General features: G+C 50.7%; 2 protein-coding genes across 6 annotated transcripts; both read left to right on the forward strand.

Moving 5' to 3' along the window:
• Positions 1-77,600: 77,600 nt before the first annotated feature.
• Positions 77,601-230,852, forward strand: Ano1 (anoctamin 1). Of its 5 annotated transcripts, none has more exons than XM_052194265.1 (28): positions 77,601-77,810; positions 139,396-139,541; positions 148,425-148,757; positions 160,590-160,688; positions 161,990-162,141; positions 163,492-163,546; positions 167,569-167,620; positions 169,464-169,529; positions 170,024-170,079; positions 173,528-173,569; positions 179,709-179,773; positions 181,105-181,239; positions 184,768-184,928; positions 195,250-195,332; positions 197,392-197,403; positions 197,967-198,038; positions 200,987-201,064; positions 202,020-202,094; positions 205,061-205,262; positions 205,431-205,542; positions 205,921-205,978; positions 209,126-209,226; positions 210,192-210,337; positions 214,469-214,621; positions 220,625-220,677; positions 222,227-222,411; positions 226,691-226,796; positions 229,167-230,852. In XM_052194265.1, the coding sequence occupies exons 1-28, from the start codon at positions 77,678-77,680 to the stop codon at positions 229,431-229,433; spliced, it is 3,198 nt and encodes a 1,065-aa protein (XP_052050225.1). In that variant the 5' UTR covers positions 77,601-77,677; the 3' UTR covers positions 229,434-230,852. The 5 variants fall into 5 exon arrangements, with proteins under 5 accessions (XP_052050225.1, XP_052050230.1, XP_052050236.1 ...); XM_052194289.1 differs by lacking the exon at positions 77,601-77,810 and adding an exon at positions 138,893-138,910; XM_052194270.1 differs by lacking the exon at positions 169,464-169,529 and having other exon boundaries at positions 77,602-77,810.
• A 6,221-nt stretch (positions 230,853-237,073) lies between these two features.
• On the forward strand, positions 237,074-240,540 carry Fadd (Fas associated via death domain). The gene is made up of 2 exons (XM_052194409.1): positions 237,074-237,456; positions 239,288-240,540. The coding sequence occupies exons 1-2, from the start codon at positions 237,171-237,173 to the stop codon at positions 239,626-239,628; spliced, it is 627 nt and encodes a 208-aa protein (XP_052050369.1). The 5' UTR covers positions 237,074-237,170; the 3' UTR covers positions 239,629-240,540.
• The last annotated feature ends 26,516 nt before the right edge of the window (positions 240,541-267,056 follow it).

Raw genomic sequence — 267,056 nt, forward strand, 5'->3', positions numbered from 1 at the left:
TCTTAGTTAAAGGGGACAACATAGGGTAATAAAGGAAAGGCTGGGCAGGGCATATCCTGAGCTCAGGAGGAGCCCGCGCAGTGGTAAGGACAGAGCTCCCACCCTGAGCCCCAAGGAAGAAGGAGGGTGAAGGCTGAGGAAGAGACCGGAAAGGAGCTGCATGGCGGGGACAGATAGGCTCCCTTTCTTCTCCCTCAACTCCAATTAGGAGATCCAGTTCTTCAGGGGTCTGAAGGCTGCTTACTTCTCTGTGCCTCAGTTTCTCCATTTGGGGATATAGACTGGTAACACGGACCTTACTAAGTTCAAAATTCCAGGGGAGGAGTTCCAGAAAGACAGCCATGGGGGTGGTGTGAGGTGGGGGTGGCAGCAGAGGGGTTGCTTTGCTCTTGTGGGCAAAAAATATTTTCTTTCTTTCTTTCTTTCTTTCTTTCTTTCTATATACAACATTTTTTTATTCGATAAATTTTTTATTTACATTTCATCTTTCTTTCTTTCTTTCTTTCTTTCCTTCTTCCTTCCTATCTATCTATCTATCTATCTATCTATCTTTGTGGGGGTCAAGTTTCCTGCTTCCTTTCACCATGTGGGTTCTGGGGATCAGACTCAGGTCTTCAGTCCTTACCTACTGAGCCATCTCCCTGATGTCCCTTTGTAAGGCCTAAAGCCTTTTAGCAGTTTTCCTTCCGTTAGCACGTGAACTCCTGGGCTCAGCTCCAGGGGGTCTATGGCATCCATCAGGATTTAATTGTCAGATTTTTTTCTCAGACTGTGGGGTACAGTGTAGTGGGTGAAGTACAGAAACATCTTATATTCTACAGACTACGACTCAGGCTTTCTAGTCGGCGCAAACGCAGCAATAGCAATGGCTTCCCTTCTAGTGGCAGCTGTTCCTCTCGTGAACCTCAGAGCCCAGGGCTGGGGAAGCGGCTGGGTTATTATCACCTCTTCCAGAGAAGGATCAGAGATGCCAACAAAGAACTCAGTAAGTTCTCCGGGCTTCTTCTGTTGCTGGGATGAACAGCAAGATCAACAATAATTCCCAGGTTACACCTAGGGACATCAGTCAGAGCAGAAACTCAAAGCAGGACCTGGAGGCAGGAGCTGATGCAGGGGCCATGGAGGAGCACTGCTTACTGGCTCGCTCCTCATGGCTTGCTCAGCCTGCTTTAGGGATTGCCAACTCTCACAGTGGGTGGGGCCCAGCCCTCCCACAGCAATCATTAATCAGGGGAATGTTCCACAGACTTTCCCACAGGCTAATATGGCGAGTGCAGTTCTACAGTTGAAGTCCCCTCTTCCCAGGTGCGTTGAGTTGATGTCTGAAGTTAACTATGGCAGTATGGTGGCCATGCAATGTATCCCAGGGTACTACTGGACAGGGTGAAATGCTGTATCAGACGGCTCTGGATGTACATGGGGCTGAGGAGGCCTCTTGGGAAAGGTGACATTTTTTACTCACAGGACAAGCATGGAATGGCGTTCTGTTTTGTTTTGTTTTTGCTGGAGTCAGGGCAGAAGCGCAGAGGTGGGACTATGGCAGACACATGTGACTCGGGACACTTTGGGGGTAGAACAGAGCTAAGGCAGGAGGATTGAGATTAGAGATAAGTCTGAGTTAGATAGCAAGACCCTGTCTCAAAGCAGATACCCCTAAGTGTCAATTCGTGGGCCATTTATTCCTCCACCAGGCCTGGCCATGTGTTTTATGATTGTGGGGTCTGGCTAGGTTGGGCGGGGGTGAGATTCCACGGGCTTCCCTTCAGTAATCTTATCATGTGGCCCAGGGGCACCTGGGGCCTTGGATAGCAGCCTTTATGGCTCCTAGTGGCCTTGAGTGTGGGTGGGTGACAGGAAACAGAAGGAGCTGGATGGTGGGGGAGCCCCAGGAGGAGCAAGCTGTGCTCCCTATCTCTTTTTCTCTCCTGGGGCGTCCCCGTCTCAGGGGAAGGTCTGTGACTTGCTGAGCACGGAGTGTGGACTGAGACCGTTCTCTGTGGCAGTCTCGTGCTGCTTTGGCTGTAGCACAGATCTCTAGAAACACACTCTAAGCGCTGGATGACAAGGGGTGGCAAGGCCCCACACAGTGCTGGGACAGAGGCAGCATGAGCTGCTAGTGCTAAGTTGACAATGGAGCCCAGACTCCTTGAGAGTCATTCTGCCCTGGGCCAGCTGTTCCACATACCCGGGTAAGACACCAACCCAGCACTGAGCTTAGCCAGCAGGGTAAGCTCTCCCGAGGCGTGCTGGATACCATCATCTGCTCCAGCAGCAGTCATGAGTGACATCACCACTGACATCCCATCATCTTCCGGAAGGGTTTAATAGATTCAGGCTCCTGATGCAATGTGAGCACAGCTGGGGTCCTGAGCGGCCAGCCCCCATTGGGAGGCAGGATCCAAGAACTCACAGGCACCTAAAGCTCCGCAGTCCTCCTCTAACCGCTGGGAAATGCCTGTATCATGGCTCACCTGCCCAGGGAGGAATTTAGGGTGGGCAAGCATTGGCTTCTGTCTTTGGATGCCATTAAGGCTAGGACTTTTCGTGGGAAAAGCACCATCATGGCTTCACAAAGGTTTGGGGTTGAGATGTAGCCTAGTGGCCCCAGGGGAAGCAGCTTTTGTCTTCTGCCCAGGCGTGACAAGGATGATTGGCATGGGTAGCCATACCTTCCTGGATGACAAAAGTCACCTTGTTTGGGACCAGTGAGACGGCTCGGTGAGTGAAGATGTGCTTGTGGCTAAGTCTAACCACCAGAGTTCGATCCTCCGACCCCACATGATGGAAGGAGACAACCAGCTCCCACAAGTTGTCCTCTGACCCCGATATGTGTGCTACTCAGTGTGCATCCTCCTAATACATAAATGTAGAGAAATGTTTCTAAGAGGAAACATTGCTAATTGTCGTATGAAATGATCAGGGGCCTCCGCATGGAAACCCTCGACTCACCCTGAACACATGTTCTCATTGCAGGGTACCGGAAGTCCTCTCTGTCCTCAGGACATGGCTCCAGAATTAGTTTCTGCATGGCAGGCATGCTCCCCGTCGCTGTCAGCCCACTTTGGTAGCTGCTGTGAGAACAACATTGCTTTCATTCTCCAACAGCCTGGGTGCAGAGGGGTAATTTCCCCCTCTGTGACCACACTGTGGGAATGCTGTCAGCTTCAGTAGGAGGCACGTGCAAGGGGTTACCTATCTCTGAACCCCCAAAGAGGCCATCTGAATCCTTTGCCCACTATTTAAATTTTATTTTATTGTGTGGGTGTTTTTCTTGCCTGTATGTCTGTGCACATTCATGCAGTGCCCATAGAAGATGAAGTATGAGACCCCCTGAAACTGGAGTCCCAGATGGTTGTGAGTTGCCACATGGGTGCTGGGACATGAAGCTCGGCTCTCCGGGGAGCAGGCTGTGATCGTCAGTGCAGAGCCATCTCTCCAGGCCCTTTGTTCGTTTTACAAGTGAGATGATCTTGGGATCCTAAGATTGGGTTTCTTATAGACCTGGCATACTCCTCTATGTGTTCTTCACAGGAAGTCAGACTATGGCCTTGCCAGCCTTTACCAGCCCAGCAAGGCTTTGGTGAGACTGGAAGAGAGATTGTGGATCACCCGGTTAGCCTTGGTCGTGGCCTGTCTCTGGTGCCTCAATGTTCCCACTACAGTGATATGACTGATGGTGGCTATGTCATCTCTTGGAACTGATGAACCCTTGATGTGCTGGGTACCTCAGAGGACTAAGACCCCGTGCTCAGTAAGAGGTACTGTGACCCCATAGAACATATTTGATAGGCCAGGGACTCTCATCAGAGCTCTGACTATCCAGGGTGACGGAAGTCTCTTCTGCAGATCTGTGAACAACACAGTAAGATCACCAGTCACCTGCAGATATACAACACACAATGATTCCACCAACCCCTAACCTATCATAAATATATGTGATTTCATTTGCCAATCAAACCTCAATAATGGAAACAGGTAAAACAAACAAAAACAAAAAACCCTTAAAAACCAACCAACCAAACTAACCCCCTAACCATGACATTTTTGCCTTCCCTAATTTCACAACTTTGCTTTTTCATTACAATGCCTGAGTCTGGCCAGAGGTCAGGGTCACCAGGCCTTTCTTTTGACTGCTCATCAGAGGTTAAAAAAATAAATGAATTAGGGCTTGAAAAATGGCTCAGGAGCGCTGGCTGCTTTTCCAAATGAGCAAGTTCAATTCCCAGCACCTACATGGCCACTCACAACCTCTGTAACTTCAGTTCCACGGGATTCAATGCCCTCTTCTGGCCTCCTCAGACACTGCATGCATACAGGCCACAGACATTCATGCAGGCAACATACAGACACACACACACACACACACACACACACACACGACAGCTGGGCATGGTGGTTTATAGTTCTTGTTCCATCACTTGGGAGGCAGAGGGATATGAGTCTCTGTGAGTTTGAGGCTACTCTGGCCAACATAGTGAGATCTGGGACAGCCAGGATGACGTAGAGACCTTCATGTGTTTAAAAAAAAAAAAAGTGAACGGAACCAGAGAAAGGAAAGGCTGCTCTTTGGCCTCTACACATGCTCCAGACTCACATGGTGGAAGAGAACCGGCTAACCATGGCATGAGCACGCCCTACCCCCTCAGCCCACCCACACAAACACAATAATACATACCGCCTTTGAAAGAAAGGGGTAAAAAGACAAAATAGAAAGTAAAGAACAGCGAGGTGGTGGTGGTGCACGCCTGTAATCCCAGCACTTGGGAGGAAGAGGCAGGCGGATTTCTGAGTTCGAGGCCAGCCTGGTCTACAGAGTGAGTTCCAGGACAGCCAGGGCTACACAGAGAACCCTGTCTCAAAAAAACCAAATCCCAAAAAAAAAAAAAAAAAAAAAAAAAAAAAAGAAAGAAAGAAAGAAAGAAAGAAAGAAAGAAAAGCACGAGATGCTTATATTCTTCCCTTGTCCAGACCAAGACCAAGGAGCTGCTGCAGAGACTGGAAGTTACCACATCCACGTGAAGAACAGAGATACAGGTGGAGATGCTGCTGCCATCCGGCACTACAATAATTTGGAGGCCAAATTACTGTATGTAGGGTAAAGCCGGGGACTGTGCACCCCTGGGGTCCCTCAGATCCAATGGCTCCAGTGAACGAGATGCATCTACATTGACACCTCAGTGTCCACACACGTACTTATTGATTATCAGGGAAACTGAGGCAGAGGTGGAGGCAGATGAGTCAATAGATCTAGATTATTGAAATGCACAGACAAGAGGCAGAGTGAAGCAGGTTAGGGCTGGAGGGTCCAGCCTGGCCCAAGGCTGATCCTGAGGGAACGGAGATGCAGGCTGGGCGCTTGCTGTGCAGCTCCTGCAGGCTTCTCAGCCAAGAGCATGTGCAAAGGCTGCCCCGCCTCACTCAGCGCTCAGTACTGTTAATTACTGCAAGGCGCTTATCAACAGAGGCACAGCACGGTGCCCAGGTGCCTGATAATACTTCCCTTGCTAGTAGGAGTGTCTGGAACCTTCCAGCCCTGATCTTATCACAAGCAGGCCTTGGCACTCACTCGCATTGAGGAGCACAAAAACTGGAATATGAGGATCCTCAGAGGCTATCTCACGGCAGACAGTGCGCTCTACCGGCCCCATGTCACTGTGCCTAGCCTCCCAACCCTGCAAGGCAGTGTCAAGAGGTGAGAAGCAGCACACTGATGCAGGGTGACGACGGACTGGCTACTCAGCCTTTCTGTGCTGATTTTGGATGTTAGAGACTAATGTAGCAGAATTGAGGTAGGGGTGTGGGCAACTTAGTACCTGATATCTCATGTGCACTGCGGTAGTGAGTGGAGTGTCTGAGAGGCCACTAGTGCCCAGACACATGAGTGGGCTCAGATGGACAGTCCACAGCTCTATGCTACATGTGGAGATGACTCGGGCCTACTTCTATGAGGGGATCTCTGACTTGTAGGCAGTGTCATCTCCCTGTGTCCTCATGTGGATGTCTTCTGTGGGACATCCTGACCCCTCTTTCTAAAAAGATCCCTAGCCATTGGAGATCAGGGATACACACTTTCCTGTAATTAAAGGTCCTATTGCCTCATTCAGATACCTGCTGAAGTCTCTGTGTTAGAAATTTGTGGGGACATACCAGCTGTAAAAGAAAATTGCTAACAGGCCCTCACACCTGGGCCATGTGGACAGTGGCAGGCAGAGATGAAAACTCTGAAGACAGGGGACTCTGGCGATTCATCCTCCTAGAAGGCACTGGATGGAGAGGGGTGTCAAGGAGTGCATCCCCCAGTCCAACACTGTGTGGCCCTAGTGGCTCTCTACCTATGTCCCCAAGTGTTGGATGGGCCTACACTCCTTGGGCCTCAATGTACTGCTATGATGAGCACACCTGGGTGTCACGGTTAGCTTCAGTTGTCAACTAGACACATTTGGGAAGAGGGAACCTCAGTTGAGATCGCCTCCATCAGACTGGACTGTGAGCTCTTTGGGGACATTCTTTTGATTGCTGGTGACATAGGAGGCCCAGCCCCCTGCGGGTGGTACCATCCCAGTGTACGGGCTGAGTGGGCCAGAGCCAGCAAGACAGTTTGTCCATGGTCTCTGCTGGAGTTCCTGCCCCGTGTCGTCCTCAGTGATAGACTCTAACCTGTGAGGGGAAGTCAACCCTTTCCACCCCAAACTGCTTTTGGTCAGTGAATCCACACAGCAACAGAAAGCCAACCGAGGGCATGGCAGAAAGCAGAGCCAAGAGCAAGTCCTCAGTCTAGATCACCACCCCCAGGGAAACTGAGGCAGGATAGTGAGCTTCCACCGATCTGCAGATTGTCCAGAGAACAGACATCAAGAGCTTGTGGCACCTAATGTAGCACCACAGCCTGCAGAGAGACCCCATGTGCACCTGCACCTCCGTGAGCCCCACACAGATGCTGGGCAAACTACTTGCCCAGACTCAAGGTTGAAGAACACCCTGCCGAAGGGATCTGCCAGGGAGATCACGGAGGCACTGTGGGGACGAGTCCCCTGGCTCCCAGGAGATGGCAGAACAAATATCTTTGTGTTTTGTATATTTTGCAACTAAATAAGGGTCACCCACAGTATTGGTGATCTTCCCAGTTGCAAGGACCTTCATCCCCACCCAACTGTGCCCCCGGCCACAGGGACCTTTGTACCACAGCGAGCCCAGCTACTTCAGTAAGCAATGGAAAATGGGAAGCCACCTACCACTTATCGAGGAATCCGGGCTAATTGGGAGGCCCAGGCTCAGTTTCTTTATTTAGCTATTTATTAAACTGGCTCAAACTAGAATTAATGGCTCCTGTGTGCGCCTTCTGGGGGCAATTTTGGCCCCTGATTAAAGGCTCTGTGCACCGACCCACCTCGCCGGAATGGGCAGCTCAACCTTTGCTCACATGTGTGCGGGGCAGCCCAAGCCTGCCCGCCCCAGAGTCCACCACTCCCGGGGAAATCATGCACAGGCCTTGGCCACACAGCCCCAAGAAGACTGGCTGGCCTAAGGCTTAGCACCCCATCCAAGGCTCAGCCCCCTAGCAAAGGGCCTTTAGCTGGGGACATTCTAAGATCACCCATTGGTTATTTCTTTTTTTTCTTAATTGTTCTCTTTGAGACATATTCTCATCCTGTAGACCAGGCACAGAGATGCCCCTGCCTCTGCCTTCCAGGTGCTGTGATTCAGCTCCTACCTCCTGAGTGATATACTGCAAACGGGTGTGTCATTTGCTAAATGAATTACATCTCTATAAAACCATTAGCAAAACGAATGAAAAGCAAACCCTAAGCAACCTCACCTGCCCTCTCTGGACTCTCTCTAGAAGCCAGTCAGCCATTGGACAGATGAGGAAGGATGTCATAGGGAGACTGACACGCGAAGATCCTGAACACAAGTCCAGCCTGGGCTACCTATAGAGACTTTGTTACAACAAACAAACTAAATGGGTGAAAGGCAAGTCTGGGTGTGCGAGCATTGCTACTCCACCACTGTGAGAAGACCGAGCTGGAGGTTAGTCCGCCCTGCAGGAGCAGGCAGCCCACGCCAACCTCTGATTGGAAACAGTGTATCACAGTAGTATCAAGGGCAGGGATCCGAGGTCTGTGCTGAGCTGAGCTGAGCTGTGCAGTTCGTGGGCTGTAGCCCTTGCTCCTTGTCCAGGAGTCCCAGAGTTCCCTCTGGGGCAGGGGTTGTGTGCCCACTGGGCAGTGTATCAATGAACAGAGCCAAAGCCATTCTCACGCAAATAGCCCTGGTAGTACTCAGCAGGTCTTTAAGAACAGCAAAAAAGGCATGAATGAGAGAAGGGGGATTGGCAGAAGACGGGAGGTGGGAAGAGAGACCGGAAAGTTACAGTAGCCAATGCACCTTTCTACACAGATGAAACTGACAAAGAACAAATAAAGATTATATCTAAAAATGAAGAAAAGTAAACAGCACATATGAAGAGGCATCCAGCATCGCCCAATGCTCAACACCATCCACACTGGAAGACAGCAGTGGTCTCCTTCTGATGATAGGTGCAGTGGCTGCATTTAAAAATCTCTGATCCGGGAACTGTGAAGGACTGCATCTGCTGTCAGGAGCAGGACATTTGTTGCCATTTGCGACAGTGACCCCAGGAGCCCCGGGCTTCCTGTGGGCTTCCTACAGGAAGGACTGAGCTAGACCCCAAGCTGGGCCTTCACCCCAGGCCTCTGAGCATAGCCTCCTCCCAGTGTCCCTTTAGGGCTCAACAGAGGAGAAACGGTTAGGTCTCACGGCCCACTGAGGTCTCTGCTGCCACCACAGCCTGTGCCTTCCCCACCCTATCTTCTATTTCCGTCCTGCACTGCCCCAGGGTCCAGCAGGAAAGTCCCATATCCTTTCTGCCACCTCACCTGCCTGGGCACAGCAGGGCAGGGTTGCCAACAGGCAGCCAAGCAGGCTCACCACAGACATCCTCCTACTGTTCTCATTCTGCTTCCTGGCCTGTGCTTTGGGCTTAAAGACACACAGGTGACTAAATGCCTGTAAGGCCTGTCCCAAGTACTAGGGCTGAGCTGGGAAGACAGATTTTCCCAGGGGGCTGAGGGGCGGTGGGCTGCGGGCTATCAGTAGGGGAGCAGGTAGGTTGAGGTAGTCATGCCATTCATGCCTTTGGACATCAGAGATTGGAGGTGGGTGTCATCCATGACTCTCATCCCTGTGGAAGGCTCTAGAACAGTGCCTCCCAACCTTCCTAATGCTGCAACCCTTTAACACAGCTCCTCAGGTTGTGGTGATCCCCAACTATAAAATGACTTTTGTTGCTACTTTGTTAACTGTAGTTTTGCTACTACTATGAATCACAATGTAAATATCTGTGTTTTCCGGTGGTCTTAGATGACTCTGTAAAAGGGTCATTTGAACCCCCAAAGGGTCAGGACCCACATATTGAAAATGCTGCTCTAGAGAGAAGACTGTAGTGAGGTCTATGGTCTCATCTAGTTCAGAAATGGCTGCTCCAGCTACCTCTTAAATCCAGAGAGGCCAGAGGCAAAATTACTCTTAGTAGTTCAGCTCAGGGGGCTATGGCCTAAGGTACACCCCCATCTTAGCAGTGGTGTCCCCCACTGTGACTCTGCTGTGTCTAGGAGCTGTCTCCTGGGGACTTCCTCCTGCTGGAGCTAGTGAGTAGTGGAGGCCTGTGGAAGAGGCAGGAGGTGTTCTCCACAACTCCAAAAGGTGCAGATCTGCTGGCTCCAGCCTCCCAGGGCCAGACCCCCAAATACCCTCTACCCTGCCCCCTCATAAATACTTCCCAGGCCCCCCCTCTGCCTGTTCATTGACCTGCAACCAGGTGTGAATTGGACCATCAGGGACAAAATGGCTTTGATGAGCCAAATGGTGGGGTTTCTTTCTGGGAGTAGGGGTGGGGCAGTGGAGTCACCCTGGCACAGTGTCCTGTGGAGTCCCAGGCCCAGAAGGGGCCAGGAGGGATTACAAGTCCCCTCCTCCTGTCCAGCTAGCCTTTAACAGTCACCACACAGCTGGCCAGATCTCTTCCAGGCGAGGAGGTTTGCTTCCATGCCTGAACCTCCAGGGCAGGAACAGCGAGGGCCCCCTGAGGAAGGGCTTCTCAGACTGGCTTTCAATTCACAGCCATCCTCCTGCCTCAGCTTCCCATATGTTGGGATTATAGTATTGAGCCATCTTGCAGAATGAGCCACCAGCATGTTGAAGGCTTCTGAGGCCTCAAGAGGAACAGGAGGAGAGAGCTCTGGTTAGCTTGGTCTTTTCTGCCTACACCGGAGGGGTTGACAGAGGACCAGAGGAGCTCCACAGACCAACCCTGCCTGGATCTGGCAGGGTACTCGGCACCCCTGATCCCACAGGGTAACACCAGCTTCGCATGGAGGCAGAACGCTGTGTCTGGGACTATTGGGGTGGTCACCAGATATGCCTCTCAGCCTCTCCCTGGTGGCTCAGCCTGGTCCCTGCTGGTGCTCCACAGTCAAGCAGGCCTTGCTGTAGTCCCAACAGGAGGCCACCATTGTGCTATATCACAAGCTAGTCACTGTCTATCCCAAAGGCCCTGAGTCCACAGCCTGTTCAGACCTTGAGTGTTCTGCCAAGCTACCTGGAAGGTGCCTGTCCTTGAACCCACATAGGACAGATGGGGAGGTCTCTGAGATTCTGTGTGAGAGCCAGGCTCTGTGTCTGTCTGCCTGGTGACACGTGCTTTGTTCTAACCAGCTATTAAACCTAAGGCCAGCCTTCTAGGGGAGAGTCCCACTGTCTTGGTATCACCTCAGAGGCCACAACCACTCAGAATAGGTCACTGTCACAGGAGTAGGGGTCTGCCAAGTCCTTTCTCTGGCCATGCTCTGCAGTTGGGTCTGAGCATAGGGCCTGGGGCAAGGTTCTAACTCATACAAGGTCTCAGCCTTGCTCTCCAGGCCTACCTCCCAGGGGTCCTGTGGCTACTATACACACTTCCTAGAGGGCCATGGGACCCAGCAGGTGGGACCAGGAGAAGAGGACCATGGCTGACCAGATGCCAGCAGTCACCTTGGTGTCCGCAATCTGAATAGCTAGGGTGGAGAATCTTCCAGCAGGCCGCAGGCTCTGACATTAAGCATCCTCTGTTCCTCCCAGCATGCTCCTGACACTTGTCTCTCCCTTAGCGTCATACTCCTCACTGACCTCGGTCCTCATACATGTGAGGACACCTTTGGTCCCCAGTGGACAAATTCTTCAGCATGGCACTGCTTCTGTCCCAGTGTGACAGTGGGCTCTGAGGGTGTGCTTTGTGGAGATGGTTAGTGCCACATGCCCACGGTTACTTGACAGCCTGAGTCTGCCAGGGAAGCTCCAAAAGAATTTCAGCACTGCCCGGGAGGGAGCAACTGTGAGGGATTCTCAGGGAAGAAGCACAGGGGTGGGGAGCACGGAGGGAATCTGAGAACGGCAGCTTGGGTGGGGATGAAGGACATTTCCACCCATGATGGCTTGTGAGACCAGAGGTCAGACCTGCCGCAGACTCCATAGGAGACCAGTTTCTCTGGGGAGCAGCTCCTTTGGGGCTTTTACAGTCACAGAGGAGTTTGAGCCTCTGTGCCAAGAACAGAAAGGTATAGGGCATAAAAGACCGGGGTGGGGGAACCGAATAATACAGGATGGGAGGGAGTCTGGGGAAGCCACTCTCAGGAGATCCCAGGTCCTTAAAGTCTGAGTGAGCCGGAAGAGCAAAGAGCTTCCTACCGATGCTCTCAAGGACGCTGGGGACCTGTGTGGACCCTGGAGGAGGCTCAAGTCTTTATAGCTTGGTCAGCCTCTCAAAGAATCCCAACCTTACTCAGGGCAGAAGCTGGAGTTGGAACCCCCTCTGCCTGGTGCCCTGTCAACCTCCACCTGCAGCCTGGCTGGCAGTTGCAAAGCCCATTGAGGTGGGCTTGTCCTGCAGGGCTGTGGGCTCCAGTGGCCCCTCAAGTGGACAACGAAGCCTTCGAGGCCTTTCTTCCCAGTTCTCCTACGCCGGTGTCCATTCTTGAACCAAATGTTTTTCATTTTACAGGAAGTACGGCAGGGGCTAATCTGAGTTTAATTTTTGAAGCCAGGCCTTTGATTCAATACTCACTCATTTAAGTAATTAATGCCTCCGAGCCCAGAGTCGGAGAACACCACAGTTTAGCTCGCCGTTTCCTTTCACACAGAGACAGACCTCACAGCACTCGGGACCTCCAAACCGTTAATTTATACCCCCTGAGACATTCCAGGGGCGGCTTAGTGGCCAGGGGCCACTTGGCAGTTTCCACCTTAGACCATAAGACCTTGCTCTCCTGGGCTTCGGTCCCCAAGCCCCACGACATGAGCACTTGCTTGTTTAGTGAGGGTCAGTGAGCTGCATCCTTTGGTGGCTACAGACTCCTGGGATTGGACACAGGACTTCATTTGTTTGGCCAACAGGCCTTTGCTGAATACTATCTGCCAAAGGCTTAGTAGAAAGATTCTAAAGGGTCAGCACTTGCCCCCAGAGAGAAAAGGGTAAAGGTGTCTGTCCCAGGGTGGGGATCGCATCAAGGGTAGAGATGGTCTCCTGAGGGAGAGAAGACCCAAGGGAGAGAGACCTGGAGGGTGGGGACAGGGAAGGGCTGAGTAATGACCAGTTTGGGAAGGGACCAACCTCATGGGGATGCACCTCCCTTCCCTTTCCCTTTTACTTCCTTCTTTCCCCCTCTCCTTTCTCCCTCTTCCCTCTTTTCCTGGCCTTCTTTTACAAAGAGCAGGACAAGTATAGCGTCCATAGGCCTCAGCATTCTCTACCACCGCTCCTGTGGTAGTGACAGGGCCACCACACCACCGTCCCAGAAGTCCCAGTTCATGCTCTGTATATAGCAGGGGCTGCAGTGATCATGGTTCTTACTGATAAATCAGAGCGCAGAGCCTTGGTCTCAGCTGGAACCTGAGCTCTGGACAAGACTGAGTCCTTAAAGAATGCTTGCTAGAGCTGAGACAGGGGACAGGGCGTGAGACTAGGAATACAGCCCTGCCAAGGAGGGTCTTGTTGGAGAATTCAGCTGGGCTTCGCCAAGGACAGGCCTATTGGAAAAAGAACAGATCGTTGGCTGGTGGCACTCAGGGCCATGGGGACATGCAAGGCATTCAGGGCCACTGGTGGAGAAAGGAAATGTAACAGATCCACGGCAGAGCTGGGCACAGGAACATCCGCTCACTGTGATGGTTGGAGCCCACCCTCAGGCCAGGCTGACAGGTGTTCTCAGCAGTGCAGGGCATGCAGGAGCCCCCCCCCCCCCGTCCTTAACACAGGATGTGCAGGGCTTTGGAGGACCCCCAGAATGCTTGCCACGGATGTGTGGATTGCCTGCTGCCCAGACTGGCTCAGTGGCCAGGACTAAGAAGCCACAGAGGGGATGAAACAGGCTGGGGACCATTCCTTCTTTAGCAGGGCCCTGGGTGGACAGGTTTGCAACCTTCATTAGGACCCCACAGTTCCCAAGGCAAGGGCTATAGCTCCTTCATTCACTGATACACAAGGTCTGGTATATGCTAACATTTGCAGAGTGACTCTCCTGACATCTCTGAGATGGTGGCCAGACTATGCCAGAGAGTCCATCATGTCATCAGGGTGTTAAACTTTATAGCCTCGAGGCCCTGGACAGAGGGGTGGTTTTGTGCAAACCTGTAGCCACTTCCTATGTCCAGCACTCCTGCAGTCCCTTTAACTCTCAAAACCCCGGGCTCTAGCACCCAGGCTTATAAACAATGCATGTGTGCCAAGCCCACCAAGTCAGAACACCAACCCTGTGGCTGCAGAGCTTAGAGGTCAGAGTGGCTCCCTGGAAGTGGTGAGACAGAGGCATTTGAAAGGGACAGTCACACTGCTAGTGCTGGGTTGAAGATTCGTCTCCCTACAGTGACAACACAACCCTGGGGCATCATATACCCTCTTATCCTTGACTACCACCCAGATGCTGGCCAGGGGGTCGCTCTGCCACTTGTCAGCTACTTGGTGACACCAAATCTCTTCATGCCTTAGCTATGACCTTCTTCCTCTCCTCCTCTTCCTCCTTCTTTCCCCTCTCTTTCTCTTCCTTTTTCTCCTCTTCCTTTCTTCTCTTCTTTGTCTCCTTCCTCTTTTCGTTAGTCTTTTCTTTCTCTTTTACTTTCTCTTCCTTTTCCTCTTCTTCCTCCTGTTCCTCCTCCTCTTCCTCTGCTCCTTGCTGTTTTGTGAGCCTGGGCCTCACAGTTTAGCTAGGCTAGCCTGGAGCTGAAAGCAATTCTTCTGCCTCAACTTCTAAGTACTCTTACTTTCTTCATCATAAGCAAGGATGGCTGTTGATTTTTGCCTCAGAGACTGGTTGAGGGAGTGAATGAATTTTCAGAGAACTTTGGGCCTCCCTGTCATAGGCTCTGCCCCATGCTTATGACTGCGTCACTCCACCTAGATGTGACCACAGGAGCTCAGTGTGGAGTGACCCAGCAGTCCAGAACATGCAGACAACTCTTGCGTGGCCGTATAGGGCAGCTGCTAGGTCAGCCTGGGGCCGTAGAGTCTGAAGGAGATCATAAAACAGGCTCTGGGGTTGGTGACAGCCTTTCTAGAGTTGGGGATCTTTGTGGTCTTGCAGACACCACAGCCAGACTCATATCAAGTATGTTCAAATATGCAGATTGTAGATGCTGAACAGAGGGGGTGGGGAAGAGGAGGGGCATCCTAGGAGCATGCTCATTTGCACCCAGGCATCTCTGGTCAGGATGCTAAGGGAAGTAAAAAAATCTCACAAAGCAGTGCCATCTTGTGGTAGCAGTGGAACTTGGCTGCTCTTCCTTTTGTAGGGTTTGTCCCAAGTCAGCCCTCACCAGCTGTTAAGTGACCCACAGCTGAAGCCCCAGGGCAGTCACTTGTTTAACTTTGTACCTGGGAGTCTAAGAGATGTCCAGGGGGCTTTCCCCAGCCCACTGCCCCAGGTTGCTGAGACTTCCCAGATGTTGGGCTCTGTGGGAGAATTGGGAGCCCCCTTATAGCTCTGACTCTCTCCACCTGTGAGATGGGACCATCACAGAGTGTCTGGATAGCTCCCACTCTGTATGTGTCATGAATAGCTAGGACTGTCTCCCACAGCAAGTCCCAAACCAGAGCTACCTATCAGTCACTGAAGACACCAGGCCCAACACCTGACTCTGAACCCTGCTTCATTATTTCTGTCTTAACAATCCCCCAGGGGATGGGGACATCTGCACTTTCAGAAGACCGGATAGCACCCCATACAGTCCTGGCTACACCTTGTTTCATAGGAACCCCTGTTTTGAAGCAGGGACTCTTCCCTACCCTGTCTCTAGCTCAGAGCTAGTCAGGTACTAAGACACTTTAAAGGAGCACACGAGGCCTGGGGCTCCTTCTGCCTCTCTCTAGCTTAGATCTGTTGCCTATTCTAAAGGGTTTTAAGACAGGCTGGATCCTGCCAGTTCACCTATGCCTTAGTGGGGATGAATGCAGAACTGTAGGGATAAGGAAATGAACATACAAGAAGGTTCTGCTAAGTACTGAGCCCTCAGTGACTTGTCTATGTTGTGGGCTTTGTGCCGTCCGAGAGCAGCCCCATCCTGGACTTGAACTTGGACCCTGGGGACCAAGAGGTCTCTTGCTGAGGGAAAACTCTGCGGTTGGCTTCCCGGCCCCTCATGGATCTGGGGTGTGGTGCAATGATGGCTATAAGCAGCCCCGCTTCACGCAGCTTCACGCATTTCCATAATTTACTCGGCACCAATTAATCATTCTGTGTTGGTAGACGCGGCGGCTGAATTCCCTCCCAGGAAGAAGGTGACATTCTCAGGCTCCGAAGGGCTTTCCCCTCATTCCTGGGCCAGTGATGTTAATTTCCCCCGAGTGCCCCTGGAAGGAAGCTTCAGCGCCAGGCAGAGCTTGGCGGGAACCTGTCTGAAGCGAGCGCACTGGCTCCCAGAGGAGGGTCATGACATCTGCTAATTGCCAATCAGCTCAAATGTGAGACAAAGCTGGAATGAAAAGTCCCTCCTTGAGACTCGGGGGATGCAGGAGGGAGGAGGGAGAGGACAATGATGCAGGACTTCCAGGCCTAAGACTTGCCTGCCAGCCTCTTTGGTACTGTGCTATGAAAAAATAAAGATTCTTCCCAAGGTCTCAGAGAGGAAACCAGAGGGAGCTTTGCTATAGGGAAATCTGAGAGAGCTGGTCCAACAGGGGTGGGTTCTGGGGCCACCTGTGATGGGAGCCCTTAGCCAAGGCCAGTGGGTCTCTCTAAGCTGATCCCTGCCTAACAGGACCACGATGTTTCCCCTCCCTTGATAGGCCAGCTGTCTCCCATCAGTGAGGGCAGCACCCTACTCTGAAGAGTGTCTGAGGTCTGTCCTGAGCTGACCGGGTTCCTTTTGCTGCTGGATACATTCCTGTCTTGAGTCTGGTAGTCCCTGAACTCAGCCTCAGGAAGCCAGTGTGCCCACAATAGCAGGAAGCAGGATGTTAGGAGGCCATTTTGAGAAATAAGGCAGACAGTGTGAATCTTGTATCCTGGGACCCTGAGCCACTATCCTGGTACCCCAGTCTGACCCCTGCCCCACATGACCTCAGGCCCTGCAGTGAGCAGAGTTATGCCTATCTGAACAGCATAGACAGGGACCAAACACTGGCACATAGCACGGTGTGCCAGGCTCTGTGCTCAGCACTGACTTTTACCAAACCTAGAATCTTCTCGATCGTCCAACCGTGAGGCAGGCTCTGCTATGGTCCTGCCTTATGTAAGCCAAGACGGAAAGATTCACCCGAGGTCCCTGGGGCCACTCTCTAAATCTAATATCCAGATTCATTCATAGCTGTCCTTCCTTCCTTCCTTCCTTCCTTCCTTCCTTCCTTCCTTCCTTCCTTCCTTCCTTCCTTCCTTCCTTCCTTCCTTCCTTCCTTCCTCCTGAACTAAGGCCTGGAGTCTACAGAGAGGGCCGCCCTTGTAAAAAGTGCTGTCAGGAGCTCACAGTTCAGGGATTGCTCCTTCCTAGGGTTGAAGCTGATGACAGCTTAAGGGCTATTGCATAATAAGGGCCCCATAGCAGTCTGGTGCAGAGTCTCCGTGCCCAGTTCCAAATACCCAAGTGGCCTGGGTCACACAAGGGACATTCTCAGAAGGCCCCTCCAGCCAGGAAGGTGAATCGTGTGCAGGTTAATGACTCAATGTAGATCACCCATTTACCTGAGGGACACTGCCACCCGTTATCGTTGGACGATCAAACCCCAGCCATAAACAGTGGCCTTTGCACACCCAGAACCCCTGACGGGGCTCCAGCACTGACCCGCTTGTTTGTTTACGAAGAGTATTTTTAGCTTTGCACTCCTTTACCCCGAGTGTCCTGACTTTCCTCTCTTCTCCTCGGACAGACAGGAAGCAGTATGCATGTGTCTGGCCCCAGCACCACAGTTAACTCTGGGGCAATGCTCCGGCTGCCTGGGTCACACTTTTGCCAGGGACAGCATATCACAGAGGTGAGTCTTACCGAGCCCTTGAGGGCACGACTGTATGTGCTTGCCTCAACACAGTCACAGCCGCCACAGCGATTTGCTGAGGAGCTGGCCTTCCAGGGACAGTGGCCAGCATGCCAGGGACAGTGGTCAGCATTATTATTTCTTCTGAATTGGGCTGATCCTAGAACATGTCCCCACAAGGGATTCCTGTGTCAGCAGCAAGGTGATCTCCAGGATTTTAGCAAGATATGTGTCTCTTATCTATGTTTCAGAAAAGACTACCAGATTCCCATACCCCAAAGTCTAGAAGTGAAATATTGACAGTGACTGAGCACTTGTATCAGTTTGCATACTGCAAAATGGGGCTCATGCCCTCCACAAAGCAAACAAAACCCCAACATGTGCAGCAGCTCAAAATGGCTACTCTTCCAATTTTATTTTTTAAGATGACAGGGTCTCCTTTGCTCACGCTGGCCCTCGAGGCTAGCCTTGACTGTTGATTCTCCTGCCTCGGTCTTCTCAGTGCTGGGATCATAGGCATTCAGCACCGTGCCCTGCAGTAACCTGTCTGAAGGAATGAACTAGACAGGCAAACTCTCCCTGGCCCGGTGCTGTGACCTCTGTGTCTGTCAGGGCCTGGGTGGAAACAGGTGAGTACTTGAGGTGAAGGGATTGAGAGCAAGACATAGTGGCTGGTTTAATGACTTTTCTCACAGACAAAAAAACCTGATGAAGTCACCTTAAACTAAGTTTGAGGGCGCAGTCCATCATGGCGGGGAAGGCATGGCGGCAGGAGCACGAGGCAGCCGGTCACATGGCATCCACAGTGAGGAAGCAGAGAGAGGGGCAAATGCTGGCGCTCAGCTCACATTCCCAATTTTGTTTACTCCTGGACCCCAGCCACGGGATGAGGCTACTGACATTGGGGTGAGTCGTCCCTCCTCGACTTAATCTAGAAACTCCTTCATCTATATGTCTCCCTGGTGAAGCGAGGTTTTGTTATGAAGATATCAGTATTGACCATCACCTTGCTGTGGTAGCAAGAACCCAGCAGGAGAGGGGGCTTGTGTGAAGGGGGTTCTTCCTGCCACCTCTCATAGAGCACAGACTGCATGCTCTCCCTTCTGACCTCTGCGCTGTCTCCAGGGCTGCCCAGTAGAGTCCAGAAGCCAGGAGGCTAGGAAACCTTTTCTCCTGAGACAGAGAAATGGGACTGGTAGCCCTTGAGGGCAGGAGGAGAGAGAGGCCCAAAAGCATGACTCCACAATACCTGTGCAAAGTTCTGCCAGCCGGGCCAGGTTCTGCAGGCAAAAAGATGTGGGTTAGGTGTAGAGAGCCAGAACCCGTAGACAGATGGCATCTGGAAGGTTCTGGCCCCTTTCTTCCAGATCACGGATGTGCAGTGTTGCTGAGTCATCATCCGGGAAGGATGCTGAGTGACCTGTTTGAGCAGGCAGGGCGCTGTGTACAGGGTCAATAACTCCAAGAATCATATGACAGCCAGAGGCAGGTGCTATGTCCCAGCCTTGGGGTCAGTCTACAGGCAAGGTGAGCTAGGGCAGGCAGGCAGGCAGGGCTGCTGTTCTCTGTCAGAGCCAAGTGTTCTTCTCAGCTCAGTGGGAGCAAGGCTCTGCCCTCTTGGCCGTGCAGGGGTCTCCCAGCCTCTCCTTGTCCCCCTCTGCGGAATGCTCTTTCTCCCACACTCGCAGATGGAACTTTTGCAAAGGAAAAGCAATTCCCTCAAGAGCCCACATTTCACGTCAGAGATAGATGCTGGGATCTAGTTCAGAGCTGGGTCTGTGATGCCGTGCTGCCGGCCTTTTGCCTGGATTCGGTACTCTGTCCCTGGGACTGCGGTGGTTTTCTCTTAGCATCCAGGGCTTCCCTGAATATGTGAGGGGAGCCTCATCCTCTGCCATACCCAGGGACCAGGTTGATGATTTCCATGTTAAGGCTAAGCCTATGGGCAGTGGGGTAGAGGGTGGGGAGCCACTCCCCAGCAGGGCCTCTGGGGTCTGGAGAGTGGACTATTAGGAGACCTCCCCCGCCCCAGTCTTAGTCCCCACAGCAATGTCACTCTATCCTAAGCTAAAAAAATTTTTAAAAAGTTTTCGATTAGCATATATCAACTATACACAATAGTTGTTATTGTGACACCCCCATACATATATAATGCATGTTGGTAACACCCACCCCCATGATGCTCTCTGTCTCCCCCACTCACAACAATCCCCTCCTTTCCGATTATTCCCCAGTTTTACTTTCATGCCTTTTTCTTTATTTCGACCCAATAAGCTTCAGCAGGGCTGCCTGAACAAGAAGGGGTCACCAGTATCGTGAGCTCCTGTCTGTGGCTACACCACCTGCTTCCCCATGAACCATTAACTGTGTATACATTCTTAGGAAAGGGTGGGGCACCGTGAGCCCCCACCCTTCAGTGGCAGGTGTTGGGAGAGCCAGTCATTTGGAGAATGAGTTCAACGGTGCAATGGCCCGGAAGTCAGCGCCCACACCACTCCCCCCTTCCTCTCATTCTTATGTTCTCTTCTCTTGAAATATTCCCTGAGCCTCAGAAGGGGACAGAGGTATCCTGTCTCTGGCTGGACATTCAGTAGTCATTTACTGTCTGCACTTTGACCAGTTCTAAGTCTTTGCAGTGTCTGCTGACTACCTCGGAAAGACGCTTCTCTGGCCAGAGCTGAGGGCAGCGCTAATCTATGGGCACAAACACAGTTGATTAGAAGCGTTACAGGCATATCACATCCACTGAGCAGAAAACCAGCAGTAGCTTCCCTGCTGGTGGCTGTGAGTTCCCTGTCTCTGGTGCTGTTGCTGGAGTTGACAGCTCCCTCCTGTGGCACAGGTATCAAATCCAATGAGAAGTTGGTGATCTGCCCCGCATCAGCAATGCCACTGTTACATTAGTGGTCTCACCTTACCTGCCAATTGGTATCGTCACACACAGGACCCGCCGCTGAGTGGCCTCTCGGCACCTTCTGCCACTGTGTAGGCGAGTGTCTGGCCCAGCCCAGCACAGGTGTGTTATGTCTTAGCCTGAAGGGTTTTACTATCTCATTTTGATGGGGTAACCAACAGCAGCGGAAGCTAATCGCCTGCACTGCTATGAGGGCATTGGGGCCTCCCTGGCCAACTACTCATAAGGAGGCACCCACTGCCAGCCGCGGGATTTTCATTTAATGGCTTATGATGGCTTCCTGGAGCAGATTTACCATTTATCCTTGTGAGGCACCTCTATTCAAAACTTACTTTAGTTTTTGGCTTATTTGTCACCTAGCATTTTTTCTGGCTTCTTATGTATATGTTTTGCTGTCTTGCTTTGTTTTGACAGATCACCCTGAATGCTCTCACCCCCACAGTATTATTTCACATTTGAATTTGTTTGTTTATTTGAAGACAGAGTCTCACTAGGTAGCTCTGACTGCCCTGGAAGTCATTGTGTAGACCATGCTGGCCTCAAACTCATAGAGATCTACCTACCTCTGCCTCATGCTGAGTGCTGACATAATTTAAAGACCTGGGGTGCTTTGCCTGGTTTATCCATTTGGATTTTTTTTTAGGGTACTGGAGAAATGACTCAGCAAGTGCCATCAGTATCCAGAGCACTCTCAGTCTTACTGAGGACCAGGGCTCATTTCTCAGCACCCACACCAGGTGGCTAACAACCTATAACCCTAGTTCCAGGAGATGTCACGCCCTCTACTGGCCTCTATGGGTACTGCATCCATTTGGTGCATAAGTACTCTACGCCTTCACAATGCAGAGGCAGGTGAACCTCTATGAGGCCAGCCTGGTCTATAAAGCAAAGTTCCAGAACAGACAGCGACACACAGAGAAACCCTGTCTTGGAAAATAGATAAATGAAGCTTTAAAATAAATTTTTACTTAGCACTTGAGGAGCTGGGTTCCTGTAACATTTGCATGCACGTCCATCACTGGACTTTGCTCTTTCTCACCCCACTCATCCGCATTACACCTCTTGCTGGTCCCCTCTTCCCCTCCTTCCCCACCACTGCCTTGTCTTGTTCCTCCTTTCCCTTCCCTCAGGCCTTGTCCTGCCTGTCTCCCATAACCACTATCTACTCTCTTGGTCTCTCTCTCTCTCTCTCTCTCTCTCTCTCTCTCTCTCTCTCTCTCTCTCTCTCACACACACACACACACACACACACACACACACGGAAGCATGATGATTGTCTTCCCTAGTCTAGCTTATTTCATTTAACGCAGTCATCCCCAGCTCCATCCAATTCTCCCCTTAAAAAAAAAAAGACTTATTTATTTAGTGTACGTGAGTACACTGTTGGCTATCTTCAGAGGGCATCAGATCCCATTACAGATGGTTGTGAGCCACCATGTGGTTGCTAGGATTTGAACTCAGGACCTCAGGAAAAACAACCAGTGTTCTTAACCGCTCAGCCATCTCTCCAGCCCCAGCCAATTCTCTCTTAATTCCGTTCTCCTCTACCACTAACAAGATTCCACTGTGCACATTCCACATTCTCATGATCTGTTCCCTGAAACTAGGCTGATTCCATGTTTGTCACGAGTGACACAGCAGCAAGCACAGTTGTGCAGGTGTCCGTGAAGCATCACCACCAGGGTGGGCACTGATCCTAGGGTAGTGCTCCTGGACTGCCAAGCAGGCTCCTAGCTAGCCACACAGGTGTGCGGACGCCTGGAGGACCTCACACTGACAACACACACTAGCTTTTCTGGATTACTCTGCTCACACCAGCCGTGTGTGGGAACCCCACTCTTCTCTCCAAGCTCCCCAACCCCTGCCCTTCCGACACTCACTCTTTGCATCATGGACGGCTGGTTCTGGGGTCCAGTGCTGCCTCATTCCGGCTATAACAGCTCTTCGTTCGGTGGCCTCTCATACTTGTGGCCTGCCGAAGGGATTGGGTTGTTTATTTTTAAATTTTATTCTGGATTCGGTTTTCATCAGATGCTTTCCACTTGCAAATATGTTCTGTGTAAAGTTGGTCTTTTTCTGTTCCTTGAGACAAACGTGTCTTTTTTATGGTGCTGGACACAGAACCCCAGGCTGTGTAGATACAGAGCAAGCCCTTTGCTGTTGAGCCACACTGCTAGCCCTTCACTGTGGGAGTCTACCACCGAGGCAGCCACTCTCCCAGCTCTTGGAAACGTTTTTGAACCATCATGTATTCTATTTATTTATTTCTATTATTTGTGTGGTGTGTTGTATGTATGTGTCATGTGCTCATGCATGAATGCAATGTGTACATAAATGTTCAAGTACATGTATGTATGCATGCAGAGGTCAGAGCAAGGCGCTGGGTGTCCTCCTGTATCATTCCCTTCCTGCATGCTTGAGATGGGTCCCTTACTGGACCAGAAGCTCACTGTTTGGAGTAGGCTGTCTAGGCAGTTAACTCCTCAGATCTATTCATCTCCATCAACCAGCACTGTGGTTACAGTCAGGGAATGATATAGGGTCAAATGTCTAGCTTTTCATATGGGCACTGGGGATTTGAACTCCTCACGTTTGTGCACTAAATGCTCTTACCCACTGAGCCATCTCCCTAACCCGCAATAGGTATTTTAAAACAAATGTTATTCCCCTCGTGGTTGTGTGTGGCTTTCACTACCCTGCCAGAGCTCCGGGAATGGGCAGCGCTCTCAAATCCACGGATATATAATGACACAGACATGCAGTTGTTCACTTTCAACTTGCCTTTCGACACAATTGTTGGGCAATGCTATCTCCCACCTGGGAAGGCATGCCCTTATTACTACTCTTATCTTTGCACCTCCCACCTGCCCTAACGTTGGTTGCTTAGTTGAATCTAGTCCCTGCTAAGCATCCTTGACCACCCACCTGCAGGAGCGGCCTGTGTGGCCACTCTGTTCAAAATCTTATAGGGCTGGTCACCTTTTCTCCACCAGAAGCATGGCGGACTGTCTCTCTCCTCTCCTTTCATCTCCCTGCTTGCTTCCAGGGACCCAGAAGTCCCACCTATCCCTTCCACCCAGGAATTGGCCCAAGGCATCTTTACTGACAGATCAAGAACCAATTGGGGAACAGGATCTAAGCATCAGCACTGCCCCTAAACCTTACAGTTATTTTTGTTTATAACTTAATCATCTCCTGCAGTGGTCTGAGTCATAAGACATAACTCCTATGTCTCCACACTGGTCTCCCCCTGGAGTCCCAGGTCTGTTGGGGGGACTTTCCACGGTCCCTGTGGGAAAGAACACAGGTCTTCTGGTGGGCGGTACAAAACGAGTACTGGATGGTGTTCTCTCAGGTTTCTCATCGTTGAAAGAACTCGACTTTCTCTTAAAAATTTTCTTTATTTTGCTGGGTGTGGTGGGGTATACCTTTACTCCCAGTACTTGGAAAGCAGAGGCAGGTGGATCTTGATGAGTTCAAGACCAGTCTGGTCTGTAAAATGAGTTCAAGTTCAGCCAGGGTTGCACAATGAGACCTTGTCTCAAAAAACAGCAACAATTATTATATGTGTACAGGTGTTATGCCTGCACTATGCATACAGTGCCAACAGAGGCCTGAAAAAGTGTCAACCCCCCTGAAAATGGGTTATAGAAGGTTGCGAACCACCATGTAGGTGCTGGGAATTGAACCCAGGTCTTCTGCAAGGAAAGCCTATGCTCTTAAAAACAGTTTGCTATTTTAAGACATGTTTTCAAAAAAAAAAAAAATGAGACTCCATCCCCATCTCTCAAAACAAAAACAAAGCAAAAACAAAAACAAAAACAAACCACCACTACCAACAACAAAACCCTTAGGATTTTAAGGCCAGACTCAGTTATAGAGGCTTGGACAGCCTGAATTACATGAGACTATATCTCAAATTGCAAACAAATGAAACAAAACCAAACAAACCAAAAACCATGACCTTCTATGAAAATAGCCAAATGGAGTCTATAAGCATTACGGACATCAGCCAGAAAACCCTATGCATCTTTGTGCCTTAGGCTTGGGGTAATGACAGGGTCAGGCTTTGCCCTTTTGTCTGAAGCCCCAGAAAAATACAGGATACACAGTTACCAAGGTGCTGGGAGACAGTTGACTGAGGATACACTCCTGAGAGGAATAATAAAAAAGGGTCTGGATCCTGTCAACCCTACCAGATGACCAAGGACTGCTAGGGTTAGGGTTAGGGTTAGGGTTAGGGGTTAGGGGTTAGGGGTTAGGGTTCGGGTTCGGGTTAGGGGTTCGGGTTAGGGGTTCGGGTTAGGGTTAGGGGTTAGGGTTAGGGTTCGGATTAGGGGTTAGGGATTAGGGGTTCGGGTTCCGGTTAGGGGTTAGGGGTTCGGGTTAGGGGTTAGGGGTTAGGGTTGGGGTTAGGGGTTAGGGTTAGGGTTAGGGGTTAGGGTTAGGGTTAGGGGTTAGGGTTAGGGTTAGGGGTTAGGGGTTAGGGTTAGGGTTAGGGGTTAGGGGTTAGGGTTAGGGTTAGGGTTAGGGGTTAGGGTTCGGGTTAGGGGTTAGGGTTAGGGTTAGGGGTTGGGGTTGGGGTTAGGGTTAGGGTTAGGGTTTAGGGGTTAGGGTTATGGTTAGGGGTTAGGGTTAGGGGTTAGGGGTTAGGGTTAGGGTTCGGGGTTAGGGGTTAGGGTTAGGGTTAGGGTTAGGGGTTGGGGTTGGGGTTAGGGTTAGGGTTAGGGGTTAGGGGTTAGGGTTAGGGGTTAGGGTTAGGGGTTAGGGGTTAGGGTTAGAGTTAGGGGTTAGGGTTAGGGTTAGGGTTAGGGGTTAGGGTTCGGGTTCGGGTTTGGGTTAGGGGTTAGGGGTTAGGGTTAGGGTTTAGGGGTTAGGGTTAGGGTTAGGGGTTAGGTTTAGGGTTAGAGTTAGGGGTTAGGTTTAGGGGTTAGGGGCTAGGGTTAAGAGTTAGGGTTACAGTTAGGGTTAGGGTTAGGGGTTAGGGTTCGGGTTCGGGTTAGGTGTTAGGGTTTAGGGTTTAGGGTTAGGGTTTAGGATTAGGGTTTAGGGTTAGGGTTAGGGTTAGAGTTAGGGGTTAGGGTTAGGGGTTAGGGTTTGGATTAGGGGTTAGGGTTAGGGTTAGGGGGTAGGGTTTGGGGTTAGGTTAGGGTTAAGGGTCAGGGTTAGGGTTAGGGGTTAGGGTTACTGTTAGGGTTAGGGGTTAGGGGTTAGAGGTAGGGTTAGGGTTAGGATTAGGGTTAGCGGTTAGGGTTAGGGTTAGGGTTAGAGTTAGGGTTAGGGGTTAGGGGTTAGGGTTAGGGTTAGGGGTTAAGGGTTAGGGTTAGGGGTTAGGGTTAGGGGTTAGGGTTACAGTTAGTGTTAGGGCTTAGGGGTTAAGGGTTAGGGGTTAGGGGTTAGGGTTAGGGGTTAGGGTTAGGGTTAGGGGTTAGGGGTTAGGGGTTAGGGGTTAGGGTTAGGATTAGGGGTTAGGGGTTAGGGGTTAGGGTTAGGGGTTAGGGTTAGGGGTTAAGGTTATGGGTTAGTGTTAGGGGTTAGGTTAGGGTTAAGGGTTAGGGTTAGGGTTAGGAGTTAGAGGTAGGGTTAGGGGTTAGGGTTATGGTTAGTGTTAGAGTTAGGGTTAGGGGTTAGGGGTTAGGTTAGGGGTTAGGGTGAGGGGTTAGGTTAGGGTTAAGGGTTATGGTTATGGTTAGGGGTTAGGGTTACGGTTAGGGCTAGGGGTTAGGGGTTAGGGTTAGGGTTAGGGGTTAGCGTTAGAGGTTAGGGGTTAGGGGCTAGGGGTTAGGGGTTAGGGTTAGGGGTTAGGGTTAGGGGTTAGGTTAGGGTTAAGGGCTATGGTTATGGTTAGGGGTTAGGGTTAGGGTTAGGGTTAGGGGTTAGGGGTTAGGGTTAGGGTTAGGGTTAGGGTCAGAAGCTCCTACAGGAGCAGAGAGAGTTCTTATCCCCTACCAGGGTCAACCAGTGGCATGTGTTCCTAGTCCCTGCTGGTAACTGCAACGGAGTCACATAAACAAAACACCCCTGGGTCAAACTACAAGAAAACTACATCCCCAGAGATATCACCTACCAGTCACATCCCTTGTAACCCCACGTGAGTAGGGCATCTACCTTGCCAGGAATAACACAGGTAGGATATATTTTTACATGCAGCTACTTCAGAGAAGAGCCAAACTCAAAGTAGTTGCCTGTGTCCTCTGCCCAGGAATGGCCACTTCAAACCTAGTGGCTTCTTTATTGCTAGTCCGGTTGCCTTTTATTTTGAGACAGGGTCTCCTATAGACCAGGCTTGACTTGTTGTGTAGCTGAGGACCTGAACGTCTGATGCTCCTGCCTCAACCTCTTCAGTGTTGGGATCAGAGTAGTGAACTACAATACTCAGTTAACATGGCAGTTTCGTGATTGGATGAATCTCAGAAGAGACTTTGAAGTTTGTACTCCCACCCTGATAGTGGCCTGAACCTCTGAACCTGTAAGCCAGCCCCAATGAAATGTTGTCCTTATAAGACTTGCCTTGGTCATGGTGTCTGTTCACAGTAGTAAAACCCTAACTGAGACGAAGACCTAGCTGTGTGTCCCAAGGAACATGGAACCATGTTAATAATCTCTTCTGGGCTTCATTTCAGGCAATCCTGCCCAAGGGTCCCAACTGAGAAAGGACTCTCCACAGTGTAGGATTGTTCCAATGGCCACCAAGGGTAGGCTTGCTTTCATTCAAAGCCAGCTAAGAGCACTTGCTGGACAAGGGGACAGCTGTTGAGTGCCAAGTTCCCAGGACTCCTGTTGAAACTGTGGGAGCAGTGTTCTGCACCTTTAGGGGGCTCCTGGGGCCTGGGGACTCCGTACTCCACCAGCCCCAGCTGAGTGGGTAGTAGGAAGTACAGGTTGGTGCTCAAATTTAGATCCAGCTGGGGGTCATGTGCCAGTGATCATGAGATTTCAGTCCTTCTTTAAAATGAGGACAGCGACACCTGCAGGACAGAGGGCAGAGGACAGAGCCTGTGAGGCCAGGTTGTCCCCCCAGGGAGCGACAGTTGAGTTGAATCACTGAAGCTCTGTCAGATGACATTGAGTCTCCTCCAATAAGCTCACTCACCTATATTTTGTCCATCTTGCTTTGGAAAACCACGCACATATACAGGCACAAACACAAATTCAAAACCAGAAACTCGCGCACGAAGAAAAGTGCGCATGCGCAAGTGCGCGTAAGCGCACATACACACACTGGCGCACACAAGTGTGCACAGACATAACACACAAGTGCACATACACATGCATACAGGTGTGAATTCACACACATGCACAGATGTGCACATGCACACACATAAATGTGCTTCTGCACAAGCACACACAAGTGCGATCTCGTGTGTATATAACACAGAAATGTACGCACAGCCACTCCATTGCACAAACGCGCTCACAGATGCGCTCCCGCGAATGAACATGCACGCACAAATGTTCTCACATGCCCACTCACACACGTGTTGGAGCGCACACACATATGTTCTAATGCGCAGTAACATGCACAAACATGCTCTTGGCCAAGCGCTCTCCCATAGATGGGCCTGGAGAAAGCCGCTAACTTGTAGCTCAAGAGTGCCCCCTGCATGCGGCGGACTAAGGTGTCACCTCATCACCAAGAGACCACAATCTCCTGGAATAAGAACCTGGGGCTTTCAGAGCACACACACACACACACACACACACACACACACATGCACTTGAGAATTGCCAGCTGGCCTGAGATAGGAAGACACCTATCCAGTGTGCTGCCCACACATCGAGGAGAGACAGGTCCTCAGTCCTCCTCCAGTGAGCTCTGTGCCTCTGACCCAGGAGCTGGTGCTAGGATCACAGCAGGGTGCTCCCTCAGTTACTGGTCCCATCTACCGATGTTTCTACAGGACCTCACAATCAGGGCTTTGTCTGGAGGGCGGTTTGCTCAGGTTTCCTAAAGACAGCATCTCCCCGTGCCCTGATTTCTCAGGAGGGGACCCCCACTTTCTCTGGGTTCCTGGAGAGAATGAACCCTGAGCTCTGTCTACACAGATAGGCCCTCCTGAGCATGGCACAGGTCAGAGCGCAGAAATATGGGGTAACCTCTCCTTCCCTGGGCTCCCTCAGGGATGGGGGTACCCATTGGAGCTGATGGGGCAGGGGCTTCCTGCAGTGTTTCTGGACAGGGGACAGACAGAATCCAGAGTCACACAGGCTCTGGTCTTTCTCTTCCTCCTCTCAATCCAGAAAAATACAACCCACAACTCCTCCCCACCAGGCTGTCTACTCGCCTGGCCTAAACCCAGTTGTGTCACCAGGTCTCAAGGTCCCCACTCAGACCCCCATCCAACACCTCCTCTGTGGGCCTCACCACCCGCCCCCATCTCCAGCTCTGTCCCCTTATCTGTCCTTCTTGCAAAAGTCCAAGCCTGGTCAGGCCCCACTGCATCCTGGGCCTGGTCAGGTCTGGAGGCCAGTGCTGTTGGCTTATCTGATGGTCAGGCCTTATCTCCAGCTCCTCTCTGCCAGTCACTGCTTTATGCTTTTACAAGGCAGTTGGCTTCTCTTAAGGTGCCTGGTCGTGGGGACAGCTTGCAAATATCCTGGAGCCATGCCAGTTCCGAGCTCAGCGGCTTTGGGCTGTGAGGACTCCGTGTGGGTGATGGGAATAGAGGCCACTTTGGTGTAGGGATGAGCCAGGGTTGCTAGGGCTTCTGCAGGTGAGGTGACCAGAGAGGACTTTCAGAGGACCTGGGGAGCTCTGTCAGCCCCCAGATCATTTCTCATCATCTGTTGGAGCTTCCCGCCTATGTCACACCCCTTGTTGCTACCAGGTCCTGTCTGCCCTGTGACCGATGCTTGTCGCTTCACTCTATGAGCTGTGCTTATCTTCCATGGGATGGCGGGAGGGAGGAAAGGCTGGGTGGCTATTTTGCTTGTTTGGGTTTGAGGCAGTCTTTTTTGAGGAGGTGGGTTGGTTTCAAGACAGGGTTTCTCTGTGTAGCCCCAAGAGAGAAAACATGTTGTCATCAGATTCATCTCTTCTGTGCCCCAAGAATGTGTGCTTGGCACACTTTGTTCCAGACAGACGACAATTTGAGAATATATGGCTGCCAAGCTCCCTCATGCTGTGATGGGTGCATGTAATCAAGGACCCAGTGGGGAAGCAAGGTGCTGGATGGCAGGAAGGGTTTAGGTGACCCATGGGGGGTGGGGGGCCCTTAGGAACTTCTCTCCAGGCCTGAGACTCAGGGACCAGATGGTCACCGTGGGCTGCTTGGGCAGGAACCTACTGAGAACTTCTGGAACCTTCCATGAATGCCACAAGGGCCATCCTGCACTGGCTGCATATTGGACTCTTGATATTGCCAGCTCCTATATTTCTGAGCCCTCCAGCAAGACCATGCCCACTTCACATGAGGAGAAACTGAGGCTCAGAGGCCAGCCAAGGGTAAGGGTACAGTGGCTTCTAGTTTCCCTCTCTCTCTCTCTGTCTCTCTGTCTGTCTCTCTGTCTCTCTCTGTCTCTGTCTCTCTCTCTCTGTATCTTTCTGTCTCTGTCTCTGTCTCTGTCTCTCTGTCTCTCTGTCTTTGTCTCTCTCTCTCTCTCTCTCTCTCTCTCTCTCTCTCTCTCTCTCTCTCTCTCTACCAGCCCAGGCTGGTAGCAACAAGGGATATGACATAGGCCAAAAGCTCCAACAGACACTGAGAAATGATCAGGGGCTCACAGGGCTCACCAGGGTCCTCCTTGGAAGGAGCCTCCTGAGCCTCTCTGAACAGGTGACCTCCGAGAAAAGACTGGAAGAGGGAGGAGACATGGAGGTCCTGTGGAGCCATGGGTGAAGGTCTGGAGCAAAAGCCTGGTGCAGGCAAAGATTGACAAATAAAAGAGGTCAGAGGTATTGAGTTGAAGGTTGAGGATCCGTGAGAGAGATCTGGAGATCGATGGCCATCGGTGCCCATTGGCTTTGGTGCCCTCGGGCTGGAGGCTAGGGGCTTCTTAGCTCAAGAGAGATGGATTTGATTTGGTTTGCAAAAGATGTGCTGGGGTAGGGTGGACGACAGGCAGCGTACAGGACAAGTCAGAAGCAGGGAGAGCAGCTGGCTGCCTCTTATCACCAAAGCAAGAGTGTGTGTGGCTAAGCTGTGGGCGGCTGAAGAGGAGGGAAGAGGCTGCTGGCCTGGCCTCTGAGGTCAGAGCCCCACTTTGCTGGAAGCAGATATGCTGGGCTCAGATAAGAGTGTGCTGGTGTGGTGAGGTGTGAGCCTCACCAGGGACCAGGCACCACCGACACACTGGCGTGTCTTGACTTACAGGGCCCAGCTATCAGAGAAATAAGTGTGGGGACCGGGGTTAATTGTGACAGAACTGAGGCTCAAATCCAGAGCCTATGTAGTCGGCCATGAAGTCTCCTGGAGGAATTTGGTGACAAGTGTGTTTGTCCCCCACCCCTGCCTGGGATTCACAGCTGTGACAGTCCATCTGCTCAGCCCCAGGGGAGGTGAGTGTTAATACTGCCACCCCCACCCCGAGGAGCACATGGAGCAGGAGTTTCCCCGGTTTGTGGGATCTCTTGGTCTTGAGGTGCTTCGGCTCCTGGTTCCTGTAGCAGGAGAGCCGTCCTGGTGCACACTGGAAAGGAATGGCTGCTTCATGCCACGCTGTACCGAGGGATGCTAGATTTGAATTCAGCATCACTTAAAGTTTTTATGAAATATTCTTCTCTCAGACTTGTTTCTAACCACTGAAAGCTATCTCTTCCCCATGTGTGTCTGTCTTAGGCCCAAGGCTGCAGCCTGCCAGTCCCCAGAGTAGAACATGCTAAAATTGAAATATTCGTGACATTAAATAGGTTTGCAGGGGGGTGGTGATGGGGAGTAGCTATGCTGATCCCGGTTGTAGCATGTGCAAAGGGCCTGTGGCAGGAGCCTAGTGTGGGTAAGGTGTGACTAGGAGGTCAGGGGCATTGAAGGCAGGAACTCATGAGAGAGCTCCAAGAGGCTATTGACCATTGGATGCTTTTGCAGGCAAGGATTCAGGACAGTCAGAGCCCAACCTGCCTTGTACCAACTGCAGTGGCTACCCCGTGGAACTCCGCTGCCTCTGTGGGCTCCGGACAGTGTGGGTATGGTGTTTGGGACCAGGGTGGGACTCCAGTCTGAGATCAGAGGAACATAGAGTTCAGGATGTTATCTCTGTACCAGGATACGGCCCGTGTGTGTGTGTGTGTGTGTGTGTGTGTGTGTGTGTGTGTGTGTGTGTGTGTGTTGGAGTCACTGCTCCCATGTAAGAGGGGAGACTGAGTCCTGAGAGTGAGGATGGACCTGAGGTAACATCATGGCTCAGGCAGTGTCACTCAGGTATGGCTGTTACTCTGTAAGTCTGCACAAGAGTCAAAGTTCAAATGGGATCCTCCAAGCCTCTCTTCCAGGTCCCCAGAGCATCCAGGCAGTGGTTGAATGGGCTGTTCCTCTCTTCCCCAGGGTCCATTCAGCAGGCAGTAGGTGCCCAACCCTGGAGGCTCTCTCTAGTGTAGTTCCTGGAAGGAGGGAGGGAGGGAGGGGGATAGAGAGAGAAAGAGAGACAGACAGACAGACAGACAGACACAGACATAGAGAGAGACAGAGACAGCGACAGAGGGAGTCAGACCTCTGACTCACAATGCGCATGTCAGCAATGTTGCTAGCAAGGTGTCTAGCCATGGTGGCACCTCAGCTACTAGGGGAGAAGTATGTCACTCACTGCCAGTGACACCCTGAACCTAGGAGTCAGGGAAGAAGGACCCGTAAATTCCTTGGCCTAAGGCCTGACCATATTGAACCCCCATCCAGACAACATTACTCTCCTCTCCTCTCCTCTCCTCTCCTCTCCTCTCCTCTCCTCTCCTCTCCTCTCCTCTCCTCTCCTCTCCTCTCCTCTCCTCTCCTCTCCTCTCCTCTCCCTCTCCTGCTCTCTCTCCCCCACCCCTGCGCTCTCTCTCTCTCTGGCTCCGTGGGCACCAAAGGACCTGGCTCTGATGGACCTGCTCCAACAACTTGTGATGTTTAGTCTCCAGAGTGCTGTGGGCTCTCTACCTTCCTGTCTCATTGCTTCTCTCTTTCTCTTTGTCTTCCCCATCCCATACCCACTGGGACCTCTCCCCATCCCATACTGACTGGGTCCTCTCTCTACAACAGGAAGTCCACCAGTGCATAACAGCCTCCGAGGCAACAGGGACTCAGCCCTGGGCTGGTCCTCACTGGCCACCGCTAGCTATGAGCTCTGATGTGAGTCAACTCACACTTCAAAACTCAGTTTCCCTCTGGGCCAGTTGGCTGAGATAGTAATGACTCCCACGGGGAGCTGTGGTTTCTATCTTAAATAGGCTGTGACAGCCGTAGGTAGCCGGGAACCTCAGCTGCCCTCCTCGCCAGGGCACTAAGGATCCTGGGGACTGAACTCCATCTAGATAGGCCACTAATGGGCATGGGCCACATCTCTGATATGTGGCACTGGCCATCTGCCCCGCCCCCAGCTTCAGCCCTGGAGAGGGTGCTGTGACACGCCTCCCTCAGCCCTCCCTGACCCTTGATGATAAGACTCTGGGGCTCAGAGACCTCTCCATGGTATGTGAGTGGCTGTCCCACTGAGCACCACACTAGGGAGCTGGGAGCACTGCGGAAGGATGGGAACTTGATTCATCCTGTTCAGGGGAGGCGCCTGGGAACATCTGACCAAAGGCTGCCCCTGTGCTGCCAGGAGTCATGGGGGCTGCAGTGGGAAGACATGTTAACCCAGCTGAGCACAGGGAGACAGGGAGATGCTGGGGTCTGGACCAAGGGCAGCTGCGGTGTAGTTGTGTCCTAGTCAGGATTACTATTGCTGTGATGAAACACCACAAACAAAGCAAGTCGGGGAGAAAAGGTTTATTCGGCTTACACTTCTACACCACAGTTCGTCCTTGAGGAAGGCAGGACAGGAGCTCAGACAGGGCAGGACCCTGGAGGCAGGACCTCAAGAGAGACCATGGAGGGATGCCACTTACTGGCTTGCTCCTCGTGGCTTGCTCAGCCTGCCTTCTTGTAGAATCAAGACCACCTGCGGGGTGGCCCCACCCACAATGGGCGGAGCCCTTCCCACATTATCACTAATTGAGAAAATGCCTTACAGCTAGATCTTGTGGAGGCATCTTCTCAATTGAGATTGCTTCCTTTCAGATGTCTCTACTAAAACCAGCCAATACAAGGTAAGGGAGCAGTTAGCTTTAGGGGGTGAAAAAGCAAGGTAGGGGACTCCTGGATGGGGACCTGGTGTCCCTGCTCTGGCAGAGGATTGGTAGCTGAGCCTTCTTCTGACAAGGCACCTGGAGGAGAAGGTAGCTGTACTTAGGAGCAGAGAGACAGGCCTGTGGGCCCCTGAGGCGGACCCTGATACCTTCTAGAGATACGGTAGGGTCTCCACTTGGACTTTTTACTGCTATTTTGAGCTATATCTCCCACTGGGAGCATAGACCAGTGCCCTCCAGCCTATGGGCTGGGCTGGGCCCCTGTGTGGGTGCTAGGCCTGGGTCTTAGTCATCCTCAGTGATACCTGGCACACAGCTGGTGCTCAATACGTACCAAAGGAAGAAATGTCCCTCCTCAGAATGTGTGGGCACAGCACACACCCAGGCAAATTTCCGGCTGCATTGTGCTGGCTTAGCTCTGGGGTGTGGCTAGCTCCTTCTCCTCTGCCCTTAGCCTGGCTCAGAGTCCAAATAGCTGGCATCCCAGCTCGACGCCCCCTCCCCCGGGGTCCTACCTACTTTCACTGAGCATGTTCTGTGTAGTCACAGAGGATAAGGGGGTTTTATGACGTCCCAGTCCCAGCTCGCTCACCATGGGGCCCTGGGGAGCCCTTGCAGACTGTAGAGTAGAACGGGGCCTTGCTGAAGAGAATCTAGCTGACAGCTGACAGCAGTCCATACTTCCCAGCTAGGAAACTGGGGTGGTGGTCGCATCTGTGTCTCTTGCCAATGTCATGACCCTGAGGAGGAGGGAGTAGCAGCTAACCTCTGATGGGGCTCACCCTGGCAGGGAGCTCACACCTCGATGTCATGAAGCAGGCCTGGCTTGCACTGCAATCCACAGCATCCAGAGCGGTGGGGCCAGTGGGGAGATGACTGTGTCTCCTCAGTGGCCCTTTCTGCTGTGGGCCTGTACAGTTAGTTACAGAAGTGAGTGGGCTGCCCCCTGTGTGACTGCTGGCCCGGTCCTGAACCACATTTCCAGATGAGCCTCCCAGGTAGATCCCAACATTCCAAGGCCAGCAGCAGACATCCTAATCAGCTGGGGTGCCCAGGGCCTCTGGGTTCTCCCCCAAGCCCTGTGTACAGAAGGAGACACTCAGGCTCAAACAGGCTCCAGTCCTTGTGAGAACCCAGAAGATATCTTGGCCTCCTTCCAGGTCGTCCTCCCCCACCCCCGCCCCGTCCCCCATTTTAGCACCTCCATGGTGCCACACACCCACTCCAGACAGGACTGAATAGGAAAGACTCCCCATTTCCCTGCCTTGACCACTTGTTGGGCCCTCACTGCTCCGGGTTCCACCCAGCCTGGCTCCCTATCACCTCCCCACTGCCCCCTCCACCCACACCCACCCCCGTGTCCCACCTCTGAGGTTGGGCAACCCCAGCAGTAGATGGAAGGAAAGTATGTGGCAGCTGGGAGTTCCAACTGGAAGGAAGTCCCAGTCTGTGGGTAGCCTTCCCTGGGTAGCCTCCAGTTCCCGGTGGGGGCAGGGAAGGAGTCCCGTGTGGAAGAGAGGGAGTATGTGCTGCCCACTGGAGGTCATCCTTGGGAACTGCAAGTGCCCAGCTTCCTTGGTTCAGGCCAAGATACTTGAATCCACACACAGGGAGAGCATGGAGGCCTGGAGGCCTGGAGGCCAGGGCTTCCACGTTCTGTTCCCTGGATGTAGAGGATGGTTACTGTGACGATTCCTATGGTCCTCAAGACATAGGTAGCATTCATTATTCATTGGCAGGGAAGACCACAGGGTTAGCTGCTGGGTGGCAGGATCTGAGCTGTACCCCCACCCTCTGCAGCTGGAACCTGGGCTGCCACCCCTGTAGAGGGCATTGCTGGGGAGAGTGCAGCTGGGCTCCCGTATGAGTGGGGGACATTGGCTGGTGTGACTGGGCGGAAGGGAGCAGACTCAGGTTTGGGATTTCCAAGGCTTCTCCTGTTAAGACCTGAGGGCAGAAGTCAGAAAATGTAAGGAGGTCCTTCAAAGCCTCAGGGGTTGTGTGGGGACAGAGGAGGTAAAAAGCCACTGCGGTCCAGCAAAGGGCTCTCTAGCAGAAAACCTGCCTTGCCTTCACCATCAGCTTGGCATGGTCTCCTCTAGAAGCTGGGTAGCCTGGACCCAGAAGTCCCCACCAGGGACTGAGTGTCACCAGTTGGGAAAGGCACAGCGTGAACAGTGTTCAGGGGTGTTTGAGGGGAGTGGGAGCTGTCGAGCACCTCCTGTGGGCTCTCAGGGAGCCTGGAATGCAGGGCATGTGGTCATCCCACTTTACAGACAGAAAAGGTGAGGCTCGGCAAATGTTGAAGGAGAGGACAGATAGATGGACCCAGCCTGCTTGGGCTTCCAGGGTCACCTCTCCCACTGGGTGGGGACTAGCTGGAATTTCCTGTCACTCCTTAACTTTGAGAGGTGTCCTGGCCAGGTAGTGCCAGGCCGGGAAGTCTCTCCAGGGTTTCACACCCACCCACACCTGGTATTTTTATTCCCAAGCAAGCCCCGTGCCAGGAGAGTGTGGGGAAAGCCCGAGGCCCTGTCGCCTTCTCAGGGGTCAATGGGGCCCTTATCAGTTCTGATCTTATCTGTGTGGCCTTGACAGAGGCTGGAGCTGGCTCCTGGAGGTACAGGGAGGCCCAGGTGGGCAATCACGAGAGGGGGTGTGGCCTCCCCTCCCCTCCCTTCCTGTCTAGTTGCCCAGAGGTGGCAGAGTCAGAGGGAGTAAGGAAGTCAGGAAGGCGAACAGAGCAGCCTGGGAGGAGAGAGAGCTCCCGTGCCAGGGGTGAAAACTCAGCCCTTGGTTAGACACAGCATGGGAGCTTCCTGGTAGCCAAGGCAAAAGGGAGAGAGGTTGGGAGAGCTGGCGGTAAAGTAAAAAGGTGTTTGGGAGCCGTACTTCAGACAGCGTTTGCTGTCATGAAAGCCCTCTTCTTCAGGAATGGTGAGAAGTCCTGTCACACAGCAGAGTGTGAGTGTCCCCCTGCACAGTCCCTATTTTGCCTCAGTGTGGGAAAACCAGCTGAACACAGGACATAGGCCAGGTTTGTGTTGGGTGCTGGGGACAGAGAGATCAGAGGTAACCTAGACCCCATTCCCTCAGAGGAGGAAGAATTACCTGTCAGTCAAACACTGGGAGTCCTCTTCACCCAGACTGCAGGGACTGCAGCACGGTGGAATTAGAGGCAGCTCGCTCTTGTCACCATGACGCTGGGGAAGCTCAGACAGGAGGACTGCCACCAGTTTAGGGCTAGCCTGGGCTTTCATAGTGAGTTCTAGGTCACAGAGATACAGAGTCAGGCATGTCTAAAAACAAAACTAACAAGACAAATGACAAGAAAGGCAGCTGAGAGACAGAGGTGCTGGAGACGTGGCTCTGGAAACAACACACACTTGCTGTATGTGAGGACCAGGGCCGGGTCCCTTGCACTCTCATGCAAAGCCAAGCACACAGGACGGCCTGCCTGTGTCCCAGCAGCTGGGAGGCTGAGGCAGAGCATCCTGGAGCAAGCTGGCCCAGGCTAGGCAAGCTGGCAAGCTACAGGCTCACGGAGAGATACCTTGCCTTGGTAACAAGGTGGCTATTGAGGGAGAAGCCTGTATCAACCTCTGGTCCTCACACACAAGAGCACACACACAGGAACACATATGTACACAACAAACACACTCATGAGCAAAAAGAGCTAGAAGGGTCAGGGGTTGGGTGCCTGTGTGCGACCTACCGTGCCTTGTCCCGTGAGCCAAGGACTAGGGTCATGACTCCTACTCAGGTTGGAGGGTACCTCCCAGAGGCAGGGCTGTGCTGACTCATCTTTCTGTGCCTCGGTTTCCTCATCTGTAAGAAGTCACATCCCTATGAGGGTAGTCAGAACTTCACAATGGCATCCCTGGCCCGAGAAAGCTGGCTTTTTCCTGGGGACATTGATGCGGACTGAGCTCAGTCCGTGGTGGCCTCCCCACAGTTGGCCCAGCCCTGGCAGAAGGTTCAGTGGAGTGAAGAGAGGGAAGGAGCCATCTAGATGCCAGGGCCAGTGCAGGGCAGGAACAGCCAGGGCGTGTGAAGCTGCTAGCTTCCTCTATGCTAGGGAACAGGGCCGGGGATGGACAGAGCCAGTACCAGAGGCTATGCCACAGCCAAACTGCATTTTAACGAGGTGCTAAACCACCTTAAAATAGCAGTACATTTTATTTGTTTGTTTGTCTTTTTACTTAAATATTTATTTTAAGTTATGTGTATGTATATGGACAGTGTGTGGGTGTCTGCGGAGGCCAGACAAGGTCATCAGTCCATGGAGCTGGACTTCCAGACAGTGGGTGAGTTGCCTTATGTGGGTGCTGGGAACCAGACTCAGGCCGTCTGCAGGAGCAGTGTGACTTGTTAGCTGCTGAGCCATCTCTCCAGCCTCATTTGAAAAGCAATGTGTGTGTGTGAGTGTGTGTGTGTGAGTGTGTGTGTGTGTGTGTGTGTGGTGTGAACATGTGAGTCTGTATGAGTGTGTTTGAATGAGTATGCATGTGAATGAGTGTGTGCGTGATGTGTGTATACAAGTGTGTGTGTGTGTGAGTGAGTGTGAGTGTGAGAGTGAGCAGATTGTGAGTGTGGAAGCCAGAGGACAGCCTGCAGGAACTGCTTCTGTTTCTCCACCTTGTGGGTTTCGGGGATGAATTCAGGACGTTAGTCTTGGCCATAGCACTTTTACCAGAGGAACCATTTTGCTGGCCCAAATAGCAGTGTCTTAGAAACTGGTCCGGCAGAGTGAGCTCAGCCAGGGGCTGTCAAGGTTCAGACCTCAGGAGCAAATGGAGGTTTTCTTTAGAGAATTTCAGTGGGAGGTGAACTTCAGCAAGCTCAAATAAAATGATTCATGAGACGCCCCACCCAGATCCAGTCATGCTCAGTGGCGCTGCGGAGGCTCTCACCCAAGGTCAGGTCCTCTCCGCTCCCCATCTCCATCCAGCTCTTCAAACATTTTTATGTATTTATTATATGTAAGTATGGTGTAGCTGTCTTCATATACATCAGAAGAGGGCATCGGATCTCATGATGGATGGCTGTGAGCCATCATGTGGTTGCTGGGATTTGAACTCAGGACCTCTGGAAGAGCAGCCAGTGCTATTAACCACTGAGCCATCTCTCCAGCCCGGCCTCCAGCTCTTCAGTCCCCTGGGTCATCTATCTGTGGCTTCACCCTAGCCTATACCCTCCCCATTGTTTTTCTCTTTCTCTGAGTCAGGGTCTCATAGTCAGGATGGCCTGAAACTTGCTCTGCAGCTCAAGCTGACCTTAAATCCCTGATCCTCCTGCCTCTACCTCCCATGATGGGATTACAGGCCTGTGTCACCATACCTATTTTGTATGATGCTGAGAATTGAACCCAGGACTTTGTGAATGCTAGCAAGCACTCTACAGCTATGCTACATCCTCAACTCAACTGGGGGCTTAAAAAAATGCCTTACAAATTAATGCCAGGTTCTCTTCTGCCCCAGGGCCTTTGAACTGGTAGCCTATTTGCTTGAAATGCCTGTCTGTCTATCTATCTGTCTGTCTATCTGTCTATCTATCTATCTATCTATCTATCTATCTATCTATCTCTCCTCTCTTTCTCCTTTTCATCTTTTTAAAAAATGAGACAAAGTCTCACTGAACCTATAATCTACTTTGCAGATGGGCTGGTCTTGAACACACAGAGATCCCCTGCCTCTGATGTGAGTTTCCACACTTGCCCTAGAATTTTTTTTTCAGCTGGTCTAAGTTTAAAAGTCAGAGGTGCCTTCCAATGACCCCTCTGGCACTGTCTCTTAGACACGCCTCCTCTTACATCACTTCCTGTCTTTCTTTGGTCTTTAAAAAGACCTGTGTTCAGCAGCCAGACTCCTCCCTGCCTACCCTGAGCCAGCTTCCTCTGAGACCCCACACTCCCTCACCCTCAGCTCTTGCCTTACTTCCACACAGTGTTTCAAAGCAAATCATTGTCTATTTTGGCTTCTGGTAGGACCAGAGGCGTAGTGTTCTCTGTAGAGAGGAAGACTGCACCCAGGCTGGTGGCCCCGGTTCCTTCCTGGGCTCCTCCACATGCCCCCACCACAGAGGAGGTCCCTGCACCCCAAAGCATGAAGCTCTACAAGAAGTGGCTTAGGAATGGAGTGACTCTTGGATGCTGGATGTTAGGGACAGCCCTGCCGTGGGTCTCAGTTTCCTTTAAACTGTAAAGAGGAGGGTGGCGAGACATACTGGACGGATGGACTCAAACCTGGCAAGTGACCAGGACAAACTGGGACTCTCAGGTCCTCTCTGTGACCAGGCAGAGGCTCTGCCTCAGAGGGGGATGACCTGTACTATTGTCCCAGGTCACAAAGCCACACTAGGAAGGCCTCACCTTTACTTACCCAACAGTCCCTGAAGGGCAGCTGCATGAAATAGGCATGCATCGCCACCAGGGGGCAGCACCAGCCCTCACATTCGCTTCCCTGGGGACATAGTAAGCGATCATCTCACTGCCCAGCGCCCAGAGGCCAACTCCCCAGAGCCTGCAGGCAGTTCTCATCCCCTTCCTAGTTCTCAAAAACTCCAGAAGGGACCCCACAACATCCTGGCCACAGGGACTGTGTCTGCTCAAACCACAGCAAAGATATCAGAGGCTCTGTGCTGCAGCGTCTAGGCCCACCTGGGTGTCTGACTAGGCTCCTATCCCGCCTCATCTCAGCTGCATGCTTAGGCATGGGCACACACCTTCTCCCAATGAACACCATGCTGGCTCGCACTTGCGCAGTGGAGTTCCTTGTACGCACACTCCTCCAGGGCTCTTGGGCAGGCCCTCAGTGTCACCACAACCAGCCTGGGCCGCATCCCCTCCCTGCTGATGGGAAGGCCAGCTGCTTAGTTCCCCTTCCTGGTTGTATCCCTCTTCTTCACCGTGATCCTCCTGCCCTGGGTGAGGCCTCCCTCCTAACCTAAGTCCTTCTCTCCTGGAGTGAGTCCTCCTCAGGGTGAGTCCTCCCCCACAGATCCTCCCCTAGATTGAGTACTTCATCTTGACACAGGTCCCTCTTTCCTAAATTGAGTCCTTCTTGGGGTGAGTCCTCCTGGCCTAGATCCTCCCCTGCAGTGAGTCCTCCCTTCTGACTCAGATGCTTCTTTCTGGGTACCTCCTCCCTCTCTGGGTCTGCCCTCCTGGAATCCATCTTGGCAGCCAGCTTCCACAGACTCTCTTCAGTTGCTCTTGCAGACCCACATTCCCCAGGAAGGCAGGGCTCATATTTTCCTTTCTCTCCACCCTGTTCCTCAGAGTTGTAGCTCTGGGGGCCTATGGCTGCCCTGGCTGCAGGGTTTGAACTTGCATCTCGCAGCCCCTGGGCTCACACCTGCCCCTTCTCACAGCAATAGGTTCTGTGAGGTCAGCAGAAGCTCAGAGATGTGGTCCTTCTAAACCTTGGCTGAGGGGAAGGTAGGGGGACATTTGAAGGCCAGCATCATCAGTATAAGCAGTGCTTTGGTGCCAACAGTGGTAGCCTGCATCCCCAGGACACACAGAGAGGGAGATGAGGCAGGGTGCCAACAATGGTGGCCTGCATCCCCCAGGACACACAGAGAGGGAGATGCTGTTAGTCCCCTGTGCATCCCAACCCTGCATGGGGGAGAAGCCAGCACCTCCTCATAGTTCCTTGGCTTTTCAGGGTCTCTGGTTGTCACTCTCTGGCTGTCAAATATCAAATGACCTATTTGTCCTTCAAGGAATAAAGCCCGGTGGCCAGAGAGAAAGAGAAGATGCAGGACTCAGTCTGTGAGTGGGAATGACCCTGGATCCAGAAGATTCTAGAAAGGAGGCATGGTTCTACATGACTGCAGAGTCCAATGCTGCATTTGGGGCCATGTGGATCCTGTAGCCAATGGACATTAGACAGAGTCTTTGAATCAAGGACAAGGTCAGGAATGAAGCCCCCCCTGGAAGCCTTCATGCTCAGGGCCACTAGAGCCAAGTCCTCAGCCACCCATTTCTGGGAGACTGGCGCCCTTTGACCTCCAGGTCTGGGAGAGATTCAGTTCCACGATAATGAATGCAGTTCCATGCTATCCATCTAGACTGAGGGTTGGAACAGACCTGTCCTGCGTGTGGTTTATGTCCCTGAGTCACTTGGCTGATCCTGCAGCCCACAGGAAGGCTGACACAGGAAGGGGAGCAGTGTCAGGCAGAGGGGCGGCACTGTCTTACTGTGTCCAGCACAAGTGGGTTGGGGACACTAGGGATTCCCAGCAGGGCTGCCACCAGGGAGTTCCAGGATGGAGAAGGGGACAGTGTAGACAAAGCCCTGGGGGTGGAGAGTTCTGGTGTGTTGGGAACTGAGAAGCAAGTGTGACAGAAAGTGGTGCCAGAGGGGGACTCAGATGACCTCTCCTGTGGGAAGCTAGACCTCGGTGAGCTTTGTCACTGTTTCCTGTCAGTTCAGCAGAATGCCTGAGACTGGTGTTCACGAAGAACAAAACTCTTCATCCTGAGGTGCAGGTCGCCTGTGTGAGGGCCACTAGACAAGCACGAAGTCTGCAGGGTCCTGTGGGGGCTCAGCATCACCTGGAGAGAGGGCCAGACACCCCACAAAGCTCTCAGCACTTACTGTTTTCTAGAGTCCACAGCCAGCCCTCTAACTCAGTATGGGCTGAGATTTCCACACAGAGCCTTGGTGAGACTCTCAAGCCATGTGTCTGGTGAACAGTCCTGCAAAGTGTCCTTCTAATCTTCTGACATCGCTGGCTTCCTTCAAGTGGTTCAGGGAGCTTTGGGCCAGGCAGGGCCCAGTTCCAGTGTGACAGGGCTGGGCTGGCTCTGACCCCAGAGCCTCTAGGCAGGGCTGCACCTGCCCAAACAGTAGGAAGAGGAAGGGACAGCTTAGCCCAGAGTCTCTTGGGGAACTGTCCTTGAGTTGGTTCCTAGAACTGTGGACACCGGGAAAGCCCAAAGGCTAAGGCTTCTGGGAATTGCCTATGGGGGACTGAGTGGCAGTTGGACAGGTAGAAGGCACCCTGATGGCCTGTCCCCAGCCTACCTCTTCTAGGCAAGCACCTGGCCTGGTGCCCCAAAGGGTCTGTCATCTTCCAGGCACCTGTAAGATAGCTCCAGGAGGCCCCAGAAATGTGTCCTCAATAGTCAATAGCCGAGTGTCCAGGTCCAGTTCAAGGCAGGGTTGGGATGAGGGAGGCCGGTTCTCAGAGCCTGAACTCCCATTCATCCTAAAAGAGACTTGGCAGGTGTCACAATCCTTCCCCAGGGAGCTGGTTAGTTTTTGTCACAAACTCCAGTCACTTGGGAAGTGGGAGCCTCAACGGAGGAACTGCTCCCATCAGAATGGCCTCTGGGAAGAAGAGGCTGTGGGATATTTTCTTGATTAATGATCACTGTGGGATGGCGTAGCCTACTGTGGGTGGCACCAGCCCTAGGCAGGTGGTCCTGAGTATAAGAAAGCAGGCCTAGCAGACTGGGAGGCCCAAGCCAGTGAGCAGCATCCATCCATGGCCTTGGCTTCAGTTCTTGCCTCTACTCCTGCCTTCACGATCCTCAGTGATGGCCTGGGGCCTGTAAGCTACATAAACCCTTTCCTCCCCTGTCACTTTCAGCCACGGTGTTTGTCACAGCAACAGAAAACACACTGGAACATTGGATTATCATGGTAAAGTCCTAGGCCCCAGCATCCCAGAATGGGGCCATCATCAGGATGATGTCACAGCACACAGGGTGGCATTGATCCCATATGGCTGCTGGCCCCTGGAAGGGGGCACACAGACAGACAGACAGATAGACAGACAGACAGACTTGATGATAGGATCTCTGACACTATGGAACCAGGCAAGACCTGGACAGACCCTTTTGGGCCAGCAGGTTCCTAACTACATCATGACCTCAACCTCTGACCCTCAGAACTGCCACAGGAGTCCTCCCACAGTGGTGCTCTGCCATAGTGATGCTCCCCCAGTGGTGCTCTGCTATGAGGGTCTGCACATTCACCTGGAGGAAGGCAGGCAGGACTATCAGAAGAGTGCCTATCCATCCTTTATTCCACCCGCCACAGAGAGTCGGCCATAGTGGGGTACCCCTTCTCTCCGGCCCCCACAGCCTAAGACACTGATTCTCATTCTCTAAGCCCAGGACCCCTCTCCCTGAGGCAGAGGCATTGTTGCCTTGGGCTTGCATGCTAGGTGATCAGTCAGGGTCTCCCAAGATGACTGGGCAGTGAGTGACCATGTCTCTGGAGGAGCTGGCGGTCCCTCATGGTAGACTTGTTTCGGTATTGGGGCCTGATCTCCTGACAGTGCCCTGATCTGCTCTCTCCCATACTCTGGTCTGTCTCCCAAAGCAGTAGTTCCTCACCAGAACAGAACTACCACTCAAGTCGTTATGTTCAAGCCCAGACATCTCCCTGACCCTGAGCATCTGCCACTCAAAGTGTCCAGACAAGGAGCACTGAGGTCATATCATTAAGAGACTGAGGTGCCTTCATCCCCTGAGCTTAGAGCCTCATGGCTGCTGGACTGTCAGGGTTGACAGCTCATGGGACCATGTGCTGGGCCAGAAGTTGGTGAGGTGCCACGCGAGTCTAGGGCAGCAGCTACATTCCAAGTCTGTAGACTCTCTGGGGGCTTAGCTTATGCTCTCTGTGTTCTCAGACATACAGAGATATTGGGACTTGTGTGACTATGCCAGGTTATGGGAGAGGGAACCCAACTCTCCAGGGCTGGATGGTTCCTCCCTTAGCTGCTCCATCAGCTGCAGCATCATGTTGACCTAGGGCCAGCATTTCACACACTCCCATGGCTGTCCCCTGGTCTCTGATGACAGCAAGCATGGCAGGGGCTGGCAGTCATCCAGGCAGTAGTCCCCACAGAATCAGGAGAGATGGACAAGGACTCAGGAGAGAAGCTATGTAGGAGACAGGGGCAAACGGGGAGTACCGAGTCTCCTCCTCATGGGGCACCTGGGGCTGCCCTCGCCTCCCGTTACCTGCAGGCATGGCTGCAGCCCATCCCTTTCTGGACTCTGACTCAGAGGGGATATGGTTCTGTCTAACTCCAGCCCACGGGGCAGGCCAGGAGTCCCTCGTCCCAGCATCATCACAGCAGGTAAAGTACAGAGCTCTGCTCAGGCTGCCAAGGGAAGCCCCTGCACCCCTCTGGACTTGATACGTGCTCCTGCTTGTCCAGCCCAGATCTGGTCCCGGCCTGAGGTGCTCCGCTCCGCTCTTCACTTTATTGCTGTCAGTTCCTTTACTCCGTCTCTAGGGCCCATCCCCAGGATGGTCTGCTCGGCTCTCGGTTACATGCCATCTCTATTTCCCCTTCACTATCACCCTGCAACCTCCCCTTACTCCCTTCTCATTCTGTCATCACCCCATGGGCAGGGGCTAGCCTTGTCATCACACGACCCACAGTGTGCACACCGCTCCTGGGACAGGTAATCAATTCTTGGAGCATGGCTGTCTGGCTGCATGGATAGACGGATAAATGGATGGATATGAGAGGAGGTACATGGAGAGGTAGGTGAGTGGGAAGATGGATGAGTAGATGGATGGACGGGTGAGAAGAAGGATGGGTTATTAAGTGTACAGATGCCATGGATGATGGATGGATGGATGAACAGATGGACAAGTGAATGGATGAGTGAGTGGGTGGGAAATGGATGGTGAATGGGTGGGTGGATGGGTGGATGGAAGGATAGATGGGTAGACAGTGGGATGGGTGGATGGATGACTAGTGAAAGGGTGGGTTGACGACTGGTAGACAGATGTGAAGACAGATGGATGGAGAGTTCATTCGCCCCATGGTCTCCATTCCTCTTCACCGCCTCTGAGAAGGCTAGAGGTCCAATGCCCCATGATCCAGGAGGTGCCCTTGGCTAAAGAACGAGGGTATCTAGACCAATACGGGCCAGTTCCTTCCACCACACTCCGCTGATTGTTTCCATTTGGAAAATTTGAGAAACAATGGCGTTCCTTTACCCTTCAGGATGGTGGCTTCGTAGACCTAGTAGGGCATCTCCGCCAGCACCCATAAGCTCCAAGGTTTACATAGATCTCTCTGTTCACTCTGGTCTGAGGCAATGGCCTGGCCAGCCTGTGCTACTGGGACAGACCTCTAAATTCAGCTCCGACAAGAAATAAATGTATGACAGGATTTATCCCAAGGAGGAAGCAGTAATAAGTGCAGACACCCAGGGAGCAAGGCATACAGAACTCCGAAGACAGAAACCAGGTACAGACAGAGAGCAGCACATTATTTAAAATTCCCCTGGCTGACAGATCGGAGAGTGAGTGGGCCAGACGCCGCTGGGAAGAGATGAAAAGACTTCATTTCCTTCCTGCAGATAAACATACCAGCAGCCAGATCTCCAGGATGATGAATGGCTTCCTCCTGCCACCAGCGGGGGCGGGGGCACGCCTTACCACTGTCCTGGACTGGTGGCCCAAGGAAGACCCAGAAACAGCAGCCACAATCCCAGTCTGGCCCCAGGCACTCGTGCCCCACCATGACTCTCAGAATACCGGCAGACACAAAGCTAATAGGGTGGACAGCTGTGACACGCTGCCAACCTGGGACTCTGGGGCAGAGGACCTCCGGTACTAGCAGTTTCCTAGAAGGGAAAGGTAGGCAGGCGAGGAGGCAGCAGAGCCACTCGGGGTGGTGTAGGTCTCTCCTTTGGAACAGAGGATCCACAGTCCCCCCTCCGCTTCTGGCTCCCCAGGAACATTCAGGTGTCCTGCACCATTTCAGGAGGAAATTGGTGTGAAGGGTATGGGGAGCCCAGGGCCATTCACCCACGCAGCAGCCTTTCAAACAAATGGAAGCACAGCTATTTATGAAGGCGAAATTACTGACAGATGCGTGGCCTCCGGAGCTGCAGAGCAGGAGATGGTGAGCCCCAGTCTGAGCTCACAGAGATGCGCTCGCCACCCCTGTTCATCAACATCCTAGGAGCATTTGCGGTTTCCTGTCTGGCTGTGCACCTGGCGACAGGCAGGATGCAGCAGAGAGCCTCAAGGAAGAGTTGTAAGGAAGCAGTTTCCCATGTCGGACCGGGCCGGGCAGCTTCTGGCTCTGCAAAGGGAGGCAGTGGGGTAATGGAAGGGATGGAATGTGGGTCGGAACAGTGTGTGAGCCAAAGCCACACACACACACACACACACACACACACACACACACACACACACGAGGCCACGTGTGAGCTACACAAAATGTCCAGAATCAGGGAATGCATTGACGTGAAGTCTGGTACTGTACTAGTTAGTTAACCCAGCACAGTGACAAAACGCCTGATAAAACCAGTCTGAGGAAGGGAGATTTATTCTGGCTCACTGTTTGAGGGTGCAGTCAGTCCATTATGTTGGAAAACCAAGACAGAAGGCACGGGAGGCAGCTGGCCGCAGCACTTCCAGCCGGGAAGCAGCGAGGGATGAACATCGGCGCCCAGCTCACGCTCCTTTTTATTTAGTGTGCACACTGGCCCATGGGATGGTGCTGCAGACATCTAGAGCAAATATTCACACCTCAATTAACCAAACCTAGAACCTCCCTCACAGATATGTTCAAAGTCTCCAAGGCCATTCTAGATCTTATCAAGTTGGCAACTATATTCACCATCGCAAGAGTCATTAGGGGCTGGTGCTGTGGAGATGGGAAGTGATGATGTAACAGGACTGGGAATGATGTAACAGGATTTTGAAGTAATGATGTAACAGGACTGGGAAGTGATGATGTAATGAGACAGTCTCCTTTTGGGGCGATGAGGTTTGAGGGCTTCATGGAGTACATGTGGTCTCATCATGGTTAATTTTAAATAGTGACAACTTCACCTTAAGTTTTGGAAAAGTGCAAGAGATGTTGGTAAGGCCTCCTGTCTGCTCAGCAGACGGAGGAAACACAGTTGGAAGTTCATTGTCTGCAGTAACCCTGGCCTGACGAATGGTGTTCTAGGGCCCGGACAGACACTGTCCTCGGAACTCGACCTACTAAGTCCTGCTCCATTGCTTGTGTGTCAGCGGGCTGACAGGGTACCTGGAGCACACTGGTTGCAGGGGGCTGGCTGAAGTGAGGCTAGGCCTTGGGGGCTCTGGGTTTGTTTTTCACACTGCCACCTCAGAGGAAAGGGTCTCCCTCACCACTTACTCCCAGGGGTCGAGAACTGGAGACTGGAGGCCAGAGACAGACACCACTTTAGAATCCCATCTGTCTTACTCTGTAGATGTGAAAGGAAAAGAGCTTCTTACAGAACACAATAGGGGTTTAAGAGGCCACCGGGAGACAGGAGCCAGAGATGAGCCTATGGCTCAAGATTCTGTGAGTTCTGAGATCTCCTGGCTGCCTCCTCTGGGGATTTCCAGGGCGGAGCTGCAGAAACACCACTTCAGCTTTTCAGGATGGGACAGGACCACATACCTACATTCTCCTCACAGCCGCAAGAGACAGGAAGGCACTTCTCTCTGGCCTCTGTCCTGTATGCTCACAGTGGCTCCCTGGAAGTGAAGGTGACCCACGCAGCAGGAAGAGTCAGTCTTGCTCTGACTTATGGGCAACTGGGTGTTTTCCATGCCTGTTCCTTCTCTTGTATGTCAAAGCGCCCTGAAAGCTCTAAGGGCTAATAGAGGCAAGACCAGATGGATCCCAGGGCCCCAAGTGACTTCTCAAAGCTGGGTTCCCTCCTATATTACCTGCCTGCATTAACAGGACCACAAACCAGAAAACTCCCTGATGTTTGTGGTCTAAGCTAATTTCCTCTGTCTGGTTTCCTCTGGGACACAGTGGACCGGACGCTAAGGTGGCTTTCATGGGGTAAGTGTGTATGTGTGGGGTCTTACCCAACCTCTTTGCCTTAGGCTAATAGTGGGCCTGTCTGAGGTCTCAGGCCTTTCTGAGCTGTTCCAGGGACCATTGTCAGCTGTCTGTCTCACTTGTCCACGACTTAGCTGCTCTCAGAACACGCAGCACTGAGATGCAGAACACATGCATCACCCTTTGTCTCTGAGTCTCACCTGACCCACAGCTCTGGGAAAGAACATTGACAAATGACAAAACATAGTCTCCCAGGTTCCAAAGTGCCAGAACTGGCCATTGTTCCCTCCTTCCCCTGCCACCGCCACCTCCAGCCAGCCATGTGCTGTCCCTTCAGATCCAGTAGCTACTGTATAACCTGACACGTTAGGGACTTGGTGGTTCCATTATGGGGCCAGGAACACAGTGGGGCCTAACACAGAGCTCTGCAGGGAGGAGGTAAGAGAATGCCGGGGAACATTCAATCACAAGGTAGATGGGACCTACAAGGCAGGAAGACAGCACTGGCAGCTCCCGAATGAGCGTGCTGGGGCCCCTCTGTGGTCATGGATGAAATGCAGAGTGAAGAGTTGTTTAGGGGAGACACTGCTAATCAACCCAGCCAGAGCTGGGAGCTGGGAAGATGCTGATTTTTCTAAGAAAATGTAAATTAGGGAACATAACCTCAGAAGAGACAGACAAAGGACTACCCAATTACCACTGGGAGAGAAAAAAGAAAACAATGAAATTCTTAGATAGACTTCTTATCAGGGGCCAAGCCTCAGCCCAGCCATTTCCCATGGGAATTCTCTCTTAGGTTGAGAGAGCAGATGAATCCAACACTTTTTACATTGCCTCAAGTCATGGGAAAAGTCAGCCGTTTTGAGTCCTTATCGTGGTGGGTCCTGGATACCAAATTCAATAAAGAGAGGAGGAGAAAGGTAAAACTACCCAGCTACACTAGTTGTTGCCTGCGATCCCAGTACTAGGCAGACTGAGGCAGGAGGACTGTGGTGAGTCTCAAGGCTAATCAAGACTCTATAGTAAGTTTCAGACCAGCCTGGGCTACAGAGTGAGAAAAGCTAGCCTGGGCTACAGAGTGCCCAGCCATCCTGGGCTACAGAGTAGGATCTTGTCTCAAAAGCAGAACACCACCAAAGGCAATAAAACAAGCAGTTATAGATGTCTACAAGCCCGGCATGCATGGCAGAGGTGGAGGTAGAAGGACTGGGGGTTTAAGGCCAGCCTGGGCTACAAGAGACCATAAATAAACTCAAAGGGGCATAAATGCATACATGTAAAGCTATAGGGCAATATCCTTTGAATATTAATTCAAAAATCTTGACCAGAGAGTTGTTTTTAGTAGGTAAAGGTTCTTGCTGCCAAACCTGATGATTTGAGTTAGAATCCTGGAAGCTATCTGGGGGAAGGAAGAACACCTGCTCCCCCAGGTTGTTCTCTGACCCCCACATGAGGGCCATGGGATGTATGTATACCAACACCCAGATAGACATACACGTGAAAACCTCCCAAATAGAGAGAAAGCACATAACATTTACTATTGGGTTTTACACACACACACACTTTAAGACCACACAACAAATTAGGGATGGATAAAAAGTTCAGTAAAGTCCATCTCTGGAACCTGGAGACAACATCATCCTCTACAAAGACAGAACCTTCCATGTAAGAACAAACCAGAAGCCCACCCTCATGTCTCCCGCGTGCCACGCTGGAGGCTGTAGCCAGAGCAATCAGACAAGAAAAAACAAATGAGAGGCTGCTCATCTGGACTTGGAATCACCTGGAAGCCACACCTCTGGGCATGTCTGTGATGCCATTTCCACAGGGTTGAACTGGGGGAGAAAGACCTACGCTGAATGTGGGTGGTGCCACCCCATAGGCAGGGGTAGGGGTGGGGGGCAGACTGAATAAGAGGGAGCATGGGAGCTGAGCACTGGCGGTCCACTCTCTCTGCTTCTGTCTACAGCTGCTTCACGCTCCTGTCCTATGCCTCTCCTGTCAGAGGTGGTGGCAGACGCGTATAATCCCAGCATTTGGGAAGCGCTAAGAGTTTTCTCAAGTTTTTGTTCTCTTTCATTTAGAATTTTAATCTTTTCCTCCCCTTGAGAAACATCATTTTATGTGTATATTTGCTTGTATGTTTCTGTCCTGTGCATGCAATGCCAATGGAGGCCAGAAGAGGGCATCAGATTATCTAAAAATGGAGTTACAGAGTGTTGTGAGCTGCTGGGAACTGAACCCAAGTCCTCTGTGAGAACAGCCAGCGCTCCTGCCCAGGGAGCCATCTCTCTAGCCCCTCATTCATTTTTCTAATCTTAATCAAGGCATCCTAGCATATTCACCATTTCCTGTGAGGATGAGCCCAGGGGGAGACGCACAGAGTCCCATAAACATCTGTTTTGATGCCCTCATGCAGTGCTTCAGAAACAGCAGGGAAGTTCTGATCTCTGCTCAGCAGCTTCCAGACATTCTGAGTATGTTGCAAGACCAGACCTTGCTTTCCTGCCAGGCGACCTTCCTGGATTCAGACCCTGCCCTGGGCCTCTAGAAGTTCCAACAGCATCCAGCAGCTCTGGCTGCAAAGGCCACGCGGCTCAACATAAACATCATGGTAACTTAGCAAGTGTCCCTGGGGTCCATCGGCTGTTGCTGGGAGACTATCTGTACTAGAGTCTGCGTGGCCAAATGGCTTCACAGATCGAGGACTGTCCAGCCATTTTTATTCATAGGCCTTGCCTGGGGTCCTTGACTCTTCTGGGAACCCAAAGGACCAAATGCAGGTTCATGCAGAAAGACCCAAACTGGCCCCTTGCACCCACCAAGCTATTCCTGCCTGTGCACTGTGAGCATGATCTGCTGTCCTGGGAGAGACCTCAAGCTGGCCAGGGCTGTCTCTGGGTGGATGCCAGAGCTCATCTGCCAAGCTATCTGGTGTTTAGTCCAACAGCATGACTGGAGATGCTGGTTTTGAAGTCTCTCCTTCGTGTTGCTGGCCTGTGACCCCAGCCTTTGCCTCTTATAATTAAAACTGCTTGGCTGACAGCATTCTCTCCTCAGAGATAACTGGTGAGAAGGGTGGGGGCATCTGGGGCAGGGTGCCTACCAGAGCTGGCACAGACACAGCCTTCCCTCTGCAGGAGCTTGCCCACGGCCTTTATATACACTCAGCCTTGCAAGATCTCCCCAGGACCTTTGCTTGTGCTGTGCCTTCTGGCCTGTACCTGACGCTGCCCTTTTTGACATGAGTTCATGGTTTTTATTTGTTTTGCTTTGTTTTTTTTTCCCTCATCTTCATTGATGCCCCTAAAAGGCAGAGCTCACGGCAACCTATTATTAAAGAGGGAGAGAATGGCCAAAAGGGAGGCTGCAGTCTCCAGGCAGACCCCACAGAGGCCACCTAGGCTCAGAGCTGGGCTGCTCATCTTTGGCACCCTTTACACCAGGGCAGAACTTTCTGGGTTGTGGGCTGTCCTGGTCTCTCTACGTTACAACTGTCCTAGTTTTGATGACACTAAAATTGTCTCCATCCACAGTGTCCCTCAGGGGTAGCGTGTCCCCAGGGATGGTGAGTTCTCCTTAGTTCAGAGGAAGGAGAGGGACCCGGAAGATCAAGAGAGAGGGAGGAAGCCTGGACCCTGCCTCTGAGGCCCCTGGCTGTGCTGTTTGCCCTCCTGCTGAGCGAGGGATTGTGGGACAGACCAGCCTAAGACCTGAGTCATCACCACCCCACAACCAAGTTTCCTGTAAGAAGCTGAGCTTTCTCCCTACATGCCCTCCTACAGGACATGTCTGACTGAACTGAGTCAGACCTCTCAGGATCTACGTTTACTTCCAGACCTGAGCTCTCCTCTCAGGACTGTGTTCCCCTCCCAGGCTGTGATTTTCTTTTTCTTTACAATTTCCCAAATCACCTAGGAAACATGCCACAGGTTGGCCCAGGATGCATTCCTCTGGAGTCATAGCTAGACCTTGCAGTCAGAAGAGAATGAGTCTGGTCTCCTGCCCAGTGTGTAGCCTCCAGAGCTGGACTGAGGGTGCTCTGCACCCCAGCAAGAATAGCTGGCCCCATGTGTCACACCCTAGGGATGGTCCCGGATGTCCCTTTTGTGTGTTTTACGTGATATTTTGGTTGATGTTCACGGCTCCTCTTAGGCTTTGGTTGGATGGGGGCTGTATACAATGTGTGAGTGCGCCGCCCTCTCTAGGTCCAGCAGGGCCCGTCCACAGACAGGCAGGACTGCCAGAGTCTGGAACAAGGCGCTCAGCCTGGACAAATCCTGTTGCTCTGTCCAGCTGCAGAGGGAGGGCCAGCTTCCAGTCTGCGGTGGCTTTGAAAGCATTGTCCAGTCCCGGGCACTTCCACACTCAATCATGGAGCAAGGGTGCAGATGACCAGCATGGCACAGGCTGACAGTCTTCAGAGTTCTCAGAGAGCTCTAAGGTTGGGGAGGATAAGTTCCTGAGAGAAGATGGAAGCGGAAATCCAAGGGCGGAAGATAAGCAGACATGGACTCCCGAGGCAGACACGGTGCCTGTGGGATTCCCAGGCCAGTTGGAGTCCCAGGGCACCTCTGTAAGGCCATGCTAGACAGATAATGATGTGAAGTGACCCCTCTGCCTGCTCCAGGGAAGCCGACCTGAAGGAGGCAGGCGCAGCCTCCCAGACCTCGCTGCTGCCTAGCCACCCGCATTTCCCACGCCTCCCCCTCAGCTGCAGGGGACAGACCAGGCCCCAGGAGGGAGGCTATTACAGGGACTGACCCAGGACACCCGGAAGCCAGCACCGTGAGAACGCGTGGGCTGACAGAGAGGGGCCCAGAGAGCCCGCTGTGGCTCTGAAGCCCGCGGGCTGGGAGTGGCCTGTCCATCAACCCAGGCTGGCTGGAAGTACCTCTCCAGGTCTCAGTCTCAGGGTCTGCAGAGTCCTTCCTGCTTCTTTACCTCCACCTGTGGCTCCCCAGGGAGCATGCTTGAGGGAGGGAGCCAGGTGAGGGCCCCAGGGATGAGACCTGCTGGGATCTCCCAGCTTCAGCTAGGGGTGAGTGGCTCGGGGAGACGTGGCGTTCTTTGTGCATGACTGGCTGGAAGATGATGGCTCGTTCTGGCAGAATGGAATCTAATCTGACCCTGGGAAACTGGTGCCTGGTAACAATGGCCTTGGAGATCTTCACTTGGGTCAAGCATATCCCTGGGAACAGACGCCTACTGATAAAGCCTGTTAAAGCCCAGAGGCTCATGCCTGTCACTGCTTACCCCAGCCTGTCATATGCCTGGCATGGTGTCTTCAGTGTATAGTATCTGGGGACAGAGAGGGCTGCCAAGAGACCCTGCCCAAACTGGCTGGGCTTCAGGAAGACGGCTGGCACGCTGAGAGAAACTGAGGCAGCTCAGAGGTAGGGCAGTACACAGGGCCAGTCATAGCTGGCTGACACTCCCCAGGGTTTAGGAGGCTGAAGTATTCAAGAAACCAACTTGTAGAAGCACCAGTCAGGGATTCCTTGCAGGGACCAAGGCTCTGGGGTCTGGTGTCCTCTGTCCCATGGAGGAAAGCACACAGACTTTCACATCAGCTCCGGCCTCCAGGCACCACTGCTGCTCCACTCAGACACCCTTCCCCAGCTCAGACAGTGTGGGTGTGAAGGGGTGTGAGTGGGCGGAAACATACATGAGGGGATGAATGCGGGTGTGAGTGGATGATGGGTGGATGAGTGGATAAGCAGATAGGTGGGTGGATGGATGAGTAGACGGACGAGAGATGGATATGTGGATGGATGGATGGATGGCAGATAGATGGGTGGATGGACAGGTAGGTGGATGGATGGATGGGTAGATGGCTAGATGAATGGATGGATAAGTAGATGAGTGGATGGATGTATGGTCAGTGGATTCTATTCTCAGTAGGGGATGCAGCTGCTTTGCATCCTGCAGATTTCCTGTGATGTGGAAGTGGAGTGCCTTGATCAGGGATTTGTATAAAAGTGACTGATTTGTATAAAGGTGACCCATTCTTGAAGATGACCTTATCGGAAAGAAAAGAGAGAAAGAGAAAGACAGATAGACAGACACAGAGAGAGAGAGAGAGAGAGAGAGAGAGAGAGAGAGAGGAAGAGAGAGAGAGTTTGATTATTGATTAGTGGTCTTCTTGAGGCATGATGGAACATTCTAGAACACCCTGGAACCCTATGTTTAATACTCCAAACATTAGTTCATAGAAACATTACTGAGACTTTAGCCTGTGTTTCTGAGCATCAGGTCCTCAGTTTCCCTCAGGTGCTCCTGGAGCAGAGAGCAAGCACCTCTGACTCCATACTCCCCAAGCTGCGGGAGCCCTCTGCGTGCTAGCCAGCGCTACACGCTAGCTTAATCCCTAGGCTCCAGGCAGGGGCTTTCCAAGGGTCTGTTTATCTGTGTGGGCTCTGAGGTCTGCACATAAAATCCCCATGGGCAGCAGAGCCTGGTCCGGCAATGAAGTGAACAGAGAGGGAGAGGCTTTAAAATAGGAGTCCGGGACCTGCAGGGGGGGTGTGTGCTAAAGGTCGCTGGACACTCAGGGCACAGCCCCAGCTCCACACCCCCAAAGGCAGAGGTATCTAGTGAGCACTGAAGTGGATGAAATGGTCCTACAGGATTTCAGGTGTACCCTGTCTGGTTGGGTAGTCTAGGGAGAAGAGAGAGGTACCTGCTGAAAGAAAGAACAAATGAATGAAAGGAAGAAAGCATATTTAAAGTTTGTTGATTGGCCTCAAGAAGTTAGAATTTTAACTTTGTTATGCAGGAATAGTAGCATTTTAAATGGTGCTTGGAGGGGGGTGGCAAAAAGCCTTGAATTTCTTTTGTTTTTTCCTTTCTTTCCTTTCTTCTCTGTCTTTCTGTCTCTCTGTCTCTGTCTCTGTGTCTCTCTGTCTCTGTGTCTCTCTGTCTCTGTGTCTCTCTCTATCTCTCTGTCTCTCTGTCTCTGTCTCTCTCTCTCTCTCCCTCTCTCTCTGGTCTGGTAGTCCAGTTCAGGCTGGCCTCAAACTCACTACGTAGCCAATAATGACCTTGAACTGACTCTCTGGCCTCTACCTCCTGGCTGGTGCCACAGACATTTGCTACTGTGCCCTCTGTGCTGAACTTGTCAGTGCAGCTGAGCGTAGAACATTGGGCCAGCGTGGTGGGATGTGCGCTGCATGGCTGCTTCTGAAGTCAGGCCTGCTGCCCACCTGTGCGCTCCGTCTGTGTGACATGCCTGCAGGCTCACCTGTACCCCGGGGGCCTTCTGTGCCCAGTGTCCTAGAACCGATTTATAACTACGTTCTGGGGTTAATGAGTGGTGACTTCCCACCAGGGGAAAATTAGAAAGAGGGATTTAATCTAACAACTTCCTTGTCTTTCTTTTTTCTTTTTAATATTAAGTTCTCTAAACCTCACGTCTTATTTTAATTTCAACCAGCCTTTGTCCAAATCCCTGAAGAGCGGCGGGGTAGCAGGCCCACATCTCCAGGAAGGTGGGAGGGAAAAGGGAGGTGGGGAGGACGGTGGGGGGGGGAGGGAGGAGAGGGAAGAGAGAAGGGCAGTGGTAGGCCCACAGCAGGCCTGGCAGAAAGGAGCCATCTGGTGAGAGCACATGGGTTGCCCCTGACTACACCCCACACCCAGCGGGACCCTGCAGGAGCTGAGGCCCCATTCTGGTGGGGCGGGGTCAGGTGAAGCCAGGGCCTGTGCTGTCAGGACAGTCCAGTAGCTGCCACCTCTCTACCAGGCCTCTATTACACCCCATTTGTTACAAGCAGATGCCACCTCCTGGGGGGTGGACAGCAGGCATAGTGAGGACTCCATGTATGCTTGTAGCCAAAGACTTTTGCTGGAGATGGGTGGGGTGGGGGTAGGGTGCCAGTGGAGGTGGAGTATTCATTCCAACACCTACGTCACCACTTAGGACAGGGAGGGCTGCAGGCCTGGCTGACTCCGGGTGACAGGACAAGTCATCCTGCAGGGGCCCAGCTGTGACAGACTCCCCAGAAGTAGGAATGTGCCAGTCAGGACCACCTAAGAGGGGGGGGGGAAACCAAAACAAGAAGGCAGAAGCCAGGCTGGGAGCAGACGCTGCGACTGTTCCTGGTGCTGTCTGTCAGGGTTGGAGCCTGGGCCCAGACAGCCCCAACAGCCAGGCTCAGCTACCAACACAGTCATCGACAGGCTAATTAAACAGCCAAGTCACAGTGAAAGCGGAGAAGAGAAGCATTCAGGGCAGGCACACTGGGAAGGGGGACGAAGAGGCCCAGTCGCTCCTGAGTCTGTCTTCAGGGTCTGGACACGAGGCTCAGGCTTCAACAGAGGGCAGGAGGAGCACAGAGCTGAGTGTCCTGGTCAGGATGTGGTCCTGTCCGTCACTGACCCATCACTGTCTCAGCTCCAGTCTCTCCTGCAAGGTGGTCTGACAAGTTCTCAGAACTCTGTCGGGTGGGTCTCTAGGAGACAAGCTCCTCTCTCTCTCTGGCCCCAGAGGTCAGCATTTCCCTCCCCCAGCTTGAGACTCCTGGGGCAACCCAATGCCTTGGGATCCACTGTTTCAGCAGTCTAATGGCCAAAGGGCAAGACACCTGCATCTCTAGAATATCTTGATTCCTGATGGACCTGTGACAGGAGAGTCTTGTCACTGGCTTGTCATGGGTGGCAAGGGTGAATCCAAGGTCACAGGACTGGCAGGAGGTGTCACATCCAGGACTGTCTCTCTGTCATGCAGGACAGAACTCTTTTTTTTTTTTTTTTTTTTTTTTTTTTTTAACACAGTAACGCTCAAGCAGGCCAGGGCCCTGGGTTGCCATGAGAGAGATGGTGACGGCTGTGACCTCTCCTCAGCCACTCAAGTCCACCATCCCTGCTGTAACAGTCAATGTCTTCCCAGGTCCTGTGGTTCTCCACACTCCTAGCCGGGTGGCACAAATGGAAGGATTAGGCCACAGGCCGGGAAGTTGTAGGGTGAACTCACCTAACTCGCTTCTGGTTGGGAATACATTCTCCACAGGCTTGGTGGCAGCTGTCCCTGACTGGCCCACAACAACAGTTGAGCAGGCCCCATCATCTCAGGCATGGTCACAAGGACTCCAGCAAAATTCACAGCGTGCCTCTGAACAGACCAGCCTCCATCACTGGCCAGTCTCTACCCTCGCTGGTGCTCAGGACTTCCAGGGACAAGTCTGGTTCCAGGCCACACATCTTGGCTGCTGGAGGGAGGTCAGCTTGTTTGGGCCTCATGGTAGAGGAGAGGCAACTCCAGGGAAAACTAGGCAGGAAATTAAGACAGTGCCCACCATGGCTCAGGGCCCCTTGGATCATCTTGCTATCTCTAACCAAGAGTGACCTGGAAGGATCTAGAAGGCCACAGGCTATATTGTGCAAGTCACTAGACTTTATCCCAAGCATTCTTGGTGCTGTCCCTGGGAAACATCTGTGATGACTAATTTTGATTGTCCATTTGACACAAGATGGACGAGAAAATGCCTCCATTAGATTGGCCTGTAGGCCAGCCTGTAGGGATACTTTCTTGATTGATAACTGATGGGAAGGGCCCAGCCCACTGGGGGTGGTTTTATCCCTCAGCAGTCAAAAAAAGGAAGCTGAGAAAAATCTCTGCTTCAATTCCTGCCTCCTGGCTCCAAAGGCCTTGTCTTCCTACCTTGACTTTCTCTAGTGGACTGCAGCCTGGGGGATGCGTAAGCCAAATAAACCCTTTCCTCCCCAGATTGCCTTTGGTCACGGTGTTTATCATAGCAACAGGAAGGAAACTAAATAACATCCCATAGTTTGAAAGAGGCCAGGCTGGGCCGTCCCTGCTGTGGCCAATAAGCTGTGTACTGGAAGAGCACAGGGCACCAGCTGCCTGCAGTCCCAGGAGCTCAGCACTCTGAGAGACTCTTGCTTCACCCTTCTCACATGCATCAGAGAACCTTCCAGAAGACTGTGTCTCAGGTGAGACTGGTGGGGACTCCCACATCCAGTCCAGGACACTACCCACCTGGTTAAGAATGGACGTGGGTTTGGCCCCTCTTCCTGACCTCCTGCAGGCTCCTGGTCACATACTCAAGAGACATTTTTATTTTTAGTTATGGGGGGGTGTGCATATGAATGTGGTTCCTGTGGAGGCCAGAAGGGGACATCAAATCCCCTGGAGCTGGAGTGTCTGGTGGTTGTGAGCTGCCCAAGCATGGGTAGGAACCTGAAATCCTTTCCTTTCCTTTCCTTTCCTTTCCTTTCCTTTCCTTTCCTTTCCTTTCCTTTCCTTTCCTTTCCTTTCCTTTCCTTTCCTTTCCTTTCCTTTCCTTTCCTTTCCTTTCCTTTCCTTTCCTTTCCTTTCCCTTTCCCTCTCCTTTCCCTCTCCCTCTCCCTCTCCCCTCTCCCCTCTCCTCTCTCCCCTCTCCCCTCTCCCCTCTCCCCTCTCCCCTCTCCCCTCTCCCCTCTCCCTTCTCCCTCTCCCCTCCCCCTCTCCCCTCTCCCCTCTCCCCTCTCCCCTCTCCCCCCCCCCTCCCTCTCTGGAGAGGGTCTCACTTTGTAGACCCAGCTGGCCTCCAGCTCACAGAGGTCTGCATGCCTCTGCCAAGACACAGGAATAAAGGCGTGTACCACCACATGTGGCTAATATCAAACATTTCCATCATCCCCCCAAAGTGAAGTATTCCTCTTTAGCAATGCTGCCTAGCCCCTTCCCAGACCCTGCAGCCCCCAATCTCAATTCTGTCTGTGCTTCATAACTGTGTAGTCTCATAGTCCTCATGTGACAGGCCTACTTCTGGTTTGTTTTCATGGCCCAGTAATATTCCACAGTGTGGATAGACCCTATTTTACCTGTTCCTTAGCTGATGGACAGCCAGGCTGTGTCTTGAGATTCACTGTATATTATGTCATGTGCTCCAGGGCAAGTTCTTGTTATTGGATGATGTCACTGTGGTCATTTGCACACAATATTTTGTCTGGATGCTCATTCATTAGGGTTCAAGCCTGAGGGAAGACTAGAACAGCTCTATGTTTGATTTACTGAGGAAATTCTAGGTGTCTACCCCTGTGGCTGTGCCATTAAACATCCTGCAAAGGGCATCTTTGAGAGGCCTGGCTCGCACAATAATGGGGCCACTGTCATGAGCAAAGGTACCTGACAGTCTAGGAATGCAGAGAAGGGGAAGAACCCGCTCTCTCCCTGCTAGGTTACAGCCCAACTCAGGCTTGCAGACTCCAAGGCACGTTTCTTAACCTCTGACCCCCACAGGGAAACCATGAGATCTTGGCCATTGAGCCAGGCCAGCGTTAGGCCTTCAGTGTGAGAGTGAGCTCTTGGCAATCTTGGCTTACTTTTTCTGCCTGACCTTAGGCCCTCAGCCTGAACTTTCTCCTCTCTCTTCTCTCCTCTCTCGTCTCTCCTCCTCCTCCTCTCCTCCTCCTCTCTCCTCTCTCCTCTCTCCTCCTCTCTCCTTCTCCTCTCTCTTCTCTCCTCTTCCTCTTCTTCTCCTCCTTTCTCCTCTTTCCTCCTCTCTATTCTTTCCTCCTCCTCTACTTCCTCCTCTTTCTCTTCTCCCCCCTCTTCCTCAGCATCTCCTCTCCAGACATGAGCCTGTGGAAGCTCCTTGCCTCCCTGGAGGAAGAAAGCCGTCCTTAGGTCTCCTGTCTCCTCCAGGGTACACAGAGCCAAACCTGAGGCTCGGCCTATCAGTTTCTCCTCGTTTCATGGTTGGCCCCCTGAGACAGCGCCATCATTACCCCCACCCCCACCCCTGCCCCACAGAATTCATGCTCCCATGCAAGCTCAGAACCCAGCAATTCCAAATAAGGCGTCTGTGCATTCTTGGGGAATCGACAGTCTCCTGGGCCTCAGCTGTCATCAGATCTCGAGGCTCAAACAAAAGTGTTATGGGGGCGGTCAGCCAAGCCACACCCCAGGCAATTCAAACAGCCACAGAGACTGGCGATAAGCAGGTTCAAGTTTAGTAGGAGCGAAATCTATTCTTCCTTGTTATCGCTTCTAGAGAAAGGAGCAGGTCCTAGATCAGAGGAGGGCATCGCACCACCTCACTCAGCCTCTTAATGAGTGCTCTTTCTAGAAGTTTCTAGGGGAGCCAGAGGGATAGCCAGGTCTGTCCTAGCACTCCAGAGAAGGAAGCAGGGGCTGGGGGGGAATTAGGTCATCTGCAGCTACACAGCCAGTTTGAGGCCAGCCTGGGCTACATGAGATCCTGCCTCAAGCAAACATTTCTGAAGAAATGGTTCTGCAATCCCAACACATGGTAGGACTGTGCCCCTCCTGGGGGTAGGAATTCCTGTCTCTTCTGAGATTAGTCTCCTTGCCCTCTGGTATAACAGATTGAATAGGGTCAACATAAACATAGGTGCAAATCCTATTCCCACATCTGACCTGCGGCTGACCAATTGGGGAATATAGCATGTCCCCAAATGTAACCAGGAGTGCCTGGAATAAATCCATCTTATGGAGGTAGGGGTGCCTCCAGTACTGAGGACCCAGAGGGGAGGCAGGGAGCCCCCAACACCCTGCTGCTCAATCCTTCTTACAGTACAGCAGAGCCCAGGAGACTCTGAACTGAGCAGAATTAAGAGGAGAAATCTACCACACACATACCCCTTGCCAGGGCCAGCACACAGCTCAGGGACTTCACAACTATGGCCAGGTGCACTGGGGTGGTTAGCAGCTCAGCCTTGGGTGTGTCATAGTGAGACTAGGCTAGTGCCACATGGCACAGCCTGCTCTGGACAAGAACTAAAGTCAGATGTGCCCAAGGTCCTCCTGAGTCCCAGGTTCTGTAGAAGTCTGCTCTGAATGCAGGGGCAGCACAGCAGTGGGCATGGAATAGGGACAGTACAGGGCAGTGGGGAGGGCTGGACGCCCAGGGAGAACACTGAACTACAGAAATGGGCCCAAATGAATGCTCAAGAGGAGGGGGAGGGGGAGGAACTTGGGAGGAGAACACTGAACTACAGAAATGGGCCCAAATGAATGCTCAAGAGGAGGGGGAGGGGGAGGAACTTGGGAGGTGACGGGAGCTGGGCCTGTTTCAAAGGCTGTTTTCACAGCGGCCACAGAGTGTCAATGACCTTGTCCCTCACCCTGGCCATCTGGATCCTGGCCATCACATACTTCTGTAGCTCTCTTCATAGTTCAGAGTACTTCATGAGTTGAATAAAATGGAAATTTGTTTTCTTTCTTAAAAGCCTGGGGTACATGGACGAGACTGGGTGACCCCTAGTTCCAGAGGCCAGCTTCTTACATTTTGTTAGTTTGTGCTGTGAAGCCTGCATGCTCGGAGCCATCAGCTTTTGAAAGAAGCCATCTTGCTCCTGCCATCGAGGCTCTATCTCAGCCTGAGGGGACACCCAAAGTAACAGATTCTTACTTTGTAGTTTATTTAATCTCACTAACACTGACTCCCATGTGCCACTGCTCATGACAACCCTTCAGGGTCAGGGAGGCTTCTCAGCAAGCCCTTTTTACAGACACGGAAACTGAGGCTCAGAGGGAACAGATGTGAGGCTCAGCTGTGCTGCAGTGTGGGTACAGGGTGACTGGTTCTGCCATTCCACTGCTTGTGACCTGTGTTTCCCTGAGATGAGTTCTGTTCGTCAGTCACCACCCTATGCCATTAGGTCCTCCCCAGTGACTCAGATCACCACCAGAAGGAGCACCACGGCAACCCTCAGCTGCTTTGAGGAGAGCATCCTTAACAGGGCCTTCTGGTGGGTGACCACTGAGGGAGGCATCCTTCTCAAGAGGCTCAGGGGCTCCAGCCCTGGACCAAGGGGACAGGTATGCAGCCCAGAGAAACCTTTTGCAAGCCTCGGTCAGCGAAAGCACATCCTGCTCTTGTCCCCAGGCCCAGCACAGAAGCCTGATGTCAAGCGTACAGGATCTAGGATCATCATGGACACCTCTGGGCATGTCTGTGAGGAACTCTCTAGACTAGGTCAACTGAGGAGGGAAGACGCACTCTGAATGTGGGCAGCACCAGAAACTAAATAAACCAGTCCAGAACTAAATGAAGAGGAGAGAGTTAGCTGAGCACCAGCGCGTCTCTCCCTGATTGCGGCTACACTGTGAACATACGCCTCACACTCCGGCCACCATGCCAACCCCACCATGATAGACTGTGCGTGCCCTCACGCTGTGAGCCAGATAAGCCCCTCCTCCCTTGGGTTTCTTTTTTTCAGGTGTTTTGCTAGCTCTTGGTCACTGGTGCTTTGGGGACATTACTCCCCTAGCACCGTGCCCCACCTCAGGCCACACCTGTGCTGCCAGCACGGAACTGTACAAGGCAGCACGCCTGCTTGCATGCCCGGAGTCTCTGCAGCTGTGCAGGACCCCAAGGCAGTGCCTTTCCACCCACCACCCCAGCCAGAGAGGGGCTGGAATCCATCCTTTCTCACACGGTCAAAGACAGAGCAGCCTCTCAGTGATCACTGGGCTCTATGACCAAATAAGGCAATATTTCATTTCAGTGTTTATAGTGCGTGAGCCGGGCACGCGGGGCACCACAGGATCCCGGAGTGTGCTGTCTGCAGCCGGCAGCCAACGGCTCTGCCTAAAGCCAGCCTGGGGCCTCACGAAAATGGCAACCTGTCACTTATCAGATGGACATCAATAGACTTGGCGACTGTGTGTGTGTGTGTGTGTGTGTGTAGGGGGGTCTCCAACCTGGATACACGACCAGAGCCAGCATTGATATCCAGCTGGGATAAGGTTTAAGTCTCCGGGAGGCAGGGCAGCACTCCTAGGGGGTTCTTTGCCGCCCCGCCCCCAGCATTTACCAAGAGCCATCTTCTCCCTGGAGACAGACCCAAGCCCCTCCTGTCTGACAGTGTGAGATTCACCAGAGGGCTGAGCTGAAGCCTTGGTATTAATAATAAGACCAGTGTTGAGGTTTAAAGCCATCAGAGGCTCTGAACATCAAACAACTCCTCAAAGATCTGGCCTACACTGGCTGCAGACTCAGAGACCCACCACAGGGACATGGGGCCAGGAGCACTGACTGGTGCCTGAGTGTGGGACCTACCTGCACACAGTAGGTGCTCAGTTAATGTCTGCTACATCTACATCACCTGGGAATGGAGCTCAGAACAACACTGTGGTGCCTTCCAGAGAGAACTCACCTGTCCCTCTCTCCCTGAGAGTCCCCACCCGCTTCCTGCACTGTGTGCCTCAGGCTCCTCTAGTCTCTGTTGTTTCAAGGATGTCATAGTTGAACACATGGACAAGTATATGAATGGATAAATGCACAAATGAGTGAGTGAATACAAACATGAACGAATGAATGAATGTGCGGCTGGGTGAAAGTAGGAACAAATGAACGAGTGAATTAATGAATGCACAAACAAATCAATGTATAAACAAATGAATGAGGGAATGTACGAATGAATCAAGAACAAGTGAATGAATGAATGGATGAATAAATGAATGGATGAACAGATAGAAGTTTCACTGTCTGTCACTGAACCTTCCCTGTGTCACCCTCTCCCTTCACTTCCTCAGCACCATGAGGCTGAGATCCTGCAGTCTGGCCTGTGAAAAAGACACTCCTTCCCTGTGTTCAAGGCTCAGTGCCTGGAAGGGCGTGGGGAACGGGAGAGGCTCTGGCTGAGGGCTAACGACCGTGGGCAAGTGGATGCTGGCCCGGGGAGTGGGAACTGAGGGCCAACAGCTCCTGCTGACCCAGTGCTGCAGGGTGAGCGTCCCTGGATGCCAGTCCTCCGTGCCAGCATCTAATCTGGGTTTATGTCACCAGGAGCATCCGTGGGCTTGTTACCGGTCGGGAGGCCCACTCTGTGGGCCATCTCTATGCTCGGGGAGTCAGCTCCACCCTCGGGGGTCTGTCCCCATTCTCAGGAGTCTGACCCCATTTTGTGGGTCTGTTCCCTTACTTGGGGTTCTACCCCACATTGAGGGTCTGTGCCCATTTTCAAAGGTCTGTCTCCACTTTGGGGTCTATCTCTCTAGTAATGATTAACCATCCTGAGACACCTGACTGAGAGCCACTGAGTCATTTTGTAAACCCTTCTCGCCCTGGGTGTGGCCTCCCTGCCTGTCTGAGCTGCAGAGGTGTCTCATGCCACCTCGGGTGGCCCTGGCATCAGACCTGCTTCAGGGAGCAAGGACCACCTGAGACTGACACATGGAAGGCAGTCTGATGGAGGAGGCAAACAAGATGGAGGCGCCAGTGTGGGAGCCTCTGCTGATCGGTAAGGATGGGGGCTTCTCAGGGGGTGATGAGGGAGGACATGGGCTGGCTGTGACAGGACAGGCAAGGTGACAGTGGGTCTAGGCATGGATGTATACATGCAGCTGATCTCTCAAGTGGCTCATGGGGTGTCCTCACACATGGGGTTCCTTCCTGTCTTCTGAGTGGCTGTGTAGGTTGCAGGATGCCGTGAACTTAGTTGCAGTCCCATCTTAAGCGGTATGGGACACTTTTAGCTTTCTCCCTGGCCTCTGCCTTTCAGAGCTGGTCTCCCTTGTGTAGCAGATAAGCCCCCCAGAGCATGGGCTCTACTTCTCTGTGGCTTGGCAATTCACTGAGAGATTGGGAGCCCAGGCTACAGAAGGGCTATTGGAACAGGGCTCACCAGCTCCTAAAACTGGTGATATGGCTTTACTAGGAGTAAAGCTGAGGCCCAGAGAAGTTAAGTCACTGCTCTGAGGACACACAGTAGGTGGGCAGGCTTGAGCACACTTTGTGTCTCTGTCTTGAGACTCCTGTCAGAGATGTGATATGGAGAACAGAACTCAGAGCTGGGGACCTGTCCCTCCCTGTGTAGCTGTGGGCAGATCACAGCCCTGTCTGCTGCTTGGCTTCTTGAGATTGGTACCCTTCTGCTCTTTGGACTCTGGGGTCCTTCCGTGGGGTGGGATGGGACCTCAGAGCCAAGCTCCCCACCTCCATCTCCTGGGAAGCCAGCTGCCACACTTGACTGGTGTCATGCTGGTTCCCTGATAGGGACCCACTAATGCCCACCTACGTCTTGGCTGCTGCCCGGCTGTCAGCCCCACTCTGGACCAATGACTGATGGATAAATGACGGTCTTCACTCCTCCACTTATGAGGACGTGAGTGGTGTCCAGACAGGCAACAGACCAACATCTGGTACTCCGGCTAAGCCGTCTCCTCCCACAGGACAGAGGGAAGACTCCCCTACATGAGGCCAGTGCTGGGAGGTTGCTGCTTCCCACAGACTCTCCGGGCCAAGGCTGGCACACTCCTGGAACCAACCCCCACTTCCAAGGGCGGATGGGCGAGGCTGGAGCTTTATTGCTGTCAGCCCTAAAGTAAAACTGGAGCCAGAGAGGTGAAGCCAGGGCTGGTCTGCAAGGGTCAGCGAGCCCAGGGTGGGGGAGGTGCTCACATTGAGCAAGGATGTGTTTGATCTACAATCTGAGGTTGCCTCAGGGGTACCCTGTCTTGAAGTCCTCGACTACCTAAGGCCCCTTCCTCCCTGTGGTCCTCAACCAGCCACACTGGGTGTTGGACACAGCAGCCACACTGGGTGTTGGACACAGCAGCCACACTGGGTGTTGGGACTAACCTATTGTTTGCTAGGACTCTCCCAGGTGGTTCTGGGGTGCTGCCTGGCTTCCTTTTGAGAATTCTGAAAAGGGGGGCTCCCACCTAAAGCCTTTGAGCTGAGTGTGGCAAGAGTCAGGACAGGGCTCTCTGTGGCAGAATAACATTCGTGTCTTAGACATTTAGATCCTAGGGGTGGCATCCAGGACCTTCAGGGCGATGGAGGTTCAAAACTAAGGCAGAATTTTCTGCCCAGAGATGCACAGGGAATGGGTGATTTTCCTATGAAAACTGCAAAGCCTGTGCTTACTCCTGACGCAGACACCTGCTGGCAGCACGGGCCTGTGACTTAGGATCTTCTCTCAGAAGCTCTCTGGCCACACAGCAAGTCGTGGTGGGAAATCCCATCTTTCAGGCTTCTTCCCATTTTCCTGGAACTCTAGAGTCAGACACTGTCAATCAGCCACATTCTAGAACAAATAAGGTTATCCACTTTCCCTGGAGAGTGTGGGTTGAATGGAAACGGTCTCCTCTTCAGGATGCGAGGTTGCCAAGCAACAGCGAGGGGTGTAGGATACACATGAAGGGTCCATGATGCTCTTTCAAGGAAGAGGGAGTGAACTCCAGCCTGCGAGGTCACAGAGTCTGATCTGAGGCAGGGCAGCTGTGGATGCTGGGAGCATGCAGGTCTCGTCTCCTCTTTGGTAGAGTGGGCACCACACTCTGCCATGGCAGGATCCTCTGGTGATGCCCACTGTGTGACACTAAGGAGGGAAGGGAGACAAGAACCAAGCTGTAGAACGCCAGGTGAGTCTCTTGGGAAGGACAGAGGTAGTGTAGGACCTGGGTGAGCTGTGCCACTGTCCTGTATGTGTGGGGGCCATGGTGAAATCAGTGTGGGTTGGAGGTAAGGACAGCATCAGGATCCCCAGGTCTAGAGACCATACATGGGCAGTGCAGATGGCTGCGGAGGAGAAAGGGGTCCCTGAAGGAGATGTCCTCCACCCGAGGCTGTGTGTACTCAAGCACAGTGCCAGCTGCCAGCCTCAATGGTGAGGCTTCAGGGTGCGCGCCTCATGGTTCTGTGTTTCCTGAGCTGTTGGGAAGGCCCAATGACCCTGGAGAATCCAGGTTGATGCTGCAGGGGTCTGCAGTTCTGGGAAGCGAAGAAAGACCACACCCTTCTCATTTCTCAGAGACCCAGGGAAGGCCCTGCTGACTTAGCAACAAGTCTTTCAGAGGTCAGCTCTGAGAAGTCATAGAAACCAGGAGTCTTCGGCAACCAGCACAGGCATCCATCTTGTGGCCCAAGATGGCTGCCTGGGGGCAAGTCATTGAATCTGTATCCCATCCAATAGGAGGGTAAAGGGCAAATAGGGATTTCCTTCCTATCTGGGAGCTGCCCACATTCAATTTGGTCTGGTTTGATTTTGGGGTGTTGTGTGTTCTGCTGTCTCATAAACACTAGGCAGGTACTCCCTGCTGACTGTACCCTAGCTCATATGTCACTCATTCCCAGGGACCAAGAACAAGTCAAGCCACATGCAGTTGCAAGGGAGGCCAGTACAGGTAGTCTGGGGTCTGGATCGTTGCCTCCTAACTGAAAGCTTTGGGTTCTTATTATTATTATTATCTGTAAGCTGTAGGTTTGCACTTAGCATCTGCATAGGGGGTCAGGGCTCTACATTCTTTCCCTAAGCCTCAGTCTCCTCATCTATGAAATGGGTTAGCTGAAAACCAGGGCATCTGAGCTCATTCTGTTTAGCCTGTGACTATCCCATGAAGCCTTCCTCATGGGGTCTTCTAGGAGGGGCAAGGTCAAATGCTATGTAAACTGTGTATCCTAGGGGCTGGGAATTCTGTCACATAGTCTGTATGTCTGTTGAGTGACTGACTTAAGCAAAATGAAAGAGGACTAGTTGACTCTCTAGAAAAAAATCTTTTTCTTCTGCTATTTTCCTTTTAACATTCCTAGCTGACTTGTGTCCCAGATCCCAGGCATGGGTGCCATGTGAGGGCCCTGGGCCTCATGCTGACCCTCAGGCCAGCCTGGCAGGCTGTGGCTGACTTTGAGTCCTTGGAAACTCTGAGCCCCTCCTTAGGCAGGAGGGTGGCTGCATCAGCTGTAGTTAGATGGTGAGTCCCAGGGCAGCCTGGGCTACTGAGAGAATGTGTCCCTGTGGAACGTGTGATCTGTGGGTGCATCTGGAAAAGTCACTGTCACCTCAGTGTCTGGGCTACTCCAGGGCACATGGCCTTTTGGGTGGGGTTCCCCTGAAGTGGCCAACACCTGCCCTGCCCACCTGCCTGCCTCCCCACCTCCACTGGCTCACACCTGCATTCCAGTCAGAGCCTAGGAGGCCCCGAAAATGCAATGGGTGGCCTTCCTGGAGCTGAGAACTTGTTTGATTTGCCATCAACTGGATGATGCTCAGCTGCTGGTCTGTGTGCGTCTTGATAAGAGCTTTCCTGGCAAATACATCTTATTCAGGGGCAGTGCCTGAGGCCTGAGTCACAGGGTGGAACAGAGTCCTCCCTAGGATAGCATTCCAGAGAACAGGAAAGGATTTCAGAGGAACAGCCCTCAAGGCCTTTGTACACCTCTCATTTCTGTGGTCTGAGACCCCTGATCTCCACCCCGTGCCCTTCTGGATCCATCTGTGACAGTCACACCTGCCACCCTTGCCGAGGGCGCTGTCTTCTGACCTTTTGTTTCTTCATTTTTCTTTAGACTCTTCTTGTCATGTGTTTATTCTTCCTCTCCCTCTGAAAAAATGCAGTGACCTTTTTCTCTTTCATTCTTGGGGACAGGACACAGAGTCTGGGACATCTCTGAGCTCCCCCCTTGAACAGAACCTTTCAGAGCCTGTGCTCTGGTCCATTGAGTCCACATTTTGCTTGGATTCCAGGCAGGTCAGCACGGGTGGAAGAGCCTTGATTTAAAGTCTCCTGCAAAGCAGAATGTGAGAGCATGGAAGGAAAGAGGCTACAGCAAAGTTCTGAAAGGAAGACAGCCCAGCACCCTCAGGGGACTGTGGGCTTAGTATTGAGAAATGAGGCAGGGGGATTGTTGTGAGTTCTAGGCCAGCCTGGGCTACAGAGTGAGACTCTGTCTCCAAAACCAAAAAGAAAACAGAGAAAAGAAAGAAAATGAAAGAAAGGCTCAAAAGAAAATCACTTGGCTCCACCTGTAAACCAGCTCCAGCCCCTGCTACCTAGCCCACCCCCCACCTGGTCTCTGCTCTCTGTGACACCTTGATGAGGAGACTACATGGATGTCCCTTGGTGCAGGCACTATTGTGGGTGTCCTTTTTCCATATGAGGAAACTGAGGCAGGGGAAAAACAAGCTCTGGTCTAGGATGTCAGGGTTGGTCAGAGGTGGGCCTGAGTGCTTTTGACACTGACACTTCACAGAAGGACCACCCCTGGCTGACGTGGGGATCTGAGTACCTCCCCAACCCTGCCCCATGAGTGTCCCACGCTCAGCAGGAAGAGGGAAGCAGGGATCTCTCTGTAGTTTGAGACCCTATGGCTCAGCTAGGCAGATGAAGATGCTGGTTCAAGGGCAAGCTCTACCCAGCCCAGAATCCCCAGAGAGCAGAGAGGACAGAAACAAGCTAGAGGGGTGGGCAGAGGTCCAGGGAGGGCTGTAACCCAAGAAATAAGTGTCCCACACAGTGAGGCAGCCACCATTGGTTCTGGTCAGTGCAGACTAACCTGTCTCCATAGTCCCATTTGGCAGCCCCTGAGGTAGGTATTCCCTTGGCCACACCTGAATCATGTGACCACACTAGTTGCCAGGGAGACAGAGCAACAGGCTACTTTCCTCATCCTGAAGCAGGTACCCTGCAGAGAAGATGGAATGGGGATTCTGGACAAGACAAGTGACCTGTTCCTGCAGGGTGTCCCCTGATAATGACAGACTCCTGCACAATTGCTGGTAGTCATACACAGTCTTGCAAAGGCTTGGGATCCTCCTAGCATAGACCCTCAGGGTGACAGGGTCCCACAGGGTTCTCCTCCCCCTTAATAAAGGGAATAGAAATATGAAACTTCTAGAGATTTTCCCCTTGAAATGTCTGGGACAGTGATTCTGGGACCCATGCCCTCTTGGATGAGTCCCCCTGGTGTGGAGACTGAAGCTAGCACAATGTACCCAGGGAGGTGACACCTGCTGGGTGGTGGTCCTTGAATTCTCTGGGCATTTGTCACAAGTTGCATGCCTGGCAGGGAGGAAGAAGAGGTGAGATTGAAGGGAAACAGGGATTCATCCTTCATTTGTAAGGCTTGGCGTTATGGCTGGGACAGAATGCCTACAGGTTGTGTTGTGAGGGATTTCCTCAACTCCACAGTCTTGCTCTCTGCCCAGGCTGGGCAAGGCCAGCCCTGGTGGATGGTGAGATGTTAAATTGTCCTCTGACCTCCACCGCACTGCACTCTCCCATACAACAATAATAAACATTTAAAATTTAAAAATGACCATTCAGGGCTAAGAAGATGCCTGACTGATTAAGAGTCCTTTCTGCTCTTGTAAAGAACCTGGCTTCTGCTCCCAGCACACACATGGTACCTCATAACAACTTTAACTCAAGTTATAGGGATCAGACATCCTCTTCTGGTCTCCATGAGTGCTGCATACAACTGCCACCCACACATACATGCACATACACGTACATAAAAAATTTTAAAATCTCTAAATATTTTTTAAAATGACCCTTGCTGGGTAGACTGTGTCCTCATCCAACATCCACAGCACTGCAGTGCGTGGCTGTATTAGGATAAAACGGGGTACCTGGATGTCCCCCAAGCCACACAATGGGTCCTAACATGAACAGGGATCAGGACACAGACACAGAAGAGTCAGTGAGGAAACATCGTTTATGACACAGGAGAGAGGGCTTGTGAGAAGGTCCCTCTCACATCTCCCCCATCTGATTTCAAATCTGCAGGACAGGAGACGGTGGATGGTTGCTGTTAAAGACCCCAACTGTGACACTAGCCATGGTGGTTGCAGCTGACTCTCTGGTCTCTGGATGATAAGAAGGCAGCTGTTGTGCTGGGTCACCTGGGCCTGGCCAGCAAGGTGTTTCACTGGGAGCCTCAAGGAGAGGGGCTCGGACTGAGAATCCTGCTCATGTCACTCATGCTAGGGAGTGACAAAGTCTAGGCAATAGTTAGTGGTCCTCAGCTGTTCCTGTTGATCCCTGCTGGTCCCCAGTGGTCCCCAGTGGTCTCCAGTAGTTCTCAGTGGTCCCCACTCACTAGTTTCTCTGAACACAGGGATGCATCTATTGGAACAGGTAGAGTACACTCAGCTGGCCAAGACTGTTATCATAGCTGTCAAAGTTAAGGCCAGAATCCAATGTTGATGGAGTCCAGGATGTTACCTGACAAGTCAAAGCCCCCAGCATGGTGACCATTTATTTAAGTGGAGTTCTGAGAGCCCAGGAGTAGCTGACCAAACTTCTGTTTGTCAATCCTGGAGCCATTCCAACCTCTGCCAGCAAAGACCTCAGAAGCAGCAAACTGCTTGCCCCAGCTACGGCTGTCTCTTTAGACCATATTTCATGGTGGTAGCACATTGGACCGCCCAGCGCCAACCTCAGCCAACTGTGCCCAGCCATGGGCCAGAGTACCCAGTTTTCTGCTGCCCTGATAAGAGATGGCTATAAGTCAACATACCCATGCAAGGACTTGGGGGCACAAGTGGACCTTTTAAGGTAGAAATAGACATATCACCCAGCCAGGACAACTCAAGTTAGTGGCTCCCACCCTTGCAGGGGTGACCTTGAGGTCTGAGTGTGGGCCAAAGCCCAGCCCAATCTCCAGGTGAGATCTGAAGTCATAATCTGCCTCAGCCCCTCTAGGGTGGCTTGGGGACACACTTCACTCTCTGCTGCTGCTTCTTCTTCTTTTTTTGTTTTGTTTATCAAGACAGGATTCAATCTCTGCTTCTTAAGGACAAAGAAACCTCCTCCCCCGCAGGGCTGTCCCCGGAGGCCTCGTGGGCAGTGTGTCCACTCAGATCCCTTTGGAGATACCTGAGGAGCAGTTCCGGCCCTCTCTCTCTCAAGTTTCCTCCTCCTCTGGGAAGCTGACCTAGCCCTGGAAAGTAGGGCTTTGTGAACGTGGCCCCCAGAGCCCTGTCATTTGCAAGTGGTGGCTGAAAGGGACTGGGAAGATGTTCCAAAGGGACATACAAGGAGGAGACTGGGAGCAGCCTTTGGGAGAGGAGGCTGAGCCACAGGGCCTTTGTGTCCCTGAGGGCAGCCTGACCCCAGGAATCGTTACAGTCCAAACCCACATTAAAGGAGGGAGAGGTGGCACGTGGGACACACTTGGGACAGACCGCTCCCTTCTACCAAGAACTCGGTGACTTTGGGCTTTGCCTTCTGTTCTTGGAAGGGGTATCTGAGGCCACCCCAGGGGCCGTCTCCCCAAGGCTACTCCTTGGATCAGATGACCACGGGACTGTTTCCAGTGGCCAAGTCCATCCCAAGGCCCCGCTGGGAATAGTAGATATACAGATTGTGACCTCTCCACTGTCTTATTTTAAACACTCACAACTCACTCTTTCCCCTAGAGGCATACTCCACTAACTCTCAAAGGAACCTGAGGTCCCTTGGGCCATGGCACAGCCTGTGGTCTTTGGAGGCTCCCCATCCACACCCCCAATCTGCCACTGGAGACTCACCGGTGTTGCCTTCCATCGGTGGTATTTGCTCTTTGCGAAGGCAACCTGTTTTCTCCAATGGCATATTGAGGGCAAATATTTGCTTTATTAATTACAGTTCATTTAACTCCAAAAACTCAAGTGGGGTGGGCAGATTCTACAGTTAGATGTTCCCCAGTACCAGGACATGCCTGGTGGACTACGTTCCACTCTAACAATGGGTAAACAAGCTAAAGGTTAAGGGCAGAACAGAGTGCCCAGGTGCAAGCTATGACAGGACAGTATTTCGCCCTCTTGTTTCTAGAACCTTCTTTCCACCACTCCTGGAAGCCATGTGTGGTCACTGGTGTGTGTTCTCCACCCCTAAATGCCAGAGAGAAATGGTGCAAGGTGGTTATTCAGTGCCACAGAGAAAGTTCTGGAATTGAGCAGAACTTTCTAGAATAGTTGGGCCTGGGATTGGATACAGGGTCTGCACTTACTCACTGCGTGGGTCCTGGCATAGTCTTCTTCTTCTTCTCTACGTGTCATGTTCCAAAGCAGCAATGGGAACAGTCATTTAGACATCACGTGGCTGGGACTGTGGGTAAAAATCATACGGTGGAGTTGAGACTGGCTATGTTGTTTGCCTGGGCTTCTGAACCTCAGGCATCTCCTTGCTTTTTCTCTCTAGAGTTTATGCTGGTGTGGACTCACTACATAGGTTTATAAACTTTGTCTTTAAAAAAAAAAAAAAAAAACCAGGGCATAGTAGCATTTGCCTTTAATCCCTCAGCTCTTGGAAGGCAGAGGCGGGAGGATCTTTGTGAGTTTGAGGCCATCCTAGTCTAAAAATTGAGTTCTGGGACAGCCAAGACTACAGAGTAAGACCGTGTGTCAACAAAACAAAACAAAACAAAACAAAAGAAAACAAAACAAAAAATCAGCCAGGTATGGTGGTGAAAATCTTTAATCCCAGCACTCAGGAGCTCTGACTCTGAGTTTGAGCTAGCCTGGTCTACAAAACAAGCCTTGGGATAGCCAGGGCTACATAGAGAGACCTTGTCTTAAAAACAACTGTCAGACAAAAGGGCCAGAAAGACCAGAAAAGGTCTGTTTGCTGTGCTTAGATCAACCCTGGGTGCTCACATGTGCCTGCCATCCCTGCATGGGGATGGGCAGAGACAGGATGGTGGGGACGCCTTGGCCAAATGGAGATTGAAAATTAAACTGAAAAGGAATGAGGAAGGCACTCAACGTCAGCCTGTGGCCTCCACTCAGGTCCCTCTCCCTCTCCCTCTCCCTCCCTCTTCTCTCCCTCCTTCTCTCTCTCTCTCTCTCTCTCTCTCCTTCTCTCTCTCTCTCTCTCTCTCTCTCTCTCTCTCTCTCTCTCTCTCTCTCCCTCTCTCTCTCGGCTTTTCAGGGTTTCTCTGTGTAGCTCTGTTTGTCCTGGAACTCACTCTGTAGACCAGGCTGGCCTTGAACTCACTCTGTAGACCTGGCTGGCCTTGAACTCAGAAATCTGCGTGTGCCACCACTGCCCTGCTGCCTCCATCTCTCAAGTGCTGGAATTACAGCTATACACCGGCACATCCAAACCTGTCCCACCCCTGCTATCCTCCTCTGAGTGTCAGTCTCCCAGCCGGTGGTATCAGTGGCCTAACCCACAACAGATGCTCACAAAGCCAGACTTTCCTTGGGGGAGAGAAGAATGTATTAATGATGTTGGCCCAGACTGTGTGAACAACATCAGGGATGGGGGAATGAGATGGCTTGGTGTCCTTTGTTTTACCTAAGGGACATAAAAGCTTCAGGAAACCTAAAGTTTCAGGAAAGGTTGCAGGGAGAATCTGGAGGGGAATGGAAAGAAAGGGACTGTGGCTAGTCCTTATCCCCTTTGAACAAGGGAATCCATTTTCACATAGCAAATTGAGTCTTTAATGAGCCTGGACATCTCTTAAATACTCCGTTGGGAAGTTTATATTAAGAGTGAAATGTGTTTGAATTAGCCTTTGTCCCACTGCCTAGGTTCAGATGGGTCACAAGCATAGCACAGAGATGCTTCATTTCTCAAACTCGGTGTCAGCGAGCCCTGAGCGCTTAGATCCACATCTGGTTGCCCTCAGCAAGCTGCTAGAGTCTCAGACCCTGAACAGTGTCCTTTTCGCTCAGCTTCCAATGACACTGAAGTCTCTAATGATAATGAAGTGAGAGTTCAAAGACAGCCACAGGGAGCTCAGAGGGGATCCAAGGAGTCACCTGTGAAGTGAGGCATTTTCTCACTCTTGCAGCCGCCATCCAGTCCTGCTAGCTCCAGCCTCTAATACGCACCAGGGCTTGGCCTTATGGTTAGATGCGACCTTAAGTGTGACTGTGGGCAAAGAAGCTAGGGGCCTTGATATGCCTCCTGGGAGGGCTGAGCTTGTCCCATCTGGGTCCAGGGCATCACTGGCAAAGTCTATTTTAAGCTGTGCCAAACCCATGAGCTGTGTTCTGGCCACAGCCTCACAGAGCCCTGCCTCCTCCCTCCCTCTCTCTCCACCTCACCAAAAAGGGAAACCATTTTCCATAATGACACGCTGGGCTCTCTGATTACTGTATTCCATAATGATGGCTGTGTGTTCCAATGACAGGCACGTCACCTCCCTGCTCAGTCTGCTCACCCTCCTTGCTGCTGGTATAAATACCTCCCCCAACGTACACAGGCTGGGGAGGCCCCTCGATGCAGAGGGTCACCACCCCAGGCCTTCTTGGGATGTGGGGAGGACATTCCTCTTAGGGGTCACTCTATCTGTGAGGGCCACATGGGCAGCCCCACCTTTGCCTAACCTGTCAAGGCTTCCATATGACTCCATTGGCTAACACAGCAGTTGAGAGCCATGTTTGAAAAGGGTGCTGTTCCAGGTGTTTGCTGTCATGTCTCTAACATGATATGCCTGTGAAGTTTGGAGCAGTGGCCAGGACAGTTTTGCATAGATTGCACATAGCTAAGGGATTTACATGGCTATGACATAAATTAGAAGCAAGATAACGACAAGGAGAAAGAAAGAAAACCTGGCTTCAGTCTGAATGAATCAACCTCTATTAAAGACTCCTTATCATACTTCTGATAATAATAGTTTTTTTAAAAAATGTGTATTTTAAAACCTGGCTCAGTAGACAATAGCCAGCCCTGGCCCCCGAAGGTAAACAGTGAGGGGGTAAAAATAGTACCAGCAAGTGTTTACATTTTTGTCCCCCTGAGTCTTTTTGGTTTACAGTTCATCATTTCAAGGATAAGAATTCTAGAATTTTCTGTGTATTTATACAACGGAGCTATTGCTGTGCACCACGTTAGTGATCAGACCCTTCCAAGAAAAACCAGTTTTATCTTGACTCCCACACATTGGTCAGATGGATCATGGCTGACTGTGGGAGGGAACCAGGGCAGCCCCTGGCTCCATGTGGCCTCCTAGGCAGACACCAGGTACCAACATACCCCAGGGGTGGGGGTGGGGGCTTCTTAAGGCTCCCAGGAAGAGGAAAAGTCCCAACCTAACTCCAAATGTCTCAGGTCAGACTCACCGAGGCAAGGTCAGGAAAAACAAAACAAAACAGAGCTTGCTTGGCTGTGGATGGTTCTCTGTGGTTCATCCACTAGAGTCTTTTCCATTCAGAGTAGTGTGCATAGGGTCCAAGCCCCCCCTCCTGCCTCCCTCCTGTCTGCCACCACCCCCCAGACTTGGCAGGGGGAGGAGCCATAGCTCATGGCCCTAGCTGAGAGCCCCTTCCCTGTGAGAGTGCAGTGGGGGTCACACAGTGTCTAGGACCTGTCTCCATCAAGGTCCAACCAAAGCGTTAGTGGAGAGTCAACTTGGCAGAGGATCCAGGGTCCTTAGAACTCTGTTGTCAACACCATCCTAATTCACCTCCCCTGGGGGTTTACAAGAAGAGTAAAATGACTCCCCCCCCTCCCAAAAGTTGAGACTGGACTCAGATCCACCTACCCCTCCCCAACCAACAGATTAATGTTTTGTTTATGGCCCCTCTGTCCCACAATTTATGATAGTTATTTAGAAATGTCACACAAGAGGCACCTCCTCTGAGCTGTGGGGCGCTCAAAGTGCCCATCCACAGAGCCTCCCAGAGAGCAGGGTCTCTGGATCCCTGCCCAGACAGAGCCTGCGCAGCAGCAGGGGCCCAGGACAAGCAAGCAGCCAGAGGCTCAAAGCTCTTGGCTAAATCGTCTTTGCTTCAGTTAGGGAGAATCCCCACGTTTCCTTCCACCCGGGGTTGTTCTCAACTATCCAGAGCCTTAAATTCTGCACAGGTGGGGTTTACCCTAAAAGGTACCCTAAACTCCCTGGATTTTGTCCAGAGGGTGATGGGTCACATCTATAATCCCCATATTTGAGAGATGAAAGCAGGAGGATTGTGGCTAATTTGAGGCCAGCCACAGCAACATAGCAAGACCCTGTCTCCAAATCCTTCCACCTTCCCTCTCCATGTATGTAAAATAAAAATCAAATAGCGAGTGTGATGAACACCTTGATCCCAGAACTGGGAAGACAGAGGCAGGTGGATCTCCGTGAATTCTAGGGCAGCTAGAATTCATCAAAGTGAGACCCTGACTAAAAATAAAATAAAACAACACTCCCACCCCACCCCCATCACCGTACTGACATTAGCCTTTTCGTCTCTTCCCACAAACTGGCAGAGTGGTCGCCCAGGGTCCTGCGGATTGGAGGCGGGGCTGGGCCACCCTGTGAGCCTCCCCTGTCCAAGGCTGCGCCCCGGGGCCAGGCTGGAGTTGGGGGCACCTCCCATATAGTGGGGGGCGGGAACAGGGCGGGGCGAGGGCGCGGCTGCAGGTGACCCCGTGACCCCCGGGGCGGAGAGCCGGGGGACCCCAGGACCAAAGCGCCGGGGGCGGAGCAGCGCGGTGCAGGCAGCTGGGCTCAGCCTTCCTCCCGCCTCTGCTTGCCGGTCCCTGTGCTGGACCCAGGGCGTCCGGAGCGAACACATCATGCAGGACACGCAGGACAGCGACATCGGCCTGGAGGGCCTGACCCGAGAGGGAGCCTCTGCGGACCGAGAGTGCCAGCGGGGACCGGAAACAATCGTGCACGAGGCACAGGACGCAGGAACCCCCAACTCAGGTGGTAGGACCTTCCCTGAGCCGCTCTGCAGGAGAGCGAAGGGACTTGGGTGGAGGTTGCAGGGGACACGGACGAACAGATAGACAGACAGACAGACAGAGAGACATAGTCAGTTGCTGCGCGTGGGTGTGGTGGGGGTTAGTAGTGCTCTCTCGAGGGAACCTGGCATCCCTAGAGGGAGTCTGCACGCATCCTGGAAGGACCCTGTTAGACCCCCCAAGAGGGACCTTGCCTGTCCCCTGGAGGAACCTAGGCCACCTGGTTTCAGACTCCCTCGGAGGCATCCCCAGCTCGGAGACATCTACTGCTCCTGGCAGATGTGAGTCTTCGGATGTTTTTACAGGCACTATTAATACTCTTAATATTTCCGCGCTGTTGTGGAGATTTATTTGGGAAGTAAAGTAACTCTGATGACTCGAAGTCATAACGGAAACTGCTGGAGGAGCAGGGAGACAGATGAGGCCGGGAAGCCGGAGGGGAGGGGGAGTCCTGGCCACTAAGTCGTCACCTTGGGTATTTTTATATGAATATTTTTCAAATAAATGACCCAGGAAACGTTGCCTGCATGTTATCCTCCCAGTTCAGAGGCTATTGAATAAACCCGGAGTGTGGTAGCCGAGGACGTGCACTTGGTCCCACAGTTTGAGTGTGCTGGGGCTGAGCCCTGGGAAGGACGCTCGCTCTCTGCCATCAAGCTGCTTCTCAGCCCCCCGTCCTGTCTCCACTTAGACTCCCATGAAGCAACTTATCCCCACGTGTTCTGTTCCAAAGGACCCAATTTGGCTTCTTTAGCATCAAATTAAGGCGGCGGCGGCGGTGGGGCACACCAATACCAGGGCAAGATCCAGGGCTTCTGCCAAGGCTGGTGCTGGGTGGCCAGACCACTCTATCTCCCTCCCCCTCCAGCTCATATTTCTGTCCTTTTTGCAGCCAAGCAAAAATGCCGGTGCTGGGCTGGTGGTTCTGGGCAAGCATCTCACTGGGTGCTGGGCACTGGAAGCAGGATTGTGGGTGTTAATCCTCTGACAACTAGATATCATGGGACATGGCCTTTCCCACTCCACACACTGGGAAACTGAGGTCTCACAGAAGAGAGAGTGGTACCACCTGGGTGTGGCTATTGTGTGGTTCCCCTGACCCCATCTCAGGCAGAGTCTAAAACCATAGAGCTAAGACCTGACAAGGGAGCCTTGTCCAAGCCCGTGCCTGCCAATCATTGTGGTAGGGAGGCCTGGGCTCTGCTCGCTTCCTGGACTTAAGCCAAGTAGGTCTCAGGTGTGGGCATCCCGGTTTCTGTCTGCAATAGGTTGGGTAGAACAGGTTCTGGATGGGCATGGGGGCAGGATGACCACCACATTTGTAGAGGGAATCCCTCTGGTCCACCACTCTGCATCTCAACCTTTATTCTGGCCATGTGCTGGGCAAGCGTTTGTCTCTCTGCCATCCTGGGCATCACCAGAGACAGGGATAAGATCCTAGGACTGATGGACCAGCTTTAATGTCTGGGTTTACATGGGCGCATGGTCCCAACCCACAGGCATGCAGAGATAAATGCTGGACATGTATGAGAGTGGGAACAGCTTGGGATAGAATCAGTGATCTGAAGCTGATACCATGTACTGGTACGGACTGCAAGGGAGCCTCAAACTGCAGGATAGACAGATCAAGGTTGCTCCGTGGTCGAGGTTTGAGCCTCTGAGGTGACAACCTATCGCAGTGCAGTTGTGGAGGGCAGGGTGAGCAGGAATGGAGACTCCCCAGCTGGCCTTGGCTCTGACCCCCGGTTGCTGCCATGCCTGCTCTGCAACTTATCTTCAAAGCCTGGAGTATCGTGAGGGTGGGCTCCAGCTTGTCACCTGCCTCTCGTCCCCTGGTCTCTTCCCAGTGAGTGAGGACTGTCCTACTAGCCATCTCATTCTCATTCTTCTGAGGGAGGATGCAAGTTATGCAGGGGGAATATGAATTGTGATTGTAGTCGGGGCACCAGGGTTTGAGGATCTGACAAAGACAGAAAGGATGGAGCAGGGGGATCCGGACGTCCCAGGGGGGCCACTTGAGCTGTGTGTGTATCAGGGGGAAGATAGGTCAGAAGGCTGGAGCTGTGGAGTTAGCAGAGGCTCTGCAGTGTTTCACTCTGCTGTGCAGATGTGCATGATGCTGATGGTGAGGGGCACAGGATAGTGGGCAGGTGTACCCTGAAAGCAGAGCCTGGGACATGGGCACAGGTGTGTGTGTGTGTGTGTGTGTGTGTGTAAGCATGGGTGTGAGAATGTATATGCATGCATGCATGCATGCATGGGAGTGTGTATGTATATAAGAGAAAGTATGTGTTTATGAGTGTGCATACATGTGTGCATGCGTGTGTGTGTGTGTGTGTGTGTGTGTGTGTGTGAGAGAGAGAGAGAGAGAGAGAGAGAGAGAGAGAGAGAGAGAGAATGTATGTGCAAACGTGTGTGAGTGTATTGTGTCTGTAGTGGGTCTAGATTCACTAGATTCAGGGCTGGGCAGCTGCAAAGTGGAGGTTATAAGGACTGAACTTTGATGGGATGGAGGTAGAGTGGGGCCCATCCTTTGGTTATTTTTGTCAAATGGAGATACACTATATAAGATTTTTTACAACTGTTACAAGTTCTCTCCTGCCATCAAACCTAGCCATGTGTCTTAGTTAGGGTTTCCATTTCTGTGAAAAGACACCATGACCAAGGCAACTCTTCTAAAGGCAAACATTTAACTGGACTTGGCTTACAGTTTCAGAGGTTAGTCCATTCTCATCATGGTAGGAAACATGGCAGCATCCAGGCAGACATGATGCTGGAGAAGGAGCTGAGAGTTGTGCCTCTTGTTCTGAAGGCGACCAGGAAAAGACTCAGCAACCTAAGGCAGCTAGGAGAAGGGTCTCCAAGCCCAACCCCAGTGTAACACACTTCCTCCAACAAGACCACACCTCTCCTAATAGCACCACTCCCTGGGCCAGGCATATGCAAATCACCACACCCTCTGTCTGCTCTCACTCCAGTACTCTGTTATCAGGCATAGAATGTGTTTTCTTTCCCAGCCCAAGGAAGAGTGATTCTCCCACCAGTCTATGACCCTGTCCCGAGTCCCACATGCGTCAAAGACAAAGGCAACCATCATTGTTTGTGTAGCCTGTTCTCAGAATGCCTCCTTGTTTCTTTTGTTGATGGCAGAGTGGTACTCCACTGTACCAAATGTTTTACCCAGCCACCACACAACAGCCAGTGGCCCAGGGAGTAGATACCCGGTGTGTTTTCACCTTGGAGCTGTCTGCAACAATGCCATAACAGAGAACTCCAGACGATGCTACCCAAGAGCCTGCCCTCGGTTCTTTAGTGTACTGACCTAAGTGAAACTGCTAGATCTGAGAGCTTTGCCACCTTTAACTTGAAAGCAGTGTCATTACTGGGCTGAGAGATGGCGCAGCAGTTAAGAGCAAGTGCTGCTCATGCAGAAGACCCAAGTTCAGGTCCTAGCACCCACATCAGGTGGCTTCAGAAGGATCAGATACGCCTCACCCCCTTAGGCACCGGCACTCATAGGCACACAACCCACGTGGACACACAGGTTGTGGAGGGTATGTTCTGTGTGTGTGTTGGGGGGGGGGAAATGCATATCGCCTTGCAGGTGTGAAAAACAGAGGACAATTTTGTGGGGTTAATTTTCTTTTTCTACCTTGATGTGTGGGATCTGGGGCTCAAACTCAGGTTGCCAGGCTAGTGTGGCAAGAGCCGTCACCTCCTGAGCTATCTTGCTGGCCCTCATTCATTTTCTACAGCCACCTCCTCATTTTATATTCCTGTTAGGATGGCGCAAGGGTTCCAACATCTCAACAACAACATTTGGCATTTATATAACTTTATTTGTTTGAGACAGTATCTCACTGTATAGACCTGGCTGTCCAGGAACTCACTCCGTAGATCAGGCTGGCCTTAAATTCACAAAGATGACTATGCCTCTACCTCTCAAGTGCTGGAATTAAAGGGCTGTGCCACCATATATATGCTTATAAGGTTTTTTTTTCCTTAGATGAAGACTCATGTACCCAAGGCTAGCCTCAAACTTCTTATGTAGCCAAAGATGACCATGGACTCCGATCCTCTTGTCTCTACCCTCTAAGTGCCAGATCACAGGCCTATGCCACCTCTCCTAGCTTATCTTTGTTTTATTTTATTTTCTTCTTTTAAAGCACAGCAATCCTGAAGGGTATGGTGTGGTCTTGCTTTGAGTTTGCCTAGTGGCTGGTTGCCCTAAGCTATCTGTGACCCATCAGCCTTCTATGGAAGAAGGTCTCCCAAAGGACAGTGGCTTACTTCTAATTACTTCTAAATGTTTTGTCTTCTTGTTCTTCTAGCTGTGGATCGTTCTAGAGTCTGGATATCAACCCTTATCAATTGTGTGGTTTGCAAATATTTACAGATTATGTCTTCCCCTTCTCCGTTAATACCCTGTGAAACACAGAAATCAATTTTCATGGTGTTTAGTTCAGTGCCTCTCTCTCCCCCTCTCTCCCTCTCTCCCTCTCTCCCTCTCTCCTTCTTTCCCTCTCTCCCTCTCCCCCTCTTTCTTCTTCCCCTTTCCTCCTATACCCTCTCTCCTTCTCTTTGTTCTCTCTCTCTCTCTCTCTCTCTCTCTCTCTCTCTCTCTCTCTCTCTCTTTCTCTCTCTCTCTGTGATGTCATCAGGAGCAGCAAGGTATGGCATCAGCTCTAAGAACCTACTGATTATTGCAAGGTCACAGATGCATCCCAGTCGCAAGAGTTTTGTGGGTTTTGTCTTATATTTAGATCATTGATCCAGGTTGAGTTAATGTTTATATATGGGTTATGGAAAGGACTCAGTTAGTATCATCTTTCCTGTGTGACTATCTAGTCTTCGAGGCATTATCTGTCAGAGGTGCCACCCTTTGGGGCTTGCTTTTGAGCACATTACCAACAGTAACAGTCACCAAAGTGACCTTCAGCTTCTAATGACATGTGCAGTTTATTAGCCTGGGACTCTAGGTGCTCTGTGGACACGTCCCAGGAGGCCAGAGACAGTGAAGTGTGGCCCCGCCTTCTTCTGCTGTGAGGAGGCTGGTGCAGACAGCACCCCTGCAAAGTCTTATTCCCCAGTCTCCAGGCGACCTCCAGATGTGGGCAGAACCTGTGCCCTGTGGATATGACAGGTTTCCCTACTGTACTATAGTGGAGTAGAGAAAACTGTCTTTCATCTCTGTTGATACATACAAAATTTCACTATCAACAAATAGACATGGTGGGGCACAGGGTAGCCAACTTCTCAGTAGTAGGGCATGGAATAGCATCCCTGTCAGGAGCAGCAAGGTATGGGCTAGCCACCTTGTCAGGAGCAAGGTATGGGCTAGCCACTTTCTCGGGAGGAACATGGTATGGGTTAGCCACCCTGTCAGGAGCAAGATATGGGCTAGTCACCCTGTCAGGAGCAAAGTGTAGGCTAGCCACCTCCTCAGGAGCAGCAGGGTATGGGCTAGTCACCCTGTCAGGAGCTGGGTATGGGCTAACTACCCTGTCAGGAGCAAGGTATGGGCTAGTCACCCTGTCAGGAGCTGGGTATGGGCTAACCACCCTGTCAGGAGCAAGGTATGGGCTAGCCACCCTGTCAGGAGCAAGGTATGGGCTAACCACCCTGTCAGGAGCAAGGTATGGGCTAACCACCCTGTCAGGAGCAAGGTATGGGCTAGCCACCCTGTCAGGAATAAAGTGTAGGCTAGCCACCTCCTTGGGAGCAGCAGGGTGTGGGCTAGTCACCCTGTCAGGAGCTGGGTATGGGCCAACCACCCTGTCAGGAGCAAGGTATGGGCTAGCCACCCTGTCAGGAGCTGGGTATGGCATAGTAGTCACCCTGTCAGGAGCTGGGTATGGGCTAGCCACCCTGTCAGGAGCTGGGTATGGGCTAGCCACCCTGTCAGGAGCTGGGTATGGCATAGTAGTCACCCTGTCAGGAGCTGGGTATGGGCTAGCCACCCTGTCAGGAGCTGGGTATGGCATAGTAGTCACCCTGTCAGGAGCTGGGTATGGCATAGTAGTCACCCTGTCAGGAGCTGGGTATGGCATAGTAGCCACCCTGTCAGGAGCTGGGTATGGGATAGCCACCCTGTCAGGAGCAAGGTGTGGGGTATCACAGTTCTGCTCTCCATGTTTAGTCCATGGTTTATATATTATGCCAAGGCTGAGTCTACCCAGCAGACTAGTGCCCCCTCATCCCCAGCTACTACACGGGAGTGATGAGAGTCAAAGTCTATCCCCTCCCATTAGATCATGTGGCGAAGTGGCACTCAGTTATTTCTTCCTGTTATGTTGGCCTCTCTGGCTAGACTTGGACCACTGGTGTCTGGACCAGTATCTCACTCTATTTTCTAGTGCTAGCACAGGGCCTGTTTCATGGCAATGTTTAAAGGATGTCAGATAGATAGATGGTTGGAAAGATAGACAGATGGATGAGTAGTGGGTAGGTAATGGCTGCTGGCTCATAGCTGACTGGCTCACTGACAAGACAATGTACATATGGATGGATGATGCATGGTTGGTTAGTGGATAGGTAAATATGGATAGATGAATAGTGCGTACATGGGTAAATGATGGATGAGTAGTGAGAGAGTAGATGGGTGGATGGGTAGTGAGAAAGTGATGATGGAAGGAAGAGTAGTGAGTGGATGTATGGATGGATGTGGGTGAATGAATGGATGGGTAGATGGATGTGTGGATGTGTGGATGGATGTGGGTGGATGGATTCATGGATCCATCCATTCATGGAAGAATGCGTGGATAGATGGATGGATAGTTGGGTGGATGGATGCATGGATGGGTAGATGGATGGATGGATAGATGGATGGATGGATGCATGGATGGGTGGATGAATAGATCGGTGGATGGGTGGATAGATGGATGGATGCATGGATGGATGGATAGATGGATGGATGCATGGATGCATGGATGGATGGATGAATGGACAGACAGATGTGTTGATGGATGGGTGGATGGATTAGTGGATGGATGAGGGATAATTGGTAGTAAAGAATAAAAGGCTGGATGGGAAATGTGTGAGTGGATGGATGAGTTACAGACGAATGGGTGAGTGGATGATGGATGACTGACAGATGGTCAGGTAGAGGAGCAGGTGGCTGGAAGCTGCTCTTCCTGCCTTACAAGCCCTTTCTCATCTTAGAACCCTTCAGCGCTCAATTGTCAAGTTCTTAATCTTTGGAGTCATTTGATAATCATGAGTCTGTCTTCAGTCAGGGTCTCATTGTTGGCTCCTAGAGAGCAAGGAATGTATTCCAATTCACACAACTAACATTTGTCTATAGATGCTCTGGGGAGCCCCTGCCTAGCCTGATTCATGGAGGCTTGGATGCAGAGAGGTGAGGCCAGGGGTGAGGGAAGTCTGGAATTTATCTTGGGCTCCAGATCTGGGGTCATTGGCTTTGGGGGAAATGAAAGTTTTCTGTGATTATCTGGCTGCTGCAGGGAACCACACCCAGAAGGCAGCGCTCCCCGTGGCCTCCTATCTCTCCCCAGCACCCAGCATTGTTCACCACTCCGCCTCCATCGGGCCTTGGCCTTTGGTGCCAGGCACACGTGACAGTTTTCATGCTGTGTAATGAATTGCTGAACGCCTTTCCAACCTTCAGAGATCCATTTGATGGTGGTCACGTGGCTATTAGGCAGACAAATTACTAGTTTTGTGTGTTTGTCAGTGGGTGGGCTGGTGTGTGTGTGTGTGTGTGTGTGTGCCCAGGAGCTGGCTCTCCAGTGTTTCCTTTCTTCCGGTATCAGCTCATGGGGGGACATTCACTCTCTCTGAGCCTTTCCCCACAGCTCCACTGGGCTCAGGGTTTCCCTCGCACAGCCCAAGCCACAGAACCCCCACGCACCAGGATCCCACCCCAGCAAGCCAACAGCTGTGTACCTATCTGCAGCTCTGCTAGGCCCTGGGCATGGCGTGCAAACACCGCCTCCGCACCTGACTTTAAACCTTTCACTTTTCACACCCAGGAACAGATTCTGCACACACGTCCCCTGTGGTTCCTAGAGATTTTAAAACTTGTTCAGTGCGGAAGTCTCTGAAGGAAACAGAGATGTTTATCCACTGTTGGCATGGCCATCAGAGAACAGATGACATAGGTCACCATTATTGCGATGCTTCTTGGGAGATGAAGAAGCAGGACTGGGGGTAGGCACAGCACAGGGACCAGGCTGTGTGGCTCCTCCTTGCAGACTCAGTGCAGTAACTCTAGCCTGGGCTCAGAGGACCCCTTCCCTGAAGGACAGAGTGATCTTCAGACTCTTCCTAAGGCAGCTCATGAAAGGGTGGGTGGCTGGGTTCTCTTTCCATGGTTCATGCCCCCACTTTCAGCCAGGTACCTTTCTATACGCCCTTCAGCTCTGTCTGCTACACGCTCATGTCAATGCCAGCTATTGCTTGGCCCCATCTGCCCTAGCCCGTCACTGAAGTGACAGGAGGGAAGATGTCAAACAGAAGCAAGATGGCTCCACCCCTGGCCTTTTCACGGGTCCTGTCCTGCAGGAGAGTACTCCTGTGTCTTCACTGCCTTCCTGAAGCTCCTATCCTCTGCATCCAGCCTTCCCTGGACCCGCCACAGCCTGCCCCTCCCCGCAGTCTCTGTACATCAGTTCCCCTCCCACCTCCTCCAGGAGCTCCTCCTTCTGCTCTGTGGTCCATCCCCTCTCAGGTTCTCTCTGGTGCAGAGTGGCCACTGACTTCGGCACCAGTCTCCTCTCCACAAGCACAGACAGGGCTGCTCTATGTCATTCTTGTGAACACTGTGCCTATATGGCTGCCCCCAGCAAGGACAAGTTTCAAAATACAGGGTGGGCCTTTAACCTCTTATGCCAAAGCTGGCGGAGACCCTAACAGGCATTGCCCAGGGGGCTCAGGAAGCCCTGCATGGGGCTGTACATCTCAGAAGAACTCCTTCGGTTATTGTTTTTTGTTTTTTGTTTTTGGTTTCTTCGGTTATTTTTGTTTTTTTGTTTTTTGTTTTTTTGGATATTTTTTTTTTTTTTTTTTTTTTTTTTTTTTTTTGAGACAGGGTTTCTCTGTATAACCCTGGCTGTCCTGGAACTCACTCTGTAGACCAGGCTGGCCTCGGACTCAGAAATTCACCTGCCTCTGCCTCCCAGAGTGCTGGGATTACAGGCATGTACCACTGCCCGGCTAGAAGACCTCCTTCGTAACTAAGCCACTGTTTTGTTCTTTCCTTGTGATAGATGGTAAGAAAGTGGCATTTCATGACACATTTTCCATTTGGATATTGGTCTGTTATTGAACGGTGTACACTTTTCCCTCTGATGTGTGGGTGAGAGGACTGGGCAGAGAGATTAATGCATAGATAGATGGATAGATGAGAGAATGGATGAATAGATGGGTGGATAGGTGAACAGGTTGACGGTGAGATAGATGAGCAGGTGGTGGCAGTATGGGGAGATAAGCAGATGGGTTGAGTGGGGAGATGGGTAAGTGGGTGGGAATAGCAGGGTAGATGGATGGAGGGATGAGGTGGATGCGTAGATGGAGGGACGGGTAGATGGATGGATGGAGGGATGAGGGTGGATGCGTAGATGGAGGGGGTAGAGTGTTGGAGAGATTAGTGGATGAAATGGATGACTGCATAAGTGGATAAATGGGTAGATAATACATCAAAATAATTTGATAGATGGATGGATAGATGGATAGATAAGTGGATGATGGATAGATGAATAGATGATGGATAGATAGGCAGATGGGGATGCATGGATTAGCAAATGGATGTGTGAATAGATAGGTTACATGGATGAGTAGATGGGGAGGTGGGTAGGGGAGAGATGGGTAGGTGAATGTGGATGGCTGGAGAAATTGAGTGTAATGTATGGTCTCTATAGGCCTAGACATATGCAGATGGAGCCATCTCATTCATACCCGGAGCAAAATCTCGCACCAGCTCCTGTGTCAAATGCAAATGAGAAAACAGAGGTTGAGACTGGTTTGTGGTTTTGTGGTGACAGCACCCCTCAGAGTGCTTCCGTGCCTGTGGGTGTTCTTGTTTGTTTTCTGTTTCGTCTTTTTCCTCCCCAATGACTCTACATTTATGGAATTACTGCAAAGGCAATTCAGGAAGTCCTCATGCCCCCACACCCAGGTCGGCATCTCACACTAGTCGCAGCCCATTGTTGACACTGACGCCTGATTGTTTCAGGAGACTGGAGGTGTGTTTTCATACATGTCCCTCTGGCTCGTTATTTCCCAGAGGCCCAGGGCACATTTACTCAGCCTGAGCTCTTGGAGTTCTGTTGACATGATGGTGTCTCGGGCAACTGTGAATGTCAGCTGGTCAGACGTGGGTAGACAATCCATTAGCAGGACCTTCTCCACATGATTGGCCTGAGACTGTAGGTTTGGGAAAGGGACAGAAATGAAGTGCCATCTCATGCCATCAAGCTGAGGACACATGCTGTCAGAATGGTTCATTTCAGTCAGTGTTGACATGGTTAGATGGCTGAGGTGTCACCAGGCTTCATTGCAAAGTTTTTGTCTATATTTTATCATTTTACATAGCAGAAAATTTCAGATCTCTCCCCCCACACACACACTTCCTGACCCCTGTGGCAGGGATAGAACCCACAGCCTCAGATACTCCAGGCCTCAAATACCTCAGGTACTCTGCTGCTGAATCACACCCCAGTCTCTCGCTGGAGGCTTCTAGCTAGAGGCTCTGCTACTGAATGAGTCTCCCATTGTAGGAGTCTAGGTAGGTGCTCTGCCACGGGGCCACTCCCCAAACCCCTCACTGTGGGAAGCTAGTTAGGACTCTACCACTGACATACTCCCTAGCCCCTGTAGAATCGACGTAGAAGCCAGGTTTTCATAGCCACACCCTTGTGCTGCTGACAACTCATTGGGTATACAGATTAAACAGTATCTGATTAAGAAAAAAATCAAGCCAGGCAGTGGTGGTGCATCCCTTTAATTTCAGCACACGAGAGGCGGAGGCAGGTGGATCTCTGTGAATTGGAGTCCAGTCTGGTCTACAGAGCGAGTTCCTGGACAGCCAGAACTACACCTTGTCTTGGAGGAAAAAAAAGAAAAAAAAAAAGAAAGAAAGAAAGAAAATCTACTTCAGACTCTCCCTTGGGCAAAGCTCCACAGAGCTCTATCGACCTCAGAAGATATCCTAAATTCCCATGGAGGCTTCCCAACTCCCATCTCAAAAAGAGAAATAGTTAAACATGTCATTGGTTTTAGCAGTAATTATTGGAATAGGCACATCTCTACCTTAAGAGAGCCAGAGAATGTTCTGGAACTTCTACAGAGATCCCTAAATAAGTAGCCCTATTTGAGCAACTGGGGTATGGTTCAGTGGCAGTACTCTTGCTTAGAACCCACCAGCAAGTACCCCCAGGGTCAGGAGCTTGGTGACAGAGGTGAAACTAGAGTTTAAAGGGTTGGCTCTGAATCCAGTGGGTGTGCGCTCTCTCTTCCTCTTGCTCTTTCTCTTTCTCCCTCCCCCTCCTCTCCCTCCCTTCCTCCCTTCCTTCCTTCTCCCCCCTCTTCCTCTCCCTCTCTTTCTCTCCCTTCTCTCCTTTACTCCAAATGGGAACTGTGTAGAGTGTGAGTGGCAGTCCTTAAATACCCCCAAGGAAGACTGGAGATCAGCCTCTGAAACAGCCCTGGCCATCTCTCCCATCTCACAGCTCAGTAGCCAGAGGCCACACTTCAGTCTTTGGCGGAAGTGCACAGAGCACCTTGGGCATGGCGATGTCAGGTGGGATATTAGCTACCTGCTGAAGGGCCCAGGTCCCTGAGACCTCAGCGGGACAGTGAGTTCCCCGGAGACATCTTGGAACAGCTGCTCCCTGGGGGTGGGAGTCAACACATGTGATACAGCTGTGCTTTAGTTCTGGTACTTTGGAAGGCAGACATTGTGGTGAGACCTATGTCCACATAGCCAGGAGGAGAGCAGGGCAGTGTCCCCGGAGCAGACTCCAGGCTGGATCCTATCACACAATCATGCCTAGACTTAAAAATGACATTGTCTAAGGCCTAAGAGAGGGCCTCAGTGGTCCAGAGTCCGTGCTGCCCTTGCAGAGGAAACACGCTCATTCCCAGACCCCACACAGTGGCTCATGATGGCCTGTAACTCCAGCTTTAGTGAATCAGATGTTCTCTTCTGGTTCCCACAGGCTCCTGAAGACACATAGCCACATAAACTCACACACACACACACACACACACACACATGTTTTTAAAATTGTCTTTACCTTTCTTTATTTACTGATTTATTTTATGCATGTACATGTATTGAAGTCCGAGGACAACCTCTAGAAATCAGTTCTCTCCTTCAACTGCATGGGTGCCAGAAACTGAACTCAGGTCATCAGGAGCAGCAAGCAGGAAAGACCATTACTTGTGTGTGTGTGTTTGTGTGTGTGTGTGTGTGTGTGTGTTTGTTTGTTTGTTGTATAGCCCAGGCTGGCATAGTTACTATGTAGTCTGGGTTGGCCTTGAACTCCAGATACTTCTGCCTCCCCCTCCTGGTTGCTGGCCTTACGGGCAGGTAGCACCACACCCTCATGTTACCTTGTCTTCCCACCCTCAAATAAATCCAGGCGTCCTCTTACCTATGTGAGCACAGTGTAAGAAAACAGCTCATGCTAATTCCATGAAGGAAGGGGTGGGTGAGGGGCTGAGAAGTGGGAGTAGGCTCCCGGCAGGCAGGGCAAGCAGAGCTCACCTTGGGCCCCTTGAAGCCAGAGCTGCTGGTCCCACATGCCTCAGGACAGTGAAGGGAAAAACCAACCAGTGGATCCTAGCACCAGACATGTGATAGCCCCGGGGCCGTCACTTCACTCAGTTCTCTCCACAGACCAGCCTCCAGGTCTCCCAGGGAATGTGGTCCCACTAGGTGTGCCAGTAGCCACACTCCCAGCACCTGCCCCTCCCCTTTACAACACTGGAGGTCTGACAGCTCAGTGTCATTTCCACACAGCGTCACACCCCGATGTTAAATATATAATAAGATGAATTTAACACAGACCCACATGTCCTTGTAACCAACAGCAACTAAAGTAAGGACACTGCCTGTGCTCGGAAACTCTCCCTCTCCTCACTGGGGTGTAGTGAATGCTTTCTTATTCGTGAAAGTAGGTCCAGATACACAGCAACAAGGGCTTTGTCATATCTCCGTGTTTGTCACCTGAGCATCTCCTTGTCCCTTGCTGGCAGCTGGAGGTATAGAGCTCAGTGAGTATAGAGCGGGCCACACGAGCATGAGGACCCAAGTTTGAGTCCCCAGCAGCCACATAAAAAGTTGAGCTTGGTGCATATCCTGGGGAGCTTGAAGACAGCAGGATACCTGGGCATACATAGCCTAGTGGAGTGTGAGACTTTGTTTCAAAAACTAAAGGGGAGAGCAATTAAGGGAGACACTAGGCAATAAGCTCCAGCCTCCACATGTACACGCATGCACACATACCACACACACACACACACACACACACACACACACACACACACACGGACCCTGGACTGTGGCCAGTTTAGATTCAATATGATTGATACTGCAGAGAAGGTTTTCAGAGATGCTGGGCTTCATGCCTTGGGAAATGCCTTGGGGACACGAAGAGCCATCATCCTGCGTCGTAAGACAAAAGTGAGTCAGTCAGGGAACTGCCCAGTGCAGCTCCACCACAGGTCTCCTCTGATGGACCACAAGCTTTGATTTCTTGGCTGTATTAAGTCTCTCCACTGTGTAGATGCCAGATGGGCTTATGTGTGGCTGAATGGGTGCTTGCTCAGCACTGGTCCTGAGCAGATGGTGCTGGAGGAATGAATGAAGCGTCCATGCTGGGCTTGGTTCACTGTGCTCTCAGCCCAGGGACCATGTTGGGATGGAACTGCCTGAGTTGGCTTTTGTGACAATGGGGATGTAGTGAGATTGGAGGGGGAGCTGCTCTTGTCCACTGTCGACCCTGAGTGGATGTCTGATATCAGAGTCAGGACTCCAGAGCTCTGGAGGGAAGAGTGAGTGGACCAAGTGGCTGGCCAAGGCAACCCCTTTCTGTCTCACTCTGAGAATGTTCTGGGTCCTGTATAACCAGACCCTGCTTTTCCAAGACCAACTCTCCAGAAGGTCTTATCTGTGGCATCACAAAGGACCTCCCATGAGAAGCCTTCCATAAGGCTGAGTGGGTTTGCTTGTCTAGAACATCAAAGGCTACTCAGATGAGCTCCAGCAACCACTAATTCACATGTCTTGTTTCTGGAAGAGTCTGCAGGATGTATCATTGTGTGTTAGGGTCCCTGGGAATAGAGGAGTAGAAGAAGCCCCAGCCTGAAAGAGAATATTTGTTACAAGCTCTTGATCACCCCGAAGTTGAGCCAGCTCATTAAAAAAAATTCTTAGGGGCTGGGGACATAGCTCAGTTGATAAAGCACTTGCTTAGTGGTTACCAGGGCCTGGCCATTTTGTAAAGCTGCTCCTTTTGGTTGAACCATGACTGATCCCAAAAACTACAATCATTTGGTTTCCAGAGCTAAAGTGATTTATTTGTCTAGATTCTCACCCTTCTCACCCTCACAGCTGATGTAGAAATGGCCTAACTGCAGGAAGGTACCATGAGCTGTTCACCGGTCACATGGCATGAAACCCCACCCCTTCCCTGGAAGTTTATATAAGGAACCTTCACTCTGTTTCACACTTCACTCTGCCCCACCTCTCCTCAAGACCTGGTCATGCTGCAGTCTGTCCATCGTGACAGGGATAGAAGGATGGATGAATGGGTGAATGGAAGGATGGATGGACAGATGAAAGAAAGGGTGGGTTCATTGATAGATGGATGGAAAGATTGGTGTGTGCATGAATGGATGGGAGGATGCATGGATGAATGGATGGGGGATGGATGGGGGATGGATAGATGGATGGGGGATGGATAGATGGATGGGGGATGGATGGGGGATGGATAGACGGATGGGGGATGGATGGGGGATGGATAGATGGGTGGGGGATGGATGGAAGGATGCATGGCTAGGTGGATGGATGGATGGATGGATGGGTGGGTGGATGAGTGGATGGATAGATGAATGGATGGGGATGGATGGATTGATGGATGATAGATGAGTGGTGGTTGAGTGGATGGATGGGTAGATGGATGCATGAGTGTAGGGTGTATGATGTATATATGTATGATGGATAAATGGTGGGTGAATGGATGAATGAATGGATAGAAGATGGGGGTGGTATAATGGCTATTCTTGGTTGTCAACTTGACCAAATCTGGAATTAAATACATCCCAAATGGCTGGGTACACCTGTGAGGGAGTTTTTTTCTTAATTAAATCATTTGAAGTGGAAAGACCTACCTTTAATCCAAATGTCTTGATGTGAGAAGGCCACCTTTAATCTAGGCCACACCTTCTGCCATAGCCTGTATAAAAGACATGGAAGGAGGAGGCTTTTGTCTTTGGGGTTTGAGTGTATACTGTAGACCAGCAGAGACATCCAGCATCATGGACTCAACCACTACTGAATTCTTGGACTTTCCATTGGTAGACAGTCATTGATGGACTAGCTAGACCACACCCTGTAAATCACTCTGCAGATAATACAGGGATTGTGTGAGGCTGTCGCTGGCTCTTAGCTCCTACCTGCCCTGCCTGGGTACCCCCAGGGGACTGATCACAGCCCACAGCCTGTGGCCAGTGCTCATGGACCAGTGTTCTTGTCATCTTCAGCCACCACAGAGCCCACTCTAGGGCCCTTCCTTCTGTCTCTATTGCTCGCATATGGCTGGGCTAAATTAACGACGGGAGGATGGACAGATGATGCTTCTCTGTAACCACATTTTCAGTGATGTTCATGGAACACATGGCTTGTTGGCTTCGGGGTAGTGAATAAAGCAGACCCCCTAAATATATGCATGTGTGCACACACGGAAACAAGGTGTCTTAGTCGGGGCTTCTATCCCTGCACAAACATCATGACCAAGAAACAAGTTGAGGAGGAAAGGGTTTATTCAGCTTACATTTCCACATTGCTTCCTAAGGGAAGTCAGGACTGGAAGTCAATCAGGTCAGGAAACAGGAGCTGATGCAGAGGCCATGGAGGGATGTTACTGTCTTGCTTCCCCTAGCTTGCTCAGCTTGCTTTCTTATAGAACCCAAGACTACCAGCCCAGCATGACACCACCCATGATGGGCCCTCCCCCCTTTGATCCCTAATTGAGAAAATGCCCCACAGCTGGATCTCATGGAGGCATTTCCTCACCTGAAGTTCCTTTCTCTGTGATAACTCCAGCCTGTTGAGTTGACACACAAAACCAGCCAGTACACCAGGGAGCCTTCAGGGAGTTTTATATCGGTGTGGACCATCTGTAACTCTTCCATGTCAGAGATCATCTTGTGATTCACCTTTGAACCCTATAAGGGGCTTCCTCCAGCCCCCACTTTCCAGGGAGGGACATACTGAGGTCAAACAGCCTGAAAGTGGTGGTCAGAGTGCAGATCCAAGCAGTGGCCACGCACGTGCAGCTTCCTGACCCAGCTCTCTGAAGGAAGCAATAAGAAAGCACCTGTGAGTGTCTCTAAGTCTTGGGGTTTCCCTGTTGCTCTGCCTCAGACCACAGGGCCATGGGAGTCATGCTTCTGTAGCTTCCCTGAGATGATTTAGGGCTGGCAGTGGGCCTTCCAGTGCTCCTGGGAGATGGCTAGCACTTGGACTAGTGAGGCCGGCGACCACAGCAGGTGACAGAATCTACCACTCCAATGTTTGTGCCACGGGTGTTAAACGGTGGACTCGGAGTGTAGTTCAGTTGGTAGAGTGCCTGCCTAGCATGCTCGAAGCATCCCCGGCACACATAAACTGCATGGCGGTGCACACCTGAATCTCCACACTCATGAAGCAGAGCCAGGAGGGTCTGAAGTTCAAGCTCACCCTCACCTATATAATGGGTTAAAGGCCAGATCCAGCCAAATATACCCTGTCTCAAAAGAAGACTGATTTCTGACCATTGGTCATTGGTCACTGGACATCTTCTGAGTGTCCATAGCTCTGTAATTTTACTAACTTGTCACAGAACCTGTGAGGTGAGGAGTTAGACATTGATGAGATGTTATTTTTCTCATTACATAAGGGAGAAATTCTAGTTCAGAGAGGTTAAGTAGTGTGGCAAAGGTCACACAGCATCTGTTAATCTGTCAGAATGTAAAGCCTTTCTCTACAGGCTTAACTGGGAGGAGGCTGGATGTGTTAAAACATCAATGAAAAAAGAAAGCGCTTGTTAGTCCACGGTTCTGGATCACTCCAGGGCACGTCTGTGAGAAATTCCTGTGCACTGAAATCTACAGTCTGCCAAGCATGGCCTCATTGTGGACCTGCATATTTTTGGTGTGAGGTGGGTTATATTTATTTCTTTTTTCATGAATAGCAAAATGAGATTTCTATAAATAAAGCTGTAGCTTTCCCCGTGCCTGCCTTACAAGCAAGTTGGCCAATCGTGTGCACTTACTTCAGCTCTGAAAACTTCAAAATAGTTCTGGCTGGGTGGTTGTGGCGCACACCTTTAGTCCCAGGACTTGAGAGGCAGAGGCAGGTGGATCTCTGTGAGTTCAAGACCAGCCCAGTCTACACATGAAACCCTGTCAGAGAGAGAGAGAGAGAGAGAGAGAGAGAGAGAGAGAGGAAAAGAAGGAAGAACAAAAGAAAAAGAAAAAAAGAAAAAGAAAGGGAGGGAGGAAAGGAAGAAAGGAAGGAAGGAAGAAAGAAAGAAAGAAAGAAAGAAAGAAAGAAAGAAAGAAAGAAAGAAAGAAAGAAAGAAAGAAAGAAAGAAAGAAAGAAAGAAAGAAAGAAAGCTCCCTGAGCAGCCCAAAGGCCCATCTGGCCTCTGGGCTGCAGTTCCTTTAGGAGGGACCCCAGTGAGACTCTGAACTCTGCATGGAGCCAGCGCCCACCTATGCTGCTCAGGGAAACAATGTTCATTCATATAAAAGCAGTTTCTCTCCCACCTGGAATGGATAGTGTCTCTGAATTGTGGACCAGGCAATACATCAAATTCCACTACTAAACACATAGTGGTTTGTCCCACATGGGGGCTCAGTGACTACACTCCCAGAGATTGCAAGCTCAGGGCTGTAGCTGATGGGCAACAGGGGGTCACACCATAAGGACTCAGGACTAAGGCTGCTCACACACCCTGTTCAGTTTCTATTTAAAGGGGCAGGCACAACTCCTGCATGCGTGCCTCACCTGACTCCTTCAGCTCAGAGGTGTACACCTTCACCTGCAGGTGAACTCCCCTGCCACCGTGCAAGGACAGCATACGCTAGGGTCTGTTTAGTCTCTTCGCTAGCACCTTCTCCTGCCCAGCAGGGCTTCCCAGGTTCAGGCTCTTCCCACTATCTCTCTCCATTCATGTCGGTGCAAATCCATGAACTTGTAGGTCCAGAGGTCACCAGGTGCCACCAACCCCATCCATGGCCATCTGCCCTGACCTCTGTGTACCCACCAATACCTACAGATCTGATCCTCCAAAGAGCCTTTATTTAGTCATCAATGCCCACCCTCCATTTATTGATCTATTTATTGAGATCTGGGAATGTATGTCACAGTGAACATGTAGAGATCAGAAGACAGCTTGTAGGAGTTGGTTCTCTCTTTCCACTGTGTGGTCCTCAGGCACCATTAACAGATGAGCCATCTCATGGGCCCTCCTTAGACCTCCTTAAAAGATCACTCACTGTTTACCCTGATGACCCTTGACTGCTTGAGGAACCTGGGAGATGGGTGGAGCTTGCCTCTGTCTCCAAGGGAATTCCCAGAGATGGGTGGTTCCCGAGGACTTCATCTTCATCCACAGTTGCCTCCTGGATGGACTCGGATGGAGTGGACAGTGGGAGGAACTGTGGCAGATGTGGCCTGGCTATCGGAAGTGGCCGAGTGGGGGCTGAGTGGCTGAGTGGCTTGTCTCCTGCTCCACTCTGCTTTCTAGCCTCCGAGAAGTCAGGAGCTGTGTGTTGGTTAATTTTGGGTGCTATGTGACTGAGGTAGTTGACATGGACAAGAAGGAAGTGTTCGCTGAGGTCAGTAGTTATTGCTTTGAAGGCTGTTCTGTGCACTTGGCTTCCTTCCTGAGGCCACATGACTCCTCTGTGACCATGTCAGGTGCATTTTGGACACTTTAATGTTTTTAAATTTTATTTTATTTAATTTAAAATTTTTTATGTATTTTTATGTTTTGCCTGCATGTATACTACATGTATGCTATGCTCTCAGAGATCAAAAGAGGGCATCAGATCCCCAGGAATTGAAGTTAAAGACAATTCTAAGATGCCATGGGGGTGCTGAGAAGCCAAACCGATCCCGGAAGAGCAGCAAATGATCTTAACCACTGAGCCATCCCTCCATCCCCCACTTAAGTTTTGGTTTTCAAGTGTTGTTCAGTGGTTTCACTGTGGCCATCCCAGTGGCAGTGGCGAGTTCTTTCCTGGTGACTTTGGTTTGGATTTCTCTGTGAGCTGTGTTGTTGACCATTGTGGTGATTTAAATGAAATGGTTTCCATAGGCCAGTAGGGAGTGGCACTAGTGGCCGGTGTGGCCTTGCTGGAATAGGTGTCCCATTATTGGAGAAAGCGTGTCACTAGAGTGTGGGCTTTGAGGTTTCAGAAACTCAAGCCTGTCTAGTGTCTCACTCTCTGTCCCTGCTGCCTGGAGATCCAGGTGTAGAAGGCTCCTCTACCTCTCCAACACTGTGTAGACCTGCACGATGCCGTGTCTCCCTCCGTGACAATAATAGACTAAACCTCTAAACTATATATATGTAGCCAGCCCCAGAGACATGTTTTCCTTTATAGGAGTTGTTGTGGTCATGTTGTCTCTTCATAGCAATAAACCTCCAAGACAATGATCTTTTTCTACTTTAGAGGACCATGTATAGATCTTCTATAGAAAAATGTCTATTTGGGGTCAGTATTAGTTACTTTCTTGTTGCTGTTATAGAACGCCCTGACAAAAAGCAACTTAGGGGAGAAGGTTTCTTCTGCCTCATAGTCCCAGGGGAATACAGTCCATCATGGTGGGAAAGGCGTGGCTTCAGGGGCACGAGGCTGGGTAGGCAGTCAGGAAACAGACTGGTTGATCACATTTCATACCCACACAGGAAGCAGAGGGCTGACTGGAAGTGGGTGAGGCAACAAACCCTCAAAGCCCACCCCCACCTCCACAATATACTTCTTCCCTCAAGGCTCCACCCCTAGAGTTTCCTTAACCCTGCCCCCTCAATGCACCAACTGCTGGGGACCAAGTGTTATGCACCTGTGCCTGCGCCTGGGCCTGTGGGAGAGTCCTTTGCCTGTTGTTGAACTCAGACTTGGTTTCATGGTTGTATTCTAGATTTCAGCCCCTTGTCGGTCAAAGATTTCCAGGGGGTTTTCTCTGGTCTGCTGATGGCCTCTTTGTCACCGCAGAGGTTTTGAATTTGAAGAAGTCCTGTTTACCAGGCTTAACTTTGGGTGTCAGATTTCAGAAAGCAGCTGAGCATTGCCTCTGGGCCTGAGTTTGGTAGCATCAAGCTGACATTTGGTGCTCGAACCATCTGGAGTCTGTTTTTTCTATGCAGTCTGAGGTGGGTGCGAGTGATGGTTCATCTTCACTGTCCACCTGGATGCTTTTGGAATCACCGAGGACGGTGGTTCACAGGCTCCCTAATGCTGCAACCCTTAAATGTAGTTCCTCATGTTATAGTGACCTCCCCAACCATAAATTATTTCCATTGCTACTTCACAACTGAATCATAATGGCCACTGTTCTGAATTGTATATAAATATCTGATAAACAGGAAATCTGATAAACAACCCTTGTGGGGGCCCCCACCCACAGGTTAAGAACCACTGACCTAGGCGCCATCTCTCTGGGGAGAAGACCCACCTTGAATGTGGGAGGCAGCATCCTGTGGACGGGGCTCAGCACTCACTCCTTTCTGCTTCCTGCCTGGGGATGTGACCTGATGCTTCACACGCCCGCCACCGTGACCTCATGACCATGGTGGACTAAAACCTTCCTGTGTCAGTTGCTTCGTTGGGTTCTTTGTTGCAGCAGGGAGAGAGACACAGTTCAGTATCAATGCTCTGCACACAAGCAAGCAAGCATCTGTCTCTGGCTGAACGAGTGGTTTCCGGGGTCTCTGCTCTGCTTGGTCACGGACCCTGTCTTAACGCCAGGGCGATGCTATTCTTCCTTTCCCTTTTCCCTCCTCCTCCTCTTCTTCCTTCTTCTTCTGGTTTGTTGGGGTTTTTTTGTTTGTTTGTTTGTTTTGTTTTTTGTTTTTGAGACAGGGTCTCACTGTGTAACACTGGCTAGATTTGAACTCATTAAACCAGGCTGGCCTCCTAGTCACAGAGCTTTACCTGCCTCTGCTTCCCAAGTACTGGGCTTAAATATGTGACATCACGCGTGGCTTTCTTCTTTTATAAAGTCGTGATTGTTCCTTTTTTCTTGAGGGTGCACACCTTACACTGCATCAATTTTGTATCTGTGTGTGAACATGTGCTTGTGCATGTGTGTGGAGAGAGCTGGGATCAAAGCCAGAGACGTGTGCACACTATGCCATCGCTCCACAACCTAGGCTGCTGGGTCTTGGGGAAGCTCTTTCTATCTGGTTTTGGACAAAGTGTCCTTTTGACTTAGTGGTGCTTGGTGGTCCAGAGACATGGTGGATGTGGAGTCCATGTCCTTTGTATCTAAGTGGAGGACATCAATGAAACAGCTTAAAGTGCCATCAGTGCCATGTCTTACCAAGATAGAAGAGAATTCCTCATGAACTTAGTGTGTCCTGGGAGTCTGCAGGGACTAGGTACCTCAGCACTTCCCACGTGTACCCCAGATGTTGAAAGAAGAAGGTGTGTCCTGGGCAGGTCTGGTGTTTTATGTAACATAGCAGGACTCTCGACTGAGGAACAGTGGAGCAGCCGTCAGTGTCCCAGAGTAGGAACCACGACATCCCAGTAGCTCAGATGAGGGCACACACATACCCGTGAACTTGTACAAGAGCCACTATCCAGAGGACTTCTGTTGGAACCCCCAGACCTCCCCTAGTGCTTATGAGCTGATCATCAGTGTTCTGGAATTTTCCATCTCCACTGAGGCACTAGGCAGGGGGGGGGGTGCAGAGAACTGTTTTCAGTGGAGGGGTGACAGCTGGGAGCAGGAAGCTGAGAAGGGTCTTGGTGGCATGCACAGCCTCCTAGAGCTCTACCATGGCAACAGAGACTGTCAACACAGTGGGCGTGACGGCCCTCAGACTCCTTGTTCTTCCTATACTGAAAGCGATTTCCTCCTGACATCCCTGTCTTGGCCACCCTGGCTTGCTTTCTGGCACAGTTCCTTGGGAGGGCCAGCCCTGCCCTGCTGTGTGGGGACGCCCTGAGTCCCTCCTTCTTGTTAAGTCCCCTGTTTATTACCATTTGCAGGTCTGACCAGCCCACAGAGGCGCCTGTACTAGGATATGGAACTCTCTGGGGTGGGGACTGTCTGCTTAGTTCTCCACTGCACTCCCAGTGCCTGGGCGGATATCTGCACAGAGCAAGCACCCTATAAATGTAGACTGAATGTTTGGGGTCATGCTAGGTGTCTTGGAGACATGGAGAAGGGGGTAGTGTGCGGGAAGAGTCAGGGCCTTCCAGAGGAGCTGCAGGCCTCCCTCTAACAATGCACTGAGTGGACAGGAGTTGGTCAGATAGAAAGGGGAGGAAGAGAGTGTGTGAGACCTTAGGAAGGTAGAGATCGGAGAGGAAGGGAGGAAAAGACAGCATGGGATGAACTCTCAGGGCAAGGCCTGGTGAGTGGATAGAAAGACAGTCTCATAAAGTGGGTGAGGTGCTGGGCCTACCCACCCTGTCTGTCTGACCCTGAAGTTTATGGACTATCCCTTGGGAGCTGCAGCAGACAGCACCCCACCATACACGGTAACAGTTGCCCACATGCCCAGAACGTGTCATCGAGACTGCCACCCTGACACTCAGGCAGTGTCTTTCAGTCGCCCCTGAGAGCTGGTTTCTTCCATTCCAGGCGGCCTGAGGTCCTGGTCGGCATTCTGGGACAGCATGCCGTTAGTGTCTTCTAGGGGTTTCCAAACCTTAGCACTTAAAAACCATAAATATTTAAAGAAACCCCCATCAGTGGAAACCTCAACAGCCTGTTCTTGGACCATCCCCTGAGGCTTGGCAGGGCACGGATGCTGCCGTGGTCACGCAGAGCTCACTCCTTGGTGAGGGTGCTGTCTAAATGCACAGGGCTGAGGAGGTTGACTGGGAATTGGTCATGCCCATCTGATTTTTTTAAGATTTATTTATTTATTATATGTAAGAACACTGTAGCTGTCTTCAGATACTCCAGAAGAGGGCATCAGATCTTGTTACAGATGGTTGTGAGCCACCATGTGTTTGCTGGGATTTGAACTCAGGATGTTTGGGAAAGCTGTCAGTGATCTTAACTGCTGAGCCACCTCTCCAGCCCCTGCCCATCAGAGTCTAAATCTATCCACTTATTCTTCCATCCAACCATCCACACACACACATCCTCATTTTTCTATTCCTGCATTCGTCTATCCCCACCCATCCTTTTATCCATCAATCTATCTGTCCATCCATCCATACATACATCCATCAATCCATCCCCATCCATCTATCCATCCATCAATCCATCCCCCATTCATCTATCCAGCATCCATCACCCATCTATCCCTCACCCATCCATCCCTATTCCATACGTCCATCCACCTCCAACTATCCACCCAACCACTCATCTACCCATCCCTTATCCATCTATCCACCATCTTACCACCCACTTATCTCCCATCCACCCATCCCCACCTATCCACAGATCCATCTACACATTCATCTATCACCAACCCACCCACCTACCCATCCATCCATCCATCCATCCATCCATCCATCCATCCATCCACATGTCTCTCTCAGCCAGCCAGCCTGCAACACATAGAGCCACCCATCCCCCATTTATCTACCCACCCAAACTACCTTCACAAAAACAAAAGCTCATTGACCCCCACACTCATATATTTACCATCCTGCACACCCACCCACCCATCTACCTATTTACCCACCCCACCATACACCCATGCCCCCACCCACCCATCTACCCATCCACTTTTCCATCTATGTGTTCATCTGTTTATCCATTCATCCATTCGGCCTGAGCACAGTGACCAGTGTAGGGGACGGCAATCAGCAGGCTGCCTTGCTTCATTTATTTCCACCTAGGTCAGGCATCAGAAAGAACAGAGGGTTTACACCAGAGGTGTGATTCATGTTGGGTCAGAACAGCCTCAGGTAGGGATCCAACCTGCTTTTACCTGGACTGGAAGGATGTGTCAGGCAAAATTACACATAGTGAGTTTTAGGTGGAGGGACCAGTCAGTGGCTCTGTGGCAGGGAAGTCCTGGCTTTCATGAGCAGTAGATGGCTTAGGGATAGAGACCATGGAGCTGGGTGGGGCCAGCCTGCAAAGCCACTCACAGGGAAGGCTGTACCCTCCCTCAGTGAGACCGAGTTCCCAGAGCATCCTCAAGACCCTGGGTTCTTCCCCAACACTGAATAACATGACACATTACAATTTAGACTTGGGATGAGTAGACTAGGATCAGATTTGGACTTTTGCTTTTTGTTTTTGGGGTGTATGTGTGTGTGTGTGTGTGTGTGCATTCCTGTGGAGGCCCAAGGTTGATGTCAAGAATCATCCTCCATCTCTCTTCTACCTTATTCTTTAAGACAGGCTCTCTTAGTCAAATGCAGAGCTCATGAATATACCCAGTTTTTCTAGCCAACTGGCATTGGGGACCCTATCTCCCACTTCTGAAGAGATATTGACATGTGAGCTGCCATGTCCTCCTGGCATTTATGTGAATACTGGGGATCTGAACTCTGGTCCTCTTGCTTTCACGGCAAACTCTTTATCCAATGGATCATCTTCCCAGCCCCACATTTGACTTTCATGAGAAAGTTTTGTTTGGAATATTTAGGCTGAGGAGAGTGTGAGCTCCCTAAATGTTTGCAGATGTGTCTGTTCAGCACAGACAGACAGTGCAGGCAATGCCTAACAGAGGACGCTCACCACTGGCACACACCAAGGGTCCTCTGCAGTAGCTTTCCAGGCTTCAGTTCATATCAGCTCAACCAAGCACATTCCAGCTCACCCCAGCCTAGAGACTCACAGAGCCTCATTGATCTATCTACAGACAGACCTGACAGGAGAAATCTCAGTAGCCATTAGCATAGACTGAATCTATTGACTTTGTCACCCCTGCCACCCATCTTAGTCCCTTGGATAGTCTAGCACAAGGCCCTGGGTTCTGATGATATAGCGAGGGTAAACTGTCTAGTCCTCTGTGTGACTCAACCAGTTACAGCAGAGACCTGGAGGCCTCTGCGCAAGAGAAGCATGGTCCTGGCTGCTATGCCCCACCCTTGCCCAATCCACGGTAAAGTAGGGGTGGAGGCCACGGGGCAGGAACCTGTCCTGGCAGGCTGGCAGGATCAGAATGTATCATTTAGTCTGATATAGACACATCAAGCTGAGTCATTTGAAGAATTTTTCTGGCATAACAAGAGCATCTCCCCCAAAGGAACACACACACTGTCATAGGGTTTCTATTCCTGCACAAACATCATGACCAAGAAGCAACTTAGAGAGGAAAGGGTTTATTCAGCTTACACTTCCACATTGCTGTTCATCATCAAAGGAAGTCAGGACTGGAACTCAAGCAGGTCAGGAAGTAGGAGCTGATGCAGAGGCCATGGAGGAGTGCTACTTACTGCCTTGCTCAGCTTGCTTTCTTATAGAACCCAAGACTACCAGCCCAGGGATGGCACCACCCACAATAGGCCCTCCCCCTTGATCACTAATTTAGAAAATGCCTTATAGCTGGATCTCATGGAAGCATTTCCTCATCTGAAGCCCCTTTCTCTGTGATAATTCCAGCTTGTGTCAAGTTGACACACAAAACACACACCCAGGATAACAATTAATATCAAGATACTGGGGTCCCTGGTTAGCCCTTTGGGGAGAATTTCCTATCTGTAGGAAGCCCTCTGACCCCTCCTTCCTGGCCACTTGATGCCCTTGTCATTGGAAACATATATTCGTACTCAGTGCTATACCTACCCTGCAGCCAGGTGCCTGGCAGAGGCACAACTGTCCCTCAGCTCTGGATACAAATCATTCTTCCCAGAAGGCTCCTTGGAACCTTCTCCAACTCTTGCTAAAGTGAATGTGCCATCAGAGGAAGGCAGCCCTCTTCTGTGGGCTGTGATTCCCCAATAAATGGGGAATAGCTTTTTCAACTTTGAGGGCACCCAGCCACCGTCATAGACTGTGTCCTATGGGCCAGTTTCACTTGGCCCCTACACTCAAAACATTAGCCAGATAGATCCCACAGAGCTCTTTCTAACAGCCGGCTATCAAACAGATGCCCAGGGACACCAGGCTGTACAACGAGATGCTGGAATGGATACTGGAAGTTTCTCCAGCAAGCCATATCTGAGCAGAGGCCCAGGGGCAGAAGTTAAACCAACATAGGACCAATCACAAGTCTCCAGGCATCAACAGTTTCACAAAAATAAGAGGCCAAGAGCAAGCTGCCCAAAGGCCAAGCAATAAGCACCGTGGCTGTCCTCAAGTGGTTATCACCAATGTCCGGTATTCTGCCATGCTTGGCTCTGGCAGGGGTCTCATGCCAAAATATCACCAAGGAAACTGGAGTCCATTTTCCAGAGGAATAAAGTGACCTTCCCCAAAAAAGGCACTCAGTTACCTAGGCTGGGTTGGGTGTAACTGTACCCTTTCCAGAGTCCAAACAATCCCACTCATCTTTCCTCACAGACTTGATCCAGGAAAGGAAAGCCACTGACCTGAAGAAGGATCCCGGAAACTGACAGAACTTTGAAACTTGCCACATGTATCTGTCTCATGTAAGGCTGACCTCCTCATTGGTTCAGCCTTGGCCCTACTATGTGCTGGGGACCCCAGTGGCCTCAGGTCAAGTCCCTGCTCTGACCCACATTCCAGCCCTACCCTCATCTTTCTCTTTTGTAAGCTATATATAAATTTCAGTTTTTAGAATGAGGAGGGTTATTTTTAGCTCTGTTAAAAGGAATAAACAGAGACATAATGGAAAATAAAGTATATTTTTAAAAAAAGCCAAGGGCTGGTTTCCCAATCTCCCCGGAACCTGGGTCCATTTAAAACAGGCTTGTTATTTTTAATACGTCCGTTTCCTCGGCTTCCTCCATTTTCCCATGTTAATCGCCTGAGACAGCCCCTCAGGAAGACTCGTTAAACATTGGTCAATGGCTGGGGGAGGTCCAGGAGCCACCCCTCACCCAGGAGGGCTCCAAAGATGGAAGCAAGAGTCAGCGATACCCAGCCTCTCCACGTGACCCCTGTGTGTCCAGGCTGGCTAGGAGCCTCTTGGCTCCTGGCACCAGGACCACCAAAGTGAAGAGCATGTGAACTGACTCCAGAGGCGTGCGTGGAGAGCTTGAAATCCAGCTGCAGTCCCACGAGGGCTTGCGTCCCAAATGCCAACAGTCAGAGAAAAGTAGCTGACCATCTTTCCTGCATCCTTTCCTTAGCATCTTCCTTCTAGGGGTACCCTCCCCTCCAGGAGAGTAAGGGACTGGACCACAGTGGCCTTAGATGAAGGGGTGTTCTCTTGGTAGGGCTTGATAAAATAGGTCCACGTGTTTCTTCTAACCTGGTTATTTTAACTAAAGACCTCCAGTGGGACAGGAACATGGCCTGGCCTCTTTGATGCTGACCCCCTGACCCCTCCCCAGGGTACCCAGCATGTGGCCAGTGAACAGCTAGATATCTGGACAGGCTACCTGGCCAGGGCTGTCCTAATATGCAAATATATTCACATTAGCCAACATGCCAGGCAGAGAGAAACCCAGAGCCCAGAATCTATGAATACCTTAGACTGTACATCGAAAAAGACAGACTGACAGAATTGGCCTTTATGATAAGCTGACCAGAGTTGGGAGATGACCCTAGACTATGGGTGACCTAGTATCATTACGAGGTCCTTGTGAGGAAGAGAAGGCAAGAAGGTCATAGACAGAAGGCGGAAGTGGAGACAGAGCCATTGGAGGGATGTGCTTGTCTTGAAGATGGGAGAAAGACTGCATTGTCATAGCAGCGCCCCCAGAGTAGGCAAGGAACAGAAAGTGACCCCAACCCAGACACACTTTAGCTTTAGCCCATGGATCCTCTAGAATGTGAGAGAACCTTGTATTGTTCTAAGTTATTAAACATCTGGCAGTCTGTTACAGTGCGACAGGACACTAGGTACTGGGAAAGGCCACACTAAATCTTTGAGGTTAGATAAGGGTCCAGCAGGTATTTCGGTCACGTGTTGTCTCTGTATAGATCCCCTTCCCAGGAACATGGCATGTCACACAAGAACCTGGGTTACCCCAAGGCCAGGGTTCCCCACAGCACACCTCGGCAGAGGCCTCTCCAAGAGGATTGTGCAGAGTCAGCCTCCCAGACTAGATGACCCTGGACCTTTATGTGGGGCTGGGGGTCACTTCCTTTCCTCTCAGAGCTGGGGTTGGGTCTGGCAGATGCAATGGCGGAGAATTCACAGTGTTGGCTTTGGTTCTGTTCTGGATTTGAAGTGGATGCTACATGCTCAGACTGAGAGACGACCATGCAGGAAGAGCTTGGCTTATTTTAAGAAAAGTCAAATATTTAAACCATCACTACATGGCTTAAAATAATAAGGGTGCTCCGCTAATGAATTCACGTAAAACTTTATTTCCCAGAATTCATTCGGGAGAGTGCCTGTGTCAGGCTGGGCTGTCAGGCAGTCAGTGGGGTTGGATAGAGGCTCATATTAGACATACTCCCTGAGATGTGAGTGGGTCAGTGGGACCCACTCACTCTATTCTCTAGAGCGTGGATTGTAAATAACGAAACAAAACAAACAAAAAATAGGTCTGCTGTGCACTCCAGTGATTCCAACACTTGGAGACAGAGGCAAGAGGAGCAGGAGTTCAAAGCCAGCGTGAGCTAAATAGTGAGGCTAGCCTGGGCTATACAAGACTATCTAAAAACAAACAAGCAAATGCAAATTATACTAGCTTCAGGCACAGCTAGATCCAGGGGTCCAACATATCCAGAGTTTCATATGTGACATTCTCTGCACTCTGATGTCCTTGGCCTGGGCTCGCCCTTAGGAGGCAGCTCTTGGCCCCCACTATGATGATCCCAGACGGTAGAAAGCACCACTCCAGGACCCTGTGATGGAGTTCCACGGTCAGTGCTGATTATATAGACATGTGTCTGTGGCCATCCTGAAAGAGATGAAGGCTGCTTGGGCTGTGCTTGGCTATAACCGACAAGAAGTAGAGCCATGGGCACCTGAAGCAGTATGCTTTCTGTTTCTGAGATCTGGGGTCACAACTCAGCTGTGGGTTTTCAGGGACTATGAATCCCAGCACCCACATGACCTCTTCTGACCTTGTGGAGATCCTTCGGATCCTTCTGACCTTTAACCATCAGGCGTGTCCATGGTGCACAGATAGTCACGCAGGCAAAACACTCACTAACATAATAGTAAAATACTTCTTTTAGTCAGGGAGGAACTATTGAGCAAAAGAATCCCATGGCTAACTGGAACCCACAGATTCCAAACTTGCCATCTACTGTGGGGACACCACATCCTGCCAGGAGCTCAGAGCTCCATCTGTCTCTACCCTTGCAACTGCTTCTGGTATTGGGGTTGACTGTCCCCCTGTTCACAGAGGGGGAGACTGACATGGAGACCCAAATCCTTCCCACCCTCGTCCTGGCATCTTGTCCTGGATGGTTACTGCACACAGAGTTCTAGGATCGTCCAGCAGTCTGGATGGGCCAGGGGTTCACTGCCTAAGCAGACACCCACTGATACCAGAAGCACCACTGTCATGGCCACCAGATTGTCCTGCGCTCCTGCATAGCTTGCTTTTCTGTCCCCTTCTCTCAGCTTTGCTAGATACAACAGCCTAGTATACTGCCTGCAACCGGCTCCCTGTAAGTGACCTGTGGGCTGCTGGGGTGGGACTCCATTTCACACCCAGCATGCAACAGGCTGCAGCCTGTGAGCCTGGCAGTGTGGGGAAGGGGAGTGGACAGGGTCTCCGCCAGGTATGGATCCTCCTGGGAACTCAGCATGGGCATTTCCCCCAGTGAGAAATGTATGTGTCCTGGTGTCGTCTGTGAGCCGACACCGTTAGCCACCTACCCCCCAACGCTCCGTTAGGAACATCATCACAGCCCAGTGGCAGCGAGCTCATCCTGAGAGCACTAGTCTCCGTGGCATCGTTGGTGCAGTTATGTAGTTTTATGTCGCTAAGGTTGGAAGCCTCTGTATTTTCTATTCATATTTAAAATAATTGAGTTAAATATACCCGTGGGATTTTTTTTTTAAAGCAGCTCTTTTTCATTGCCCTTATGGAAAGTTATACCCAATGAGTGAACGAGGTTCAGTAGGTGGGGTGTTCCCCTAGCGTGCACGAAGCTCTGCGCATGCTAGTTCCGCACCAGCACCACCTAAACCGGGCATGGTAGTGCTCACGGCTATCTCAGCACTCAGGAGGTGCAGGCAGGAGGATAGGGAGTTCAAAATTCTCCTTAGCTACACTGTGATTTTGAAACCAGCCTGGGCTACATGAGACCCTGTCTTCAAACAAACAAAAACCCACAAAGCAGACATAATAAGCACATCGACAGAGCTGTCACACATTAGCACCGATATTGAAAACTGCCCACAAGTGGCAGAAGGTGCTGGCACACTAGCCTTGGTGGTCATGGCCTTGTGTCACCTTGTTTCCAGAATGTTTGAGCTAGGATGGAAGGCAGGTGTGTGTCCTGGGCACGAGAGTGTGTGTGAGCACGCGCTGTGTGCCTCACATCCTCTGGGCTGGCCGTGCCTTATGTAGATGTTTTTGGTGGGATCCAGAATGTCACTCAAATGTAAATCCTCACCTGGTGCAGTGACTTGAGTAGAGACTGCAGCTGACAGGTCATTCTTAGCGCCTGCTGGGTCTAGGCCTTCAGGAGCTGGTGGCAAAGCCTGAAAGGAAGTGTAACACGGGGACTCTGGGGCCAGCTCAGGCAGAACCCTGATGACCCTTCCTCCTATAGCCTGGTCACCTCCACTTAGAGATAAGGGCACCGAGACCAAGAGCACTTGAGTGGTGTGCCCAAGGCTACACAGCTTCTGGGAATAGTTCACACAGTTAAATGGATCTCCAGTTCTAAGCCCACTGCATTTGATGAAGTGCCAAATTCACTCCCCAGCAAGACTCATCCAGATTCTTTTACAAGCTAGTTGCTTGGCCTCTAAAATGCCTCTCGTCACCATCTTTTTGGAAAGATAACCCACCCGTCCTCCATTTTAGCCTAAGTTCCCAAACCCAGACACCAGGCCCTGCCCCTACCACACCCCGTCTTCTGACTACTCCCATCAAGTTTGTGAGTATATGTGTGTGTGTGTGGGGGGGTGCCCAAGACTCAGGTGCTTGCTGCCAATGCCAGGAAGGGCTGGGTGAATTTTAGGACTAGGAAGTGGGTTGTCAGAAAGGTGGTAGGTGCAGAAGAGGAAGGCACAGCTACATGCCCTATGAGATGCAAAGACTCTCCTGGACCATGGAGAGGAAGGAGAGTTTGCAGGAGTTCTCTGGGGACAGTGCAGAGGAAGCAAGACTAGGGGAGAGCATGTGGGGGGGGGCCATGCAAGGGGGGGGGGGCCTGAGTGTGAGGAGAGTGGATGGCCTGAGATGTCTTAAGAGTGTGACTCACAGATCTATAGAGGCAGGGTGGGAGATGGGCTAGAGGCGCCTGGGCCTCTAGCTCTGGTTCAGAGCAGCTGGGTGACCCTGTGGGAAGAGCAGCAACCACTTCCAGCATGTTCTAGCATAAGGTCAGTTTGACCCAGTCGGTTTACACAGGTGTGGAGGAGGCTGCCTGTTGCCCTTCCAGCTGGGCAGACGGTGCACAGAGAGCAAGGGAGGAAGATGAAGATGGAAAAGATGAAGGGGGAAGGAAAAAAGGGATGGGGAAAGGCAGAGGGAGGGAGGAAAAGACTATTTCATTATGGTAGATCTGAGTCTCCCTGCCTGGGCACCAAGGGCAGTGAGGAGAAACAATCTTGCACACTCTTCCCTCTGTGTATCAGCGTAGCTGCTCCTCATGGAGTACCCCGCATGGCCCAGTGCGTCCCAGAAGTTTCTAGATATGGGTTCTGTGCATCTTTTGGACGCTCCCTTGTGCTGCCTTACCCAGTCTCTTGGCACTTGCAAGGAACCTGCTCACTCCATCATCATGAAGGGAACACAAGTCAACTTCTCAGAGCACAGAAGGCACAGCGAGGATTAGCTCCAGCCCAGGTTCGTGGCTCATCTAAGACAGGGGTCTCAACTTGCACGGTTCACTCTGCACCTCACTTGGTATCTGTTCCCCTGCTTAGGGGCCCCTGGGAGTACTCGAAGACAACTCTGCATTGGTGTCCTCCAGACTCCTACCAAAGTCTTGGACACCAGAATGCCAGAGTCTTCTTGAGCCCAAGATGTCTGAGAGCAGAGGAATGTTCTCCTCTGTGCGGTCTCACACCTAGCTCAGATGCATGGTAGATAGACAGTGACCAGTGCATGCTAGGTAGGCAGACAAGTGGGCCAGTGGATAGATGGATGGATGAATGGGTGGAGGATGGATGGATGGATGGATGGATGGATGGATAGATGGAGGATGGAGGATGGAGGGGAGAGGATGGATGGATGGACAAAGGATAGATGGATGCATTCATAGATGTGTGGGAAGGTGGAAGAGTTGTCAGGATGGATGCATGCATGCACACATGGATGAATAGATGGGCAGATGAATGAGCTGGGTAGATAGATGGGGCCATTCATGTACAGTGGAATGTGGAAACAACCATGAGGTGTCTGCCTTACAGTAACTGTTAAAGAGCAGGGGCTAGTCTCTGTCTGCAGCGACGATGCAGACATCTTGGCCTCCCACATCAATTGCAGCAGTACTCAGTTCTTGTGGCAGAACCAAGTCCTTGTCATGTGTGGATTGGCTTTGCAGGCATGTGACCAAGCATAATTGTGCATGGTCCATGCTTAGAAGGTGCCCCATAACCACTGTATCCCTCTGCCCTAGCAGAATTTCTTACTAGTCCTTTAGCCAAGCGCCTTAGTCAGGGTCACCATTCCTGTGATGAAGCACCATGACCACTGCAACTCGGGGAGGAAAGGGTTTATTTGGCGTATGCTTTCATATCACTGTTCATCACTGAAGGAAGTCGGGACAGGAACTCAAGGGAGTCAGGGGCTGATGCACGAGGGGCTGCTTACTGGCTTGCTCCTCAGGGCTGTCTCAGCCTGCTTTATTACAGAACCCAGGACCACTAGCCTAGGGAAGGCATCACCCACAGTGGGCTGGGCCCTCCCACATCAATTGCTAATTAACAAAATGCCCTCTAGGCTTGCCTACAGCCTGGTCTTATGCAGACATTTTCTTAATTAAGGCTCCCTCTTCTCATACGACCTGCCAGTATACCAAGAACCTGCATTTTCACCTCCTGGAGCCTCCGATATCACAGTCCTTTCTGCCTACTCAGCCCACATCGCTTTTACAGAAGATGCTGGCTAGTGTCTGCTCTGGGAAACTAGGCAGGCATTTGACTCAGGACAGGTCAAGGTAAAAAAGGTCACTTGCCACAAGCAGGACAGAGTCTCCAGGCAGGCTGGGGGAGGGGAGGTAGAGCAATCCTCAGAGCTGAGGAAGTACTTCAGCAGTTGTTGCAGGCCTGGACCCAGCAATGTTTTGGAAACTTCCAGAAGAGACAACGGAGCAAAGTCTCTGAGGTCAGTTGGGATGCTATGGTGTAGGGAGGGAGAGCTGGCCTTTCTCCTGCCCTGTGCAATGCAAAGTGGGTACAGCCCAACATCAATTATTCATCGCAGAAGAGAGAGGAGCCGGTTCACATTGATTCTGCCTACCTTCCTGGCGTGTGTTTCTGTGGTGGTCACAAGCTGAGCTGGTCTTCCCTGCAGACCCTGAGTGAGGTTTAGGATACTATTTGTGTAGATAAACAGAGGTCATACATGACAGAGCTCAGGGGTGGGAGCCTGAGACGTTAGCAGGGAGCTGGGACCATCACCCTGAACCCCAGACTGTCTGATCTCCCCCACCGTGGCAGTGAGCTGGGGACACAGGTGCTGCCAAGCCCAGGAACCACAGCCGCAGTGGCCGGGTGCTGCTGGAAACTTATCTGCTTGGTAAATATTTGCTGAATTGATAATAGATAGCTCTCTCTGCTTTCCAGAGAAATCTCTTCACCAAATCTTCCAGGCATACCTCACCCCACCTTCATCCCAGTGGCTTGGTGAGGACCCAGAGGGAACAAGTGCCTTAGTCCAGGTCTGTAAGAGGCTGGAATTCACTCTGCAGGTTTCCCACGGCCATCACATGTGGACACCAGGAAGCTCACAGAGTCAGGAAAAGAATCTGGGGCAGTCTGGCCTACACCAGGGGTCTCCTCAATTATCTGCACCTTCCTGTGATATGTCCCTAGGGTCCCAGAATCAAATGGCCAGAAGCTGGGCTGTCTGAAACAAGTTTAGTTCTCACAGTGAGAGCCAGAGGTATTAAGGACCCCAGTGCAGGCCCCTTCTCCCTCTTCGGCTCCTAAGGATCTTACATTCCTTGGCCTGTGGCCCCCTCTCCCTCCCACCCCTAGCCACTGCCTCTTGTCACTAGGTGTCTTTTCCTTGTCCCTGTGACTATGTGTGTCTCTCACAAGGACAAGTTGTCATTTGGGCTAGGGCCACTTAGGGATGATCTCATCTTTCATGGCCTCAGCAGCGACCCCTTACATGTCCACACTCACAGGGTCGGGAAGCTAGGATGCAGGTGTAGCTTTTAGGGGACCCCAGTCAGCACACTGGTTAACAAGGCCCAGCTGATGGGACAAACAGACATGACAGAAGGACCCTTCTGCGTGGCCCAGCTCTTGTGCTTTGGCTTCATGTGACCTTTGGTGGGTCTCCCTTCTCTCCAGAAGCCAGAGCCTTACCCCGGGCGTCTATGTAATTATCAGCTGAGGCATAGATAGTAATTGGGTTTTCTAGATGATGTTGTGTTCAATGATCCAGATACAGTGTCTGTAATCTAAGCTGTCAGAAAGCTGAGACAGGGGGATTGCCACAACTTCAAGGCCATCCTGATCCACATAACACAAACCTGTCTTAAAACACAAAGTCCTGGGGAAATGGCAGAGTGTTTTACTTGGTATCCACATGCTACATGAAGCTGGGTATGGTGCATGCCTATAATTCCAGCACTTGGGAGGGAGAGGCAGGAGTTCAAGGCTAGCCTGAACTACAAGAATTGAAGGTCTGAGGCCAAGCCACAGATGGGTACAGCACTGTGAGCCTTTGAGCCCCTTGGGTGCCAGGGTCTCTACATTTGACTGCTGAGTCTTGGGGTTGGGAGCAGACCCTGGCCAGGAAAGGGCTCTCGGTGAAGTGAATAGGAAGCCTCAGCCTGCCCACCCAGTTCTCCTTTCTCTATCACTGGGGCAGGTGTGTGGAGAACACTACCTTGGCTGTAGTCATTTCAGCAAAGAGGGACTCAGAGTTTCCCATGTTTCTGGCTGTTTGCCCGATTAACTGTTAAAGGTGCAGGTCTCAGCCTCTTGTTGCATCTAATTATGGCCAAGAGGGCTATGCATGCCACTGTATTTATGTGGAGGCCAGCAGACAATTTGCAGACTGACCATCCACGGTGTGGGTCCCTGGGACCAAAGGCAAGTCGCCAGGATTGGCTGCAAGTGTCTTTACTCACTGAACAACCTCTCCAGCCCTTTGATTTTTTTTTTTTAAGCAAGCGAGGCGTCGTTGAAGAAGAAAGTAATAACAGCCCAGCTCCCACTGCAAGAAAGTCACAATGGCCGGCACCAATCAAAAAATTAACAGGAAGTGCTTGTCAGTGGTGGCACACACCTTTGATCCCAGCACTCAGGAGGCAGAGGCAGGCAGATCTCTGAGTTTAAGGCCAACCTGGTCTTCAGAGTGAGTTCCAGGACAGCCAGGGCTATGCAGAGAAACCCTGTCGTGGGAAAAAAAAAAAAAAGAAAAAAGAAAAGAAAAGTAACCTAAAGCCAGAAAAAAGCTGATCAATGAAAAAGAAAGCCAGAATGGATGACGTGGCAGCGACAGAAGAAACGCTGTCAAAATTATTCAAGATGGCCACCATACACTCAAGAAAGCAGAGGAATTGTGAGCAGAGAAGAAAAATTAATTTAAAAAAATCCAAAGGGAATTTCTCCCATCAAAACCTGCACCGGGGGCAGGAAAGCCAGCTCAGCGGTTAAGGGCATTGGCTTCTCTTGAGTCAGTTGCCAGCATTTGCCTGGCATCTCATGGCTGCCTGTAGCCCTGGTTCCAGGGGACCCAATGCCTTCTGTGGCCTCTGTGGACAGCAGGCATGCATTTGGTGCATACACAGCCATGAAGGCAACACAGCCGTATGTGTTTTTAAACAAACAAAGGCCTGCACAGAATGTGAACTCAAGGGAGATTGAAAAATGACGTCAGAACTGCTACTGACTTCTGGTGTGGGGTATTCTTCAAAGTCAAGCACACAGAGGAGCAGCTCTGGGTAAAGTCGCAGAATATCAGGGACTAGGGGCCAAGGGGCGGGGCCTGTCATCTGCATGTTCTAGAAGCCCAAGAAATGGAAGCAAGGTGTGACAATGCACTATGCAACCAATGAGCAAAAGTTGAACTTTGCCAGCGAGAACTATAAAACCACAGATCAAAGAGAGAGACATAACATAAGAAAAATGATGTTGACACAAGAATAGCTGGTCAGTGCTGAAGAAGGGATTGAGGAAAAATCTGGAAGAGCAATGAGAAGGAAAGAGGCAGAGCAGAGATGGTCCAGGTAAGGAGAAAGGCCATGGACTCAGAAGATTAGATGCAGGAGGACCAGAAGTTCAAGGACACCTTGAGGTACATAATGGGTGATGGGTAAAAGCCAGGTGTTGTGGTGCACACTTGTAATCTCAGTACTTGAGATTTGTTGGCAAAAGGATCAAGAGGCCAATGTCATCTGATGCTGTATATCAAGCTCAAGGATAACCATCTCAACCCCATCTCATGCTGATGGGGTCCCATCTCAATCATCATCATCATCATCATCATCACAACAACAAAAAACAAGAAACCAAGTCAGAAATCACTGAAAGAAACATAGAACCAACCCACAGTTCCATAGTCAGCAAAAAGGTATTTATCAGGCAAGATAAAAGGAAGGCTTCCCAAGAAACACAAAAGCTCATTGCTCACAGATTCCTATCACAAGAGATGACAGAGAAAGTTTTCCAGGCAAAGCAAAAGATGCTAACAGATGTACTTTGGGTCTGTTTAAAAAGATGAAATACACAAAACCAGAATGAATAAACAATAGTAAATATACGGATTAACATAAAGTATACTCTTGTTCTAAGATAAAAGGTAACTAACCATAGCAAAAATGAGAATAGCATATTATTAGAGTTATAACAAATATTGAAATAAAGTGTAAGATCTGGAGAGATGACTCATCAGAGATGACTCAGATACTGCTCTTAAAGAGGACCAGGGTTCAGTTCCTAGCACCCATATGGTGTCTCACAGCTATCCCTGACGTAGTTCCAGGGGATTCAACACCCTCCTCTGACCACAGGCACTATACTCAGGTGCATGTATTTTAAAATAAAAAGCATTTAAAAATAGTAAATCAGCAAGTTTGGCAACATAAAACACAAGAAGCAGAAATGGTAGCACCTTGCAGTGAGGTTTTCAAGCTGTGTGTGAAGTGGCATAATATTATTTGGAAGTAGACTATTGTTAAGTTTAAAACATATCTTGTAAACTGAAGAGCAGCCACTAAGTAAAAACAAAATAAGAAAACATTGTAACAATGAAGAGAAAATGGAATAGTCATTTATTTAATACAAAGAAAGTACATTTGTGCATAAACTTATCAAAACAGCTTTAGAAATGATTACAATAGGTGTAAATGGTCTACACTCTTCAACTAAAAGGTTCAGATTTTCAGTTTAAGAAAAAATTTAGACCCTGTTACCTGTTAAGTACAAAAAGGACAGAGGGGTCACCTTGAAGGTTTCAGGTGTAAAACAGTTTTGTGATAAAAATAAACAACCAATTAACAGCTGGTTGCCACCCCACCACACCCCCAGCCCACTCTCCCATAACCACTGCTGAGCTAGCTGCCATCAGCTTTCTTTTTGCTCGTTATTTTTAGACATAATTTCAGTAAGTTGGCCAGGTTGGCCTTGAACTCCCATTATAGGCTGGCCTTGAACTTTAAATCCCACTGCCTCAGGCTCCCCAGGAGCTGAGATGATAGGCCTGTGCCACAAGGCCTGGCTTAATATTTTTGAAAACTATTAAGGTCATGAACAGTAAAGAAACTCTCGATCTAGTGGGATAGGGCAACATACTGGAACGCTGGCTCTGAGACAGAAGTGTGCACTTGGAAACACTAATTGGAGCCATTGACAGAGTGTGACTAGAGGCTGTAGAATTAGTCACAATGTTTTATTTATATCAAGATCCTGAGTCTGAGGACTTTACTAAGCGTATTAAAAAAAAAATGTTTAATTATGAAAGACTATCCAGTGACGAATTTATCTCCAGCCCACACTCATGTCTGGATCAGGGAAAGAGTAACATGGAGATAGAGTCAAATACGAGAATGAGGCAGAGATGGAGGTATCTGAAGGTAGGAAGAGAATGTGGAGATAAAGTAAAGAAAGTAAGAAAGAGAAAGATCTGGAATAAGCCAGGAAGAGTGTGTGTTAGCAACGAGTGAACTAAGTTGAACTCATGGTCCCCTTTCAGATCTTTGCAGCCTATTTGTGCCTAAAACTATAGCAGTGTGCATAGTTTTACACAGGCAAGATGGCTTGTACTTTATCCCCGGGGTAGTGAGATGGAAGGCAGAGAGAGGTGGGCCAGGCACTCCCTGGCTAAACAGTCTAGCTTTCTTGGTGAGATTTCAGGGCAATAAAAGATGAAAGAAACCTGATGAAGGGATGTCTTCTGACTGCTACATATGTGTATCTTTATGTAAGTACACATTCTTCTACACACATGTTCTCAGGAACACAAAATGCATCAGTGCAAAACTGTCCTCACTAAATACATGGCATAAACATTTAAAAGCACAGCCCTTGGGCTGTGGAGATGATTCAGCGGGTAAGATCACTTGTATTGCAAGCATGAGGATGTGAGTTCAAATCCCCAGCACCCATATTTTAAAAGGGTGGCACTGACACAAGTGACTCAGTGCACTGGCCAGCCAGCCTTGTCAAATGTGAGACCCTGTCTCAAAACCATAATCCAGAGAGTGATTGAGGAAGACACCTGAGAGCCTGCTCTGGACACTAATACACATGCACTGAGTGTGCAAGAGCCTGCACACTCAATGCATGTGCTGCACAATACCCACATGTGTGGATGAGGGTGCCCATCAGACTCCCCCAAAGCTTCCACTACACACCTATGAGACAGAGAGAGAAGTGACTGGCACCAGGCCCAGAACAAGAAAAGTTCAAAATGAGCCCAGCATCTCCTGTGGTCCAGATGTAGGGCTCAGCAGGTCAGGCTGGAAGACTCAGAAGGCTGATGTCAGACACCAAAGAGGAGAGGTACCACGTGGGGTCCTGGGGAGATCTGGGAGCAGGAAAAGGACATTCATCGAACTGAAGGACAAGTCTGACTGGGCCTGGAACTTAACTAATGGCACGTCAGTGCTGGCTCAGGAATTCTTCTGGCAGCAGAACCAGGGAGATGCTAGCACGGGGGACTCGGCTGGCTATGCAGAAACTCTGTCCATTCTCTTCTGAAATCCAAAGCTGTTGTAAAATCTGAGACTCATTGAAACTACAAGCAGAATGGTAACCACCACACACCACAGCACTTCAAGGGCACGAGAATGAGAGAGAGGAGAGAGAACAGAGTTGTCTGGATACCCAGACCTTGAAGAGATAGTGAACTGAATAACTTTCTCTTTGTTCTGTAGGTGTAGATGATAGGATGGAGAGGCCCAAGAGGGCTCCTCACTGAGCCTGGCATGTGGCCCTGTCATCCTACCTGCAGGAAAGATGAAGCAGGGTTGACTGGGTTGTGGAGTGAACTTCAGACCAGGTTGGACAACTTACTGAGACCTTGCCTCAAAATGAAAGGCAAAGAGCTGGAGTGTAGCTCAAAGCTAAAACACTTGCCTAGCCATGCACAGGGCCCTGGGTTTAATCCCCAGTACTGTAATTGTCAATCAAACTTTCTTCACTAAGAATAACTTTCATCAACTAGAAGGATGGCTCAGCCGTTAAGAGCACTGGTTGCTCTGCCAGAGGATGTGAGTTCAATTCCCAGCTAACAGATGGTGGCTGACAACCATCTGTAATGTGATCTGATGCCCTCTTCTGGCATGCAAGTGTACATGCAGGTAGAGCACTCATACATATGATAAATAAATAAATAAATCTTTTAAAAAAGAATTACTTTCAGAGAGGGCTTAAGAGATGGCTCTCGCATAGGACCCAAGTTCAGTTCCCAGTACCACATGGTAGTTCATAACTACCTGAGCTCCAGGGGATTTGATGCCCTCTTCTGGCCTCCATGAGCACCTACACATTTTTTTTTTTTTTTTTTGATTTTAGTTTTTTCAAGACAGGGTTTCTCTGTATAGCCCTGGCTGTCCTGGAGCTCACTCTGTAGACCAGGCTGGCCTCGAACTCAGAAATCCGCCTGCCTCTGCCTCTCAGAGTGCTGGGATTACAGGCGTGCGCCGCCGCCACCACCACCACCAGCTAAATCTTTTTTTTTTTTTTAATCTTTTTTTTTAAAGGACCTTATTTCTATTTTGTATCCCTGAAGAAGCTTGTCAGCTGACAACAAAGCCAAAGGGAAGCTTTCTGTGCCTCTGTTTGCAGGGTACAGTTGTTCCGTCCTTTGTACGCCATGACTTCCTGACACGAACTTGATCATAGAATAAAATCATCACCATAATTTAAAGAAAAGGAAAAAAAAAGACTCCAAAAATTGGGAAAAAGGAGTCTGCTCAAGGGAGCATACCCTGGGCTGAGGAATTGGGCCTGGATTTTCCAACCTGGGATTTTCAGAGAAGGGAAGGAGAGAGGAGTATTTAATCTCTGAGTCCCAGTTTTTACAAACTCTGTAGTTTACAGGCAGTGTCTGGCTGCTCTGACATTTTTTGAAACAAATTGTATCTTTGGGAAACAAATGTTTTAAATACTGGTGAAGCCGGTTTCCTGAGGCCTCTACCTCCAGCTGCGCGCCTGCTGTGCTCACAGAGTTCCGTCAAAACCTAGGTGTCCAGATTAAAAATAAAGTAACTTTCCAAATATTTTTGTGAAAATAGAAACTTTCCGTTTCTATGGAATATTATTTTCGTCTTCCATCTGTACTCAGAAGTAAAACAAAATATTAAGGCTTAATTCCATTTTATTTCAACTGTTTAACTTTGCCCCTGAACTCTGAGATAAACATTTACCCAAAGTGAACCTGGTGGATTTGAATTTTTAAAACATAGTAAACACTTCCCTATGTAATAACCTCTCTCATTTCTATAAACGGTATCAATTTATTAGATGTTTTAGCTCCTTTAAAGGTTGAATAAAGTTTGGCTCATATAGAAATTTTTATTAATAAGATCAGTTTATATTTCTGCTCCAGTTTTGCTTTAAGGACTGATTGCAGATGCTGTGTCTGCACTCGGTTGTGCCTTATCTAGGCTAAGAAGTGAGGGAATGTGGTTTATTGGTTAGATGTAAGATTAAATGTTGGCTAGAAAACTGGCTCAGTCATTAAGAGTGGCTTGATGTTCTTGCAGAGGACCCAAATTCAGGTCTCAGTGCCTGTGCCAAATGGCTTACAATTGCCTGTTATGCCCACCTTTTTCTGGCCATTGAGGGCATCTGCACAGAGGTGGTACATACACACCATGCATAAAAACAACCTTTAAAAGTCCAGGCTTTGCAATGTCCTGGGTTCCTCCATCTTTCTGCTTCAAAAGCAGAGGTACTGGCATGCAGTTCCCCTTTTGGCCACTAGGTGCTGTCTTGTGCATGTGCAGTACCCCCATCCCCACCTCAAACACAAGGAGTTGTCTCATGCTCATGCAGATCCCCTTCGGTCCAGTAGTTACTGTCTTGTTCATATGGAATGTCCTTCTAATCACTAAGTGCTATCTTACCTATGTGCAGTGCCCTTTCCAACCACTAAGTGATGTCCTGTGCACATGCACTTCTCTTTCTGGTCACAAGGGGCTGTCTTGTGCACATCAAGTTCCCCTTCTGTCCACTAGGTGCTGTCTAGTGCACACAAGCACCCTGTCCAAGCTGGTGTATGGTTCAGGAAACTATAACCCTGGGGGCCTCACCACCACCTCAGAGAGTGGACAGACAGGATCCTGGCCTGGTGTTTGCCAGGGGAAACAGGTTCTTCTTGAATGTCAAGGGCTCTGCCTGGTCTCTCTGTGCTGCATGTGGGTTCTGTGGACACCTGGCCACGTGTGTTTTCTTCCCGATCCACAGCTGTTTGCTCCTGGCCATTGCCACCAATGACACCTCTGACTGAGTTCTGGAGGCTTGTGTGGGACTTGGCTGTGATGCCTGGCAGGAACAATCTAAGGCTCACAGGATTTCCCGAAGCTGGGGTTGGCAGGTAAGTGCAGCGGTGTGCACTAGGGTTGGGTCCTGGGTTCCTGCTGCCTGCACTAGCTGCTGAGTCTGGTCCCCTGGCGGGGCTGCAGGCGTCTTCCTGGACTCTAGGTGCTCTACCATTGCACTTGGAAGACCAGACTGTGAATTGGAACTTGACCCTCCATGACCAAGTGATCTTGGGCAAGTGTCTAAGCTACTTCAAAACTTGTCTTTTGTTTGTTTGTTTTTTATTTTGAGACAAATTCTTACTCTGTAACCCAGGTTGGCTTTACACTCACAGCAATCCTCCTGCCTCAGCCTTCCCAGTGCTTGGATGAGTTGTCTTCTTGAAAGACTGGGTGAATGGTTCAGTTTGTAAAGAGCTTGCTATACAGGCATAGGGGTCTATGTTCAATCTCCAGAACCCAGGTTACTAGGTTGGGCAGTGTGTACTTGTAATCTTAGCACCAGCCAGAGCAATATCCCATCTCAATTCAGGAGGGTCTCTGTGAGTTTGAGGCCAGCCTTGTGTACAGAGATAGTTCCAGGACAGTCAAAGCTACACAAAGAAATCCTGTCTCAAAACAAACAAACAAACAAACAAATAAACAAAACAAAAACCAAAAGATATAATAATCTTTTACTAAGAGTTAGGGATGTAGGGATGAGCAGATGGCTTAGTGAGTGAAGGCACTTTCTGCCAAGCCTGATGGCCTGAGTTCCCTCACCCTGGGACAAGCATACAGACAGATCTCATTCTCCCGCACAGAAAATTAGGGGTGGGGGGAGGTAAAGAAGGATTTGGGTCAGAGACTATTCTGTTTGGTCCCCAGAGCCACAAAGGAAATCACAATTAGGTTAACTAGGAGCCATTCCCCACTCTATTCCAGAATTGTTTGTGAAAGACATTGTTATTTTTTTTCCTGAAATGTTTAGAAATTTTCATGCATGGATCCAGATGGATCTAGAGGTTTTTGGGTTTTGGTTTTTGTTGTAGTTGTTGTTGTTGTTGTTTGGAGGGGCTTGGCATGGGAAGGATATTAATGAGAAATCAGACTTACCTTCTAAGTATGGGCTGGCTGGATTGGTTACCGCTCCTTGGGAAGCCTGAGGTGGGTTTTCCAGAACACAGCTTTCCTCTTGCTTTCTACACTGTCTTTGTCCAGTTCACACGAGGTCTTCCCAGCAGCCCTATCATCTCTGTAGGGTCTGTAGTAGTGTCTGCTTCCTCCTTCTTGCTGTTGATCATTTATTTATTTGACTTCCATGTTCTTTTTCTTTCTGTGTACGCATGTGTGTATGTGTATATATGTGTGAGTGCATCACATGTGTATCCTGTGTATATGGAGGGCAGAGGTTGATGTCAGGTGACTTTACTGACCATTCTGAATCCATGTTTTGAGATAAGATCTCTCACTCAACCAGAATGCATTGATTGGTTAGACTGGTTGGCCAATAAGCTCCAGGGGCCTACTTGTCTTTGAATCCCTATTTTAAACCCAGGCTTCAAATAACCCTACCCAGAACACAGCTTATAGGGCCTCCTCCCTGGGTCTGTCCTCCCAAAGGCAGATCACAGCACACAGGAGACTCAGTGGGGAGAACTCGGAGGACAGCTGGAGTAGGGGACAGGTAGCTGTGACACAGCTTGTATATGCTGACTCCTGGCAGTCCAGGTCATCAAAAGAGAGTTAAAAGTGGACACAGTATCCTCACTAACTCATCAGTATACCAGGAGACATACTATGCTTGAATAGAGCCTTTCTGTCATAGGAAGTTATAGCTGTGTATTTGTGCATTTATGTGTCTGGTGCATGTGTGTAAACCTATGCATATGAGTGTGGGGTAGATGTGTATGCATGTGTGAACATGCACATGTATATGTGTGTGAGCTTGGGGTGGTGTATGTGTTAGTATGTATATGTGTGAGCATGTGTGTATATGTATATGTGATTATGCTCATGTGGTTGTATGTGTGTGTATGTGCACATGTGCATGAGCTCACGCACGTGCATGTGTGGAGGTCAGCTTCTGATGTTGCTCCTCAAGAGCTGTCCACTTTATCTTTTGAGTCCCTGGGAATCCTCCTGGCTCTGCCTCCCACCACTGGGATCACAAGTGCAGGCCACCATCCTAGCTTTTTATGTGGATGTGTAAGGACTGGACCTAGAACACAGGTCAAGTGCTCATCCACACAGCACCTCCGAGTTTTCCGTGTCTCTGGTCTCATAGAAGCCTTTGTGTTCGTGTCCTTTCCTCACTTCACCCTATCACAGGCACCATCCCCATCCTTACAGCTGCTGTGCCTGACAGTGGCTCAACTCAGCTGATGTACTAAACGACTGTATGTGGATGAGGAGAACGTGGATTATATACAGTGAGAGGCTTTCTTGTAGTTCTTCCTTTTACTGGCTCGTGTTAAATAAATGCCAAAACATGTCATCGTGACAAAAGATTTTTGCTCATTCCTTTGGGTCTTTGTTTTACAACTCTGTTGTTGTTTTGTTTGTTTTTTGAAACAAGGGCTCAATATGTAGCCCACGCTGGCCCTGACTGTGCTACCCTCCTACCTCAGCCTTTTAAGTGGTGGGTGACAGGCATACACTGTCATGCCTGATTTAAACTGACTTAAAAGTTTTGACTTCCGAGTTGTCAACTTTATTTTGTTGAAGTGGGAGTATGGTTCTGGTGGAAACCATGCTTTCGATTTGCCCCATCTCAGTGTAGCCTTTGGCTAGCCTCTGCTGTGGGCATTGGTGAGTATAAACTATGGCTCCTTACCAGCTCAAGATCAGGAAGAAAATAAGTGATGGCATGATGTAGTGAGGCCAGGAGGGCCTGCACTAAGTAAATTTAAAACATCTTCAATTTAGGATAATGTGAATACACAGTGAGTTTAAAATGTACCTCACTGGGGCTGGAGGCTCAGTGGTTAAGAGCACTGGTTGCTCTTGTAGTAGACCCAGATTAGATTCCCAGCATCCACATGGTGGTTTACAACTGTCCATGACCTCATTTTCAGGGGATCCAACTCCCTCTTCTGACCTCTGTGGATGCTGCACACATGTGCTGCACATACACGGACACAGCCTAAACACTCATATATATAAAATAAAACTAAAGCAAAAAATAAAAAGATTTAATACCACTATAAGTTGAAGGGTGCCTGCAAATATAGTTTTAAATTATTTTTCCTGCTAATTATGTCTAGTAAACATTACTATGTTTGGTCTTAGTATGGTAATCTAATTAACTTGATATTGGCATGCTTGCACCAACTTGGTCCAATCTCTGTGGTGCATACACTTCTACCTTTTGGGTTCTGGTCTTTATATTCAGCTTTGTTGTCTGTAAATGGTGAACAGCTGAGGCTTCTAAAAAGCTCCTGTAAAAATGTTGCCATTTAATTAGACTATCTAATCCATTTATATTTATTTCAATTATTGCTATATCTAAGCTCATATTCCCTGTATAACTATTTTACATTTGTCTCCACATTTGGATCTATTTTTCTTTGAAGAAAAAAAGGAAAAAAGAAGGAAAGAGGGAAGAAAAGAAGGAAGAAGAAAACTAGCTTTTCAAATTCCTTTTGTACTAGTTGATTATTTTTAAACTATAATTTCTTTTCTACTAACTGGTTAGTAACTGATGGTCAGTCTAGAAACTTCATATACATGACTGGCTTTTTCATTCTTAAATGTTGTTGTTGTTGCTGTTGTTGTTGTTGTTTTCTTTTTGGTTTTTCGAAACAAGGTTTCTCTGTGTAGCCCTGGCTGTCCTGGAACTCACTCTGTAGACCAGGCTGGCCTCAAACTCAGAAATCTGCCTGCCTTTGCCTCCCATGTTCCTGGATTAAAGCCATGTGCCACCAGTACCCGGCATCTTTAATGGTGTTTTAACGACTTTTGGGCATTGCAAGAACTTTAAATGCAGTTGAATTCATTTGTCCCTTGGTATTTGTGTAATTTTCTCTCTCTCATTAATTGTACTTGCATTTTAGCCTCAACATCTGAAAGTAGCCTTTGGAGTGTTCTCAGTGTTTGGATTTGCCTATGCACACTCAATTTTCTGGAGCTCATGTTAAACTTCCACTTGGGATTCTGCTGTTCAGATATTTTCTTGTGTGTGTGTGTGTGTGTGTACATGCAGGCATGCATGTACACTTGTGTCCATGTGTGAGCTACAGTGGAGGACAACTTGTGGGAATTGGTTTTCTCCTTCCACCATGTGGGTTCCAGGGATCAAACTTGGGTTGTCAGGCTTGGTGGCAAGCACCTTTGCTCACTGAACCCTTTTACTGGCCCATTAGTCATTTTAGATCTAAAATCACCCTTTTGCACTCCTTATAGTACTAGTGATGAATTCTACTGGTTTATTTGTCTGAAGGCTTCTTAATTTCACCTTCTGAAGAGAAGCCTAGGTCAGCAGGTCTTTTTTTCATCAATGTATAGTTACATGTTGCTTGGTCAGTGAGTACACACGAAACTGTGGTTCCTGGAGAACATGAGGTCAAGGCCTCATGTGATTGTGACTAAATCACTGTTCTCCTGTTGCAATAAGATACTCTGACAAAGCCACCTAAGTGAGAAAGGGTTTATTGGCTCACAGTGCAGCCCAGAAGAGCCGAAAGGGCACGGCAACAGGACACAAGGAAGTTTGTGATGTCACATCTACAGTCAGCTTTTTTCCCCTTTTTATTTAGTCCAGCCTAGGGAATTTTGCCACCCACAGTGGGCAGGTCTCCTGCCTCTATTAACACAAGGTAACTTCCTCAGGGACACCCAGAGGCCCCTCTTCCAGGTGATTCTAGATCCCATCAACTTGACTCCTGAGATGAACTATAGCAGTCATGTAGCATCCTATCTCTCCAAACACACATGTCATGATATCATCACCACCCTGTTGTCTTTGGCTTCCATAACTTCTGGGGAACAGTAGCAAAGTCGGCATCTTCTCCTTGGCTGCGTTGACCCCTTTCCCCCTTGTTTGCACCTTCACCCATGGTTACAATTTAGATCTGACCTCATCCCCCCCCCCACACACACACACACTCAGACTCACTATACACACATACCTCAGACTCACAACACACACACACACACACCTCAGACTCATTATAAACACATACCTCAGACTCACTATACACACATACACTTCAGACTCACTACACACACACACATACACATATCTCAGACTCACAACACACATATACCTTAGATTCACAACACATTCACACACCTCAGACTCAACATACACACATATACACAAATACACATGCATGCATGCACACATACAAACACATACACCCCTCAGACTCACATTTTGAATACTTGCTCTCCAGCGAGTGACAGTGCTTTGGGAGGTGACCAGTTAACAGGTAAGAGAGCAGTGTGAAGTGAGCCCAGTGACTCTCAGTTTTCCTAATGCTGTGACTCTTTATTGTGTGCTGACTCCCAAGCATAAAATTATCTTTGTTGCTACTTTATAACTGTAATTTTGATACTGTTATGAATCACAATGTAAATATTTTTGGAGATAGAGGTGTTCCAAGGGGTTGCAACATACAGGTTGAAACCCACTGGACTAGAGGGTCCTGATTCTGGCCCAGGGTGTCTCCTGATCCACTGTGACAAGCCTTGCTACACACACATACACACACACACTCCACACACACACATCATACACACACACCACACACCACACACACACATCATACACACATACCACACACTCACATACACACACCATACACACACATGCACACACACACCACACACACACATCATACACACACACCACACACACCACACACACATCATATACACACACACCACACACACCACACACACCACACACACACACCACACACACACACACACATACACACACATGCACACTGCTCGACAAGGGCTCTCCTGCCACCATTAGCACCATGGAAGCCTTGAGCTGGAGGAGTAAGCCCTTCTTTCACAAGTTGCTTTAGTCAGATATTTTCTTCAGAATGGATAAACAAATTTCCTGGTGCCTCTGCCAGGCTGCACCACACCTCCATATGCATCCTCCGGGTCCACGAGCTTCTCTCTGTGTCCAGGACTCCACAGCCACTCAGGTCTGTGGTTCTGAGTCATGTTCTTCATATCCCCGGCAGCCCGCCCTCCAGCAGGGTCAGCAGCCGGACAGCCCGCCTCCCTGGTTTCCTGACTTGCCTCCTGTTGGCCTGCAATGCCTTTCAGTGCTAACATTCTCTCCTCAGCCATCTTCTGGCCAGGGGTTTGTTCCTGTCTTCCAGCCTGCTGTTGGCTCTGTCTCTCCTGCCCTTAGATTTGGTTTGAGAAGTCTAGTCTGGTTCTGTTTGTGGAAGTGGCACTGCGCACTCTGGGGGTCTCCCCTCAATTCCTTCCCTCCTTTTTTGCCTTGATTCTTCACCATTTGGTGTGTTTTCTTGACTCTTAAGTGATTGACTGATCTTGAGACAGGGTTTCTCTGTGTAGTCCTGGCTAAAATGGAACTCAATATGTAGACCAGGCTAGCCTTGAACTCACAGAGATCTCCCTGCCTCTGCCTCTGGAGTGCTGGGAAGGTGAAAACGCATTCACCGCCACATCGGGTGATTTCTTTTTAAAAAGTTGTATCTTGTTATACAAGGAGAATAGAGAGCCTGGGGCTGCTGTTGGGCCTGACGTTATATTATGTCTGTGTTGAATATGTATAGGCAGTATAGGACGAGCCTTGCCTACCGAGGCCTGGTACCTAGTGGCCAGAGTGATTTTTTTTCCTTAAAGATAAGCTCAAATTCCTGTTAATGGAGTTCTTACCATAGGGTCGGGACCCTGTGCTGGGACGGGAGCCGTCTGTCTGGTGCTCCGGGTGTCCACTTACATGATAAGGGGGAGACTAGGTCCTAAGAGCTGCAACAATCTGTGGAATCAGGGCTCAGACCCCACCCACCCGTGTCTCCCCCGTCTCCCCATCTCTGCCGCCTTTGTTCTGGAGAAACACAACCTGGCTGTGCCTGCCACTCTGCCTTTGTCTGTTTTGCTCATTTTTTAAAAGGTCCTGTCCCAGGCCCCATCAGCAGCAGGTGACATGAGAGGGTCCTGCAGGTGTAGCCGGGCGGCTTCTTGTTCTCACTCTCAGACCTGGGTGCGTCTTGTCTGACCGCTGGTCTCTTATTTCATCCTTTTTCTTTGATCTGAAGAGAAGATCTTTCAATGCGTTGGGAGTAAGCAGGGGCAGACTCGGGATCCTCCCACGGCATTCTCTCCCGGCACACCGTGGTTGTTTTGTGTTCAAAGCTGAGCCTGGCTGCAGAGGTTCTCTGGACTTCCCCAGCGGGGGTGGGGTGGGGGTGGGGGTGGGGGGGGTGGGGGAAAGGTGGAAGAGTGGGGCTGGACCCAGCCCTCCCTGCCCCATCAGCACAACCTAGGGATGACTCAGGGGACTGGAGTTCAGTGCAAAGTAGTGGATCTGTCTGCAGGAAAGGGTCTGGAGGACTTTGCCCTTGCAGCAGAGGCTGTGGGCCATCAGCCAGCCCCCTGCCTCTCTGCACAGTACATACCAGGAAGAGTCTGGTGCTCACTCCCCCACTCTCCTTCTGCTGCTTCCCCAGGGACCAGATTCTTATCTGAAAAGCCGACTTCTCAGGCCCCCAGTCACCTCTGGTGGATCTCAGCTTAACTCTTCTTTATCTCTCTGCTGTTCTGGAGAGAGCTTTCAGACAGACAGAGGGGAACATTAGGTGGAGTCAGACAGGTGTCATTCCCCCACCCATGGTGTAGTCACCTCCAGGGGCAGGGCGATGGGCAGGGAAGGACTGGGCCAGGCCAGGCTAGCAGGACAGAAAGGACTTCTTTGTTCCTAGTCTCCAGTCTTCTTCCTTCTTCCCCTTTCCTTTGCTTTGCTGTGGGAATTTCTTCCTTTTCTTCACTTCCTCCAATCCCAAGATGTCTGTGGGCCTGGTGTGGTGGCATGGCGGAGAAAGGAAAGTCATTTACCCTTGAGTATAAATTACATCAAGACTGCGCATTCTCAGGACATGTGTTATCAAAGTCTCAGCGGGGAATGAGAAACTCTGGACTGAATTACTGATGTTCCGGGGCATAACAGGAAGAGATGGAGGAGGCTGATCTTGGGAAGGGACTTCCGGAGCCCTGGCAGTCGTGCATATAAGCTACCCCGAGTCCTGGCTTGCTTTGCTCACAGGTCATGTTCCAGCACAAGGATTTTGAAAACACATGGCTGAGACTAACTTGGAAACTGGCCAAAGGCTGGGAGTGGAGGGCGCTGGGCCTGCTGGGCTGGACGAGGCAGAGGAGAGTTCTGGGAGACCCCACCACAGCCTTCCTCTTCTTCCTCCTGGAGGAGAGATGCATGTGGTCCCAGGCACGTGTCGGGCAGGCAGGGCTGTCTTCAGACTCTTCGAAGCCACATTGCAGTGATTCCCAAAAAGACATCCGCCCTATGCACTGAGGACACACAGCCAGAGAACAGGGTTGCTGGGAACAGTGGGAGGGGACGGGGGGGGGGGGCAGGGGGGGGAGGTAGACTGCAGACATAGGCACGCTGCGATTCCCAGGGCCTATCATTCTCACCCTCCACCAGAAAGAGAGCTAAGCTTCTGTCTCTGAGAGATCTTGTTTTGTGTGTGTGTGTGTGTGTGTGTGTGTGTGTGTGTGTGTGTGTATGCACATCTCTATGTGCATATATTTGTATAGGTAAGCATACATGCACAATCTTGAATATGAAGGTCACAGGTTAACCTTGGGTATCCTTTCCCAAGAGCCACCTGTCTTTTTTTTTTTTTTTTTTTTTTTTTTTTTTTTTTTTTTGTGCCAGACTCTCATTGAAACCAAATGCAAGTCCAGTAAGTCCCAGAGCTCTACCTGTGTCTATTTCCTGTGATTACAAGATCAAATCACCAAGCCCAGTTTCTTTATGTGGTGCTGGGGCTCAAACTCATGTCCTGACTACCAGAGGAGCCATCTCCTCAGCCCTTCAGACAATCTTTAGTTCATGCAAGAACAGTGTTTCCCTCCTCTCTCCCTGAGCCTTGTACCATGTCGTACGGTTTTACTGCTGTGAACAGACACTAAGACCAAGGCAACTCTTACAAGAACAACATTTAATTGGGGCTGGCTTACAGGTTCAGAGGTTCAGCCCATTATCATTAAGGCAGGAACATGGCGACATCTAGGCAGGCATGGTGCAGGAGGAGCTGAGAGTTCTACACCTTCATCTGAAGGCTGCTAGCAGAAGACTGACTTCCAGGCAGCTAGGATGAGGGTCTTAAAGCCCACGTCCACAATGACACATGTACTCCAATATCTTCTAATAGTGCCACTCCCTAGGCCAAGCAGACACAAACCATCATATACCATGAGCCTATGAAGAACTCTTGGCAGCGAGTCAGCGTGGGAAGCTGTCATTCCCACCTTCTAGGCTGTGTAACTTGCTCTTAGATGATGCCTGTCTGCTCTAACCCGACATCAGCACTGAGGGCAGGCTTGGCCTGTGGGCCATGGGTCCTGGAATCTTGGAAAGTCGTTTAGCAACAGCTGGCAAAGGTGGGCACAGCATAGCTTGCTCACCATGGCCCCACTGCCTTGGCCCTGACCATCCCCACAGCCCTGAGCCCGATGTCCCTGGTCCGTATGGCCCTTTACTCTTTGTTCTGGTCCACACCTCCCTGGCCCACACCACCTTGTTCTCCACCGGTCCACCTACCCTGTTCTTGCCTCCCCCAGTCTTGCTCCATGAAGCGTGAGTGTCTGAATACCCACTGTCCTGGTTCCCAGTGACACTTTGGGGCTCCACTGAGAAACCCTCTGCAGGCTTCAGAACCATGTTGACCTTTCCTTCTCCTGCCTGCACACTTCACAGCCTGTCTGTCAGTCCTGCAGCTGCCTGGGCCCCTGCAGGCTCCCTTTAGCCATCTCTTTTCCTCTCTTCACAATGGCTTCATACAGTAAGACTTTAATAGGTGCACTGACACGCCCCTTCAAGGAACCATTCTTTTTCTCTCAGAAAGAGCAGGCCACTGCCTCTGGGGCTAGGGAAGGCCACTGGGCTGGCTGACCGTGACCTGGGTATAGCAGCTGCCACCAGCAGCATCCATGGCTTTCTGAAAATGTCAAGACAACAAGCTTTCCTGCCTTGGGGAGAATTCCTCTGGCGTGGAGCTGTCGGGTGGTTTGTGGACAGATGGCGTTCGGCAGCCGGGCTCTGGTCACGAAGCACTGTGATCTGTGCTTTCCTCAACTTTTGTTTGTTTTACTTTAAGACAGGGTTTCAGTAAGTTGCCCAGGCTAGCCTCTAACTCACGGTGTAGCACAGGTGGGCCTAGTGCTCTCTGCTCTCTGCCTCAGCACTCGGGGTCTGTGCAGCAGCATGCCTGGCTAGCCTCTCACAGACATGTTACACAAGGTCAGATGCAGCTGGAACTTGAGCATAGATTCCAGGGAAGACAATAAAGGGCTTTGCTCTCCTGGACCTGAGGGAACACTGACAGGCTTGGCAATAAGTCTTAGGCTTAAGGGAGGGGCCAGAAGGGCTCCATATGGCATAATGAGACGGAAGCCTCAGACATGACATTGGAGGAGAGCTAAATGGCTTCTCAGGTTCATTTATAAAGGGGATGGGATTTTGGCTTCAAGGCTTGAGACCCCTGAGTGACTATGTAAATGAAAGAGTGGGTGAATGAATGAGTGAATGAATGAACCAACCGGGAGCTCATTTTTGACTAAGGCATCCATGAGTGATAGTTGTTGACAGAATGAATACCTCTCTCTCTCTGTCTCTCTCTCTCTCTCTCTGAAGCCTGTGACACCTTCCTGTGGGCCCACTCTACCCTGACTCCCAACCTGGTTGAGTGGCCAGATGAGACCTTGTAGTCCATGCTGGGGACAGGGCGTCTACACCAGTCCCTACCCTGTTATGGAGGCAAGACAGCCAGTGGTGTGTGCTGGAGCTACCTGGAGACGCCTACGTCCTACGTGGGCCTTGAACCTCTGTAGCTGGGCCAACGGGTAGGCTTTGTAATGAAAGGACTCTCCATCAGCAGATGTCAGGGATGCTCTTGCAGCCAGCCTCTAGGCAAAGGTAGCTTTCTTACATCCGTGTGACCTAGATCAAAATCTGATTAATTAATTAGAGGCCCCCAATATGCCCACAGGCCATGCAAAAGGGCAATTCTGAATCAGATGCCTTCTCTCTGATGAGCCAAACAACCTCAGTTGAGTTCACAGTCGAAATCATAGGAAACCTAGGACCATGAAGAACAGACTAGAAAGCCCATGTCTAGTCTCCTTTGAACAATCAGGAAAGGGTACTAGTGGAGGTGGCTTCTGTCCACACACGGCCTGCAGTCCCAGGAAACACGGCTTTCTAAACCAAAGGAGCTCAGAGTGAGAGACAGCCAGGACATTTCCAATCTGTAAAAACAGAGAAACTGGGGGGGAGTGGCGGGAGGGGAGATTGTGTTCATGAGTGTTTGTTGATAACAGGTTGAAATTTAATTTTTTTAATCTAATGGGCTGCATGCAATGAGTTGTTTACTTTTACTCTACTAATGTGACAGCCAGAGTATCTGAAAGCAGAGCTTCCATGGTCCCATTGGGATGCACAGGTCCAGTACCTGACTCTTCCATGTTCTAGAATTTTCTGTCAAGAGAGTGAAGTGAGGTCCTTGGTCCTTAGAGGTTCCAACGCCCTGGAATTGGGTGGGAAGGGCTCATGGACAGTGGGAACCCAGGCTTGCTTTTCCCTCCATCCTGGAGACCTGTTCCTGGAGTGCAAGGTCAGCACCTGTGGAAGGACAGGACAGGACAGGCTAGGGCGAGGCTGTTCTTTCTATCTGGGGAGGAAGCTTAGACTCTGTCATTGAGGCTCTGAGGGTCACCTGGCTGGAGTCTGGGGCATCTGTGTTCGTGGTGGTGAAGTTCACCTTAGTGCCCAGGCAGGGCTTCTGATGTCACTGTGTCACCATGATAGAGATCAGCCTGTTTCCCACCTTCTCCTATCATGGAGAGAGAGAGAGAGAGAGAGAGAGAGAGAGAGAGAGAGAGAGACCTTCTCTCTCTGACCCTGAATCTTTCATGGCTCCTCCCTTGCAAGGCCCCAGGAGGGGCAGGGATGTGAATCTACTCACAGACAGCCACAATCAGGGTAAGACCGCAAGTTAATATTTGTAAAGAGCTCAGCTTGGGGCCAGCTCGAATAAGACAGCTTGTTAAATAAATAAGCACAAATGGAGAAATCACACAGGGTGCCAAACACTAGCTCGCAGAATGCCTGTGACCGGGCCTGCTGGGGTAGCAGCCAGCCCAGATGCCTGGGAAGAGGGAGCTAGAACTGTTGGGGCTGCTGAGTCAACGTCCCCAGCCCCACAAGAAAGGCTTCCGGGAGGAGGCCACAGGAGGCTGGCGAGTCCTAGCCTAGCCTGGGCATGTTTTCAAAGTTGTGTGTGTGTGTGTGTGTGTGTGTGTGTGTGAGTTCCCAAGGATCGGAGTGAGCCAGACTCGAGAAAAGGCTGGACCTTCCCCCTGAAGCCTACAGTCCCTACACTCTGCAGGCTCCTCAGGAACCACACAACCCCTCTCACTGGGAATCCCCTCACACCGGGCACCCAGCTTTGCCTGCATTCCAGGGCTGGCCAGTCTGGCAGCTGGGCAGCTCTGCTGGGCACTGATGTCATGGGAGGGAAGGAAATGATTGACATCCCGTCTCCGTTAGCAACAGCCTCCTTTAGATCTTTCTACACTCAAGTCCTTTTCAGCAGGCCATGTCATCTACTTTGTTTGGCGTTTGTTTGGTCCTTCCATGAGATACCACCAGCCCTGACTCATGCGTGGCTCACTCTTCCCTGTTCCTGTCCTTACCTCAGGCTTCTGTGAGTCACCAGCAGTTCTTAAGACCCCGCTTCTTTTCTTTTCTTTTCTTTTCTTTTCTTTTCTTTTCCTTTCTTTCTTTTTTTTTTTGTACATTTATTAATTCAGTACAGTGATTCTCAACTTGCGACTCAAGACCCCCTTTGGGGATCAAATAACCCTTCCTCAGGGGTCACATATCAAATATCCTGCAATTCATAGCAGTGGCAAACTTACAGTTATGAAGTAGCAATGAAAATAATTTTATAGTTGGAGGTTACCACAACATGAGGAACTATATTAAAGGGTCACAGCATTAAAAAGGTTGAGAACCACTGATTTAGTATGAGTGTGTGTGTGTGTGTGTGTGTGTGTGTGTGCGCCACTCGAGTGCATGTGGAGATCAGAGGACAATTTGCAGTAGTCAATTCCCTTCTTCCCCCTGTGGCTGTATCTGCCTAGTCATCATGCTGGCCCAAATAATTTCCTTTGGTAAATAGAATTTTAAGGTAGTTTTTTTTTTTTTTTTAAGTGCAGTGGTCTAGGTTTAAGGAAGAAGACTGCAGAGATATCCCAGAGGTTAAGAACTCTTCCTGCTCTTGTAGAAGACCTGAGTGAGTTCTATCCTAGTACCCACACTAGGCATCTCACAACCTCCTATACCTCTAGATCCGGGTTGATCCAATGCCCTTTTCTGGTCTTGGTGGACAATCACACTCATGCATACACATGGACACATAGATAGCCACATGCATATGAAAATAAAATGAATCTTCAGATTTGAGGATGAAAAGGAAGGTTAAGAAGTTAAACTCAAGACCACACACATGCTAGTGAGGCTAGTGAGTCTTTATGGTGCTGAAACAGATTCTCATGTAGCCCAGGCTGCCCTCCAACTCTCTGTGTATAACCTCGAGCCTCTGATCCTTGGCCTCCACCTTCTGAGTGTTAAGAATCACAGGATGCCCCATGGTGCTTCTCTCTCTCTCTCTCTCTCTCTCTCTCTCTCTCTCTCTCTCTCTCTCTCTCTCGGAGTCTGAATTCAGGGCTTTGGCATGCTGGGCAGACTCTCCCAACAGCAGCCCCATTCCCATCCCTTAGGTGCCTCTTAATGCAGAACTCTACAGGGAGGAGAGGCTGTCTGCACAACCTCCAGCACCTGCCCCTGTGCACACGCAGGACTCTGCAGGGGTCAGCACACCCTGGTGAGAACCAGCTTCACTCTCCTGCCTGTCCTTTAAGCCAAGTGCACTGGCTATCAGTCCAGTGAGACATATGGTCTACCCAGCAAGGGTGACCTTAGAATGCTGGCCAACCTGAGGGCATCTCAGGGATGTCACAGAGGAACCAACATGAGGAAGTGCTACTGACTTCCAGGAATAGAGAGGACCAAGGCATAAGATGTCCTTGGGGGAGGGGGGGTCAAAGAATGGTCCCACCCCAAATGTCACAGGGGTGTTATAGTTACATGTATCCTTGTTACCAAATTACTAGAGAACAATTTAAAGGGACAGACTATTTAGGCTAACCACATCAGAGGTTTCCATCATGTTGGGCAGGGTGTGGCTGAGCAGAAAGGCTCACATCACAGCAGACAAGATACAAAGCATCTGTGAAGGAGCTAAGGCCAGGTCTAGCCCCAAGGATACCCCCATGGCCTACTTCTTCCATCTAGGCCCAGCCTCCTACCTCTTACTATCTCCTAGTCACTCCATCAGATTATGCACCCATCCAGTCATTGACTCACTGATTAGGTCTAAATCCTCAGGATCCATCATCTCTGGAAATGCTTTTGTGTAACTTTTCCTGGGGAAATGTGAGCAGATGTCCATTTGCCCTAAATAGAGCACTGGAAACATACCAAAGAAACTACCAGAGTCTAGCTGAGTCGACCAATGAGCTTATTGGGGTTATTTAGAAGACTATATGTGTAGAAATACTTAAATAGAAGCATGGTGGCTCAAACAAGACTGCATCATTGAAAATCCCACCACAGCATGAATGACATCTCCGGAAGCAGCCTCCCTGGAGCTCTTATATGACTTGCATGCAAATATCTAAGCCAGTGGGGGAGTCTCCTCTCCCCAGCCACTGTTCTGCTTGTAAAACTCTGGTGAAGGGCCTTGTAAGTCCTGTAAATTTTAGGATCTTCCTAAGTCTCATGAGTTTTCTTTACTTTCTTTAAGAAACTCTTGGAGAAGTAATGTTTCAATTGAGAAAACATAGCTATATTATAATCACCCCACTGAGACATCCAAAAATACATGCTACCAAAAAAAAAAAAAAAAAAAAAAACCAAAAAAAAAAAAAAAAACAGAGACCAAGACATGGTGAGGCCTTGTAGTCAGTTACTAGGAGTTGGGTTTTTGGTTGAGCCCAGGGTGTTTGTGACCAGGCATCAACTTTCTCCGGTGCAGAAGCCCTTTTTGTGTCTGACTTTGTAAAATCTCATTGTTCCTCTCTCTGAGCTGCAGGTGGCTATGTGCTCAGACCTGTGGTGCAGGGCAGGACAGAGGGCAAGAGACTCCTTCTGTACGGGCAAAGCCAAGGATGCCAAGATAAAATGCCATGGGCAAGGCTTCCCTCCAAGCCTTGCACAAGGCAGGCCCTCTCCTCCCTCCTATCACTTCCTGCTCACCCCCCACCCCCAACACACACACCCAGGACTAGAAATGTCAGCAAAGACACAGGTGTCTGTTGGTTCCTGGCGTCAAACACCAGTCAGGGTGATTCAGGAAGGCAAGAGGCCCATCATAAAGAGCACCCTGCAGCCAGCCAGGAAGGCTGTAATTACTAATTAATGAAGGGATTAGTCTCAATGACAGAAGCTTTCCCTTGGGGTATGGTGTGATGAAATCTGTTTCAGACCACAATGGACAAGACCTGTTTCTACTTTGCTACTCCAAAGTGAGATAGTCCCCCTTAAACCTTGTTGGTTTAATTCTTTATTGTTGGTGGTGGTGGTAGTGGTAGTCCTCAAGATTTCAAGACCTAAGAACTCTCAGCTTGAGCTGTGGGGACCTGGGGACAGCATGTATCTTGTAGTAGCTACTTGTCTCATTGTTCTGATAAAACACAACTTAAGGGAGGAAGGGTTTCTCTGTTTCACAGTTTGAGGGCACAGTCCATCGTGGGAAGGCATGGAAGCAGAAACACAGGGATGGTCATGTCATGTCCACAGTAGTCAGGAAGAGGGAGATGAATGTGCTCTCTCCTTTCATTCACGTTGGGACTCTAGCCCATGGAATGGTAACCCCCTCATTCAAAGCAAGTCTTCCCACCTCAGGTAACCCAGCCTAAGCTCCGTCCTAGGCATGCCCAGTGGTCCCTCTCCTGGTGATTCTAGAACCTATCAAGTTGACAGCCATCTCAGGATTCTTTCCAGCCCATCTGTCCCCAAGACTTGTGCTGTGTGGAGACCACTGCATGTCCTCTCTGCCCTTGCTAGGTCATCCCTGAACTGCATGCTCAGAAGCCATGGAGAGGGGGTGACCAGAAGCAGAGAGTGGAAAAGGAGAAAAAACAGTCTTCCAAGCTAGCAGGTGTCAATCCCTGTCCAAGGCAGAGTGCAGAACCAGGCCAAGTCCTGAAGGAGGAGCCTCAGCTCAGCTTCCCACACCATGACTGGGTGCTGTCTGGGGAGAAGACAGACAGATGCCACGATTAGAGATGGTCCCCCACATGGAAGTTTCCAGGGGCTTTGGGAGCAAGGCCACGAGGCCACACCTGCCCTAGAACCCCTTCAGTGTTAGACGAAAAATGTCATTTCCCAAACACACGAGAACAAACACCAGAGCTTCTGGTCATGCATGCACATACACACATGCACACATGTGTACTCACACACATACTCACATGCATATACATGCACACTTACAATGCACACACATGTACTCACACATAAACATGTATACCTGCACACGCAAGTACTCATACATATATGCACATTCACATGTGCACACATGTGTGTGAACATCTTATTTTTAGCATAGCACTAAAGTTCCACCCAGTGCATCACACACGCTAAGAGTTCTACAACTGGGTCACATCTCTGGCCCTGATTAATTATATTTTTTTCTTTTAAAAGAAAAGAAAAAAGCCCATACTGTTGGTTCCTGGGAGATCCCTGACACCTGAACATAAATTTAGGAGGAGGGTGTGCTCCGGTTACACAATGCCAGTTGTTTATCAACAACAGTATGAAGTTACATAACCCTGTGTGTGACTGTATGTCTTTCCAGCCCAGTCCCTTGGCACAGTGGAGGGTGGAGGGGGAGGGGGAGGAGAGCTGTTTGCTGCTGGGACTTGACCAACTTAATGCATTTCTTAAATCCCACTTTAAAGGCACTTGGCATGTACGGGAGTGGGTAGCTCAAGGACCCAGTAACCTTTTCCAAACCTCTGTAAGTTCACTTAGACTAAACAGGAGCATGTGACTGGCAGAGAAGGCGTAGTCAAGACAGTGACAAGATGGCAGTCGCATGGTTAAGCACACACAGCAAGGGAAGGTCTCCATCATCACAACAGGACCAGTCTGTGAGCCTGAGAAGGCTCCTTGGATTGGGAGACTGGAGTTGCAACCCAACACCTCCTGTCTCTCCCGCCCACCTCTCTATATACCGCCTGGGAATCCCCAGAGACCGTATTGATGGTAGTGAGTTTTCTTGGTGACTTCTGAGGGCCTTGAATGTTGCCATGCAGCTGTAGGACCAGCTGGTGGGAGTGTCAGCCGTGGGAAGCTGGCAGCCCACCAGACAAGGTGTTGAGTGCAGGTACTGCAGCCGAGGTTCAGACAGGCTCTGAGGACCGTGAGAGAGGAGGCCGGAGAGTCCAGGGTGTCCGGGGAACACGCACTCTGATGCCCACCAGAAAGGTAGACGACAGAGAGGCTACCCTGCAGGACAGGTGGCAAGTGTGACCCCTGCAGAGACTCAGTCAGGACGGCAGCCTGACTCCTACTTCCTCCTCTCCCTCCTCCTTTCTTCTCTTCCTCCTCCCTCCTCTTCCTCCTCTTCCTCCTCCTTTCTCCACTTTCTCTTCTTCCTCTTCCTCCTCCTTCTCCTCTCTCTTCTCCTTTCTTCTTCTCCTCCTCCTCTTCCTCCTCCTAAGTCTCCGGAAGGGAGACTTAAAAACACCTACTGTGTGCAGGAACCCTGCTAGGTCCTGGGGTGAGAAGACTGAAAACTGGCTTCTAGCCACTGTAGGAGATGCCGCTGGCCTGGAGGGTCAGATCTGGAGGGTCAGATCGGGGTGCTCTGCCGCCTCTTAAGTCCTTAAGAGAAAACAAAACAAAACAAAAATAAAACCAAAGCCCACCAACCAACAGGGCGACATTCTCTCCTGACAGGCAGGAGTTCCTTAGCAGACATCCACCCTCTCCCCTGTGGAGGAGATTGTCTAAAAGCTCACAGGTGGGGACTGCAGTACTTGGGAGATGTTGGTGGGGGAGGAGGTCTACACAGGAGTGGGCACCTGAAGAGGCTCAGGAAGGGTCTTAGGTGATGTCATTGTGGTTAATCTGTCACCTCCTTAGGAGACAGCAAAGTTAGCTCAGGGCCTTTTTATTTAAGGTGTGGTCTGGGGCACTTTCCCTTCGAGTAAGAATCCTTTCCACCCTCAAAATTTAAAAAACAAAACTCTAAACGCGCTCTGACCCCGGGTAAAAATAAAACTCGGAATCCTTTCTTCCTGTGTTTAAATTTCTACGGAAAATCTGACCCGCGTGGCCGCCGCCCCTGCGCTTATATCTTTAAGGCGGAGCCGGCGCGCGGCCAAGTTCACGGCGCGCGGGCGCCCTCGGGACGGGCCAGGTGGCGGCAGCGCCCGGGAGGTCGCGAGGGAGGAGGGAGCGGCCACGTCCCGTCTGCGCCAGGCCAGCACCGCTTCTCCGTTGCAGACGCCACCGGGGCCGTGGATGGGGAGCGCGAGGCCACCATGAGGGTCCCCGAGAAGTACTCGACGCTCCCGGCGGAGGACCGCAGCGTCCACATCGTGAACATCTGCGCCATCGAGGACCTGGGTTACCTGCCGTCCGAGGGCACGGTGAGTTCGGGTGCTGCCACGGGCGACCTCTCCACCGCGCGCAAGGCTTTGGGGGTTCCCACCCACGCACGTGCGGCCCCGGAACGCGTTGCTGCCAGAACTAAGTGCACGCGACCGGCTATACTCTGCGCGTCCTTCCACTCGCGGAGCACTGTGCCAGGGGGTCCCCAGAGTGTCCCTGGGGTCTTTGCAGAACCCGGGGCAAGGTTTGCAGCGTCCCTGAGGACCCCCTCAGTGCTCTGCCCCGGGTCCCCAGAGTGTTCCTGGGGTCTCTGCAGCACATTGCCAGGGGTCTACAGAGTGTTCTGAGGTCTCGAGTGTCCTCGAACTACCCGCAGCGCCGGACCTGAGGTTTACAGTGTCCCCGAAGTACCCAAAGTGTCCCTGAGATCTTCACAACACACTGACTGGGATCCCCAGAGTGTGCACAGCGCCCAGCTCGGGGTTTGCAGTGTCCCCGGGGTCCCAAAATTGTCCCTCGAAGTCTTTGCTGTTCCTGGGGTCCCTAGAGTGTCCCAGGGTCCTCAAAGTGCCCGGCCCGGGGTTTCCAGTCTCCTGCGCATACAGCCCAAGCCTGGATGAGACCCTCCTTTCCAGGCCCTTAACCAGGAGCAGCAGGATGGGTGGGAGTAGGAGTCAAGGGTAAGGAGCAGGTGGCCCCCAAAGCGAGCGAGACCACTGCGCCGCCACCCGGTGGGGCTCGAGAGTCCTGAGACTCCACCTGCCTGTAGTGCTTAGGTCTCCAGCCCAACCCAACTGGCACATGCCACCCAGACTCAACCCAGAGATTACCTACCTCGATCTGGTCCCTCATCCCCTCCCAGCGTCCTGGGCACGGGTAGCAGGGCAGGGTGGAGCCAGTCAGTCACCTGGTTGGGGAACCCAGTACAGAGGTCCCCTCTACCATAACATTGTTCCTGGGGCCAGACCCAGCAGGTCACAGGGACCCCTGGTGGCACCGTGTGTGTGTGTGTGTGTGTGTGTGTGTGTGTGTGTGTGTGTGTGTGTGTTGGAAGGGGAGAGGCGGAGGAGGGGAGGGGAGGGGAGGGGAGGGGAGGGGAAGGGAATTTACCCCTGATGAGTTTGGTTTAAAGAACAAAGTTTCCCAGGGCCCGGGTGGGGGCGGGGCACTCCCAGCAGGGACCAAAGACCAAAGAGTTTTTTTCTCTTCCTGACCCCCCACTGCTACCCCCAATCTCTCAAGGTCCCTTTCTAGGCTAGAGGGAGGGAGCAAAGCTGTTCAACGCCTGGGCCTCTAGCCTGGGGCTGGAGTGGATGTCCCAGCTTGAGGGATTGCCCTGGCTTGTCCTAGCCTGAGGCTGGGAGCCTGAGGGCCTGGGTGAATACACCCAGAGGCCTGATGGGAGCTCAGGCTGTGGACAGACTTGCCAGTCCTAGAGTCTCAGCTGAAGGGCAGGTGGGTGGTATCAGAGTCCTGGGGAGCCTGGGCCAGGAGCAGCTATTGATGGACAGGAACTTTCCTGTCGAGTACAGGATAGAAACAACCTTAGGAACTCAGGGGGACATTTGAATAGAGCTGTGAGTTGAGCCTTGCTGGCCCCTGATGTCCCCTGGGCACCCAGAGAGAAGAAAGAGGGCCCTGCCCCTTCTGGAGCTTAAGGAGTTCAGATGGAATGCTCCTCTGTGTCTATGGCAGGACCAAAGGACAGGGGCCCAGTCTTGGCTAACTGCTTCTTAGCTTGCTAAACTCAAAACAATGAGGGCATGGTTGTGTGGTGGGGGTGGAGGTGGGGGTACTGTTAATACAATCTGGGAAACTGAGGCCCAGAGGGACAGGTGACTCCTTCTAAGTCACCCATCAGTTGAAAGACAGCTGAGGGAAACCATAACAAGCTTGCCCATGAATGGACATGGGTGGGTGGGGGGAGCTGCGGTAGCATCCGTGGGACCCAGAGGCGGGAACATGAGGACTCCAGTTAAAGGCAACGTGGTTGCCAAGGTAATAAAGAGGTGTTATTATAGAGGCGGCCCCATGGGAGGGGACTTGAGTATGAGCAAACAGAGTCTGAACAAATGACCCTAGGCACTGGCATTCCCAGCCAGAGACCTGTTACGTGCTCACACTTCATAGCTCCCAGTGCCCCAAAAACCAAAGCCATTGAGTTCTTGATCTCAAAGTCATCACAGTCCAGAACCACGTGGGCGAGCCCTGAGGAGGGCAGTGGCACACAGCTTTTCTGAGATGCTGATACAGTGTTGCTGGCTAGGAGGGCTGTAGCTCTGGGTCCATGCACAGGTCATTCTCAGGGGTCACGCTGCGGCTGTAACTCTGAAACCTGTGGTTCTGAGCGTCCCCATGCACTCCCTCCACCACCGTTAGTAATGGCAGAGTCACCCAGAATAGGAAGCCCAATGCTCTTGAAAGCCAGAGAGTGTGGGCCACACCTCCCTTCCCTAGAGGAACAGCCTTAGAAAAAAACCCTTAGGCCAGACTGCAGCTCCCAGACTATCCTCCTTACCACCTCCATTTCAAGGGAAAGGGGGCAGATCACCCATTGGTTCAGTCAGGAGGTAGGACAGAGAGCCTCTGGGAAGTCAGAGGCCAGGTGAACGGGACTGGTTTCTTTAAGTTCTCTATGCTGAGGCCAGGTGAATGGGGTTTTTTAATTTTCTCTGTGCTGATCTTTGAGTGCTTCAGTCTTTAACCCAAGTTCTCCACGGCCTGGGATACCCACACCCAGAAATACCTGCTGTGTGGGTGTCAGCCTGCCTGCTCAGACAAGGGCATAGACTACTTATCTGCCATCAGAGACTTCTGTTTATAGATTCCTGGACCAGCCCAGTGATCGGAAATGGATAGCTTGTGCTTATGGTTTATGAGTCAGGCATACACACAACACACACATACACACACACACACATACACATCTGGAATAAAAATGAAGTTTTACATTGATATTCCCTGGAGTTGGACATGGTGGCTTCAGATTGCAATCCAAGAGTTACAGAATCTGAGGCAGGAGACTTGCTGAGAGTTTGAGACCAGCCTGGGCTACAGAGTGAAAAAAACCCTATCTTAAAATCAACCAAAAGGCTCTGATGGTCTTCACCAGTCTGGAATCCAAGTCTCCTGACCAGAAGCAAGATCTCAGGTCTCTAATTTTATCTTTCTCATTTTTTTAAAAAGAAATTCCGAGATTTTTAGATTCCTTCAGAAGCATCCATATTTTGTCACAGACAATTTGAATTCAGCCTGTGCTCTGGGAACAGAGGTGGATGAAACACATTTAGGGTCCCAGCACATTTGGGGTGTGGGCATGGGGCCATGTCAATGCCTCCTGCTCTGCCCAGCAGCTGGTACCTCTCTTGTTTGTGGTGCCGGGACAGGATCTTTCTCTAAAAACTCCCCAGGGCAGTCAGTTCTTTCTGGGAGCACGTCCCCCAAACACCCAGGAGACAACCCCTGCAAGTGTCCCTCCCATTCTCTGTGGTCATAGCACATAGTGGTATCTAGACACAAGCTTCTGTTGTCCATTTGTGCATGAACACATACACACACACAGGCACACTCATCACACAACCACCCATCAGAGATCACTAAGAAACCCCTTGCCTTCCACAAAGGTGCCCCTTTTCTTAACCAGAGAAAGAGAGAACATTCAGAAGTTACAAATAAAGCCCGATCCACATCCTTTCTGCTGCAGTTTACATAGTGGCCTCTTTGCCCTGCTTTGCCCAGTGAAGGGACATGCAGAGTCATCCAGTGTCTCTGTACCTTCTGTGGGACTTACCATGTCTTCCTCCGTGTCTCCCCAGCCCACCACAGAACAGCTTCTCAGACCCTGGGAGCCCAAGCAGGGAGCCCATGTTGCCTCTCTAGAAGTTGCTACCCACAAACACTGAACAAAATGGCTTTTCCTCACTTTATAAAGCCAATACTTACATCGACAGCAGACGGTTTTCTCAGTATAACAGAACAAATTACCAAGGACCAGGCCCCCAGAGATGGCCACATGGGCGCTGGTGCCACATCTTGCTACCCACCCCCACTTGGTCAGTTTTAAAATCTGAACCTGACTCCCTACCACCTTTCTCTTATAGTTCCCTCTGACAGTAAGGTCCTTTTCCCTGTCCTACCTGCATGTGTGTAGGAGGAGGCATGTGTGGTGTATGTAGTGTGTGTGATGTATATGTATGCATGTGTGGTGTATGTAGTATGTGTGTATGTATATGTATGCATGTGTAGTGTATGTGGTGTATGTATATATGTGTGTGTGCCTGTGTGTGTGTGTGTGTGTGTGTGTGTGTGCATGTGTGGTGTATGTGATGTGTCCGTGTGTGTGTGTCTGTGTGTCTGTGGAGTCCCAGAGGTTGGTTATTGGGTGACTTCTCTCACTCCCCACTTTAATTTTTGGAGACAGTCTCTCCTTGAACCTGGAGCTTGCCAGTTCCTCTAGACTGTCTGGCCAGTGAGCCTGCCCCTGCTTCCCCAGTGCTATGTTTGCATGCATGCTGCACCCAGATGTTTCCATGAGTGCTGGGTGCCCGAACCCAGGTCCTCATTCTTGTTCTTTGTCTTTCTTCATGCACCAAGCGCCCAGTGAGAATGAAGCATCCCTGGGCACACAGGCCTGTGGTAGATACTTTATGGTGAGCACACTGAGTCCTTCTAACAGCACTGCCAGAGAAGTCCTGTCACATGAGGGAAGGCTTACTGACGTGTGTCTTAGGGAGGTGGAGCCACATCTTAGGGGCAGTCCACCAAACCATGGCTGATCAGGTCTCTGAGCACAGGCAAGATGAAACCCAGTTTGGCCCCCTGTGCTTTCCCCTAGGACCGGCAGACCCCTGTGGGAAGACCTAATAGGGCCATGGACACAGGAGGCAATTGCTCAAGTTGAATCTGACCCCTGCCTCACCTTGCAGACTCCTTGGTGGCTTCCTGGGTTCATTTCCCTGTGTGTCTCACAGGAAGGTTCTGTCTGTCCTTTTCTCTAAGTCTTGGCTATCCATCTTCTTCAATGGTAGTCATTGTTCTGGCTGTGGGTGCAGGTGTGTCAGGGCAGTCCTTGGTCTAGCCTCAGGGGCTCATGCTGAGGAGAATTAGAACTTCTTGGAAAGGTGGTCCACAGGAGACTAGCATGACACCTTGAATCCTAGACAAAGAAGCCAGAAAACCAGTTTGAAGAGGCTAAAGAAAGATGAAGAGAAGGAGGGAGGGAGGAAAAGGGAGGGGGAAGGGAGGAAGGAAAGACAATGTGCACGAAGGCAGGTAGGAGGGGCAGGGCGAGGGGAGGCAAGGTCCCAGCTTCAGGAATTACCAGGAACCCTGGCCAGCCTGATAGGATCCCAGGACTGTTTGGAAATGAGATGGAGACCTCTGGGCCTCTGGGGTGACCAGGATGCCAGTTAAAGCAGGTGTGCCCTCAGCGCCCACTGGTATGTGCCTATCTTGGCTCAGCACGGCCACACTGCCTAGTGTGGCCAGGGGCGCCTTGTCTTCCAGGGCTCCCTGCTGGGGCCTGGTTTATCTTCCCCTTTAAGGATTCTCTAGCAGCTAGTGCCCAGTGACTTTGCACTTCTCTGCCCTTCCTAAGATTCTGAGAAGGAACTGCCCTCCATCCCCAGCATGGAGCCTGGCTGACAGTCATGTCCCCCAGGCACCTGGCCCATCCAGAACCCTAATCAACCTGGCTAATCCTCCTGTCAGGAGGCGGCCCTACTGACCTTCCAGACTCCCAGTGTTCCCAGGCTTGGTTCTGGTCCAGCCCAGTTCAGGGCCTGCAAGAAACCACTGAGACCTCCCTGCCAGCCACTGCTTACCAAATTGCCTGGTGGCTCAGTAACTTTGTGGCAGAATGGAGGCACACTCCTGGTTACGTTCCTCATCGCTAAGTCAGAGCTAGAATCCTAAGGTCACTAGTGGGTGAGGATTTGGTACCCAGGGCATCAAGCTAGATACGGTGGCCTACCCTCTCTTCCATGTGTTAATCTCAGTTTCTTCCAAGCTAAGTGGATCTAGCAATAGTGCTCCCTCCATGTGTGGGACACTTGAAGACAGGGTGTCCCATTCTTAGAAAGTGTGTCACCATTTCTGTGAAGGGCAAAAATGCCTTGGGTGTGTGGACAGGATCCAAGACTATCCAGCCCCATACTGCCCCAGGAATGGGTCCTCTGTCCCTCTACAGAGACACATACTCACCTTAATGGCTGAGAACAGATGTTCATATTCCCATAAATTTAGCCCTTTATTGGGCCAGCGTGCCACTCCTGTTGTGACACTCTGGAGTGTCACTGCCTTGGTCTGGAGCTGTGGCTCAATGCATAGGCATACATGAAGCTGAGTTCTAGTCCCTGTTCCGCATAAAACATGCTGATGTTACACATGCCCCAACTGTAGCACCAGGAAGGCAGAGGCAGGAAAATCTGAAATTTAAGGTCATCCTTAGCTATATAACAAGTTCTAGGTCAGCCTGGGCTACAGGAGACATTGCCTCAAAAGAACCAAATAAAATAAAAACAAAATCCAGCCAGCCTGAGCCTTCCTGGGGCCACACAGCTATGGGGGTGTCTCTGGCCTATAGGCATCCAGATGGTATCACTCAAAGAGAACAGGGAGAAACTCCTCAGGGGCACTCTGATATATCCATACTGTTCAGGGTCCTGTGGAGCTCACCAGGATGGATGAAACCCCAGTCACCATGGAGGAAGTAGGTTGACCCCTTCCAGTCTCTTGCAGCTATGGGTGCTTGGGTGGACCACAGGCCCTACTGTCTCTAGGAGATGTAATCCTGAAGTAAGGATGCTTGTCATGACCCCTCCCCCCAGCCCTGCTCAAGAACCCCCTCACCCCTCCTTCCATTGCTCTGGCCTAGATACAGCTCCACTCTGCCTCCCCTCTCTCCCTTGTTCCCTTCATAGCCCACTGTGCCTCAGAGCATGGTGTTGTTCTTCTGAGGAAATACATGGCCCTTCAGAGTCACCTGGTAGTAGGGGACATCTTGAGGTTCTGGGTGGCCACACTGGGGGCAGTGGGCAGTGGCTTCCTGACTGCTGGCGTGTCAGGGTCCAGGTGGGGTCAAGGCCAGGCCCTTGGGTACTGGTGGAGTATAAGCCTCTGGCATGGGCAGGGTGCAATAAAACAGCTTAGGGTGCAGAGGTGACTTGAGTGAGTGGAGAATCCTGTGACTGGGGCTAGAGTGACAGGTGTCCGGAGAAGGGAGCAGAACCCAGCTGGCTAATATCAGGAAAGACATGTCTTCCAGTACTATGCAGGGGAAACTGAGGCCATGGATCCCCTCCCAGCTTTGGATCATTTGGTATGGGAAGGGTTCCAGGAGGAGGTATCCTAACTGTGGTGCCAGAAGGGACTTGTAGAGAGCTATAGTTGTTGGCCGTTGTGTTGGGCCTCACAGGGCACCAGGAAGATCTAGCTGGTGATGTCCTCCCCACCGCTCTGCTCAGGACCAGGAGCTGGCAGAGGGGGAAGGGGGAGGGGGGAGGGGCAGTGTGCTGCTAAACTCTGAGAAATAAACTGCTGGAATCAGGTGTTCAGGCTGGGCTGAAGCCAGCTCTGGAGACAGCTGGCAGTTCCTCAGACTGTGTCCCAGTCTGAATCATGCCTGGGTCTCAGTCCTCATCCCTCCATGCCAGAACCCAACACGAGGATTGGGTTTCTGAAGATCCTGGCTGAGTGAACAAGAGCTTCACACATTTAAGCTCCGATCATCCAACTGGCTAGTGGCCCCGAAGGCATCGTCGTGCTGCCTGGATGCTGACTGCCAGAGGTAGACACTGTGCCTGCAGATAACTGAATTCAGCTCTGCCCTGCCTCGGGCTCTGCCCTATGCACATGGACTGCTTCCTTCCCGGGGCTCTCACTTCAGGGGTCTTACAGCAGATTTTTGCCAGGAGTCAGACAGGACCTCCCAAAGATCAGGAGGCCCTGTTGGTAACCAGGCACAGCTTGGCATCTTCAAGGGAGACAAAGGCCTCCTTCTAGAGTGTGGACCCCCAAACAGGCCAGTCATTGCATCCCCTACATATGTCAGCCCATGGAACTGGGTTTGGCTCCCAGTGGACATTTATAGAGGTGGCTGTCCCTTGGTATAGTACAGTCGTGGTTCCAGATCCCTCAAATACTGAAACTCACATATGTTCAAGTCTCATATACTGTAGTACAGTAGGGCTGGGGGTGGCTTGCCACAGCATAAATACCTGAGCTTGGATTCTCAGCACCTGCGTTTAAAAGCTGGGCATGAGGACGGACAGACTTACAATCCCCACACTGTGGAGGTACAGACAAGAGGGATGCTGAGCTCACTGGCCAACCAGCAGTGGGAGATTGGGGTTCAGTGGGAGACCCTGTCTCAAAAAACCAGGAAGACAGGCTGAAGAGACAGCTCGGTGGTTAAAAGACCTGTGGGCTCTGTGCCCAGCATTCAGGTGGAGGATCACAGCTATCTGTAACCCAGTTTCAGGGGATCCAGAGCCCCCTTCTGGCTTCCACAGACACTGCACGCTCATGGTACACATAGCTACTTTCAGGCAAGCACTCATACACATGAAAATAAACCTTAAAAAAGAGAAATGAATCCAAGGGAGACTCTTGTCAACTGACAACTTCTGACCACATGTACAAGTACAGGGCTGTACACACACACAGGAAAAGGGAAAATAATTAATATGCTGGTGTGTTTGCCTTGAGCGCACAGCTTAATGAGGAGGAAGTGGATGCAGGCATGAATAAGCATGTTGTATCAGAGATTATATCTGTCTCCATCAAGTGGGACTATGAACCCTGGCGTGTTTGTTGAGTGACTGGGAACATGGGTGAGTGCGGTACCCAGCTTGAAGCATGTTACCAGGAGGCCCCCGGAGAACCGCTCCAGACTGACTGCATCTCTCTTTCTCACCTCACAGCTGCTCAACTCTCTGTCCGTGGACCCTGACGCCGAATGCAAGTACGGCCTATACTTCAGGGATGGCAAACGCAAGGTGGACTACATCTTGGTGTACCATCACAAGAGAGCCTCAGGTAGCAGGACTCTGGCCAGGAGGGGACTACAAAATGACATGGTCCTGGGGACCCGCAGCGTCAGGCAGGACCAGCCCCTTCCTGGGAAGGGGAGCCCCGTGGATGCAGGCTCACCGGAAGCCCCTATGGATTACCATGAAGATGACAAGCGCTTCAGACGGGAGGAGTATGAGGGCAACCTGCTGGAGGCAGGCCTGGAGCTGGAGCATGATGAGGAGGTGAGTGTGACTTTATGTGTGGGACGCCAGGTGGACATGGGCTGGGCAGGTCTGTTTGCAGAAGAGGGGCGGGCAGGCCACCTTTAGCTCTGCTCTTGTGTCCTTAGTGGGCTAGAAATGGCTTCTAAACAGTTCTGGGAAGTCCCAAGCCAGCCTCCTCTTCCAGCAACTGCATCTGCCTGGGGCAGAGCGAGCCAGTGGCTGTGACCTTGAGGTCAGACCATTTCCTGCCTCTGCTCAGTGCCCGGCATGGGAAGATTTGCTGGGTCAGAGGTGCAGAGTGTGGAGCTGCTCTGGAGGGGGGTTCTCCTGGATGTCAGCCTTCTCTGAGCCTCAGTTTCTCAACTTGGGAAGAAGAGATTGGATTGGTCTGTAGAATCTTGGGGTCTGTGCTCTGAAACCCCCATCTCTGTAACATTGCGTTCAGGAAGTCTAGAAGTTTTCCTAAGGTTCTGGAAAGAACAAAGGATCTACTGTCTCTGGCAGCCACAGAGAGTGGCTCAAGTCATTGCAGCTTTTAACCAATCAGCCAATTGCTGTGTGCTTCCTGGCTGACATCTTACCCTCTCCCTGGACAAGAGTGTGTGGGGAAAGGCCCCTGCTCTGTAAGTGAAATGGGCACATGGAATCCCAGTGTTCAGACTAGCAGGAGGATTGAGAGTTCAAGTCCAGCCTGGGCTACATAGCAAGAAACTGTTTAAAAATTAAAAGGAGGGACTGGAGAGACTGCTCAGTTGCTAAGGAGCTTGCCTTGCACGCTCAAGGACTTGAATGTGGTCACCAGAACCTACAAGGCCAGGCATGGTGGACACACTTGTAATCCCAGACCCAAGGATGGAGATTACCTGAGGAATTTGCCCTCTGACCTACACACACACACACACACACACACTGAGAATATTATCCAGTGTAACTCAGTCTCAGTATCATCTGCCTTTTTTGGGTTGGCTTACTCTAAAGCTGGCAGCTAGAACCTGGGTGTTGCAGATCCTCTGTGACTTCTGTCACTTTGAGCAGAGCTGTGTCAGGCTTTCTCCATGTCCACTCAGGCCACTGGGGGCTTTTGGAACACACTGTTGCCATGCAGAATTTATTGTGCACGTCGTTTTATTCCTGGAGGAAGGAGAGGGTCTTTCAAAGGCTGCGGGTCTGCCTCCAGCTGCGACATCCAGTGCTCACTATGAACTCCATAGCTGTGTCTGTGTGTTCCTCTTTATATCTGAGAAGTTCTTTCCTGGAATGATCTGGAACTCCAGGTGTGGGCCCTCTGACATTGGGTGACTCAGACTGACCTATCAGACCTCAACTTCTGACCTAGCCCTTCTGAACAGAAGGCCTCAGTTTCCCCATCTGGAGAACAGAGATAGCAACAACCTTTACTCATTGTTGGGCACGGAGCACATCGTTGTTGGCTGTTTGCTGCTATGTCTAAGCCAGGCATGAGGCCTTAGCACCTGAGAGAGGATAAGATGGGGTATAGTGAGGAAGCTGAGGGCAGCCTCGGCTAAAGCAAAACAAATAAAAGCAAGGAGGAAGAGAGGGAGGGAAGGGGAGGGAAGAAAGGGGTTTTAGTATGTGACAGCTTCTCTCTTTGCAATGAAAAGCAAATGGGGGGTGCTGACTCTTGTATAGAAGACCTAGTTTTGTCCCTAAATGACCCCCAATTTCACAGACAATTTAGCTCTTGAGCTGAATAAGCCTTTGCAGCCGTTGGTTTGACCCCTTTGAGAAACAAAATATGAGGTGCTGGAGAGACGTCTCAGACGGCCGAGAGCACTGGCTGCTCTTGCACAGGACCTAGGTTCAGTTTCTAGCATCCACATGGCAGCTCACAACCATCTGTAACTCCAGTCTCAAGGGACCTGACGCCCTCTTCTGGCCTTCACAGGCTCCTGCACACGCATGGTGCACAGACATACATGTAGGCAAATACACACATAAAATTTAAAAAAAAAATGAAAAAGTAAAAAATGAGATATGGGATTGGGTGGAGCTCAGCTGTAGAGAACTTGTCTGGTATACCTGAAGGCTGGACTCAGTCCCTAGCACAAAAAGAAAAGGAGGGGTGGGGATGAGACCATGCTGAGACCAAGTATATGAGGTAGTCTAAGTTTTCTGACATGTGTGTATATGTGCATGTATGTATGTGCATGTGTGTGTGCATGTACACATGCATGTGTATGAATGTGTGCTCTTGTACATGTGTGTGTGCACATGCATGTGTGTGCATATGTGTGCAGAAGACAGCCTCAGGTGTTGGTCCTGTTGGCAGCAGATCCTCTCTCAGGCTGACTTGTGTCTCTGCTCCTGCCTTGCTGTAAGAGTGCCAGGGCTCTAGATGCATGACACTGTGCTCACCTTTACATGTGTTCAGGGGATTTGAACTCGGGTCTTCAAACTCACAAACCAAGGGCTTTGTGCACTTAACTATCTCCCAGCCACCCTGCCCCTCCACCCACCCTCCCCCCTCCATTTATGAGAACAGGCTTTCTCTCTTAGCCTGGGCTTGCCATTACAGCTAGACTTTCAAACCAGCAAAGCCCCAGGATCCACAGGTCTCTGCCTGTCTGCACCAGGGTTACAGGTGCACACCACCACACCCAGTTTCTGTGAACTGAGCCTGAGTCCTCCCAGTTTCCAGTTCAAGCTTCCTAGGCAATGACACTGAGTGGTCTCCCTGCAGAGCCCTGAGGTCATCCTCTGGTCCCAGCGGCCTGCTGGTAGCTGCAGGACTACAGGGCTGGCAGCCATAATTAGCAGATACTCCCTGTCCCCCTGGGTGGAGCAGAAGTTGGGTCTGGATGGGCTGTTTGGGCACGAGTAGCAGGCAGAGGTATGAGTGGCCTCTGGCTGCTGAGATTAACAAGCAGGGCCAGCCTAGCAAGGTCAGGCCTGTTTGGGGGTGAAGAGCTAATGAGCCTTCCGGGGTGTGCTCAGATTACAGGGAGCCTAAGGGCTGGCAGAGTGTGAAATGAGGATAGCCTAGAGCAGGATCCCCCAATGTCTTCTATGGGTAGGGCATTTCCAGATCCCAGTAAGCACCCCAATACTCCATGCCCTCCCACACCCTATACTTGTGAATCAGAGGTGGTCTCCCAATCTCGGCACCGTGGCATCTGACCTTTAGCGGTATCCCTGGGCTCTGCTGGACTGATGGTAACTCTCAAGTCCTGAAAACTAAAACTGTCTGTCCCTGTGATGTTACTGAACGTGCTTGGGGCCCTAAATTACCACCAGCCAAGGAACCTCTGTTTCCAAGGCTGGATGGAAAGATGAATAATGACCTTGAAGGAGATGAGGCCTCCTGTGCATGACACTAGCCTCATGAGCTGGCTGCGCTGAAACAGCACTGCAGAGGTCTCCAGCTAGGCTTCCTACAGGCAGCTGAAGAGTGGGTATACACTGCACTGCTTGTGATGGTACCAAAGTTGGGGTCATAGTCTGTGCCCAGAAAGAGGGCCACATTAGATGTGACCACATTAGATAAATATTCCCCACCCTCACCCCCACCCCCACCCCCATCTGTCTAAGGGAGGTAGATGTTTCTAGCCCTGGCTGTTCTAGAACTGGCTATGTAGAGCAGGCTGATTTCAAACTCCCAGAGAACCTCTTACCTCTGTCTCTGCTTCCTCATGCTGGATTAAAGACATAATGCTAACACTCTGGGGATGGATTTTTCTGCTTTTTGCTATTAGGTTGACTGTTTCAAACTGGCTTCTTGAGTATGGGTTGGCAGAATTTGACTGGGAGCCGTGGCCTGGAGCCCCTTGCAGACCTGGGAGCCCCTCTATGCTTTCTGTCTCACTGAGGCCAACTTATTCTCTCAAGGTATTCAGAATGATGTGTGGCCTGTGGCATTGCCACTGTGCAGGGGAGCAGCTCTTAATGACTAGGTGACAAGTAAGCACAGGTGGGTGGGTGACTTAAGACAGCAGAAATTGCATTCTTACATTCTGGAAGCCACAGGTTGGACATCAGGATGTGGGCAGAGCTGTTACCCTGGCCTCTTATGCTGCAGCCCATATGTCCCCTCCTGGTCTTCATAGTCTCTCTGTTTAGGGCCCACTCTACCCCATTTCAGCTTTATCTCAGCCTGCTTACATCTGCAAAGACCCTCTCTCCAAATCAGGGCACACCCATGGGTCTAAGGAGTGGCAGTTGAGCAGTTGTTGAGGGAATGTGGCCCATTAAACCACCTCACGAATAAAACTTTGCTCTCAAGTGGAGACAAGGCAGGGTGGCAAGTGGGCTTCAGTGCTTGGAGTAGAGGAGTGGGGCTCACATCCGATGCAAGGTAGGCTAGCAGTCTCGCCTAGGAACAGGTCTGCCTTGGCTGGGCTGTCCTGCCTTCCCATGGGGCCACAATGCACCCTGTACACCCACAGGCTTGTGCAAGCACAGGCTCTGATTCAGTAGTCCCAGGGTTCTAGACTATCCCTTGAGCAGTAAAGGAGGGTACTTGTCTCTCTGGAAGCATCCCCAGAAAAGGGCTTTCAACATCCAGGAATGCCCCTGCCCACTGCTCAATGCCCAGAGGTAGCCCCAGTATGACTATAGAACTCATAGAGTGACAGGCCCCCACCCACCCACCCAGAGAAATCCAAGATGCCTTAGAGAGCCAAGGTGGATAGGATGCTTTGCCCCACAGGGGTCTGCCCTTGAGGGGCCAGGAAGCCCTAGATGAACTGTGTGGCAAAAGGTCTTGTCATGAGGCAGAGGTCTTAAGACCCGTTCTCTTCCCTCTGTATCTTTTTTCTTTCTCTCACCTCCTCTCTCTCCCGTTTTCTTTTTCTTTCTTCTATCTTTGTTCCTTCCTAGCTCCCTCTTTGTCTATACTTCTCTCTGCTTCCCTCTATCCCTCCCCCATCCCCTTCTCTCCCTCTTCCTCCTCCCCCATTTCCTCCCCCTTCCTTGTTTCTCTCTCTCACTCACACCCCCCACCTCTCTCCCCATGGGATCAGCTTCCAGGGTTCCCATTAAAGAGACAAGAGAAATTTGTGACCAGTGTGTTTTCCTCCAAGAAAATCCATTAGCATTTTTGAAGCGGAGCCTTAAAGCCTGCTAGGCATTATTTATGCCTTCAGGGTCATTGCTAAGAACACCACAGGCTTAAGCCCTGGCTGTGTCTACTGGGGGGGTGGCTGGGGCCGGCACAGCCCTGACACTGCACTTGACCCTGGCTTTGGCAGATTCCCCTAAGTCAGTGGACACAGAACCCCTCCAGTGCCTGTTTGATCTCATGCCGCTGTGCTGAATTCATGCCAAGATGGGGTGAAACACAGCCTGTGGAAGACACAGCCTCTGAAATGGGGGGCTGTCACTCTGTGAGTGCTACAGTCACACTGGGGCCACCTCTAGGGAGTGAGCAGTGCATAAGGACATTCCTGGATGTTGGGAGCCCTTTATGGGGGATGCGTCCAGGGAGTCACTTCAGATGTCTCCATGCAAATGCAGAATCAGAACTCATGTCCATGAGGAGAAGGATAGAGAAGGGTCTCTTTGCCTGTGGACACCCCCTCCCACCCTCTGCAAGGTGACTGGGGAAGTTGGAGGGCAGGGTTGCCATGGTCCCAGGGTATGGGTAGGGACAGGAATATCCATTTCCTGCCATCTCCAGTGCTTGCAGGCAATTCTAGAGCTCAGTGATGTGTGCGGGCGATGGAGGCTCGCAGTCCTGGGCTCCTTCATGAGACGAGGCTGTTGGTCCTAACTTAAGGGGTCTTGTGTCTCCTCCTATCCCTTCAGAAACCAGTCCATGGGGTTCATAGGCCTGGAAGCAAGCTGCCTCCAGGCCACCCCTGTGGGTTACCTGGCACAGATCAATCAACTTACCTCTTATCCTATCCCTGGGCCCCATGCTGCAGCTCTGTCTAGAAAGCCAACTAAAGACCCCTGGCTTCGAGCTGCTCCCCCTGATGTGTGCAGCGCTCCCATCTCTTCCCAGGGAGAACTGGCCTCTCAGTGCTGCAATGCTGAGATCCAGGCTGAATAGAGCCCTAACTCCCAATTCTCTTGCCATGGGGCTCTTCCTTCGGTTCCTGAAGCCTTTAGCCTGTGGCACGACTCTGAGGCTCAAAGCAGCACTGACTGCTGTCCCTTCTAGCCTGCTTTGTTATACAGAAATATACTTCTGTGGTCCTGAACGAACTATAACACACACACTCTGTGTGTGTGTGTGTGTGTGTGTGTGTGTGTGTGTGTGTGTAGTCATGTTTGTGTGCATGCATGCATATGAAGGCCAGAAGACAACTTTAGCTGTCATGCCTCAGGTGCTTTCCCCCTTGCTCTTTGACACAGGGTCTCCTGTTGGCTAGCTGGTTAGGCCCCCAGGGATCCTTTTGCCTCTGCTTCCCCAGCAGTGGGCTTACAAGGGGTCAGCCGCCATTCTCCACAATATGGGTTCCAAGAATCAAACTCAGGTCCTCCAGCATTCTTGCAAGCACTTTCCTGACGGAGTCTCCCCGGTCCTTCCCACCTGACTGTACAGCTAGCTCACCCTAGGCTAGGGGAGGCAGATGGCTTCAGGTGAACCCAGTCCTACTGTGGCTGCCCTGTGAGGTCCTCTCTGTAGCCAAGCCTGCAGGAGTCTGCGAGGAACTCTGCGGTGGCAGCTGTTGGTTGGAAAGCTTGAGGTAGGCCACAGACCAGAAGCACACCAGGGAAGTAAGAAAATGTCCTCAAGCCTTTTCGGATACCTCCGGCCCACACCCATCCTCTAATCCCGCTTTCTTTGGGGCTTCTGTTTGCCAACACCATGTCAAGACTCTAGTTCTCAGTACGAGTCTTTTAATTTCTAGACGTTCTGTTTGGTTCTTCCCCAAGTTGGCTGTGTCATTTTTTAATAGTTTCCTGTCCTTTCCAGGCCTTCCTGTTTGAAGTTTATGTCTGTAATTGAGGTGAGCAGGGCTGACCTGTCTGTCATCCATCTAATGAGCTCACGCTCTCCAGCCAAGAGCACTGGCTTCTGTCTCTGTCACTTGTTGGTTCTCCCTGGCCGTGTCCCTGGGTTCTTTAAACCCGGTGAGCACAGCTGGTTTTATGCCCATCCAGGACCTCCTGAAACCCCGTAGCTTTCCCAGGGCTTGGGCTAACTGCCCCAAGGCCACAGTGACAGCTGAAGCCACCACATCTCTGTGGGTATCCTTACTCCTCGTCAGTCCTCCTCTCTCCCTCAGTTTGATGGCATCTGCCCACTCCTGGGTTTAAGTCCTCCTGTACCCTCAAGCTCTCCAGCAGACACCAACCTACTGCCCTGGGGTCAGACCACGTTCCTTTGTGGAAAGGGGACCTAGTCCTCATGGGAAGGTATCTAGCCTGTTCCTTCTCACCAAGCCATTGAAGCCAGTTCAAGCCAGGCCTGGTCACCACCACAAGGTGGATGCCACTACCCTCTGAAGACATGGTTGTAGTGTCCTCTCTGGGTCTGCATTTGTTGTCATGTCATGGCTTGTGGCTCTCTGTCCTGGTTCTAGCTGCACAGAATCTTGAAGATGTTGCATTGATTTTTTTTCCTCCTAGTTGTAGCCAGCCCTTTTTGTTTTTCAAGGAGGGTTGCCCCAGGGGAACGGCTCCGCCTTCAATGGCAGCAGAGGTGTGACTGCATCTTCCCGCTGATACCTCTGTCATCCATCAGGCCTCAGGCCCTGGGCTGAAGAGAAGCACATCCAGGGCCTGTCCCTGCTATACATATTGACAAAGGACAAGCCTCATCCACTCACAGAGCCCCAGCCCATGGCTCCCCAGTGCCCAAGGCTTAAACCTGAGGAGACCACCAAGAGGACATCCCTAAGGGCAGATCTGCACCCCTGCTCCCGCACCTACTCTTACTGTGGACTCCAAGTCTACCTCACACTGTGAACGTGGCCAGCAGTACCCACACTGAACACACCAGTTAGCGTGCAAGGCTTCCCCACCCAGGCTCCACACTAGTGACAACATATCCCAACCCCATGGGCCATGCCTCGCCCTCTGGGAGCTGTGTGGGTGGAGGAACAGCATGAGCATGACAAAGGAACACCAGACTGAGTTCCCATGCCACACCTGCTGCTCAAACATCTGGATCAAGAGTCTGCAGACCTTTCCAGCCCCTCATCACCCACAGGGGTACACTGAGGCAGACCAGGAAGTCAGAGAGAGAGAGAGAGAGAGAGAGAGAGAGAGAGAGAGAGAGAGAGAGAGAGAGAGAACAGAGCCAGAGGGAGAGAGAGAGAACAGAGCCAGAGGCTGGGGCTGTCCCTATCTGGTATACAATAGGTGCTTACTAAAGACTGGCTCCTCCCTTTCCTCTATCTCTTACTCATCACATACTCTGTGCCATGCACAGGCAGCCATCCTGGGGGCACACGGAAGCAGAGCTATTGGGTTCAGGCTCACAGCTACGCAGGCAGCCATTGCCAGAAGGAAGGGCAGGAGGGAATCAGGGCATCGGGTGGGTGGTAGGTGTAGTTTGCCTTTATTAACTTGAGTGACTGGTACGCAGGCCTCCGGGCACAAAGATGAGATGGTGACTTGGTGCCCCCAGCCACATGAACCCTTCATAGAACCTCCCACCCCTGTCCCTTTCCTTCCTCCCCCTCCTCTTCTTCCCCCTCCTCTTCCTCTTTCTTCTTTTATTTCTTTATTTTTTGAGATGGAATCTCCTGGCTAGCTTTGACCCTGCTATGTTGGTGAAGCTAGCTTTGAACCCTTGGCTCTAGTGCCTGACTGGGGTTGTGGACTTGTGCCACCTGCCTGCTCAAAGTTCTAGTTCAGTTTTCTTTCTGTATTTGTTTGTTTGTTGTTGAGGCAGTCTCACAACGGAGCCCAGGGTGATCTAGAAATCAGGATGTAGCCCAGGCTGCTGGCACAACAGGACACCGCTTGAACTCTGCTTTAATTTCTCAAGTGCTAGGATTGCAGGAATGAGCTACCATACCTGGCTTCTTCTGTAAAGACTGTTCTAGAATCATTTCTAGTGAACTCAAAGTCCTTTCATTTGGAGCTCAGGATAGAAGCCTATAATTCCTCAGCTGAGTTCTAATTGAATTGACCTTACCTGTCCTTTGGATGGAGGCTTCTTGGGGACCTGTCCCTTCACAGGTCCCTGTGGCTTAATTAGGCTGTGCCCTCCCTGCCTTATGACTGTGAGTTTGTGGTTTCAAATGTAGTAGCTCAGAGTTTAGGGTAGGGATAGGACTTAGTCCTTTGCAGCCTTTGGCTATGGCTGAAGGAAACCTGGCCATGCCCCAGGCTCCTCCTACTGTGGTAGTGCTGTGGTCAGGCAGGGTACCACGTTTTTTAAACATCTTAGTGTATTTTTGCTAAATGGGTCCCACGACCCCATTCACCAACCAGATGTTTCCTTGGGAGAGACCCGAGTGCGCACGTCAGCAGGGTCCACTTTCCCAGGGATGCTGGGACTGCAAAGAATATTTTGGGTCTTTGCGTGCAGGCAAACACGACACAGAGATGAATCTGGGTCTGTAGTGGAAAAGCTAGCCTCCACCCACGTGGTCTCTACTGGCCTCTACCACTCGTGAGACAACAGGCATCTTCCCTGAATCAGGGATGTCCCATGACATCAGCCTGTGAGTCACCAGGGCTGAGGACTCTTGTGACAGGGCTGGCTAAAGCAGGCATGGCCTAATCTGCATCAGAGTCAGGCTGAAGCTGTACTTAGCTCCTTTGGTCCCTGTATTGACTTTGCCTATAGGTCCAAGGCTGGGGCTCAACTGCTAAGGGCACCAGAGACCTGTCTTGTCATAAAACCAGTTCCCATATCATCTGCTTTATAGGTGAGGGAGCAAGGTCTGGAGAGGTTAAGACACTCACCATAGACCATTCAGGCTGAGCAGGATTCTGACCCCAGCCTCCCAAGCCCATCCCACCTGCACCAGGGGCGCAGAAGGACCGGGGATTTCCATCCTAAGACTCTGAGATGTCTTCTGTATCCTGGAATGAGATGTGTCTCTTCACGGAGGAAAAGCAGGCCTGTGGCCAAAGTCTCCTATCCCTGAGCTCTGGCCTGAACTATCTTGTTTGTTTGTAAGGCCATCTCTAGAAGCCCATGCTCGTCTGGTATTCCCCACGAGGCTGAGGGTGACCTTGAACTTCTCATCTCCTGCCTCTATCTCTGGAGTGCTGAGATTACAGACATCCAACACTACATCCAGTTTATGGGGTACTGGAGCTTGAACCCAGAGCCTTATGCGTGCTGGGCGAGCACTCCACCACCTTTGCTACATCTCCGCTGTGCTCTCCCTCTTTGTGCCGCGTGGGAGCGCTGCACTGCTGTGTCAGCTCCCAGTGGCACCAGCTTTTTCGTGGCATTAGCTCTGGACAAGCGAGCTTCCTTCCTCCCCATTTCAGATGACTGGTTAATTTGATTGATTGGTTGATTAGTTCACTGAAACTCACTATGTTACCCAGAATAAGAGCCTTAGAAACAATCCTGCTTCAGCATCCCAGAATGCTTTTTTTTTCTTATAGATCCTTCTCGGATGATATTGGCCCATTTCTTGTTGCAGTCCAGCAGCCAGCAGTACACCTTTGGGCTGGGCCACTCACTCAGCCTATGGTCCTGAGGTGGGCGGGCCACACAGTCTGCTCTGTACCCCATGGCAAACTCCTTCAGATCTCAGAACTGTAGACCCTGTAGGCCCTCAGGCAGGGCTCCAGTCTTCCATGAGAGGTCTTAGGAAAGATCTGGGCAATGTCCTGCATGTTTGTGTGACTATGTAGTCACCTGTTTGACTCTTGATAAAGGGCCTTTTTAAAGGGACATGTGTCTATAGAGAACTAGGAGCTAGGCATGGCACTGCTGTCTTTGAGGAAGCACAGCTTGGGTCTGAACTGGGTAGATTCTGCCAGCCAAGAGCTGGTAAGCTAAAGGGACTTCTCCACAAATTTAAGTGTCCCTTGTGCAATGACGCTTTTCTTCGCCAGCTGGTGGTAGCAATCAGTTCTTGTGAGACCATTAACGTGGCTGCCAGTGAGTAGTCGTTGGGTTCCCTTCCTATCACTCAACAGAGAGACATGGCTTGTGGTGGTAAAGTACACTCACAGAAGCTTATGGGGAAATGGGCTCATTTAGCTCACAACTCCAGGTTGCCATCATCATTGTAGGCAAGTCAGGCAACAGGAACTGGAAGCCACTGATAGCATTCACAATCGCGAGCAGGGAGTTAATACATATGCACTTATACTTAGCTTAGTTCTCCCACTCTTATACAATATAGGATCCCACGCCTAGGGAATAGTGCCACCCACAGTGGGCAGGTCTTCCAATTCAATAAGACTATCATGAAAACATGTCTACAGCCCAGCATGATGTTACATTGTGTCAAATTGACAAAAATAACCATCATACTTGTCCCAAGTCTAAACAGCATTGGACTTGAATTCTTGGTGTCCCTGTGTCAGGCTGTCACCACTTCAAGGATAAAGGTCATAGATATATAGAGAAACTGGAGTTAGGCTACAAGCAAGGAGAGAGGACTGCATGACCCCCCAGGAGTATCTTTCCAGTGAGCTCTGAGAGGCCCCAGTCAAGGCTGAGGGGTGTGGACCTCGAATCACGAATGGTCCTCTGTTGTTGCTAGGCATTGAGGGGTTCTCACCTAATCCCTGAAAACTTCCTAAGTGTTTTATACCCATAAGATTCCCCCTGGCTGTGACCTGGAGACCCCTGGATTCTTGCATAAAGTGCTATATGGAAGGCCCCTAGCCTTGCTGAGTACTGTCATGGGGCTGGTGTCAGGCAAAGGCAGCCACACCTCATCAGTTACAGCTGGGTACCAAGGTGGCAAGGGGCTCTAGCTGCCAAAAACACTAATAGCTCTTTTCTCTCTCTAGACCAAAATCCCTGGTGTTGGGTTTGTGAAGATCCACGCACCCTGGCATGTGCTCTGCAGGGAGGCTGAGTTTTTGAAACTGAAAATGCCCACAAAGAAGGTGAGTGGGCGTGTTTATATCACAAAACATGGGTCTTGATATGAGAACCCCTGGAAGGGGGAGGACATAAGGAGACAGAGGACACAAGGGGACAGAGGACACAAGGGGAGATATCCACTATGAAGCATCTGACCCTGCCTGGGGTGGCCTTTAGGAACTCTAGGCCAGGGCTAGATGCCTTGCAAAGGATTAGAGTTCAGATCTCAGGACCACAAAGGGCAGCTCACTGTAATGTCAGCTTCAGGGGATTCAGCACCCTCTTCTGGTCTTTGTAGGTACCTGTACACACACACACACACACACACACACACACACAATCTTAAAAAGAGAGAGTGAGAGAGACCTAAGACCATACCCCACCAGGACACCAAGAAAAGATCCCAGCAGAAAAGCTGCCTGCTCTGCCCCAGGAATTTGACCTGAACAAATATAGTTCAGCTCGAGGCCCAGCTTCTTTGATGCTTGTGGGGTCTCAGATAATTTATCAGATTCAATTTAATTACATTTTCTAGCTTGCTGGGATTTTTCCTTTTAATCTCTGAAAACTTTATGGCTGAAGAGCAGCGTGCCAGGGACACTGGGCCGAGTCCGTATTTACGTGTGTGGGTGGAAGGGAGTCCACTCCTGCGCGGCTTCTCAGATCCACCGAAGCCGCTGGATTACAGCTTTGGAAACAGAAGACACATTTGGGGCAAATGTTTTCTAGAATGTGTTATAATTGAGCTGTTGGCTCAGCGCTCCTAAAATGCTGAGCCCCTTGGGTAAGCCTGTGCCCCCGCAGATACGGGGCACACTGCCCCCCACCCTCCCATGCTCCCAGCTGCTCTGTTCCCAGGAAAGAATGTTTTTCTCACCCTCTGAGAATAGGTACTCTGACTTAGTCACTTTACACATTGCTCTGACAAAAGCAACTTAATGAAGAAAGGATTTATTTGCCTCACAGTTTATGGCGATGCGGCCATAACGGTGTGGACAGCATGCCGACAGGGGTGTGAGAGGTCTGCTCATGTTGCACCCATAATCAGAAGCAGAGAGACAAACACTGGCGCTCAGCTGGCTCTCTCCTCTAATTCAGCCCAGGTCCCCAGCCCAGGGGATGATACCATCCACACCCAGGGTGGATCTCCTACCTCAGTTATCCTAATCTAGAAACTTCCACATAGACACACCCAGGGTTCGTTTCCATGGTAAATCTAAATCCCGTCGAGTTGGCAAGCAATGCTAACCAACCATCACGAAAGTCAGAACTTGATGGGGCAGCTGATTCCCCCTCCCCCCGCCCCGCCTGCTCTTGCCCACAGGTGTACCACATCAGTGAGACCCGAGGCCTCCTGAAAACCATCAACTCAGTTCTGCAGAAGATCACAGACCCCATCCAGCCTAAGGTGGCTGAGCACAGACCGCAGACCACAAAGAGGCTCTCCTACCCCTTCTCCCGGGAGAAGCAACACCTGTGAGTGAGAAGTCCAGGTTGACCCCCACTCCCCACCCCCACCAGGGGAACATGTTCTTAGAAGTACCATGTAACTGTAGAGCCCAGAAGAGGCTGAGGAAGCAACGTCCAAGGGCCTTGGCCATAGAGGAGAGAGGGAATGCAGAGTTTTGTCTCGCTTGAGAATGCTTAGGGAAAACCACCTGGACCCTGAATAGAAAGGTCTAGGCTACCCAGCTCTAACTTTGTCCTTCCAAACACTGGTTCCTTGTCACGAACCCTCAGCAGCCCCAAATGGAGCAGCTGGTAAGGCAGCAATCAATTGAGCAAGAAGCCTCCCTCAGGGGACTCTCAAGGCCCTGGAGATCCACAGCCAGCAGGGTGTTGCCTGGCAGTGCTGAGCCTATTCCGGACCCTTCCATCCTTCCTGTTCCCAAGAGGCGGTGGTACATGGCTACCTGGCTCAGCAGTGGCAGTTAGAAGGCCTACTCAGACCTGGCCTTGCTAGCAGAAATGGGAGAAAGGCTGGGGTACCAACAACTCAGGCAGTTTGGATGGCAAGGCCCAGGGGCAGGTGGCTTTGGGGTGCTTTGGCCTCAGAGAGCAAGGAGCATGCACCCACATTTTAGCTCAGAATATAGCTCTCTGCTCTGCAAAGATAATGGTGTCTGTGACCAGTCTTTGGCAGAGCTGCCCAGTGGCCTCCCTCTGCCAGCTCAGGGACATGAGAGGGCCACGCCAATTATCCATACCTAGTTCATTTCCACTCACTGCTTCCCCACTAAGCACCCCAAGGAACGGTGACTTTAGAGCTATTCCTGTGTCCCAGAAACCTCAGACAATTTCAGTGTAGCCCAGGTCACCTGAATGCAGACCATTTCCAGGGAGAACATCCTCAAAGGTGAAACCTTTGTGTGGAGGGATTACATTGTCATCCTCTTGTCACTGAGCTGGGCTTGGAGACTGCCTTCCAGAAGTATCTAAACAAGGTTTGACTGAGAATGGTCACACATACCTGCCATCCCAGTACTAAGGAGGTGGAGGCAGGAGAATGAGACATTTAAGGCCATCCTCACCTAGCTAGCTAGCTAGAGACTAGCCTAGGCTACATGAGACTTTGGTTCAAATAAAAAGGAAATATAACAGAGCTAAAAGGTACCCTTAGTTCCCTTCGCAGCAACGGGAGGTCTCCAAATCTCCCACATAGGGCTAATGAGATCTGCTAACCCCATGCCCAGGGACAGGGGGACTTGTGCCTGCTATGAGGAGAGTTAGGCCCCTGGTGGACACTGTTATTAGAGAGAGGATAAGTCCCCAAGCTTGGAGTCCCCAAGGCCTACAACAATCCCCTGTCTCTTTCTGTTCCTGCAGATTCGACCTGACTGACAGGGACTCTTTTTTCGACAGCAAAACCCGGAGCACAATAGTGAGTAGGCGTCCTGGCATTGCCTCATCAGAGGGTGCCCCCGGGGACCCCAGTGATCATTTCATTTCTCTGAAACTCCTCAGGGTGGAAGCCAGCTCTAATTGCCTGTGACAAAAATAATTAGAATAATGAATCAGGAGGGCAGTGGGTGGCCCAGGGGAGGGAGGCCCTGGCTGCTCAGTTTGGAGGAGGAGCGTGAGAAGGAGCTAAGCTGCAGGAAGCTGGGGGAGGGGACCTCCAGGCTGAGCTCCAACCAAGCCTACTGAGCCCCCTTTGTCATTTGGTCCTGGTAGAGCTTGCGAGGGGCTTGGCTGAGGATGTTAGAGCAGGCCAGGCAGCCATGCCCAGGCACATGTATTAGGATAATACCCCAGGGCCTTTGCCAGTGCTTCCAGCCTAGGTTGAAATCTGAACAGCAGGCCACCCTCCCCTACTCAGGGCACTGGCCTAGTGTTGATCCTTTAGCTGCCAACTTGACTGCCAGCCAAGACGGGACTGTGCGTGCCACAGGACCCAATTCCTATCTAAACAAGAGCTTCGCCTGGCAGTTAAGGCCTATTCTGTTCTCTTCTGCTGCCTAGAGCATCCAGCCTGGCTGGGTCACAGCAAGGGCTGAGGGGAGGCTACCCATTTGCCTGGCACAGGGAACTCAACTCTTCCTGCAGCCTCCACCCTTCAGGGGGATGACACAGGTCCTGCTGGGGAGAAACACTCAGACTCAGGGCAGGCAGAGTTGCCCTCAGCTCTCTCTCCCTTTACCTGTGTCTGCAGGACAGCTCCCAAACCTATGTCAGAACAAGACAGATTCTGGTTTGTCCCTAACAGGGGCAGGTAGCACCTCCATCAGGACAGTCCCATGGGCACAGTGTAGTCCTGTTACCACTGTGGTTGTTAATTTAATTTTTTGCATGTCTATTAACTTATTTATTGAGTGTGGTGAGACACACATCCTATAGTATATGTGTAGAGGTCAGGGAAGAACCCAAGGGAGTCGTTTCACTCCTTCTGGGGATTGAACTCAGATGGTCAAACATGGCAGGAAGACCCTTTCCCTGGGGATGGGAGAGATGGCTCAGCTGTTAAGAGCCCCGACTGCTCTTCCAGAAGTTCTGAGTTCAATTCCCAGCAATCGTAAGGCTCACAACCATCTGTAATGGGATCTGATGCCCTCTTCTGACATGCAGGTGTATATGCAGACACACTCATATACCTAAAATTAAATACATAAATAAATAAATCTTTTTTAAAAAGAGAAAAGAAAGAAAGAAAGAAAGAAAGAAAGAAAGAAAGAAAGAAAGAAAGAAAGAAAGACGCTACCTGTTGAGCCATTTGGCCCACCCACTATTGATTAATTTTGACAATTAGATTTTGTGATAACACACACAATGAGGAACCTGAGCGAGACATGGCCTCTGTTGGGATTGGGACTGGTGTGTTTGAGGGACATCCATATCCCCTCTTGGCCTCCAAAGGAGCTGGGGCTGGCAAGTCTAAGAGACAGCCTCTTGGATGTCTGCCTCTCGGGAGAAGCCCTGCAGTAGGACCAGCGCAGTGTCTCTTCCACTGTGACAGCTGTGCACCTGTGCTTCAATATGTGTGCACCTTGGCTTTGCACACTTTCCAGGGTGTCTGTCAGATGCTTCCAGAAGAATGCTTGCAAACACACTTTTGCTATGGGGAGGTGACAAGCTGAAAGCACTGTGAGTAATTCTGATACCTCTTCCTGGTGATTAGCTGTGAGACTACTTAGTCTGAGGTTCCCCTGAATGTTACTGTTTCTGATGAGCCAGAGAGTCATTGTGCCAGAGACAACAGATATGGAGAGCCCTGACTGTTTGCTGCTGGAGGAACAAAGGAGGGATACTATCTCCAAGAGGTCCTAGAGGCCTGTGTAGACCACCTCTGTGCTCCAAAGGCATCTGCCAATTCACAGATTTCTGGTTGGCTAGTCAGGTCTCATGGTTTAGACCCAGATGTGACAGTCTCTTCCTCCACTAGGACTGGACACTTCTCTCCCAGCATTAAGGTGGCTCCATGTACAAGCTATTTGGAATCAGAGACCAGCAGGTTCCAAGAGACAAGGGCCCATTGTGCTCACTGGGATCTTAGACAGTGGGCCTGCAGGCGGTGGGAAACCATAAAAGGTTGCTGGGCAAAGCTTTTTATATAATCAGCTATGTTCACTCCCAGGGTTCAACTGTGGGGAGTGGGTGAAAGGTATGTGTGTGGCTACATGGTATAGATGGATGGATGTGGGCCATGTAGTGGTAGAGGTGGATGGATGTGGGGTCACATGATGAAGGTGGATGGATGTGGGGGTCACATGATGAAGGTGGATGGATGTGCGGTCACATGATGAAGGTGGATGGATGTGGGGTCACATGATGAAGGTGGATGGATGTGCGGTCACATGATGAAGGTGGATGGATGTGGGGGTCACATGATGAAGGTGGATGGATGTGGGGGTCACATGATGAAGGTGGATGGATGTGGGGGTCACATGATGAAGGTGGATGGATGTGCGGTCACATGATGAAGGTGGATGGATGTGGGGTCACATGATGAAGGTGGATGGATGTGGGGTCACATGATGAAGGTGGATGGATGTGGGGTCACATGATGAAGGTGGATGGATGTGGGGTCACATGATGAAGGTGGATGGATGTGGGGTCACATGATGAAGGTGGATGGATGTGGGATCATGTGGTAGAGGTACATGGATGTGGGGTCATGACTGCAGAAGTGAAAAGGAGAAGGGGGGATTGTGGAGTAAACAGAAAGTCACAGGTTCTCAGTTAGATGTATAGAGTGACAGAGAGAATGTGACAAGCAACTGAGCAGGGGTTTCCACCCACAGGGCAGACGGTGGAGTTTGTGGGACAACAATACAGGATGGGAGCACACCTGCCTCATGGGTCTATTAATGTGACCCTGGCATTATTTAGGACTGCAGGGACAGGTGCTTCTAACAGAGGCTGTAGGAGGGAATTCAAGCGGGGGCAGCAAGAGGCTGGGGCTGCTGACCCGGGAGGTCAGATGTAATGGCAGAGCTGGCCAATGCAGGCTTACAGGCCAATGGAAAGGGACACTGGTCTTGCTTGAGTGAGCACAGCAAAGGGTGTTGAGGAAGAATGAACGTGCTAAGAAACCATCATCTGTAGATCTGGACAGAGCTAGGTCTGTGACTCAGTTGGTAGTGTGCTCGCCTAGATTACAGGAGGCCCTGGGTTTTATCCCTAGCACCACAAACACCAGGTATGGTGGCGCACACCTCCAGTCCCAGCACTTAGAAAGTGAAGGAAGGACGATCAGAAGTTTAAAGTTATCCTTGACAATATGCTTGAGGCCAGCCTGGGCTATACCTGAAACCCTGTCTCAAAAATAAAATGAAAGTAATTAGGCCATGACTGTTTATCCCAAGCCCATTTTTCAAAGGGTTAAATTGAGGCACAGGGGTGGTGGTGCAGTTTGTACAAGAGCTCCTAACTCAGCCCCAGGCAAACCTGACTACTGAGCCATTGCTCCCGAGACCACCAAGCAAAATATCTCATTAGTCAAAAGGATGGCAAGAGGGACAGGATCCCTTCTTGGGGGGCTTTGAGATCCAGCTCCACATCACCTCCTCTGGGCTTCTAGCTCATACAGAGCTGCATACAGGGGCGGGGGGGGGGGGGGGACTCTCAGCTCCTGCTCTTTACAAAAGAGGTAGTGAGTAGCTGCAGAACACAGAGCCAGCTATTACATCATACACACACACACACACACACACACACCTATTCCCTTAGTTCTTAGGAAGGTGCCTACTGCACAGAGCTGGCCCCTTGTGAGGCCAGTAGGATCAGTCCTGTACCAGGAGGTGAAGGATAAGAATTCTCTCTGTGACCCCTTCTTTGTTTACCTCTGGGAGTCACCCTGCTGGTGTTCCCAGCCCAGGACCCTTCTAGTGCCCCATGACTGTGGGCCTTTGACTGGCAGCACAGTAGAGTAACTGCTCCCCCTTTCTGTCCCTCCCTCTGCACTAGGTCTATGAAATCCTGAAGAGAACGACATGCACCAAGGCCAAGTACAGCATGGGTAAGGACTCTGTGTGCACCGGAGGTCAGCAGCAGTTTCTCAGGGTCCATCGTGTCTCACAGTGGGAGGGGGGCATCTGGCTTGGGGCTTCCTCAAAGAGATTTGATTTAAGCCTATGTTGGTTCAGAAAAAAATCTGGGCAACTGGCAGAAAAGCTGTGCCAGGGTCCTGTTCCTAGTGGATTTATAGCCAGGTGTTTTACACCCAGAGGTGCTGTTTCCTTAGCTGAAGGTGTTTGTCCTGCAAAGAGACCCTAAGCCATAGAAAAGAAACGCACAAGGGGTCCTAACCCCTCTTTGATTATAAGTCCAGTAGGAAAGAATGAAGAGGTGTCCCTTGGGGACCACAGCCCAGTTCTGGGCCATTGGAAATAGCAGCCCAAAAAGAGCAGTGGCCAAGCCCTGGGGTGACCTGGTCATGTAGTAGGGAGGGTTCTGCCAGGGCCCAGAAATTGCATGTAGCTTGACTGGTGTGTACCACAGTTGGCCATAGGAACACTTTGAAATGTCTAAGCCCATATCTTGATTCATTGGGAGTTGGGACCCCAGCCCAGAGCCCAGGAGTTCTGTCCCCACTGACCTGGTCTCTTTAGACAGTGAGAATCTCCAAAAGGAGAATGTCTTGCACTCCCTCAGGGGCTTGTTCAAGTCACTGCTGTCAGATCACAGCTGTGACAAGGCCACCAGAAGTAGAAAGGATGCATGACTCCAGGCGAGGCGCTCTCAGGTCCCATCCATAGAAATGGATAAGGTTTCCATGAAGATCTGCAGAGCATAGCTGGACTGGAACTGACCCCTGTTTTAGCTTGACCCTGAGGTAAAGGAGCTAGCTTGTTTCCCACCCATATTTTTACTTCTCTGGTTCCCTCACCTCTGGGTGGAAGAGAGGGAGATCAAGGTGCCTTCATAATCCTACTTCATGTTGGTACCTGGCCTAGGAGCTCTAGTGACCTTCAAAGTCACTTACTGACCTTCTATCAAGTAATGATGGGCTCCTGCTAGCCCCTATCTGTCCCAGGAGCTGCGCTCAGGCATTTGTGTTCTAAGACAAAGAAACAGTTAAACTGGAATGTATTTTCACAGAGAGCTAGGGAAGCTCCAATAGTTAGGGGTCCAGGTCAAGGGAGGCCTCTCAGGTGAGGGTTTAAAGGGGTTGGTAACCCCAAGCGAGAGCCTGTGGAGACTCCACTCTGACTGAATCCTAGGAAGGGTGAGGAGACCACAGGCCAGGATCTGGCCCCATATATGTTTTTGACATGAGGTGACCTTTCTACTTGTGACCATGGCTTCAGCCATGTGTTCTAGACACCTCTGATTTTGATTCCTACACGTCTGTCAGGGCCTATGGCTATTCAGGCCACTGTCCAAGGAGATGGGCCTTGTTTAGGTTATTTTTCAAATGTCATCTAGCCATGTTGCATAGAGTCAGCTTCTAGGCTGCAGAGAAAAGTTGATCCACAAGAGATCATGTAGAAAGCCACTTCTGCCAGTCAGGGGGCACTGGGTCAGCAGTTGGGGTTTACGGGATCTTAGACATTGGTTCTGAACATGTCAGAACCTGAGCAGTCTCCCAGGATCCCCTCCTCCCAGGGTCCACTCTCCTCTGCCTCTTCAGTACCTGGTTCCAGAGCCAGGTACAGCATCCTTTCCAGGAGGCAGGTTGTAGATTTTTATTTCTCCTATGCCAGTGTGGGCTCTGGGCCCAGCCAAGAAGTGTCCGGCCATCTTCTTTCTGCCCTGAGCACATGACTGTGAGTCCCTTCCAGCACCAGCTCTGTCTCCCCAAAATGTAGCTTTGATCCTTCTAGGCCCTTCTGTGTAACTAATAGCCAATGTGTAAACAGGGCAAGGAGAGGGAAGAAGGAAGGACTCTGCCCTTCTAAGTAAACGGCGGAAGTGTGGGAAATACGGTAAGAGCGGGGCCTCCTCTTCCGCTTCTCCCACCAACTTACAAGCTAATTCCAAATTGTATGTGTGTTTCCCAACACCATCAATTTCCCATCCATCATTTCTCATGATCAGCTTCTCTGACCACTCGGAGGCCATCTGTCCATCTGCAGGCTCTCCCTCAGGCCGGTGGGGGTAGCTGGCGAATCCGAGGTTTGGGGGTGACTGAACTGTTCTGCCTCCTTCCTCAGGGACAGAACTTCCTCTTGGGGTGTGCTCTGCGTCTTCTTAACCCTGCCAATCAAGCATGTTGAAATCATCTCTAGTGGATAGCTAACTCGCCCTGCTGCCTTCTACCCGGGGAAGAACCCCAAGATGGTGACTGGGCTCTGGGTAGCCTGGTTCGAGCGTCAAGCAGCATCCCTGTGAGCAGGAACGCCCTGTGACGGCTCTGACTTCCAGATGTGGGACAGCAGGCCTGCTAGGCCTTAACTTCTCTCTACCTCTGTTTTTAAAGGTATCACCAGTCTCCTGGCCAATGGCGTATACTCAGCTGCGTACCCTCTGCATGATGTAAGTCACCTTCACACATAGTTTTGACATCATTTGGTCTCCCCAGATCTTCAGGGGCTACTCCCCTTGGGAGCTACAATTATCCTGTGGTCATAGCTTCCTGCTTCCCCTCCTCTGCATCCCCTCAGTGGGAGTTAGAAAAGTCACACACAGGGCAGTCTTGGCTAGCAGAAAAATCCCATGAAGACAGGGGTGACTGTGGGAGGTGCCAGGCTGGCTTCCTCTATACCTCATAGCAACTGATCCACAGGGCGTTTGCCCTGGCTCTGGTTCTGCTGCCCCAGGCTCTGGCAATCACCGGGGTTCTGTGTACAGCCAATGGCCAGCTTCCTGGGCTGAGTGTCCAAATCCAGCTGGCCTCTCCTTGAGAAATTTAACTTTTGCTGCAGCCAGGGGTGAAGAGGAGGTGCAGAATTCTCCCCTTATTGTCTTTATGGAAACAGGGACCAGGTCGTGTGTGGGGCTTGGGTGGTGTGTGAACCCCAGACAGAGACTCTCTGGAGCGTGCCAAACATGGAGTGTAGCATAGTCCAGTGATCCAGAGCAGGAGGGAAAGAAGACAGGGCTGGGGGTCGGCAGATCCTGACCCCATGCTGGACTCTTGCTTCCACTGGCCTTGAGCAGTCTGGGCAGAGACCTGGTGACCTAAGACTGATGCCTGTCTAACAGCTGGGCAGATGTGGGTGTCAGAGCAAGCACAGGCAAGAAACCATTTTCAGAAGGATTGCTAAAGTAGTGCAGGGGGACCTTGGGAGAGCTGCCTGCTAGGCTTATCGGCCACCTCTGCTTCCTTCCCCACCCCCAACTGGCGCCTTCCCCTCCTGCAGAGCCAGGGTCTGGGGGGGGGGGGAGGTGTCGGTTGACTCAGCTTCTCTACCTTGTGCCTTTGTGTGTGCTGTTCTATGGGCCTGACAGCGATGCTTCCCCTGCCTTTTCTCCAGCACCCTTGATTTCGTCTTCCCTTCATTGTCCTTCCACTGCCCTTATCCCACAGGAAGTGTGGCCACTGTGTGTTGTGTGTGGGGGGGAGGTGTTGCATGACTCTGAGTATATGAGATATACCCTTAAGGGGTATATCTCCTTGTGAATATTTTTAGGGTAGAGCCCTGATCCTTCAGGTCCTGACAGTACTCCTGATCCCTCCCATAAAGTCCCCACTCCACTGTTGATCTCCTCTGAACTCCAGGACTCCACTGAACTCCAGGATACAGTCTTGCCCAGAGCAGGAAGCCTAGCTCTCTGCCCTGCTTTCCCTGATGTAGCTGGGGCCCAGAAGCTAAAGTGCCAGGTATACTTTGACTTGACCCTTTAAATCTTAAAGAGAAGGGATTGGAAAATATCTCCGAGAACCTACACATGCCAAATACTGCATACAGTAGAAGCTATTTGGTTTCAGACCCTGGGATTGTCTCATTTAACCCAATGCATACCCAGACTCGGTGAGGTTTAGTAACTTGTGTGAAGTCACCAAATTCCTGTGAGGAACTGGGGATAAAGTGATTGGCAGCTGGCCGCATGTCTCCAGTGGCATCACATCTTCCTTCACTGAAGAGCAAATGCTCCATCTTCACTAAGCTGACCTGCCAGTGTTCCTTACACAGCAGTCATATGAAAAACAGTGTGAGCTGGGTGGTGGTGGTGCACGCCTGTAATCCCAGCACTCTGGGAGGCAGAGGCAGGTGGATTTCTGAGTTCGAGGCCAGCCTGGTCTACAGAGTGAGTTCCAGGACAACCAGGGCTATACAGAGAAACCCTGTCTCGAAAAAAAAAATCAAAAAAAAAAAAAAAAAAGAAGAAGAAGAAGAAGAAAGAAAGAAAGAAAGAAAGAAAGAAAGAAAGAAAGAAAGAAAGAAAGAAAGAAAGAAAGAAAGAAAGAAAGAGAAAACCAGTGTGGTGGCCAAACTTCCCACATTAAAGATGGGGACACAGAGGCTTGTGGAACTCAGGCAGTTTGCCTAGGAACACACAGCCTGGAAGCAGAGCCCAGAACCTCTGGACAATAAGGAACTTTCTACCCATACACTTTGCAAACAACTGAAGAGTACCCACCCCTTTAAATAGCAAAGCTCACACTGAAATAGCTAGGGAAGCCAGGAAGCTGAATCAGGGGGATGGTGAGTTTGAGGCTTATATGAGCAACACACTAAAACCTTGTTGTAGGGTGTAGGGGAAGTAGCTCTGGGCCAGCACGGGATCTGTGGCTATGTTCACTGTACTGTGCTTGATGCTTGTTTGCATTTTCTGTATCCATCTTTTAAGTTGTCCTCCATGCATGCCCCCATCTTCATTCCTGGCCTGGGGTAGCCTCACCCTCTCCCCATCCCTGTGGACTACTCATTCTTTCACCTAATATCTCTAGGAGGATGTGGGACACCAGGGTCATCTGGGAAACCATGGCAGACATGGGACACTATGACCAGCTGGGCAGCCAACATTAGGACTGTGTGTTGACCAAGAATCATTTGTTCTGAGCAAGACCCTGGGGAGGTCTCCAGTAATTAGAGGTATCACCTGCACAGAAAGGCTGGTGACATTTATGTTGGCTGCTTGGTGGCTTCTTAGCTTCCTTCCGGGTTGGCATCAGGTCACCATGAGCAAGCCTCTGGTATGAATGAATCCATACTAGAACCATGAGACTCATTCATGAAAACGCCCAAAGGATCTAAGCCTGGGCAGAAGAGGAGCCCCAAGAATCCAAAGGGAAGTTGGCACTATTGTCTTCAGCCCCCAGCAGTGGGCCATGCTTGCTTGGGGACATGGCCAGATCCTTCCCATCTGGCAGGGGGTGGCAGACATTGAGAATGTTGTCGACCAATGGAGGGGTCCCTATACTGACTCTGAGAGGCCAGAGCTGTACCTGCCAAATGACTAGAGAAAGCAGGTGGCTGGCCCAGGTGAGCTGTATGTGACAGAGATTGCTGTAGAAAGCCACTTTCTTGCTGTTCCCTCTTAGTGGTTTGGAGGCTCACTTTTGACTTTTGGATCCTCTCTTCCTTTGACTTTAGAGATCTGGTTGTGAGTTCTGGGTATGATCAGACTTAGCTGTGTATCCTTAGGAACATCAGGCTGCATCTCTGAGCCTCTGGCCATGTTGAGCTCAGAGATCTAGACATGCAGAAACTTGGAACTTACTGTGGGACACCTGGCAGTGGATGCCTAGACAGGGCTCTGGGGACATCACAGAGTACACCACATGTTCTTGTTAGAGGAAGAGTTTCTTTCCCCTCAATATCCCCTTTCTTTAGTCCTGCCAACTTCAAGGCAATGTGATGGGTTTCCTCGCAAATCCCACTCTAGGTCAAGGGGAGACAAAGCTTGAGGAGTCTGGCATCATAAGCCAGCTAAGTGACCAACAGGACTGGCACAGCCCTGACCGTGGGAGAAGGGACATCTGGTCAACCTCACACGCTGTGGCATGGCCAGAACTTACTTTTGCTTTCATTCACAGGGGGACTATGAGGGTGACAATGTTGAGTTCAACGACAGGAAGGTAAGTATGTGAAAGTGGAGTGGGAGGTAAGGTTAGGAGGGACAAGCACCTGGAAGCTCTCTATTTCCTTTCCACAGTCAGTTTACCCAGCTCTTGACAGGGACCTGACCATGCAAAGGAAAATACTTCTTAGGATCCCACCCCTTCCTCTCCACCGTCCTCTCCCACACTGGCTTCCAGGGAACCCCTGTCTTAAGGGGTTGCCCTGCACCATGTTCCTAACTTCCCTAGTTTTGAAGGTACCTGGCCTCATTCCACCAGTTCTAGGATCAGTATACATGGACTAACAGTGGCCAGTTGCCCAGAGAGCCACAGTTTCCACAACACCCTGGGGAACTGGTTTTATGGTGTTCAAACTTACCTGGAGCTCTTTTGAATAGAGAAGTTACCAAGCAGTTCAATGGAACTCTGGGAAACACTGTGTCATTCTCTGTTGGCCTTCCTCATTTCTCCAGCAGTCCAGAATCCTTGCTCTCCATAGGAGATCCCCAAGAAGCTGTCCCTGTGTGAGCGTCTCCCCCAGCTGCCGTTTCCACACTCAGGAATGCCTCTGCCTATTGCCAGACTTCCACAGTTACAGCAATCCTGTCAATTAACTAAACCCAGGCCTCCCTCATGGAGAGGGAGCCCTCCCTGGACCCCTGCTCCTCCCCTGTCCCTCTGCAAGTGATATGCAGGGTACTCCCTTATGAACCTTACAATAGAGGCCTTGTCCTCAGGCCTGGGGACCTCTGGGTAGCATGTCCTTCCCTCTTAGACTCCTCCAGCCCCAGGCTTGTTTTTAAATGCTTAGTACTTGATGAAACTTGCCTGCCTGGGAATCTAACTGAAGATTCTATCTGATTTAGCATAAAAATGACATATTTGGTTATTTTTAGTGTCCCATCTGGCATTCATCTGAGACCCCATGACCCGACGAACTCCCATATCCAATCCTGTTGGAAAAGCATGATCTACTCCATGTTCTAGCAAGCTCTGGGCTCAGAGTCTACCCCCTCACGCTTTGTGGACCTCTTGGCTGAGGTCTTTCTTTCATGAACCGCAGTCACCTCATTCTGTCCCCACCATCCTATCCCCCTACTTTCCTTAGGACTTCAGCCATATCAGCCATCATGCTGGTCACAGTGATACAGCTGACAGTCACACTATGTTAGGAATAGCTATTACTTATCCAGATAACTTTCTGGCTCTGCTGAATGCCAGGTCCAGCAACACAGCTCCAGGTTGTCCAGGCCCAACTATTAACTCTACTGGGAACACTCCACGCTCCAGTGAATTTTATATCCCAGCAAAGATTACAAGGCCTGACCAAAAGAAATGATATTTAGATGGGTGGACAGTTGTAAGTTGGATAGATAGATGAGTAGGTGGGTGGGTGGATAGGTGGATGCATGGATAAATAAGTAGAATAATGGGTATATCTAAGGAAGGACAGTTGAATAAGTAGATGGATAGATTGTAAGTGGATGGATAGATAGATGAGTAGGTGAATGAATGGATGAGTGGATACATAGATGGATATAAGGATGGATAGATTGTAAGTAGTAAGAGTAAGTAGGTGGAAAGAAAGATGAGTGGATAGGTGGATGGATGGATAAGTAGATGGATGATGAGTGGATAGATGGATGAATAGATGGATGGATAGATAGGTAGATGGATGGATAGATAGGTAGATGGATGGATAGATGGGTGGGTTCATGAATGGATAGATGTGTGGGTGGATGGATGGATGGATTGATGGATGGATAGATGGATGGATGAGTGGATGAATGGATATGTGGATAAGTGGATGGATGGTTGGATGGCTAAGTAGATAGATGGATGGATAGATGGACTGATGTATGGTTGGATGGCTAAATGGTTGGATGGATGGATGGTAGGTTGGTGAGTCAGTGAGTAGATATGATAGATGGAAGGAAGAAGGGGCTCTTTTGATTCTGTCATAGAACCTCTATCCTCCCATGATGGCTCCATTTTTTAAGTGGCTTGGTTTGAATGAAAAATTTCCCCTTTCTGTGACAAAAATCTATGTCTTCTTCTTTGCTATTCCCATTATATCTGTGGATAAATAGATGGATGATGGATGGGTAGGTGGGAGTATACATATAAAGATGGATTGTTAGATGAATGGATGAATGGGAACCCCCAGTTTGTGACCCCCAGGTACCTGATAGGACCAAAGAAACAAAGTGTAGCAAGGACCATTTTCCTGGGCTGAGCAGTGTGGCAGTGAGGTTTCTGCCAGAGGGGGGTGTGAGCAGAGCTCAGCACAGACTTGCTGCCTGGATCAGTCACTGGGGGCCTCTAGCCAACCTCCGCCAGGGCCACAGGCAACTTCTAATCCTCACCGAGGCAAATGCTAATCAAACCCAGGACATACAAAACCAGGATGGGCACGGGCACACACACACACACACACACACACACACAGAGGCACGTATGCATGCACATATACACATCCAGCTGCTGGGTCCTCCTGAGGCCAGTGAGGGTCCCACAGATAAAGGGTCAACCAGACCTCTAAGGAAGGGGTTCTGGCATCGTGGAAGATGTACAAAGGTGGATTGAGTGGAGTGAGTCTGCCCCATCTCTGTCCTGGACTAAGAGCCACAATAATATGGAAAATGAGTCCAAATTCATTATTCATGTTGAGCAGTTAGCAAAGATGGTCCCCAGCCTGGCCATGTCTGCTGCAGTTCACAGGCCGCCCACCCTGAGCCCTGCTCCTCCTATGCTGACCAGGCTAAGAGGCCCCCAGGCTTCTCCCAAGGGCAAGTGAATCTCCCTGTGAGCTGTCTGCTTGACAGCAAGGGTGAGGGAGGTTACTGCAGAGCAGGAAGAGTTCACAGTGCAGTACTCATGTAGAAAACTCAGTGTCTGTCAACCTCTGTCAGGATGATGATGAGCCTGCAGAGGCCACACAGGCCAGCCAGACCCCATGACAGTAGTTACAGGAAGTGGTCCAATTCTCCTGAGGTGTTTTTTTAACACTTTATTTCCAAGAAGCTTGTGAATTCTCCTTCCCTCCCTCCCTCCCTCTCCCTTTCCAACTTCTCTCTGCTTTCCTTTCTCTTCCCTCTCCCTCTCTCATCCCCCCATGCTTCCCACCCTCCCTTCCTTCTCTCAACTGCATTTCTCTAACCTCTCTCTTTCTCCTTCCCCTCCTACCCCAAGTCTCTTTCCCTGGTCTCCTGCCTTGTCCTCTGATGAGCATCCCCCGACCCCTGCTGCCATCAGGTTATGGTACAGGGCAGTGCACAATCACAGGTGAGCTAGAGGTTGCTGGCTGGTCACCTGCCAGGGGTGTAGTGTTGATTCCTCAAGGTTTGCTGGTGACCTGTGTTGCTCTCTGGATAAAACTGTGGTCTTCCCCCATGTCTGTATAACCTGTGCAAATCATAACAACACATATGAGCCATCAGGCTCCCACAGCAACCCAGGAGGAAAGGGCACCCCTTAGCTAGCCTTTGGTGCAAAGGAGAGGCAGAAGCTGGCCTGCCTAGGGCTTCCTGAATCTGCTCTGGCTCGGGCATGGTGACACTTCCTCTCAAGTTCCTACTGGGAAGCCTCTCTGAGAAAGTGATGGTGTTCATCCAGTGTGAGCCCAATCTGGGACTTTAGGGCCAGAGACAGCCATACTGGTAGGGAACTGGCAGACAAGTCCCAGCCTCCCAGCAGGGCTCCCTGATCCTCACAGTTGCCTCTGGCTCTTGCTTTCTACCCTGCTTCCTGGAGGTATGTGGACTGCCTGTTAATGAAGCACACAATTGTTAATTCACAGGGCTGCAGAAGGAGTGTCAGGAAGGGGCTGGGCACACAGCTCCATCGACAGAGTGCTTGCCAAGCCTGCACAAGGCCCTGGGTTCATTCCCAAGTACTGCATAAACAGGCATGGCAGCCACACCTGCAATCCTAGTTAGTATCCAGGAGTTTAAGGCAGAAAGACCAAGAGTTCAAGGTCATCCTCAGCTACACAGCAACGTCATGGCCAGGCTGCAATGTGGCCTCAAAAAGATGGATGGATGGATGGATGGATGGATAGATAGATGGATGGATGGGTGGAGGGATGGAGGGATGGAAGGATGGATAGATACAGATGATAGATAGATAGATAGATAGATAGATAGATAGATAGATAGATAGATAGACACACAGAGAGACAGACAGACAGACAGATGATAGGCAGGCAGGCAGGCAGAAACCCCCAAGTGGAGATCATGTTGCTCTGCCTGTTACTCAGCTCTAAAGAGCCATATGAATCAATGCCCCCTCTACCCTGGACCTTTTGAAAGAGCATCCCAGGCAGCGTGGGAACCACAGCTACTTATGACCGAACCAACAGGTGCATTCAGATAGCCAATAAGATAACTAGCTGAGTCACCTGCCTACAGATAGCACTGCTCTGCTCCATCAAAGATCCGTGGTGTCTGGGGTCAGGGCCCCAGCTATGTGACCTCAGGTAACCTCGATTTCTTCTCAAAAGGTCCCAGCTCCTAGTAGTCACATGAGACTCAGGACTGTACATATGCAGGGAGTCACATGTCCAGTCCCTAAGAATGTTTGGCATGCTGTTTTCATGGATGCGCAACAGCTGAGTACAGAGACCCACCCCCACCCTCATTTTTAAATTTGAAAGTTAAGGGGCTCAGGAAAAAGCTCAGTTGCTGAAGTGTTTCTCTCATAAGCACAAGGACCTGAATTCAATCCTCAGAACCTGTGTGGAAAATATGTCAACATGGCCACTTGCAAAGAGAAACAGGAGGGCCTTGGGGTGCTGTGGACAGCCAGTCTACAGTGAGCTCTAGACTAATGGGAGATCAAAAGAGGTGGGTGACCTTTCTAAGAACACCAAAGGCTTCCATCTGGCCTTACACACACACACACACACACACACACACACAGACACACACACACACACACGGTGGGGGCAGGGAGGGAGACAGAGGCATATAATTTAGATACATAAATGTAGTTGAATATTACAGAAAGAAGACACATGACAAACAACAGAGTAAGAGAAGAAACAGGGACTGTGGGAATCCACACAGCCATTCCTACCTATTCTCCTCTCCATTACTATTCTGTTGCCAACAGAGAAGAGATAACTGAGGACCAGACAGTCCTGTCCCATGAAGATTGGCAGGGGAGCTCTGACCTGGGACCCCCCCCCCTTGGGAAGTATGTGGGGACACAGCCCATTGCCTGGTGATTCCTTGCCAGGAGGCTAGGCATGGAGGGTGTGTGCCAAGGAGGTTCTCTGGGCCCCGTTTCCACCCAGTCTGTGCACAGTAGCAATGACTATACACAGAGAGCTGTGTGTGGTTTGGGCCACTCTGTCCCATCATGAGAGACTGTGCAGTTAGAGAGGGGGAGAGACAGAGACAGAGAGAGAACATGTGTTGAGGTCAGAGGACCAACTGTAGGAATCAGTTCTCTTGTACCATGTCCTGGGGATTGACTTCAGGATGCAAAGCTTGCTGCCAAGCACCAAGCAGGCTGAGCCACCTGGCTGGCCCTGGGCGCTTCTTTACAACAGGTGTTAATCTGGCAGCCTGTCTCTGGAGATGAATCTTGTGCTATCTCTGTACGCCAGGAGATTCTCTTTCAGTTTTACCCTCCAGGTGTCTCTGCTTGAACCCTGGTGGTTTGACATTTTAGATAATAAACAATTTGGTTATCTGACACAAGTGATCTCATTATCAGTTGTCATAGGTGAATTCCCAATCCAGTGATGAAAAGCTGAGTTTTCATAACCTTCTAGAAACATCTTTCCCATCCCCACTTGAACTCGTAATGCCAATCCCCTCCCTGGCATTTCCTAAGTATTTGTTGAATGAGTGAGTGAGTGAGTGAGTGAGTGAGTGAGTGAGTGAGTGAGTGAATGAATGAATGAATGAATGATAAAGTGGCTGACTGAATCCCAGAAGCTCTTCTAGGGCACAGCATGTGTAGCAATGGCAGCTACACAATGACAGTACACAGCTGTTCTGGGATCTGGGCTACTCTATCCTGTCATGAGAGACCTTACAGCTGGAGGGACAGAGATAGAGAGAGAGAGAGAGAGAGAAAGAGAGAGAGAGAGAGAGAGAGAGAGAGAGAGAGAACCCTCTTCACCAACTTTTCCCCCATTTCTCTCCAGCTCCTGTATGAGGAATGGGCAAGCTACGGAGTCTTCTACAAATACCAGCCCATTGACCTGGTCAGGTGAGTGGGGACACCTGGCGTCTTAGCAAGACTCCAGGCTGAGTCAGGATTATAAAGTTCCTGGGCTTGTCAACTGTTCCAAATATTCAGCCACTTGGGAACCTGCTTGTATTTGAAGGCTGTCTGGGCCATTGAGGCTTCCTGAAGCACGGCAGCTCAAATAGGATTGGTGGCACTACCTAGGACGACCAGCATTTGAGCATACCCACTGACTGACTCTCCTTGAGTCCTCCTCAGCCTGGCCTCCAGGGAAGCTGCTGAGATCGCTTTGATTTTGGGTATTGAGAGGAAGAAGCATCTACCTCAATGCATGAGAATCTGTAACGAGGTTAGAGAGGATCTACAGGACAGCCTGAAAGGCAAATAGGATGGGCAGCCAGCTGGGCTTTAAGTCCTGTGGGGGCTTGTGAGTGTTAACAGGACATGTCAGCCAGGGAAGACTGACAGACTCAATGGGGGTGGGAGGGTTTGCTTGATGCCTTTGACCAAGTTTCATTTGATGCTCACACTGAATGGGGCTTGGGATGGAACCCATAGCCATGGGGACACAGCTGGACCACCACTGAGGGCTCACAAACAGAAGTACCCTTTCTCCAGGGCATGGAGGAGAGGCAAAGTCCAACCTGGTGACACAGACAATCCTAGTACTTGGGAGGCCAAGGCAGGAAAAATGGAAATTTAAGGCCAACCTGGGCTATTTAGTGAGATCAAAGCCAGCCTGCACTATAGTGAAAAATCCAGTCTCCAAAAGATGCTAAAGATTCAGCTCAGCTGGTAGAATGCCTACCTAGCATACCTATGCTCTAGGCTCCATGATCATCAGCATGGTGTAAACCTGTAATCCCAGTACTTGAAAAGTAAAGAGAGAATCACAAGTTCAAAGTCACCCTCAGTTATATAATGAACTTGGGGCCAGCCTGTGCTATGAGAAGAGAGGCAGGAAGAGGAGGGAGGGAAGAGAGAAAATATAAATATGTTCAGGGTTATAGTTTAGCTGGAGAGCAATTGCCTAGTATGTGTGAGGCCCTTGGTTCAAATTTATTACTAAAAGAGAGAGAGAGAGAGAGAGAGAGAGAGAGAGAAAGGGAAGGAAGAAAGAAAGCTAAGGAAGGAAGAAAAGGAAGGAAGGAAGGAAGAAAGGAAGGTAGGTAAGGAGGAGCAAACAGAGACTAGACAAAACCCCAAGTCTGATGGGGTATCCTAGAACCTCACACTCCAACTCTCAGGAAAAACAGTGACTGAGCTGGGGTTGGTTGTTCTTGGGAGGGAGGGCACACATGATGTGTTCTGTGGTCTAGGGTATAAGTGAATCCCTTTGTTTCTTGGCATAGGAAATACTTTGGCGAGAAGGTTGGCCTGTACTTTGCCTGGCTTGGAGCCTACACCCAGATGCTCATCCCTGCCTCAATCGTGGGTGTCATTGTCTTTCTCTACGGATGTGCCACCGTAGATGAAAACATCCCCAGGTAGGCAGCAATCCTGAGCCTATGGAAGACATGATGCCAAGGGGTACCTGTGTCCTGAGGGGACTGGAGCTGGCCAGACCCCATGGCCCCCTGCAGGACCTTCTCAGAACTGTGCTTCTCTGACATGGAGCTGAAGGTTAGGATATCAGTACTGTTTCCCATCAGTAGAGAACCCTATTACTGTCAGCTTGGGAAGAGGTAGGATCTTGTCAAACCAAACCAAACCAAACCAAACCAAAAACAAACAAACAAAAAACCAAAACTATATCTAGCCAGTTTTGCTGTGTGATGCTTTAATTTTATGTATATGAATGTTTTATCTACATGTTGATGTGTGCACCATGTGTGTGCAATACCCACAGAGGCCAGAAGAGAGCCACAGATCCCTCTAGAGCTGGAGTTACAGAGAGCTGTGAGGGTACAGGGCTGGGACCCTAGAAGATCAGCCAGTGCTCTTAACCACCGAGCCATCTCTCAGCCCCTTCCTTGTTTTAATATGTAAATAAGGCATCTGCTATTCCATTCACCAGGATTCCCTCCCCCACTTCTCTCAGTCACAAGCAAAAGAAAACTTGTTCCAGTGTCTGCATGGATAACGCTAGGCTTTATAATGCAAAGATAATGCAATGCATGCTGGGATTTGCTGAAGGGACAGATGAAAATGGCTGAGACTTGGTGTATGTAAGGCTCCTTGTCAACTGCCAGAGCTCAAAGCTAGTGAGAGGCAGGACGTGAAGTGGGGGTACTCCCATGATGTCCTTGAGTGGAGGGGGCTATGCTCGCTCAGGGTGTGGGCTCCTTAGAGAAAACACCAAGATTTTTTACTCTGGCAGCTCAGCCTCCGTAAATCACATGGTCAGAAAGGCAAACCGTAATCATCTAGGGGCACAGACAATGCCCAGGCCTGTCCAACCTTGGCCTCTGCCCCAGTTGATCTTGCAAGGCAGCCAGAGGCATGTAGTCCCCCTTGGAGTCTGTCAGATCAGACTGAGGTCACAGGGAAGGGGTGGCCAGGGACGAACCACCCTGTGTCCCCTGCCACACCAATCCTCTCTGAGGACTGGACCTTCAGGCTGTGTTTCTTGATGTGGACTGAGCTTAAAGCCCCCAGAAAATAGCCGTGTGTTTACTGCTGGCATCTGTTTTGGAAGCTGAGGCTGGCAAGGAGGACAGCTTAAAGCCACAGAGACTCACAGGCAGACAGGCAGGCAAGTGGAACTGGGCCTTGGCACTCCCTGTGCCTAAGGCCAGTCCTCGGGCCCTCTAGTCTTCCCCAGTCTTGAGCCAAGCAGGCATCATGGCCCTGGGACACAGCTGACCCAGCAGGAATAACCTCCTACCCACCAGTTCCTAGCCAGAGGGGCTCAGACCAGACGGGTCACACCTGGGATCATCCTGTCTACTCATCTGTTTGAGACAAGAAGTGGGCCCTGAAGAACCAGCTCCTGGGCATCTGGTAACGTTGTGCTAATTTAAGGCCCCAGGAGGCTGGTGACAACAGTGGCCACGTTAGGACCGGGTTGTACTGGCCCTTGAAAAGGTCACACACATGCTGGTCCATCTCACTTCCCCTTCCCAGCAATCCAACAGCATTGTGCTCCTTTCACTCAGTTCGTCTAGGAACACTGGGAAACTGAGGCAGTAGGACTCAGCACCCTTCCCAAGACTGCACACACGCCAGAGCTGAGACTTGAACTCAGAACCTCAGGCTCCATAGCATATGCCTCCTCCCTCTCCTCTGGGTGCCCTCCTCTCTCTTTCATGCACATGTGTATATCACATCTCCCCAGATACTCTAAAACCATTGTCTTGGTGGCCATTAGCCTGTCCTTGTCTTCACATCTGTTGTGAATGACCAGCTTCCTTGATGCTCAAAAAGAGAATGGAGCTGGCATTCTTTGCCTTGGGCACAGAGGAGGGTCCCCAAGAGCTAGCACAAATATGTACACAAATTCACATCGATCCAGAAACCTGAAAAAACAAAGCAAAGAGAAAAAAATACGCATTTCAGCTTTCTCCCGGATGGCCATCTGACCCCTGGGAATGATTTCTCTAGCCAGAGTGTCTATTTATAGATCAGGGTCTGGTCCAAGTTTGAAGGAAGGAAAGTTCAGGGTAGGCTGTGGCTAGAGGGCAGTATGCTGGCCCCTCTCCTCATTTTCCACAATCTGAGCCTGAAGCTAGTGGACTGGAGCACAGTCACGGAGTCCAGGACAGTGTAGAACACAGCCTAGAAACCTGAGCTCAGCAGGGCTGTGACCCTAAGAGCCATTCCAAGCCCAGGGCTCTCGTTCCAAAATTGGGCTTTAATTCCCACCATGTTGTATGGCCCTAAGGAATTTACGTTCTTCTCTAGGCTCCTGCTCCCATCTATGAAGGTAGGATTGTAGTATGATAGCCTCCCAGTGCCAGTCCAGATTAGTAATCTGCACACACCTCCAGATTAGTGATTAACACCACCACCACCACCCCAACCCGCTCTTCTGCTGAAGGCTTATAAACTTCAGGATGTGTTAGCATGGACAAGGGCCCAGGTGCCCTGGCCTCAAATCTCCTCACCTACTGAGGTACTGCCTCAGAACCAAGCTGAGCCTGTGTGATTCCCTGACCAGGACCTGCCACCTGGAGCCTCCTCTGTTTCCTGAGTGAGCCCTTCAGGATGCTGGGGGACCTGGCAGCTTGGGGACATGCTCCTTTGAGCCTAGCCACCCAGACAGAAATCCTGGGCACCCTTTCTCCACCTTCTCAGCTGTCCAGTATGCCCTATAAGGGTCATGGCATGATGCCCAGTGCTACCAGAGAGTCACCCACCATAGGTCTGGCCACAGCGTGGGCCTCCTGGCTGCAGTTCACTCCATCCCTCCCTTGGGCTTTCGAGCCTGGCCATATAAAGAACTGGCTTCTGTCATGCAGCACAGCTTTGATAGGTCCTGGGGACAATAGGAAGGCTGTCTGGGGATCCTATGCTGTAGAGGTATCAGGAGTGTTTGTTGGGGTTTTGTCTAAGCTCCACCCCACACCTACCTGGCAATAGCCAGGTATGCCCCGCCCCAGAGATCTGGCCCACTATAAGAGGGGCTACTTGCTCCTCCTCTCCCTCTTTGCTCTCCACTCTCCCACACTCTCTCATCTCTCTGCCCCTGGGGCTCAAGGTTACCATCCAAGGCTCACTCCAGAGGAGACAAACTGATGCCTCTTTCTGCCCCAAGAAGAATGTAGACATGAATGGGTGCTTCCAGAGCTGGCTCTATCAATGTTCTGTTCAAAGTGAAGATCCAGAACCCTTCTTCCCCCAAAATCATTGGCACTTAAGTCAAGGGTCTTAAATGGGGCATAGGACCCTGAAACTCATCGTCAAGCATGAGTCACATGCCTGGAAAACATGTGACAGGGTGTTGTCAAGGGATAAAGTGGCCACAGCTAGCCAATATGCCTATGACTTTTGCCATGGCCGACCTCCATTGAAAGTGGACTAGGACTTGAGGACTTGAGGCCACTTGGGAACCTGAGGCCACCTCTGTCTTACAGCATGGAAATGTGTGACCAGAGACACAACATCACCATGTGTCCTCTGTGTGACAAGACCTGCAGCTACTGGAAGATGAGCTCAGCCTGTGCCACAGCCCGTGCCAGTCACCTCTTTGACAACCCTGCCACCGTCTTCTTCTCTGTGTTTATGGCCCTCTGGGGTAAGTGGAGCCTTCAGCTCGGGCCACCCACATTGCAGGAATAGGAACACTCTCTTCTGACTCTGAGCCTGACTCTGTGTACTAGGTGTGAAGGTGGGTCACATAGTGTACCTGATGGCCACAGGTCTGCACCATATCCAAGATGAACAAGGATCTTCTAACCCAGCTGAAAGGTGTCAGTATAGCCGAGGCTTTGAGAAATCCTTCTGTGGATTGTCATCCAGAGAGTCACAAGTGGTCTGAGGTCACCCAGCTCTGAATAGCAATGGCAAAATTAAACTATAGTTCTCAGGCCTAAGCCTGATCAGAGTTAGGGACAACTAGCTGTTCCCCACAGAGACTGTAACCCAGTTGTCACAGTCTGGGGCCCAGACTTCAGCTTTGGAGACAAGCAAGACTGGGAAGTGGTGGTGGTGGTGGTGATGGTGGTGGTAGTGGTGGTGTGTGTATGTTGGTGCACATGTGTGTACATGTATGTGGAAGGCAGTGGACAACCTCCCACATTGATCTTCCAGAGCTGTCCACTGTCCATGTGAGGGTTTTGTTTGACTCTGTATTGCATGTATTCATTTATAAGCATGTAGAGGGGTACACATGAGCCACAGCACACGTGTAGATGTCAGAGGACAATATTCAGAAATTTTTTCTCTCCTTCTACCACATGAGTCCCAAGGGTTACTTGGACTGTCAGGTTTGACAGCAAGTATCTTCGCCCAGTGAGCAGTCTCCCTAACCCCACCTTGTGTTTCAGAACCAGTGTCTCTTACTGACCTGGAACTCACCAAGTAATGCTAGACCAGCTGTCTGAGGGAACTCCAGGGATCCTCCTGTCTCCGTCTCCCAGCACTGAGATTACAAGTTCATGCCCCAACATTTCCTATGGACTGCATGGACTGAATGCAGGTCCTCATGCTTACACAGCAAAATCTTTACTCCCAGGCCCTCCCTAGATGATTTTGACATCAAATGAAACAGATCCCTTCTTTATAAGGAGGCCTTAACACAGCCTTGCCAGCAGGGGATACAGGAGTCATAGGGGGGCAGCTGGTTCCCACACTGGCTGCAGGTTCTGAGCATGCACCTCCAGGGCTCCCAGCTGAGAGGAACTGGCACAGAACAGAATGGCAGGGTCATCTAGGAAAGGCTGCCTAAAGAGATGGGAAACTCGTGAACTGAGAGCTAGGATAACCTTATAGGTAGCATTTGAGTCAGAGAGGGCCCACTGTACCAACTCCAGACTCAACTGGCTGACTGGTTACAGAGCAGGAACAAAGGCCAGGACAGCCTTGATCACTCTTGGGTGTGAGAAGCCATAGAAGACCAAGGAGTAATTCTAGGTCCCTTCCCAGTCTATGTGGTCTTAACCTGTGATAGTCAGACAAGCACCTTACTAACAGGGAAAAACTGCCAAAGATTTACCAGGACCTCCTGTTGACCTGGATCTCATACAGCCCACAGTCTCCCCTCTGTCTGAAGGTTCCATTCTGAGGGTTTCTCCATGGTGTCAATGTCTAGCAGCAGCAACTCAGAGTTGGACTGAGCAACATGGTTGGAAGACAAGCGTGGAGACAGAGCAAAGATAAGCAGCAGGGCCTAGCGGATTATTCAGTGCCACGTCTTAAGCCACTGGACAGCCCAGTGTGTTCAGAGGGACTCTGAGCTCTAAGCTCAGCCTCCTCATCTGTCTATAAGCTGGGATGTGATGAGAGGAGGAAGGCCGTGGGCACAGTGTCTGCCAATGTTCCACACCTTTTATGAATGATTGCTGCCACAGAACACATTAGGCTATTGGGTTGGGGCTATTGGTGGGGTTAAGAAAATGCCTATGAAAGTGCCCACAGAGTGGGGTTTGGGAGACAGCTCAGTAGATAAGCTCGCACAACAGGAGTTCTTGAGGATCTGAGTTCAAATCCTCAGCATCCCTGTTCAAAGAAGAAAAAAAAAGAGTGTGACTGTTTGTGTACCTGCAAACTCAGAACTTTGATGGTAGCAACAAGGTGATCATTGAGGTCATAGGGCGGACAGAGTCTCTAAAGAGACTTACCAGTCAGTGTGTAAGGGGTGCTGCCAAGTATTTATCACCTCAGAAACCACAAGAAGTAAGCCCAGTGGTGTTCAGTGCTCTTAAGTCTTAACAACTGGGATTCCAAAGAAACAGTATGTGCAAAGGCCCTGGAGGTGAGGTGCAGGGCACTGAAGGAGCCTGCTGCTGCAGGAAGTGGGTGGGAGTGTGTCAGGGGATCTTAGAGAGGCCAACAGGGACCTGCTCTCAAGAACTTCATGTTCTTGCTAGGGGGAATCAGAAGCCAGCACTCTGGGTCACCATGTCATAGATGTTTTCCTGCCTTACACTGAGTCAGAGGCCATAAATGACAGAGTGAGTTCTGCAGGAATTGGTCAGGAGGGACTCAACTGCAATGGAGGACAGTGGCCAGAGCATTCTCTGAGATGGACATCAGCTCCTCAGGGTACTTGGGTTCACCACATTTCCCAGGGTGCACCACTGCCCACCTTGGGAGGATCTGTCTCGAGGTTGTGTCTGACCATGAAGTCTCTCCATGGAGAATTCTAGGAGAAAAGGTGGCAGAGGAGCATCTGGAGCCTCAGCCTGCCTCAGAGCTTGAGCAGCAGCAGCCTCTAGGGTGAGGAAGGAGGAAGGAGGCCTCTGATGGAGGGGAGGTGTTTGTGTGACCCCACACTTCATTTGAGCTAAATCATTCCTGAGATCTCCAGAGACAGGGACTTGGCTGCAGCCCAAATATGGAAACCACAGGCTCCCACAGCAGACCTTGAATCTGTTTGTCTGTTTGGTGGGTGCACTAGGGCTGGAATTAGGGCATCCCGCAGCCAGCTTCATAAGGGCTAAGCTTGGGTTCTGTCACTGAGCTGTGCCCGAGCCCTAAGGGCTCTTGAAGGGTCCTCACCAAGTTCCACCCACATGGCCTTGCCTGGAGGTGGGAAGTGTTCACCAACAGTGAGTGAAGTCCGACACAGGTAGTGTGTACAGCACCATCCATCTTGCCTTTGCAGACACCCGTGGTCCCTACTCTATGTCCTGGTCCAAAGAAGGTGGGACCTGGTGCTTTTTAAGATTTTTTTCTTACTTTGGACATTTATTTTTTTTTAATGAAGGGTTCCGTGAAGCTGACACTAGCTTTGAACTTGATGTATAGCCAGGGTTGGCCTTGAATGCCTGCTCCTCTTGCTTCTGCTTCAAGTGTATAAGGATCAGGGGTGTGTGCTATCATGGTCATACAGACTCCGCCTCTCTGACACCATGTCTCTAATGCTGCCCTGCATTCCTACTCTCTTGTTGCTGCCCCAGGCTAGACCATAACCTACTCACCTCAGGCAGTCCCACAGTGACACCCCCAGCCCCAGCACAAGCATAGAACACTTTGGTCCAACCTGCTTACTCTCTCCCTGGCCTAGCAGGCATAGCAGCTCAGGGATTACCTCAGCTTCCCTCTAGCAGCTCTGTAGTAGTAGGAATAGACTGTGCACGTGTGTGTGTGTGTGTGTGCATGCATGTGTATGCACATGTGTATGTGTGTGCATGCACGTACAGGTGTGCTTGAATGTGCTTGTGTGTTTGTATTGCATGTGTATGTGCATACATGTGTGTGTGTGTGTGTGTGTGTGTGTGCATACGTGTGTGTGCACTCACCTGCCCTGTTTTGGTGCCACCCCACTGAAGATGACTAAAAACGATACTCATGCCTGTTCTCTGGGGGCAGGGGCCATTTGCCCATTTTCCTCCCAGTGAGGGTAGGGCTTACCATTCCAGGATCTTCAGGGAGTTTACGAAAGAGCAAGTTCTAGGACTGCTGTGCAGTTTAGAGGGATACCATGTCTGACCTACTGTGTTGTCACCCCCTATCTGTGTGCTGAACAAGTGTGGTGGGCTGCCCTGTGCCTGCAGACATCTTGGGGTATATTCTCTAATGAGGGTTCTGAAGCACAGCAAGGCTAAGTGATTTGCCAGAGATCATACAGGCTGAAGTGGATGACAGCTCTTCGCCTGCTTGCCTGCCTATCTGCCGGATTGCCTCTGAGATACAAGGAAGGGCTCTCTGTTTATACCTTGGCATCCAAAGGCTCTCTTAGCCCCTGCAGGTGGCCTCCTGGGAAGGCAGATGTGTGCCCTAAGCTGGTCGTGAGGGCACGCAGATCGGAGGTGCCCAGCATGGCTCACAGGCTGGGAATGGGATTCTTCTCATGAAGTGCGTGTATGCGGTGAGGCAGGCAGGGGGCCAGTTGTTATTGAACATCTACTTTTCTGGGTGCTGTCAGAGAGCCTGGGCCCAGGTAACCTAGACAGCCATCAACTAAATAGCTAAGTAACAGTGTAAATCAGAGAGGAGAGTCATTCCGTGCAGTCACACTGGGAAGAGGGACAAAGAGTTCACCAGTGGCTCCCAAGTCCCTCTTCAGGATCCGGACACAAGGCTTAAACAGAGGGCAGGAGGAGCGCAGAGCTAAGAGTTCTGGTCAGGGTGTGGTCCTGCCTGTCACTGACCCTTCATTGTCTCAGTTCCGGCCTCTTCTGCAAGGTGGTCTGACAAGTTCTCAGACCTGTGTGAGGTCTCTGGGAGACAAGCTCCCCTCTGTCTGGCACCTGGCTTCAGCCTTTCTTTTCCTCAGCATGAGACTCCTGGGAAAATTCCAATTCCTTCGCTTCCATTGTTTGAACAGTCTGATGGCCAAAGGGAGGGGCCCAGGAGTCTCTTCAGAATTTCTTTGCTCCAGCCAGGCTGGTGGGAGTTTGTCAGCGGCCTCTCTGAGACCCCGTTACTCTGCACCTTCAAAGCGCTGCCAGGCCTGAGGAAGAGCAGCTAGAAGCTTTCATTCTTCTGAGGCTGGGGGTCTCACCAGCATGTCTCCATTGTGTGCCTGTCCATCAAATAGAGAAGCAAGTACTGGCTCACTCCACGCCCACCCATTTGAGAGAAAGAGGCCTTGCTTCAGAGAAAGGAAGCTTACCGTCCAAAGGAAAGAAACAAGAAGGGGCCCACTGGAGGGAGCTGCGGGAAGAAGTAAAGTAAGCAGGAAAACCCATCCTGGGTCCTTTGCACTGCGAGCTGTCAAGGGCCTTTGGCGGAGATCTCAAATCCCTCATCAATTACCCTTTCATTACCCTCTGAAGGATTAGTTCTCCCCAAATCCCTCCTTCCATTGAAGCCTTTTCCTGAGCTCCAGCTGTTCCCAGCTCTGCACAATGGCAGGCCTGCGGTACTGTTCCCTGCTGACTGATGAGGAGTGGGGCTCAGTATCCCCCAGAACTGCTGTTTTAATCTTTAAAACTGCTCTTTAATCTTTGCCTCACTAGCGTGGGCTCTGCAATCCTGGCTTCCGACGGCTCCTGCCTGCGATGTCTGACATCTTAAAGCTCGTAATGAAATGTCACGTTGAGCAACTTTGAGCCCATTTAGCTATTTGCCACCATCAATTTTCTGACATTATAGAATAATCACAGGTCTCAGTCATCTGTCAGTTTTGCACAGAACAAAGGACGGTGCTTTCTGCCCAGCGGCAGGGTCTGGAGGGACTTCTGAATGACTTGTCAAGACTGGAGCCTGAGATTTGATGGTGGTGTCCCAGACTGGGCCCCATCACCCCAAGCTGGAAGGGGACATGGGCAAAGTTACAATGCAGCTGTCGGCTGGGATCAAAAGGCCAGTGGTGGTTCACGAGCTGAACTTCTGTAGCGAGGAGATTGGGTCCCAGTGACCCATGTAAAAATGCCAGGATGCCATTGTCTGCACTGAAGGTTAGGCAGCAGGGAGTCCCAGGCCCTGTAACTCCCTGGGAACCCGGCTCCAAGCCCTGATGGAGCAAGCAACTCCCCTGAAGGGGACAGTGGTATCACAGGCACCACTCAGGGAGCAGACCCCATTTCTTTGCATGACCTGAAGGCCGGATATCCCAGATTCAGATCCTGTTGGGGGTACCAGATCCTGATGCATAGGTTCCTCTTTCTCACCGTGTCCTCACACAATAGAGAGCCCTTCAGTAAGGGCTCCAATTCTACCCTCAGGGACCCCAGTGGCCCCACCTCCCACACCATCTCTTTGAAGCTGGGGACTGCAACATAGAGATTTAGGATTTATATGAACAGAAGTCTGTCAGGGAGCTAATGCACAAATGACTGATTAGGGTTCATACCATCATCATTGGCTAGCTCTGAGCTCAGCCAGTATTTAAAAACAAAAAACAAATAAACAAAAAAAAATCTGGGGACAGTGAGGTTGCCAGGTCATCAGGAGCACTTGTACAAGCATAAGGACCTAAGTTCAAATCCCCAGAGCCCAAGAAAAGATTTGCCATAAATATTTTAGACGTTTTCATATTTGGGGCCACACAGAACAATTTCAAGACTTCAGTCCCTGACCTGGGCTGTGCTGACTGATATAGGCAGTGTCCTTCAGAAGAGCTGGGTGGTAAGAGCAGGGCCACCTGAAGGATTCTGGGAGCATACAGAGCTCATGCCCAGGTCTGATCCAGGCAGATCCAGAGACACTCTCACCACCCAGCAGGATCCTCCAAGTGAAGACAATTGTGTAACACACTGTAGCCAAAACAAATGCTTAAGGAAGCAGGACTTTGGCTCTGTGATGTTCCACCCCTGGCCCGGATCCTCCTGTCTGTCCTGTGCTGTCCTAGCTCTTTATCCCAAGCCAGGGTGGTGATCTTGCTATTTTGGACTCCATGGATGGCTCAGCCTCTGTGTGGACAAAGAAAGTTTCCCCTCCACAAGCCACGCTGCTGTCACAAGATCAGGGTGCAGGTCTCGCCATTTATAAAGAAGGCCCCGTTGCACCTGTGTCTCAGTTTGTATCTATGAAGTGGGGTGTATTATCTAAGCAGCAGTAGCCCTGGGGGGGGGGGGGTTCCCATGTGGGAGCATGCTGGTATATGATGGGATGTGTGGTGCAGATGTCAGCACAATGGCAAGCATCATCAGGACCACAGGAGTCCTAGGGAGATGAGTGGTTGGCTTCCCTCCGACCTTTGCTCAGCCCGTGTGGAAAGGACTTTCCTCCCTTGATCTGATGCCCAGCATTGAGATTCTGACCCTGCTTCTGTCTGAGCCTCCTTGACCCCTTCCTGTAACCTCATCTGGGCATGGTCTTACCCTCTGCTCCATCCCAGCACAGAACCCAGCTGATGTGTGCCACGGGGCCTGTGACTAACTAAGTGCAGAAGGCCTCTGCTAACCTCTGATGACAGCACCTGCCTCTTCTCAGTCTCCATCCCTGTGTTATGACTTCCTGTCATGGCCTCCAGTCCCACTGCATCAATAAAAATGGCAATTGCGCCTCCTTATGTCTAAGACACAGCTGCATGTACCCAGCACATGCTCCGCATCCACCCATTCACTCATGCATGCTTGCGGAGTGCTACATCTTAACTGTCCTGAACAGCACTGCCCTATGCACGGGTGCTTCCCTTGGGGCTGCTGACACTGCCCTTGCATAGACACCCAGTAGCTGGATGGCTGATGGTGTGTTGCTCCCGGCCCTAGGTTTCTGAAGCGCCTGTGCTTTGAACAATGGCCAAGATTGTGTAGTCTCCCACCAGACATAAGCAAACATAAACAAACATTCCCCTTTCTTTGTGACTTGACCAACATTATTTTTTGTTTTTTTTTTGGGGGGGGGTCTTATCTTGACTGTTGTGAAGGAAGATTTTTGTTCCTGATTGTTTTTCTTTTGTTTGAGTCGTTGTGGTTGTGGTTTTTAGTTTCCTGATGCTCATTTGCATGTCTCCTTTTGAGAATTCTCTTTTCACATCATTGGCCCATTTGGTTTGGGTTGTTTTGTTTTGATTAATGTATTTGTATGTGTGTGCTGAGTGCGTTTGAGTGCTATGTACAAGTGTGAACTCTTGGAGCAGAAGAGGAGTTACAGGTGGCTGTGAGCATCGTGTGGGTGCTGGGAACTGAACTCAGGTCCTCTACTCTCTTACAGTCCTGCTTTGAGTCTCATATAGAAGTAGGATTTAGATTTGTATACGTGTGTGTGTGTGTGTGTGTGTGTGTGTGTGTGTGTGTGTGTGTATGTATGAATGTTTTGCCTGCACATGTTTCAGATGTGTTCTGGTATCCACAGAGACTGGAAGAGGGCATCAGGTGCCCTGGAAGTGGAGTTACAAATGATTGTAAACTAACATGTGGGATGCTGGGAATCGAACCTTGGTCCTCTGAAAGAGCAGCAATTGCTCTTAACTACAGAGCTATCTCTCCAGCATAGCTTGAAGTAGTAAGAAAGGGCATTAGGATGTTTCTCCCTTTGTCCTGGGACTGTGGCCATATCCTCGGGTCTCTGACTTCCAGAAGCCCCTACCAGGATTCCCAAATGGGGCATCTTATTTCTGTCTTGATGTCCCCACTTATCAGACAGGCCAGTTACAACCTGTGAGCCTCATTTTTCTCCTTTGTAAGACAGTGGGAAATCAACCCTGGCCAGTCACTGCAGGTTCTCACAGAGGTACTCTGCATGACAGTTCTTGGCACAGCATCTTGCATGTGGCAGCCCAAGAATCTCAAGCTCTGATGACCATCCCCCTGCCTCCACTGACTTCCTGAGGGCAGTCGTCACAGCAAACATTCAGCTGTTGTGTCTACTTTCACAAGCTGCACGTTCATAAATCACCCATCCATCAGTGAACACTGGAGAGCCAGTCTGGGCCAGGCATCCAAGGTGTACTATGAACAGAGGAGTCAGGCCCTATTCCTGTCCCAGATACCTAGAAAAGCCAACCCTGTAGACAGGGATTGTCCTAAAAGGTGGCAGGAACAAATGAAGTCTGGGATTGGTCCTGTATCCATTCCTTTTTCATACAACAATGAAATGTCTGAGATGGAGTCACTTTATAGAGCAAAGAGGTTCACATTGACTCGTGGTACTGGAGGCTCAAGGTCAAGAGCCCGCCTCTAGGGATGGCCTTGGTGCTGGCAGTACAGGGCCTCACTAGGCAAACTCTCTCCCTTTCCTCACAGAGCTGCAGGGGCTCAGTCACTAGGCTCCATCCTGAGGACCTATGAGCTAATTGGCTCCTGAAGGCTCCACCCCTGAACAGCACAGTGGGATTAGCTTCCTGTCTTCATAGCTCACGGTGGTGATCAAACTTCAGCACTGAGTCTTAGAAGATGCTCCTATACCTGCACTGTAGCATCCTGTGAGGGGTTGGCTGATATGTTTTCTTTTAAGATGTATATGTATGTATATCCATACACTGGAGTGTATGTATGGGTTGCATTTGAGTGTAGTACTTTCAGAGGTCAGAAGAGGGCAACATATCCCCTGGAACCGGAGTTACTGGTAGTTGTGAGCCCCATGTGGATGCTGCCAACTGAACCTGGGTCCTTTAGGAGAGCAGCCAGTGCTGTCTTGCTGAGCCTCTCCAGCCTTTGGCTGGTGTGTTCTGACCCTGGGTGTGTATGGGCAGCAGGGCTGGGAGTGGGGAGTGTGTTTGTGGGGGAAGGGGTGGGGGGGTGTCATCCGCCTCTCCTAGAAGAGGTGACATTCAAACATTTGGTTAGTCTATAAGGAATATAACGCAGTTCTAAGGTATAATGGTCCAGACCTGTCTTCTCTGCAAGTCGGGGCAGGGAAATCGGGTTTTCCCAAGGCTTCCTCTCAGCTTGCCTTCTTTGCCTATACATTTTAAGGCCCAGCCCATGAAGTGGTTCTGCTCACATTCAGGGTGGGTCTTTGACTATCAAGAAAATCCCCTGCAGGCATACCCACAGGCCAATCTGATCTACACAGTTGCTGGCTCGAGACTCCTTTCTTAAGTGATTCTAGATTGGGGCAAATTGACAAGTAAAACCAACCATCAGAGCTACACAGCAAGTTCAAAGACAGACTTGGGTGTACAGGACCCTGTCAGTAAACAAACAAGCAAGCAAACAGAACGCTGGGACACAGTGGCACAGTCAGCAGACAGATACAAGGGACGCCTTTAGGGCTGAATGCTAGTGTGAGGGTCTAGCTCACCCTTACCTTTTCTGACCTCAAGACCCCTCAACACTTGTGCTCCAGGGTCCCTGAGAGCAATGAGCAATATTACTAGAGGCCAGGGTCAGAGGCTAGCCAGTCTACCTCTCTCTGCCTAGCCAAGTGACCTTGGCCAGAGCCTACATCTACCTCAGTTTCCTCATCTGCAAAATGGGAAAGCAATGTCCAGGCAGGGTCAGTGAGAAGGCTGAACCTGTTTACTAGTGTGGCTCTGGCCTTTGCTCAGCCAGCAGCACAGAAGGGACAGGTTCTGCATCCAGGGTGCCCAGTGGCCCTGATGGCTTCCCAACATCCCACAGCTGCCACCTTCATGGAACACTGGAAACGGAAGCAGATGAGACTCAACTACCGATGGGACCTCACAGGCTTCGAGGAGGAGGAGGTGAGTGGCTGTGTCTGTCCTCCCCGGGCCCCCTCTGCCATCTCCTCTGGCTCACGTGGATGCCCCAGGTCCTGACTGGCCCCTGATCCCAGGCGTGGTTCCTGTGGCTCCTCCACTCATCGCCCTGGTATTCCCCGGTTGCCAGGGCAACTGTTTTCCATCTACCAGTGTTTTCTGTCTCCATGCTCCCAAAGACACAACACCCACGAGTGTGGGTGCTGGCCAGGGCTCCCCATGCTGACCTCATCACATCTGCGGCTGTGGGGTGTGGGCAGGGACTCGCTGCTGTCTACAGGCCGCCTTCTTCTCTGTCCTCCATCCAAATCATTCCTGTCTACAAGCAGAGGAGGTTGAGAAGCCCGGCAAAACCTCTAATAACTGGCTCAAAGCAAACGTGGCTGTGTTCCAAAGCGGAAGATGCTCACTGGTAGATGGCCCTGTAGTCAGGGACAGTGAGTCTGCCCAGAATCCCTTGACTGTCATCTCCAACAGGAATCCCCTGTTAGGGTCATGAGGAAATGCTGTCACCCCAAGGAGAACCTTGACATAGAGCAGGCTGTTCCCTGCTCACGCTGAGGCATGGCCACAGCCTGGTGCATCATGCTATCTCCTTCACTTCCTACAGTACAGTCTTCAGGAGCCAGCGTCCCGGGAGCCGGGGTTACAGGGCTGAGGCACACCCCAACAATGGCATGCCCACCCCACAATCCCCCCTTTGAGATTGTAGCTGTGGCTGCCTCTAACTTGCTGCATAATCAAGGATGACCTTGAACTCCCAACCTTCCAGGCTCTGTGTCTGGAGGGTTGGGATGGCAGGCAGGTGCCTTGTGCAGGCACACGCTGTCCCGTCCCGTCTCAGCTACATTGCCGATGCCCCTCCCGTGCTTACGTTTTTATAAGTGAGGCCCCTTTTATGTTTTTGATGTGTCACAAATCTGTCTCCCCCTCCCTCCTTCCATCGCTCTGGTGCTTAAACCACAGTAGACAAGTGCTGATACAAGTGCTAAGCCCCGGCTATGTGCCCTTATAAAGCTCACACAGCTCACACCCTCACAGTCTGCTGGTTACTCTTGGCCACGTGCACCTTTCAAGGAGCCTATGGTAGCTTCTGCTCCATGCAGAAGCCATGTCATTCCATGTTCCCAGCTTGGCAGACAGGTTATAGTTATAAGCCAGGGCCCTGGAACTGCTGTACTCGACTGACTTCATTTGATCTGAGACTGCTGTGTGACCTACAGTATATTGGTTAACATCTCTGTTCCCAGTGCCCTTTATGGCCCCAAAGACATTGAGAAGCAAGCCTCACTTGACCAGACTGGGGAGGTCTCTGCTGGGGCATATCTGTGCCCAGGGCACAGAAAGCTTCCCAGAGAGTTACTTGGCTACTCCCAGCTGGGCTTCACCTGCCCCCTACCCACGTAATAGTGTCTGTCCTCTTCTGCCCTGAGTCCATTTCACAAATGACCAGTGCTCTGTATCCAGTGCAGGAGGAGCTTTGGCCTGGGTGGACCCACTGACCCCCAGGGGGCCCCTCTCCTTGGTTGCTGTTTCCATGCTGATAATTTCAATAGAGGAAACACTAGCTGGGCCTTACTGTCCTGGTGGGCACACTTGCAAGGTCTCCTGAAAGCTGAGGGGAATAAGTCACTACCCCCCATCTTGACCCCACCACCCCCAAGATCCCTAGGGCTTGATTTCTGAGAGGTATCCCTGAGACCACCGGGCATGCAACCTCAGTTGGCTGGAGTGAATCCCCCAAAGTAAGCCACTCATGTCCCATGGCTGGCCACGGTCCTGGGAGTGGATGGCCTCAGGTAAAGAGGCTGCCTCGACAGCGGTCTGAACCCCAGGCTGGTTGGATGCAGAAGGAAACCAGGTCATTGCTCTGTGCGCTTCTCCACTGAGCTGAGAATTGTGGGAAGCTTGCACAACTGGCATCTGGAAATGGCAGGCATCCAGACCCCTGTTCTGCTGGGCATTGCCGCCATCCAGGTTCTACAAATAAACAACCTCAGTAATGCTTCTTTCTGCTTTTGTCTTTGTTCCCGGTTCCCTGCAGGAAGCTGTCAAGGTTTGGAATTATTTTTTTGGTCACTCTGCTTCCTCTAGCCTGTCTCTGGGGAGAGGGACCTTCGCGCGCTCGCTCGCACACACGCTCCTGTCTTTCCACCGGACATCTCCTCATGGCTCTCACCTGGGCTCTGCTTTCTCCTGGTCTCACCTAACCTGTTCTTTCCTTCCAGCACCTTCTGCTGAACTGCTCTCGGCTCCCTGAGGCCTGGCACCTCCAGCCTGCCTGCGCTTACTGCCTTTCACTCCGCCTCTTTTGATGCCAGTGGCTACTCCGCAGAATGTTTCAGAGGGTCAGTTCACAGCTGGGTGTTCATTGAAGCCTGACATAGCCAAGACCCTATGCAGGACACAGAAGCCAGACCCTCGGGCCATTCCATTGAGCTGGGTGGGGTTCCTAGTGAGAGGGGGGAAGTCCAGGGCTGAGATTTCAGGCCAGGTTCAGGGAGTTTAATGTTAGAAATATGACAGCCAGCTGTGAACTGGTCCCCAAGGCAAATACATGAACTCATGTGGAAGGGCTCAGCACTAATACCTTCTCTCTTGACTTGCTGTCTTTCTCAGGATCATCCCAGAGCAGAGTATGAAGCCCGAGTCTTAGAGAAGTCATTGAGAAAAGAATCCAGAAACAAAGAGGTACAGTTCTGCTCTTTACTTCCCGCAGTGAGATGCTGTGTGTCTGAGGTGTGGCCAGGGGTCAGCACACACTACTGTTTATTAGGTATGACCAGGAATCAGTAAATATTATATTTTGTCAGCAAAAACTATATGTTCCCAGGTATAGACAGGTGTCAACAAATACTGTGTGCTCTCTGCAGTCGGCAGCTTAGCTCAGATTGTAAATATTTAAGCTGTGTAAGTCTACACCACAGCTACTCAGCGTCACCACTAGAGTGTGAACAGGGCTATTGACAAAAGGTAAACAAATATGCTAGACTGTGTTCCCATAAAACTTTATTTACAAAAACAGGCCCAGGGCCAGATTGGACCAAAGGAACAGAATTGGCCCAGCTCTGCTCTAGACTGTCCCCTGATGTATCCTGAAATTGACCTCAAGTTCAGCAAACACATCACACTAGATCTTGTTGCTGGGCAGGCGCTGCCCTACCCACCCTGTGCAATCTGTGTTCTGTGTTGAACAATGAATTGGGAGCATTTGTAGATCCGGGTCTGTGAGCTTCTTGTCTCTCTATATCCTAGAGTCTAGGACATAGGGACAAGGAGAAGATGTGGGTATTGTAATGTGCTTCAGGTCACTGTCTTTCAATAATAAACTGTCCCCGAGCCTTTTGTTCTGATTGGCAGCTTGTATGTGCAGTGCGCTTGACCTGTTTGTTATTGATGGTTTTCACATGAGGGGGACATGCCAGTACCTCCAGTACTAAGTCATGTTGGTACTGGGCGGTACTGGCCAGTTAGAAGAAAGCTCTTCCAGGCTCATGGTTTTCCTGATACCCTTGCCCCTTCAGCCTCTGGAGTAACAAGACAAACCGTGGGCTCTTACCTTGTTTGTTATCATGTCCCATGTACGGAGCTTATGGTACCAAGCCTCCAGGTACAGTCTTTACAATTACATGGAGGTGGGTACAGTAGAGGCTTCAGGCATGCAGGTCCAAGGCTCCACTCTTGTAGCCATGAAGGGGACACATCTCCCAGAATACCCCAAAAGGATTGAGCAGAACTCAAGAATGAAAAAAGTAAGCATGTCAGATGCGGTGGTGCACACACCTTTAATCCCAGCACCCGGGAGGCAAAGGTAGGTAGATCTCTGCCAGTCTGGTCTACAAGTGAGTTCTAGAACAACCAGGTCTAGACACTAAGACCATGTCTCAAAAAGAATAAAACTATATAGGCAATTGGGTCACTCTCAGGTGTGTCTGGAGTCCTGACACTGAGGCATGACATTGTCATCTATAGAGTTGAGACAGCCTTACATTCAAATTACAAAAATAAATGGCAAAAAAAATTATGTTTGAAGTTTATAATTTTATGCTGGACCACATCCATAGCTGTGGTAGGCCATGTACAACCCTTATATTAGACACACCAGCCAGAAGCCATCTGTCTGACTTAACAGATCAACCAGGCAGTTCCTTCTGTATACAACCTGGTGGCCTCACCAAGAGAGACCCTACAAGCTCCAGTCATATCCCCCGGGTACCTCCCTGGGCCTAAGCCTTCCTGGAGAAATCGCAGGAGTCATCCTGAGCCCCCAGTACTGTGGGCCTAATGGCTTTCTGGTCACAGATCTCAGACTGGAATGAACACAGAGAAGTGTTTGCTTATTCCTAAAGCCACAGAGGTTTGCAGCCCCATACACACCTGTGTCACAGCAAGCAACTTCAGAGAGCAGGAGTTGCCTCGGTTCAGCCCTACCTCCGTTTCAGCCCCAACTCTTGGATCACAAGAGAACCACAAAGATTTTAGGAGGGTGTGTTTTTCTTCTTTTTTGTTTGTTGGTTGGTTTGGTTTGGTTTTGCACTGTTTTGGTTTTGAGTTTCGGAGTTTTAGGCTTTTTGCAGGCTTCCAGGAGGTCGGTGGCCCTGAGCCTGTTGGGTTTATATAACCACATTCTCTCTCCTGTTTTGTGTGGCTCTTAGTGACATCTTTGTATTGATTTTCCCCAGTTATTGGACAAAATTACTTCATGTGGTTTTAATTCATTTTTTAATTACATTTATTTGTATGTCTATGACACAGCACACGTGTGGCAATCAGAAGACAACCTTAGGAAGTCTGTTCTCTCTTTCCATAGTGTGTGGGTCCTGAAGTACTGAAAACAAGTCAGCTGTCTTGGCCATAAGCACTTTTACCAGCTGAGCCTTCTTGCCGGCCCATGGTTATAGAGCCCACACTGGCTTCCAGCTACCTATATAACTGAAGATGACCTTGAATTTCTAATCCTCCTGCCTCCATCTTCCAGAGTGCTGGGATTTCAGGGATGTGACACTGCCATGTGTTTGTGTGGGGCTGGGGACCCAGTCTACCAACTGAGCTACAGCCCAGCCCCATGAAATTGGTTTATTGCCGGGCGGTGATGGTGCACACCTTTAATCCCAGCACTTGGGAGACAGAGGCAGGCAGATTTCTAAGTTCGAGGCCAGCATGGTCTACAGAGTGAGTTCCAGACAGCCAGGGCTACACAGAGAAACCCTGTCTCGGAAAAAAAACAAAAATCAAAAAACAAAAACGAAATCGGTTTATTAAAATAGATCAACCACTGATTGGCAGACCAACCTGTGCCTCTGGGTGTGGCCCCCTTTCTGTTGTCTCTGGGTGGTAATGGGGACAGACCCATGTTTCCCAGGCTCTAAACCATTGAAATCACCACCTGATATGTTGCTGAAGGAGCCTATGGGAACCGTATGCTGGATTCTTTATTCTGGAAACTTTTAGTTCCCCTTGCCCTGACCTTGAATTGAGACTTCGTTGTGTGTTAACGTGTTTAAAATGCCAAGAGCCTAGGTCAGCCTTGGCAAATGGTGCTCACAGAGAGTGAGCCATTGCCTAGACCCACATCCAAGATCAGCAATACCCTGCCCCCATTCTGCCACCCAGTGCTCTCTTTCCCCACCCACCCTCAGAAGCGCCGGAATGTTCCAGAAGAACCGACCAACAAATGGAAGCAGAGGGTTAGGACAGCCATGGCAGGGGTGAAATTGGTACTTTTCTGTTTGGGGGCAACCCAAGCCTTGACACCGTTTGCAGGCCTTCTTGGCCACTATGTCTGTCCCTGGCTACCTCTGTGGTGTGTTCTCGGAACATTCCCATCTGTGTCTCCTCCCCACTGCCCATCTGCAGCCTGCCATGTGTTGCGACGTCACTGCATGGCTGTCAGGGATCCACAGGGAGCAGAGGCAGCTTCGTGTGGGGTTCTGGAGACATGCTTGTCATGAGTGTCCACGACTGCTTCTTGTTGTCTCATGAGCATGCATGCAGACACCTCTGGAATGAGTGGCCTTCCATGTGACGTCAGTGCCAGCATGCTGGGCTCAAGTATGTTTTTGTCTTTGAAAGCCCCTCCCACGCACACTTGAAACTACCCAGGCTAGCGACCAACTGCTCCCCAAGGTCCTTTCAGGCCAGACAGCTGAAGGCCCAAGAGGCTAGTGACCAAATGCTTCCCAACGTCCCTCCAGGCCAGCCAGCTCAGGGCCCAAGAGAGCCTCAGTGAGCTATGTGGCCCCAGGTCAACATGGCCTTACAGTGCCCTACGTTCTAACAGGCAGTGCTAGCCAGTTGTTCCAACCTGCTCAGCAAAGAGGGAAATAGCCATTATGGTCTGCACCCAGACAAATGGCCCAGCAGCTTAGGACCTAGAACCCTGGATAGGAGGTTGCAGAAAAAGAAGAGTGTCTCAGATGTAGGCCGCGCAGTTCTTAGGGAGCAGTAGGCAGTGCCATGCCCATGCAAAGGAGAAGCCCAGCCCTGAAACCATTCCCTTCTCTGTCACCGTGTGACCCTGTTCCCAGGGGACTAGGCCCTGTGTGCTTCTCCTCTCACTGCGCCGTCATGTTTGCTCAGCACTTTCTGGAAGTTTCTCTGAGGTTTTGTGCATACTCCTGTCCACCCACTAGGGTGGTTCCCAGTGAGTGAGCAGATGGTTTCATGTTGCAGACCGACAAGGTGAAGCTGACGTGGAGGGACCGGTTCCCAGCCTATTTCACCAATCTTGTCTCCATCATCTTCATGGTAAGTTCTAGAAGGTTGGAGGGGTTTGGAATCAGAGGTAACCTGCATTCATCTTGGGACACAGTGAGACAGAGAGGGAATGAGGGATACCCCCTCTTCCATCCCTAAGATGGGCTGGGCTGTTTTTGTGGTGGTCCTGGGGTATATGATCTGAATCCAGTGGCACACAGTTTTCCCTAAGTGGGGCATGCCTCACACTGGGCTCTCTATGCCCTCAAAACCAAACTGACAATTCTTAGAGAAACCAGTAACAAAATTTCTCAAGATGGTCAGGCATGGTAGTATACTCTTGTAATCCCAGCACTCAAGAGGATGAAACAGGAGGATTGCTACAAGTTCAAAGCCAGCCTGGGCTACATAGTGAGGCTGTAAAATCAAAACAAAATCTAGGAAAAAGAGGAAGAACAGGACAGGTGTCTCTAAACTGATTCTAATGACCCAGCAAACGCTTCATGGTTCTTAAGAGCCTCTCATTCCCGTTGGCCCCACCAGGACTCTGCCTCAAACCACCTGTATCTTTCTTAACCTTCAGGTGGCACGGGCCACTTGTCACCTTTTGTCTAGCCTGGGAGATTTTGATAAGATCCTGGCACAGTCAGCTAGTCTATCAGCCCAAGATTCCCATCAGCCACCTGCCCCAAGGGCTTCCCAGGGAATCATCCATTCAGTCTCCACAGCTAGGCAGGCCTGACTCCACAATGCTGCTGGTGAGGAAACAGATCTAAAGGCTGTTCCTTGGAATGCTAAGCCAGAAGGGGCAAAGCAGCTTCTGTCTTCATCTGCCCCGGGGCCCCTCATTCCACCAGGCTGGGTTTCCAGGCAGGGTGTTCCTCTCCTGGAAGACAGTGCAGGCCTCAGCTTCACCCACCTTTCCCTGGAGAAGCCAGGAACTCACAGGAAGCCAAGCTCAGCCTTATTTGCTCTGGTTCAGTTCAATGAAGTCTGTGCTGCCCAGACTGTTTCTGCGCTTCTAACCTTGGCCTGTCGTGTAACTGGGACTACAGACACACTCTCAGCCTCAGTTTGAGGGTGGTATGTTCCCTCAGGTGCTGAGGCATAACCAGAGATGACACCCCCAGCCCTCAGCCAGTGAAGGGCAAAAGCCCAGGGACCAAGTGACTCCAGCAGCCCCACAGTTCAGCTGCTCCTAGCAAAAGGACCAGTGATGGGTTAGGAAGAGGGCAGGTAGCCTAGGGCCTAGTGTAACCGGAGGCACTGGCTTCTCTGGACTTCTGCCCACTCATCCTCACTCATCATGCCTTAGCGCTACTCCATCTCCAACATCACTTGTGCCTTCCAGGTAAGAAAGGAGGAAAGCTGAGAACAGGGCAAAAGATGAGCAGCAGAGGCTGCCTATCTGTGAAGGGGGCTTCCTCACAAGACCCTCCCACAATGTATCCCATCGGTCAGAACCTTTTCTCCTGCCTACCTTCCCTGCAGAAAGGCTTAATAAGGAATATAGAGTGAGCTGGCAGAGGTAGGTGAGTGAAGCCAGCGTAGACAGACACAGGTAAGAAACCAGCTGGTTGTCTTTTCCAAAGGGTCCCGTCACAAGAGATACAGGTTCATGGCTGATGGAGATGCAGCTTCACCCCTGACCCCAGAGTTCTGTTCAGGCACAGATGCTGATGCCCCATACATGCCAAGCCTGAAGACATCAGTGTGCATGGCCAGCCAGAGGTGCAGGGCACATGGCTTGTGGCTCCCTCGGAGGAAAGAGGGTGGAGGGGTGCCTCTGCTGAGTCACCACAGACCCAGAGCATGCTGGCACAAGAGACGTACTTATGGCCAGGAGCGGCCTCTTGGCAGCCCTGAGGGGTGTTCCAAGGAAAATCTCACTGCCTGGCACAGCTCAAGGCATGGTATCCAGACCTTGTGCTTACAGGGTGCGGTGGGGGCTGCAGATGGCTTCCCAGGCAGGGTCTTTGTCTGTTCAGTACAGACAAACAGATGCCTGAAAAGGCCTGGTTATGGCCTATAGTGTGCAGGGCAAGTCTTCAGAAGAAATTCCAAAGTCCATGTCCCCTGAGTGGGCAACATAGAACAGCAGCACCGGGAGCCCTGAGGGGCCATGCCAAGAAGGGCAAGGCCTCCTCTCCATCATGGACACAGGGGCATAAGGGCCAGAGCCTACCTAGAGCAGCCAAACCCAACAGGGGTGGCTAAAGCCCAGCTACACTTTGCTTATCGAGCCTCAGACATGCCCACCCTCGCCCAGCAAGCCCTAGAGCAGGGTGTCCACACCCTTGGGCTGGGTAGAGACTGGGTCTCACCCATGGACCTGTGCCAAAAGGAAAAGGAACCCACACAGACGACTGTAGCCGGCGGAACAAACCTGTCACCAGCTTCCCACCCATCTCTCAGACACCAACGGTCTGAGTTCCATGGAATGTTGTAGCCTGAGATGGGTTTGGCTAGCTTCGGGACTGCTGTCATGGAAGAGCTAGAAGGTAGCTCCAAGAAATCTGTGAGATGGCGACTCTGGCCACCTGCCTGGCCACAGCGAGGGCACCTGGCTCAGCCCTGCACACTGTCTAAGACGTCTGCTGTCTTAGTTGCCCCAGGTTAGGCAAGAAGCATCCACAGCTGCTTCACCAGAACTGCCACTGGGGCTGTGGCTAGTGTCCTGGGCTCTCCATAGGGGACAGTAAGGAAGGATTGTACCTAGATCTGGTAAACTTTAGGCTTGGAAGGACCAGCTGGCAAAGCCCTGTCCCAGAGCTGGGCGCCTTGACCCAGCCACACGACCTCTCTGATCTTGGAAGTCTTCCCACCTGTTATTCTTGCTCTGTGGGTTGACTCCTGCAGAGCACCTGGCCTCTGATGGGTGCTTCAGTAATTCCAGCTTTAGTTCTGACGCAGGAAAATTGGGGGTTAGGAACAGATGGGCAGGTTCACGGGAGCTCTTCGCCATTCCCAAACCACCCCTACCATTCCCACTAAGCGTGTCTACGCCTGCCCTGCAGATTGCCGTGACATTTGCAATCGTCCTCGGAGTTATCATCTATAGAATCTCCACAGCTGCAGCCTTGGCCATGAACTCCTCCCCATCTGTGCGGTCCAACATCCGGGTTACAGTCACAGCCACCGCTGTCATCATCAACCTTGTGGTCATCATTCTGCTGGATGAAGTCTACGGCTGCATTGCCAGGTGGCTCACCAAGATTGGTGAGTACCACGTGCAGGATAGCACAGGCAGCCATGGACCTGGGGGAGGGCCAGCCTTGGGGCGGGCAGCCTGGCCACCGAGTTCTAGCCAGTCTCAACTCCCCCTGGCCTGGGCTGTCTTCGAGAGGCTAGCATCTGGCACAGTCAGCACCATGTGTCTTTCCTCAGAGGTCCCGAAGACAGAGAAGAGCTTTGAGGAGAGGCTAACATTCAAGGCCTTCCTGCTCAAGTTTGTGAACTCCTACACTCCCATCTTCTATGTCGCCTTCTTCAAAGGCCGGTAGGAACTCCTCCACCCTGGTTCCTTGCCTCCTGCACTCTGGTAGAAGGCTCTGTCCTACCTTGTCCCTCTCGATGGTGGGAGGCTCCCATAGCCCAGGGAAAACAGGAAGTGGAGCTTCCACAGCCCATGATCCTCTGGGGAGGGCTGGGTCGACAGAGCATAGGGGTTTCCTAGTGATATAGACCCCAGACAGCAGCCAAGACAGCAACCTCTGATAGTCCCAGCAGGCCAGGTGGCGCAGAGGTGTGTGTACTGAAGACCCACTGGGGAAGGAGAGAGTCTGTTTAAAATCCTGGTGGCTCTGACTGGGGATCCACAGAAGCACAGACCCTTTGGGTGGCAGCTCCTTCTTAACCACTACCCCAACTCTCTCAGGTTTGTTGGTCGGCCTGGCGACTACGTGTACATCTTCCGCTCTTTCCGGATGGAGGAGGTAACACATCACCCCACCCCCTTCCCAGCAGCCTTCTGCTTAGCTTCCTGTCCTCTGGGCTTCTGCACCACAGGGGGAATACTTCCTCACATCTTCACACATCCACATAGATTTATAATGTCATAGTTTCTTTTCCTGTCACTGTGATTAACACCCTGACGAAAGCAGCTTAAGGGAGAAAGGGTTAACTTCAGCTCACAGCTCTAGGGTGCAGGGGGCACATCATGGCATAGAAGTGAAAGCAGTGAGGGCTTGAAGCAGCTGGTCACATCACGTGGCCACAGACATGAAACAGAGGCATAAATTCTCGCGCTTGGTTCATGGTTTCCATTTACACAGTCCAGGATCCCAGTGGGGAAAAGTTAGCTGAGCACGACAGTCCACACCCACTATCTCAGCTGAAACCAGCCTGAGCCACACAGTGAGATTCCATCTCAAGGAAAGAAGGAGGGAGAGGGAAAGATGGAGAAGGAGTCATACCTAGTTTTATTGTTGATAATTTTTTGATTCAAATATTTGCATTTTTCATTTTATAAAGATTTGTTGATTTCTTAGTTATGTGTATACATGTGTGCCTTTTAAAAAAAGATTTATTTATTATATATAAGTACACTGTAGCTGTCTTCAGACACTGCAGAAGAGGCATCAGATCTCATTAAGGATGGTTGTGAGCCACCATGTGATTGCTGGGATTTGAACTTGGGACCTCTGGAAGAGCAGTCAGTGCTCTTAACTGCTGAGCCATCTCTCCAGCCCACATGTGTGCCTTCTTAAGTCTATGTACATCAAATATGTTCAGGTGCCTGCAGAGACAGGAGGGCATCAGATGGCCTGGAACTGGAGTTACAGCTGCTTAAAGAGCCGACTGATAACAGATGCTGGGAACCCAGATCCTTTACAAGAGCATTTAAATTAATATGGCAGTCATCTCCCCAGCCCCCTTTTTAGTCCTATTTTTAGTACATTTATTTTTTGTGTGTATGCATCCGTGGGCATGCTGCGGCACATGCATGGAGGCCAAAGGACAAGTTGCAGGAGTCAGGTCTCTCCTTCCACCTCAAGGTTTTCCAGAATTGAACTCAGGTCTTGAGGCTCAGTGATAAACACCCTTACCCACAGAGCCATCGCACCTGGCCTGCTTTTATCAGTGCATATTAATTACACATAATGGGACCCATTACATGTTCATACATATATGTAACACATTTTGATCATATCCACCCCTTGCTCCCTCATCTGCCCCCTTGGCCCCTCCCTTTCTCTTCCCCTTCATGTCTCTGTCTCTCTGTCTCTGTCTCTCACTTTCTCTTTCTCTCTCTGTCTCTCTCTCTCTCTCTCTCTCTCAGCTTCCTTTGGGCTACTTTCCATTTTGTTAGCCTTGACCATTTCCCTCTGTGGTTAAAATAAATTAAGAAGAAAGAGTAAACCTTAGCTGCATTCTCTTTAACCTTAGCATGGCAGCATCCACGTCTCTGTCCTTAGACCTAGTGCTGGGAACTGTTGGCTTCGGGCCCTGTCATCTTCTGACACAGACTCTGGTCCTGCAGGCTTGCTCCATTGCATCTGGGGCTGTCTGGGGCTCAGGTTTCCAGATTACCAGTCAACGTTTCCAGCCCACAAGAAAGCTCAGCTTATCAGAAAACTAGGGCTGAGGCTGGAGAGATGGGGCAGTGTTTTCTGTACAAGCCTGAGGACCTGAGTCTGGTCCCTAGCACCTGTGCAAAAGGCCACGGGGGCTGGAGAGACTGCCAAGTGGTTAAGGGTATCTGCTACTCTTGCAGAGGACCCCGGTTGATTCTTAGCGCCTACACTGTGGCTATCTATAAGTCCAGTCCCAGGGTATCTGATGCCCTTTTTCTACTTCCATAGGCATCAGGCACATACATACATGGTACACAGACACACATGCAAGCAAAGCACTCATGGATTAAAATAAAAATGTGAAAAAAACACAAAATAAAACAAGCTATATGGCTCCTGAGAAATGACTGACTCCTAAGACTGACCTCTGCCTTCCACATGCATGCATGCACACACATGTTCATGTCACACAGGCAGCGCGCGCGCACACACACACCATACCACACTAGAGAGGACACTGCACCTCCCTGAGAAGTGAAATGAGTCACGAAGGGATGAGCGGCAGGCACGGGATGATCCCAGTAGTGGAGGGTACCTACTTCAGTTATCTGACCAGGCACCCCAGGGCTTCCTCTACAGGTGTGGCGTTTACAGAAAGTCTGTGAAGTGTTCTTTGCATCTTGCATGGCATCCTCTTACGCTTGTGAGGCAAGCTCTTCACTGACTGAGCCAACACCCTATTCTTTTCTTTGGTCTAGCATAGCCTAGCTTGGCTTTGAACTAACATAGCTGAGTTTGACTTTGATTTCCCCTTCCCCGACTTCTACAGTGCTGGGATTATGGGTGTGTACCACCGTGCCTGGCTTCTTGGTGGCCCTCTCTGCATCACTCCAGATGCTGTCTCTCTCTAAATCTTTGTGTTCTCCTGAGGACACTGAACACTTCTTCCCAAAATAAAGTCTTATATTCTCAAGGTTTCAGAAGATGTAGATGTGAGCCACCCCCAGTGTGTGCATGTGCGTATGTGTGTGTGTGTGTGCGCGCGCGCGCGCGTGCATGTGCGCGCGCGCATGAGTGTGCATTTTCGTGTGCGTGTGCACGTGCGTATATGCATGTGTGTGCGTGTGCGTGTGCGTGTGCGTGTGTGTGTGTGTGTGTGTGTGTGTATGTGTGTGTGTGTGTGTGTGTGTGCATTGGAGGCGGGTAGAAGAGAATATCCGGTGTTGTCTTCCTCTTCCACTTTCCTCCTGAAGCCTTGCGATAGGGCCTCTCACTGAATCAGAAGCTCACTATCTATTGCAGCTAGGATGACTGCGCAGAGAGACCTTTGTGTCCTCTTGCCTCTGCCCCGGCCCCACAATGCTGAGATAACACACAACCACACTAGGTTTGGGATTCAGACTTGGATACTCATGCTTGCAAGCAAGTGCTCTTACCCACCCACCATCTCCCTGGCTCTGAACCTAATGTTTAAGAGACCATGAGTCACCTCACAAGTTGAGGGTCAGCCTCCCCCTACCCAGAGCCAGACTGGACCTACTGTGTGTACTCTCCTCTCTCCTGCAGTGTGCCCCGGGCGGCTGCCTCATGGAGCTCTGCATCCAGCTGAGCATCATCATGCTGGGCAAACAGCTCATCCAGAACAACCTCTTCGAGATCGGCATCCCGTGAGTGGTACCCACGGCGGGGGGTGGGGGGGGTGGGGGTGGGGGGGAATAGTCATGCGGGGGACATTCGGGTGGACTCTAGAAGTAGCCTCTATGACAGGTGAGGCATCAGCCTCTTTGGGGATAGGAAACCAGAGGTGAGAAAGATGAGGAGGAAACATGGAGCAAAAATTGCCCCGTTGTAGACAAGGAGACGTGGAGTCCCACCTTCAGGGTGCCGCACAGCCTGGCTGCATGCTGGCTGCTGAGTGGCAGAGTGTCTGCAGGGGTCAATCCCCTCATCTTGCTCCTCAGAGGTGCAGGTTCCCTGGAGCCAGGACCTTGGTGTACTGAGAAGAGGCCACAGAACAGCCCACACTTCCTGGTTGATAGGTGGCCTCCCATGGCAATAGGTGGCCTCTCACTCTCCCTGACCTTCAGCATCTTAGGAAACCAACAGAGCTGTGTTACTTCTGGGAGAAGGGCAGAGCTTTCAGTCCCCTTCCAACAGGCATCAAGCCGGGCATGGTGGCACATGCTTTTGTTCCCAGCATAAGAAAAGAAGAGAAGTGTGTTTGAGGCCAGCCTGGTCTACATAGTAAATTCGAGGCCAGCCAGGGCTAATAGTGAGACTCTGAATCAAAACAAAACAATAAAAAGGATGCCTCTTAGCTGGGCGGTGGTGGCGCACGCCTTTAATCCCAGCACTTAGGAGACAGAGGCAGGCAGATTTCTGAGTTCGAGACCAGCCTGGTCTACAGAGTGAGTTCCAGGGCAGCCAAGGCTACACAGAGAAACCCGTCTCGAAAAAGAAACAAACAAACAAACAAACAAAAACCAAACCAACCAACCAACAAACAAAAGGATGCCTCTTTCTGGACACTAACCAGTGGTTCTGACTTAGAGCAGTCAGGGACTTGTAACTCAGAGGTGCAGTGAGTGCATCCCCTACCCCTGGCTGCTTACTGACACAGCGCCCCCTGCAGGAAGATGAAAAAGTTCATCCGCTACCTGAAGCTGCGCAGGCAGAGCCCCTCTGACCGTGAGGAGTACCTGAAGCGGAAGCAGCGCTATGAGGTGGACTTCAACCTCGAACCCTTCGCCGGCCTCACACCTGAGTACATGGAAATGAGTGAGTAGTATCCCGGCCAGGGAGGGGCGGGGGGGGGGGAAGCACAGGCCATGGGGGATGCAGATCGGACAAAGACTATGGATCTCCGCACAGTGATTGATACCTGCCTGTGATCCCAGAACTTGGAGGCTGAAGCAGGATGCTCTTGAGTTTGAGGCCAGCCTGGGCTACATAGTGAGACCCAGTCTCAAAAAAACCAAAACAAACAGAAAAAGGGAAACCGATCTAGGGAGATGGCTGCGTTAGTAAATTACCTTATCAGCTCTAGAATGTAAGTTCAATCCCTGAATCCACATTTAAAAAAAAAAAAACGTATGGTGATGTGTGCTTGTAATCCCAGCATGGAGGAGGCACACAAGAGGTTCCCTGGGGCTCACTAGCCAGTCAGCCTAGCCTACCCTGCTTAATGTGTGCTAGTAAGACATGGGTGCCAAAAAAATAAAATGGACTGAGGAATGATGCAGGAAGTTGACCTCTGACCTTCACACAGGAAACAGACTACCAGGTTAGAAAGAGGGAAAGGGCTGTGGGCTGGGCTGGGCTGCCCATGACCTGACCCTCAGGGCCCCTCACCCTTTCATGGGTGTCAGGCAGAAGCAGGAGCAGGAGACGCCTGGCCTCGACTCTTGGCTCTAGGTTCTGTTCTTCCTCCGGGCTATAAACACTGTCCCTTTTCTTCCAAACTCACCTTCCAAAGGCCCAAGACAGGCAACACATGGTCACCTGCCATACACTGTGACGCACAAGGCCAAGCAACAATTCCTTCTCCCTCTACTTCCCTCAACAACAATACCAGCTCCACTGGAGGGCCCCAGCATTTGAGGTATCATAGCCATACCCCTTTAGAGTCCTTTTTCGGGTCTGTGACTTCTCTCTTCTTCCTGATCAGCAAGATACTTGTCTCTACTTGGGCTTGCTGTGACTCCAGCATGAAGCCAGTACTCGTAGGGAGGCCTGGGTAAGTCTCATTAACAGCCAGTATCCCTGCATGGAAGGATGCTGAGAGATGGGAAAAGCCAGGTGCGGCCTGTGTGGCCCTGGGGCCTCCCAGGCTCCCTTCTGTCCATCCAGGCCCTATGCTGTGCTCACACTGCACACACAGTTCCTGTAAGCATGTAGCTCAGAGCTACTGTGAGGCCTCTGCCTTTGTGGTACCTCTAGTGGAATGCTCTCCCTTAAATACCTACATGGATCCTTCCTTCCTTCCTTCCTTCCTTCCTTCCTTCCTTCCTTCCTTCCTTCCTTCCTTCCTCCCTCCCTTCCTTCCTTCCTTCCTTCCGGACTCTGGTTGTCCCCCAGTAAAAGTTTTCTCTGACCACAGTGGCTAAAAACATTAGTCCTCCATGTCTAGGACCCAACTCATCCTCTGGCCCCATTTGAAATCCAGCTGACACCATAAGTTGCCCCCCCTTTTCTATCTATCTCACAGAAGGATGGAGCCCTGTGGAGGGAAGACCTTTCCTTCCCACTCCTGACTGTCCCCCGACCCTAGAATGGGCCCAGTATACAGCAGACACTTGGTGCACGTCTGAGTATACAGCAGATGCTCATGCATGGTCACTGAACATTGGATGAGGAAACACAGAAGACTCAGCACAGGGGGCCTAGATTGGCGTGGCCTCAGCCACCATGGACAGGATTCGAACATGCAGTATCAGGCTTGCCCCAGGTCCTGGCAGGGGAGGGACTGCTCTGGATTCTGCATATCCACAGTGCTGAGAAGCAAGGCAGGCCTGGTATGTGGCCTCAGTACTCCTCAGCCTTGGCTTAGAGGACAGCGGTAAGCAGGTGAGCTCCAGCCGCAGCACAGTGGTCAGAACATTCTACCCCTATAAACACCCCCCAGCCACTCTCGTGTGGTTTTAAGCTGGTTGCTCCCAACTGGACTCATCTCACTCCAAGATTCAGGATAGTATGGGGGTGGGGAGCAAACAGGACTCCAGGCTCTCTTCTTCCCCTGTTCACCCCTCCTCCCCAGGGCCATGGCCAGTAGAGTCTGGGCACTGGTCCTCCCCAACCCCAAAGTCAGGCCTCTGCTCTCTGAGGAGGCTCTGAGAAACAAGATCCCACAAGGAAGCACCCTGGAGTTGACTGAGACATGGCCAATTGCCCTTCTACTGAGCTCCCACCTCAGGCTCCCATGATCCTCCAGGAATGAGATCTCAGGGACAGAGGTCTGTTATATGTCAAGTAGCTTACCCCAGCCCAGGGTGCACTCCTCGCCTGGCTCTCTCTCTGTCACATCAGCTGCCCTCTTGTCCTCCAGGAGAATCCAAGGCTAACACAGGAGCTCACAGATACAGACAGAGGGATATTCCACCCCAGCTTGAGCTCCAGGACCCTTTCCTCCCACTTCCCCTCTGTTTTCTTTTTCTCATTCCCTTCACAATGGGTGAGGCGGCGACATCACTCCGAAGTGGGAAAACCAAGGCTAGGGCTGTAGATCCATTGGTAGAGTGCGTGCCTAGCATGTGCAAGGTCCTGGGTTCAGTCCCCAGCATAAACCAGGAATGGTAGTGCTGGCCTGCACTGCAATCCCAGCCCCTGAGAAGCGGAAGACAGGACCATCAGAAGGTTAAGGCCATGTTTGGCTATATAGTAAATTGGAAGCCAACCTGGGCTACATGAGACCCTGTGTCAAAAAAAATTTTTAAGTGGGAAAGCCCACCTACAGCACCCTTGAGCCTGAGCCTCAGCAGTCATGGCCATGTGTACAGCTGTGGCACATGGCTGGTCCTGCTTCAGCATAACACCCGCCCCCCACACACACACACCTCCATTCTTCAGCAGGAGTATCCCATCGCACTGCCACATACTTTAGGGCCAAAGAGAGGTCACCAAGACATCTGGGAGACAGTTCCCACAGCCTCCTGCCCTGCTTACCCTGCTAACAATGGCCATACTCAGCCATCTGAGCACAGAGTGGCATTCTGTAGCTTCCTTGTTTACCCGCTGGCACAGCACCCTTGGACCAGGTCCTGCTATACAGCTCCTGGACCAGCTCTCCGACTCTCGGCCCTCTGGTGACCTTTTCCTGACCTGTTTCAACTCGAGTTGACTGTGGCTTCTAGGACTGAAGAAGCTCAGAGCTGGTGAAGAGCAGTATGCAACCTAGGGACAGAAGGCTGGGACAATCCAGAGGACAGATGTCCTCCCACTCTCCTAGGCCTGATGGAAGAGGAAAGGAGGGACTTTTGAGACAGTCATGGGAGCAGGCCTTCCTGACCCTAGGGAGATCTGGGCACAGGGCTGGACCGGGCCGGGCCATGCACGCACTTGGATCTGCCTATGAGCAGAGATTTCATAAGATCAGACCTGTGAACTTCAAGCATGCCTGTAACTCATGAGTCATACCAGGGTGAACATGGCCAGAGCATATTTATAGACAAGTATAAAAATTATACAGTGTAGAGCTGGCGAGATACCTCAGTACATGAAGTGCTCTCTGCGCACACATGAAGATATGAATTCAGTCCCCAGAACCCTTGTAAAAAGCCAAGGGTGGTGGTATGTAATCCTAGCACTGAGGAGGTAGAAACAGGAGGATCCCTGGGCAGTCAGTCTAGGCTACTATGAGCCCCAAGTCCCAATGAGAGAGTCTACTTAAAAAGAAAAAAAGAAAAAGGGTGAATGCCACCTGAAGACCAGTATTACAGTGTCTTCTGGTCTCCATGCACACATGTACACCCATGCAAATGTACACATACATACACAGACAAATGATAAATAATCCAGACATGATGGCACAGTGCCATACTTGGGAAGCTGGAGCAGGGGAACTGTCACAAGTTCAAGGCCAGCCATGTTGAATTCCAGATACAGAGACTTTGGTCTTCAGTTCCCTAGACCTGGGCAATGTCCAGGATGGTAGTGGCCCTCTCTGGAGAGGCCCCATGCACCTGCAGGCAGGCCCATGCAGGTGGGCTCCTTTGAGGCAGGGTACCATGCAGCCCTCGTGTGAATCATGCTGGGTGCAGGGCACCACACAGCTGCACGACTGACGATGTGCAGGGCGCTGTGCATTGTACAGGGCGCCCTGTGGTGTGCAAGGTGATGATGCACAGCTGCACTGCTGGCGGTGTGCAGGGCACGGTGCAGCAGCACTGCTGACGCTGCGTGCTCTCCCCGCAGTCATTCAGTTCGGCTTTGTCACCCTGTTTGTTGCATCCTTCCCTCTGGCTCCACTCTTCGCCCTGCTAAACAACATCATCGAGATCCGCCTGGATGCCAAAAAGTTTGTCACCGAGCTACGGAGGCCAGTAGCCATCAGAGCCAAAGACATCGGTAAGTGAGCTGGGAGACATCTCAGAGCATATGGGCAGGGGGCTGCTGCTCTTGAGAAGCTAGTGGGCTTCAGGCCTGTGTTCCCTACCAGGGCCTTCCTACCACCTTCCCAAGTGGTGCAAGATCTTGAATGTGTCCCACTGGGCCCCCAACCTCCAAGATGTGTCAGCTACCAATAACAAATGGGACTATCTGTCAGCTGTCTGCCTATCTCAGCCACCCACTGATGTAGGGCTCCCAGGCATAACCAATAATCTTGTGGTGTTGTGACATGACATTTTCATCCACAAAGTTCATGTTCCAGGGCAACACAACTGAGTTACAAAAAAAAAAAAAATTACACACACACACACTTACACCAAAAGTCATGTTTTAAGTAAATTTGTGATGGCTCTCTTGGGGTGCATCAGTCACACATGAGGGGACATTTTTCTCCATGCTTATTCCCAATACCCCATCCCCCAACACTGGGGTTCAACACATCCCCTTGAGCTAAAAGATAAACCAATGGAGACAGAGTATTAGCTGCTCAGCAGGCGTGCCCTGCCTCCTGTACACAATGCCCTCAGTGCTCATGGTAAAGAGAGTGGCTGGGGCTGGAGACAGAGTGCAGCAGTTAGGAGTACCGGCTGCTCTTACCGAGGACCTAACTTCATCTAACCAACGAACCCCATGTTAGGCATCTCACAATCTCCAGCTCCAGGGGATCCAACACCTTCTTCTGGCTTGTACCTGCACACACACAGAAAGAAAGAAAGAAAGGAAGGAAGGAAGGAAGGAAGGAAGGAAGGAAGGAAGGAAGGAAGGAAGGAAGGAAGGAAGGAAGGAAGGAAGGAAGGACCTTAAATGTTATTGGCAAGGGTACCTCCCATAGCCAAGGAGGTATAGTCTTGTCCTTGATGACTTACCCATGAAGTTCAAGGGCAGGTTGAAACTCAGTGTGGGACTGTGAACCCCGAGTCTCCCGGGTATGTGTTGTACATGGAGAACGGTAGGGAGAGAGGGGTACACAGCATTGCAATAGTCCAGGGCATCAGGGGAAGAGCACGCATCCCCCTGGTAGTGAGCTTGCCACCATCAGAGGCAGTTAAGGAGAGACACTGAGTATATCCAGGAAGAGTAGAGGACATAGAAGGCAGAGTTCAGAGAGCTCCAGATGTCATGCATACCTCAACCAAGTCAGTAAGGGCGGTGTCCTTCCTATCCTAAAGCGAGACCACTGTCCTTTAATCTGTCTCCTCTTGAACAGTCTCAGTGAGAAGAGCATCTCTGTACAGACTGAATCCCATGAGGGAAGCCATTGGTCACATACCCATATAGATTATAGTCCCATAGTGATAAGGGACCCTTGGGTTAGGTTCTGTGACCCAGAAAGGAGTTTATAAGACTGTTTGGGGTGGTATTGGCCTTTCTAAGAGTTTTCCCAGCCCCCTGCACATCCAAGTTATTCCATGGGGAGTAACCTAGGCAGCACCTTGGCAGATTCCACCCACACCTGTGGGAACCTCAGATGGCACCATCCACTCCATATTCTCTCTTGCTTCAGTTAGTGTCTCTCTAGGCTAGATGCTCTTTGGCCAGTCACTGGCTTCTGGCAGTATGGCCAGCTCCTGCCAGGGATAATCACATCTTCCAATCTTCCAGCCACCTCTGAGAAAAGGTGGCCTGGGCTTCGCTGTCACCTTGTGATCTTTTACAGTGAACCAAATGGACTTGCCATGGTCATAGTCAAGTACATCAACTACAGTGGCTTCATCTGTTTGGTTCTATAGCCTTACTCACATCTTTGCTATGAGCCTGTAGAAATATAGCCCCTGCCTCTGCCCCTGCCCGCAGCCCTGAGAGTGGCCTTGAAATATGGTACCAGATGAGGAGGAGTCAGAGCCAGGGCTCATGGGTGAGGCTCTCATGTTATGCCTGGACACTGTGGCTTCCTGATGCCAGCTCCTACCCAGGCAACTCAGACAATGCAAACAGACACCCAAGTGGGCCTGGATTCTGCCCACAGACTTCAAAAGTACTGAATTTCTCTAGACAAACTGGCCCTGTCAGCCCCCAGAGTCCCTTATTCTACCCCCATTGTGGTCATAGCATAAACCACACCCAGGTACGGCTAGACTGGTGACCTCGGAGCTATGAGAACCCTTCAGGAGCTCTTGGCTTACCTCAGCTTTGGGGCACAACTGTTCTCAGTGGAAGGCCAAATCCAGCCAGTTTCCCTTCTATTCTTACAATGTAAAAGCCATTCTCCAGAGGGCTGATATAGAACCCGCCCTAGGCCACATCTGAGCAGCAGAATGGGCACCCCACACCCTGCTCTAAGACAAGTCCAGAGATGTGTCTATTGCAGAATTCTCCTGGAACGTTCTACCTGTTGGGTCCTTGGAGAAACCTTGGAAGAAGCCTGGGCAAAGTCTAAGTTCCACTGCCCAGAAAGCCGGAGCCCCTTGGCTCATAAATGAACAGAGGGTCAAATTTGTGACCCCTGTACTGAATGCTGGTGGCCCAAGGGGAACTTGGGCTCTCTTAGGTAATTTTTAGAAACTCTTCAGTTTACTGTCCCATAGCTGGAAAGGAAGAAAAGCATATGGCCACACTGTCCCCTGTTGAGTTCACAAAATGCCCCCACTGGAATTCCCAGTGTATGTGCCACTATTTGGTGAATTCTGCTTCAGGACAGAGGCTGGCTATCCCTAGAGGGAAACCCACCAAGGCAAACAGGGTATGTGGGTGGCCTCCTGGCTTCCCTGTCCTCCCCACCCCCATGGGGCTCCTGGTGTGCCCTCAGAGTTCTCCCCGCAGGCTCCTTGCTTTTTCCCAGGCCTCACGGATCAGCGGCTGCTTCCTGGTTCCTGCCGAGCTGGTTGGAGGCGTGATCTGCCTTTCACGTGCTTGATTGCGGCCTCCTGTGCTGTAACCTTTTGCTCAAAGGGGCTTTTGTCTTCCTCCTCTGATCCGTGCAGAGCCTCTGGGACAGTGTTCCCAGGGGACAGGAGACCCAGTGGCGCCGGTGGCCTGCATCCCCACAGACCCTGGCTAGTAGCAGCTGTGCTCCTGACTATAGAAGCCTTTATCACTGGGGCCTCTTGGGAGGAATGCTCTATTGGACGCCAACACCGTGCATGTAGGGGACCCCAGAATGCAGGTTTTCAGGCAGTAATGACTCCCTTCTCGATACTGCATGTAGAAGCCCTAGCCAGTGGTCCCAGCACTGAGGTGAGTGGCTGCCACACTCCATAGAGCACCTGGCCTGCCCAGCATGCTTCCTTGTCAAGCTATTGGAAATGGGCTTTAGAGTCCTCTGGAGTGGCAGAGGACGAGGAGAGGAAGAAGGAGAAAAGCAGCCACATGTAATGGTACACACCCCCCCCCCAATCCCATCACTCAGGAGACAGAAGCAAGAGGCTGCTTCTGTCAGACATTCAAGGCTGCTCTGGGCTCCCCATCTCAGGTTCAAGGTAGCCTGAGCTACGTGAGAGCCTGTCTCCAAAAATAATAAATAAAGTAAAAATAGACTTTAGCCAGCTGTTCTGGCACATGCTTTTGATTCCAACAGGAAACAGAGGCAGGTGGATCTCTGTGAGTTCCAGGTCAGCTAAATCTAACACAGTGAGACCCTGTCTAAAACAATCAAAGAAGAAGAAGGGAAAGGAAGAACTTTCCCCTCCCATTCTGACTGGGGTTCTGAGATTAAAGTACATTGCAGAATTTTCAGTCACCCGGCAATTCTATGCCTGGCTTGTGCCTAGAAAACTGGAAACAAATGCTCAAATAAAAACATATCTATAGATCAAGCATAGCTATGCTTGTAAATCCAAACTCACTCAGGAGGAGGAGGCAGAAGGATTGCTGCATGTTTGAGGTCAGCCCAAGCTACATAATGAGTTCCAGGCCAGAACCTGGGCTATAGAGCAAGATCCTGTCTCAAAAATTAGATCTTTGTATTAAGTTAATAAAATAAGCTTCAATGTGAGTTTTGCCAGTTGTGAAAGACAGCAGTGGAAGAGTATGTTGGAGGCCATCCTGAACTGCACCTTTGCTTGGCGAGGGCTTTGGCCTAGGTAAGCGCTTGCCTATCATGCACAATGGCCTGAGTTTGAGCCCCCAGCACTGCATAGCTCAGATGAGATGGCACATACCTGTAATCCTAGTACTTGGGACATAGAAGCATGAAGATCGGGAGTTCAAAACCACCCTTGGCTCACGGGCTCATAGTAAGCTAATCTGAGCCACATGAGACGGAGAGAGAAGGGGGGTTACAGAAAAAGGAAGGAAGAAAGGAAGGGAGGAAGGAAGGAAGGAAGGAAGGAAAGAAGGAAGGCAGGAGCTAAAGCAGCAAGAAGTGCCTGGTGGCTCCAAGAGGTGGCATCAGGGACTCCCTGTATGTAGGGAAGAGATGTGGTCAGGCAACCTGCAGGAGCTCAGCCACAGGATCCCCATAGGAAATATGACCTATTTTCCCACTGTCCCCCACTCTGGTCACCAAGCCTGGGAAAAAGGAGTGTTTACCTCCTTGGCCATCTCACCATCCCCCCAGTTTTTAGGAGTGTACGGCCAACAGGCCTGCCTCTTTGTGTCTTCTCCTCTGGTTTTTGTTTTTTGGGGTTTGTTTGTTTGTTTGTTTCTGAAAAGACTTTGCACACTCCTGCAGCCCGTCAACAAATGCCTAATAGCCATGTTATGTGAGGTTCAGGAAACACAAGAATGCATAGGCCACAGCCTGCTCTGAGTCTACAGAACAGCTCTCATTGCCTGAAGCATAAGAGACCAGACATGAAGCGCTCCCACGGGGACTGAAATATATTTGTAATGACCCAACAGGGCCACCCTCCCCTCCTAGTGACCTTGCTGGCTCCCTCATGACTATGGGATTTTCAACATGTGGCATCTATCTGTCTGCCTAACACTTCTGCTAGCAGGAAGTGAGACAGAACCACCATCATCACAGGAGTCTCATCGCTGTGAGGGAGACTGTTTTAACCTGGGATCATCTCTGGCTGGGGCAGGAGTATGTACCTAACACATGCACACTGCTGTAGCCTTGGCTGCTAGGATGCCCAGGGCTGAATACCTGCTGGCCTCTGGGCCACCAGCGTGAAGCTCAAAATTGAGGGCTTAGAGGCTGCCACGCTGTTCCTAGATAGGGAGCTCAGCATGTAGCAATGAGTCATATGCCACTCTTGGAACAAAACGCCCGCCATAATTTCCCCAAGGATAGACATGGTCAGATCCACCCCAGGTGACTTCTGAGAAGGGCTGTCAGACCTGGGAGCCAGTATTGGGAGTGACATATAGACGGGACATGCTCTTGGCCTAAGGGAGTGCATTTCAGGATAGGCCCCCTGGGTGCACACCCAACCTCAGGGGTGAAGTCTGGGCTAGGGCATGCAGGGCAGGGACCCCCTGTAGGAATCTTAGCCTTAAGGCCCCAACCAGCCCCTCTCCTCCTTCCTGGGCCTTGTTCCTTCTCTTTTCTAGTGAAAGAGCCGAGGAGCAAGGTCCCACCACACTAGGTATAGACCTTCTGTCCATCTGGGATGACAGGAGTGGAAGCCAGGCCCTTTCCAAGCACAGGGGTTGGCTGCATACTGCTGTGCATCACTCCTGATGAAGATCCCAGCCTCACCAGCCAGGATGCCCTAGCCACAGCTGCTCAAGCCCTGGAGCTGAAGCCAAGTTACTGGCTGTAGGAAAGGGATCTTCCTGCACTGAGCACCTACAGACGGGTTCACAGGGAAGGTCCAGGGTCACTAGGGACCAAGCTACCTAACAGACACCCTGTCAGGCATTAGGTTGCTCCTAGATGACCCATAAGGTGACACAGCAACACAGTGCAGCCAAGGGCACTGGCAGTTCCTGGGCTCCTTCTGTGCCTTCCTCATCATTGCTGGGGGTGGCCCTCTATCTGCCTCAGTGCCTGCAAGGTTGGGCCCACCCAGGCACTGCCTGGGCACCACAGACCATACACCTGACCACAGGCGCTCCCATCTGCTTCTCCTCTAGGCATCTGGTATAACATTCTCAGAGGTGTCGGGAAGCTGGCTGTCATCATTAATGTAAGTGTTGGGAGTGGGGATCCTGGCTGGGCAGTGAGACCACCCCAGCTGCTGGGAGGGATGTCTCTCTTTACAAACCTCCCTTGAACGCTAGGGCTGTGATTCCTAGGTATCGTGCTTGTGTAACATGCATGGGGCCTGAGTTTCATCCCTGTCATTGAATAAACCCAGCGAGCTAGATCACACCTCTTCTTCCGGCACTAGGGGTGGCAGGGGTGGTGGGAACAGAAGGATCTGAAGTTCAGAGTCATCCTCAGCCTCATAGAAAGTTCAAGTCTAGCCTAGGATACATAAGATCATGTCTCCAAACAAATTTAAAAAAACAAAAAACAAAACAAAACAAAAAAAGGTTGTAACACTAACATAGCTGAGAAGGGAGAGACAAGCTAGCACCCCGATCTCCATCAATCCCAGCATTACACTCCCGCCCGGCTTTCTTCCCAGCCCATGACCATGTCTTCCCAGGTCATGGTAAGTGCCACCCTCAGGTCAGCCCTTGGCCCTTGGCCACTGTGGTCCTCACAGGTGCCATATAATTGCAGCAAAGCGTAAGGCTGGCTCAGAAGTGTGGGAACCACAGGTGAACCACTGTAGTGTTCTTACAATCTTCTGCCTCTCCATCCACCAACTAAGCCCCCATATGAGACCCTGTGCACACAGGAAGTAGGGGCTGCTCCCAGAACAGTAACAGGCCCAGGGTGTCCGATGCAGAGGCACCTAGAATCCAGCCCCTACCAGGCATAGGGATAATATTTGAGCTACTAGGACCCTCCAAACTCTACCCTGTTCTCCCTTCCTACCAACTGCCTCCTTCTCCAATGAAAGCCTTGAGAGCCCTTGTTAAAGGAACTGAGAAGGCCAATTCGATGTCTAGGCTTCACTCTGGGAGAGTGACAGTAGGGTCCAAAATGAAGATGTCCCAGCGTACAGCCCATGTGAAGCCAGGGCACACATGAGACATCTCATGAGGACAGCTGCAACCATGTTAGGTGCCCCCAGAATATTCGAAAGCCTCTGTATTCTTGCCACATACCAAACTATTACTGCACACAGCTGGAGGAGGTACGGCTGGCAAGCACCGTGTTACAGCTAGCCCAGGCACGGAGAGGGCAGGTGACATAGCCCAGGCCGTACAGCCACCAGAAGCTGCTGGGCTTCAGGCCCCTGCATGAAGTCACTGCAGAAACAGTTCTGTCTTCGAGGTGGGCAGAAACTTTAAAGTTTGCAGCTTCCTTCTTTGGACTCTCAAGTTTCCCTAGCAAGCCCAGGAGGTGAGGTCTGTGCCCAGTGGCCACAGTCAACCAGTTGATCAAGAACAGAAGGATGACAGAGAGGTTGGGAGCTTCACCCAGAGCCACATAGCCTGTGAAGTGTAGCCCACTGTCCCTGCGGTCCCTGCCTAAGGATGATCGCCACCATAGACGTTCAGGCTCCTGTAAGCTATAGAATAGGACTGGAACTGCCTGGCCTTTCGCTCCCTCATGAGGCTCCCCTGCTCCGCCGTGCCCTGTCTTACGCTGGACCCATGCTCACTCCTTTCCCCTCGCAGGCCTTTGTGATCTCCTTCACGTCTGACTTTATCCCTCGCCTGGTGTACCTCTACATGTACAGTCAGAACGGGACCATGCACGGCTTCGTCAACCACACGCTCTCCTCCTTCAATGTCAGCGACTTCCAGAATGGCACAGCGCCCAATGACCCACTGGACCTGGGCTATGAGGTTCAGATCTGCAGGTACTGCCTTTGTGCCTCCCTCGGAAGAGAGCCCCTTGCAGAGAAAACCGGGGAAGGCCAAGGAGGAGCCAGGCTTCTTCAGGGGCAGGACTCAATGAGTACTTACACATAATTTGTAAAATGCCTACAGGGGTAGCGCACGCCTGCAACCCCACTCTCAGAGCCTGAGGCAGGAGGATTGCTATGAGTTTGAAGCCAACCTGGACTACATGTAGTATACTGGGAGGTGAAAACAAAAGATTGGAAGTTCAAGGCCCTCCTCAGCTACATATTGAGATTGAGGCCAGCCTGTGCTACATCAGATCTTGTCTCAAACAACAACATGGGCTGGAGAGATGGCTTAACAGTTAGTAGCACTTGTTGTTCTGAAGAGTCCAGGAACCTACAAGGTTATTCATAACCATCTGTAACTCCTGGCCTCCATGGGTAGTAGACTAGTAGACATTCATGTGGTATACAAATATTCATATACATAAAATAAGTATACACACACACATTTTATATATATATATATATATATATATATATATATATATATATACACACACACACACACACACTTCTTTTCAAGCAAAGTTTGTAGCTCACTATGTAGCCCTGGCTAGCCTAGATTTTAGGTAGCCCCAAATTCAGAGGCCTGCTTGCCTCTGTGTCCCAAGTCTAAAGCCAGACTGCAGAACTTAAGCCAGACTTCTGGGATTAAAAGAGTTCACTGCCCAGCTGAGGCCTGCTTTTAATGACAAATGAATAAAATGCGGCCGACTGGCAGGGCGGGGCAGAGAGCTCTCACTGTCTCTGGAGGTTTTACACATGACCTGTTCCCTGGAAGCCAACAGATGCCTTAGCATATGCTCTGGTGTGAGCATGGGTTATCTCTGAAGAGTCCCACAGGGGACGCGCCTCCTCAGGGTAGCAGAGGAGAGGCACCTTTAAGAGGTGGGGCCTCACACTGTACCCCAATACTGAGGAGATGGAAGCAGGAGAATCAGGAGTTCGAGGCTATATATTGAATTTGAGGCACCTAGGCTAATGAGACCCTATCTCAAATAAATGGATAAATAAATAAGTTTATATATTTATAAATGTATTATATATTTGTTATATAGGAATAAATAAGTTACAAATAATAAACTTATTTACTTATTCATCTAGTTGGCCTCAGGCTATTACAAGGAAAAAGAGTGGGGAAAGAAAAAGAAATACCATTTCTATGTATTTTGTGCTAGGGGATATAGCAGCAGCTACCCTGGGACCTTCTTCAGAGGCCCCCTCAAATAAAAAGCTGAGGTAGAAGCTCAGGGCAGGTTTTGAGAGGAGACACTGGATGATGTCCCTGTCTGAATACCCTCTGCCTCCACGCAGTCCCAGACAGAAATCTCCAGCCCAGGGGACCCTCCCAAGTTAAAAACACAGGTCACCTCAGAAGCATGTTGCTCTCCACCCCCAACTCCTTTGCCAAGCATCTCTGCAGATCACCCTGTTTGTCCCAAGGTCTCCGGGTACTCAACCTGGAGTAAGAGGCTCCGCCCCCTGTCTAACCAAGGAAAGGACCAAATTCAGAGTGGATTTCCTCTGGTGTTGGTAGCTTTTGCTCCCTGTAGAGACATAATTTCGTTCATGGAGTTATGGGTCCGCTTGGGTACCTGTGTGCACTGTGACCAGCAGCTCTGTTGGTCATTCCTGGGGAACCAATAACGGTTCCCTAGGGAGACAACTCGGTATTGGGGAGAAAAGGGGAGGGGAAGGAGGAAGAGGAGCCGCCACTCGGCGGTATCAAGGTACACAGATCAGGGATCCCCCTCAAAATCCAACCTCGCATTGCACAGCAACACTGCAGGGCAGCCAGCACGGCTGAAAGTGCCGTCACCCAGGGCTCCATCCAACACTACAGAGTTCAGGGAGCATCACTAGGAGAAGACAGAAATCGCTCATATTAACCGGGTGTGGTGGCGCACACCTGTAATCCCAGCACTTGGGAGGCAGAGGCAGGCAGATTTCTGAGTTTGAGGCCAGCCTGGTCTACAGAGTGAGTTCCAGGAGAGCCAGGAATACACAGAGAAACCCTGTCTCAAAAAACAACAAATAAACAAACAAACAAAAAATCGCTCATGTTTCTGCACACATGTACAGAGGATTCCAGGCCAATCTTGGGAAGCAGATCTCCAAGAACACAAGGCCCAAACACCACCTATGTTCCTGCTGATTTGGTCTTGTGAAATCAGAGGCTCTGGTCCCCAGCTCCAGCCACTGTCCAACCAGACTTCCCACCACCCAGATCACAATCCTGTAGGCACCTTGAGCTCCCCACATATACACCAGAGACGCCCACCCCAGCCACCTCCCAAAGCTGGAGCCCAAGCGAGCCCAGAGAATAGCAGAAGCAGTAGCTAGGACCTGGGGTCCCTACAGGCCCCTGTTTATTTCTGCACTAAAGCAAGCACATCCCAGGTCAGCCCCATCCGCCCTGAGAGAACATTTCTTCTCCCCATGGGGGCTGGAGGGGGGCTGATTAGTAAAGCTAAGTAAGAGAAGGAAACACATCTTCTAGAGGTCACTATGGCTGTGGAGATAGTACCTAAAGAGCCACAGAAAGAGCTTTTAGGAATGCCTGAGATTTCCAGGTGACCCAAGGTTTTGAAGGAAAAGGAGGAACAGACAATTGTGGTAACACGGGGAACGCTGGCTGCTTGTTCCTGTCAGAGTGATGGCACAACCACTGCTCAGCACCTGCCACTGTCCCCAGCTAGTCCCATCTGGGGAGCTGGTAAGTTCTATGGCAAACAGGCCCTAGAGACTCCTGTCCAACCCCCTCCCTGAGCAAAAGGCCCATCTGCTGTGTTCTTACCTGTGTGTCCTCTGGGATGGGGTCAGGCACGCGGTAGCTATGGACAGATGCGTATGACACAAATGAGTGAGGGAATGCTCGGGCTGAGGCCTAGCGAGGCCAATCACGTGCTCAGGGACAACACAGCGGGTTGACAGGAAGTCAGCTGAGCATCAGGGTTGTATTTCTGGGGCCAGGTGCCTCTTCCTGTGCTCCCTTCCTCGGCTTCAGCCGTCAGTGACCAGCTGGGTATATCCCAGCTGCTATAGAGACCCTGTCCCTGACTTTGGGAATTATATTATATTAGTTATGGATGTCACTCGATACTGTGACAGAATACCTGACAAAAGGCAACTTAAGGAAGGAAAGGTCTGTTCTGGCTCACAGTCTGAGAGAAGTCAAGCCAGCAGGGTGTGAGGCAGCTGGTCATATTGTATCCACAGTCAGGAAACAGAGAACTAGGAAGGCTTGCTGTTTTCCTTTAATTCAGCCCAGGACTCCAATGGGAGGTCTCCGCCCACATGGGAGTCTCCGCCCACGTGGGAGTCTTCGCCCACATGGGAGCCCCCCCACTCCCTTAACCCACTCTCCTCCCACATTCCATGTAGGACTTCCCACCTTAGTTAAACTACCCTGGAAACACCCTCACACCTGCCCAGAGGTCCATGGCTATTCTATTACATTTGTTTGCTTTTTGTTTGTTTGTTTGTTTGTTTGGTGGGTGGGTGGGTGGGTGGGAGGGTGGGTGCCTATGTAGTGTGGTGCACATGGAGGGCAGAGGGCAACTTTCAGGAGTCAGTTCTCTCTCTCTACCATGTAAGTCCTAGGAATTAAATTCAGTTAGTCAGGTTTGGTAACACCTTCTTTATCACTGAGTCATCTCCCCAACCCTCCATGGTGATTCTAAATCTTGTCAAGTAGACAATCAAGATCAGCTATGTGGGCTAAGTGACTAAGAGACTGGCTATTCTTCCAGAGGACAGGAGTTCAGATCCTATAACACACATCTGGAAACTTACACCGCCTGTAATACCACCTCCCTTCTAGCCTCTGAGAACACTGCATGCGCATTCATAGATACACATACACACGAAATTAAATGCAAATGAAAAGATTATCATCCTTTGTTAACTTGACACCAAACACATCATTTTAAATCAGGACGTCCTGCCCCTGGCCTTAAAGGCTCAGATCCATTCATAACACACACACTCAGCAGCTAGTCTGTCTCAAAAAGTCCTTGGAGCCTTAACACTTCTAAAATTGTTCAAAGTCCCTTGTGTCTGTTTTATGACAAGCCCCTGGGCTCTGGCCACCCCATCCAACATGGAGGAATTTTCTAGGCAGAGAGCGGTCCAATCCTGCAGCCAGCCGCAAAGCTGTCTCAGTCCTGAAGCTTCTTTCGAGAGCCCAAGATGCACTCGACCTGCCCGTGACTCCCCGTGCCTTTTGCAGGTATAAAGATTACCGGGAGCCCCCATGGTCAGAACACAAGTATGACATTTCCAAAGACTTTTGGGCTGTCCTGGCCGCCCGGCTGGCATTTGTCATTGTCTTCCAGGTATGTGTGTGTTGGGGATGTCTGTCTTCAGAAGGTGGAGGGACAGCACTTGGGAAGTGCTGACACTGGAGGGGAGCTGACAGTGGCAGGAGATGTCACCCCGGACTCTGAGGAGGACGCTGACCCACCTGAACCTGAGTAGTCATAGAAAAGTCAAAGAAAGGGTCACCTGGTGAGAGCTATAAGATCCACTGAGCAGACTTGCAGGAAGGGGAAGCCAGTCTCTGTCCCTGCTTGTCTCCCTCTGGGTCTCTGTGGCAGGCCAGGGCAAGTTCAGACTAGAGGCAGCAGCTCTCAGATAACTCCAGACACACACACCCCGACCTCCTCAGCTAGCAGCACCTACTATGGGCTGCACTTACACACGCACACACACACACACAAAACCTACACACCACATACACACACCCTATACACCACACACACATACAAAACCTACACTACACACACGCACACCCTATATACCACACACACACACACACACACACACACACACACACACACACACTGATTGAAGGGCCAGAGAGGAATTACTGACGGGGGCCCATGTGTGCTGCCTGGGCCATGTCCCTGCACATGCCTCTGGCATCAGAGAAATCTATGCCAGAGAGACTGAATACTCAGAGCTGGGAAAGTCCAAGACCAGGCCCTCCCTGTTAATCTCCTGACATGCCCTCCCTTACTGGGCTTACAGCCTTCTAGTCCCCTTTCGCTGAAATGGTTGCAGAAGGCATTGGGCTAGGATTATGGTAATGCCCTAGTTCCTTCTCTATTGCTGTGATCCATACCAGGGCCAAAACCAACTTGGGGAAGACTTTGTGACTTCATCTCTGTGGGGAGTCAAGACAGAAACTGGAGGAGGAGCCACGGAGGGTGCTTGCTCCCCATGTTTTGCTGGGCTTGTTTTTTCTATAGCCCAGGCCCGCCTGCCCAGGGATGGCTCCTTCCACAGTGGGGTAGACCCTTTCACATTTCACAGTTATCTGTCAAGAAAATGCCCCATATAAAGAGGTGGCTCAGCTGTTCAGAGCACCGACTGTTCTTCCAAAGGACCTGGGTTCGACTCCCAGCACCCATATGGTAGCCCACAACCATCTGTAACTCGAGGCCCAGGACATTCAATGCCCTGAGCACCAGGCACGTTCAAAGTGCACAGACATACACTCAAGAAAAACACTCAAATACATTAGATAAACATAACTTTAAAAAAAAATATGGAACAAAGAAAATGTGCTTCAGGCTTGCATACAGGCCAGTCTGGTGAAGGCCTTTTCTTATTTAAGGTTTCCTCTTACCCGATGACTGTATTTGTTAAACTGGCAGAAAACTACCCAGTACAGATTAGGGCTACTGAGCTCTTGGACAGTGGTTCTCAACTTTCCTAATGCTGCATGCAGCCCTTTAATACAGTTCCTCATGCTGTGACCCCCAACCATAAAATCACTTTATTGCAATTTCATTACTGTGATTTTTGTACTGTTAGATTTGTAATATAAATACCTAATAAGCAGGATATCTGATATGTGGGCCCTCCCCATGGAGTCTCCACCCACAGGCTGAGGATGCTGCTCCAGGCTAAGGGGACAGCACACAGGCAGGGCTGTGGTGGAGAGGGTTTGCACTGAGGACGGTTCTGCCTGCCCCAGCAAATACACACTGCCCCAGCCCAGATCATAACAAGCCCATAGCATCTTAAATGGCTGGTCACTGACTTCCACAACCAGGCTGGAAAAAAGGAAATAAGCAGGTTCCTAGCCGTGCCACAGTCCAAAGCTGGGAGCACAGCTAGGAGAGTCACCTTTGAACAAAGGCCAATCAATCACCCATGTTCAGGTGCCAACAAATGCACCTCAAACTCTGAAGAATCAGCATTTTCTTGACAACTTAGTTCAGATTCCTCAAGTAAGCCAACAGGGGGGCAGTGGAGCGCCAAGAACCGGCTTCATCCCCAGCTTCTCATACAGAAAAAGAAAATCCCAGGCCTCCAAGGGCTGCACCTCCTCGTCCCGTTTATACCTTCTGGGAAACTGAGGCCTAGAGGAAATGGAGATGTACACAGGGACAGAGGGTAAAGGGATGGGCCACATGGAACAGGTAGACAGGAGGTAGTGTATAGGTGGGAATGCATTGGTGAGGATGTGTAAATGGGTACACAGGGGGGATGCATAGGTGAGAGTACCCAGGTGGGGAGCACAGGTACATAGGTGGGAGTACACAGGTGAGGATATGCAGGTGGTTGCATGGCGGGAGTACACAGGTAAGGGTGGACAGGTGGGGTACACAGGGGAGAAAAGTAGGTGAAGCTGTGTGAGTCGGGTACACAGGTCCCAGACACCTCCGGCCCCACCCCAATCACTGTTCTCCCTGCAGAACCTGGTGATGTTCATGAGTGACTTTGTGGACTGGGTGATCCCGGATATCCCCAAAGACATCAGCCAGCAGATCCACAAGGAGAAGGTCCTCATGGTGGAGTTGTTCATGCGTGAGGAGCAGGGCAAGCAGCAGCTACTGGACACATGGATGGAGAAGGAGAAGCCAAGGGATGTGCCTTGTAACAACCATAGCCCCACAGCCCACCCAGAGGCAGGTGATGGCAGCCCGGTCCCCAGCTACGAGTACCATGGGGGCGCGCTGTAGCCATGATGTCAGGCCAGCGGGCCAGCAGGCTTCTGACCATCACCAAGTGACCACTCGGTTTCCTCCAGAGTCAGCACTTTTAGCCCCACCAGGGCCTGTGGCTCTTGTGTCGTCTGGATGTGTGGAGGGCCACTCTGATGCAACAACGGTCTTCTTTTTTCTTTCTGTTTCTTCTCATTTTTGCACAAGGCCATTATGCAGGGAAGTTTTTATCTTTAGTATCCAATGCCAAGGACGACTGGTGGCGGGAATGAACAGGGCGAGGCATGTTCCACGGACCTCTGGGGGACATGGAGGCCCCTGCAGTGGGAAGGAGCCGAGGTCCAGAGTCAGCATCCTTAGGCTGACAGATGCCCTGGGATAGATGCAGAATGGTATCCAGGAACCTGCTGACATTTCGCAGAAGGATGAACAACTCAAACTCAGATTCCCAAAGATGTCACCTGCTCTAGTTGGACAAGCTGGAAGACTCCACTGTCCTTCCTTCTGGGAGCTCAGAAGTTCAGACCCGGGGTCAGAAACAGAGGTGCCTGGCAACCAACACAGCACACACACACACATGGTGGTTTCACATTGTGCTCCAGTAATGGAGGAATACAGGGCCCCCCCCCCAGTTGTCCAGTGCCCTTGGTGTCCCTGGCAGGCTCTATACCAGCCACTCAAGGGCCCCTCACATGAGGCTGATGTCTTCCTTGTGAGACAAGCTGTAGTGACAGGCAGGGCATCTCTAAACAGTCTGGAGGGCTTCACCAAGCCCAGGGTTCATTTTTCGCTTTTTAGACCATCTATTGGTTTTTGTCTAAAAATCAATAATGTGATGGATTCGAGGGATTTTCTTTCTGTAGCTCAAGGTGGAAGGAGTTTGTTTCATTAGTTAACCAAATACTGAGAGGAAATTAAAATATCATTACTACCAAAGATTTTTCTCAATAAAAGCTTCTATTTTGGTAACACACCTATATTTTCACTCTTGGGGATATGAGATTCTCAGCACTTACCATTGTAATAGCTTCTAAAACAAGCCTCGTGGGCCAGCTTCATTTGATGTGCTAGCCAGCTATGCAAGGCCTCTTGGCACGGTTGCCAGAAGTGTCTCGCCCACGCTGGAAAGGGCAACTCCCTACACTGGTCTTAGAGCAAAGCAGACAGTCCTGTAGTTGGCAGCTGGGGTCCAAGTCAGCTGGCAGAGGTTTTCACTGTTTGCTAAAATCATGAGACCTGATGCTTCTATTTTCTCTTGTGCAGTGACGTGGTTTCCAATGATGTTTTGTATATAGCTACTGTATCCAAAATTAGATAATTACCAAAAATTCTTTTACAGAAACCATTTTTTTTAAAAAAAACAAAACAAAACTGAATGTATACACACCCACAGGAGACTGTGGCTGAGCGTTCATCAAAATAAATCTGAATACACAACCCTGGCCTCTCCTGACTGTTCTTCTCCCCACCTGCCCCTATGCCCAAGGTCTCTGATGAGCCCTGTGCTTAATATAGCGATTTGAAAATGACCAACCTGAGAACATTCAACAACATTCATTTCTTCTGTGGTGGGTGTCTGAGTTGCTCTAGATGGTCCTGGGATGAGGTCTCCCTGTGCTGTGTGCATGCGTTGTGCACATGTTTGTGTATACTCATGGTGCTCATGTGTGTCTGCATGTGTTTGTCTCCATGTTCATGTCTGTGTGTGCGCATACACATGTGTACCTGTGCACAAGCACACATGTGTGTGTGCACAGGTGTGTGAGTATGAGGGGTGTGCGTGCGCACATGCGTGTGTGTGTGTGTGTGTGTGTGTGTGTGTGTGTGTGCGCGCACAGGTGTGTGAGTATGTGTGTGGTGTGGGGGGTGTGGGGGGTGTGTGAGTGCACAGGTGTGTGAGTATGTGGGGGGGTACGCGCGCGCACACACGTGTGTGTGTGTGAGTATGTGGGTGTAGGTGTGGGGGGTGTGGGGCGTGTGTGGGGTGTGTGGTGATGTGGGGGGGTGAGGGGTGTGGGTGTGGGGGTGTGTGAGGGGGATGTGTGGTGATGTGGGGGGGGTGTGAGGGGTGTGGGGGTGTGTGGGGTGTGTGTGAGTATGTGGGGGTGTGGGGTGTGTGTGTATGCTGATACTCTTTGGAAGCACCTTGTGTTGCTATGTCTCACACTTCCACACGCACACTTTGGTGTGCGGGTGTGTTTATACACACTCCACACAGACATTTTTATGCTTGCATTCCCATACACACATAGGCACACATATGTTTATATGTGTATGCGTGCATTCATGTGTCTGTGTGCAGACTTGCTTTTGTGGGAGGGCGTGGACAGGTGAACTTGCCCTGCTGGGCATGAGCCATGCCTCGGTGGAGATTACAGTTGTCCCTTAGTCGCTTGTCCCACAGCCTCCCAGCCAAGGCACCACTCACAACCCAGCGCACTAGATCAGCCTTGCACATAGTCCCCAAATCTCATGGGGAGCAACTTTGTGGAGCCAGCATATTTGAGTGGGCAAGTGGGGACATTTATTTAAAGATTTGTCACCCTTATCCACCATACATTCATAAAACAAAAGCTCTGTCTAACACCCCAAAATGCCAGGAAAGCAATAAGCCCTCTTAGCTGTGGAGTCTGCATACCACCGGCCCTGGAACCTCCCAGAGCAGCGACGGCCTCTGGCGCCTCCTACTGTTGGAACTCCCACACACATCCTGTAGAAAGCTGCAGCTCCTGCTCTAACTCTGTCTGCCCTAACCTGTGGGCCTTATGACCCACACACCTTTAATGCCAGCACTCAGAAGACAGAGACAGGTGAGTCTCTGTGAGTTCAGACCATCCAGAGCTACATGATGAGACTCTGTCTCAAAAAAGAAAAATCTGTCTAAGCCCTGGAACATTTCCTTCTCGTCTGTAGAATCCAGAGAGGATATCAGTGCAGTTACCATTTCAGAGTCCCTCTTCTGAAGCCCACAAAGTACAGAGTAAGAGTCTAGAGCTGCAGCTGATGCATGAGGTTCCAGACCCCGAACTAGCTCTGGGGCAGAGGCCTCCTATCAGAGCCTCCTCCCCACGCTGCAGAACTGAAATAGCATTTGCAGAGGCTGTGTGGACCTGCCCCCTCCCTCTAGATAGCTCTATAGAGAGGATGTCATGGGCTGACTCAGAAGATGAGCCCCACAACCATATTATCCCACAAGGAAGTAAGATGCCAGCAGCTTTAGAAACAGGGGTGAGGCTGTCTCCAGTAACTGCACTGGGTACAAGCAGTGAGAACCTAGAAGCATAAAGTTCTGGAGGGAGGATGGACAGGAAGAGCATGTGCAAAGGCCCTGAGGTGGCCCTGAGGTGCCTGATGAGTTCTGAGATGAGAGACACAGGAGGTGGTAAGATAATGGGGAGGGCAGAAGACCAGGACTGACCCAGGCAGGGCTCTCCGGCTTCACAGAGACTGAACATGATCTCCTAGGCTGTAAGAAGAGGAGGAGAACGCCGGGCAGTGGTGGCACACGCCTTTAACCCCACCCAACACTTGGGAGGCAGAGGCAGGTGGATTTCTGAGTTCAAGGCCAGCCTGCTCTACAGGGTGAGTTCCAAGACAGCCAGGGCTACACAGAGAAGTCCTGTCTCGAAAAACCAAAAAAAGCTGGGTGGTGGTGACGCACACCTTTAATCCCAGCACTTGGGAGGCAGAGGCAGGCAGATTTCTGAGTCTGAGGCCAGCTGGTCTACAGAGTGAATTCCAGGACAGCCTGAGCTACACAGAGAGAAACTCTGTCTCAAAAAACAAAACAAAACAAAACAAAAAAATGAATGAGACACCAAATAGAGGGTTGCAGGCAGGCATACAATAAGCCTAGTATGATGCGGATGGAGAATGGTTAATATTGCCATAAAAGCCCAGGACCTGGTAACAAAAACCACCCCAGACAGCCAGGTGTGTTGTTTTAAATACGAATTCAGAGGCTGAGAGAGGGCTACATTCATCCGCAAGCTGGCTCAAAGACCATCTCTTCAAAGTACCTAGCCTTGGACAGTTCTACCATTGCAGGGTCAGAGCACAGGGATGGTGTTTGCGGCCTGCTGCTTCCACGGTGGAGCCTGTCCTGGTTATAAGGCAGCTCTTGTAGATTCACACCATTGGCTCACTTCTTACTTGCTTCTAAAATCTCCTAAATAAAAGCCCCAGAAATCTGCATTTAAATGTCCAGATTTGTCTAGGCCTGATGGTTCATGCCTGTAATCCCAGCACTCAGGGGAGACATGCTAACTCTCCAAAGCAGAACACTATGGCTCCGCTGAAGCCTCTATCCCTTCAAGTTCCTTACTCAGCAGCCTCTTCACTGACCACCATGCAGACTCCAGGCCAAGACAGGCACGGCTGGCCTCTTTCTGTTGGTGGCTGCTGCCCTCTGCTGGCACCCTGGGATCTGCACCCAAGGATCATAAACAATATCCTTGGTGCAAATGATGCTGCTAGGAGAAGCCACACATTCCCTAAAGCTTCAGGTCCCAGAGGGACCTTGTAGACTGAGTACCAGGTTGGTCCAGACACCCCCAGTCTGCAAAATCCAAGGCAGAACTGCAGTGCCAATCTTGACCTCAGCCCCTTCTTCAAGGCTCTTTAGTTCCTTGAGTGTACAGGCCCAGATGAGTCCTCTGAGGCACGCCAGGCCGACCTCCCGACCTGGGGCCTATCTTCACTACAGCTACAGAATCTTTTTGAATCTTTTTCACTCATCAGGCCTCCGAGGCCTCCATCCAGGGGCGAGCACTAAGCCTGGGTATCACGGGTTGAGAAATAAGATACAGGTGTCTAAGAGGAGGCTTCTCCCATGCTGTCCTTCCCTGCAGCGGAGACACCATGTTCCCTGCTGGACATAGCAGGGGCATCTTTAGTCGTCCCAGCCTTCTAGAGACAGAGGCAGGTGGATCTCTGTGAGTAGAGGCCAGCTAGAGGTGCATAGCGAGACCTGGCCTCAAACAAACAAAACAACAGCATCAACATAAAACCCTCACAAGGAAAGGTGAGGAATGGCAGAGCTGAGGAAAGCTCCCATTTAGCATTAGTGGGGCAACAACATGAGAGAAAGACAAAGAAACTTGGAGACAGACGGCCCTAGAGAAGAAGGTAAGAGCTCTGACCATTGCCAGCACAAACAAGGGCGAGTTTACCTCCAGGAAACCAGTAAGGGATGCCCAAGCCCTTCCCCCTTCCCTCCTCAAGTGTCTTTCCTCCCTTTGTTCTTTGTCTTTCTTCTTTCTTCCGCCTTCCATCCCACCTCTATCCTCCCCCTTTCTTCCTCTTCCTTTCTTTACCTTTTTATTTTGTGTGTGTGTGTTTGTTTGTTTGTTTTAGACAGGGTTTCTCTGTGTAGCCCTGGCTGTCCTAGAACTCACTCTGAAGACCAGGCTGGCCTCGAACTCAGACCTCTGCCTGCCTCTGCCTCCTGAGTGCTGGGACTAAAGGTGTGCGCTACCACAGCTGGCTCTCTTCCTTCCTTTCTGTGTCTGTTGGGATGGCACCCAGCTCATCTTGGTTCAGGGACTTTCAGTGCTCCCCCTCATGAGGACCTTCATTCTGGAAACCTTGCTGTCCTGCTATCGGAGCAGACAACGAGAATACCATTTGTGCATGGCCACAGACTAGGGATTGCATATGCTCTGGGCATTTCACAGTTGTGAAGTGGGGACCTGGCTCTGTGAACAGCACCCTGTTTCTGTATTTCTTCTTCTCTTCTGGACAAGCTTGAGAGGCTTGCTCTGGTCACCACCACCAGAGAGGCTTTTTCCCCTTTGTTAGCACAATGAAAAGAAAAAAACATGCACCTGATTTTATCAAAATTATGAACTTTTTAATTGCAGGATCTTATGAACAGACTGAAAAAGTAGTGCACATGATGTAGGGGGTGTTTACAGAACACAGATCTAACAAGAGGTTGACATCCAGAACAAAAAATAAACTGGACCTGGTGGTGCACACCTGCAGTCCTAGTATCTAGGAGGTGGAGGCAGGAGGATCAGAAGCTTAAGGGTCATCCTGAGCTATTTAGTGTGAAGAGGAGTAGTTCTGGAGCAGCCTGAGACATACGAGATCCTGTCTCAAAACAAACTACCATAGAGGAAAAACTATAGACGCTCCAGGGAACCCCCAAACTTTCAAAATTGGATTCTGACTATTAAGGTTTCTGGCTTCTGAGACTGGGAACCTGGTTCTCTGCATTTGCAGGATACATACACTCAGCCCCCTCAAGTAAGCCAGCCCAATAAATCCACTTCTGCTCCCCTAAAGAGCCCTCCCTACCTAGCAAAAATGTGTTTATTTTTTTAATGTGTGCATATGACTGCAGTGCCCAGCAGAGACCAGCAGAGGGCCTCTCATTCCCCTGTCTGTAGTTACAGACAGTTGTAAGCAGCCCTGTAAGGTTGTCTGCAACCAGACCCAGGTCCTCTGGAAGAGTAACACTCTCAACCCTGGAGCCACCTTTCCAGCCCCCCCTTTGTCATTCTATACAGCCTCGGGGGTATGTCTGGGCTACATTTTTGAGACCCGGTCTCAAAAATCAACCAAAGCACCAAACTTTAAATGGGTGAATTATAATTCAATTTAAAGAAATGTAAGCCAACTCTGCGGGGTATGCTGTGCATAAGTGGGCCCCTCTAGCCTGGAGCCCAGCCACTCACTAGTGTGCCGGGTCACGGAGCACCAGGAATCCGCCTGTCTCTGCCAGAGCCAGGATTACAGATGGGCACCACCTTGTTCGGCTTTTTATGAAGACACTAGGATCTGAACTCCGGTCGTCTAGCTTGTGCAGCAGGGACTTTTTAACTCATACACAGTACTCGTGGGTGACAGTGGAATCCGTGTATTATAGTTAATGAAAACTCAAAGCAAGGCAGTTAGCATCTCTCCAACCTTCGGCACGCATCAACTTTTTCTGATGACAATATTCCAAATCCTCTCTTCTACCAATTTTAATATGCACATTATTGAGCCGGTGAAATGGCTCAGCGGTTAAGAGCGCTATGTTGCTCTCACGGAGAACCTGGACGCACGCAAGAGCTCACATCCAAAGGGAACACTAGTCCTAGGGGATCTTTTTCTGTCCTCCGTGGGCACTGAACACCTGTGGGGCACTAAAACACCTACAAATGCTCATACACATAACAAAATATATTTAATGTGCTTTATATGTATGAGTATCGGCATACCAGATGTGTGCTTGCCAGAGGAGGGTGTCAAAACTCCTGGAACTGAAATTATAGATGGTTGTAAGCCATCATGTGAGTGCTGGGAATTGAATTCTTGCAATGGGAATTGGTCCTCTGCAAGAACTGCTAGTGCTCTTAACCCCTGAACTGTCTCTCCAGCCCATAAGTAAATCTTTCTTTTTCTTTTTTCTTTTCTTTTCTTTTTTTTTATGGTGATAGAACGTGATCTGGCTGCAGTAGGTATCTGCAGTTGCCCTCCCAGTCTCCACATAGTAGGGCCGCACAGTTCCTCAGATTCCCCAAACATTACACTACTGGTGTACGAGATCTGTTTCGCGCCGGGGCGAGACACACCGCGCGCACGCGCTGAAGTCAACCCGGCTCTAGCTGTCTACTACGACAGCGGATGCCAGCCCGGGCGGAAGCGGGAACAACCACATCCAAAGCGCATGCGTAGAATTTGGACTTCCCGTGAGTCGCTGGGCGGGAAAGCCTGAGGTGATTTCCTATGTGGGATCATTGAGAGGTAGCCCGGCGTAGCACTGCCATGGACCCATTCCTGGTGCTGCTGCACTCGCTGTCCGGCAGCCTGTCGGGCAGCGATCTGATGGAGCTCAAGTTCTTGTGCCGCGAGCGCGTGAGCAAACGAAAGCTGGAGCGGGTGCAGAGTGGCCTGGACCTGTTCTCGGTGCTGCTGGAGCAGAACGACCTGGAGCGCGGGCGCACGGAGCTGCTGCGCGAGTTGCTGGCCTCGCTGCGCAGACACGACCTCCTGCAGCGCCTGGACAACTTCGAGGCGGGGGCGGCGGCCGCTGCGGCCCCGGGGGAGGCAGGTGGGCAGGGGCGGGAAGAGACCCGGGAAGTAGTCGGAGAGCCAGGGGGCGGGGACTGGACGGGGTGACTTGGCCTCTGTGCACCCTCTGCTAGCTCCGACTAGGATGGACTCTAGGGCACGCCCATTTTTTTCGTGCGTTCGAGCCGGAACTTGGGAGGATGTGTTTTCTTACCTACAGTGCCCGGGTTGAACCCAGGGTATTGCTCGTACGGAGCGAGCACTCTCCTACCACTTGCCCAACCGCAGTATTAACTCGCCTCAGACCTGCAATGCTTGGTGGGAAAACTCAGCTAAGAAATGGATGTGGCTAAGGCCCCTTAACCCCAGGAAGGGTAGCGTTGAAGAGTGGGAAGAGGTCACTTGTGCCTGCTGCTCGTCACCATTTCCGTAGTGGGAGTGTCTGTGTCCAAGCAGTGCCCTTCCTGGCCAAAGGTCTGCACGGTGACTGGGCTCTCTGGTCCGGAGTGCAGTATCTGGTTATTGGCAGTTAGTTCTCATTTGCGTAGAGAGGGGGCGCTATGCCTTTCCATAACTCACAGTGGATAGCAGCCACAACTGAGCAACACCAGTCTGGCCTTGGGGGTGTAGATACAGGTTAAGCATTTATTAGACACTATCACGTGACAAATACTCCAGAAGCCATTTAAAGGAAGGTTTATGTAGCTCTTGGTTGGTTGTCTCCGTTGCCCTTTGTCTGCAGTGAAGCAGGAAATCAAAGCAGCTGGAGGGTGTGTGGAGTTTACCTGATTACCTCATGGCTGAGGAGCAAAATTACTGGAAGGAGCTTGAGACAAAATACCCTCCCCAGCACTACAGCCTTACTACCTCTGAGTAGGCTCTCTTAAGTTTTCTGCCACCTCCCAGTAACACCATCAGATTACGAATCGGTGGGCTGATCCACTGAGGCGCTCAGGGCTCTCATGATCCCCTCTCCTTTCCACAGTTGGATCCACCACTGAGGGACTAAACCTTCCTCATTAGGAGCCTTTGGGAAGATTTATCATACCATGGCCATAAGGGTCACCATAGTCAAAAGTGCTGCTAATAATATCAGACCCTCAGTACTGACACCTTGCGCTATGGTGATCTGTGTCAGGCACAGAACTATTTGAAACAGATTGTTTCTACTTCCCAGTGTGTACAAGACACACAAGAAAATGGGTTGTGCTGGGCGGTGGTGGCGCACGTCTTTAATCCCAGCGCTTAGGAGGCAGAGGCAGGTGGAGTTTCTGAGTTCGAGGCCAGCCTGGTCTATAGAGTGAGTACCAGGACAGCCAGGGCTACACAGAGAAACCCTGTCTTGGAAAAGAGAGAGAGAGAGAGAAAATGGGTTGTGTATTCACATCTCCAAGGCATTCAAGTGTTATTATTACAGGAATCCAGTAAGGCGTTCTGAGCCACTGCCCAGTGCTCCCTACAGAGATGACACCTTGCTTGTGTCTAGCAGGGGCTCCAGAGTATGGCAGGGATGGGCCTTTGATGGTCTCCAGTCAAACCAGTCACAGTATACTTTGGCCAACCCACTATTGAGTGGGGTGCTAGGGCAGCTGTGGATTTTCCCTCTGACACTCCAGTGCTCCTTAGTTTCCAGTCTGCTAAGCCATAGCTTGCTGTGGCCCAGGCTAAGGAAGTATGGCTAGGCAGATCAGGAGGCCATTGTGGTCTCTTGACGTAGCTCTTGAGCTACTTGGTGTCTGTGCCTGCACAGGACCTGACTGGCTTTGGTGGTGTTGCCTTCAAAGTGCTCGAGCAAAGTGCTATGCTTGGTGGCCCATGGGGACGCTTGCCTCAGCTCTTCGGTCAAGTCATGCTGCTGTTTTCCCTCCTAGATCTGCGGGTGGCATTTGACATTGTGTGTGACAATGTGGGGAGAGACTGGAAGAGATTAGCCCGACATCTGAATTTGTCTGAGGCCAAGATTGATGGGATTGAGGAGAAGTACCCCCGACGTCTGAACGAGCAGGTAAGGGAGACTCTGAGGGTCTGGAAGAATGGCGAGAGGGAGAACGCCTCGGTGGCTGGACTGGTCAAGGTGCTGCGGTTCTGCCAGATGAACCTGGTGGCTGACCTGGTGGAAGAAGCATTGATGGCCCAGGGATCTGTGAACAAGAGCGAGGATGTGTCTCCAGTGCTAGGGGACTCAACTGTGTCTTCCTCAGAAACACCCTGACAAGCCTGCGGCTCCTCTCAGGAGTCACTGTGGACTTGGTCATACCATGATGTAGCACCACGTGCCTTTTGTGCCCAGTGCCAAGAAGACCTTGCTGATCCAGGCCTTTTGTGCCCAGTGCCAAGAAGACCTTGCTGATCCAGGCCGGGGCCCCTCACACCCACTCCTGGAGGATAGCTATATCTATGGAGCCTCTGTTCCCTGGGCTTTGGGGACACATGAAGGTTCCCCATCGTGTTCTCCACCACTGCTCCTTCCCCCTGAGAGGTCCCTGGTCTTGCAAGGAGGAAGTTGGAGCTAATGGTGCATATGCTGACTGCAGTTTGAGAGCCTTCCTGTTGGTCTTTGGGGGAAGACACCAACTCAGTTCAGAGTACTTGGCTGCCTCACAGTTGGCCAAGAAGACATCTGTCTCATATCCTTGGAGGCCATCAGACAGCTGTTCCTGATCCCCAAACAAGTGCAAGAGCCCTGTGAGAACTGAGTGTGAAATTCACCACCAAAATCACTGGCTCTGTGAAGGACTGTGGTTTAAAGGGTAGCACGTTGCCTCCATGGTGGTCCATAAGCAAGTGCCCTGGGCCTAGACATAGTGGCTCTTTTTCAAATCCTAACACTATTGTGTTCAGTTGAGACCTGCTGTGCTTTACAGCAGCCTGAGCTACAGAAACACACAAAAGCAGTGCCTTTATCTAGAGATAACCTGTGTCACCAAAAATTTCCACTATATAAAGGATCCTTCTAATCTCAGAAGGAAATCCCTGAAGACTACAGGCTGACTACAGTGTGCTTACAGCCCTGGGTGCTAGTTGTGAATGGGGTGATATGATTTCCTGGTTTGCTTCACACCAGCAGGGGCCCTCACTGCCACACTTGGAACCAAATAAACCATTCCTTGTCTCTGCTTTCCAACCTTTGGCTGGGTGTGGTTGTGCATACCTTTGACCTTAGCTTTTTAGGGAGGTAAAATCAGGTGGTTCTCTGTGATCTAGGAGTGCAAGGACAGCCTAGCCTGCATAGAGAACTACAGGCCAGCGGACACTGAGTAGAAAGATCATATCTCAAATAAATAAAAGTTCATGTCTGGAGAAGAGGATCCTAGTCCCAGGTTCTCCTAACAGTGAAGAGCTATACCTCACTGTCCTAACCTAGTCTTGGCTCCACAAGTGACCAGCCTGAGGCCTGTGCTCAAATGCTGATTAGTCATTTCCTGGCACTCGGGTTCCATGCCCTCATTTCCTCCTCTGCTCCTCCTATCCACCAGACAGCTGAGCCCTCTGCACACTTGGGCTCTCCTCAACCCCCTTCCCCATTGTTGGTTCCTCCTGCAGTCCTACGGTTGCAGCCTCAAGCCTACTATGTTCTTTAGCTCAGCATCAGCATCTGTCCATCCGGCTGTTCTGCTCAAATTCTTGGCCATTGAGGCCTCCTGACCACTCAGGAGACTCATCCATTTTTCTCTGACCTCCAATGCTCTTGACTCCCCAGACTATATGTAGGCCTGTCTAAAGTGTCTGGTGGGTGTTTAGTGTCGTTCTCTACCCCTCCCTCTTTCCCCATTTTGAAGGGTTTGGGTTTAAAACACAGTTTCCTGTAACCCAGATGTAATCTAGGTTGGCCTCAAGCTCACAGTGTAACTAAAGTGACCTTGAACTCTGATCATTGTACCTCTGGCTGCTTCTCAACTGTTGTGATTGCCAAGCCCAAGTCTTTCGAGCTTATGCTCTAGGAAGCCTGGACAACCCTACTGAAACTCTTGCTGATGCCTTTTAACTGTCCTGTGGCAAGTCACAGGTCGATGGGCTTAGATATCACATTTTTTATACAGTTCAGGATTTCAAAATGGCTCTCCAGAATTCAGCTCAGATATGAGGAAGCATGTTTCCTTCATGTATTCCCCACTTCAAGTGGCAGTATTGAGTCTCAGAAACTACTGTTGTGGGGCTTTGGGGCCACCAGAGAAACTTATCCCTTTGTACAGAGTCCCTTCAGCCATGTTGGTGATTAAAACATGGACATCATCCGGGTGAGCACCCAGCTCACCCAGTTTTGCCCTAAACATCTCAGTATAAATTCCTCCTGCTGCTAATAACGGCTACCCAGAGCTGCACACCTCACTGGTGGCTCCTTGCCCGCCTGCCGGACTGCCCTTCCCTCCCTCCCATCAGGGTCTCAGCTCCTGCCCATCTTCCCTCCACAAAGGGCTGGAACCACAGACCCGCCTGTTCCTAGAAGCCAGCCGCCCTGCATATTTTTAGCTTCCTATTTTTGAATTCCACAATCATTTCTGAGTCATTCAACTGACTGCCTTCTGGTCACAAGGTCCCAGTGTGAGCTGTGTTTCAAATCAGACGACGGAACATGATGTGATGGAATGTGTGGTGTGTCCACCATGGGCCATGGCTCTCCAGCGGCTGATGTAAAAGCAGCACTGGTTTTCTGGAAGATTGTGGGAAGCCCACAGAATCTTGAGTCATGTGCTGAGTGGATGCTTGCCTGAGGGATATCTGCCAGCCATGGGACTCATTGTCACCAAGGCTTTACTGAGCCCAAGCCAAGTGACAGGGCTGGAGTGTTTTGGCTGTGGCTAGAACAGGGCAGCATGGTAAGCATGCATGTGGAAGTCTACAGCTCCCAGACTCCCAAAGCCTGGATGGACTATAAAGATGAGGTCTGCTCCCTGTCCATCCAAATAAGATGAGCATATTGACTCATACCTGTTCTCCCAACACTAGAGGCTGAGACAGTAGGGTCACTGCATTTTAAGACCACCGTGGGCTAAATAGACCTTATCTCAAACAAAAAGGATAGGTGAATCATGGCATATACACCTGTAATCCCAGCTGGGAGGATCAGTTAAAGGCGGTGTCTCTTAGTGAAACCAGGTCCAGCCTAAGCTACATGAGCTTGGGGCTACTCTGGGATTCCAAACACCTTGGCCAGGTAATAAAGACTTTCTATTGACTTAAACCGTAGTGTCTTAGTAGTCTTCTCTTATAGATACCCCACACCGATGCTTTCCTGTCACCGTGGGCTGTGTGCGTCATTCATTCTCAGCAGTGGGCTCACTGCTTAGACACTGCCAACGAGCCTGGGACCCACACCTAGAAGCCTCAGCTTCCTATTGCAAAGGCCCACGCTCTCAGGACTGCTGTGTCACTACACTCAAAGTACATTTTAAGACTGCAGGCAAGCCAGTTGTGATTTGTATAATCTCAGCGCTCAGGGGGTTGAGACAGAAGAATCTAGACCAGCCTGGGATGTGTGTGAGATCCTGTGTGTGGCTCTCATCTGTGATCCCAACACCTGGTAGGCTGAGACAGGACTGATACAAGTTCAGAGGCAGAAACAACTTCTTAAAAACAAAAGGCACCGGGCAGTGGTGGCACACGCCTGTAATCCCAGCACTCTGGGAGGCAGAGGCAGGTGGATTTCTAAGTTCGAGGCCAGCCTGGTCTACAGAGAGAGTTCCAGGACAGCCAGGGCTACACAGAGAAACCCTGTCTCGAGAAAACAAAAACAAAACAAAAGGCAATCCTACGTAACATCTAGTTGTCAAATAAATAAGGGCTTGGGCATAGCTCAGTAAAGATCTTGCCTGGCATACACAAAGCCCCAGGTTGCAGTCACACCACATGAACCAGTGGCTTCTCAGTGGCCAAAGACTACTTCTGCCTAGCAGCCTTCATTGAGGGAGCATGCTAAGACCACGCCAGCTCCAGGGGACCTGTACTGGCTAGTTTTGTGTGTCAACTTGACACAGGCTGTAGTTATCACAGAGAAAGGAGCTTCAGTTGGGGAAGTGCCTCCATGAGATCCAGCTGTAGGGCATTTTCTCAATTAGTGATCAAGTGGGGAGGGCCCCTTGTGGGTGGTTCCACCTTTGGGCTGGTGCTCTTGGGTTCTATAAGAAAGCAAGCTAAGCAAGCCAGGGGAAGCAAGCCAGTAAGAAACATCCCTCCATGGCCTCTGTATCAGCTTCCTGACCTGCTTGAGTTCCAATCCTGACTTTCTTTAATGATGAACTGCAATGTGGAAGTGTAAGCTCAATAAACCCTTTCCACCCCAACTTGCTTCTTGGTCATGATGTTTGTGCAGGAATAGAAACCCTGACTAAGACAGGACCACTGTGCAGAAGCATGCTCCTGCACCTAGGAGGCCTTGCCCGAGGCACCCCTCCAGACAGCATACACCCAGCCCTAGCCTGGATGAACTTTAACTTACTGTGGACATCATCAACCCTTGGAACTCTGGGAAGTCAGTAACTGGAAGCTGATTGGTGTGGATACGATGCTTCATTTGCATAGTACTTTTCTTCCCACAGCACCCTTCTTTGTTGCTTTTTGGTGTTGCAACATTAAGCCCAATAAAAGGCTTCTCCCAAGCAACAAGAGGCCCAGGCAAGAGGCTGGTCGCTGCAGGTTCCTGGGAGTTGCCAGCCCTTGAAGGATGTGGGCACCAGAGCTCAGGAGCTGTATAGCATAGCCATTGTTAATGCTGCCATTGTGGCTGTATGCTTATACCTGTGACCCTAGGAGGCATGTCCAACTTGCAGCCCATGAGGCACATGCCAAGATTTATTATTGTGTATGTGGGCATTTCTGACACAGTGCAGGTGGAGGTCAAGGGACAACTTAGCGGAGTTGACTTTCTTTTTTCCATCTTTTTATTCTAGGGATCATTCTCGGATTGCTGTGCTTGCACACCAAGCACCTTTACCTAGTGAGCCATCACACCTGCCCTGAAGGTTGATTTGTTTTTTTGTTTGTTTTACTTTGTTGTTTGTAACTTGATGACAATTCTGAGGTGAACTTTAGAAATAACATCTTCCTGGGATGTCTGGAAGTTGAACACCCAAGCCATCAGTCTGTCTCTGAGACCTGCAGTCATCCCTGTCTAGTTCCCAGGCTTGGAGCTATAAGCCTGTTTCTGGTAGCTCTGTCCTAGCCTTCAACCCTCTGGACCCAGGACGACCAACATAAGGTCTGTCTTTACCACCCAATAGCTCCATACCACAGCCTTCTGGCTGGTACGTCTGGTGGAGAGATTGTGCTTGTGCTCTTCAAGTACCTCTCTGGCTTCAGGCTGGGCTTCGGGGAGCAAGAGGGGCAACAGTGAGAAACAACTGGGGTAGCTATGGGGGTGGTGGTGGGAGGAGGGCTTGGGTAGTGTGCAGGGATAGCAGCGGGGAGCAGTCTGGGGAACCTTACCAGCTTGGCATAGGGCTTGGACACAGAAGGGATGTTAGGCTAGGGACCCTGTGTTCTATAAGGAAGCAGGCCGAACAAGCCAGTAAGCAGCGCCCCCTTTATGGCCTCTGCGTCCTCTCCTGCTTCCAGGTTCCTGCCCTGTTTTGAGTTCCTGTCCTGACTTCCTTTAGTATGGACTATGATCTGGAAGTGTAAGCAAAATAAACCCTTCCCTCCAACTTGGTTTTGGTCATGGTTGTTTCATCATATTAATAATAACTCTGACTAAGACAGACCCTGTCTCAGGAGAAAAAAAAAAAAGAAAACATTTTTGGTTTAATTTAAAAAAAAAAAAGCAAAAAACAGTGATTGACTGCTGATGCTTGGCTCACTTTCTTCAATATATTATTTTTTAAAGTCTTTATTACATTTTATTTCTGCGATGGGGGCACTGATGCATGCTATATGTGTGGAGTTTAGAGGAACTTGCAGGAATTGGTATCCCAGGGATTGAATCTGCATTTTCAGGTTTGGCCACAAGGGCCATTATCTACTAAGCCATCTCCCTGGCCTGCTCCTGCCTGGGGAAAGTCTCACCTACAATTAAGACGGGCCTTCCCACAGCAATTAATGTAATCAAGATAATTACCCACAGGCTGCTGCAAACTCCATCTCCCAGGAGATCCGGGTTCTGTCACGTTGACAGTTTACATTCCCCATCACAGTTGGGTTTCATGAGATTAGCAGAAGTTCTCCAGGAGGCAAACAGTTCAGTCCTAGGAAACAGTGATAGGAAAGACCGTGTGTGTGTGTGTGTGTGTGTGTGTGTGTGTGTGTGTGTGTGTGTGTGTGTGTAAAATTAAAGGGGTGAGCTGGCCTAAGATGGGATTGAGAGTTGAAGATCAGCCTAGGCTATATCCAAACTACCACCCTCATACACACACCCCCCACCAAACAAGAAAAAGCTGTGAGGTCGCACACACTGGGACCAGGAGAGAAAGGCAGGAAGATCAGTGTTCGAGGCCAGCCTTGGCCACATAGAGTTCCAAGCCAGCATGGACTTCAGGAGAACTTGCCTCAAAGAAACAGGAAGGAGCCAGGCATGGCAGTGCACACCTTAATCCCAGCACTCAAGAGGCAGAGGCTGGCAGATCTCTGAGCTCTGGAAATAAAGGACGGAAAAGGAAAACAGAAGAAAGGGAAGAAAGGGGATGAGAGAGAGAGAGAGAGACAGAGAGAGAGAGAGTAAGGAAAGATGAGAGGAAGGGAGGAGGAGAAAGCTGGGTAAACTAAATGAGTTCCAGAGTGGTGGCCCATCCCCCAGCTGACTTTAGAGCCATGTAGTGATGTCTGTCACCATTTGGGCTAGATTGAGGTGTTATATCCACAAGCCACTCTGGCTTCGTACTCTGGCAAATTCTTTGTTACAAGTTGCTCTGGGGTCTCCTGAGCCTGGTTGTATGGAAAGACAGATTTCACCCTCTGCTTCAGCAGATGAGAGGAAGGGCCACAAGTTGGCCAAGTTAGGATGGCCCAGGGTGAGTGTGGAGAAATTGAGTCCAAGTTCTAAACATTCTACCAGCCAGATGGAGCCAGCCTGACCCACAGAACCTTCTAGTGTCCAGTCAAGTACCACTGACCCAAAAAGAAGTCAAAGCCTGTGACAGAGCAAAGAGTCTTCCTGTTGTCTCAGCTGGAGTCATCTTTGGTTTAAGCCAAACTGACACCACACACATACACATACACACACACACACACACACACACACACACCCCTCTACTGTGTTAGTATGTATGCTGTGAAGAGTCCTCCATAAAGACTATATTCTGCCTGGAGAGATAGCTCAGTAGTTAAGAGTATCTTCTGCTCTTCCAGAGGTCCTGAGTTCAATTCCCAGCAACCACATGGTGGTTCACAACCATTTGTAATGAGATCTGATGCCCTCTAATGGTGTGCCTGAAGACATCGGTCGACAGTGTACTCACATAAAATAAATAAATCTTTTTAAAAAAGACTATATTCATCAGACTGTCGAAAGACCCAGCTGACCTCCCTGTCCACCATCAGTGCTCCCTTGTTTGAGCATCTGGGTCAAGTGGGTAGGTAGCTAAAGGAATGGTGGAACCAACTTGGAAAGGACCCAGCATGGCTATTCTTTCCAGTCCTACAGCCCCGAAGGTAGTAAGCCTACACCCAGGTCAAGAAAGCAGAAGTCAGAGACACTGCCTCCTATGGACTGTCTCCTGAACTACGGACTCATTAAAATTAAGGTTCCATCTGGCTGGTCTGACCCTTTCACTCTCTGCCCCTCTACCTCCTCCGTAGCCTTGTGTTTTGCCCTCTGGATATGAGTATAGGGTCCTGGTCCAGCCCCCACTGGCCTCAGGCCTGGACCAGGGAACTGAGGAAGACAGATACCTGGGAGGTATTAGCTAGCATGACTACAGACCAGCAACCCATACTCCACTTTGATCTCTGCTCACTGATGCCCGCTTTAAGTGTCTGGTTGAATCAGAGAAAGGGAAGCTGTGGGAGCTTTATATATATATGAATACAGAGTTTACAATTCTGTGCATGCCCTGTGGCTAGGCACTCTAGTTACCAACAACAAGGGAGTTCCCATTGCAAAGAATGGGATTATGAAACAGAGCCCACACGAATGAAAATATGTGTATGAAAAGAAAGGCTCTCCCTGGGGGGGGGAGGGGGCTGGAGAAATAAATGGCTCAGCAGTTAAGAGCACTGACTGTTCTTCCTGAGTTCAATTCCCAGGAAGCACATGGTGGCTCACAACCATCTGTAATGGAATCTGATTCCCTCTTCTGGTGTGTCTGAAGACAGTGACAGTGTACTCATACTCATATACATAAAATAAATAAATAAATCTTCAAAAAAAAAAGGAAAGGAAAGGGAAGAGAAGAGAAGAGAAGAGAAGAGAAGAGAAGAGAAGAGAAGAGAAGAGAAGAGGAAAGAAAGGTGCTCCCAAGGCATATACAATAGGAAAATGCAATCCAATGGCCATAAAATTAGAAGTCTGGAAATTCCTTAAGAAACATTCTGGCCTATGGGAAACAGGGAAAACTTGAGAAATCTGACTCTATACCACAGAAAAGGACTCTGGGAATAGATTCGGTACCCAGAAAACACCCCACCCCTCTGTCCCCACACCTTTGGGTCCTAACAAAAATCTCCTACCCATGCCAAAGCCCTAACCAACTGTCCCTTCCAAAGACACTCACTACCTTATTGAACACACCAGGGCTAGAGTCCCACTTTCCACTGTACCTTAGCTAATCATTCCCAGCCAGAAATTGGCCAGGATCATTGATTATGCTTTGATCCTCAGCCCCTATACTACATGCGGATAGGAACTATCCAGATTGCCAGCCCATTGACTGACAAAGCTCACTGTTACTAGGGACAGCCCAAAGTAATGTCAGAGAACCTATAAAGGCTGGAACTTGTCTAATATCATCCAAAACATTTAACTTAGGCACTTCCCCTTATTCTGATGCCTGCTATTCTGCCTTTTGGGTTAAATCATCTGGACAACAGCAATATTACCAGGCCCAAGTGACTATTTAATGAGCCTGTACTAATGGTTTAACTCTCTGTGCCTCTTCTAGTGCTTTCCAAACTAAGAAACCCATTCTGCCCTAACTATACCTACATAATTGGGAGAAAGGGAGAATGTTTTTTTATTTTTATTTTTACTTTTTATTTTGGTTTTTGTTTTTTCGAGACAGGGTTTCTCTGTGTAGCTCCGGCCATCCTGGAACTCACTCTGTAGACCAGGCTGACCTCGATCTCAGAAACCCGCCTGCCTCTGCTTCCCAGGTGCTAGGACTAAAGGTGTGCGCCACCACCGCCAGGTGAGAATGTTTTTAAATATGGACCCTAGATTACAAAGGAAAAAAAGAGTCTGGAAGTGGTGATGTGCATCTTTAATCCCAACACTTGGGAGGCAGAGGCAGGCAGATCTCTGAGTTCAAGGCCAGCTTGATCTACAAAGCAAGTTCCAGGACAGCCCAGACTGTTACACAGAGAATCCCTCTCTCAAAAAGAAAGGATAGAAGGAAATAGAAGGCAGGAAGAAAAGAAGGAAGAGAAGGAGGGAGGGAGGGAGAGAGGGAGGGAGGGAGGGAGGGAGGGAGGGAGGGAGGGAGGGAGGAAGAGAAAAGAAGCTGTGTCTGTCCTCATCCCATTCCTGGCCGGAGTAGGTAAGTATAGCTGGCTCAGCAGCCATAGGCCCATCAGCCTTTATCACAGGGATAAAAACTTGAAGGAACTAAGCAGGCAGATTGATCAGGACCTAGAGCTGTTAAAAGTTTCCATTTCTGAATTAGAACAAGCTAGTTCCCTTGCAGAAGTGGTCTTACAAAATCAGAGAGGCTTGGCCTTACTTCTTAGGAGACTGAAATGGGACTGTGTGTAGCTTTGGGAGAAACCTGCTGCTTCTGTGCTAATTGATCCAAGAGTGATGAGAGGAAAATCTTGCCGTGGTTGGGGGAAAACCTCAAAGAGAAAGGCAAAGACATGAATCAGATCATTGGTACCAGTCTCTGTTCTCTTGGTCCCCCAGCTAACTGCTCTGCTCTGAGCGTTGACTGGGTCTTTAATTCTCATTCTGATTAATCTCATTGGATTAATGGTGTGGCCCTGCATCTTAAACTGTATGGCTAATATGTAAAACAAAAGAGTGATTCATCAAATTAATGGTCTTTAGGACAAACTATGCCTCTTTAGAGCAGGTATGTCCACTATCTGGTTCATTAAATAAGGCCAGTGAGAACTGTGACAGAGCAAAGGTTCCTCCATCTTGTCTTAGTTGGAGCATCTTTGGTTTAGGCTGAAACTAACCCCTGCTCCCCTTTCTACTCCCAGTGTGAACAGTCCCATGGGAAAGTACCCAACCCTGTTTTAGAAACTTGGGTTTGGAATGCCTCAGCTAACTGCATGTTTTGGGTTACTCTCAAACTGCTTCCTTCTTCCCCCTGCAACTGCCAACCAGGATGTAGTTTTTCTGTGTTCTTTGCCTTTAAAAGCTCCCTGTAAAATATACCCAAGGCTGCCCCACGAGCAGTGCTTTTCTCCAGGCAGTCAATGGTGACTTAATATAGACTCTCAACTTTGGTCATGCTAAGTGCTCTTTGGGTCTCTACCCTACAAGTCCATAGAAGGACACGGCCATCAGCAGTGTGCTGACCCCAGGAAAGGGCAAACAGGCACTCAAAGATGGTCAGTGTCTGGACTGAGGCAAGAGATTCTTGTTGGGAGGAGGGTAATGTGAGGCCTAGGTTCCGGAAATGCTCCTAGGCTCTGGCAGCTCCACAGCTAAGCCTAAGTTGGCCAGAGTCCAAGGAAGAGAGGGTGGTGATGTCTGGACAGCTTCCCAAACCCTTTCATCATGGGAAAACCAGACTTTCCCTGTGCAGCGGGGAGAGGAAGGGAAGGGCATCTGCCCTGAGATGTTGCTGAAGGCTGGGTTCAAAACAGTGAAGGCCCTTCAATCCACTCACTGTTAATTTAACACTATATATGTGAAGATTTTTTTTTACATTTTATTTTTATTTCATGTGTATGAATGTTTTGTGTACATGTGTGTATGGATACCACATGTGCCCTTGGAGGTAAGAAGAGGTCATTGGGTCTTCTGGAACTGAAGTTGTGAGCTACCCTTTAGACCTGGAAACTGAACCTAGGCCCTCTGTAAGAGGAGCCAGTGCTCTTAACTACTGAGCCATCTCTTCAGCCCTTGGGTTGGTTTGGATTGGTTTTTGCTGACCTGAAACTCACTATGTAGCTGAGGATAACTTGAACTCCTGACGCTCCTGCCTCCATCTCCCACATGTTGTGATTATAGATATGTGCCACCACACCCAGCTTTATGTAGAATGGAGGGAAGGTGACCCCTGGCACTGTACATGCTAGGCAAGCACTCATCCAACTGAGCCACATCTCAGGCCTATTTCTTGGGTCTGTGATTTGCTTTGTTTTGAGGACAATGTCCCACTCTGTAGCCCAGACTGGTTTAGAAGCATGGCAATCCTCCTGTCTCCGGCCCCAGAATATCCGGGCTATAGACATGTGCATTCATTTACCCTGCATGCAGGGTACTGTCCTTGGATCAGGTATGTGCCTCAACATGCAGCTACACAGCTCCAGTGTCCTCCCACCCCATAAATGGAGCTGAGGTGATGACAGGAATATTGAGCTGTGTGGCCACTCCCCCCCACCCCCACCCCGGCAACACACACACACACATACACACACAACACACACACACACACACACACACACACACACACACACACGCACACACGTGCTCTTGGTTCTGCCCTGCTAGGTGCTTGTCTTAGCCGTTTTCTGTTGCTGTGATAAAATGCCACAACCAAGACAACTTCTAGAGGACAGAATTTATTAGGGGCTTACATAGTGGCTTACAGTTTTAGAGTGAGTCCATGACCGTCATGGGAGGAGCATGGTGGGCATGGCACTGGAGCAGTAGCTGAGAGTCCACTTTATTTTTTTAATTTACATTGGTGTTTTGCCTCCATGTATGTCTGTGTGAGGGTGTCATATCCCCTGGAACTGGAATTATAGACAGTTGTGAACTGCCATTTGAGTGCTGGGATTTGAACCTGGGTCTTTTGGAATAGTAGACAGTGCTCTTAACTGCTGAGCCATCTCTCCAGCCCAAGAGCTCACATCTTGAAACAAAGCCACAAGGAGGGAGGGAGAGGGAACTAATTGGCAACAACATGAACTTTTGAAATGTTAGAGCCCACTCCTAGTGACACAACTACTCCAGCAAGGCCAGATCTCTTAATCTTTCCCAAACAGTTACACCAACTGGGGACAAAACATTCAAATATGTGAGTCTATGGGAGCTGTTATCATCATTCAAACCACCACAGCACTCTATGGTCCTCCAGAACTTCCCATCTTCACAAACTGAAGCTCTGCCCTTGGTTGTTTTTGAATGCTGTTCTCCATGTATAACATTGCCTTTGCTGCCTTGAGCAACTGTCACACAAAACCCTCAAGATGGAGTCCCTTGAGTACCTCATAAAAGGTGAGCCGGGGATGGTCAGGAGATCCTCACCTGAGATTCCAGCCACACCCTCCCGCCCTTCCTCTCAGCGTACGGAACCCCAGATTCAGGAACTCACAGGTTCCAGAGGCAGAGGACCCCACTCTGCAGTTATGCAAATCACTGCAGCACTGAAAAGTCACCCACACTCCCGGAAGGAGCCCCCCACCCATGACAGTAAGCTCAACAGGGCTCTGACTCACCCTTACCACACTGGACTTGGGTGGAATGTTCCTTTGGTCTGGAGGCGCCTCTCTGGGGAACCTACATCTGCTCATGTCTCTTCAAGAAAGATGTTGTGTAACCACTGCTGCCCCATCTTGTCTTTCTGTCTCTAAGTTTGACTGCTGGAGGGAACCTACTGTGACTTCGATTTTCAGGGTTCACCTGCTGGGGAGGTGTGAGATTTAGGTCACCTCGTTTTATCCTAGGGTTCTTGGCAGCTCCTCTATTCTAAGAAATGTCTGGATGGATCGAGAGCCTTGCTTCCCACCAATCACAATGACATGAGGGGATGTGCAGAACCCAGAGGGGCGGGGCCAGCACCCAGGGAGTTTCCCAGGCAGGGCTCTGGGGAATGGTATGTTCTCCCTGGAGGCAGGAGGTGACTAAGACTGTGGAGGACCAGCAGGTAGGACAAGGTCAGGTGATCGTGGCTGAGGCCTGGTGAGCCTGTCTGGCTTCTTTCTGTGCCATCTGCATGGTGAGCTTCCTGAGTCTCCTCAGCCTCCTGTGCTTTTCTGGCTGTGCCCTCACAGCCTTGGTGGGCTCCACTCCCTAGCCTGGAGCTGGAGACTTCCGGGCCAGCTTCGGCTTCACCTTCCCGCATACCCCGCCCGCCCTGGCCATCCAACCTGCTTTGACTTCAATGCCTCTGAGCCTCTGACCTAAACACCTCCGAGTGGAGGCAGAAGCATACCTTTTTTTTTTTTTTTTTTTTTTTTTTGAGATAAGAAAAGTCTCTCTTTATAGCCCTGAACTCACAGAGGTCCACCTACCTCTGACTTCTGAGTGCTGAGATCAAAGGTGTGTACCCCAGGCCTGGATGGTTTGATTTCCAACTGTAGCTGAAGATGACCTTGAACTCCTCATTCTCCTGCCTCCAGATCCCAAGTGCTAGGATTACATGAGTGGGTCACCATGCCTTTCTCATGGCTTTAAACCGTTATTAAAGTTAGCCTGTGAGAGGCCCTTCGGGTAAAGGCATCTACTGCCAAATCTGATGACCCGAGCTGGATCCTGGAGGCCCACACGGAAGGAGAGAATTGGTACCTGCAAGTGGTCTTCTGACCTCAATATATATGTCATGGCATATGTCACATGAGCACGCACACCCATGCACACACACACACACACACACACACTCTCTCTCTCTCTCACATACGCACACGCTCGTGTACACATACACATCAAATAATGTAGATTTAAGATTTATTAAGTTAGTAATTACTAATGAAATGAGCCTTAGGGAAAGGAAGTGTTCTCTCCATGAGGACTCTGGAGCTTTTGGGGAGGAGCAGCAGGCTGGGAATACTATCTGCTAGACAGGTGGAGGGCTGTGCTGGCCCAGAATGGAGACTATGTAGGCCTCCTAGGGTGCTGTGGCAAATGGCCACTCATGGGTTGTTGAAAACAACAGAAATCTACTTCTGTCATGGAAGATGCATGTCTAAAATCAAGGTGGCAGCAGGACTGCCAGGGGTGCTCCCCAGTGGTGGTCCTCAGTGGTGCACCTAGTGATGCTCTTCAGTGGTGCTCCCCAGTGATGCTTTCCAGTAATATTTCCCAGGGATGCTCTCCGGTGGCTAGAGAGGGCTCCCTGCTGCTCCTGGTCCTGGAAATCTTGTGGCTTACAGAGACTTCTGGTACCCCAGCTTACACCATGCTACCCAATGTCTGCCTCAGTCCCAGTTGAGGGTCTTTTTCCCTTTGGGACTCACGTGTCCCCCTCTTTTAGAGGGACTGCAGTTGCTTGATTAAGGCCCAGGGAGTGGCTCTGTGACCTCAACCCAAGTCACATCATAAAAAAGTATTTACAATTAAGTACAGAAGGGGGACTGTTTGGAATGGAGCCTGCCTGAGCAGATCCATTGTAAGAGGGAGAAAGTTGGGGTGGGACCCTGAGCAACTCCAGTGCTATCAGAGGCAGAGTCCCAGAGGAGAGTGGGAGCAGGGGGGGATATGTGGTTTTTTCTGTGGGTTTTTTTTTTTTTTTTGGTTTTTTGTTTTGTTTTGCTTTTGTTTTTGTTTTTTCAAGACAGGGTTTTTCTGTGTAGCCCTGGCTATCCTGGAACACACTCTGTAGACCAGGCTGGCCTTGAACTCAGAAATCCACCTGCCTCTGCCTCCCAAGGGCTGGGATTAAAGGTGTGCGCTGCTACTGCCTGGCTAGCCCGGGGCAATGTTGCTGGAGGGCGGGGAAGGAGGATGAGGAGTCTGTGGGGTGAAGGACTGTGGGGTATCAGCAAAAGCACGAAGCCACCACAGCAACAAGCTCCTGAAACCCCAGCATGCAGAGACTGAAGCAGGACTGTGAATTCTGCAAGGCTCATGGGCACCATTACAGTTTGGGTTCCACTGTAAGACCCTGTCTCACAGAGAGAGGTGGGTATGCCTGGGCATGACTGCCTACTGGGCTTTGCTGAGAACCACCCCAAGGACTGCTTGGGGAAACCCCCCCTACATAGAATTGGGGTTTCCCACTTGAGAGGCTGACATGAAGATGAGGTAGCCATAGTGTATAAAGTCTAGGATGCAGAAATCTGCTCAGATCCAGGGGTTTAGACCAGAAATGGCAATGCCTCATACGGAGCACAAGGGCTTCAGACTGACCGCCAACCTTTGTCATGGCGCAGGCTCCAGTGTCTACATCCCTGTCATGAGGGCCTGTGGGCCTGCTTTTGAGATCTCCACAGATATCTGAGTCTAACCTTGTCTGGGCCCTGGCTATATGTGTGCTATGCTGTTTGCCTCCTGAGGCATCTGAGCATGTGAGTCAGAGTACAGGAGATTCCTTCTGGGGTCGCCGTCATTTTTCTTATGCAGAGCAGAAGATGTCTCCCCAGTAGAGAGGTCTCTCTAGATCTGGGCCCAGAGAGTGCAGGTCCCTATGTATCTCAGTGAGAAAAGAACTGCAGAGCCAGCACCATGCGCTTACAATCTCTCCAGCACCCCACCCCCATGGGGAGCTAGGGCAAAGGCCTGGGGCAAGCCTTGGCTCTCTTCTGGTTGTTCTTGGAGGTCATTATCTGAAGCTCCATTATCCTTGGGCAAGTCACTGCCTGGCCAGTGGGTGGGGGTTACAGGGCCTCCTGCCCCCACACAGCCGCATCCTGAGCTTACAAACTGGGGTGGGCGTGGGAAAGCAGGGAGAGAGACTGCATGGGCATTCATACCTGCTAGCCAGGGAGGGCTCTCCTCTGCTGTCTTCTCTATGCCCCAGATGCTACAGGTTGTCAGCAGAGAGAAGAGAAGAAGATAGGATCAGGGCCCTTTTCCTGTGTAACTTCTCATTCTGTAGCAGAAATAAATTAAGGGTTCTCCAGATCTCTAGGAAGCAAGAAGGGGCTTCCTGACTTGGGTAGTTACTGCCTCTAGCTTTCAAGGTTGTTGGTCCCTCTTGTCTAGAACCCTCCGTCCCCTACTCATATGACTGACTGACTGACTGACAACTGACTTATTCATTCATTCTTCTGACCCCGCACTCACAGAGATCTCCCTGACTCTGTCCTCCAATTTATTCTTAAAGTTGGTTCTTTTAGACAGCTCTTACATGGTCTCCTTTTCTTTCTTACAACAGAATTGAGCTTCAAAGCCATGTTTCCTTGCCCATCTGTCTCCTTAGCCGCTGGCAGCACAGGTCACCCAAGTGGGCAGTATTGGACCGGAACCAAATTCACTGTTCACCGCCTAGCCTCACCCACTGCCTAGGGCTCTTGGCTTCTCCTATCCCCACTGGGAACAGAGCCAGCCAGGAGCAGGATGAAGCCAGGGAGCAGAAGCAGCGATGAAAGGGGCTCTCAGCAGGATGGCATCTGGGAGAGGCGAGGACCCAGTCACTGTAGGCCATTACCCGGTGTGAAGGGCAAGAACAAGGTGTATAAGGCCGGGAGAAGAGCTAGTGTAAAGGCCTGGGGCAAGCGAGAGCCAGCAGAGCGAGGGCCACGGGAAAGGGTGGTGTGAGAGTTCTGTCAGAAACTAGGGATAAGTATGGTCTGACTGTGCCAGCTCTGGCAGGAGAGGACTGCCTGATGCCAGCTGCCCATGAGCTCAGGAGGAAGAATAACACCCTGGAAGGTTGAAGGCCTTGGCTACCCTCAGCTGCCTCTCTGCCCTGCAGACACTGACAGAATATGGAAAATGCCAAAAAAGGCCAAATAGGGTCAGCAGGATGGCTCATCAGGCAGCTGCCATCAAGCCTGACAACCTGAGTTTAATCCCGGGGACCCAAATGGGAAAAGCAGGAGAATGGACTCCCAAAGGTTGTCCTCTGACCTCCACATATGCACTAGGGATTGCATGCATGCGTCATGCCCCCTTACACACACACACACACACACACACACACACACACACACACACACACACACGATAGATAGACAGACAGACAGACAGACAGACAGACAGACAGTAGACAGCAGAAAAGGTGTCCTGTGCACAGGGTAGTAGGCACATCTCATCTTGCAGTTCTGGGAGCAGGATGAGACTGTGAGAAACTGCTCAGAGACCAAGAGAACCTGCTTTTCAGGTGGTGCAGGGGTGTGGGTGGGTGAGTTCGGATGGGGGTAGGGTGGGGCAAGCTCAGCAGTAGAACACCTCTGAGTCTGCAAGGCCCTGGGTGCCATTCCTAGCACCACCAAACAACAACAACCGAAACCACAGCTGTGGTGCTGGCATCACCAAGGCCATGCTAGGCGAGTATTTTCCTACTGAGCTGTCACTCAGCCTAGTTGCCTGCCTTCTTTTTTTCTTCCTCTTCTCTCTTTCTCCCTTTCTCTGTCTCTCTCTGACAGGGTGTCACTCTGTAACCCAGGATGACCTTGAACCTTCAATCCTCCTGCCTCAGCCTCCTAAAGGCTGGATTACAGGTATGTACCAATAGGTCTGGGGGCAGTAGAGTGTAAAAAAAAACAAATCCAGGTGTGGCGGGAAATATCTGTAATCCCAGCTCTAGGGAGGCTGAAGCAGCTGAGGCAGGAGGATTGCAAGTTTGAGGACAGCCAGGACTACATACACACGGAGAGTTCCAGGTCATTCTGAAAAATGGAGGCCTCCAAAACCTAATTTAAAAAAGAAAGATACCCACTTGCCCTACCCTTCCCTGCAGGCTGTAGCCAGGTCCCTAAATCTGCTCTTTTCTCTCCCCATTCTGACTGTCCGCAGGAGGTAAGCAAGATGCTTAAACTAAGCTCCAACGAACATTTACATGCCGCACGACGGGGTCTTAATGTGACAAGAATGACTTCTCTCTGTCCTGGGGGGGAGGGGTCAAAGGTCAACAGTCTGAAGCTGTCAGAATGTGTCAGCAGAGTGACCCTTCCAGAAGCTCCAGGATCTATCAGTTTCAAGTCTTGGTGTCCCCTGGCTGTGCTGGCTGCATCACTAGGTCCCTTCCACATCTTTTTACAGCTTTCCCCTGGCACCGCTGTCCTTTCTTCTGGTTTAAGGACAGTCATTCTCCAATCCCACCCCTGCTGTAGTCCACGAAGGCACTTGCTCAGAAAATCCAAGGTCCCCAAGATTTGAGAGGGTATTCCGTTCTTTCCTCTCCTTCCCAGTAGAAGCCATATCTTCTGTGACTCTGTGTCCCTCCACTGTCAGTGGAGCAGTGTCAAGGCTTCGAGACGGAGAAGGAAGTGTCTCTCTGGCATGGGGTGAAGGAAAGAGATTTGGAGCAGAGAGTGGAAGAATGGGGTCCCTGGGCCTCAGGACGCAGGAGAAGGGGTCTCTGGGCCTTGGCTGAAAACAGGGGGACAGACAGTCCTGTCATCCAGCATGGCCATCTGCAGAGTCCACTTCTGTCCCTCCACCCCCATCAAACTAGCTTAGAGCTGTCAGGGTAGACTGGATCCTGTCTCTGTCCTGCAAAGCCCCTCTCACTTTGTAATAGAACAGCTGGTGTCATCATTGCTGTGAACTTACCTTCTCCCCACCTCCAACAGCTGGTCTTTCTTTTTTAGACGTTAGAAGACACTGGGTCTAAGTGATAGAACTCCTACCTGGGCCACCTCAACCTGGTCCCAGCCGGGTCTAAAGAATCCCCCCAAAGGCTGGGATTTTGGGAGGGAGGAAGGACCCTATGGTATAGCCTGCCTCCTTGGCCCCACCTCTTCAACCTTGGACTGGGAAGTTCTCAAGGGCTGCAAGTAGATAATCCATAGAAGATGTCAGAACACCTACTATGTGTCTATCAGTCCACACTGATGGCTTGGCAGCTTGGCCTATCTCATGGTGGAAGAAGAAAGACTGCTTCCCTGCCCCAATGTCATTGAGGGCCTGCCATTGTGAGCCTGACTCTGAGTGCTGGCCTGAGCGAGGCCATTTTGCCTGGTGCTTGTGGGAGTCTTGGTAGGGATCCCACACATTTCCACTGTGCCTCTGGCCTAGCACCCGCTGCTTTACACAGGCCTGCTATACTTGATGCTTGCTTGGTTTAAGTGACCCCAACCTATGTGCGTCTGGACCTGGCTCACCATACCAGATGTGGCTTTTCCAGGAAATCCAGGTTCTTGGAAGCCCACTGCAGCAGCAGCACCTTCTGGCACAAATGTGCTTCCTCCTGTCCCAGAGGTTGGCATTACCTATCTGCTGGACCAGCCACTGCTTGCTCCTGGGTCAGGAGGTCATCACAGATCTGCCCCCCACAGCCCAGCTGCTCCAGGTGCCCTTGCTCAAAGATGCCTTGCTAAGAGTGGCCTATTTCATTAAACAACAACAACAACAAGAACCCTCCCTGCTCCAGCGACGCTTCTGTCTTATGATTCCCACCCAGCAAGACTTCTGCACCACCACAGAACAGAACAGATGGAGCATTATCCCTCCCCTCTGCCCTGCCCCCCACTGTTCCATCTTTGCTGAGGAGGAGTTCAGGACTGTGTGGAAAGAGGCCCAAGGGCCCGGCACAGTGAGTTCCAGCCTGTGAAAAGAGGAGAGCTGGCCACTTTACCATCTGACGAGTGCTGAGGAAGAGAGGCGGTTCACCTACCAGCCATGCGCAGAGCTATAAAGTATGAGAATCTCACACACACATGCACGGGCCTGGCAGATTCTTCTGTAACCTCTACACATGTGGTGTGGCACACATATGTTGCTCCATAAATGTAAACAGAACCTCAAAAAGTTGAAGTTACTTCTACAAGGATCTAGTTTTTTAAAAAATTGTATTACATCTCTGCTTATTTATCGAGGAGGAGGGGGTGGGCATGCCACAGCAGGTGCGGAGACCAGAGGACAATTTAGCAGGAGTCAATTTTTTCTTTTTTACCCTGTGGATCCTGGGTATCAAACTTGGTACCCAAGCAAGTACCCATGAAACCATCTTGCATCTCTTCTAAAAAAAGAAAACAAATAAATACCTAGTATTTTTTTAAAAAAATGTTAGTTGCCGAGTGTGATATTCTTGATGCCATGACAAATATTCTGGTACACGATTTTAATCCCAGCACTCAGGAGGCCAAGGCAGGTGGGTCTCTGAGTTCAAGGATAGCTCTAGTCTATATAGAAAGTGAGAGCCTGCACATTTTTTTTAAAGATTTATTTATTTCATTTATGAGTGCACTGTAGCTGTCTTCAGACACACCAGAAGAGGGCATTGGGCCCATTACAGTTGGTTGTGAGCTACCATGTGGTTGCTGGGAATTGCACCCAGGACCTCTGGAAAAGCAAGCAGCCAGTGCTCTTTTTCTTTTCTTTTCTTTTCTCTTCTCTTCTCTCCTCTCCTCTCCTCTCCTCTCCTCTCCTTTCTTTCTTTCTTTCTTTCTTTCTTTCTTTCTTTCTTTTTTTTTTTTTTTTGTTAGCCCTGGCTGTCCTGGAACTCACTATGTAGACCAGGCTGGCCTGGAACTCAGAAATCCACCTGCCTCTGCCTCCAAGAGTACTGGGATAACAGGCGTGCACCATCATTGCCTGGCAGCAGCCAGTGCTCTTAACCGCTGAGCCATCTCTCCAGCCCGTGAGACCCTGTCTTTAAAAAGGGCAAATATTCTAGGGATAGAAATTTTCTTCAGTAAATTGTTCTAAGTGCCTTCAGAGTTGGCCACAGAGAGCCTAGCTGGTTTATTTCTATGTTTTTGAGGTGCTGGGCTTGGAACCCTGGTCTATGTTGTGTTAAGCCAAGCACCTTAGTACTGAGAGGCCTCACCCCAAAGCTGCCTTCCTACTGTGATCAAATATAGACACTGTTTAGTGTTATAATCATTTAACATGCACAGTTCAGTTGCAGGAAGCACATTCAAAGTGGCAGCAGCCACCTCTACCATCTTACCCCTGGCTGAGGCAGGGTTGGGAGTCAGCACAGCCATGCAGTTCACAACACAAGCAAGAGTGTCTGGTCTCTCCCACACCACCACAGCAACACTGTTTCTCTTAAACTCCCAACTCGATGCCTAGCTGAGAATGACCTCAAATTTCTGACTCTTCTATCTCTGCCTATATAGAGCTGAAATTTCAGGTATTCGTCACCATGCCCCTGCCTTTTAAAGATTTATTTACTTTTATTTTACATATATGAGTGTTTGCCTGTGTGTCTGTATGAGCACTACATGTATGCAGTACTTTCAGAGGCCAGAAGAGGGTGTCAGTTCCTCCCCCAACGCCCGCCCCCCACAACTGGAGTAACATGTTTATGAGCTGTCTTGTGGATATTGGGAATCAAACCTGGTCTTCTGTAAAAAGCAGCCAGTATTCTTTAATGCTCATCTGTCTCTCTAGTTCCCTGGGTTCCTTTGTTAAAGGTGAAACTATTTTACCTGATGATGCAGCCTGCAGTGGCTGTTTAGACATGGAACCTTCCTGCCAATGTTCAGTACCCTGTAAGCTTGCTAATCTTTTAGAACCCTATTCCTTAGACTATTGTACACCATATGGCATGTGTACAGAATCGTTAATATTTATTTTATTTGAAAGAATGACTTGCTTCTGACTGAGGCATGGTGGAGAGTGGGCACAACAATGCAATTCACAACGTAAGCAAGAGTGCCTGGTCCCTCCTACACATGTTTCCACCTTCTCCCAGAGCGCTAGCTTTGCCTGCATGCTAGGGGACAGCAACTCCTGCCCTTGGACATGACTCCAGGGTATAATGGGGGTTGGAGGTGGGTTTCCCCTGGACCAGCAACCTCTCTATGTAGATTTTAAAAGAATGTTTTATTATATTTATCCCTTGTGTGTATGTGTGCAGGGCATAGTGCCACAGTGTGCCTGTGAGGTCAGAGTGGGAGTCAGTTCTCTCTTTCCAATAAGTGGGTCCCAGGGATCAAACTCAGGTACTCAGGTCTGGTGGCAAGCTCCTTTACCCACTGAGCCTTTTTGCTATCCTTCCATATAAATTATTAGTTTTAATTCTCCTGAAAAAATGCAGTGGTGTTTTCCTTATTTTCTCAGTTTTTTGCCTGACTTTTCTTGCTATTTGGACCAGAAAAAAAAGGGAGTAGGGAATTTCCTGAGAGACAGTGGAAAGGAATTTTCTGGATGGACAGCAAGTAACACTGCTACTGATTTCTTTTTATTTTATTTTATTATTTTTTTGTTTTTTGTTTTTTTGAGACAGGGTTTCTCTGTATCTGCTGCTGATTTCTGATGTGGGTTCTCTTCTCCTCTCAGAAGTGTGACGCCAATAACACACGTGCTCATGGAGAGCGAGTGAATTTTTATTCTTTGGCCCAGGATAGGAGTGTGTGGGGGATAAACTCAGCAGCCAACTTCCAGGTCTGGGAGTTGGAAGAGTGTGAGCCTAGCATGCTGGGCTTCACCTCCAAGGCCTCACAAAATAAGAGCAAAAGGAAGGAAGGAGAGAGATAGGTCAATGCAGAGGGGGGGGAGGGGTACGACAAAGCATCACCCACTGCCATGCTACTGGGGGTGCATGTGGCATCTCAAGGACAGGTACAATTAGGGCAGTGAGGGATTAAGGCAAAATAACAGTATTTTCCTTTTGTGCTCTCAAAATGGCTGCCGCAGAACAGCCTTCCAGAGCGTGTCCCAAAGAAGGAGGAAAGGGACTTTGTATTACTCTCTTTTATCAGGAAAGACATACTCCAGAATACTCTGTGTAGTTTACCTCACATATCACTGATGAGAAGCAGATGCCCAGACCAGCTCTTAGGCTGTGGGGCAGACTCTAGCTGACTGACACCAATCCTCACTCACTTGGGGATGGAGGATTGACCCAGAGCTCATCTGAGACACCCTTGGCCTAAAGCACTTACTTGGTCTTCCCAACTCAGCTCTCCCAGCAATCTGAGATGGTCACTTCTGCTCTACAGACAAGGAGCCTAAGGTTCTGGGGGCGGGGGCGAGCAACTTGCCCAAGAGTGCATAGCTATGGCAAAACAGAAGCAGAGGCGAGATAGAAGCAGGCTAATTGACTCCAGCCTTTGCATACAGAACTACCTGATGGGAGGTGGCCAGGCAGAGAGCTAGCTGCGAGGGCCATCTTCACTGAAATCCACACAGTGTGGGGTTCTCCTGTCACTGTCCCCATCTGACAGATGGGGAGACTGGCATTGTGTGCAGGTGAGAGCCTTGCCTTGGGTCAAGGTAAAGTTAGGAACTGGGAGAGCTGATCTCCATAAAAGGCTGGGATACCTCTGGTCCCTGTGACGGGGTATTTTTTAAGGTGTTTTGTTTTTATTTATTATATGTATATACACTGTAGCTGTCTTCAGACATCCCAGAGGAGGACATCGGATCCCATGACAGATGGTTGTGAATCACCTGGTAGCTGGGAATTGAACTCAGAACCTCTGGAAGGGCAGTCAGTGCTCTTAACTGCTGAGCCATCTCTCCAGCCCCATGAGGGAGCATTTTTATTTGATGGCTCTGTTGCTGGACACAGTATTGGTACACTGCACCAGGCTGCAGATTTCTCCCTCTCTCTCTCTCTCAATTAATTAATTAAAATTTTATTTAGCTGGGCATGGTGGTATATACTCTTATTTCTACCACTTTGGAGGCAGAGGCAGGCAGATCTATAAGTTTGAGGCCACCCTGGTCAGAGAGAGAGAGAGAGAGAGAGAGAGAGAGAGAGAGAGATCCAAGACAGCCCAGGCTATACAGAGAAGCCTTGTCTTGAACCCTGTCCTCTGCCAATTATTTAATCTGTAGGATGCTTTGCCTGCATGTATGTCTATGCACCATGTGTGCACCTGGTGTTCTTGGACATCAGAATAGGGAATCAAGTCTCCTGGAATTGGAGTTACAGATTGTTGTGAGCTTCTATGTAGGCGTTGAGACTCCAACCCAGGTCCTCTAGAGGAGCATCTGGTATTCTTCAGCCTCTGGGCAGTCTCTCCAGCCCCATGGCTTGCTTTTCTAACATGAAGATGCATGTAAGTGAGGCTGGCCTGGCCCGTGCTGCGGGCTGAACACCCTCTAAGCAGCTGACTTCCCTTCATCTGGCCCTATGCTGGGATCTGGGGATTGTGTCAACTCATGGAGCCTTGAGGGATGTTGAGGGTCCTGTCACCCACGCTGTGAGGATTGGCGAACTCTCAGTATGTAGCTACAAGAATGTTGGTCACAGCTGGGTGTGGTGGCTCACACCTTTGGTTTTTGTTTTTGTTTGTTTGTTTTTTTCAAGACAGGGTTTCTCTGTGTAGCCCTGGTTGTCCTGGGACTCATTTTGTAGATCAGGCTGACTTACCAGTCCACTAGTGGCGCATGCCTTTAATCCCAGCACCTGGGAGGCAGAGGTAGGCAGATCTCTGTGAGTTCCAGGTCAGCCTGGCTCTCTCTCTCTCTTTCTCTCTCCTTTCTCCCTAAGAAGAAGAAGAAGGAGAAAGGAGGAGGAAGAAGAAGTAACATATTGGCATTGACTGTGGTCCTAGAGAACCTAGGTTCAAGTCCTGGATTCTACACTTTATCTGATGGAGGGCGTTGGATTCAGTCCCTCCCCCCCTCTCTCTTTAAAGATTTATTTACTTATTATAAGTACACTGTAGCTGTCTTCAGACATGTTTTCTTCTTGCTCTAAGCCCACTCCCTCGCTGTAGCTGTCTTTGGATACCCCAGAAGAAGGCATCAAATCTCTTTACAGATGGTTGTGAGCTACCATGTGGTTGCTGGGATTTGAACTCAGGACCTTTGGAAGAGCAGCCAGTGCTCTTAACCGCTGAGCCATCTCTACAGCCCATCCCTCATCTCTTGGAGTGCCATCTGTTTAGAAGAACATAGTATGGAATTGGGGATAGCGGGATTACAAGGGTGCAGGGTCTTGGGATGAGGCTTTGCAAATGTGACTTTTATGTGTGTAGACACATGTGTAGGTGTCATCCTTAGGAAGGCCTTCTACCTTGGTCTCTGACTGGCTGTCGAGTCCCTATGTCTTTACTGCCTCAGGCTGGGATTACAAGCAAGTGTGGCCAACCCGGGTTTGTTTGTTTTTGTTTGGTTTTTGATTTTTGTCTTCATTTTGCTTTGTTTTTGGTGGGTGCTGGGGACCCAGCTCAAGTCCTCACCCTTGCCCAGCAAGCCCTTTACTGAGTTGCCTCTTTAGCCCAAAATTCATTTTTTGTTATCACTCCATCTAGAGGTATCTGGGTTTCCAGATCAACTCAAACAGACCACATTCCCAGCAAGGAAGAGCAGGCTTGCCCTTGAGCAAGGTTTCAATAAAAGAGTCTAAAGCAGGCAGAAGGAACTGCCTAAGGACTCGAGAGGCTCAGGCCATTGGCCTTTTTGTTTCAGTAGCAGCTCCTTGGACCTGCCTCCTGGGGTGGGGTGGGGGTGGGGTGAGAAGCCACGTGACACGTGTGGTCTTGCGTGGTTATCATCACATGCTTGTGAGATTTATCAGGGGGAGTTCAAGGCTAGCCTCTGCACTTTGTAGCCAGCCTAGGCTATATGAGACCTCTTCTCCAAAAAGGTGTGGTGGCCAGGCAGTGGTGGCACACACCTTTAATCCCAGCCCTTAGGAGGCAGAGGCAAGCGGATTTCTGAGTTCAAGGCCATCTTGGTCTACAGAGTGAGTTCCAGGACAGCCAGGGCTACACAAAAATCCCGTCTCTAAAAAGAAACAAACAAACAAACAACAAAAGAAAGAAAGAAAGAAGAAAAAAAAGGTGTGGTGGTTGGTTGGATGGGCCTAGAGAGATGGCTCAGTGGTTAAGAGCACTTGGGGCTCTTGCAGAGGACTTTGCCCATTTGCATTACCCACACATGCATGGCAGCTTGCAACTATACGTAAGTCCAGTGCATATTCAGACAGACAAACACTCAAGTACATGAAATAAAGATGTATATATATAAGAGGGGGCTGATGTAACTAACACCATGTCTGATAGCACACACCTGTCATCCCAGCACAAGAAAGATGGAGACAGAAGTGTGGAGAGCTGTACATTAGACTGTCTCAAAGAGCCCTCACCTCTAAAATAAGTAAAATACAGGCCAGCGAGAAGACCCAGCTGGTAAAGGCACTTGCTACCAAGGCTGATGACCTAAGTTTGATCCTTGGGACCCACATGGGAGGATGAGGGAAATGTTTCCTGCATGCTGTCCTCTGGCCTCTACATGCATGTTGTGGCACATACATGTGCAGACATACACAGACGCAGAGCCATAGACAAACGAATGTGATTAAAAAACTACACCACTGTGAATGTCAGCTGCATATCTGTGACCCAGAGGGACAATGGTCCTGTAGCTTCTGTTCTTTACAGCCATCGCTGTTGATTTGTGGTCTGCAGGAATAGGTGCAAATCTGCGGGAGCTGGGATTTCCTCAGGCAGAAAGCCAGGGAAAACCTCTGAGCATTAGGGACCGGCTGGCTGTCACCTCCCACTCACACATCCTGCAAACCATGGATTGCTGCGGCAGCTCAGCTTTGCAGCTTGTGGTGGAACTCGCTGGAGAAGCCTTATTTTCTTTAGCTTTCTGCCGTGCCAGCTCCATACATGTGCTGAGTGTCGGAGAGGACCAGTGCAGTATGCCCTGTTGAGCTGCATTTGATCTGGGGCCAGTTTCTTAGGAGACAGCTGTTATCTGTAGGAACCTCCGGGGAGACATCAGCATTTTCTCAAATCCAAACCTGAGATCAAGGCAACTGAGGACTTGTGGGCAGTGGCTGATAGTGCTTAGAGAATTTGCTCCTCCTATTTACATTCTGACTTGGTTTCTGAGACAAGGGCTCACTCTATAGACCAGGCTAAACTCAGAGATCTGCCTGCCTCTGTTTTCTGAGTGCTAGGATTTCAGGTGGGCACTACTGTGCTTGGGCTGTAGTTGTAACTTGACTTTGTAATTAATTACTGACTTTTTAAAACAGGAATCTAGCCATGCAACCCTGACTGTCCTGGTTCTCTATGTAATCTACACTCGTCAACAGTATTCTTGCCTTGGCCTTTGGAAAGTTTTATTGACTTTTTAGTTATGATTGACAATCATTTTGCTTTGGCTTCTGGACTATTTTATTGTATTTAATTTTTAAAAAAGTTCTGAAACAAGGTCTCAGTATGTACCCCTGGCTGTCCTGAAACTCACCATGTAGACAAGGCTAGCTTGAACTCTTGAGATCTGCCTGCTTCCTGCGTGCTGGGAATAAAGGCATGTAGCACCAAGGCTTTTTACTTTTACATGGGGTCTGGGAATGGAACTCGGGTTCTAATACTTGCAAGAGTGGCTGAGCCCTTACATTTTGTTGTTGTTGTTGTGTGTGCATGTGAATGTGTGTACATCCATCCATCCATCCACACGATACATGTGTGCAGGTCTGAGAACAATATTCAGGTCTTCTGGGTCTGCAGGTCTTCTGGGTCCCAGGGTTCGAACTGGGTCGTCAGGGTTGATGGCAGTCGCCTTTGTTTGTATTTTACAGGCAGGGTCTCCAACTTGCTGCAATCCTCCTGCCTCGGACTTATGAAGGTCCCAGGGGTGCGAGGCAGGAGGTACCTTGTCCGGTCTGTCAGCACTTTCCGGTTTTGCAGGTGGCC

The sequence above is a fragment of the Apodemus sylvaticus genome, chromosome 1 (assembly GCF_947179515.1).
Source record: "Apodemus sylvaticus chromosome 1, mApoSyl1.1, whole genome shotgun sequence".
Classification (NCBI taxonomy): domain Eukaryota; kingdom Metazoa; phylum Chordata; class Mammalia; order Rodentia; family Muridae; genus Apodemus; species Apodemus sylvaticus.

Bases quoted from the DNA above. Each gene is read 5' to 3' on its own strand.
- Ano1 (XM_052194265.1), top strand. From the start codon at position 77,678: ATGCAGGACACGCAGGACAGCGACATCGGCCTGGAGGGCCTGACCCGA. The intron at 139,542-148,424 runs GTGAGTTCGGGT...CTCACCTCACAG, and splicing joins ACCTGCCGTCCGAGGGCACG to CTGCTCAACTCTCTGTCCGT. The intron at 160,689-161,989 runs GTGAGTGGGCGT...TCTTGCCCACAG, and splicing joins TGAAAATGCCCACAAAGAAG to GTGTACCACATCAGTGAGAC.
- Fadd (XM_052194409.1), top strand. From the start codon at position 237,171: ATGGACCCATTCCTGGTGCTGCTGCACTCGCTGTCCGGCAGCCTGTCG. The intron at 237,457-239,287 runs GTGGGCAGGGGC...TTTCCCTCCTAG, and splicing joins TGCGGCCCCGGGGGAGGCAG to ATCTGCGGGTGGCATTTGAC.